The sequence below is a fragment of the Hyla sarda genome, chromosome 4 (assembly GCF_029499605.1).
Source record: "Hyla sarda isolate aHylSar1 chromosome 4, aHylSar1.hap1, whole genome shotgun sequence".
NCBI classification, from domain to species: domain Eukaryota; kingdom Metazoa; phylum Chordata; class Amphibia; order Anura; family Hylidae; genus Hyla; species Hyla sarda.
This window is the reverse complement of record NC_079192.1, coordinates 181,595,174-181,857,361: the sequence shown is the minus strand read 5'-3', so window position 1 is coordinate 181,857,361 and position 262,188 is coordinate 181,595,174. Positions and strand designations below refer to the sequence as shown.

Here is a 262,188-nt window from a genome sequence, read left to right as displayed (position 1 = left end):
TGTAGCTATGCCATAGTCTGATTAACTTTTTGCAGCAGCAGAAGATCATTACTGAGGCAAATAAACAAGGCAGCAAATCAGAATGAGGTGATAATAATCGGGGACTTTAACTATCCTGATATATCCTGATAGAAACAGGTTTCTGACTATAGCTAAAGACAATTATCTGTCCCAAATGGTGCAGGGCCCTACCAGAGGGGGCGCTCTACTGGATTTTATATTAACCAACAGACCTGACAGAGTAATTAATGTGCAAGTAGAAGGACACCTAGGAAATAGTGATCATAATATAATACTTTATTATTATATTTTTTTTTTATTAATTGCTGTTTATTGAATATATATATAAATAAGAATTGTCCTGGCAATTAATTGCGTTTAATATTTTGTTTAGAAAAAGGAGAAGCCTGGAACATGTTTGTAGAGGAAAACGATTCCTGGGATAACAAATCTCAGTTTGCAGCATTGCTGCCCTGCTACATTATAACTTGTTCTTCAATAAGGGAATTTCTCCAGGGGCCACAAAAACAATGAACTTTAGGAAGGCAAAGTTCAATCAACTCAGAGAAGCCCTTAAAGGGGTACTCCGGTGCTTACACATCTTTTCCCCTACGGTCGACCGTAATCAGACCCGGAGCAAACACGCTCCGGGGACTGATTACAAACGGGATGCCGCGTGCATGATCACGGGGGTCCCCAGCTGCGGGACTCCTGCGATCAGGCATCTTATCCCCTATCCTTTGGATAGGGGATAATGGAGGGGCAAGCTGTGCATAACTAGCTTGCCCCCTGACTGGTGAGCAGTTAAGGGGTTAAGAAATATACAGGCAAGGTTTTTAGCCCCCTCCCCCGCCCGTAAAAACTTGTTGGTAACTATAGTGGTATGTCCCATGGGTGGGGGGGGGGGGAGTGCACCAATCAGGGGTTTAATAGGTTCCCGGGCTTTCAGGGGCCCTCCCCTGGGTATGTACAGCTGTGCTGCCTCCCTTCCCCCCTCAATCTGCCCAGGACCCGGAGTTTTGACTGCTGGCTGGTATGTGTCTTCCTTTTATTTGTGGCCTGGATGGAGCAGGAGGGTGAGGGCTGGCATGCTCCCTTGTGGCTGAGCTGGCCTCCCCTCCTGTTGCACCCGAGGTGGGTTCGGGAGGCTGGCGGACCTCTCACAGTCCCGCACTCCTACCCACTATGGCCCCTGTGAGCCCAGTCCCGCCCGTTCCTTTTGCTCTCGTCCCTGCCCGTGGCCAAAGCCCTCTCCCCTGCCTATGCCTGTATCCCTCCCTCAGGGTGTGCTCCTTATGAGCATGCTCTGCTGTTTTCTTTGTCCTTGTCCCCCCCCCCCGTTTCTTTTTCCTCTTTGCCGTCCCCTCCTTCCCCCCCCCCCCCTGTTCCCCTCCGTCTCTTTCCCCCCCTGGCTCTGGAGGCAGCGGCCCCTGGGGGGCTGCTGCTGTTTTAACTCCCTATGCGCAAATGGACGCTTATTAACGTCCATTTGCACGCCTTCAGATATAACGCGCGCTCACAAGGTGAGCGCGCATTATATCCGTGGGTCCCGGTTGCTCTTAGCAACCAGGACCCATGCTACGCCGGACATCGCCAATCGGGCAGATGTCTGGCATTACATCTTCAGACGCAGCGATCTAAGTTCATCGCCGCGTCTGAAGGTGTACTTTCAATCATCCAGGCTGCTCAGTCGGGCTGACGGGGACAATCGCGATCTAATCGCGTTGTCCCGGTCAGCTGGGACGCAGCAGGAGGGTCACTTACCTGCCTCCTGCGCATCCGCTCATTGATTGATTGCTCCAAGCCTGAAATTCAGGCTTGAGCAGTCAATCGTTGATGGCACCGATCATTGCCATGTTAACACATGGCAAGTGATCGGTGTTAGGAGCAGTGTGTGCAAGGTTATGGCTCCTATGGAGCTATAACCTTGCAAAAAATAAATTAATTAATTTAAAAAAATAAAATAAAATAAACCGATAAAGGTCATTTAACCCTTCAATAATAAAAGTTTGGTTTCCCCCCTTTTCCCCATCCAAAAAAACAAAAAACTAAAAAAAAGTAAATATATAAATAAATAGAAATAAATAAATATATATATATATTAATTTAAAAAAATATATATACCGTATTTATCGGGGTATACCACGCACCGGCCTATAACACGCACCCTCATTTTACCAAGGATATTTGGGTAAAAAAAGTTTTTTACCCAAATATCCATGATAAAATGAGGGTGCGTGTGTGCGCATGTATACCCCGATATACCCCCAGGAAAGGCAGGGGGAGAGAGGCCGTCGCTGCCCGCTTCTCTCCCCCTGCCTTTCCTGGGGTCTAGAGCGCTGCTGTCGGCTCTTTTCACCCCCTGGTTATCGGCGCCGCTGCCCGTTCTGTCCCCCTGACTATCCGTGCCGGCGCCGATAGCCAGGGGGAGAGAAGCGGCGCCGACAGCCAGGGGGAGAGAAGGGGCAGCGGCACCCATTGCCGGCGACGCTGCCCCGTTGCCTCCCCCCATCCCCGGTGGCATAATTACCTGAGTCGGGTCCGCGCTGCTCCAGGTCTGAGTCGGGTCCGCGCTGCTCGGGTCCGCGCTGCTCCGCTGCTCCAGGCCTCCGTCGTTGCTATGCGCTGAACGGCGCGGCGCATGACGCCAGAGCGCCGCGCCGTGCATAGCAACGACGCTGGGGCCAGCGTCGTTTCTATGCACGGCGCGGCGCTCTGACGTCATGCGCCGCGCCGTTCAGCGCATAGCAACGACGGAGGCCTGGAGCAGCGGAGCAGCGCGGACCCGACTCAGGTAATTATGCCACCGGGGATGGGGGGAGGCAACGGGGCAGCGGCGCCGGCAATGGGTGCCGCTGCCCCTTCTCTCCCCCTGGCGCCGATAACCAGGGGGTGAAAAGGGCCGACAGCAGCGCTCTAGACCCCAGGAAAGGCAGGGGGAGAGAAGCGGGCAGCGACGGCCTCTCTCCCCCTGCCTTTCCTGGGGGGGTATCGGCGTATAACACGCACACAGACTTTAGGCTAAAAATTTTAGCCTAAAAAGTGCGTGTTATACGCCGATAAATACGGTATATATATATATAGAGAGAGAAATAAAAAAATATATAAATAAAAAAAATAAAAAAATAAAAATAAATAAATAAAAGTGTGTATGTATATATATGTATAACTAAAAAAAAAAAAATTCTGTGTTGCAGACATGCACGTATGTGGTATCTCCGCATGCGTGCATGTCTGGGGAATAACAATATGTCGTCGTGTCTATGGCGTGCACGCAAATATAAATAAATGAATAAACTAAATAAAATAATTTTACATTAAAAGAAATAAATATTAAATTTCACTATACACGTGAAATACATAATGAATAATATTGGTAATCTAATACACATATGACATTTCTGTTTAGCTTATTCGATCAATTTTTCTACCGTATGTATTCATAAACGGCGTTCACAAAAAAAAAAAAAAAATAACTATCCGAGAAAATGTCAAGGGTACTGCAGGCTTTTTCGGGTAACGGCGCAAACTATTTGAGCTCTCAGATCGTCCCCTCTCATTTACCCAGCTTCTCACCCCGCTCACGCTGGCACCTCTCCCCTTACCCCCCTGCCCACTGCGTCTGCAGGCTTTTTCGGGTAACGGCGCAAACTATTTGAGCTCTCGGATCGTCCCCTCTCCTTTACCCAGCTTCTCACCCCGCTCACGCTGGCACCTCTCCCCTTACCCCCCTGCCCACTGCGTCTGCCCCCCCCATCACCTCTCCACCCCGTGTTCCCAACCCCCCCCCCCCCTGCTGCCGCTGCTGTCCTTCTTCCTCCTGCCTCTCCAATGTCCCCCATGGAGGGGTAGTGAGTGTGGTGGCGGAGTACCCGCGACCCGGCGGTCTCCGGCGTGCCTTGTCCCATGCCTGTGGCGGTGGTGAAGTGGTTCTTCCAGCTGTTGGCTTCTCCATCTTCTGGAATTGGTGAGTGTTCTGATGCGGGGCTTGGCCCCTTCCCCGGTTAGTGTGGTTATGGCTGCGTTCTGTGCAGTGTTCGTCCTTTTGTTTCTGTGTGTATGTTGAGTTTGGTCTCTGGTTGGGAGTTGGCTACGTCTCTTCTTGGCAGGGTGCTTTGGTAGGGTATCGTTTTCTGCCTTGGGTGAGTGCTCTTTTGGCCTTACGCTCTGGGTGGCCGGGGTTTGGCGGACTTGGCTCCTGAGGCTTGTTCCTTATCCTGATTCAGTGGGTGCCTCCCAGTTACGGTTTTGTTTCTTTTGGTTTTCTCCCCCTTTGTTTGGTTTATCTCTCCGTATTTTCCTAATCTCTGGTAGGCATGGGACTTCTGTTTGTCGTTTTGGGTGCTTTAGCTGATGTGTTCGGTGGTCGCTTGAGTCTCCGGGGGTAGGTTCGCATGAGTCTCTGTTTGCCTTGCCTTGTGAGTTCTTCTGTTCGTGGTGGTATTCCGGAGGGTGATTCTCCTATGCTCTGCACTTGTGGGGGTGTGGTTTGTTTGTTGCAAGGCTGACACGCAAATTGTGAAGCGTTCCATATTTGGTGCTAACTTCGGCAGCACATATGTTAAAATTGGAACAATACTGAGTAGATTAACATGGGTTTCGCATGCCGCGTTGGCGTTGGTCTGCTGCTTTCCTGTGGTCGGGGTGTGATTGCGTTTTCTCTGTTTTGGTTTCTTCGGGGCTCGCTAGGTGCCCTGGTTACGGTCCTTGCTGGTTTCCTGATTGTTCCACGTGGAATATTGTTCCGGACTGAGTTTTTTCCTCCAGGTTGTCTCTGGCCGCCGAGGGTGTGTGGTATCTGTGCCCCCGCATCTGTGCCCCCGCATTTGTGCCCCGGGTGCGCTAAGGGCTGACGTTTCGGCTGGTTGGGGTTTTTCATGTGTCGTGCAGTGGACAGGCCTGCTTTCTGTCCCCCGTTGCAGCTCACGGGAAGCTCGCTCTGTTTCCGGATGTGGCCGGTTTGATTGGTTGTTGGTGTGGTTTGGTTTCCCAGTGGTGCTGCTGGGTGGTTTAGCCCTGGGTCTTGGTAGTCAGTGGGTTTCTGCCATGCTTGGGTTTTGTTTGCGCTTTTGCCTTGGTATTGGTTGTGGGACTTTGGGTGCTTGCTGCGGCAGCTCATGTTCTGGACTTGTAACGATACTGTGTGGGTTGGCTTGGCCCCTGCGCTTGGTAGCGCTCTAATTTGGTGTTACTTTTTTTATTTTCTGGGGTGCTTTGAGTGATCGTGGCGTGTTGTCGGTCTGACATTCGGGGAGTTGTCACTGATTTTACTCTTATGGATTTCTTCTTGTGTTCGGCTTGTTGTGCCTAGTGCTTCGCTGTTTGGGGTTACGATTTATTTTGGGACTGTACTCCCTGGGGTCGGTATTGGGTGTTGATGCTTTGTCCCGTTTTTCTCTGGCAGTGGTTCCAGAGGTTGCTCCCTCGGGCGGAGTCGGAAGGTTTGCCTGTGTGGCTGGCCCGTGGGTCATCGTGGAGTGTGGTGTGTATTTCTTGGTCCGCTTTGGTGGCTCCTGCGACTTGGTCACACTCACGGTAAGGTGTTTGCGAGTGGTTGGTGGTGTGGAGGATAGGGGATTTGTTTTTCGTACCTGGAATGCCCTTTGTAGTAACCTTCCGGGCTCTGATGTTTATTCCTATTTCGTTTTCATAGGATGTGATGACGGAAGTTGACTGCTGTGTCACCTCTCCAAGGAGGTTCGAGATTTGGGCTGTGTTCTCTGTGCATCCAAATAACATTCTTAGTACATGACGCCGGGTATCTTCACCTGTTCATGTGGATCACCTTCTATTAAAAAAAAAAAAAAAGGAGAAAAAACAGGTGGGTGGCTTTCCCACTGTGCTGTAACCCAGTGGGGTGCGGTTGGCGCATGGCGGGGGGTAATTTTTTCTTTTCTACTTTGCGGTTGGTGGGATGTTGGTGTGTACCTATGGGCTGGGCCCGCGAGTGGGTGGCCTTGCAGTCGGCGACCGGTTTTTCCTATCGGTTTTGGGTCACTTGGTGGCAGCTGCGGGTCGGATTTTTGGTTCGGACTTTTGCATCGTTTTGCTCATTCGAGGTTTGCGCTGGCTTTTTTCGGGGCTATGTGGATGGGGCACTTCCTTTCTCCTCATCTGGGACTGGGGTGTCTGTTTTTTGGGTGCCTATTTTGTGCAATTCGCGAAACAGTAAAAAAAAAAATATATATATAAATAATAAATAAATAAAAAGTTAAAGGCCCCCTTTTTTGTCCGAGACTGCTTCGGCGTTCCAGGTAGCGCAGCTTGTGCTGCATGGGGGTCAGCGAATGACTGTTTTTTCGGGTTGTCCTCCTATTGCTTGACGGGGCGGCTGTGGGGCGCCCCCCCCCTTTTTTCTTTTTTGCTCCCCGCCCCCGATTATTCAGTTTCGAGTTTTTTGTCATTTTTGGGTTTTGTTTTTCTTTGATAGGATGGGGTGTTGTGAGTTTGAGATTCGCCCTCTTTTGTATCGGGGCCAGCGGAGATGGCTTGGTTTCCGGAGAGGGTAGCGCAGCGCGTGGGGCGCTGGCGTTCTGCATGTTGCGTTGCTATTTTGGCCCAGTTTGATGTTTCCCATATGTGTTATGTTTTGCGAGCGGTTTTCCGCAAGGTGGTGCGAGTGCTGCGGCTCTCTTCGGTGTATGGGTGAGTCTGCGAGATGTGTTCGCACAAGAGTTATTAAAAAAAAAAAGGATTAATAAATAAAATGAATACAAATTCATATAAGTAATGGGTCTTGGCGGCAGGTACCTCGGTTTTCCTGGAGAGGAAATGTGTTGGGCGGATTTCCTGGAGAGGACATGTGTTGGGCGGATTTCCTGGAGAGGACATGTGTTGGGCGGATTTCCTGGAGAGGAAATGTGTTGAGCGGATTTCCTGGAGAGGAAATGTGTTGAGCGGATTTCCTGGAGAGGAAATGTGTTGAGCGGATTTCCTGGAGAGGAAATGTGTTGAGCGGATTTCCTGGAGAGGAAATGTGTTGAGCGGATTTCCTGGAGAGGAAATGTGTTGAGCGGATTTCCTGGAGAGGAAATGTGTTGAGCGGATTTCCTGGAGAGGAAATGTGTTGAGCGGATTTCCTGGAGAGGAAATGTGTTGAGCGGATTTCCTGGAGAGGAAATGTGTTGAGCGGATTTCCTGGAGAGGAAATGTGTTGGGTGTGTCCGGGGGGCTGAGGTGGCCCCAGGTGTTGGCTATCCAGTATCTCTTGGGTGGGGGTCGGAGCCCAGTGTAGGGCTAACTGGTCTCCTCCGTGGCGGTAAGAAGACGGTGAAAGCGGGGTCAACCCGGGGTAGACCTCCACACAGGACAGTGTGGCAGCACCTCTCGGGTTGGCAAGAAGCCAATCGGTGTCTTTGTTACAGTTAAATTGTTATTTATATAAGTAATTTTATAAATAAAGCTGTGGCTGATCCCCACCCATAAAATAGTTGAATTGTTGTTGTGTCAGTTATTATTTAATTAATTATTGTAATAATGGGGAGGGGTAGTTATAGCCTGCTAGGAGCTAATTGGGTCTCAACAGTCTGGAGGGGCAAGCTGTGCATAACTAGCTTGCCCCCTGACTGGTGAGCAGTTAAGGGGTTAAGAAATATACAGGCAAGGTTTTTAGCCCCCTCCCCCGCCTGTAAAAACTTGTTGGTAACTATAGTGGTATGTCCCATGGGTGGGGGGGAAGGAGTGCACCAATCAGGGGTTTAATAGGTTCCCGGGCTTTCAGGGGCCCTCCCCTGGGTATTTATAGCTGTGGTGCCTCCCTTCCCCCCTCAATCTGCCCAGGACCCGGAGTTTTGCCCTCCCTCCCTTTTTTGTATCTCTGTTTATTGTAAGTCACAGCTTGGCGGTAAGAAGACGGTGAAAGCGGGGTCAACCCGGGGTAGACCTCCACACAGGACAGTGTGGCAGCACCTCTCGGGTTGGCAAGAAGCCAATCGGTGTCTTTGTTACAGTTAAATTGTTATTTATATAAGTAATTTTATAAATAAAGCTGTGGCCGATCCCCACCCATAAAATAGTTGAATTGTTGTTGTGTCAGTTATTATTTAATTAATTATTGTAATAATGGTGAGGGGTAGTTATAGCCTGCTAGGAGCTAATTGGGTCTCAACAGTCAGATGTGTAAGCACCAGAGTCCCCCTTTAACAATATAAAATGTCCTCAAAAACAAGAATACTGACACTAAATGGGAGACTTTTAAAAATATCTTAAATTCTCACTGTAAGATGTATATACCTTATGAGAATAAAAGGGTCAGAAATAAAAGAAAACCAATATGAATGAATACGAACGTTAAGGGGGCAATAAATGACAAAAAAAAGCATTTAAACTACATTTAAACTACTAAAACAGGACGGCAGTGAAGAAGCATTAAACAACTATAGAGAAAATTTTTAAATATGTAAAAAACACATAAAAGCCACAAAAATAGAGACAGAAAGACTCATTGCCAAAGAAAGTAAAACTAACCCCAAAATGTTCTTTAACTATATAAATAGCAAAAAGGTCAAAAGGGAAAGCGTAGGCCCTTTAAAAAATGATGAGGAAGAAATTATTAACGGGGATCAGGAAAAAGTAAATGTATTAAATAAATTCTTCTCCACTGTATTCACGGAGGAAAAGGAAATGCCAGGTAAAATACAGCGAGATAAGGTAAACTCCCCAGTACAGGTCACTTGTCTAACCCAGGAAGAAGTACAGTGCTGCCTACAAAAAAAATCAAAATAGACAAATCACCAGGTCCAGATGGCATTCACCCCCGTGTGCTGAAGGAATTAAGTAATGTAATAGACAGACCCCTATTTTTAATATTCAGGGACTCTATAGTGACAGGGACTGTTCCCCAGGACTGGCGCATGGCAAATGTGGTGCCAATATTTAAAAAGGGGACAAAAGGTGACCTCAGGAATTATAGACCTGTTAGTTTAACCTCCGTTGTAAGTAAATTGTTTGAGGGTTTTCTAAGACATGCTATTTTGGAATATCTTGATAAAAAATAAATGTATGATCCCACATCAGCATGGCTTTATGAGGGATCTGTCCTGTCAAACTAACCTGATCAGCTTTTATGAGGAGGTGAGCTCCAGACTGGACCAGGGGCAACCGCTGGATGTCGTATATCTGGATTTTTCCAAAGCATTTGATACGGTGCCACATAAAAGGTTGGTGCATAAAATGAGAAGGATTGGGCTGGGGGAGAATGTGTGTAAGTGGGTAAGTAACTGGCTCAGTGATAGGAAACAGAGGGTGGTTATGAATGGTATTTATTCTGATTGAGTGACTGTTACTAGTGGGGTACCACAGGGGTCCATCTTGGGTCCTGTCCTATTAAATATATTCATTAAAGGGGTACTCCCGTGGAAAGCTTTTTTTTTTTTTTTAAATCAACTGGTGCCAGAAAGGTAAACAGATTTGCAAATTACTTCTATAAAAAAAATCTTAATCCTTCCAGTACTTTTTAGGGGCTGTATACTAAAGAGAAATCCAAAAATGAAATGCATTTCCTCTGATGTCATGACCACAGTGCTCTCTGCTGACCTCTGCTGTCCATTTTAGGAACTGTCCAGAGCTGGAGAAAATCCACATAGCAAACATATGCTGCTCTGGACAGTTCCTAAAATGGACAGCAGAGGTCAGCAGAGAGCACTGTGGTCATGACATCAGAGGAAATGCATTTCATTTTTGGATAGCCTTAAGTATACAGTCCCTAAAAAGTATTGGAAGGATTAAGATTTTTTTTATAGAAGTGATTTAAAAATCTGTTTAACTTTCTGGCACCAGTTGATTTAAAAAAAAAAAGTTTTCCACGGGAGTACCCCTTTAATGACCTTGTAGAGGGGTTGAATAGTAAAGTAGCAATCTTTGCAGATGATACTAAACTCTGTAAAGAGGTAAACACTATAGAGGACAGTGCATTGTTACAAATGGATCTGGATAGGTTGGAGGTTTGGGCTGGGAAGTGGCAGATGTTCACTGGTTCAACACTAATAAATGTAAGGTAATGCACATGGGGAAGAAAAATCCGGGCTGGGATTTTGTATTAAATGGGAGAACACTTGGGACGACTGACATGGAAAAGGACTTGGGAGTCTTAATTAACAGTAAATTTAGCTGTAGTGACCTGTGTCGGGCAGCTGCTGCCAAGGCTAATAAAATCATGGGGTGCATCAATAGGGGCATAGATGCCCACGACAAGGAAATACTTCTACCGCTGTACAAATCACTAGTCAGACCACACATGGAATACTGTGTACAGTACTGGGCACCAGTGTACAAGAAAGATATAGTGGAGCTGGAGAGGGTTCAAAGACGGGCAACCAGGGTAATACGGGGAATGGGAGGACTACAGTACTTAGAAAGATTATCAGAATTAGGGTTATTTAGTTTAGAAAAAAGTAGGCTTAGGGGCGACCTAATAACTATGTATGAATATATCAGGGGACAGTACAGAGATCTCTCCCATGATCTATTTACACCCAGGACTGTATCAATAACAAGGGGGCAACCTCTACGTTTAGAGGAAAGAAGGTTTCTACACCAGCACAGACGGGGGTTCTTTACTGTAAGAGCAGTGAGACTGTGGAATTCTCTGCCTGAGGAGGTGGTCATGATGAACTCTGTAAAAGAGTTCAAAACGGGTCTGGATGCATTTTTGGAGAATAATAACATCACCGGTTATGTATACTAGATTTATAGGGACAGAAGGTTGATCCAGGGATTTATTCTGACTGCCATATTTGGAGTCGGGAAGGAATTATTACCTCTAGTATGAGGGTTTTTTCCCTTCCTCTGGATCAACTCAGTAGGGACTCATTAGGGATATAGGTTGAACTTGATGGACTCTGGTCTTTTTTCAACCTTATGAACTATGTTACTATAAATTTATCATGTGAAAACTGGCCTGGCTTACAAAACTGGCTGTGGAGAGCATTTGTAAACAGTTGCACATTTTGGAGCAACAGGATAAAAAGGAGTAACCATACAATAAGTAATAAAAAAAATTAAAAAAAAGAGTACCAGCACCATATTTATCACATGCCATGCAACCATGTAATAACTTTAGTGCACATACACTTTAGTACTTTACCACCACACAAATTAGAGCACAACTGTCATCACTTTTTTACCCCCCTCAGACTAATACCATGTTATTATTGATGACCAGAAATGAAATGCAGCCATACTTTTGTTGGCGCTTTTCCATCTTTTATAGCTTTTAAAATAATTTTATTATGTGGTCAGCCACAGTTAGATGTGGTACGCAAAGCCCCGCCGCCGCCACGCCTATCCCATCTATGTCAGCGCTGGTACCGCTGTGCGATACACACACAGGTCCTCAGCGCATGTGCACCTGCTGCTACCGACGTGCGCGCGACCTTCCCGGTCACATCTGTAACAACAGGGGTGCATATACGCTGTGGACCTGTGTGCGTATCACACAGCAGTCCCAGTGCTGACATAGATGGAATAGGCGTGGTGGTGGCGGGGCTTTGCGAACCCCGGCCACACTTATCCGACTGTGGCAGACCGCAGAATAACAAGTTTTTAAAAGCTATATAAGATGGAAAAGCGCCTACAAAGGTATGGCTGCTTTTAGTTTATGGTCATCAGTAATAACATGGTAGTAGTCTGGGGGGGGGGGGGGGTAAAAAGTTATGACAGTTGTGCTTTAAAGGAAAAAGGAAAAGGAAAAAATTATCCACCTGAACCTCCTTTGATAAATCCCAGGATGAGCAAAGATTTATGTGAATAAATGACAAGTTATACTGAACTTTTGTCCCAATGCTATATATCAATCACCACCTCTACGATTTGAGGTTAGAAGTAAAACATAATTTTAAAACTTTTCAAACAATCATCAGCTAATAGACAGGTGTCATTTGTTTTATCTCCCTATCAGCTTTCTGTCCATATCTGCAGCTCTGAGCCTGATGTAGAGTTCACAGAGTCTCCTAAAGGGAATGTGGCACCATTTTTTTTTTTTTAATAAATAAAATTATTATATCAATATAAAGCATTTCATGTATGTATTTAGTTTTAGGACAATGTAGTTTTAATGTTATTTATAAATAAAATGTGTACTGGGGGCTGCCATTACTGTAGCCTCTTTGTGGTATGTCTCTTCACAACACCTACACAGCTGCTTTATGGCAGGCACAGGGCATAAGAAAGTTAAGACTGAGAGTCTCTCATAGAAAAGCATTAACTGCTTACTGCACATGTGCATAGCACAGGCTAGGGGAAATGAAAGGGGGAGCCAGTGATGTAAAGTTTTTTCCAATCTGTGGAAAACGCCATGCGCATACGCGAGTCCACGCTATTAGCGTACGCTAATTGCGTAATGTCTGCGTAATGTCGCGCATGCGCAGTAGTTCTAGCGTAGACTCGCGCATGCATATGGCGTTTTTCACAGATTGGAAAATACCTGTGATGTAAAGTATTTTCCAATCTGTGAAAAGTGCCATACGCATGCGCGAGTCTACGCTATTAGCGTAGACCTAGCGTAGGCTACGTTAGTAGCGTAAAACTGTGCATGCGCAGTAGTAAATTTAGCTTATTGGAAAATACTTTAGAAGATCATAGATTTACGTTAATGGCTTATCTCTTAGCGTAGCCGTGGAAATTAGCGTAGCGTAGTTAGTGGGTAGCATAGTGTAGCTTTAGGCTTACCATAGATTTATATTAGTGTAGTGTACCTAGCGTAGGTTTTAATTTAGCGTAGTTTAGGATTAATAGGGAAAGGAGGTAGGGTATAGGTTTTGAAGAGACTACAACTCCCAGCATGCCAAGGCATGCTGGGAGTTGTAGTTTAGCTTATATTACATTGAAGGGACCACAACTCTCAGCATTCCCAGACAGCTAAAGGCTTTCCAGGCATGCTGGGAGTTGTAGTTTTACACAGGTTATAGAGTAGTTAGCGTAGTGTTAGCGCAATTTTAGCGTAGTTAGTGTAGCGTTAGCGCAATTTTAACGTATTTAGTGTAGCTTAGTGTTAGCGCAGTTTTAGCGTATTTAGTGTAGCTTGCTGTTCTTCGCCCACCCTAGTAACGTCAGGCTGTTGCTGTTTGGTTGGTATTTGGCTGAAAATGTAAAGACTCGGAACCACACAGGTTTTTTTTTTTTTAAAGGGGTACTCCGGTGAAAACCTTTTTTCTTTTAAATCAACTGATGGCAGAAAGTTAAACATATTTGTAAATTACTTCTATTAAAAAATCTTAATCCTTCCTGTACTTATTAGCTGCTGAATATTACAGAGGAAATTCTTTTCTTTTTGGAATGCTCTCTGATGACATCACGAGCACAGTTTTCTCTGCTGACGTTATTATAATAATAATAACACTTTATTTATAGTTGTCCCTAGTGGGATTTGAACCCAAGTCCCCAGCACTGCAAGGCAGCAGTGCTAACCACTGAGCCGCTTTGCTGCCCTTAGCATACATCTGCTAGGCATGGTTGCTAAAATGGACAGAGATGTCAGCAGAGAGCACTGTGCTCGTGATGTCATCAGTGTTCCAAAAAGAAAGAAATTTCCTCTGTAGCATTCAGCAGCTAAAAAGTACTGGAAGGATTAAGATTTTTTAATAGAAGTCATTTACAAATATGTTTAACTTTCTGCCACCAGTTGATTTAAAAGAAAAATGGTTTTCACCGGAGTACCTCTTTAACAAAAAAAAAAAACGTGTGGTTCCCCGTCTTTTCATTTTCAGCCAAATACCAACCAAACAGCAACAGCCTGACGTTACCAGGGTGGGCGAGGACCATCGCTACTGGCCCTCCCCAGCCTAAATGACACCAGCCTGTTGCCGCCTAGGCCCAAGAGCGCCATATTTGGTGCTCTGGGCCTGTTGGTATCGGCTCTTCCCGGTACCCCTGTGGCGGTGGGTACCGGGATAATAATTGGGGGTTAGCGCTAGCTGTTTTTGGGGCTAACGCTAAGCCCAGACTTAGTAATGGACTCCGTCTACAAGACGGCTTCCACTACTAAGCCTGTAAAGTAATAATCATTTTTAAAAAGCACACACAAGTTAAAACATTTTTATTAGGAAAAACACTCCCCCACAGCCCTCATTAACCATTTTATTAAAACAAAAAGAAAAAATGCAGGTCATGGTCGTAGTCCACAGAATCCGATGTAGTCCTCCGCATTCACGTATCTGAAATGAGAAGAAAAACACAAAAAAATGGGTTAGTACATTTTTGGGGGATCTTCCCCTGGAGAGCATAACTTACCACCCCCGTTCCAGCTCCGTCATCTTCCTGCGATGCTACACGTCCAGTGACGGAGCAGGAACGGAGGTGGGTAAGTGGCCGTCTGATCACTGTATCCAGCCATCTATACAGAGGGATGAATACTACATTAACGTAGCAGAGCGCAACTGCCTCTGCTACTTTAACATACAAGGACGTACTCGCCTCTGCTACGTTAACGTAGTAGAGCCCAATGGCCTCTGTTACTTTAATGTAGCAGAGCACAAGTGCCTCTGCTACTTTTGCAAAACTACAACTTCCATCCTGCCCAGACGGCCTTTGGCTCTCTAGGCATGCTGGCATTGTAGCCCCTTCACTTTAGAGAGTGTAGCTTAGCTTAGTTCTAAACTACGCTTTATTTGCCTGTAAAACTAAGTTAGCTGACTACACCTGCGTACAACTACGCTAACTATGCTAAAACTGCACTAACACTACGCTAATACTACGCTGCACCTACTACTCTAACACTGCGCTAACAGTACGCTACGCTAAATACGCAAAAAAACTGTGCTAACACTAAGCTACGCTAAATACGCTAAAACTGCGCTAACACTAAGCTATGCTAAAACTGCACTAACACTACGCGACGCTAAATACGCTAAACCTGCGCTAACACTAAGCTACGCTAAATACGCTAAACCTGCGCTAACACTAAGCTACGCTAAATACGCTAAACCTGCGCTAACACTAAGCTACGCTATATACGCTAAAACTGCGCTAAAAGTAAGCTACGCTAAATACGCTAAAACTGCGCTAACACTAAGCTACACTAAATACGTTAAAATTGCGCTAACGCTACACTAACTATGCTAAAATTGCGCTAACACTATGCTAACTACTCTACACCTGTGTAAAACTACAACTCCCAGCATGCCTGGAAAGCCTTTAGCTGTCTGGGTATACTGAGAGTTGTGGTCTCTTCAATGTAATATAAGCTAAACTACAACTCCCAGCATGCCTTGGCATGCTGGGAGTTGTAGTCTCTTCAAAGCCTATACCCTACCTCCTTTCCCTATTAATCCTAAACTACGCTAAATTAAAACCTACGCTAGGTACACTACACTAATATAAATCTATGGTAAGCCTAAGGCTACACTACGCTACCCAGTAACTACGCTACGCTAATTTCCACAGCTACGCTAAGAGATAAGCTATTAACGTAAGCCTATGATCTTCTAAAGTATTTTCCAATAAGCTAAATTTACTACTGCGCATGCGCAGGTTTACGCTACTAACGTAGCCTACGCTAGGTCTACGCTAATAACGTAGACTCGCGCATGCGTATGGCACTTTTCACAGATTGGAAAATACTTTACATCACAGGTATTTTCCAATCTGTGAAAAACGCCATATGCATTCGCGAGTCTACACTAGAACTACTGCGCATGCGCGACATTATGCAATTAGCATAGCGTACGCTAATAGCGTGGCGCATGGCGTTTTCCACAGATTGGAAAAAACTTTACATCACCAGTGCTATTTTCTTGAAGTCCCTGAGGAGCAGTGACCTATCAAGAGACATCTAGAGGAGGAAGGTAGACGGGCGAGGTCTAATTTGCAGCATCAAGACAAATTGCTTGCTTTCACCAGATTCCTCATGTTAGCTCCCTCTGCTGGTCAACAGTGGGAGATATGACAAAAAAAAAACCATGTTCACATATACACATAGAAAATGTCCATATTTTGCTTGCGGTCATCTATGGCTGGAAAAACAGAAGTAGAGTAAAATATAGGCATCTTTAGCAAACTTAGCAATTGACATTTTGAGCTTTTTGGACAAAAAAACAACTACATTTTTTGTCAGATGATTAGACCAAAAGTATTGCACTATATATCGAAAACCTAAACCACTAGTCGAATGAGACATAAGATGCTTTCAGCAATGACATGGATCAGACATTCATAATTAGCTTATTTGGGTTTTTCCCATTAAGATAAATAGTTCTGAACTGATTAATTATGAGAAATTAAACCTATTTCAAATGTATGTGTTTCTGAAAATGTCCTGGAATTGGCAGTTAGTCTTTACTGTACAAGCAAGTAAGGAGGATTACCAAAAAGTGTGTGCAATGTCACATGATCACAGTCCAGAGAGGAAACCAGAAAGAGACCAGATCAAAGGGGGAGAAGAACAATACAGTTATCCGAGTTATTTTACCGAAACAATTGCACATTTGGGCCCTTTTGCATTATGTATGTAAAACACATCTGATTTTGACAACTTTGCTCAGTGGGAAAATCCCTTTAATGGCCAAAATCTGCCCTAACATATCATCCTATTATGGCTAATGGGGCTCTGCACCATAGTATAAATGGAACAAATTTTCCAAAGTGTTTTTTTTAAATTCACATGTGAAGCAAAAGCGACGTCATTTATTGACATGTTTACGCAAGAAAGACAAAGAATTAAGGAGAGATTGATCAAAACCAGTATAGAGGAAGAGTAGTGCAGTTGCCCATAGCAACCAATCAGATAACTATAAAAATTTACTATTAAATATTCTTTAATTTCTGAAAAATGAAAGAAGCAATCTGATTGGTTGCTAGTGGCAACATCACCACTTTGCTATACTCATAAAAAGTAAAAATATGCTTTTAATCTGAGAGTAAGTATGCATTCACACGACGCTTAGCTAATACAGTCACCAGATCTGGAGGGGAAATGTCAAAACTAACTGGATTCAGATAGGGGAGATTTATCAAAACCTGTCCGGAGGAAAAGTTGCCCATAGCAACCAATCAGATTGCTTCTTTCATTTTTTAACAAGGCCTCTGTAAAATGTAAGAAGCCATCTGATTGGTTGCTATGGGCAACTCAGCAACTTTTCTTTTTCACAGGTTTTGTTAAATCTCCCCCATAGTGACTCTGGTTGGCTCATTTTTGCACCGTATTTGGATACGTCACTATCTGACTTCAGTCAGCTATTCAAATGAATAAGAAGCGGGCCGGGTCCGGAGGGGGCACAATAGTAGCCGGTTTTGACATACAGTGATATTATTAGCTAAACAAGGTGTAAGTACACCCTAGGCCATGTTCTATCTCTTTGGTTACTGCCGCATTCCAGTTTAAAAAAATTACACAGATTGTAAAAAAAAATTGGTTTATGTGCTGCATCAAAGCACAATACAGTACTTGCATTTTTCATTCTTTGTTTCTTGGGTTCTTTTAGTGAATCACACAAAATAGCGCCATCTAGTGGAAAAAAGAAGTTTTACATGAACGTTGATGGATTATCTGATCACGTCTTATTACAGCAAAACCGCTCCTGTCTCAGGATAATGGATTTGGAAGATGCTGCTGCTTGTATAGAACATTTTAGATTTTTTTTTTTAGTTTTTAAGGGAAGGAAGAAATACTTTTGAGAAATTTGACTAGTAAATAATTGTAAACTAACACGATACAGTTACATTTTTATTTTGTGCAAAGTAGAAAACACTCAACAACTAGAGTATGTGCTGAGACTCAATGTTATATTTATTTATAATTTATTTTAATTATGGCTTAGGAGCCTTTTTATACCCGCAGTTCATATTAACCAAGTATGGAAGGAATGAAATGATATATATATATACACAAACACAAGAATGATATAGCTATTTTCCCAACTGCTAAGGTAACCTGACATTATTTGGATCTTAAAGGTAGGGTCACACCTGCCATATTTTGCTGCATATTTTCTGCAGCTGATTTTGCTGGATTTGACTTTAATAGGTAGGAAAATACACAGCAGCAAACACGCAGCAAAATACAAAGCAAAATATGGCATGTGTGACCCTACCCTTAAAGTGTAACTACAATTACAATACAATGCAGTAGGATATGTTTAACTCTCCTGCAACTTCAGAGCCAAAGACCACAGCGATCAGGATACGGATTTTCCTGAAGTCCCATTCCTCTAAGGCCACGCTCATATGATGGAATTTCTGCTCGGACTTCTGCATAAGAATGCAGAATTGGAAATCCTGATTCCGGAGTCCGCAGAAAGAATGGACCTGTCTGCATGGAAATGCATTGCCGTCTATGAGATGGCGCATTTCCGAGGGGTCCTAGCGCCTACATGTTCTGATGGTTCTACGATGTCAGGTGAATGTCTGCACATAATTTTTCTGTGACTTTTGCCTAAGGCATATCTGTATCCCGAACGCTGCAGTGTCTGGCCACGAAGTTACAGGAGTTTTAAACAGATACCCTCCAGAGTTAATCTTGAAGTTGCAGTTAAAGGGAATGTGTAACTTTAAAAAAAAAAGGCGAGTTCAGGTAAAAAGACAAAATACTGCGGTGGCGCTGCCTTGGTAGATTCACATGCAAAGTCAAGTCCAAGTTAAAAGTAACAATATATTTTTATTAACACATGAAACTTTCACAGGGAAGAGCAAACGCGTTTCGAGGGTAAACTACCTCTTTCTCAATTGCATAAGGTGTAGAGATATCACAGTGCAAGTTTAAATAAAACAAATTTCTGGCGCCAAAATATTTGGCGGGGGTTGGGGGTCAGGGTGGGTGGCACTGTAAACTCGTGCCGTTAAAAAAGTAAAAAAAACGAATTTAATAAATATATATATATATATATATATATATATAAAAACATTGTGTTGTTTTTGCGAATACACCCATGCAAAAACAACACAATGTTATATACATTTATTGAATTTGTGTTTTTAACTTGTACGACACGAGTTTACAGTGCCACCCACCCTGACCACCCGACCCCCGCCAATTATTTTGGCGCCAGAAATTTGCTTTATTTAAACTTGCACTGTAATATTTCTACACCTTATGCAATCGAGAAAGAGGGAGTTTACCCTCGAAACACGTCTTGCTTTTCCCTGTGAAAGTTTCATGTGTTAATAAAAATACATTGTTACTTTTAACTTGGTCTTGACTTTACATATGAATCTACCAAGGCAGCGCCACCTCAGTATTCTTTCTTTTTAACTGAACTCGCCTGGCTTACTACTGACCCCCAAGAGGAGACCGGTCATCCCTGCAGGCTGCAGCCCGTGATTCGACATCGCTACCCCGGATTTAAAGGGGTGATACACATGACACCAAGGTTCACATAAGGGGAGCATAATTCCTATTAAAGGGCTCTCGGGACATTTAGCCCACAGAATTACGCGAGGCGCTGTCCTCTATTTTTTCCGCCTTTATACTTGTACTTTTTATATACATTAATAAAATTGTGATAAATTAAGTTAATTTGTGTATTTAATGTAAGTGTAATCTATTTTACATTTTATTCATTTATGAAGATTGTACTGTGGGCTGCCATCACCCAGAGCATTTGTGATGACATCACTTAACGACACCTTCACAGATGCTCTACGGCACTCACTGGCCATAGGAACATGAAGATGGAGACCGCCTAATAGAACAACATTACAGACTTAAATGCTGTGTTCTGAGCATGTCATGTCATGTGCAGAACACAGCCCATGTCCGATTAAAGGGTTAAGTAAAACACTAGCGGGGGCTTCAGGACCGACTGTCTTTATCTCCTGATGCTCCTGTGGTCACCAGGCTGTACCTCCACTCAGAGCGGTGGAGGACGCAGCCTGATCACAAGGGCAGCAGACATCAGTGTCCCTGACTGAGAAGGCGGGGGCCGGATTCGCCACCCTGCGCCACTCAACTCCGACCCAGTGCAGGCTCTGCTATCAGTACTGGAGGTGAAGAAGCTGCAGGAGCCGGTGTACCAGAACAGTAGCTGAAGAACTGGGTGAGCGCTGTCACCAGCTGCTGCCTGCAATACATCAGCTGGGGCATGCCTCTTCTCTGCTCCAGGCAGCCTGACATGTCCCTGGACTCAGCCTGCTCAGTCCCGGGACACCGTCACTTTAAAACATCAAAGGCTGCTGTTATTAATGTGCCTCTGTGCAGCACTGCTAAACTCAATCGGCTGGGACTGTTGGGGGCATTTATCATTGTGTTTCGAGCATTTATTTTTTAGCGTTGATTTGTCGCTATTTAGGCGCAGAGCTGCGCCTCAAGCTATTTTTTGCGCTTTTTCGATTTACACCTTTTTTTTAAAAGAGCGTACAGGCCAGATGTTAAGGGTTAGTCTTGTGCAATGGTAATGAACTTATCAACTGCGACTGTTGCAAAAAAAGTCATAAAACCCACCATTAAGGCGCAATTCTACACCAGCCCAGACCTAGCATAGCTTTTTGGTGTATGTGAAGAGTGAAATTTCAGAAAATGTATCCCCCACAAAATTTATCAAATGCCCTGTGACCATTTAATAAATTTGGTGAGCCACGCAAAAAACACAAACGAAAAAAAAAATCACACATCTTAGTAAATGACCCCAGTGAACGCCCCCCCCCCCCCCCCCCCCCTCCTCCCTGGCCTGTTAATTATTGCTGCAGAGCCAGGAACTTCTTCACATAAAGTCCTCTTTTTGCTGCATACGCTGTTCCCAGCTGACTGGAAACATGGTGGAGGGTGATGGTTCCCTGCTCTGTACCACTGGCAGTGAGATGTCTGGAGGAGGGCAGGTCAGGGGTCACTGTCCTGTACACCAGTAAGTCCATCATCTCTCTCTGGGATATATATCAGCTCCAGGCTCTGAATGCAGCTCACCTGCCCAAGAGATGGGCTCTGTCAGTCTATAGATCCCCATAAGTGTGTCAGTCACAGACCCCTAACCCCCCAAAAGTGTGTCACCTACAGATCCCCCATAACAGTGTGTCATCTACAGATCCCCCCCATAAGTGTGTCATCTACAAATCCCCCATAACAGTGTGTCACCTACAGGTCCCCATAACAGTGTGTCACCAACAGATCCCCCCCATAAGTGTGTCATCTACAGATCCTCATAACTGCATCATGTACAGATCCCCATAACAGTGTGTCATCTACAGATCCCCCATAACAGTGTCATCTAGAGATCCCCATAACAGTGCGTCATCTACAGATCCCCCATAACAGTGTCATCTAGAGATCCCCCATAACAGTGCGTCATCTACAGATCCATCATAACAGTGTCATCTACAGATCCCCATAACTGCATCATGTACAGATTCCCCCATAATATGGTGTCATCTACAGATCTTACATAAGTGTGTCACCTACGGATCCCCCATTACAATGTCATCTACAGATCCCCCATAACAATTTGTCATCTACAGATCCCCCATAACAGGGTGTCATAACTGGGGGCTCCGGGCAGGCGAATCATCACAGCCTTCCCCAGTATACAGGGCACTGTATACTGATCTACCGGCCCTCTATGTAACGTTATATAGAGGGAGGTGATGAAGCGGGTGTATGCGAGTGTATACATGAAGAGGACACTATATACCTATACATACTGTATCTATAGACATACGTGATACTATATAGCTCTACATACTGTATGTCTATAGATACAATATATAGGGGTATATTGTATAATGTATGTCTATAGAAAGAGTTTATAGCAGTATATAGTATCATGTATCTATAGACATTAGAGATGAGCGAATTTTTGAAAAATTCGATTCGGAAAATTCGCCGAATAAAAAAATAAATAAAATTGATTAGATCTGAATAAATTCTTGGCGAATTTTTATTAGTAATGTACTTTAATAATGTGTTTATAAATCATAAAAAACAGACAAAAAGTATATAGGGATTGTAGATGTACAGTATAATAACTGATACAGTATCACCCCCTATAATAAATAGTAAGCCCCAATATATATTGCAATTCCCAACAACACAGAACAAAAGGGAGTTTTAGCAAACCAGTATATTAAAAGATATACATTTTATTGATATATGTTAAAAAACACATATGTATAAAGAGGAAACAAACATCAATTAAGCGGTATCACCGGACATACTGAAAATGATCTTAGTATAGCAGAAGAAGAGGTAGGTATCTGTATGAGGTAGAAAAACTGACAGTGTTTTAGCTAATGGCACTTGTAATAAGTAACGCATGTGTAAAAATTGCATACAATGTAAAATGGCATGTGCTATCTGTCATAATAGTAAAACAGACAGTGCAAATACATAGTAAGGATGACAAAAAAACATGAAATACCTACACACTACACAGGTGGTAAAAGTCCAGGATGACGCCACTCCAACGTGCGTTTCGGCACATGACCTTCGTCCGGGAGTGACCACTATGTGACCTGTGAGCGCTGTTCTGCCCCCCCCCCCCCAATTAATTATTAGCCCAGCGCTGTCCCCATCAGGGTACTACTCACATCACCTGCATGCGCTGCCCTCCTCATCCTGTTTGTTGCGGCCGCTGACGCTGACATTCTATACCAGTGGTCTCCAACCTTCGGACCTCCAGATGTAGCAAAACTACAACATCTGGAGGTCCGCAGGTTGGAGACCACTGCTCTATACTGTGCAGTATCCCTATGCCCAGGCTTCAACAAATACACAAAATAAATTTTAGCTCACCTCCCGTTCGTCCGGTACCGCCCTCACTTGTTTCCTGGGGATGGGAACGTCGGACAGCCGTCAGCCTATGACCGGCCGCATAGGCTGAGTCTACTGTCATGTAAGAAGCCGGCTTCTCGCAGACTTCCCGTAGTAAAAAAAGGGAAAAAATAAAGTTAAAAAAATTTGAAAAACCCCCTCCCCCCATAAAAACATAAATTGTCCCATTTTCCCTATTTCACCCCCAAAAAGTGTTAAAAAAATATTTTTTATATCTATTTCGTATTGCCGGGTGCGTAAATATCTGAACTATTAAAATAAAATGTTAATGATACTGTACGGTGAACGGCGTGAACTTAAAAATAAAAAAAGTCCAAAATTATTATTATTCCCCCCAAAATTTATAAAAAAATGGATTAAAAGTTCTATATAAGCAAATATGGTATCAATAAAAAGTACAGGTCACGGCGCAAAAAATGAGCCCTCATATTTGGTTAAAAAGTTTGCGATTTTTTTAAATCGCAACAGTAATAGAAAAGGGAGATTTTTGTGCTTAACGTAAAATCTCTTTCTCGAAGGATCCATTGGGGGACACAGACCATGGGTGTATGCTGCTGTCACTAGGAGGCTTGACACTATGGCAACAAGAAAAGTCGGCTCCTCCCAGCAGGATGTACCCGCCTCCAGGCCACTGAGCTAATCAGTTTTAGTCCCAGAGCAATAGGAGAAGACCGACAGGTCAAGAGAAAAAAACACAAACTGTCCGAGCAACCAGTAGAAAGGTGACTGAACCCACCTTAAGACAGATAACAGAAATAGGAACACCAGAAAAAGGGTGGGAGCTGTGTCCCCCAATGGATCCTTCGAGAAAGAGATTTTACGGTAAGCAGAAAAATCTCCCTTTCTCTATCGGCTCCATTGGGGGACACAGACCATGGGACGTACCAAAGCCGTCCCTTGGGTGGGTAAGGAATCAGTCAGGTGGACGGTTGAACCACCGCCGCCTGCATTGCCTTACGGCCCAGAGTGGCATCAGCAGATGCGAAGGTATGAATCTGGTAGAACCTTGTAAAAGCGTGCAAAGACGACCACATGGTCGCTTTACAGAACTGCGAGGCTGAAGCCACGTAGCGGAGGGCCCAGGATGCTCCGAAAAACGGGTGGAATGAGCCAAAACCCTGAAGGGTGGGGTCTTCCCCTTGCAGCGGTAAGCTCCCGAAATAGCAGGCCGGATCCATCGAAAAATGGTGGCCGTATAAGCAGGTTGTCCTGTATGACGACCTTCCGGAAAAACAAAAAGGGAGTCACACTGCCGAGAGGAAAAAGTGACTGAGAGATAAGTCCGAACAGCTCTCACCACAATCAGGTAGTGGAACAAACGCTCCCTGGGATGAGAAGGGACCAGACAAAAGGACGGTAGGACAAGGTCCTCATTGAGATGAAAAGGTGAAAACCATCTCAGGTAAGGAGGACGGACCTGGACGGAAAACAACTTGTCCTGGTGTACAGCCAGGAAGGGAGAACGGCAGGAGAGAGCTGCCAGCTCTGATACCCTCCTAACAAAGGTAAGAGGAATAAGGAACGCCAACCTTCAGGGGAAGGAGGCAAAGAGAAATGTCCGTGAGGGGTTCAAAAGGGGCACCTTGTAGGGCACCTAAGACCAAGTGTAAGTCCCAAGGGAAAAAAGGGGACCGAGAAGGAGGGGTAGCTTGTGACACTCCCTGAACCAGGTTCGGACATGAGAATTGAACGCCAGAAGACGTTGAAAAAGAATGGAAAGGGACGAACTTTTGACCCTTAAGGGAGCTGAAAACCAAACCTTGGGCCAGCCCCAAGACTGGAAAGGGAAAGGGGTTGGGGAAGAAAAACCACGACCTGAGAAAAAGGCTGAGTTTCACACCAATGAAAATAAGACCGCCAGGTATGGTGGTAAATCTTTGCAGAGGAAGGCTTGTAAGCCCTCAGCATGGTGCGAACCACTTGGGAAGAGAAACCGCGGGTCATCAGGACCGCTGTCTCAACCGCCACTCCGTCAAAAGCAGAGACGGTAAATCGGGGTGGCACAGGAGACCCTAGATAGGAGGTCTGAACGATAGGGAAGGCGTAGCGGTAAGTCATTCAGGAGCCTGAACATGACGACGTACTGTGCCTGCCGGGGCCAGTGTGGGCCACGAGAATGGCGGGAACGCCCTCTGCTGTAAGTTTCCTCAGGACCCCGAAAAGAGAGGAAGGGGAGGAAAAGAAAAGGTAGGGCAAAGCCGGACCAATAAACATAAGGTAGGGCAAAGCCCTACCAAGAGAGAGGCAAGCTTCGGTTGTGGTGGGACGTGTAGAGGTCCACGCCTGGAGTGCCCCAGAGGTTGCAGATCACTGCAAATACCTCCGGATGTAGAGACCATTCGTCTTGGACGGCTGAGAACAGGCATAGAAAGACCAAATCCCAGAGATGCCCGGAATGAAGATCGCTGCGATGGCCGGAAACCTGAGTTCCGCCCAGAAGGAAATTTCCCAAGAAGCAAGCATAGAAAGAATTGGCCTAGGCCTAACCTGTTGAAGGGGAGAAGGGCTTCTCGGGGGACCAAGGCCCCAGACCGGCCGGTCCCTGAAAACACCTCCCCAGCCCGTCAGACTGGCAGGGAGGGGCAGGAAGGAGCGCCCCTAAAAAAGGCAGGGGGGAAACCAAGCCACCATAGAAGGGACTGACAAGACTGTCGAGAAAGAACGATCTTGTGGTCGAGAGACAATGGAGACTCGTCCCACCGGAAGAGAATCACCAGTTGAAGAGGTCGGTGATGAAACTGGGCGAATGGCACGGCCTCCACGGCCACCACCAACCGACCAAGGACATCCATGCAAAAGCGAATGGAAACTGGAGCAGGGTGCCGAAGTCATCGGACTCTTGACAAGAGAGTCAGCCGATTGTCCGGCGGAGTCGAAAGCAGGCAGAGGCCGCGTCGAATTGGAGCCCCAGGAGAGAGGTTGGACTTGTCCCGATTGACCATCCAACCAAAGTAAGACAAGGTCTGGAGGTTGAGACTAAGACTCTCCAGAATCTGGGCCCTGGTTGGAGCTCTGATCAGGAGGTCATCCAAGTAAGGTATCACCGAAACAACTCTTGTTCGTAAAAGGGCTATCACAGGCACCGGGACCTTGGTAAGGGTCCGCGGAGAAGTGGCCAGACCAAAGTGGAGAGCCACAATAAAAAAATGGCCGTCCAGATCTGCAAAGCGGAGGTACCGCTGACGACCGGAAAACTTGGGATGTGGAGGCAGACATCATTGATGTCCACCGAGGAACGGAAACTCCCCTTGAACCATGGATGCCAGCACCGAACGGAGAGACTCCATTCGGGATGGGAAAGTAGAAGATGCTGGTTGAGATACTCGAGAACCAAGATTGGGCGAACAGAAACGCTTGGAGACCACAAAGAGGTTGGAATAAACCTCGAAAACGTTTCCCTGAAGGAAACGGGACAATTACTCCCTGGATAAAAAGGAGCTGGAGCACACCCAGAACTGCCTTCGCTAGAGAGGGGAACCGGGGTGCCCAGGAAAGAAAAAAGCAATCCCATGGAAGGGAGGCAAATTCGATCCTGTATCCGCTGACTACCACATCCCTGACCCAGGAATCCCGAATGTGCGTGGTCCAGGCATCCCGGAAGAGTAGAAGGCGACAAACCACCCGAGAAAAGTGGGCGGGTGGGGGCGACCCTTCAGGCCGAGGTAGGCCTACGGGTGCCTGAAGGGGCCGCAAAACAGCCGGAATGATTAGCCGACCTCCGGGAGGGACGGGTCAGGAAGGAGGGAGCCTTCTTTCTGTGAAGGCGCCTAGCTGGACCCTTTGTTGGAACCAAAGGTCCGCAGGACCGAAAGGAGGACTTCCGACGGGAAGTGGTTCTGTGAGCCTTATCCAGAGATATTAAGGAACTCTTTTCCGCCTGTCACCTCACTTCTTGAAGGCGGTGTCCACATTCCAGGTTTTAAGCCACATGGAGCGACGGTGGCTACCAGGTAGCCTGTGGCAAAGGCAGCACAGCGGCTGCGCATGGAAGCAGGAAAATGATTAGATAAATCCTCCGGAGGGATCCAGAATACTACCCTGGCGGAGTTGGGAGACCATACTGAAAAGGCTTTTGACACCCAGGCAGAAGCAAAAGCAGGAAGAAAGGAGGAACCTGCTGTCTCAAAGGCAAAGTTTGCCAAAGTCTCCACCTTCTTGTCCGCTGGATCCTTGAAGGCAGCCGCATCAGCCAGTGGCAGGGTAGTTGCCTTAAATAGGCGGGAGACCGGTGGATCCACAGTTGGAGAGGAGGTCCACTGAGCAATGAGGTCCTTGGCGAAGGGATACCGCGCTTGAACCTTCTTCGTTTCCTGAAACTTCTTGTCAGGGTGCCTCCAGGCGGATTCCAGCAGGGCATCAAATTCAGCGTGAGAGCTGAGGGTCTTGGGTGCCGGTCGGGCACGAAGAAAGGAGACTTCTGGACCACGTCCAAAGTTCCTGGGTCCTTTAGATGGAAGGTGTCTCTTATGGCCGAAACCAATGAGTTCACAGTGTCAGTCATATGCGAGCGGTCCTATGAGTCGGAGGCCGAATCGGAAACCTCATCCACAAGTTCTCCAGGTGAATTGGAACAAGGTGAGGCAGCCCTGGAAGAGGTCGGGCACGATGAAAGGAAACTTCTGGAGCCACGTCCGAAGTTCCTGGGTCCTCTAGATGGAAGGTGTCTCTTATCGCCGAAACCAATGAGTGCACCATGTCCGACACATCCGTGCGGTCCTCTGATTCTCCATGAGGCGGCCCTGGAAAGGGAGAGACTGATCTGGTACGTGGGTCTGGAGAGTCAGATCGGCGACCATGGGAGCGTCCTCTAGGGGAGCGACGCTTGCTACAAGCTGGAGTAACGGGGCGATGCCTGTAAGGGGAGCGCCCGTGCCTGCCAGAATACTCGGGGAGGAGTCAGATGAATCACCCCTATGACGCTTGTGAGAGTGTCAGTATAGGGGGAGAGCAGGTCCCTCTGGAGGGCCGGTGTAGGGAGGACCTCCCCAAGTCAGTCACCACAGAACGGGAGACCTGAGCCCAGTCGGATATAGACTGGAAGGGTGACCGAACCCAGAGGGTCTGGGAGGGCATCCTGAGTAGAAATAACAGGGGGGTCTGGGGGAGCAGTGGTGCAGGCAGATTCAGCAAAACCAGCATGTGTTACAGAGCTTACAGGTGTAGTGAGTAACATAGTCAAATGAAAATGTCTCACCCAAGTCTGAGTCCCCTTGACACCCAGGCAGATGCTGCGAGGAGTACTCCGGTGAGCTGCGAAGTGCTGAAAAAAACTGGACCAATGGCAAGGAAGGGCCGGTTAAACCACAGGGTGCTGCTGATTGGCCCTGAAAAAAACCCTGCAGCACGCACACGGCGCTGGATTAGACCATTTTCGCGGTAAGAGAGCTCTGGCCCCATGAGGTACAACCCCAGATGCTGACCGTTGGCGAGAGGGGGTTGACAGTACATCCATAATGCCTGTGCCCCCTCAATCGCAAATGGGGAAACAGTGAATGCTATGTTCCTGAGTACCCACCTGAAAACAGGAAAGAAAAGGGAATAAAAAATCTATCACGTCCCTAAACTTAAAAAAAAAAAAAATAAAATTTTAGACCTGGTCTGGAGAGAACTCCAGACCAGTGTCTACCTCATTAAGACACTAAGCTAAAACTGATTAGCTCAGTGGCCTGGAGGCGGGTATATCCTGCTGGGAGGAGCCGACTTTTCTTGTTGCCATAGTGTCAAGCCTCCTAGTGACAGCAGCATATACCCATAGTCTGTGTCCCCCAATGGAGCCGATAGAGAAAGTATGTCATCATGGGTATCATTTTAATCATCTTGACCCAAAGAATAAAGAACACGTCATTTTTACCGTAAATTGTACGGCGCGAAAACAAAACTTTCCAAAATTAGCAAAATTGCGGTTTTCTTTTTAATTTCACCACACAAATACTATTTTTTTGGTTGCGCCATACATTTTATGGTAAAGTGAGTGATGGCATTACAACAGAACTGGTCGCGCAAAAAAACAAGCCCTCATACTAGTCTGTGGATGAAAATATAAAAGTTATGATTTTTTGAAGGCGAGGAGGAAAAAATGAAACCGTAAAAATTTAATTGTCTGCGTCCTTAAGGCCCAAATTGTCTGCATCCTTACGGAGTTAAATAAATGGGGCTAAAAAAGTAAAGTGAAAATAAAAAAAATTATGATTTAGAACAAAAACTAGGAAAAAAAATATTAATATTGAGCGCTGAATTTTCTGGTCCCTGCCTGCTCCCAAAAACTGAAAGAGAATTTTTTTTTTTTTACATTTTTATAAAGGGATCAAATTATGTGGGCGGGCAGGGACCAAAAAATGTAGTCGACAATAATAAAAATGTAGAAAGGGGCCATTTAACCCCTTAACGACAATGGACGTAAATGTACGTCATCGTGACGTGGTACTTAACGCACCATGACATACATTTACGCGCCGACATGATCGCGAGCACCGGAGCGGTGCACGCGTCATGCTCGGCAGGTCCCGGTTGCTATCAGCAGCCAGGGACCCGCCGGTAATGGCGGACAGCCGCGATCGCGCGGATGTCCGCCATTAACCCCTCTGATGCCGTGATCAATACAGATCACGGCATATGCAGCAGTGCGGTACTTTGCACGGATGATTGGATCGCCCGCAGCGCTGCCGCGGGGATCCGATCATCCAGCATGGCGCCCGGAGGTCCCCTCACCTGGCTCCGGCTGTCTCCCGGGGTCTTCTGCTCTGGTCTGAGATCGAGCAGACCAGAGCAGAAGATCACCGATAATACTGAGCAGTGCTGTGTCCTATACATAGCACTGAACAGTATTAACAATCAACTGATTGCAATGAATAGTCCCCTACGGGAACATAAAAAGTGTAAAAAAAAAAAAAAAAAAAAAAAAAAAAAAAATGTAAAATAAAAAAGTAAAAAATCCCCTCCCCCAATAAAACTAAAGGAAAACGTCAGTTTTTCCCCCCAAAAAAGCGTAAAAAAGTAATTAATACACATATTTGGTATTGCCGCATGCGGAAAAGTCTGAACTATTAAAATATATTGTTAATCATCCCGTACGGTGAACGGCGTAAATGTAAAAAAATAAAAGAAGTCCAAAATTGCTGCTTTTTTGTCACATTTTATTCCCCAAAAAAATAAAAAATTTCATAAAAATGAAAACCTAAGCAAAAGTGATACTGATAAAAACTACAGATCATGGCGCAAAAAATGAGCCCTCATATCGCCCCATATACGGAAAAATGAGAAAGTTATAGGTAGTCAAAATAGGGCAATTTCAAACATACTAATTTTGTTAAATTGGTTTGAGATTTTTTTTAAGCGGTACAATTGTAGAAAAGAATATAATCATGGGTATCATTTTAATCGTATTGACCCACAGAATAAAGAAAACATGTCATTTTTACCGGAAAATGTACAGCGTGAAAGCAAAAACCTTCCAAAATTTGCTAAATTGCGGTTTTCTTTTCAATTTTCCCTCATAAATAATATTTGTTTGGTTGCGCCGTACATGTTATGGTAAAATAAGTGATGTAATTACAAAGTACAATTGGTGACGCAAAAAACAAGCCCTCATATGGGTCTGTGGATGGAAATATAAGAGTTATGATTTTTAGAAGGTGAGGAGGAAAAAACGAAAATGCAAAAATAAAATTGGTCTGGTCCTTAAGGCCAAAATGAGCCTGGTCCTTAAGGGGTTAAATGTAAAAATAATATTTTTTATAATTTTTTTTTTAAATTTTTTATTAGTAATGTATTTTAATGTTGTGTTTATTAAAGTGTGTGCTTCACTTTTATTTCAAATTTTTTTAGGTAGTAGTACTACTACTCCCAGCATAGAACAGACTTTTCCATGATGTGAGTTGTAGTACCTGTACTACTAGACAGATTGCCCTGGGTGTCACTCCTGACATCAGATGAGATTGTCCTTTCTATTGCAGAGATGGAGCGACTTTCTCCTGCGCTGGCATCGCTGCACTATACCCCACCCGCATCTATACATTATACAGGATGATCGCATCGGGTGTCAGAAATGACACTGGCTGCGATCTGTCTTTAATGCAGGTACTACAGCTCCCAGCATGGAGCAGAGTTTTCAGAGGAATAGAAAAAAACTACAAATTCCCATCCCCCTCTTTTTTTTTTTTGCACATAGACACAAGAGGGAGGTGCAGACGAGCGAGGAAGAATTTGCAGCAGCTTGTTTTCACCAGATTCCTCATGTTAACTCCCTCTGCTGGTCAACAGTGGGAAATATGACAAGTTATTAAATTTTTCATGATTTGTAAAAAGAAAAGAAAAAAAAGTTCAAATTTGAAAAAAAATGTATGGTATGTAACCTCTAAAAAAAATTAAACAACATTTGGTGACACATTCCCTTTAATCTTTAAAGAGGTACTCCAGTGAAAAAAAATATTTTTTTTTAATCAACTGGTGCCAGAACGTTAAACAGTTTTTCCAGTTTTTCTGAATAGAGAGTTCTTGTGCATCTCCATGGTAACAGACTACAAATTAACCCTGTAAAATGTGATTCTGCTCCCCCCCCCCCGACGAAGCACCTAACAGTGAAACGTGCATTGGGATATGTACACATTGATCTGTCTCCACACATGATATATGTGTATTTGCTTGTCAGTTTCCCTAGGTTGTATCCTTTATATTTATAACATCATCTGGTGTTGCTGGGTTTATATTTGCCTAGTATAGTTTATCTGCAGCTCTGTATTTGCTTTCAACATTAACTAAAGTGTCATGTACATTTTTTCAGTGTGTATCTTCTACCGTGGGTCCCAGTGTTTCTGCCTATGCCTTGCATATTGTTCACGATGTATACTGGTGCCATATATCTATTTTTACTGTGATTTTAGATTACATTTTAATTAAAGATTGGTTTCTTTTTTTTGGGGTTTAATCTCATTTTATGTGTACATTTTTTCTTTATTGTGTGTTAGGCTGGGATCACATATATCAGGCATCCAGAATAGTTTCCCTCTAGCGTGCACCGGAGGGAAACTGATGGTAGAACTGATTCCATTGATTTAAACGGGATACTTCCCAATCATCCAGTGTCTCAGTTTTGACGCCAGATGGTTGGACACACTCGGGGGGCACCGGACAGGGGAGCGCAGCTTGCTGTGTTCCCCTGTCCACCGTCCAGAAACAATGGATGCCGAATGCATAGAACTGATGACAACTTGTCATCAGTTATGGCATCAGTTGCGTCCAGATCCAGGCTAAGTTCACCTATGCTGGACATATGTGAACAAAGCCTTACAAATAAAACCTGTAAAATGGGATCCTGCAACCATACTTTTCTTCCATCAGTTCCCCACGTCTTGGTAACCCACTGAATAAATGTTAGAAAAGTTTATGAACATATTGATGAAAATATGACCGCAAGATGAGATTACACAGGGTTTTTTTGTTGTCTGTTACCATGGAAAAACACAGATATGCCTAAAGCTGTAGACCCAAAACAACAGGATTTTATTATTTATTTTTTTTAAAGACCTTCTGCAAAATCACTTTTTTTTTTATTAAAATTTTTATTACATCAAATTTTTTCTGTCCAAGGACAAATAGAGTCTGAGCTCAGCTTTTATTTTACCACAATTTGAGGGTGTTGTGGGCCAATCAAACATTGTCACTAGAGATGAGCGAATTTACAGTAAATTCGATTCGTCACGAACTTCTCAGCTCGGCAGTTGATGACTTATCCTGCATAAATTAGTTCAGCTTTCAGGTGCTTCGGTGGGCTGGAAGAGGTGGATACAGTCCTAGGAAAGAGTCTCCTAGGACTGTATCCACCTTTTCCAGCCCACGGGAGCACCGGAAAGCTGAACTAATTTATGCATGATAAGTCATCAACTGCCGAGCTGAGAAGTTCGTGACAAATCAAATTTACTGTAAATTCGCTCATCTCTGATTGTCACAATAAAAATACTTGCAAAAAAATGAGAAAGTGTGCCAGTGCCTGAAGGACAAAGCAAACATTAGCAGTATATACATACATGTTGTACAAGCATTTACACAGTATGTTAATATCATACAACACACGTAGATGTTCATTTTAAAAAGGTATTATATTGACACAATTGCAATGTGAAATTTATCAGACAATGGCTTGTCTAAAGTGCACCAAGAATTATAAGGTATATATTGTTAAAGCCCACAGAAATGACAGATTATTAGGATTAAAAGATGCTTTCAGCCTCCAATGTAAAAAGTTTTTTTTTTTTAAACTGTCCTAGTTGTTTGTAGTAACCAATCAGAATTCTCTATTCATTTGAGAGTTGCTTTAAAAAAATAAAATCAAGCTTCAGGTGGGTTGCTGCCGTCAGCAAGTTAAAGGGGTATTCCAGGAAAAAACTTTATTTTTTATATATCAACTGGTTCAAGAAAGTTAAACAGATTTGTAAATTACTTCTATTAAAAAATCTTAATCATTTCAGTACTTATGAGCTTCTGAAGTTAAGGTTGTTCTTTTCTATCTAAGTAATCTCTGATGACACGGAACTGATCCCATTAATGGGTCATTTTTGTGATCAGTTCATCTCAATTTGCTTCAGTTACATTTGCAGTCAGTTTTTTTTTGCCTGATCAACTCTGACATGCACTATTTTGTTGTGCAGCCAAAAAAAGAGACAACGAACTACTAAAAATCAACATTACAGTCTATAATAACTGTGACTGGAAGGGGGCTCCATATTCTTGCGGCTTGCAAACTAAGCATGCTCAGAAAGAAAAGAAAAAAATAAAAGGTTTAAACTGATGTCAACATTTCATTTGCTTTTTAACTGAACATCAAACTAACCATTTTAAAAATAGAAAGTTTTTCTTAATCATCTATTCCGAATAACCGTTTAAGTACGTAAACTGACCATGCCTGAATGGGTCCAAACGCTGATTTGAAACTATCCTAATATGGACGCATATGAACATCCATAATACTGCTGCAATTCCTGGCCTGACAGCCTTCAGTACAGGTCATCAAACTGGGATTATGGCCAGGAAAATGTGCCCGTGCACTCCTTTTTATTAAATGGGTTATCCAGAAATAGAAAACCAGGACTAATTTATTCCAAAAACAGAAACATCCCTGTACACAGGTGGTGGGTGGTACTACAACTTGTCTCTATTACATTCAATGGAACTGAACTGCAATACTGCAACCTAAGGAAAATGGTGGTGTGGTTTTTGGAAGAAATTAGCTCTGGTCAAGCCCTTTGAGGCAGTGCCTTGTCTCCGGACTGCCATCAAATAAAAGCAATAAAAAGAAAAAACTACAGGACAAGGCCATTGGCAAACTCTAAAAAGCATCACTTCTTAGGAGACAACACAAAGTGTAGATGGCTAAAACAAAAAGTAAAATGGCCACTCTTTTCGCCATCATAACACCTTTTACATATTGCATGCTGTTTGGCATAAAGAAATCAATATGTGACATTTACAGGAATAAAAAATCTTGGTCTCTGTGCATTTATTATAATAAATATGTTTCAGTCCTCTTAGATTCCTTGGGGAGGCAGATTTTGTAGATTTATACATGACAGTCAATATAAATTTATTTACAAACCGGTGCACATAAGACTTTTCTATTTTACATTATCATACTGCTAGAAAAGGTGCAGATGAAGGGCCAGAAAATGCCCAGGAGATTAAAAGGTAATTTACGAAAATCACAAGGAGCAAAAAGTCAGGCTTTGGGTTGTGGAGAAGGCATCAAAGGTGAACAGGGTAGGATTCCAGAGCACTGAGAGGTAACACTTGTGTCCTGCTTCCTGTGCTCACACGGATTAGGGTTACATGTGCTGTAGCCCTAGTCTAGTAACATATCCTGAGAGGTTCCAGCTTCAATGATTGGCACCAATTGTGGCTTCGTTGATTTACATGCAGGTTCTAATGCTCTCCTGGGTTTTCATTTTAAAGCATGTTCTATCACAGGTGTCCCGTAAAGCACAGGAATAGCAGTACATGGATGAGTAGTAGGTACACAGAAAAGAGCAGGGGAGCCTTGGTGCGCGAACACAGGAAAAAACGAAGAAATCTCCGTAAAGATGATTTCCGAGTCTGTAGAAGAGAGATATGAATATAAGAGAACTAAATTAGCAACAGCAAATACAGAAAATTCTGTTTGTATACATTAAGGAGGACCTATCATAGGATGAGGCTTATCTTTTATATTTGAAAGCTCATAAGCCCTAAAAAAATAAATTAAAAAAGAACTAAGTCATCACAAGCTTTTACAGCTCAGACAAAACAGAGCACTGTTTATAGTATTTACATAACAAATGTTGATGTTTATGGCGATGTCAAATTTATGTACCGTTTTATATATTTTCTTAAATATTTTTTTACAGAGCTGTTTCGGTGCTTGTTTTTTGCAGGATGCGTTCATGTTTTCATGGCTACCATTTTGGGCCTTTTTGTCCTATTATGCAAGAAAAGAAGATTGTCCAGCGCACACACGTGTAAAACCGAGCTGCTTTATTGCATAGTTGCCATAGGATACATCGGACACTCAGGTAACGTGACGCGTTTCGGCCCGCAGGGCCTTAGTCATATGTGTATGACTAAGGCCCTGCGAGCCGAAACGCGTCACGTTACCTGAGTGTCCGATGTATCCTATGGCAACTATGCAATAAAGCAGCTCGGTTTTACACGTGTGTGCGCTGGACAATCTTCTTTTCTTGCATATGTTTGGACTAGTCCTGGTCCCGTCTGCGCTCAGAAGCCTGGGGTGGAGCTGGTTCTACTTGCTTGCACCTTTTGTCCTATTACACTTACCCCACTAGGGCACTTGACCATGTGATCACTTGATCACTCATAAAATATGTTGCATCCTATAGAAGCCTATCTCTGTCTTTGATGCTGTTCTAGCTACTGACTACTGTGAAATACATACCCATTACAGAACATAATGAAACCCTTGCTCACTTAGACTAAAGGGGTTAAGGAAAATAATTAGAATTTGAATGGGTAAGTAAGTGGATAATGATAGTATTTGTACTACTTTAATAGCTTAAAGGGGTATTCCAGGATTTTTTTTTATTTGACTATGCTACAGGGGCTGTAAAGTTAGTGTAGTTCATAATATAGCGTCTGTACCTGTGTGTGATGTTTTTCTCACAATTCTTCTGTGATTTTCACCCCACTATTTATTTTTAACAGCATACAAAATTACTGTTGTCTCGGATTTTTCCCAGCTTGCAATGTGCCTGAGACCTGACTCACTAGTCAGCTGAAGACTGCCTGTCTGCTTCAATGGGTGGAGTGATCGCTTAGTGGGAGAGAGATCAACTGCAACTAATGCAACAGCTGTAGGCACCCTGATTGAAAACCACAGGTCTTTTGTTTCAATGGGTGGGGTGGCTGATGTGTGGGAGGGAGGAAAATGGAATTGTGGGATTTGTAGTCAAAAAAAGAAAAAGTCAAACAGGAAATAATAGTTCGCAAAAAGCTAGTCACAATATTATGGTAATCTCATGACATAGCCATTTAGCCCCAAGACAAGCGCAGATTCTTCCTAAGCATGTCCATTACTGTCTGCCAGGTACGTACTGAAATCACCTTATGGTGGCTAATCCCTTTAAAAGGGGAACTCCACTGGCCAGCATGGAACTAAATATTCCGAACGCCGTTTTCATGCTGTGGGCGTCGGCCATGCCCCCTTGTGACGTCACAACCATGCCCCCTCAATGCAAGTCTATGGGAGGAGGCATGACAGCCGTCACTCCCCCTCCCACAGACTTGAATTGAGGGGCCTAGCTGTGACATCACAAGGTGGCATGGCCGAGCCCTGCAGCGTGAAAACAGCGTTCGGAACATTTAGTTCCACGCTGGACAGTGGAGTACCCTTTTAAGTTTTTGGAAGGAGATGCCAATAATAGGCCAGTATAAGGGTGAATTTCTAGTACCTACCTTAACACTTGTGGTTCCATTGGTTTCGATCAGCAATGACAGCTCATGTGGTGCAGAGTCCTGAGAAGTTGACCAGTCATGTGAACTTAACCTACAACAACAAAAAAGGTGACAGGTGACTTCACATATGACTTGTATGAACATAGAAATAGGATTCCAAGCTATAATCTAAACAGCTATTTTCTATGGTTTTTGGTTTGTACCCTTACAACTGCTATTTCCATATATGTTTATATGCAGTAAACAGAAGACATACAGTAAGCTAACAAAGGATTTACACACAATTTTGTCTCCATTAATTATACATTAACAACTTAAATAGGTATTCCAGGATTTTTTTTTTATTTGACTATGCTACAGGGGTTATAACATTAGTGTAGTTCATAATATAGTGTCTGTACCTGTGTGTGACAGTTTTCTCACAATTCTTATGTCATTTTCACCCCACTATTTATTTTTAACAGCATACAAAATAACTGTCTCTGATTTTTCCCAGCTTGCAATGTGGCTGAGACCTGACTCACCAGTCAGCTGATGACAGGGAGCCTGTCTGCTTCAATGGGTGGAGGGATCGCTTGGTGGGAGAGAGATCAATCTGCAACTAATGTAACAGCTGTAAGCACCCTGATTGAAAACCACAGGTCTTTTGAATGGATGCAGCTCATTTATGTTTCAATGGGTGGGGTGGCAGATGTGTGGGAGGGAGGAAAATTGAATTGTAGGATTGTAGTCAAAAAAAGAAAAAAGGTCAAACAGGAAATAATAGTTCACAAAAAGCTAGCCACATTGTTATGGTAATCTCACAACATAGCCATTTAGCCCCAAGACAAGCGCAGATCCTTCCTAAGCATGTTCATTACTGTCTGCCAGGTACGTACTAAAATCAACATATGGTGGATAACCCCTTTAACATGAATAAAGTCAATGCAAAAGTGATGAGAGAAAAATTCAGTCAGCAGGCTGTTTTACAGCCAACAATAATAATAATGATGTCTGATTTTTCCTGATCTCGTGCCAAATTGTTGTCTTTTTCTAAAAGTACTGAAATAATACCACCATTAAAACCCTTTTTGACACTTGGCATTTGTTGATATGATTGTGGAGACCTCGAAATAAAAGAAAGAAAACCCCAAAAAACAATAAATACAAAAACACTTACTATATTCGTGTGTGTGGCTTAATTTTACTATTAAGACACTATTATAGGGGGTGACTACTGGCTGAACAGACTAATATTGCCCTGTTTAATAGGCCCAGCATTCAGCCAACTGATGCAGATTACATCTTTTAAGAAGGTTTAAAATACCGTTGTTTGTTGGCCGCATATCTCCCTGTATAAAAGGGGGGATGTGTGCCAGACAATGATGGAATACAAAATAATTGAGGCATTTTATAGGTTCCTTAAAGGGGTACTCCACTGGAAAACTTTTTTTTATTTTTTTAAATCAACTGGTGCCAGAAAGTTAAACAAGTTTATGAATTAGAAGTAGAAAGTCAAGAGCCAGCGGTAAAAGTAACTTCACCTTTATTCCATCCAAGTTAAAAAATTGACATGGAGTGGTCTCAGGAACATCGGTAGGGAGATAAAACTCAGGAAACGCTTGGCATGACGCGTTTCAGGTCATGTGACCTTTCATCAGATGCATGATAGGTAGTGGAGAGGTGTGGGATTATAAAGGGCTAAAAGGAACAGGTGTGCTGGTAGCAACTAAGGGTTTAACCCTAAAGGCTATAAAGCCTTACCCACTGAAAATCATGGCCAAAGCATGACAGTGTGCTCCATAACAGTGAATAATAGTGAAAAGACAAAAAAAAAAAAGCATGATCTAACACATAACTTATACATCTAATAATGCAAAATAAAATGCTTTAGCCATGATTTTCAGTGGATAGGGGATTAGGCTTTGGAACCCTTTTATACCCTTAGTTGCTACCAGCATACCTGTTCCTTTTAGCCCTATATAATCCCACACCTCTCCACTACCAATCTTGCATCTGATGAAAGGTCACATGACCTGAAATGTGTAATGCCAAGGTCATTTCCTGAGTTTTATCTCACTACCGATGTTCCTGAGACCACTCCATGTCGATGTTTTAACTTGGATGGAATAAAGGTGAAGTTACTTTTACTGCTGGCTCTTGTCTTTCTACTGCTACTTTTGGAGTCTCTTTGTCGTACGGAGGACCGGCTGAGCTTACTGTCTTTAGCACCGTACATGAACAGATTTGTAAATGACTTCTATTTAAAAATCTTAATCCCTCCAGTACTTATCAGCTGCTTTATGCTCCACAGGAAGTTCTTTTCATTTTGAATTTCCTTTCTGTCTAACTACAGTGCTCTCTGCTGACACCTCTGTCCATTTTAAGAACTGTCCAGAGTACAAGGAAATTCCCACAGCTAACCTATCCTGCACTGTACAGTTCCTAAAATGGACAGACGTGTCAGCAGAGAGCACTGTGGTAAGACAAAGGAAATTCAAAATGAAAAGAACTTCCTGTGGAGCATAAAGCAGCTGATAAGTACTGGAGGGATTAAGATTTTTAAATAGAATTTTTTTCATTTACAAATCTGTTTACATTTCTGACACCAGTTGATAAAAAAAAAAAAAAAAAAAGTTTTCCAGAAGAGTACCCCTTTAAATGAGTGTTGATCTACATGATGGGTGCTTGCCCATGTAATACTACTCTTAGTTTTGCACTCACTGGTTCACGTTTTCTTCTAGTTCTTGAATCCTGCACTCTGATCTTTGGCGCTCCTCTCTCAGTTGCTGTTCCAGAACCGACCTCACTTGTTCTTGATCAGTAATTTGCTGCTTTAATTCCACATACCTTTGTATATAGATAAAGAAATAAAGCACAATAGAGGACTTCACAGCACGACCGGAATGACAGGAATTACACATTACATGACAACTGCTGGTGGTAAACCAAATAAATTCTGAATGCAATGTCATGTATTGCCAAATCATTTCTCGGAAATAAATACCGGTACAATGCGACGCCTAAAACATTGCAAAAGTTATCAATCTCTTCTCTTTTCTTATTCCTTTGCAAACTGGCCTTGGTCATAGTTTATTACTGGGATTCCAACATGATTGCTGGATAAAGCAATAGAAAACACTCGGAAGGAGAATGGGATTGAGGTTTGGCACCAGGCACACCCATAAACCGATACCTTCATGCCTGAATCCTGCCCCCACCGATCAAACCTGTACAACCTTTTCTATGAGAAAGTTATCAATATCAAGCTGCTAATGCCCGCATTATATAAATGCACAGCTTATGGGTGTTCATAAAGTCTAGTGCGGGCTCAGTTCCTTGTGGGTGCTGGCTTCTTTTTGCAGCTAACACCAGCTGTCAGTGACTGGCATCAGCGATCACTCAGATGCCAGGGACCTTCTGAAAGCCTCCAAAATTGACATGATTCTTATGCTATTACAGTCTGCGATAAGTAGGATGTAATAGCAGATCACAGATGTGACAGCATACTGCTAAATATTTTTTTCCCCCATTACATTTTGTGGTAAATGGAAGGATGCCATGAAAAAGTACAATTGATTCTGCAAACAATAAGCCCTCATAGGCTCCAACTATGGAAGTGTTATTCAAGGGAGAAAGAAACAAAAAAACAATTGTCCTGGTACCAGGACGTACATCGACGGCAAGTCATAGCTGCTATAAGTACCTGGGACTTTACTGCAAATGGCGGACATCAGTGATCACACTGATGGCCCCTATTAACCTCTTAGATGCCTTGATCAATACAGAATATGGCAACTAAAGCAGTTGTGGGAATTCTTGACACTCATTGGACCACCTGCAACCAGATTGTGGGGGAATGATGAGTGAAAATGGAGGCCATAGGTCCCCTCAACTGCTCTGTGCCGCTCTGTTGCAGTCCTCTTGTATGGTCTGCCTTCTGGCAGGCTGTACGAGTTGATCGCTGATCAGTGGTATGCTATTGCGTAGTGCTAAACAGTAATAGCAATCAAAAAATAAATAAATGCATAGTAAAAAAAAAAAACAAAAATAACAAAAAATAAAAGTATTTTGGTGCCCTACACAGTTAAAACAAATGCACCTCCCTCCCCATTGCTTCAGGGTCTATATAATAACGAGAATAAAGAGTGTGTGTAAGTTTTACTGTAAAGTGCACTGGGTAAAAAATCAACCCCCTATAAAAGTTGCAAACTGTGGTTTTCTTTCCAACATTAATAATAAATTATAATTTTTTTGTTGCACCAAACATTTTATGGTAAAAATGAAAGGTGTCAATTTAATTGGCTGTGCAAAAAACAAGCCCTCATATGGGTCTGTAGATGAAACAAAATTAATTAGATTTACAAATCTCAATTCTTCCAGAACACATCAGCTGATGTATACTACAGAGGAAGCTGTGTAGTTCTTTTCAGTCTGACCCCAGTGCTCTCTGCTGACACCTCTGTTTGTGTCAGGAACTGTCCAGAGCAGGAGCAAATCCCCATAGCAAACCTAACTTGCTCTGGACAGTTCCTGACATGGACAGAGGTGTCAGCCGAGAGCACTGTGGTCAGGCAGAAATGAACTCTACAACTTCCTCTGGAGCATACAGCAGCTGATAAGTACTGGACGGATTAAGATTTTTTTTAATAGATGTAATTTACAAATCTGTTTAACTTTCTGGAACCAGTTTATTTGAAGAAAAAAAATTTCACCATCAAAAAGAATGGACCGAATAAGGCTAAGTTTCCACTTTTTTTTTCTGGCAGTTTTTGAGCCAAAGTCAGGAGTGGATCCATAAGGGAGGAGAAGTGTAAGTCCTTCCTTTATATGTCATATTCCTTTTGAATACACTTCTGGCTTTGGCTCAAAAACTGCAGTGGCCGTATTCCAAAAACTGCCAGAAAAAAACAAGTGGAAACTTAGCCCAACTAATCTACATTAAACTGAATAGCATCCCTCCTAGAAAAGTTTGTGGTCCCATATTTATCCTATACATTTTAAAAGTGTTAATAAGAAAACCCTTGAAACCCCCCACCTTTCCTGTAGTTCCAATAATTGCTGATCTGTCTCCGTTTGGGGTTGCTTCTTCTCCTGTGGCGCTCCAGGGGCAGTATCACTTGCCAATGTTTCCTGCAATCCACAAACATTCTATAAATACAGATTTTTCACTTCGTATGTTTTTATGTAGTCTGAGAGTCAAAATCAAGTTGAAGGAGAAAATTAGAAGTAGTGTGACGAGGACATGAAGAACAAAACCACTGTATCATAGTAACAAACCTAAACAGGCACTCTCCTTAAAACAAATTTTTGCTATTGCACTCCTTATGGTAAATAAAAAAACCTTTATAATGTACTTTGTTTAAAAAAAAAAAAAAGAAGTTTTCTATGTTTTGTGTTTAAAAAGCTGCCACTAGGTGTCTCCCTACTTGTCCAGAGCATATTTCCCCCCCATTTCACAGACTTTGGACTCCTGCTTGCCTGGGAGAAGTCCAAAAGCAGGAAAAGCTGAGGGGGTGTGTACAGCATTATCCAATCAGAGCTCATATCACACACTGAACTGCTATGGGCTGTGTGTAGCAGAGTGAGGGAGGAAGTTTCCCCCTGTATGGCTTCAGATGATGTCAACCCTGCTGGGGAACTGTGAATCTGACTGAGACTGAGCAGAAAATACAAAGCAATATCAAGGTAGAACACTAAAAAATAAAATAATAAAAATAAAGGCAGGGGGTGGTTTATCATGATGGGGGCAGTGAACTGAGAGGATTATAAAATTTAACAAGATACATAAAAGGTACTCTAACTTTTATTGGATATTTTGGACGTTTTTTGCCCAGTTATTTAAGCAGATTCTGTGGCAAAGACCCGAATGGAGCCTCCAGGGCATATATGAATACAGAGGAACAATACAGCTTTTTAAGCTGCTATACTGATCGATTTACAATTTTGAAGTAATAAATGTTGCATTGCTGCTTCTAAGACAGATTATTATTTACTTACCAAGTTCTTTTGCTGCAGTTCTTGAAGCTGTCTTTCAAGGGAAGAACAGCGACTAGTAACATCACGCAGTTGCTGGTTGCTGCCGCGCAATTGCAGAGAAAAAGTATTTTTCTCCTCAAAAATGTGAGAAAGCTGCAAAGAGAAGACCATCCATGAATCAAATGGACAGGACAAAGACATAATCCAATAGTTCCCAGAAAATCTAAGTATCAACTTCAAGAAGATATCTATAGAACACCCAGAATTACACACATAAACATCAGGAGTTACAGCTTTAGCCAAAGTTTAGTAATTGTACTTTTATTTACAGAGAAATTGGAATTTTTCCCCCTACAAATCTGTAGCAGCCATTTTTTTTTCCAGTCACTTTGGTGTCTGTTTAATATCAGCTTCTGAGCAACTGATGGTAAAAATGGCCCTTTGTTACTGAACATATGGGCCCTTTCGCAAAAACGACTGCCACTAAAATGTATAGAAATATCAATGTCTCAAATAGGAAAAGAGTTACCAAATCTTGGTAATCACACCGACTGATTTACTAGTATAACCCCATTTTTTACTCTTTTGGGTACAACTCCTTTTAAAGAATTCACACACAGCATAATGTACATAATGGATTCCATTCTCTATTGAAGAAACAGGAGAGGAAAACATTTACGTGAAAGTTTTCACAAGAAAAATAATTTATATAATAATGTAATTCCCATTTACAGTTTGGATGGAAAGGCTAAAACATCATAACACGTTGGTTTCGGGCAGATTTATAAATCTGAGCCAAAGAAGGCCTGGTTTTCTGTCTTAGACAAATAGAAACCAGTCACAGTTTCATTTGACACATTCGGTCAAACAGTGCTGGGACAAGGGATTTTGGTGCCCTAGTCAGTTAAGACAAAAATGCCTATTAACATGCACATTCATTTCATAACCAACCTTTGAGTTCAGTTGTTGAATCCTGAGTTCTTTATGATGAACTTGTGTTAGTGTTTCATTTAGCTGAGTATGTAAGTTTTGCACCTCTATTTGCATCCTTTGAAGCTCTTCGGCCGAGTTGCTGGCATCATTATGGGAGATCTGAAAGACAAAATCGTATAGAAACATAATAATCCACCACCTCTCAGGCCCTGCACTAGGCTTTGCACATTCTATTATGTTTTCGTCAATATCTTTTTGATATCTGGTCATTAACTACTCACATTTACCTAAGATTTCTTAGGTTAATGACCTAAGATTATTTACTTAACCCCTTAGGGAGTCGGCCTATTTACACCTTAAACGGGTACTCCGCCCCTAGACATCTTATCCCCTATCCAAAGAATAGGGGATAAGATGTCAGATTGCCGCGGTCCCGCTGCAGGAACCCCGCCACGGCACTGCCCTATCATTACAGCACAGAGCGAGTTCGCTCTGCACGTAATGACGGGCAATACAGGGGCCGGAGCATCGTTACGTCACGGCCCGCCCCTTTCAATACAAGTCTATGGGAGGGGGCGTGGCGGTCGTCACGCCCCCTGCCATAGACTTGCATTAAGGGGACAGGCCATGATGTCACGCTGCTCCGTCCCCTGTATCACCCGTCATTACGTGCAGAGCGAACTCTCTCTGTGCTGTAATGATAGCGTGGTGCCGCAGCGGCGATCCCGGGGCTCCCCAGCAGCGGGACCGCGATGATCTGACAAGATGTCTAGGGGCGGAGTACCCCTTTAAGCATTTTCGCTTTTTCCTCCTTCCTTTCTAAAAATCATAACGCTTTCAATTTTGCACCTACAGACCCATATAAGGGCTTGTTTTTTGCGTCACCAATTGTACTTTGCAATGACATCACTTATTTTAGACTATCACTTGTGGCGAAACCAAAAAATAATTATTTGTGTATTATTTGGTAAAAATGACACCTTATCTTTATTCTGTAGGTCCATACAGTTACAAGGATACACAATTTATGTAGGTTTTATTTTATTTAACCCCTTAAGGACCGAGGGTTTTTCCGTTTTTGCATTTTCGTTTTTTGCTCCTTGCCTTTAAAAAATCATAACTCTTTCAATTTTGCACCTAAAAATCCATAGGATTGCTTATTTTTTGCGCCACCAATTCTACTTTGTAATGATGTCAGTCATTTTGCCCAAAAATCTACGGTGAAACGGAAAAAAAAAATAATTGTGCGACAAATTTGAAAAAAAAATGCAGTTTTGTAACTTTTGGGGGCTTCCGTTTCTACGTAGAACATTTTTCGGTAAAAATGACACATTATCTTTATTCTGTAGGTCCATACGATTAAAATGATACCCTACTTATATAGGTTTGATTTTGTCGTACTTCTGGAAAAAATCATAACTACATGCAGGAAAATTAATACGTTTAAAATTGTCATCTTCTGACCCCTATAACTTTTTTATTTTTCCGTGTATGGGGCGGTATGAGGGCTCATTTTTTGCACCGTGATCTGAAGTTTTTAACGGTACCATTTTTGCATTGATAGGACTTATTGATCGCTTTTTATTCATTTAAAAATTATATAAAAAGTGACCAAAAATGCACTATTTTGGACTTTGGAATTTTTTTGCGCGCACGCCATTGACCGAGCGGTTTAATTAATGATATATTTTTATAATTCGGACATTTCTGCACGCGGTGATTCCACATATGTTTATTTTTATTTAAACTGTTTTTTTTTATGGGAAAAGGGGGCGATTCAAACTTTTAATAGGGGAGGAGTTAAATGATATTCATTCACTTTTTTTTGCAGTGTTATAGGTCCCATAGGGACCTATAACACTGCACACACTGATCTTTCACATTGATCACTGGTTTCTCATAGGAAACCAGTGATCGATGATTCTGCCGCATGACTGCTCATGCCTGGATCTCAGGCACTGAGCAGTCATTCGGCGATCGGACAGCGAGGAGGCAGGTAGGGGCCCTCCCACTGTCCTGTTAGCTGTTCGGGATGCCGCGATTTCGCCACGGCTATCCCGAACAGCCCACTGAGTTAACCGGCATGGTTTCACTTTCGCTTTTAGCCACGCGGCTCAGCTCTGAGCATGCGGCTAAAGGGTTAATAGCGCGCGGCGCCGCGCGCTATTAGCGGCGGGTCCCGGCTTCACTATGACGCGGGGTCCGCCGTGATATGATGCGGGGTTACCGTGTAACCCGCGTTATATCACGGGAGCAGGACCAAGGACGTATCGGTACGTCCTTGGTCCTTAAGGGGTTAAATACTTAATGCTACATGCACCAAAATGAGTTAGTTTAAAATTGACATCTTATGACCCCTATAACTTTTCTATTTTTCCGTGTACGGGGTGGTATGAGGGCTAATTTTTTGTGCTGTCATCTGTAGTTTTTATAGGTACCATATTTGTTTTGATGGGACTTTTTGATTGCTTTTTATGGTATATAAATTGACCAAAAATGCACAATTTTGGACTTTGGTATTTTTTTTATGTGTACGCCATCGACCGTGTGGTTTAGCAGCGGCACCACATGTGATTATTTTTTTCTTTATTACTTAAATTTAAAAAATTGGGAAAAGGGGGGGGGATTTAAACTTTCAATAGGAAGGGGTTAAACTTTCAATAGGAAGGTTTACTTTTTTTTTTTTTTTTTAGCCCCCCCCATAGGGGGCTAAAACATGCAATCTTCTGATTGCATACATTGATCAGTGCTCTGCCATTGCAAAGCACAGATCAGTGTAACCGGTGCTCTGCTGCTCCTGCCTGCTGCACAGGCATGGAGCAATTGATTGCCGACCAGACGATGGAGAGGCAGGCGAGGACCCTCCCGTCGTCTGGTAAGCTGATCGGGACATCGCGATTTTTATTCTTTTACTTTAGATCAACTTTGATTGTGGCGTCTAAAGGGCTAATGCCGGGCATAGGCCCGATTGGCCGTGCCCGGCATTAGCCGTGTGTCCTGGCAACTGGGACCCACCAGGTTTAACCTGGTCTCTCCTGGTGAGAACGGTTTAAACCCGGTAAACGGGACCAGGGCATACAGGTACTGAGTCCCTGTGCATTATGGCTAAGATATTAATATGTTGCTTTATTAGACTTTTTGAGATTATAAACAAATTGTTTCTTTAGCAGGATTGGTTTAATACTATACCTTTGTTTCTTTTTGGTAAGGACTCTGCAAACTCCTTTCAATTTCCTTTGGGGTCTTTAAAGTACTTTGCAGCCTAAAACGATCTTCCTGCAGACTACCCATTTCTTTGGACATATTTTGTAGCTGTGTCTGCGAACTATTGTATTCAGATGTCATTCTAATTATTTCTTCTTCCTTTGCTTGCAAAGTCTTCTTTACATCTTTAAGCTGCATCTCCATCTTGTGTTGCTCTTCCTTGCTTTCTGATAACAGAATATTGAGATGGTCCTTTTCAGAGTTTACAGCACTAAGTTCAGTATTCATGACAGATACTACATTCAGCTGCTCCTGCAGCCTTTGTACTTCTTCCTGAGCCAAATCATGACTATCCTGTAAAGACCTCATTGAACCTTCAAATGCCTGCAGCTGAGCTTTAAGACCAGATATTTCTTCATTTGCAGTTAGCAATCGCTGTTCTGATTCCATAAGATCCCTTGCAAGCTCGGCTACTCGCTCTTCCGCAGTCTCTGTCTCGGTACGCAAGATGCCAGTATCATGCTGTATGCTTTTTAGCTTCTTATTTAGTTCATCTTCTGCATGCTGTACTCGCTGTTCTGCCTCTACCTGTGCGCAAGAGCTTTCTTCTTGAACGCGTGTCAATTCCTTTTGCACTTGTATCAGTTCTTCTTTTAAAATCTGCATTTCTTGCTTGTCTTGTTCAGCCTGGTTTTGTAGTGTCCCAATTTCAGTGTGCAGCTGAGATACATTGAAATTTAGGTTAGCAACCTCTTCCAGCATTTTCTGATTTTCTAACTTACTTTCATCTAGCCCCCTTTGAAAAATCTCACTTTGGCTTTTTTCTTTAGTCAACTGTTGCTCTTGGTTGCTTAGCTCATGTCTTAGTGTTTCAATCTCCTGTATTTTTTCACCCAGGAGTTGTTTCAGTTGTGAGTCCTTTAATGAAATAAGCTCCCTCAAGTCATCCCGGTAGCGAGTCAGCTGGGCATTCAGTTTAGCATTCTGTGCATTTAAGTCATCAGTACGGCTACGCAGGTTCCTTAATTCTTCACGCAGCTCATTGCTCTCTGCTGCCGCCTCTTGAATTAGGCCATCTTTGGCAAGAATTGCATCAAGATGCCGCTGCTCCAACTGTTGGTAGTCACTTAAAATATGTTCTCTCTCCTCCTGCAGTGAGCACATAGACTTGGTGAAGGACTCTAGCTGCCCTTTACTTTGCTTAACCTCCTCTTTTGAGGCTTTTAATTGAGTTTTTAATTTTTCTATTTTGTCTTGCATTTTTAGTCTCTCCCCGTCAGTTTCTTTGAGTTTATCTTCTAATGTCTTGCATTCAATAGCATGCACATCATGCAGTTCACTAACAGCTGTACTAACAGCTTCATCACGAGAATTTAATAACTGCACCACATCTTGCTCCTTTTGCTCCAATTCTTTGTGCAGCTGTTCTCTAAGAGATTTGGAAGCCTGTAGATCACTCTGTAGCTGCTCATTGTGCAACTTGCAGTCTTGGACCTCTGCCTCCAATCTTTTTACTGCTTCAGACAGATTTTCATTTATATATTTAATTTGACTTATTTCTATTTTAAGAGCCTCCAACTGATTCTGCCTATCATTTGCTTCCTGAGTGCGCAGTTTCAGTTCCTGCTGACAAACACTGTGCCTCTTTTGCTCTTCCTCCAAAGAAGAAGAAAGGATTGTGGTCTGTCCCAACAGAGTCTCTTTTGTTTTTAGGTGGCCCTCTGCTTCAGCTTGTCGACTTGTTACAAGTTCTGTGTTCTCAGATTGAAGCCTGGAAATAAAAATAAAAAAAGGACAACAAATGAAACAAAGGAATAAGTTGAATAGATTTCAAATGTGTATAAAATGAAATTCATAACCATACCTGGTTACCTCAACCTTAAGTTCTTCAAGTTGGGATTTAATATGCAGCAGCTCATTTTTAAGATCCAAACAAACTTTCTCCTTGTTGTTTATCTCAGTATCCTTTTTCTGCATTGCATCGGTGAACGTGTCGCTCCACTTTTTTGATTCTTCTATAACACGGTCTCTGTCATTTTGTAAAGAACACATGCTGTGTGTAAAGGCTGCAAGTTTGGCTATATTTTGGTTCAAGTTGCCCTGTAAGTTCTTCATTTCCTGATCCTTGTCATTCATCTGGCTCTGTAAATTGACAATAAACCCCTCAAGATGTTCTTTTTCTTGCTGTAGAACATTTATTTTCTGCTGTAAATTTGCAATTTCTTTCATATGTTTTTCCCTCTCCGTATAAAGTCTCTTTTCCATATCTTCCTCTTTCTTTTTCAGCATTATTGTTGTATTTTCAGTTATCGTATTCATGTCATCTTTTAATTTTAGATTTTCTGCTAAAACCCTTGCTGCTTCACTTTGTGTATCATCAAGCAGCACACGAAAAGATGCTAGATCTTTCTGAGCCTTGCTTGTGTCCTCCATTGCTTTCATTACCTTATCATTAGAGATCAGTTTCTCTTTTTCACAATTATTGTGCTCAAATTCGAGGGCTTTAATTGTCCTTTCTAAACCACTGATAGTTTCCTGATATCGTATGCAATCTTTCTGCAAGTGTCGAACCTCTTGCTGCTTTTCTTTCAGCAGCTCCTGAAGCTCCTTTGATAGTGTCTTTCTGCCTTTGGCACTCTGGTTTGCAGATTTTAATTTTTCCACATACTCCTTTTGTGCCACAGACAAAGCTTCAACTTTCTGCCTTTCCAGCTGTCGTTTTTCCTCCTCTAACTGAAGTTTAACATTCTCCATTTCTTTTTCTAGGTTGTCATTTTTTACTTGCAGATCCATAGCATCTTGCTGGAAATTTCCAATGCTTCCATTGAGTTCAGCCATCTGGTTCATTAATCTCTCTTCTAGCTCATCCTTCTCAAGCTCAACAGCATATTTCTGCCTTTTCACTTCATCCAGGTCGTCAATAGCTACCTGATACTTATTTTCCAACTCTACAATTTCTATTTCCATTTTAGTAACCCTACTTTGTAGATTCATGAGCTGAGTCTCCAAGCTTAACTTTTCTTCCATTAAAATCGTGATTTCACCATTCTTATACTCTATTTCGTTTTGTTTTATCATGGCATTGCCTTCTAGTTTTTTGATCAGTTCTTTCATTTGTAAAGTTTCTTCCTGGGTTTCTTCTTGTTGGCCTTGCTCATGTTTTGCCGCCAGTTCTCCATATTCTTGCTGTTTTTCAATTAATGCTTCATCTTCTAGAAGCTGAGAACCAGCCACCTCAACTTCATTTTTAATGATTGTCTCTTCATGTATTTCAGATATAGGTTCCTGCAGTCTAATTTGTACATTAGCCTTAACATTATGTAACTGTAGTCTTAGTGATTCAATTTCTTGAGCTATATCATCTTTTTCAGACTTTACCTGTTCTAACTGAAGTATTAGGCTATGGTTTTCTGAGTGGACCTTATCTAGCTCTTCTTTTAGGCTGGCATTTTCTGCATTAGCTGTATCAGACTTCTGGTCCACCATTGCCAGTTGTGATTCTCCCCTTAATCTGTCATTTTCCTCCTCCAGTTCAAGTATTTTTTGTTGCTTAGCTTTAGCAAATTTCCTCATTTTTTCTTTCATATTTTCAATCTCCTTTTCTGCCTCTTCTAGCTGCTGCTCTACTTCTTTCTTTTCAGTCTCCACACTTTTTATTTTACTAAATAACTCTTGCTTTTCATGTCTTACTGTTTCCACTGCACGCTTCATCCTATCTGTTTCATTGCTCACATTCTCATAAGACTGTAACAGTGTCTCATACTCTTTCTGCAAATCTGTAAGCTTTTCTTGCCACTCAGATACCTGAGAATTTGAATACAACTTCATAGATTCCAACTCTTTTCTTAAATCTTCTTTTTCTTGAGTGATTCCTGCCAATGCTAATTTTAAGCTTTCACAGGAAGCTTCAAAATTTTGGTTTTCCAATAAACATTTGTCAATTTCAGCAATAAGCCTGTCTCGCTCTTCTTTCTGAGCCGATGCTGTCTTAAGCCATGTATCTTTTTCAACATTCAGATGGTTAACCAAACCCTCAGATATCTGTAGTCTGTTGGACAGGTCATCCTTAATATTTATAACACTATCCAATTCTAGTTTTAAAGCCTTGTTTTCTTTAAGTGCATCTTTTCTAGAGATCAGTGCAGCCTGAAGTTTTCTTTGAAGCTGTTGCTTGCCCTTACATTCCTCCACCTCTTCATCCAGTTTATTTTGGGATTCAAGAGACTGCTTCCTGGTGTGCTCTTCATACTCTTTAGTCTGAACTTCAAGTTGGGTTTTAAGAGACAGTACAACATTATCTTTCTCAGCCAACAACACATTTCCATTCTTAAGAGCTAGGTTTAAACCCTCTAGCGCCTGTTGAAGTTGTTCAATCTCCTCCCTTTTACACATTAATTCTTTATTTAAATTTCCAATTGTAACTTCATTTAGGTGAGATATTTCCTGGTTACTACTTTCAATTTCTGCTTTTAGAGTGGATGCATGTTCTTCTAAGCTTACATTTTTTTCCTTCTCATTTTGTAGCTCTCTATTTAATTGGTCTATTGTGTTCTGCATGTGTGAAATCTGTTTTAAATGGCCACTTAGTGTCTCTTCTAGTTGCAAGGTTTTTAATTCCAGTTCACTTTTCTGGGACTGAAAGACTTCCAACTGTGATTGATAGTCTTTAATTGCAAGACCTGAAATACCTGACGTGTCATGCACAGAGTCTTCAACACTTGCAGGTGAAACATCTACCCAGTCCTTTCCCCAATGTGATTCTTCAGGATTCTCTTCTGAAAGAGACACTGAAATAAGGTGTTCAGAAGTATTAGGAATGGTACATTGTGGTTTTTCTGAAGGATAAGGCATTATAGCTTGTGCACTTCTTTCCTCAAGAATTGCTTCAGAAATCGGGTGTGCCTTTTGATTCAGTTCTAATTTTTCATACTTTTCTTGCAAGAGACTAAAGTCTTCTTTTTGCTGCTTTAGTTGTTCACGGTGGTGGCGGTCTTTTTCCTGTGCCTTCTTAATGGTATCTTTGCGAGAATGCAATGCCTCCTGTAATTTTTTTTGCAAAATCTCTTTGTCTTGCTCAAGAGTTGCTATTCTGTTTTTGAGTTGAATTCTTGCCTCTTGGTTATCATCCAATATATTAGAGTCTACTGGTGTTCCCTCTGTGTGCTCGGTTTTTAAAGACTCAATCTGGTTTGATTTATCTTTTAGTTCTAATAATAATTCTTCAACCATGTTTTGAAGCTGTACATTAGCTGCACTTTTCTCCACAAGTTCTTTCCGGACAGTTTCCAGGTCAAATTCTTTTTCGGACAATTGTTGCTTCAGACTATCTGCTGTGATGCTTTGCTCAGATATTTCTTCAACATTGGATTTTACTTCAACATTGGCACTGCCAGTTAATTCCATCTCTTGATTCACTGCAGTGTTAACCATTTGTTTCTCTAGTTTTGAGATTTTGCGATTCAGCTCTTTTCTACTAATTAAAGCAGCTTGTAGTTTCTTCTTTAGCTGTTCAATCTCTTTTTTGTGATCTGCTAGTTGAGTCTGAAGTTCTTCTTTATCGTTTAATTCCTCCCGTCCTGCATCACGTTCTGATCTCTCTACGTAAGCTTTAAGCTGACTTTCCAGTGCACTCTTTTCCCCTTGCAAATGTTCAATAATTTCCAAACTATTTTGCTGTTTCTCACTTATGAGTTGAAGCTGCTGCACATTGTAATTCATCTTGGTATCTAACTGAATTTGCAGTTCCTCATAATCTTTTTGTCTATTCAAGAGTTCACATTTCTGATCTTGTAACTGTGATTGCAATGTTTCCTGCTCTTCATGGGCAATCTTTATAATTTTTTGGCTTTGGGCTTGCTTTATTTCCACAGTTTCCAATTGGCTTTTCAACTCTGCAACCTCACTCCGAACACTTTCCAGCATCTCCTGAAGATGACATTTCTCTTTAGTAACCTTTTCTACTTCTAAATGTATTTCTGTATTTTCTTTTCTTAATGCCTGTATTAATTCTTCATCCTTACCATTTTGGTCTTGGATGGTGGCATTCAACTGTTCCTTCAGGGCTTTTATCTCCTTACTCATGGAATATTTTTCCTCATTTAAAAGAACCACCTTATCAGATAAGCTGTGGCTTATCTCTTCAACTTGTCTATCCTTTTCTGAAATGGACTCTTGAAGGCCTTGAATCTCTATTGTTTTTTGTGCCAGTAGGTCTTGAAGTAAGGCTTTTTCATGTTCACTAGTGGCAAGTTCTTCAGAGAGTCTTTCCTCTTTATTTTGACTAAGGCTAAGCACTTGGTTAAAGCTTTCAAGATGTCGTTCCTTCTCTTCCAACTGGTTTTCCTGTAGTTTTATGAGTTCATTTCGTTCAGACAACAGAAGATTCATAAGGTCTAGGTCTTTCTGTAAAGCAGTGATCTTTACGTCTTTAGACTTAAACTCATTTTCCAAACTCTGTACTTGTTCTACAAGTATGTTTTGACTTTCATAGGCAGTCAACTGTTGCTTTTCAATCTCTAAAAATTCATTCAGTTGCTGCACCGTTTCACCTCTAGTCTGTTTACCTAAAACTACATTGAGCTGTAAGGCGATTTGCTGCTTCTCAGATGTGATAGTCTCAATCTGGCCTTGGAGTTCTGCAATCATTTTTTTCATTACAAGAATTTCATCATTGTCTGCATTAATATCCTGGTATTTGAGATCAGAAGAATCAAGGATCTGGATAGGAGTTTCAGCTTTCTCTGATACATCTTTGTTATTTTCTATGGCCTGCTCCCTTAGTATACATTCATTTATATTGCCTTCTGGCAGCAGTTCTCCTTTCAGCTTATTTATTTCTTCCTGAGTATCTTTTAGATCCATCATAAGTATAGACAGTTGCTTTTCCTTTCCATCTTCAACACTAGCATCAAAAACAAGCTCCTGAGATACTGAATTGGTTTGTACATTCACAGAAGTGGATTGTAATACCTGAAAAAAAAAGGAAATGGTCCTGATGTTCATAACTGTACGGAACATATGTATTGTCTTAACAGTTATTAGAATAAAAAAAAAAAAAAAGGGAGAACTCAATAGAAACATTTACATAAGCAGTTTAATTTGTAAGAAATAAGCTTTAAGGCTTTTAAATTCAGTAATAACAGATTGTACCTCACCTGGTGACTTATCACAGATTCCCGACAACTGACTGTAGAGGATATGGTACCAGTATCTTCATCTACAAAATAAGATTAATTGGACATTTTAGAATTGATAAGTTACTAAACAGTATTAAATGGGCACTCTCATTAAAACAAATTTTTGCTATTGCACTCCTTATGGTAAATAAAAAAAGATTTCAAATATACTTTTGTTAAAAAAAATGAAAAAAACATCAAAAGCACATTTTCCCCCATCTTATACACAGACTTAGGACCAGAGCCCAAACACAGGAAGTGCTGAGGGGTGTGTGTCCAAACAACAGCATATGGTAATTAAGTGTGAGAGGAGCTGTGATTGGATGAGGCTGGACACCCCCCCCCCCTCAGCACTCCAGGCTGCACTTTCTGTGTTTGGACTTCGGTCCTAAGTCTATGTATGAGATGTGAGATGGGGGAAAATGTGCTCGATCTTTTTTTAAGCACAATTAAAACATAGAAAACATCTTTTTTTTTAAACAAACTATATTAGAAATTTATTTTCTTTACCATTAGGAGTGCAATAGCAATAATTTATTTAAATGAGAGTTACCCTTTAAGTCATCTGGTAAATGGAATACTACACTTATTTTAAGTGTACATTTACATTTTCTTACAAACAGAAATGAGACACATAATGTTAAACTCTAAAGTTTAAACGGGGAATCACATGAACCAGCTATGACAGTAACCACCTACCTAATAATGGTGAAACCAGCCGCCGGGACCAAACCGCCCCCCCTGGTATCACCAAAACCACTGCCTGCTGTGACATGTCTTCAAGGATTAGACTTTTTCTATTCTGAAAGTTCCTTCTTTAAGTTAATTGGAATAATAAGTTTAGGCTGTTCAATGCTTATTTTGGTGCGCATCATGTGGCAAAATACGTGCCAATAAACACATTCAATGACTGCCCCATTGAAAATATGCTCCACAGTTCACCTTGTGAACATGTCAATTATTCCGAATGTATTCCACCATAATGTGAGTCGGAAATGTATCTCCATGAAATTAAGCTAATCTGCATTAAAATATGACAAAAGTGTGGCCAAAGGTATAAAAATACATACCACACATCTGAAGTTACCCTCAGCAGTTTGAAATATCCCCTCCCAAAAAAACTAATAAAAATACAAAAAAAAAGGTGGGGATGTCATGTAACTAAGCATTTCACCTGTTGTCACTGTGTAGTGCTGGGTGTTCAAGTTTGCAAAAGTGACTAAGGTTTGCAAGTCCTTTTTAACCCCTGCTGGCTCCTTTTGAGGTAATTCCTGCACACACAATTCAGTATCAGCATCTCTCATTCTGTCCATCTCCTGTTTCATCCTCTCCAGATCACTCAGTGTTTTCTGCCCTCTTTCCAACTTTTCTTTTACATAATCAAATTCTTTAAGGGACTCATTAATTCTTTGTAGTTCTTCCTTCAATTTAAACAACTCTTCCTTCTTTTTATTTCTGCTTTCTAGCTCAATTTTCACACTTGCCAGATCACCTTCATTTCTGTTTAGTGTATCTTGCTCACCTTTTGCTTTAGCCAAGAGCTCCTCATTAAGTTTTTTTAGCAAGTTCAGCTCAACCTGTAACTGTGTTTTGGTTTCTTTCTGCTGTTCCAGTTCTGCTCTTAATCTTTGCAATTCCTCCTGTGCCCCTTTCTCCATTTCCGGTTCTTCTCGTAATTGCTGCAACTCCTCCTGTGCACCTCTCTCCTTTTGCTGCAACTCCTCTTGTGCACCTTTCTCCTTTTGCTGCAACTCCTCTTGTGCACCTTTCTCTTTTTGCTGCAACTCCTCCTGTGCACCTTTCTCCTTTTCAGGTTCTTGCAATTTCTGCAACTCCTCCTGTGCACCTTTCTCCTTTTGCTGCAACTCCTCTTGTGCACCTCTCTCCTTTTCAGGTTCTTTTAATTTCTGCAAGTCCTCCTGTGCACCTCTCCCCTTTTCAAGTTCTTCTTTAAGTTGTTGCAACTGTTCCTGGGCACCTTTCTCTTTTTGAAGTTCTTCTCTAAGTTGTTGCAACTCTTCCTGGGCACCCTTCTCTTTTTCAAGCTGTTCTCTTAATTTCTGCAACTCCTCATTGTCAGCTTTTCCGTTTTTAAGCTTTTCAGTTATTTGCAGTAATGCCTCCTTTTCATTTTTCTCCTTTTCAAGCTCTTTTCTTAGTTGCTGCACCTCCTCTTCTGTATCTTTTTCCAGCTTTTCCTGGGCAGCCTTTTCCTTTTCAAGCAGTTCACTTAGTTGCTGTAATTCTGCCTGAGCTCCTTTTTCTTTCTCCAGCTCTGTTCTCAATTTGTCTAGTTCCTCTTGTGCTTCTCTTCCTAGTTCAACCTGGATGTGTTCCAAATCCGGCTGCGGTACAGTATCCAGCTGCAGTTTGACCTTCTCCAGTTGTGATTTCAAAGACTCTACCTCACTTGCTGCACCCTTGTCTTTATCAATAGTTTCCTGTAACTGCTGGCATAAAATATCTTTCTCTTCCAATAAGTCTTTGTACAATTCAGCTTGTTGAGAATGCTCTTTTTGTTCAATAACTAGAGATTCTCGTAGAGATATCAATTCCTGTTCCATCTCACGAAACTGCTCGGACAAGACCTACAAAGAATAAAAATGTAAAGTTAAAATTAGAATGTAAGGGTTGATGACAAATGTGAATATATAGTATATGCTAAATATATTTTTATAGGCATCTCGCATATGAATTCTAAAAACAAATAAGGCTCTGTTCATAACTGTGTTTGGGGCTTTCACTTCTCAATTAAATACGGCATGCCTTTCATTTCCATACACCGAAAATATGAAACTACTAACAACATCCTAGAATGTATATACTACTTTGAATTTTGCTTCCAACCATTATTTTCCAAATGCTTTTAAATAAAACTAAAAAAACAAAAAGATTTCTTATAAGAGGACAAATACTTTATGTTTTGTGTGTGATTATGATCTTTGTTTTATTATTTAATAAAGTTCATAAAATTTTCTCTTTTAGGGCTAGGGATGAGCAAATTGAATCTGATGAATCATAATTCATTAGGAATTTCATGAAAAATTTGCTTAGCAACGAATCCGAATATCGCTGCGATTCGATCGCACAAATCGCTTAATTAAACTATTTAGTGCGGTCCAGGCTCCAGGGCATGTAAAATGGCGGATCCACATGTGAGGACATGGGGCAAGGAACTCTGGGAAGGCAGGATGACCCTGAATCACATGCACCCTATCAGCCAGCCACCCCTGTGATGTCACAGCCCTACAGTCACTTCAGCGTTTTATTTCAGAGAGAGCGAGAGAGAGAGAGCGCGAGAGAGAGCGTGTGCTTTTGGGTGTAATACACAGCGGCTCCACCGACTCATTGTCACCTATTAGTGCCTAATAATACTGTACTGGGCTCTACTACACAGCGATTCTGTACTGCTGCAGTTGGTTGTACAACAACTGCAAAGCTAACAGGGGCCAGTTAGGGAGAGCACAAAAAGCCATAGTCACCTGATTACAGTGCCTAATACAGGTTGCGTAGCCGAGCTCATTGTCCTGTCATAAGTGTAACCTGTGCTTACATAGGCGGTGTACGTGTTTTTTTTTTCCCCTGAAAAACTAATTTTGGCCTAGTTACTGTGAAAGGCCAACCACAGCTACACCCTTGTTTCTGTACCCTCAAACAGTTTTAAAGCGGAGCATATTGTCCAGCTCTCATACTAATCTCCCTATCTTTCCAAGGTTTCAACAAGTTTACATGGTACACTTGCTCTGGCTTCCTTTGCCCGGGCTGGTGTACCCTGTACATCACCCCCCTACCTTTTCGATCACTTCGTAGGGACCCTGCCACCTAGCCAGAAATTTACTGTCGACCGTTGGTACCAGAACCCGATCTCCCGGGTTAAAATTCTGAACCCGTGCCTGGCGATTATAAACTCTGCTTTGAGCTCGCTGAGCTGCCTCCATATGTTCCCTAAGGGCAACACTGTTTCCATTTGTTCCTGCAACTGAGTGACATACTCAACTACACTTGTGTGGCGTGGGATGTTGTTCCCACACCTCTTTAGCGATGTCTAACAGACCACATGGATGTCTACCGTATAGCAGTTCAAAGGGCGAGAACCCAGTAGAAGCCTGGGGCACTCGTGCTGCGAACATGAGATAGGGCAGCAACAGATCCCAATTTTTTCCATCTGTAGCCACCACCCGCTTTAACATATTTTTTTAAATGTTTGGTTAAACCTTTCTACCAGGCTATCCATCTGCGGGTGATAGACGGAGGTCCGTAGGTGTTTTACCTGCAGTAACTTACAGATCTATTTTATTACCTTTGATATGAACAGGGTGCCCTAGTCAGTCAATGCCTCTTTAGGTAAACCCTCTCGGGAAAGCAACTCCATTAGCTCCTTAGCTATAAGTTTGGCCGAGGTATGTCGCAGAGGTAGCGCCTCAGGATACTGAGTTGCATTGTCCAGGACTACCAGGATGTGTTGGTGCCCCCTAGCAGATTTCGGCAATGGGCCGACCAGGTCCATAGCGATCCATTCAAATGGGACCTTGATAATCGGGAGAGGGACCAGGGGACCACAGTAATGTGGCTGGGAGCTAGTGATTTGTCAAGTTGGGCAAGATTCACAATACCTTTCGACCTCTTCATACACACTGAGCCCGTAAGAGCACAGCAGAATTCTGTCCTGCGTCTTCTGCTGGCCCTGGTGCCCCCTAAAACATGCTGATGGGCTAACTAACACCAGCCTCCAATATGCATTAGGCACCACCAATTGTTCCACATTCTCAACCCGAATTTGGTTTACCCGATACAACATCCCTTGGTGGACTACAAAATGTGGGCGTCAGCTCCCTGTTGTTGTGGTGCATCTTCAACAATTAATACATTTTCCGAGGCCCGAGATAGAGTCGGGTCCTGGTGCTGTACCGAAATTTTCTCCTGTAACATCTAGAGGTCTGCCAATTCCGGCCCTGCCGGAAGATCCTCCACATCTCTTACCATTACCCTCAGTGGATACGCCACCTCCTCTTCCACTGTAGTGGTAGTCACCCCAACTGCCGTTTCTTCTGACTTGGGTTCCTAGGGTTCCGGGGTCACCCCTGAGTAGGGCCAGTCTATTGGGGACAAACCTACCAGGCAGGTCTTGGGAGCTCGTCTGGGGCCACAGAGACCCAAACCCTGGAAAGTCTCTCCCAACTATTAGTTCATATGGCAACTTCGTGGCAATGGCCACCTCATGAGTCCAGCAACCAGTTGCTGTTGACAAAGTCACCAAGGCAGTTGCATAGTCTTTTAAGTCTCTGTGTATACACAACACTCCAGCCTGTCGTCCCGTGTACTCGGTGGCCGGCACCAGGTTGGACCTCACTACAGTTACCATACTTCCCGAGTCAATTAATGCCACAATGACACACTCACCTTTACTTGGCAGAGGTGATCAGAGTCCCCTGCCTGGTGACACACAGTCTCTGGGCATGCAAGGACGGCTGGAGGGCATAGTTAGTGTCCATAGGCTCTTCCCACTGGGGACAACATGTCTCGGTTCCAGACACCCCCAACACAGCAACAGGAACACCTCCCAGGGACCTTCAGGGCTTTCCAGCCACCTGGGCAAGGGTGGGGACCTCCTGGGTTTAACTGCCCCCTCCTGCAATTTCATGGTAGCCTTGTATCTCTCTACTAAGTCAACCATCCCCAGTGCGTTGCTAGGGGACGCCTGGCCAACCGATCTCTCGAGGGAGTAAGGCAGGGCCCTCCAGAACATATCGGGCCAGGAGATGGTCCAGCATGGCAGTGGGACTCAACGCCTCCGGCTGCAGCCACTTTTGCAGGCGTTGCAACAAGTCTTAATATTGCGGCCTGGCAGGCTCATCCGGTTTATATTTCCACTGACGTACCTGCTGGGCCTGGACCCACACATTTAGCCCTAGTCTTGCCAGGATCTCACCCTTGACGACGTCATAGTCAGCAACCTTTTATTCACACTTGGCATACAGCAAACAGTCTTTAAATGCAGAACCAAAAGGAAAAAGTAACAAAAGTCCACCTGTATTCCTTAGGTGTTTGTTCACACCTGGATCCATGCCATGTGGCACCAAGCAAGTCTTTTCCAGGCCTCCAGGCAGATTGTTCACCAGCCTCCAACCTTGGAGCAAATGCAGGGAAGACCTCCACATACAGCTCTTTAAGGCAGTGTGAGCTGCAACTAGCAAATCCCCCTCAGTTGGTGAAACAGGTTGCCTTTAATGCCAATAAAAGCCAGCCTGAATTGTGGGGAATGACCCCCCACCCTGCACTTGGTCATTCCTAGTAAGAGCCGTCCTGGATTGGCCTTCCAGCCATACAAAGGCCACAGTGTCAGACTGCATCGCAGTACAGACACTGAATAAATACCAGCTCTTACTTCCCCAAAGCAAGGAGCCTTGCTGAAACATAATGCCCATCCACCTTCTTACACTGTCCACATGCAAGATGTGTCGGTAGAAGGTGAAGCGTGGCCAGGGTCCCAATGTTGGCACCATGGCCCTGCATCAACATATGCAGCATCACCATAAAGAGGCCTGAGAGAACCGTGGCTCCAATGTGGTGGTCCAGTCTGCTGCATCACCCAGTGGCACGCCGTTCCGTTTCAGCCAGCCAAGGCTCCACCACCTCAGCCGAAGGGAGCTGTGTGTCATACCCATCTTCTGTCGCTTCAGATGCTCCTGCTCCTCCTATTTCGAGTCAGTCATTCCGCCAGCAATCCATCAGCGAAGCCATGTCCAAGAGACAACAGTATGCACCCACTTATCCAACGGCGTAGAAGCTGAATGTGCTCCTGTCCAAGTTGCTGGTGCTACTGTCCCTCCCTTTTTTTTAGTGGTGGAGACTGCCCCTTTCAGAGAACCGATGGATTGTGCCGAGCTGAGGTGGAGAGTCCCAAGCCATCAATGCTTTGCAAAAAAAAAAAAAAAAAAAAGGCAGTACCAGCCCTGCACAATTTTGTGGAACAGAAGGTAGGCCAGTCCTTGAGCCTGTCGGTGTGTACCAAAGTGTACGGCAGCGCTGACGTGTGGAGCTGTAACTATGGTCAGGGACAATACATGTCCTTTACGGCCCACTGGGTGAATGTGGTTCCTACACAGCCACAACAGCAACTTGGACAGGTCATGCTGCTTCCGCCTCCACGCTCTCTTAGGCAATTGGTCCTGTGACCGTGTGAAACTCAGCCTCCTCACCTCCACCGTGTCCTCAGCTTCCACTGCACGGACAACTCTCAGTGCCCCTCCAGCATACCATGTGTGCAGAGCACGGCGGTGTCACGCTGTTCTTCACATGGTTTGCCTTGACGAACGGAGTCAGAAAGGGGAGGAACTGCTAAAAGTAATTCATGTATAAATCAAATCATGGCTTACTCCACAAAAACTGGAAATGGAAACCATGGTAACCAAGAACTGGAAGAACATCTTGTCTGTGCTATGACAAGGAAGCCTGAGCCATGCACCCTGCATGGCACATGTGTTCAATGTTGTAAAGAGGTTCCTGAAGTGTTCCTCACCATCTGCAAGACATCCTGACAATGGGAAGGAAACTTTGCATGCATTTAAGCCACTCGTACACCACAAAGCACACCTTCCTTGAGCTGCAGCGTCAGAACAGCATTCCCCAACATAGTCTGATTTGCGACATTTCCACACGTTGGAATTCCACCCTCTATATGTTGGATCGACTATACGAACAGAGAAAAGCCATCACCGATTTCTTGATGATCCAAGTGGATAGGGGGACTCCCCTGTGTAACTTCAATGTCAACCAGTGGCAGCTCATACGTGACACCTGCCGTTTGCTCAGGCCCTTTGAGGAAGCCACATTATTATTCAGTCATCAGGATTACAGGATGGACAACATTATTCCACTGCTTAATTTCTTAAAACACGTGTTGTAAACGATGGCTGGTCAGTGCACAGGAGACGTGGTGCTTACATCTCACGGCCACATGAGCCCTGTGGGGGCTGAACTGGAAAAGGAGGAGGAGGGGGAGAGTGGAGCACAGTTTAGGTTTTGCGAAATGGGTGGTTTTTATAGTCATCTGACAGGAGAGGAGGAGCAGCCAGAGGAGCTAAGGGGTGATGAGGAAGACGAGACAGAGGATCCAGACACACCGTGGAATTATGCAGAGGAGATGGAGGCAGAGGAGATGGAGGCAGAGGAGATGGAGGCAGGGAGTCGTCGTCCCCCCCCCCCCCCCCCGAGTCACTAGCACAAATGACACGATGCATGCTCACTTGCTCGCGTAATGACCGCTGAATTGTCACTGTTCGGCAGCGGGATGACTTCTGGCTCTCCACCTTATTGGACCCTCACTTCTGGCACAAAATGGGGGCATTTTTTACACCCACTGAGAGGGACGACAAACTGACCTACTACAGAGACATCCTATGTAGTCAGTTGGCCAATGCCTATCTGCGCCATCGACCATCCTCTCGCAGGTCTGAATCGGGGGACCCTCTGCGCTAACCTTCCACTGCCATGGCTGCTGGGGAGGGGTGGTGTGGCAGGAGCAGTACCAGCTCCATCAGCAGCAGCAGCCTGAGACTACAGGCGCTGATGAGTAGCTTTCTTCACCCACATAGTGAAGCAACTCATCAGCAGTAGGTAGACCCTGAGCAGGACCTGAACCAGCAGGTGGTGGCATACCTTGACATGACCCTGCCAACAAACTTTGAAGATCCGCTGGACTTCTGGGCAGCCAAACTTAAATTTGAGGACGCAACTAGGAGCTTGCCCTAGAAAAGCTGTCCTGCCCGGCCAGTAGTGTGCCATCAGAGCGGGTGTTTAGTGCGGCGGGGGCCATAGTCACCACAAGGAGAACTCGTCTGTCCATGAAATATGTGGAGAGACTGACCTTTGTGAAGAGGAATCAGGCATGGATCAGCCAGGATTTCCACCCACCAATGCCTGATGCATCAAAGTAGATTGATCATGGTGCCACACCAACACTTCACAAATACGGATAGTGCAAAACATATTTAAAGGTGCTGCTCCCCAGTTACAAAAATTCGTCTGCATCAGACCACAAGTATTGAGGATATGCATTAGATAAAATGTAACTTTTCTTAGGATAAAATTTTAGTTTTATACCTAAGAAAAGGAAAGGTGTGCAAAAAAAAAAAAAAAAACACCATGCGCTACCTACACGACCAAGTATTAATGTGATGCAAAGACCTCTAAAAAAGGTGGAGGGGAACAACGTATAGTCCATTGTAACTGGTGGGCAGGTAATAACTTCCCCTGTAAGGCCCTACTCTCGCATTATTAATTCACTTCTTGGCCCCACACAGGAACCTCTCCCTATTTCCACCTAAAAACACTGCCATTTCCCAGGGTTTTTAGTTGGAAATAGGGAGAGGTTCCTGTGTGGGACCGCCCTTTTTAGGGAAAGTAACATTTTCCAAGAGTTGGGCCATAGAGGGGAAGTTTTTACCCCCACCTGCTACAATGGACAATATGTTGTGTTGTTCCATTCCACCTTTTGGAGGCAAGTGTTACTGGTCCTAAAAAAAGGGTGGCCCCTAACAGGAACCTCTCCCTATTTCTAACTAAAAACTCTGGGAAATGGCAGTGTTTGTAGGTGGAAATAGGGAGCGTTTCCTGTGTGGGGCTGCCCTTTTTAGGGTGAGTAACACGTGCCAAGAAAGGAATTAATAGGGCGAGAGTAGGGCCTTACAGGGGAAGTTCTTACCCCCCACTGGTTACAATGGACCATAAGTTGTTTCCTTCCACCTTTTAGAGGTCTTTGCATCACATCAATACTTGGTGATGTAGGTGGCACATGGGTGTTTTCTGCACACCTTTCCTTTTGTGAAATAAATAAAATTTAGGCACATATTTTATCCTAAGAATATTATTAAAAAAGTTTTACGTAATGAATAGCCTCAATACATACTTGTGCACACTAACACTTTTACAAAACAGACCGTTTTCTCCTGCCTACCTGCCTCAGCTACTATTCTGATCCTGCCACCCGCCTGATGCCACACATCTGATGCCAAATTCTCCTTCTCACCCACCTTTGTTAACGAGTACTGGTATTGTCACCCACCGCCCCACCGTCACCGGGTCACTTTCTGGACTCCTGATGCCACCTCCAGGCTGTCTCATTCTGCCACCATATGTTCTCCTCATGCTGATGCCAGCTCCAGGCTGTCTCATTCTCCCACCATATGTTCTCCTCAGGCTTCCGCCACCTTCAGGCTGTGTCATTCAGCCACTATATGGTCTCCTCATGCTGTCGCCACCGCCAGGCTCTGTCATTGTGCCACTCTGTGACAGTGATTCTAATAGAGACGCCGGTAATCTGCATGTCATACTGAATAAAAGTATTATTTCTCTAACACAGCACATTCCTCATGAGTGTTACGACAAGGCAAATAGTTCTACACCCCTATTGAGGCTCTCTGTAGCCCAGAAATAGCAGTTTTTAATAGCGATTCGCTGCAAATAAATTCGGACCGAACCGAATTTTTCCGGAAAATTCGGCGAATCGGCTGAATCGAATTTTTCAAAAAATTCGCTCATCTCTATTTATGATTAACCCCTTCCCAACAATTGATGTACTAGGATGACATAACATCATTAAGTAAATATGAAATAGGCTCACATGCTGAGCTTTAAAAAAAAACAAAAAAACAAAAAAAAGTAACCTGCAATACTGCAGTCTTCGAGGTGGGTGGTAAAGAAAAATAATTTTTGTAAAAGGTAAAATGAAAACCAATGGCAAATATGTATTTTTTGTCACTGCAAAGCAAAGCAGCGGTCAGAATATAGCAAAGCAACTGAAACCTTTCCCAAATTTTGGTATGTGGCTTACGTTTTTCTTCCTCCTCACCTTCTAAAACCCATAACTTTTTATTTTTCCATTGACAAAGTTGTACTAGGGCCTAATTTTTACAGGACAAGTTGTACTTTTGACTAGCAAAATAAGCAATCGACTGCTTATAATAGGGGCCTAGTGTAAACGTAAAAAAGCATTTAAATTATATTAAAGCAAAACGGTCAGCTTGCTCCCCCCGCACTAACCAGCAGTACTGGCTGGTAGTACGGGGGGAAGCTGATCAGTTTGATGCCTACCATGCCTGGATCCGCGCCGCCGTTCAGCCGTAATCTTCTATTTTCGGTATATACTAATTAGGTGCTAACTTGCACCGGCCGTGCTAACTGGCATCAGTGTTTTTGGCCGCAGCACTGCCCAGCTCATCAATCAGGGATGTGGAATTCCTATCGCCCGACACCCGGGACTAGCAGTTTTGGGCGCCGGGCAGGTGAATTTGTCCGGCCCTTAGACCGGCTTCGGGCAAGCATGGCCGGACCCGACAAGTGCGGCGGCGATCTGCAGTCTGTATGGAGCGGGCTCCCGACTCCTGCCCGCTCCATACTCTGCAGCCTGTGTCCTCCGAAGCAGAGCAGGGGAGATGAGAAGCTGTGTATGTCTTCTCTCCCCTGCTCTGTAGACGTGCGGGAGGGAGATGAGGGGGCGTGGCTTCTTGCTCCCCGTGCAGACCTGCGTCCTCTGCCTAGCTTCGGAGAGCTGAGGGGAGGAGGCACGTCTGCACGGGGAGATGCATGCGGCACTCACAGGGGAGTATGGAGCGGGCTCGGGATTCCTGCCCACTCCATACACTGCAGCCCCCGGTTGTTCTCAGTAGCCGGGGGCCGCCGCTAATAGCCAGCATGCGGCAATCGCCGCGGCTGGCTATTAACCCTTTAGATCGCCGCTGTCAAAGCTGACAGCGGCATCTAAAGGGACATGTGAAAACTCCCTGGTGGGCTAGTGGGGTGGATCGGCCCCCCGCAGCGCGATCGCAGGGGGGCGATCCACTATAGAGGTAGCCGGAGGGCTTACCTCTGTTCCCTGCTGTCCCGCTCTGTCATTGATAGAGCCTGGCTGGACTAGGCTCTATCAATGGATCACAGAGCACACAGATTAATAGAGTTCAATAGAACTCTATTCATCTGTCTGAGGAATCTAATGATTCCTCCTATAAGTGTAATAAAGTGTAAAAAAATAAAATAAAGTTTTAATAGAAGTTTGAAAGACACACATTAACCCAGTGGTCTTCAAACTGTGCCCCTCCAGATGTTACAAAACTACAATTCCCAGCATGCCAGGACAGGCGTTGGCGATTAAAAAGTCAGATCAATACCAAAATGGTACCGATACAAAAAACAGATTATGGCGCAAAAAATTTGCCTTCATACAGCCTGGTATGCAGAAAACAAAAATAGAGCTACAGGGGTTAAAAAATGGCAATAAATTTTTTTTGAAAAAGTTCAGAATTAGCAAAACATGACTTAAACGATACAAATCTGGTATTGCTGTAATCAGTTATAAAACTAACATGTTATCTCAACCACAAGGTAAATGGCGCAGAAAAGAAAAACACCAAATCTGCAAAATTATCTTTTACTATTTCAATTTCACTTCCCTTAATAAATATATATAAATATATATGTATGTATATTATATATATATATATATATATATATATATATATATATATATATATATATATATATATATAAATATATATGTATGTATATATATATATATATATATATATATATATATATATATATATTTTTTTTTTTTTTTTTGGGTTCAGAGAATATGTTAGGTGGAGAGCTCACCTGCTTCTGAAGTTCAGCACTCTGTAATTCTTGCTCCAACATCTCCACCACCTGATTGCGGGAATGGAGGGCTTCAGTCTTTTCTTCTAGTGTTCTCTGTATTTGACGAGTCTAAAGCACACAAAAGGGCATCAAAAGATTAAATGACAAACGTATAATGCCAGAAGGGCTATTCCCATCTCATTAAGTGATGGCATATTACTAGAATTTGTTTTTTGATCTCTAGGATTGAGCACCGAGGCACCTTCATAGTCATTTACTGTGTGTGGAAATGATATATCTCCTTACACACAATGACTGACAGTTATGATGGTCGGGGCTTGATGTAGTTCCCCAAGGTACCATATATAGCAACCAGGTTTCAGGAGGATCATATGATCAAGGCTGGGTGAACTATGGGAATTGCAGGAAAGCATTAACTCTCTAGCAAAACTTTGCTTGTTAGGGACATTTGGCGGGTCTTATTTTCGGGCATTCATTTTTATGGAATGGAATAGCAATAAGGCCTCATTCTGCTTTCCAGGCCACCCAGGTTCTCATACAAGCCCAGATCAGCACATGTACTGAATTAAGCTAAAAGTTAATCTGCTAGTGAGGCTCTGCTAGAGAAACCTGACCCTCAGATGGAATTTTTACTATTGAAGGCTGCAACCTCAAAAAGTGGACTTTGTCACAAGTGCCAGTTCTGTAAGGTAACTAATTTAACCCCTTAACGACCAAGGACGTACTTACGTGTTTACGTCCTTGGCCGGCTCCCGCGATATCACGCGGGGTCACGCGGTGACATTGGATCGGTACATGCCGGGACCCGGGAATAATAGCGCGCGGCAGCGATCGTGCGTTATTAACCCTTTAGACGCGGCATTCAAAGTTGAATGACGTGTCTAAAACGAACGTCCTCTTACCTTCCTCCGGCACGTCCGTTCGGCAATTGATTGCTTCAAGCCTGAGATGCAGGCTTGAGCAATCGACCGCTGATAACACTGATCAATGCAAAGCTATGGCTTTTCAGGTATCAGTGTATAAGATCAGTGTGTGCAGTGTTATAGCTTCCTATGGGAGCTATAACAGTGCAAAAAAAGTGTAAAAAAATATAAAAAGTTAATAAATGTGATTTAACCCTTTCTCTAATAAAAGTCCAAATCTTCCCCCTTTTACCATAAAAAATAAAAATAAAAAGATGTAAATAAAAACAAACATGTGGTATCGCCACATGCGTAAATGTCTGAACTATAAAAATATATCATTAATTAAACCGCACGGTCAATGGCGTACGCGCAAAAAAATTCCAGTCGAAGATAAAATTTTTGGTCACTTTTTATATCATGAAAAAATGAATAAAAAGTCAAAAAGTCCGATCAATACAGAAATGGTACCGCTAAAAACTTCAGATCACAGCGCAAAAAATGAGCCCTCATACCGCCCCATACGTGGTAAAATAAAGTTATAGGGGTCAGAAGATGATAATTTTAAACGTACAAATTTTCCTGCATGTAGTTATGATTTTTTCCAGAAGTATGACAAAATCAAACCTATATAAGTAGGGTATCATTTTAATCGTATGGACCTACAGAATAAATCGTTCCACAGTGATTTTTTTTTCCGTTTACGTTTAGATTTTTGAGTAAAATGACTGATGTCACTGTAAAGTAGAATTGGTGGCTCAAAAAATAAGCTATCATGGATTTTTAGGTGCAAAATTGAAAGGGTTATGATTTTTTAAAAGGTGAGGAGAAAAAACTAAAGTGCAAAAATGAAAAAACCCGTGGTCCTTAAGGGGTTAAAGTTTGTTTGTTGAGTGGTCAGTTGTAAGCCACTTGTATAGCGAGGCCACGTCAGATGTTTAGTTAGCGCTGGATAGGCAGGTTTCGTTTAATTTGTGCCAATGTAATTATGACTGTATTTTGTTTCTGGACATAATGCAGGACAAGCCCTGTATTGAACTGTCACTGTTTAAGCATCTCTACCGCGCTAAACTCCCACAGATATTTTAATATAAACAAATTTATAGCTATCCATCCATAAACATTTCTATACACACACATACATTCATAAACACACACAATGCATTCAGAAAGTCTTCACATTTTTGTTATGTTTAACCCTTATGCTAAAATATAAATTAAAATGAAGCTTTCTCCCCATCATTCTGCACTCAATTCCCCACAAAGTGAAAGCATAATTTTAAAGGTGTATAAAATGTATTAAAAGAGGAGACTGAACTAAAAAGGTCCCATGGACATAAGTATTTAGATCCTTTGTTATGACACTTGAAATAAAAAAGGATGAAATAAAATATACAGTCATGGCCATAAATGTTGGCACCCCTGAAATTTTTCAAGAAAATGAAGTATTTCTCACAGAAAAGGATTGCAGCAACACATGTTTTGCTATACACATGTTTATTCCCTTTGTGTGTATTGGAACTAAACCAAAAAAGGGAGGAAAAAAAAAAAAAGCAAATTGGGCATAATGTCACACCAAACTCCAAAAATGGGCTGGACAAAATTATTGGCACCCTTTCAAAATTGGGGAAAAATAAGATTGTTTCAAGCATGTGATGCTCCTTTAAACTTACCTGGGGCAAGTAACAGGGGTGGACAATATAAAAAATCACACCTGAAAGCAGATAAAAAGGAGAGAAGTTCACTTAGTCTTTGCATTGTGTGTCTGTGTGTGCCACACTAAGCAAGAGGAGAAGAGTACTGTCTGAGGACTTGAGAACCAAAATTGTGGAAAAATATCAACAATCTGATCTAGATTTGCCTTTTTCCACAGTGCGCAACATTATCAAGAAGTTTGCAACCCATGGCACTGTAGCTAATCTCCCTGGGCGTGGACGGAAGAGAAGAATTGATGAAAGTGTCCAGATGGTGGATAAGCAGCCCCAAACAATTTCCAAAGGTATTCAAGCTGTCCTGCAGGCTCAGGGAGCATCAGTGTCAGTGCGAACTATTCATCGACATTTAAATGAAACAAAACCCTATGGCAGGAGACCCAGGAGGACCCCACTGCTGACACAGAGACATAAAAAAAGCTAGACTACATTTTGCCAAAATGACCTTGAGTAAGCCAAAATCCTTCTGGGAAAACGTCTTGTGGACAGATGAGACCAAGATAGAGCTTTTTGGTAAAGCACATAATTCTACTGTTTACCGAAAATGGAATGAGCCTACAAAGAAAAGAACACAGTACCTACAGTGAAATATCGTGGAGGTTCAATGATGTTTTGGGGTTGTTTTGCTGCCTCTGGCACTGGGTGCCTTGAATGTGTGCAAGGCATCATGAAATCTGAGGATTACCAACGGATTTTGGGTCGCACTGTACAGCCCAGTGTCAGAAAGCTGGGTTTGTGTCAGAGATCTTGGGTCACCCAGCAGGAAAATGACCCCAAACATACATCAAAAAGCACCAGTCCAGAAAAGAGTCTCAATCCCATTCTATCTAAATCCCATTGAACACCTGTGGAGAGATCTTAAAATTGCTGTTGGGAAAAGGCGCCCTTCCAATAAGGGAGACCTGGAGCAGTTTGCAAAGGAAGAGTGGTCCAACATTCCGCTAAGAGGTGTAAGAAGCTTATTGATGGTTATAGGAAGTGACTGATTTCAGTAATTTTTTCCAAAGGGTGTGCAAGAAAACATTAAAAGTTAAGGGTGCCAATAATTTTGTCCAGTGTATTTTTGGAGTTACATTATGTTCAAAATTCTTTTTTTCCTCCCTTTTTTGGTTTAGTTTCAGTACACACAAAGGGCCAACATTTACAGCCATGACTGTATATGATATTTACCTGGCCAACTTAACCTCTTCACGACGAGCGACGTACATGTACGTCCGGGAGCGCCGCGTCACCGGTAGCGGTGATCGGGCCGGGATGACTGCTGTTATCTAACAGCAGGCATCCCGGCACATCGCCAAGGGGGGTCCTGAGATCCCCCCCATGACCGCGATGCGCGCAAATTGCAGGTCAATTCAGACCTGCGATCTGCGCGATTCCAGGTCATACGGGTCACTGATGACCCGGAAAATAAGAGGGATCGGGGGTGTCCGAGACACCCTCGATCCCCCTGAAGGGATAGGAGTTTGGTGGCAGGGGTGCCACCCCTCCTATCCCTGCTATTGGTCGGCCGAGCGACCGACCAATAGCAGACTGGGGGAGGGGGGTTAAAGTTTGGTTCCCCCACTTTGCCCACCTATCGGTGTCCGGGCAAAACGGGGGAACCGTCCAGGGAAGGTCGGCGCCGAAGGTCCCTTACCTGGATCCCCGAGCGCGATCCTCCCCCCACGTGCGGCGGCAGCAACACTTCCGGGTCCTGCTAGGCGAGTTGTTGCCTAGCAACATACGGAGGTCCACAGTTTACAGTGGTCTCTAAACCGTGGCCCTCCAGATGTTGCAAAACTACAACTCTCAGCATGCCCAGACAGCAGTTTGCTGTCTGGGCATGCTGCGAGTTGTACTTTTGCAACATCTGGAGGGCCACAGTTTTGAGACCACTGGACAGTGATTTACAACCTGAACCCCTCTAAATCTTGCAAAACTACAACTCCCAGCATTCAGGAACAGCATAAGGCTGTCTTGGCATGCTGGGAGTTGTACTTGCGTGCCTCCAGCCATTGCATTGCATAACTACATCTCCCAGCATGCCCTTCCGCAATCAGTACATGCTGGGAGTTGTAGTCTTGCAACAGCTGGAGGCACACTGGTTGGAAAATACTGAGTTAGTTCATAGAACCTAACTCAAGGTTTTCCAGCCAGTGTGCCTCCAGCTGTTGCAAAACTACAACTCCCAGCATGCATGGTCTGTCAGTGCGTGCTGGTAGTTGTAGTTTTGACCCCCCTCCCATGTGAATGTAAAGGCTACATTCACACTGGCGGCAGATTACAGTGAGTTCCCAGCTACAAATTTGAGCTGCGGCAAATTTTCCGCCGCAGCTCAAACTCCTAGCGGGAGACAGTGTAATCCGCCGTCAGTGTGAATGTAACCTAAAAACACTACACTACACTAACATAAAATAAAGAGTAAAACACTACATATACACATGCTGGGAGTTTAGCAACAGCTGGAGGCACCCTGTTTGGGAATCACTGGCATAGAATACCCCTATGTCCACCCCTATGCAAGTCCCTAATTCAGGCCTCAAATGCGCATGGCACTCTCAATTTGGAGCCCGGTCGTATTTCAAGGCAACAGAATAGGGTCACATATGGGGTATCGCCGTACTCGGGAGAAATTGCCTAACAAATTTTGGGGGGCTTTTTCTCCTTATACCCCTTATGAAAAGGAACAGCTGGGGTCTACACCAGCATGTTAGTGTAAAAAAATAAACATTTTTACACTAACATGCTGGTGTTGCCCTATACTTTTCATTTTCACAAGAAGTAAAAGGGAAAAACGCACCCCAAAATTTGTAACGCAATTTCTCCCGAGTACGGAGATACCCCATATGTGGGCGCAAAGTGCTCTGGGGGGCGCACAACAAGGCCCAGAAGGGAGAGTGCGCCATGTACATTTGAGGTGATTTGCACAGGGGTGGCTGATTGTTACAGCGGTTCTGACAAACGCAAAAAAACACACCCACTTGTGACCCCATTTTGGAAACTACACCTCTCACGGAATGTAATAAGGGGTGCAGTAAGAATTTACCCCCCACAGGTGTCTGACGGATCTTTGGAACAGGGGTCCGTGAAAATGAAAAATTTTGCACAGCCCACTGTTCCAAAGATCTGTCAGACACCAGTGGGGGGTAAATGCTCACTGTACCCCTCATTACATTCTGTGAGGGGTCTAGTTTCCAAAATGGTATGCCATGTGGTTTTTTTTTGCTGTCCTGGCACCATAGGGGCTTCCTAAATGCGACATGCCCCCCGAGCAAAATTTGCTCTCAAAAAGCCAAATATGACACCTTCTCTTCTGAGCATTGTAGTTTGCCCGCAGTGCACTTCAGGTCCACTTATGGGGTACCTCCATACTCAGGAGATGGGGTTACAAATTTTGTTCTGCTATTAACCCTTGCAAAAATGTGAATTTTGGGGGGAAACCCACATTTTAGTGAAAAAATATATATATATTTTTTTACATATGCAAAAGTCGTGAAACACCTGTGGGGTATTAAGGCTCACTTTACCCCTTGTTACATTCCTCAAGGGGTCTAGTTTCCAAAATGGTATGCCATGTGTTTTTTTTTTGCTGTCCTGGCACCATAGGGGCTTCCTAAATGCAACATGCCCCCCGAGCAAAATTTGCTATCAAAAAGCCAAATACAACTCCTTTTCTGAGCATTGTAGTTCGTCCGCAGTGCACTTCAGGTCCACTTATGGGGTACCTCCATACTCAGAAGAGATGGGGTTACAAATTTTGTTCTGCTATGAACCCTTGCAAAAATGTGAATTTTGGGGGGAAACCCACATTTTAGTGAAAAAAAAATATATTTTTTTTTTACATATGCAAAAGTCGTGAAACACCTGTGGGGTATTGAGGCTCACTTTATTCCTTGTTATGTTCCTCAAGGGTTCTAGTTTCCAAAATGGTATGCCATGTGTTTTTTTTTGCTGTTCTGGCACCATAGGGGCTTCCTAAATGCGACATGCCCCCCAAAAACCATTTCAGAAAAACATACTCTCTAAAATCCCCTTGTCGCTCCTTCACTTCTGAGCCCGCCGAACACTTTACATAGACATATGAGGTATGTGCTTACTCGAGAGAAATTGGGTTACAAATACAAGTATACATTTTCTCCTTTTACCCCTTGTAAAAATTCAAAAATTGGGTCTACAAGAACATGCGAGTGTAAAAAATGAAGATTTTGAATTTTCTCCTTCACTTTGCTGCTTTTCCTGTGAAACACCTAAAGGGTTAAAACATTTACTGAATGTTATTTTGAATACTTTGGGGGGTGCAGTTTTTATAATGGGGTCATTTATGGGGTATTTCTAATATGAAGACCCTTCAAATCCACTTCAAACCTGAACTGGTCCCTGAAAAATTGTGAGTTTGAAAATTTTGTGAAAAATTGGAAAATTGCTGCTGAACTATGAAGCCCTCTGGTGTCTTCCAAAAGTAAAAACTCGTCAATTTTATGATGCAATCATGAAGTATACATATTGTATATGTGAATCCAAAAAAAAAAATTATTTGGAATATCCATTTTCCTTACAAGCAGAGAGCTTCAAAGTTGGAAAAATGCTAAATTTTAAATTTTTTCATCAAATTTGGGGATTTTTCACCAAGAAAGGATGCAAGTTACCACAAAAATTTACCACTATGTTAAAGTAGATTATGTCACGAAAAAACTATCTCGGAATCAGAATGAGAAGTAAAAGCATTCCAGAGTTATTAATGTTTAATGTGACAGTGGTCAGATTTGCAAAAAAGGGCTTCGTCCTAGAGGTGAAAATGGGCTCCATCCTTAAGGGGTTAAACAATTAGTTGTGAGATTTTTCTGATTTTGTAAATGTCCAAGAGAACCTATTAGATTGAAAAGCTAGGGGTTGAAAACTTCCACAAGATGGTTTTATTTAATCCCTTAATGACCATGGACGTAAATGTACGTCCTGGTTTGGCGGTACTTCGCGCACCAGGACGTACATTTACGTCCTGTGTATGACCGCTCGCATCGGAGCGGTGCTCGCATCAAACACGGCAGGTTCCGGTTGCTAGCAGCAGCTGGGGACCCGCCGGTAAAGGCCGACATCCGCGATTGCACGGATGTCCGCCATTAACCCCTCAGATGCCGTGATCAGTACAGATCACGGCATCTGCGGCAATGTGCATGTTAAAATAGATGTTCGGATTGCCCGCAGCGCTGCCGCAGGGATCTGATCATCTGTAATGGCGGACGGAGGTCCCCTCACCTGCCTCAGTGTGTCTCCCGCTCTGGTCTGAGAACGAGCAGAGCAGAAGATAGCCGATAATACTGATCAGTGCTATGTCCTATGCATAGCACTAAACAGTATTAGCAATCAAATGATTGCTATAGATAGTCCCCTATGGGGACATAAAAAGTGTTAAAACAAAGTTGAAAAATGCAAAAAAAAAAAAAAAAAAAGTAAAAAAATAACAAAAGTTAAAAATCCCCTCCCCCAATAAAAATAAAAATTATCAGTTTTTCCCATTTTACCCCTAAAAAGCGTAATTTTTTTTTATAAACATATTTGCCATCGACGGGTGCGTAAATGTCCGAACTATCAAAATATAATAATGCTAATGATCCCGTACGGTGAACGGCGTAAACGTAAAAATAAAAAAAGGCCATAAATGGTGCTTTTTTGTCACATTTTATTCCCAAAAAAATTTATAAAAAATTATCCAAAAGTTTTATCTATACAAAATGTGGTATCGATAAAAAGTACAGATGACTTCGCAAAATATTAGCCCTCATACCGCCCTATATACGGAAAAATGAAAAAGTTCTAGGTGGTCAAAATAGGGCGATTTTAGATTACTGATTATATACAAAAGTTTTAGATTTTTTTTAAGTGGTACTAAAATAACAAAAGTAATCTAGCCATGGGTATCATTTTAATCGTATTGACCCACAGAATAAAGAACAAAATGTCACTTTTACCGTAAAGTGTACAGTGTGAAAACGAAACCCTCCAAAATGTGCAAAATTGTGGTTTTCTTTTACATTTCCGTCTTAAAAAAATTTTTTTTTTTGGGTTCGCCGTACATTTTATGGTAAAAGGAGAGGTTTTAATACAAAGTACGATTGGTCACGCAAAAAACAAGCCCTTATATGGGTCTGTAGATGGAAATATAAAAGAGTTATAGATTTTAGAAGGCGAAGAGGAAAAAGCGAAAACGCTAAAATAAAATTGGCCTGGTCCTTAAGGTCAAAACGGGCTTGGTCCTTAAGGGGTTAAAGCGTACCCATCCGATCCAACAAATTATTATAGTTTTTTTTAAATATATCACTCAGTACCTAATCCTGACCATGTACACCTTTATTTTTTTATTTTATTACACTTTTACTTTAGCGCACTAGTCTGAATTCCTCTCAAAGGGAGGGGGCGTGGCCTCACTGTGCAGGTCTCCGCCCTCTCCATCAGTATGCTGTCTGCTCACATCTCCCCTAGCATTAGCAAAACTACAACTCCCAGCTTGTCCTCACTGACAGTAGCGGGACGCAAGCTGACAGTGGGAGGATTTTTCCTCCAGCTGTGAGCCCTGCACTCACAGCTGTCAATCAAGGAAGTGTGTCCATGACATAAGTGATGACGTATGGACACAGCAGGACTAGTATGTGTTCAAGCAGGCGGGGGGCAGTTGTTTGACTGGCTTTTTCAGTATGAAATATTGAAAATTTTCAAATGAAAGCAATTGCAAAACCTATTGTTTTTGCATGCTTTACAACATTTCAAAAGTTTTTGTTTCTGACAGTGCCCATTTAAGCTTTTTTTTTTTTTTTTTTTAAACTGCCCACAAAGTGCCCTCTAGCCGAGACCCCCTCGCTGATCAGCTGTGCTCTATCTATTATACACAGCTATTCAAATAAAAGACACTCATTGTAAACTCTTTTTGGGTCTGACCATTATCTCAGAGTCACATAACAGAATGTATGGAATTGGGTTTTCTAAGTTGGAGCGACCTTTTAACATTTGGGACCAATTTTTACTTTTCAATAATGAATTATCTGTGTGCATATTTAATGGAATGTATGTCTTATTGTTGTCATTTGTACCTCGAGCTCTTGCTTCTCCTGAAGACTTTTCACAGCATCCTGGCTTTCCCGAAGGGCTTGTGTGTGTTGGAGCACACTTTCTTGACTGTCTTGTAGCTGCTTTGTCAGACCAGCAATAATTTCTTGACTATCGGAAAGTTGTTCTGCGAGCGCACTGATGTTATTGTGACTCTCATTTAACTGTCTTGTAAGATCATTAATAGTATCTTGGAGTTTCAAGCTGGTATCTTCAACATCCTGTACACTTTTTGATGATTCATTTTGACCATTACGGTGTTGATCTTCTCTTTCACCTTGGCTTATCTGAATGCGAAACAAGAAATAATGAAACATGCAAAAAGCTAGCCTAGAAATACCTCAAAATGCCACTTTGGCTACGTTTACATTTGTGTTGTGTAGACTTTATTGGGGTCTGTCTGCGTTTTTACTGTAAAATAATCAAAAAAATAAAATACTGCGTGTAGTTTTTAATTTTTTTTTGTCCGTTATTTGAATGTATTCTGTGAAGGAGGCCCTAAACCGAGCAGGGATGTGGAAATTCTATCGCCCGACGCCCGGGACAAGTAGTTTTGGGCGCCGGGCAGGTGAAATGTTTATAGATTTAGCCCTGTATCGGGCGAGCAGGGACAGACAGACGTCCCCCTTATTTTTCTTTAATGCCGGTGTGAGGCGCAGGAGCGGATACAAGTCTACACCTCACACCGGCGCTCAGAGTGTATGGAGGGGGCGGCGGTGGCCCCCAGTTGACTGCAGAGCCCCCTTATCTCCCCTCCTGGAGGATGCAGCTCTACACAAGAAGACACAGCAGGGTGAGAGAAAGGACGTAAGACAGCTCCCCCTCCCCTGTCTTCACAGGACCTAATCCACCACGGGGAGGCTGCATGTTTGCACAGGGAAAACAGAGCGGGGGAGGGGAGAGAGGAGAGGACGTCCGGTGTGAGGGGAGATTTTCAAACCCTTGTAACCTCACACCGGCCGGGACTACAGCTCTGATGTCCACTCATGGCGGCTCAGGTGAGGAGGCAGAGAATGCAGGCGACAGGAAGGGTGGTTGTGTATGTAATGTATAATGTCTGTGTGTGATGTGTATGTAATGTATAATGTCTGTGTGTGATGTGTATGTAATGTATAATGTCTGTGTGTGATGTGTATGTAATGTATAATGTCTGTGTGTGATGTGTATGTAATGTATAATGTCTGTGTGTGATGTGTATGTAATGTATAATGTCTGTGTGTGATGTGTATGTAATGTATAATGTCTGTGTGTGATGTGTATGTAATGTATAATGTCTGTGTGTGATGTGTGTATAATGTCTGTGTGTGATGTGTATGTAATGTATAATGTGTGTATGATGTCTATGTAATGTATAATGTGTGTATGATGTCTGTCTATGTGTGATGTGTATGTAATGTATAATGTGTGTGTGATGTCTATGTAATGTATAATGTGTGTATGATGTCTATGTAATGTATAATGTGTGTATGATGTCTGTCTATGTGTGATGTGTATGTAATGTATAATGTGTGTATGATGTCTGTGTGTGATGTCTATGTAATGTATAATGTCTGTGTGTGATGTGTGTATAATGTCTGTGTGTGATGTGTATGTAATGTATAATGTGTGTATGATGTCTATGTAATGTATAATGTGTGTATGATGTCTGTCTATGTGTGATGTGTATGTAATGTATAATGTGTGTATGATGTCTGTGTGTGATGCCTATGTAATGTATAATGTGTGTATGATGTCTATGTAATGTATAATGTGTGTATGATGTCTGTCTATGTGTGATGTGTATATAATGTATAATATGTGTATGATGTCTATGTGTGATGTGTATGTAATGTATGATGTCTATGTGTAATGTGTATGTAATGTATAATGTGTGTATGATGTCTATGTGTGATGTGTGTATGTAATGTATAATGTGTGTATGATGTCTATGTGTGATGTGTGTATGTAATGTATAATGTGTGTATGATGTCTATGTGTGATGTGTATGTAATGGATAATGTGTATATGATGTCTATGTGTGATGTGTATGTAATGTATAATGTGTGTATGATGTCTGTCTAAGTTTGTGTGTATGCATGTGATGTATGATGTGGGGGGGGCAGCGGTGGGTGTATGTATGATGTGTGCATATGTATGATGTATATGTATGGTGTGATGTGTGTATGTAATGTATGATGTGTGTGATGTCTGTCTAAGTGTGATGTGTGTATGTATATGATGTGGGGGGGGCAGTGGCGGGTGTATGTAGGATGTGTGTATGTATGGTGTGAGTGTATGTATGTATGTAATGTATGATGTGGGGGGGAGGGGGCACTGCCGCCGCCAGTTGTGCCATCTAATTTTATTTTTAGTGGCTTCTGGTCACCCGCAGTAAATTGCACCCCCAGAATCCCGCCCCCTTCATACTCACCCGACAACCAAGAGCCCCACGGATGCACGCAAACCCGCCCGAACCAAAACTACAACTCCCAGCATGTTAGACAATAACCTAATCTGTAGAACTATAAAGTGCAACATGCTGGGAGTTGTAGTTTTGGTTCGGGTCAGCTGCAGAGCCATAGGCTGCATCAGGGCATGCTGGGTGTTGTAGTTACTAACTGCAATTCCCAGTATTCCCTGACATAGACTATGGCTCTGCAGCTGAAACAAACCAAAACTACAACTCCCAGCATGTTACACAATAACCCTAACTGTACTACTATACAGTGCAACACCCACACAACCATAGGCTGTATCAGGGCATGCTGGGTGTTGTAGTTATCTAGTAACTAAATGCAACTTCCAGCATTTTCTGGCACAAAATGCAGCACATAAACTGGAGAAGCAGAACCCCCCCCCCCCCCCCCCAGTAACACATAAGTCCCTATGAAGACTGAAAAATAGTGATTAAAATATTGTAAAAAGTGCGTATATATGTGAATAAGCCCCTTTCCTAATAAAAGTTTCCAATTTTCTTTAAATAAAAATAATGTACAAAAATAAACATAAGTGGTATCGCTGCATGTGGAAATGTCCAGACTATTAAAATATAATGTTAATTATTAAACCGTACGGTGAACGGTGTAAATGTAAACAAAAATAGTCCAGAATTGCTCATTTTTGGTCACTTCATATGAGAATTTTTTTATAAGGTGATCAAAAAGTTACATCTAGACTTTTCTGGGCTTGTCTGGGGTGTAAGGGGAGCTACAGCTCTCCCTCCCGCCGCTAATAGCCTAGCATGCTGCGATCACCGTGGCCGCTATTAAACCATTAGATTACCGATGTCTAAGTTGACAGCAGTGTCTAAAGGATCTTATATCCATCCCTGGTGGTCTAGTGGGGGGGGGGGGGGGGGGGGGGAATCAGACTATTTTGGTGGAAATTATTTCATCTACCAGGACAAGTGGATTTTCTTGAGGGACAAGTAGATTGTGTTCTGCTTTAGTCCCTTGGACAAGTAGTTTTTTTTTTTTTTATTTCCACACCCCTGCCGAGACTCCGATGCAGATGTGAAACTAGCTTTAAAATGAAATATGTTTTTCAAAATGCTTTTACTTAAGTAAAAAAGGCCCTGGTAGCAACCAATTTAAGACCATGTTCAGTAAAATTGGCATTTTGTTGTAAAAAAAACATTTTTATGGTTTTAAAAATCTACATATTTTCTGGTTATAATGTGTTCTATTGTTCTCAATTGAAAATTGACTTCTTACAGTTAAAGAGTCTGTCTTCGGACCCCACTACACTGAAACAACTAACAGATTATAAAAATAGTTATCATTAATTCCCTCCTAATTTTACCTACAAATGACCTGGTCTATTTTTTTTTTTACCTGATTATTCATTGGAAAAATAAATGTGCCCCATTAATAGATTCTGAAAATAATTCTTAGTTACAGCACTATTGCTGACATTAAGTTTAAAAGGGCGTTGATGTCAGATTGGCGCTCATTTAAAAGGGGTTATCCAGGAATAGAACTAATTTCTAATTTCTTTCAAAAACAGCTCCATGTCTGTCTCCAGGTTGGGTGTGGTTTTACCACTTGGCTCCATTCATTTCAATGGAACTGAGCTGCAGAACCACACCAAATCTGGAGAGCAGTTTTTGAAAGAATGTAGCTGTGTTTTTCTATTCCTAGATAACCCCTTTAAAGAGCCTAATACAAGGCTGGACCACCATGCGGGGAGGGCTGTATGAACGTTAGCTGGATTGTGTTTCTATTATTTGTCGGCTGCAAATAACCCAACTACACAGGGAGATGAGCAGCCAAGGAGGCATGGCTTTTTAGCAGTTTAGCATTTGCTTTTTTGTCAGCTGATCACTGGCCCCATTACAGGACAATATCGGCCAATTCAACAGATAGTGACCCCCATATAGGGCCCTTATAAATTGAAGCAAATGGTCAGCTGTTATCTAGCTCTACTAAGGTCCCCAACCATTTGTCTCTTGTGAGACACATATATGTGTAATAGTTGGGATGTGGAGAAAGAAGAAATAAAGAAATTACAAATACCAGCAGTGTTTGGTGCATAGGATAGGTCTGCTAGAAAAAATTCAATTGGCAGTACATATGGTCATAATTCAGGAATCTGGCAAGTCACACAACATGTGGCTTCTAAGCAACTGGTTAGGAAGCACTAAGCTACACCATATGGTCCGAGAGGATGAAGTGTAACACAATGATTTACACCACCAGAGAGATCATGGCTGTGTCATGCAGCGCTCTAGCCAGCGTAGTTTTGACTGAAAGGGTCACTGAATATTCATAAAACTTTTAATATGTCTTAGGGACATCGTGATTGCCAGAATGAGCTGGAAGGAGTCTAAGCATGTTCTCTCTCAGCTCTGTGCCCCGTGACCAAGACGGACTCCCCATGTCGGTGTATAGGGCCATCTTGGTTGCATGCACAGACCACACATTTTTGCATTTGGTGGGGGTCTGAACACCAATAAAGCTTTACCCTAAAAAGAATTTCATTCATTGGGAACTTCTATAAATACAAATGGAAAATGGAGAAAGGACTACGGACGTTACCTGATCAGCGCCTGTTTTCTTGAGTTCTTCAATCTGCTTGTTCAGAGCTGTGACTTTGGCTTTAGCCTGAAGTTTCAGCTTTGCAAACTTAGCTTCTGAAGCTTCTCTCTCCACCTAGAACACAACACAGGCAAATGGTAGTAAATCCTATTAAAATATGTCTACATGTACTGTACACAGTATGTGTGAACATACCCTTAGACTGTCATTCTGAGTAATTTTTAGACACCATTAAAAACCATTGAAATGAATGGAGCAAGTGTAGTCTGTAGCACGTGCTCTCTGAAAGCTGGGGCCTGTTTCTGGAGATCACTGGAGGGGGGTCAATCAAATTGGCATTTTTTGTTGTTGTAGAAAACCTACATATTTTCTGGTTATAATGTGTTCCATTGTCGTGAATGGAAGATTGACTTCTTACAGTCTAAAGAGACTGTCTTGCTTACTACAGCTGAAACAACTAATTGATTATAAAAATAGTTGTCATCATTAAAGGGGTATTCCAGGGCAAAAAATTTTTTTTATATATCAACTGGCTCCAGAAAGTTAAACAGATTTGTAAATTACTTCTATTAAAAAAATCTTAATCCTTCCAATAGTTATTAGCTTCTGAAGTTGAATTGTTGTTTTCTGTCTAACTGCTCTCTGATGACTCACGTCCTGGGAGCTGTCCAGCTCCTATGGGGATATTCTCCCATCATGCACAGCTCCCGGGACGTGACATCATCATTGAGCAGTTAAACAGAAAACTTCAGAAGCTAATAACTATTGGAAGGATTAAGATTTTTTAATAGAAGTAATTTACTAATCTGTTTAACTTTCCGGAGCCAGTTGATATATATATATATAAAAAGGTTTTGCCTGGAATACCCCTTTAACTCCCTCCTAATCTTACCTGCAAATTACCTTGTCTATTTTTTTTCTTCTACCTGATTAGTTGATTCATTGGAAATATATATGTGCCAACTAATCAATTCTGAAAATAATTCTTAGTTACAGCACTATTGCTGATATTACGTTTAAAAGAGCGTTGATGTCAGATTGGCACTCAGCTCAGGTTGGGCAAAGACACAGAGTTTGGCTGTCCAGTAGGGATCGACCGATTATCGGTATGGCCGATATTATCGGCCGATAATCACGATTTTGGGCATTATCGGTATCAACAATTACGGTGGTGGTGGTGATAGGACTCAGGAGCCCCGGAAAGGCAGGGGGAGAGAAGCGGTTGGCAGCGGCGGCGGCCTATGGCACCGCAAAAGCCACTGCAGTGCATTGATTTAAAGCGCCCGCTTTAAATCAATGATCTGCAGCGGAGTCGCAGGGAGATAATAGCCGATAACTTATACCGATATTCCGGTATAAGTTATCGGCTATCGGCCTTAACCTCCACCGATTATCGGCCCTAAAACGATATCGGTCGATCCCTATTGTCCAGGCATGACGGGAGTTGTAGTTTTGCAACAGCAAGAGGCACCTTGGTTGGGAAAGATTAGTCTAGGAGAATGGCTAGCCACAATGTACACAAAAATACATAAGGCTCAGTTTCCACTCCTTTCTGTATCCATATCAGAGGTACACATGGGAGTACGCCCTGACATAATCTGACGTCCAGAGACTCCCATAAACCCAAAAACAAAATTCCATCTGGCAAATACTGGGCAGGTACACATCTGTAAACCTTTTATTTCTCTGTATTTTTCTTTTTACAAAAAAAGTCAATGTCAACTGTAGGGTGTACAATAGCATACGGTTGGAGGCATAGATCAGTGTATACTCCTAGGGGGAGATTTATTAAAACGTGTCAAGAGGAAAAGTTTCCCAGTTGCCCACAGCAACCAATCAGATCGCTTCTTTCATTTTTAACAAGGCCTCTGCAAAATGAAAGAAGCGACCTGATTGGTTGCTATGGGCAACTGGGCAAATTTTCCTTTGCACAGGTTTTGATAAATCTCCCCCCTAGAGTATACCTTCAACGTACCTAGAAATAAAGTGTGCACTGAGCCAAAGCATGTAAAGGAACAGCACGCAACATACACCAATGACTAGCTAGAGTTAAAGTAGGACTGGTTGAACACACAGAACAACGCAGGCATTTTTTACTTGTCACATCAAACCAAGACAAGCTCCTGCTTTGGAAACAATGTGCTCCAGGATATGCAAACAGTGCAAAAAGGATATGATATGAGGAGAGATACGTGAGCAAAACAAAACTACACAAACGCTAACCATAGCTTTTCTTTGACAATATACTGGACACCACAATTCAGTAATAGCATGTGATACTTTAAAGGGAACCGGTCACCTGTTTTATGCATGCCCAAACCAGGGACAGCATGTAACAGGTGCAGGGACTGGGGTCCCGAAACCCTGTGATTTACTCTGAAATTCTGACTTTTGACACACTGACTTTTCTGAAAAATCAGGTTACAAAAAAAAAAAAAAACTAGACAGGATCCGGGTAAGTAGCCTTTGGGTGGTTTACAGTGGCTGTTCTCCACCCTGTCACCCCTGAGGTGCTTGTTCTAGTTATTGTTCAGGGTCTAAAACACACAGACCCCAACTGATAAAAACTTTGGACATAAAGGGGTTATCCAGGAAAAACCTTTTTATATATATCAACTGGCTCCAGAAAGTTAAACAGATTTGTAAATTACTTCTATTAAAAAATCTTAATCCTTTCAGTAATGAAGGTGTGTGTGTAAACAGTAAGCCCTGGTGCCTTGCTCTTTGCTTATTTCAACAGTTTCTGCTACCAGGTGGAAGGCTGCAATGGGTTAAAGGGTACTCCGGTGGAAATCTATTTATTTATTAAAGGGGTTATCCAGGGGAAAAAAAAAATTTTTTCATATCTATCTCAACTGGCTCCAGAAAGTTAAACAGATTTGTAAATTACTTCTATAAAAAAATCTTAATCCTTTCAGTACTTATGAGCTTCTGAAGTTAAGGTTGTTCTTTTCTGTCTAACTGCTCTCTGATGACACGTGTCTCGGGAAACGCCCAGTTTAGAAGATGTTTGCTATGGGGATTTGCTTCTAAACTGGGCGTTTCCCGAGACAGGTGTCATCAGAGAGGATTTAGACAGAAAAATACAACCTTAACTTCAGAAGCTCATAAGTACTGAAAGGATTAAGATTTTTTACTTCGGCTGTCCAGGCATGCTGGGAATTGTAGTTTTGCAACAGCTGGAGGCACCCTGGTTGGGAAACACCATCCTAGCCATTTAGGTTGGATTGACAAGCGGGTGCCAGGCTTTGCATTAAGCCTGGGTGGCTGGATGGAGTGTGGAGGCAGCATGACTACATGCCACTGTGGCCCCACCCCCATACCTACTTACCGGACACAGGGATCGGGGATTTAAAAAGTTGATCATTTTGAAAATGCCAAGCCACATGAGACTTGTGGGCACAGTTATTTTTCACGACTCTCCTTTCAAAATGTCACGATACAATTTAGTGTCATTATATAGTGATATTCCTCACATAGGTCTGTACCTTAATCTGGCTTTCCTTCTGCTGAAGTTCTGTATCCTTGCATTGTAACTCTGCATCCTTATGCTGAATCAGATCTTTTAGCTGCGCCACCAATTGCTCATAATGCGCCAATCTTTCCATCTGGTCCTCTGACATTCCCTCTCCAATTCCAGATTCTGGTCCAGGGTCCTGTACATAGAAGAAAACAATATCAATGGAATGCACATGATATTCTGGATCAGAACGGCTAACAATTCAAGTCATAGCATTTCAGTCATTTCTGCAAACAGAAACCACCATTATTAGATGTTTTCGTGTAATTTAAAGGGGTTGTCTGCAAGTTCGACACAGTAACTGCGGTAAGTCAATTAATACATTTCCTGAGCACTGCTTGTAGTCCTTCATGTTTAAAGGGGTATTCCGGTGGAAAATTTTTTATTTTTTTTTTTTTAAATCAACTGGTGTCATAAAGTTAAACAGATTTGTAAATCACTTCTATTAAAAAAATCTTAATCCTTCCAGTACTTATTAGCTGCTGAATACTACAGAAGAAATTATTTTCTCTGCTGACATCTCTGTCCATTTTAAGAACTGTCCAGCGTAGGAGAAAATCCCCATAGCAAACATATGCTGCTCTGGTCAGTTCCTAAAATGGACAGAGATGTCAGCAGAGAGCACTGTGCTCATGATGTCAGCAGAGATCTCTTTGTTCCAAAAAGAAAAGTTTCCTCTGTAGTATTCAGCAGCGAATAAGTACTGTGAGGATTACGATTTTTTTAATAGAGGTAATTTACAAATCTGTTTAACTTTCTGGCACCAGTTGATTTAAAGGGGTTATCCAGGAAAAAAAACTTTTTTTTCTCTCATATCTATCTCAACTGGCTCCAGAAAGTTAAACAGATTTGTAAATTACTTCTATTAAAAAATCTTAATCCTTTCAGTACTTATGAGCTTCTGAAGTTAAGGTTGTTCTTTTCTGTCTAAGTGCTCTCTGATGACATGTGTCTCGGGAACCACCCAGTTTAGAAGAGGTTTGCTATGGGGATTTGCTTCTAAATTGGACGGTTCCCGAGACAGGTGTCATCAGAGAGCACTTAGACAGAAAAGAACAACCTTAACTTCAGAAGCTCATAAGTACTGAAAGGATTAAGATTTTTTTATAGAAGTAATTTACAAATCTGTTTAACTTTCTGGAGCCAGTTGAGATAGATATGAAAAAAAAAAATTTTTTCTCTGGATAACCCCTTTAATAAATAAATAGATTTCCACCGGAGTACCCTTTAACCCATTGCAGCCTTCCACCTGGTAGCAGAAACTGTTGAAATAAGCAAAGAGCAAGGCACCAGGGCTTACTGTTTACACACACACCTTCATAAATATGACACAACAAAAAGGTTACTCACCTGTAAAATCCCCCACCACTCCAATGCTGATGCAGTTGACCCCAACAGTCTTGGTTTCATGTTCTTGCAGTGATGCAAACATACAAGCAAGTACAGCACGAGTCCACCGAGGCCAGTAGCTGTCTACAGCGGTCAAGCAGATGTACATTATGGGGGAGATTTATCAAAACCTGTCCAGAGGAAAAGTTGCTGAGTTGCCCATAGCAACCAATCAGATCACTTCTTTCATTGTTCACAGGCCTTTTCAAAATGAAAGAAGCGATGTGATTGGTTGCAACTCAGCAACTTTTCCTCTGGGCAGAGTTGGACAAATCTCCCCCCTATGTCATTAAACAAAGATGCATTGGTGCTGCAGTGGTGGAAGACTTCACAGGTGTTTTTTTTTTTGTTTTTCCTCAATAAAGTCATTTACTACAATCTTCTTAAAGTGTTCTTGTCACATGGAAAAACTTTTGACATGTGGTTCAGACATCGCACGGAGCCTTAGTCCTGACATCTGCCGCCATTGTGAGTTACAGCTGGGTGAAGTGCAAGGCAGCACTACTCCCCAGGCAGTGAAGGGTGCTGCTGAGCACTTCACAGGGTTATAACTTGCGATTGCGGTAGGTCTCAAAAGTGAGTCCCGATACTAGGGATTGACCGATTATCGGTACGGCCGATATTATCGGCCGATAATCACGATTTTGGGCATTATCGGTATCAGCAATTACCTTGCCGATAATGCCCCGCCCCCACCGCAGTGTAATTTGATTCTGTACACTAGGTATTGTTTTTTCTGCCACATATATGGTTTACACATGGGGTTTGGGCTTTAGACTTACTCAGCAGTGTTATCTGACCACCATTTATATACATGTGCCCTCTTGTGGGTGCTTATATCCTTCCCTCATGTTTTTGTAGGAGGTTGTTCTGGTTAGAGCAATTTTAATTGTACTGTGTGTTTTATATATCATTTGCTAATAAAGATGAATACAGTGGTCCCTTAAGTTACAATATTAATTGGTTCCCGGACGACCATTGTATGTTGAGACCAGAACTCTATGGAAACCTGGTAATTGGTTCTGAAGCCACCAAAGATAAGAAAAAGTGAGGATTAAATAGAAATAAGTAGATAACTGATATAGATAAAGCAAATCCTAACATAAAAAAGTAAGAAATAACTGCTGGGAGCTGTAAATCACTGTCTATGTCAGTGTTTCCCATCCAGGGTGCCCCCAGCTGTTGCAAAACTACAACTCCCAGCATGCCTGGACAGCCAAAGGCTGTCAAGGCATGCTGGGAGTTGTAGTTTTGCAACAGTTGGAGGCACCCTGGATGGGAAATACTAGTCTATATAGAGGACAGGAGCTTCTTCAGGGTCCTGTACAGTACACGCAAAATGTAGCTGCCCTTACCTGTGTCCAAAAGGAGCAGCTAACCGTGGCATAGGTAAAGAGTAATACAGAACATGTAGTACCTCCCTGTATTGTAGGGAGGCGCTACCAGTCAGTCAGTGCATGCACTTCAGTAGTGCAGGTGTAAATGTCTATTCTAATTGGTCAGTTCTTCTGGCCATTGACATGTTTCGCAGATCTGGACTGTCATAGCATTGTATGTTGAGTCTGGTTTCAAGTTACAACGGTCCAGAAAAGACCATTGTATGTTGAAACTATTGTATGTTGAGACCATTGTAAGTTGAGGGATCACTGTATTTTATACAGAATATTGTTACTGATAGGTGTGCACTGCACTTTAGTATATCTGTTTTTTTTTTCTCCTTTTGTTTTGTATATAGCTATTGAGATACACTGCTTTGCACCTCTGATATAGAGGTTGAGCCCCCGTGTTTTTGTGTTTTGTATATACAAAAGAGAGACTTTATGGAAAGTGTCCATAAACCTGATAGCCATAATGACATGCACAATATACTAACAGGAACAAGTAATGAAGGTCAACAAGTAGGGATCGACGATTATCGGTATGGCCGATATTATCGGCCGATAATCACGATTTTGGGCATTATAGGTATCAGCAATTACCTTGCCGATAAGCCGATAATGCCCCGCTTCCGCATCACCCCCCCCCCCCCGACCCGCATCGCACCCCCCACCGTAGTGCTGGGTGGTATACCGGTATGAACCGGATACCGTTTTTTTTTCTCCCACGGTATGGATTTTTGCCCATACCGCTATACCGGTCGGGCCCGTCCCCAACCCTCCGAGTCAATAAAAAAAAATTTAACTTACCCGTAATGGTGGTGGTCCGGGCCATCCATCCTTCCTGTAGTGTCTGGCGCCATTCCGGGTGAACCGGTCCGGGCTTTCCTTCTCCGGGGGTGCTCTTCTCCACTCTGGGCAGGCTCCGGCCTAGTACGCTGCATAGACGCCGCTACGCCGTGACGTCAGGTGCGTCGCTGCGCACGGGCGTCACTGCGCAGTGGCGTCTATGCTGCGTTACTAGGCCGGAGCCTGCCCGAAGTGGAGAAGAGCACCCCCGGAGAAGAAGGACAGCCCGGACCGGTTCACCCTCCACCCGGAATGCCGCCGGACACTACAGGAAGGATGGATGGCCCAGACCACCCGGACAGGTAGGGGGAGAGAAGCGGGTGGTGGCGGCGGCGGCGGCGGCCTATGGCACTGCAAAAGCCACTGCAGTGCATTGATTTAAAGCGCCCGCTTTAAATCAATGATCTGCAGCGGTGTCGCGGGGGGATAAATAGCCGATAACGTATATTGGAATATCGGTATAAGTTATCGGCTATCGGCCCTAACCTCCACCGATTATCGGTATCGGCCCTAAAAAAACGATATCGGTCGATCCCTAGTAAGAAGCGCCGATCTATAGTATGAAAAGGCTATGAACATTCGTTTTCTTTTAACCTTGAAACTGCCGGGATGACTATGAACTACTTTGATTAGGTCATGTTCACACTGCGTCACATTTCGTTTAACGTTTTAAGCAGGAAAAAAAATAATCAGATTAATTAATAGATACTTGTGCAGACGTAGACAGCAAAATCAGTTTCCCATTGTCTTACATTAAGTGCAAGGAATACTTTTTTATTTTTAGTCCCACACGTAACAGTGGTTGACAAGTAGTCAGTGTATACCCAGCCTTACTCAAAACCCCTTCACTGGAGCAGAATATACCAAGTAGACCAACAATATTAACAAGCCACGTCAGCAGGTGCACATTGTAATTTTTATGTCACACATCTTGACTATTTTAGATATAACTTACAATGTCTCTTGCGTTTTCAGATCCTTCGCCATCACCAGAAAGCTCATGAAGGACTGTGTTGGCAATGCCAGAAAGACGGCTAAACATTCCGAGCTGAATCCAGCCTAAAATACAAGAACAACACCATAAGTCACTTATACATGTAAGTCCCACATTCATTCTGGTGACATTACCACGATCCACAAGAGCCATCACTTAGGTTTTTCAGAGTCTTTAACGGTGAAAGTTACCAGTAATGTTGTCCTACATCTCTTCTCTTGCACTATTTAATAACTTTTCTGGCGGAATTCTGCACGGACATTCTGCCATGTGAACTTATCTTTAAAGGGAATCTCTCAGCTGTATTTGCTGAAAAACACAGTTTCTGATAAAATTGCCTTTTTATTTCTCAGCCAAGTGTCAAGAAGGCGGAGCAGAGCTGCTTAATTAAGTGCCACTTCCCGGCACAAAATTTTTGCCCATTTAAGCTTATTTTAAGGCTATAGGTGAAATACCGTAGCTACACATTTGCCATATCCGAATAATCCGGTAACAACATATAAGGTATAGTGTACCTGTCATTAACATAAACTTTTTATATAAATGTAGATAATACCCTTATATGTATATTTGCAATATACATTGGTTACAAAATAGGGAAACAAGTATACACATTTAACCATGGTACATTACAAATATACATATAATGGTATGCAGTCACACCCCCCTCCCATAGGCTTGCATTGAGGAGGCGGAGCCGGGATGTCACAACACTCCGGCCCATGTATTGTGAGTCATCAGACACAGAGCAAACTTTACTCCGTGCAGCTGATGACAGGGGTGCTGCAGGAGAGATCGCAGCGGGACCCCCACGATCAGACCTCTTATCCCCTATCCTTTGGATAGGGGATAAGATGTCTAGGGGCAGAGTACCCCTTTAAGCAGCTCAGGTCTCCGCCTTCTTGACACTTGGCCGAGAACAATAAAAAGTGATTTTATAGGTTTACTACGAGTAAGGCTCCTTTCCCACTACCGTTTTCGCCCGGTAGGTGGCGTATGATAGGAAGATAGCGGGAGAAAAATTTGTGCATGATAACGGAAAAGAAAAAGAGCCCTTAACGTCCGATTGTAACAGAGCAACTTTCACAGTGTGAAAGAAGCCTAAAGACTTTATGTACAGTGGATATAAAAAGCCTACACAACCCTGTTAAAATGCCAAATTCTTGTGATGTTAAAGAATGAGACAAAGATTCCCCCCCCCCCCCCTCCCCTCCCTTTGCCCCAAGCTCCTCATTATCATATCCAGAAGACCGGGGATTACTGAAGGGCAGAGCCACGGACAGTAGATCAGTATGGTTTCCGTCAGTGTTACCTGAACTATAACCATGTACCAACAGGTTAGTGTGGTGAGAATGATGACAGAGTCCATTTCAATTATGTCAGATGTGTAATGATCTCTATTTAACATGAGTTTAATTCTGAACGCAGCCACATCCCTAGTTGTAGGAGGGCGTGCACACTTCTGCAACCTGGTTATTTTTTTTTTCCTCCTTAAAAATGTCAGTTTGTTTGCAATTGAATTGTACATTTGGGGGAGGGTCACAAGTAACGTATATGCTGCATATTTTCCTACCCAATTAAAGGGGTACTCCGGTGGAAAACGTATTTTTATTTTTTTTAAATCAACTGTTGCCAGAAAGTTAAACAAATTTGTAAAATTACTTCTATTAAAAAAATCTTAATAATTCCAGCACTTATTAACTGCTGAATACTACAGAGGAAAGTCTTTTCTTTTTGGAACACAGTGCTCTCTGCTGACATCATGACCATGGTGCTCTCTGCTGACATCATGACCATAGTGCTCTCTGCTGACATCATGACCATAGTGCTCTCTGCTGACATCATGACCATAGTGCTCTCTGCTGACATCTATGTCAATTTTATGAACTGTCCAGAGCAGCATATGTTTGCTATGGGGATTTTCTCCTGTTCTGGACTGTTCTTAAAATGGACAAAAATGTCAGCAGAGAGCACTGTGCTCGTGATTCAGCAGAAAGCTCTGTGTTCCAAAAAGAGAAGAATTTCCTCTGAAGTATTCAGCAGCTAATAAGTACTGGAAGGATAAAGATTTTTTAATAGAAGTAATTTACAAATCTGTTTAACTTTCTGGCACCAGTTGACTTAAAGGAGAACTCCAGAATATAAAAAGTGTCCCCCATACTGCCGGCAGTAAAAAAATAAAGTTTTACATACCTTCCTCCGCTCCCCCGGGACCTCCGGTAACCGGCTCCGGTATCCGCCACGATCCTCTTCCTGGTTGCCAGTGGTCGGTGAGTCATACTGCGCTCAGCCAATCACCGGCCGCAGTGAAGTCCTGACTCGGCCAGTGATAGGCTGAGCGGCAGTGTGAGAACGCTTCAAGACACAAATTCTTCACTACACCGGCACCTGCTGCCGGGGCCGAAAATGTCACATTGCCGCTCAGCCTATCGCCGGCCGAGTCGGGACTTCACTGCGGGCGGTGATTGGTTGAGTGCAGTATGACTCGCCGACCACCGGCAACCAGGAAGAGGATCACGGTGGAGACCGGAGCCGGTTACCGGAGGCCCCAGGGTAGCGGAGGAAGGTATGTACATCTTTATTTTTTTTACCGCCGGCAGTATGGGGGACAATTTTTATATTCTGGAGTTCTCCTTTAAAAAATAAAAAAAGTTTTCCACTGGAGTACCCCTTTAAATCAATATGCAGCATAATCAACTATAGAAGCTGAAAGCCACACATTTTAGGGCAGAGATTGTCGCCTAACAGGACTGTCCATCACAGATTGCTACAATGTGGGGGTCCCCTTAAAGCAATATTTCCCAACCAGTGTGCCTACAGCTTGATAAGATAAAGACAACATGAAACAGCTGGAACAAAATTAAGAAGAAATTATTATTAATTAATTAGGCTGTTGCAAAACTACAACTCCCAGCATGCAGAGACAGTAAAACTTAACACGTGCGTATGTATGTTCTAGGATCTTCCAAATGGCTGGATATTTAGCTGGAACTTGGTACACGTCACTTTTATGACCCTAACCCATATAAGGGTGGGGAGGTTTTGTCTGAAGCCCCATGCAAGTCTATGGGACTTCCAGTACATCTCCTGATCACGTTACTCTGGGGCTGCAGAGATTGCCCGGGACTTCTAAACAACCAGACGACTGTCCAGCAGGCAGGTGCAGAGAATAGTTTGTGTGAGGGACGGGACACGAGGACGGGAGCGTTGCCTTTTCTCTCCCACAAGGTTTAGGTAGGAAGATTGGGCAATGCAATGCACCGGGTACTCTGCTAGTATTACTATAAGCAAAGTATAACCTTCTATGGATTAAGTCACAGTTTCCCTTCCAGGGTGCCTCCAGCTGTTTCAAAACTACAACTCCCAGCATGCCTGGACAGCCGAAGGCTGTCCAGGCATGCTGGGAGTTGTAGTTTTGAAGCAGCTGGAGGCACCCTGGTAGGGAAACAGAGGTCACTTATAGAGACTACATCTAAATAGTACTGGGCACAAGGTAACAGTTAGAGATGAGCGAATTTACAGTAAATTCGATTTGTCACAAACTTCTCGGCTCGGCAGTTGATGACTTATCCTGCATAAATTAGTTCAGCCTTCAGGTTCTCTGGTGGGCTGGAAAAGGTGGATACAGTCCTAGGAAAGAGTCTCCAAGGACTGTACCCACCTTTTCCAGCCCACAGGAGCACCTGAAAGCTGAACTAATTTATGCAGGATAAGTCATCAACTGCCGAGCCGAGAAGTTTGTGACGAATCGAATTTACTGTAAGTTCGCTCATCTCTAGTAACAGTGCCCGATGCTGGAAAAGAGATGGCACAAAGACACAACATGACGCCTGTAACTACACATGTGACGATACACTATTCAGATTTCAGGGATGATAACAGTTTTGGGATGTAAGATGCGGATGATAATACAGGGGGGACAATATTCTCATCTGGTGATCCACTGAACTGATGGGGGTAGTAGTACCATGCACACTAATATCATCACTGGGCTAGATTCATGCACTGCCATGTAAGTAAGTGGGCAGGAAAGGCAGGTATGTGTTTAGTGGTAAGTGCAGGAAGAGTTAATAAGCCCCTCTATGTAATGTATACAGGTGAAGGAAGAACAGGCTTGTGCCAGCCCTAGATAGAAGCTGTGCCCTCCCTGGCATTACCTCTCCCTGGATCACCCTGGACGTGTGCCCGTGTACCCCACTATGCCTCGTCGGGGGATTTCTCGTGTTCGCCTCAGATCACACAGACTTCTTCCCGTATCCCTGATTTACAGACTCCGCCCCCGGCCACATCAGCAACACAGCACTTCCGGATGACCAGAGAGACTCCGCCTCCTTTCAAAAGTGTTCACCAATGAGCGTGGAGCTCCTCGGCTAGCCCCGCCCAGTAGGTGTGCGATGCTTTGGGTCATCAGCCAATGGAATCTGTTTAATATTGTCCCTGCCCCACTGCCGCATTCAGGGCTAATCAGAAGACAGCGGCGGATGTTAAGACAATGACGTCACGCCCTAAGCCGCTTCCTAGGAGAAGGCATGTTTGTGGGCGTGAACTATCCCAGGCCAATCGCTGACAGGGACGCATGCGCTGTAGGGGGATGCCGGACACTTACTGGTTTGTAGGCTGGGAAGCTTGGACTAAGCAAACAGCACATAGTATGTTTATATGTGTGGACGAGTGAATTCGTCATCACATAATAACCGACCTGTATAAATGCCCCCCTCCCCTCCAAGAGGGGCTGGTACCAAGTTATCATGGAGCAGAATGGTGGCAGCAGTGTGTGCAGGGGGAATAGCAGAGCTCACATGCTCTTAGCACAGAGGTGGAGTTTTACAACAGCTGGAGGCACCCAGGGTGGGAAACATTGCATTACATTCCCAGCGGCCGGACCCCCTGCGATCAGACATCTTGTCCCCTATCCATTGGAGTACCTTAAAGGGGTACTCTGCTGGAAAAAATTTTTTTTAAATCAACTGGTGCCAGAAAGTTAAACAGATTTGTAAATTACTTCTACTTCAAAATCTTATTCCTTTCAGTACTTATCAGCTGCTGTATACTACAGAGGAAGTTCTTTTCTGTCTAGCCACAGGGTGATATCCTGGGTTAAATGGGCACTGTCATCAACATTTTTTTTGTATGTTGTAGTACTTCTGTATTATAACATATCTCTAATAAAGATTCATTATTATTATTTTTTTGTTGTTGCTTAAAATGGTTTAATTTACATTTGAAAAGCGGCCACTAGGGGTCTCCCTCCTAGTGGCCGGCTGCAGTCGGCCATGACGTCACGAGTGAATTAGGACCAATGCCGGCCGGGCAATTGGTCCTAATTCAGTCTGCCTGTGCTTGCTCCCTGCCTGTAAATCAGACAGGCAGACGGGAGCGAGCGCAGTGAAGGCCGGGGCTGTGCGCATTGGCTCCCTGGATTTGTGCGCAGCCCTCCCCCGGCATGAAAAGTGAAATGGAGACACTATATCAGTGCTGCGCTGAGGCTCCATTAGTACAGTCCCGGGTCTCGGCAGTTGTATGTTGCACGGCAGGCTACTCCTATACTCCTTCTCCCTGGATAACACTTGTACTGCTAAACAGGGAGGAGGAGACCCCGGAGCAGCCTGCCGTGCTATTTGCTGTTCATCTATGCGTGTTCCCGACAGGAGCGCAGCATAGATGAAGTGAGGGCGGAAGTCGGCGCCCAGCAGGCGTCAGTGACGTCGCGCCTGCTGGGGAAGTCGGCTTCCGACAGAGGAAAACAGAAGAGCCCAAAAAGTCTCATTTGCAAGGTATAACAGAATTTTTAAAAGGCAGGGAGAGGGTTAGGGATAGATAACCAATAGGTAGGGACAGAAAAAAAACTGATTGTGGGAGCTACTCTTTAATCTATTACAGTATGCAGTGCCAAAAGCCTACCTTACTTATTTTCCACTGTTGTCTTGTTTGAATTAATCTACACACCCATATGAGGGCTTGTTGTTTGCCCAACCAATTTTACTTTGTAATGATGCCTTTCATTTTACCAAAAAATGTTACAGCACAGCCAAAAAATTATTTGGGGAGGATATTGTAAAGAAAACAGTAATTTTGCAGCTTCCTGGGGGCTTTGTTTGGTGTCCCAGTAAATAATGTGTTCCTGTCTGGTATATATTGCCAGAAAGAAAGAAACTTCTGAGGTGATCTTGAGGAGACCTCTAAAATCTCCAGCCACAAAATTCTCAAGAACCCAATCGCACAGGTACCGTTCCAAGCCTGGTGATAAGCTAGAAGGTCCTGGGGAATATTTTTCAGTCAGTCTAAAGTCAGCACAGGTTGTCTTAATCCAAGTTCCAGTCAATTCAAGTACAAGTCAGTCAAGTCAAGTAGCAAGTCTCAGCGTGTCTCTGCATTCTCCTTTACTCTGACCTGCTTTGTAAAGGACTTTACCAGCTGTTCCTAACCTCGTAAAGACACATTTTCTCCGTAACCTTGCATCTTTGGGTATTTCAACGCACCAGCATCTGGCCCAGGAGGATCTCGCTAACCTTGAAACATGGAGGTCAACACTACCCTGGCATCACGAACTGTAAGTTTTTAAAGGCACACCACACATGTAGTTAGCCCAGGGCCAGTACTGCCAGGCCTTCCACAAGTAGCATTTCACGAGTGGCGCTTCACATTTGTTTTTACAGTAAAAATGACATGTTCTCTTTATTTTGTGGGTCATTCCAATTAAAATGATTCCCATGTTTATATGGTTTACAAATATTGTACTATTTTTTTTTAAATAAATATCTTTTCGATTTCCCTATCTTGACCCCTGTTATTTTTTTATTTTTCCGTATACGGGCCTGTATGAGTGCTCATTCTTTGTACAGTGATCTGTGATGGTCTTTATTGGTTCCAATTTTGGGCATACGTGACTTTTACTAATTTATATTCTTTTATTATTACGCCGTTCACCGTACGAAATTATTATAACTATATTTTATCAGTTTGGACATTTCCGCAGGCGTCGATACCAAATAGGTTTAATTTTGTTTCTTTAAATGGATGATTCAAATGTTTTTATGCTATGCAATGGGATTAGCACACTGATTAGTGATATAGATGATCCCTTGTACAGCCTGCCAGACGGCAGACCATACAAGTGAATGGCAGCAGGTCATGCCGTGTGTGGTCTGGTGAGTTTCAGAGACCTGCTAATGCCTTAGATGCCGTGATCATTTGAAAGATTAAAGGGGTACTCCGGTGGAAAACCTTTTTTTTTTTTTTAATCAACTGGTGCCAGAAAGGTAAACAGATTAGTAAATTAGGGTAGAAAACAGACATGGCGCACATCTACAATCTTGTATAATGATCTGATTGCTTCTCAGCGTAATATCAAAAACTAACAGGTTGTTAGTATACATTTTTGATCAAAAAGTACAAGCCCACTCGCTACGTCAAGGCCACCTATTCAGAGTGGGTCCCTAACATCCCTAGCATAAAATGGCGTAGCACTGGGCGGCGACCACCACCGCCGCGACACCAGTGCCCACGGGGGGGGGACGACCCACTGGCAGAGCGGCCCCAGTGCCACTCAAACCAGTCTATGGGCCGCACCCGTCCGCAGACACAGCGCCACGGCAGCAACGGACGCCGCCCATTTTATGCAGTAACAGTCTGGCTCTTGGGTTAGGCTGGAGTTTCCAAATGATCCTCAAAACAGTTCTATTTTCACAAGTAAAAAAAAAAAAAACTAAGAAAGTTATAGGGGTTCATAACAGGGCAATTTTGATAAAAAAAAAAACTTATTTTATTTTTGTAAATCATAAAAAGCCTAAATAAATTGTGTATGGTTGTATTCATACTGACCTGAAGAATCGAGATAACATGTCAGTTTGACCGCAAGATGAATGGCTTCATAAAGAAACTTGCATTTTTTCAGCCAATCGGTGACTTAGGCGGGACACCACTGCAACCAATGTTTTGGTACGTCTCGGAAGCAGTGGCCAGAGTGTTCACAGAAAAACTTCACAGGAGGACTACTAAGAGAACAAAGTAGGCAGGTATGTGTTTTTTTTTTCTCGTTGTGGCCCCAGCATAATGGAGAGAGAGAGAATTTTTAATACCTGGATAACCTCATTAAAGGGTTATGTGAAAAGAAATCTGCCTCATAATGATGTATAACTAAGGAGATCATATGAGGGTGCTTGCATTTAGATTTTACATATAAGTAATTCCAAAACTCTATTCCCAGCATTTTATATTCATTATTCAGTTTGCAGAGAAAATCACATTAATATCACTCTGTTCCTAAAGTCAAGAAACAAGATGTAACTCTTCTCAGTAATGCGACCCAGAACTACCGTTTAAAAGGCAGCCATGCTAACCACACTATGAGGGGAATTTAGCAAACTGCTTTTTCGCCCAAATTTGTCGCATAAAAGTCGCAGACTGGCCCTGTGCAACATTTTCTGTGTTTAGAACGTGATTTATCATGTGCGACTTTTTGGAAATGTCGCAGAAATATCACACAGGCCAGATTTAGAAGTTATCACAGGGCAGGTCAACCCTGCTCTATGCGACAATTGTATAAAGGTCTCTTCGACATTTGATATAATTGCATAATAAAGTGCATCAAGTTTATAGACTATGAACTTGATGCACTTTATTATGCACTGTGGAATGTTAACACTACATATACTTTTTAGTATACTTGAACTATTTAGCACTGTGATTGGACAATTTGGACAACCTATATATACTGTGTAGATAGTTTTTTTTATATATATGGATATTGTATACACTATTTGGACAAAAGTATTAAGAGTTTTATTCAGTCCCATGGCCACATATGTATATAATCCAAGCCCTATCGATGCGGTCTGTCTTGGTTTTGGGGGTGTTAAGCTTTATAAATATATGAGGTCACACAAGGGGGCATCAAATATATGAGGGGGTACAGGGTGGCATTTTTTATTTCTGAGGGCCCCAGGGGAGGCATTATTTATATATGAGGGGCACTATTTATATATGAGGGGCACTACTAATATCGGGGGGGGGGGGGGGGGTTATAAATTTAACAGGGGACACAATTAATATGGAGTATACTCTGCAGAGACAAGTCACATTTAGGAGTAGTCATCATTTTTCCTTTGGGGTGGGAGCAGTCATGACATGCCTTGGGGCCCATGCAGAGACTTTTTAAGGAGATGTGGTAGTAGAAAATACCCAGGTTCCCACACTATTGCATTTTTCATGATTTATGGGATGTGTGTCTATGCACATCATGAGAGGGATTTACTCAAACCGGTGTTTCATATTCCGATCTTATGTAAACATCTACCCGTTTGCTACGTTGGATTTACTGAGAGGTGCCCATGCCTGTGTTGCAGCCTCAGAAATCTAAACCTGCTCAGCACTGGTGCAGATTTCAATTACAAATGTTCCTGTTTATAGGTGTATATTATATTAAATTAGGAGCAGGGAGTTTTGAGCCCTTTTGCACAAAGCCACACTCCTTTCTGCCTATTCGGAGAGCGCGGTGACCTGCAAAAAGGTCCAAACTTTTTTTTTTTTAATGAACCTAGGGTTTGTTTCAAAACTTGCACCTGACACAGCCATCAATAATTACCTCCCTGGTGTCAATCTATGCTTGACATTGTATTCATAACTCTCCAATATGTCTGTCAGTTCATTATTAGCTTTCCCCTCACTAGTTAAATTGCAGCTGAGAACTTAGCTGAGAACTTAGATGGTACAAAAGTACCACTATAATCCTCATAGTTATATGTGATGATGCATATGGGGGTTTGAGGGTGTCCAACAGGTCTGGAACTCCAGGTACCATACCATTTTATTTATTTATGTTTATCACTTTTATCTAAGCTCACGTTTAACTCACTTTTAAGTAATAAATACACAATCACTATAGATGACTGTCTGTAAACCTGACGTGACCTTTTCCTAGTGATACTAAGTTGTCCTATGAGCATTTAACATTATCTCTAAATATTATATTCATTTAAAAAGTATATAAATATAAGGGTGATTGATTGAACATAGAACAAGAAGAAACTGACTTAATAACCAAATATTTACAGCTAAGCAATTTCCTTCTGTGGCTCTAATACTTTGTACAGTATACAGAGAGGAATCTTAGCCCCAATGCAAAAATCTGTAACAGGCCCTCAACTATAAAGCTTTTTTGATAGTACTATTCCCCTTATATTGAGAAGACACAATATGAACCCTATTAGATTCATAGGTATGGGTGCAACACCTCCCTCTGCACCCTCTTTAATTACACCCCTGCTGGTATTGTCCTTTAGACAGAATCATCCCCCCACAAATGTTATTTATAATTAGAGTTGAGTGAACTTTTGAAAAGGTTGGTTCGCCGGCAATGGAACCGGCAATGAAATAAGCCTCTAAACACATTTATAACACTGCCTAACACCTCTAACACTATAAGGAATGTATGCAAGTAGTTTTAAGATGTTTTTAGGGCTCAGTTATGGTGACATGCAGTAACCCATGGTAACTATTACAACTTGCCCATTTTAGAACTATTCACACCAAAATAACGCGGCATAAAGTATCCCTGGTTGTTGGTAGATGCCTGCCGGTGTTAATATGCACATGGAGGCATGGGAAAACGCAGCAGCTTTTTCCATATGTGCCAAAAATTTACCATTTTCTGGGAGTAGCAAGAGGTTCTCAGTCTACACCCTGTTCCAAATTATTATGCAAATTATATTTTTCTCATTTACCTAAATAATTGATGTAAATAACAGTCAGCATAATTCTCATGTTATTAACTATAAAGAGTACGATTCAAATTTTATTGAACAAACCTCCTAATGATAACAGTATTTTTTTAAACATTAGAACAGGGTGGCCGTCCACCAACCATCCACTACTCCATCCATCTGGATCATCAAGGGGAGCACGGCACTCATCAGTGAACAGGACTGTTTGAAAATTAGTCTTCATGTATTTCTCTGCCCAATGCAGCAGCTTTTGCTTGTGAGCATTGGTTAGTGGTCGGCGAATAGAAGGTTTATTCACAGTTGCAAGACTCTGAAGGACTCTACACCTTGATGTCCATGGGACTCCAGAGGCACCAGAAGCTTCAAATATCTGTTTGCCGTAAAGGTAAAACCCAGTGAGCATTTACACCCCACTGGCATTTGACAGATCTTTGGAACAGGGGGCTGTGCAAAAGAAAAATTTTATTTTTCATTTTCACGGACCACTGTTTCAAAAATCTGTCAGACACCTGTAGGGTGTAAATGCTCACTGCACCCCTTATTACATTCCGTGAGGGGTGTAGTTTCCAAAATGGGGTCACATGTGGGGGGGGTCCACTGTTCTGGCACCATGGGGGCTTTGTAAACACACATGGCCTTCAATTCTGGACACATTCTCTCTCTAAAAACTCAATGGCGCTCCTTCTCTTCTGAGCATTGTAGTTCGCCCACAGAGCACTTTACATCCACATATGGGATATTTCCATACTCAGAAGTAATGGAGTTACAAATTTTGTGGGGCTTTTTTCCTTAAAAAATTTAGGGTAACACCAGCATTTTAATAGAATTTTAACATTTTTTATTTTCACATCCAATTTTAATGAAAATTCGTCAAACACCTGTGGGGTGTTAAGGCTCACTATACCCCTTGTTTCGTTCCGTGAGGTGTGTAATTTCCAAAATGGGGTCACATGTCGGTATTTATATTTTTGCATTTATGTCAGAACCGCTGTAAAATCAGCCACGCCTGTGCAAATCACCAATTTAGGCCTCAAATGTAGATAGTGCGCTCTCACTCCTGAGCCTGGTTGTGCGCCCGCAGAGCATTTTACGTCCACATATGGGGTATTTCCGCAAGAAATTGCGTTCCAAATTTTGGAAGTCTTTTTTTTCCTTTTACCTCTTGTGAAAATGAAAAGTATGGGCAGGGGCGGACTGACAACACTCAGGGCCCCCGGACCAAATAAAGCAAGGGCCCCCTGCAAGACTCCGCCCTGGCCATGCCCCCATTGCACCCAAATCCCTCCTCATGTCTCACCCCATCACACAAAATATTATACTTATACATTACACTAATGGGTCGTTAGTGTACTTGATGATCATGAAGTACAAGCCTGCTAGCCCCATCACGGCCACCTGTACGTAGCGGGTCCCAAACATCCCTAGCACAAAAGAAGGGGTGGGGGGGCAATTATAAAATTCTACATACTCTATATGCCACCAGGATTTAACAGTGCCGGACACTGTCCCTCCTAGATATAACAGGGCTGCACACTGTGCTACCAATAATAATAGTAGAGAAGTAATTCCAGCACTTACAATATATTTATTGTAGCTTATTGCATATCCTTGAACATATGGTGAGTGCTGGGATTACTTCTCTACTATGTTCTGGGCTTGATCCATCCACGTGCACCACCAAACTAGGGAAGTGCCGACCTCCACCTATTGTAGATATAATAATGTCACACACTGTGCTGCCTGGATATAATAATGTCACACAATGTGCCGCTAGGGTATAATAATGTCACACAATGTGCCGCTAGGGTATACTAGAGCCACACACTGTGTGCCATGACATAGTATAGTAGTACATAGGCTGTGTGCTCAGTACATAGCTGTACCATACAAGAGACCCGTAAAACATAATAGTGTCCACTACAAAGGATTGTGCCAACCCAGTGTGCTGCCTGACCTCCCAACTCCCATCATTTTGGACTATGCTGGAGAGCCCTAGGCATGATGGGAGTTGTAGTTCTGTAATAGCTGCAGAGCCACAGGTGGAGTACATGATCACCCATCATCCCTGCAGAACGTACAATAAACTCCAGCTGATGGGACAGTCAGACAGACTATACAATGATATCAGTGACTACAGCTCTGATGGGACAGTCAGACAGAACACACAATGATATCAGTGACCTGAGTGATATCTTCTCTGTTGTCTTTTCTTTTCTTTATCTGGTCCAGACGTCAGGACTTCTTCCAGCTCCATCTTCTCTGCAGAGTCTGACACAAGCAGATCATAGGTTAGGCACCGCAGATCCTCATCCTCCATAAGAAGGCAATAATTATTATAACCCTGCCAGATACTGTGCCCCCTAAATATATCCCTTACAGACCCATCTGTCCCCTGCACCCCTAAATCCTCCTTCAGACCCCTTTTCCCCCCAGACCCCTCTGTCCTCCTCCAGATCCCTCTGTCCCCTCCTCCTCCAGACCCCTAAATGCTCCTCCAGACCCCTTTCCCCAAGACCCCTAAATCCTCCTTCAGACCTCTCTATCCCCCCAGATCACTTTGTCCTCCTCCAGACCCCTCTGTCCTGAGACCACTGTGTCCACCTCCAGACCCCTCTGTCCCGAGAACACTGTCCCCTCCTCCAGGCCCCTCTGTCCCCTCCTCCTCCAGACCCCTCTGTCCTGAGACCACTATGTCCTCCTACAGAACCCTCTGTCCCCTCCTCCTCCAGACCCCTCTGTCCCCTCCTCCTCCAGACCCATCTGACCCCATCGTACCCCTAAACCAGGGGTCCTCAAACTTTTTAAACAGGGGGCCAGTTCACGGACCCTCAGACTGTTGGAGGGCCGGACTATAGTTAAAAAAAAAACTGAACAAATTCCAATGCACACATATATCTTATTAGTGGTTTACCCCTTTAAGTAAGCAGCACAGCTCCCCCACATTAGGTAGGCAGTATAGTTTCCCCCACATTAGGTTGGCAGTATAGATCCCCCCACATTAGTTTGTAGTTCCCCCACATTAGGGCTGGCAGTATAGTTCCCCCACATTAGGATTGGCAGTATAGTTCCCCCACATTAGGGTTGGCAGTATAGTTCCCCCACATTAGGGTTGGCAGCATAGTTCCCCCCACATTAGGTTGGCAGTATAGATCCCCCCACATTAGTTTGTAGTTCCCCCACATTAGGGTTGGCAGTATAGTTCCCTCACATTAGGGTTGGCAGTATAGTTCCCCCACATTAGGGTTGGCAGTATAGTTACATAGTTACATAGTTAGTACGGTCGAAAAAAGACATATGTCCATCAAGTTCAACCAGGGAATTAAGGGGTAGGGGTGTGGCGCGATATTGGGGAAGGGATGAGATTTTATATTTCTTCATAAGCATTAATCTTATTTTGTTCCAGGAATGTATCTAATCCTGTTTTAAAGCTGTTAATTGTTCCTGCTGTGACCAGTTCCTGAGGTAGACTGTTCCATAAGTTCACAGTTCTCATGGTAAAGAAGGCGTGTCGCCCCTTGAGACTAAACTTTTTCTTCCCCAGACGGAGGGAGTGCCCCCTTGTCCTTTGGGGGGGGTTTAACCTGGAACAGTTTTTCTCCATATTTTTTGTATGGGCCATTAATATACTTATATACGTTTATCATATCCCCCCTTAAACGTCTCTTCTCAAGACTAAACAATTGTAACTCCTTTAATCGCTCCTCATAGCTAAGATGTTCCATTCCCCATATTAGTTTAGTCGCGCGTCTCTGCACCCTTTCCAACTCCGCAGTGTCCCTTTTATGGACAGGTGCCCAAAACTGAACAGCATATTCCAGGTAAGGCCGTACCAATGATTTATAAAGGGGGAGTATTATGTCCCTGTCCCTTGAGTCCATGCCTCTTTTGATACATGACAATATCCTGCCGGCTTTGGAAGCAGCAGCCTGACATTGCATGCTATTCTGTAGTCTGTGATCTACAAGTACACCCAGATCCTTCTCTACCAGTGACTCTGCCAGTTTAATCCCCCCTAAGACATACGAAGCAAACAGAGCTGTTAATACCATCCTCTATATCATTAATAAATAAATTAAACAACAGCGGGCCCAGTACAGAACCTTGGGGTACACCACTAATAACCGGGGACCAATCAGAGTACGAATCATTGACCACCACTCTCTGGGTACGATCCATGAGCCAGTGTTCAATCCAGTTACAAACTAAAATTTCCAAACCCAAAGACCTTAACTTACCTGTCAGACGTCTATGAGGGACAGTATCAAATGCTTTAGCAAAATCCAGAAACACTATATCCACAGCCATTCCTCTGTCAAGGCTTCTACTCACCTCTTCATAAAAGCAAATTAGATTGGTTTGACAACTTCTATCCTTAGTAAACCCATGCTGGCTATCACTTATAATACAATTATCCCCTATGTATTCCTGTATGTAATCCCTTATAAGTCCTTCAAACAATTTACCCACAATGCACGTTAAACTTACCGGTCTATAGTTTCCTGGGGAAGACCTAGAGCCCTTTTTGAAGATTGGCACCACATTCGCCTTGCGCCAGTCCCTTGGCACAATACCAGACACCAGAGAATCTCTAAATATCATGAACAGGGGTACAGATATTACTGAACTTACCTCTCTAAGAACTCTTGGGTGTAGTCCATCCGGTCCTGGGGATTTGCTTACATTTATATCACTTAACTTACCTTGTACCATCTCTACATTAAGCCAGTTCAGTACATTACATGATGTGTTACCAGCACTGACCTGGCCAATGTCAGCTCCTTCTTCCATAGTGTATACAGAACTAAGAACCCATTCAGTAGCTCCGCCTTCTCTTGATCGCCTGTGACAACCTCCCCATTATCATTATTAAGGGGTCCTACATGCTCTGTCCTTGGTTTTTTTGCATTTATATGTCTAAAAAAATATTTAGGATTAGTTTTGCTTTCTTTGGCCACCTGTCTCTCATTTTGAATTTTTGCTGTTTTTATTACATTTTTACAGATTTTATTAAGCTCCTTGTACTGTTTAAATGTTATAGCTGACCCATCAGATTTGTATTTTTTGAAGGCTATTTTTTTGTTGTTTATTGCTCTTTTAACATCATGTGTCAGCCATGTAGGATTTAGTTTTAATCGTTTATATTTGTTCCCCTTTGGTATATATTTAGCTGTATAGTTATTTAGAGTTGATTTAAAGATGTCCCATTTACCTTCTGTATCAGTATTTGAGAACACCTCCCCCCAGTCTATGTCCTGTAGTGCAGCCCTCAGCCCAGGGAAATTTGCCTTTTTAAAGTTATATGTTTTTGCTTTCCCCGTCTGTCTTTGTTTTCTACATTTTAAGTCAAAAGTAACTATATTGTGGTCGCTATTACCAAGGTTTTCCCGCACAGTTACATTACCAACCAGCTCTGCGTTGTTGGAAATGATCAGATCCAACAAGGCATCACTTCTTGTTGGGTCCTCCACAAACTGGCCCATAAAATTATCCTGCAATAAATTTAGGAATTGTCGCCCCTTTGTAGTTTTAGCCAACCCCGGACCCCAATCTATATCTGGATAGTTAAAATCTCCCATTATTACCACCGTACTTGCCCGGGCGGCCCTCTCTATTTGTTTATGAAGCTGAACTTCTATCTCTTCAGTGATATTAGGGGGTCTGTAGATTACCCCAAATACTATTTTTTCAATATTTCCCTCCTTTTGTAATTCTACCCACAGTGATTCCACATCCTCAGAATCATCACACACTATGGCATCGTTCACACTGACTTTCATACCACTTCTTACATACAGACAGACTCCACCACCTTTTCTGTTCATTCTATCCTTGCGATCCCGGTCTTTGTGACAGATTGCCCTGTCTGTCCCCCTAATAATTGAGTCCCCCACCACTAGTACCTGTCTGGCCTGCCCTGTACTCCTCCCTCCCTCCTTACTGGAGCAGACACCCCCCTGGCGGTCAGAGGTGGTATCCTGCTGCAGTTCTCCTAGCTCTGTAATGGCATCCCCCTCATCTGCCAAGCGGGCAAACTTGTTGGGGTGTGCCAGTTCAGGACTAGCCTCCCTGACACTTTTTCCCCTACCCCTCTTTCTAACTGTAACCCAGCTAACTGCCTGACTGTCCTGCAACTCCGTCCCACTGTCCTCCCCCACCTCTACTCCCGAGAGTGCCTGCTCAGTGAGCAGGAGACTCCTCTCCATGTTGTTAATGCTTCTCATTGTTGCCAGTCGCCCCTCTAGATGCAGGATCTGGGCTTCCAAACGGACAACTAGCACACATCTCGCACAACAATATGCACCCTCAAACTGTTGTTCAAGGATTGCATACATTGAACAGGATGTACATTGGACTGCATTTTCCAACATGGAGGCCATCTAGTAATGGGGATTTCACAAATGTATAGGAAAAAACAGACAGTCAAAATTACACTTAAAAATTTTTTGTAGACCTTGTGCGTTCAGAAATTAACACTCACAGCGATCTCAACCTCCTGCTTTCAAACTCCAGTTTTTGAAACTCCTCTTTCACGCCCCCTCTTACACAGCAACACTCAGAAAGAGCAAGCTCTCAATAAGAGTCCCAAGCTAAGATTTATACACCTGTGCCCAATCTACTCCTCCTCCCCCCAAAATATGAATGTGGGCTATAGGCAGTCGCACCCACTCCACAGATTCACTCCGCACAACAGATAATCACAGTTTTTGAAACTGCTCTTTCACGCCCCCTCTTACACAGCAACACTCAGAAAGAGCAAGCTGTTCCCCCACATTAGGCTGGCAGTATAAGTCCCCCCCACATTAGGTTGGCAGTATAAGTCCCCCCACATTAGGTTGGCAGTATAAGTCCCCCCACATTAGGTTGTAGTTCCCCCACATTAGGTTGGCAGTATAGTTCCCCCCACATTAGGTTGGCAGTATAGTTCCCCCCACATTAGGTTGGCAGTATAGTTCCCCCCACATTAGGTTGGCAGTATAGTTCCCCCACATTAGGTTGGCAGTATAGTTCCCCCACATTAGGTTGGCAGTATAGTTCCCCCACATTAGGTTGTAGTTCCCCCACATTAGGTTGTAGTTCCCACACATTAAGTTGGCAGTATAGTTCCCCACATTAGGTTGTAGTTCCCCCACATTAGGTTGGCAGTATAGTTCCCCCCACATTAGGTTGGCAGTATAGTTTCCCCACATTAGGTTGGCAGTATAGTTCCCCCCAGATTAGGTTGGCAGTATAGTTCCCCCCACATTTAGTTTGCAGTATAGTTCCCCCACATTAGGTGCAATATAGTCCCCACATTAGGCTGGCTGTATGTCCCCCCACATTAGGTGCAATATAGTCCCCACATTAGGCTGGCAGTATGTTCCCCCACATTAGGCTGGCAGTATAGTCCCCCACATTACGTTGGCAGTATGTTCCCCCCACATTAGGTGCAGTATAGTTCCCCCACAGGCATACAGCCTCCAGCGATACAGTATGGCTGGAGGCTGTATGCCTGTGTACTGCCCCACTTCAGTGTTCCGACCACCGCTCCGGCCATAGCAGGACCGGAGGATCGGTGGTCGGAACACCGAAGCTGATTACCAACTGCCAGCGTGCGTCCTTCTTACTTCTTCACGGCTCCTCCGCGCTCCGTTGCCATGGGCGCACGCATGGGACGTCAGTGATGTCCCTGCGTGCGCTAGCTCCCGGCGGTCCCTGCGTTTTTATAGTAAACGCAGGGCCTTAACAGAGGCGTCCCTGTGTTCTGAAAGCATCTTTCGGAACACAGGGATGTCCTGAGTTAAAAACACCCGGCGGGCCGGGTAAATGCGCACCGCGGGCCGCATGTGGCCCGTGGGCCGTAGTTTGAGGACCCCTGCCCTAAACCCTCATGACTCCTCTGCTCCCTCTTCCTCCGCTCAGGGCCCCTTATTGTGGCCTATCTCACATGGCCTCTATAGCTTAATGGTCCGTCCAGCCCCCAGCTCAGCAGTAGTATGACACATGATAGGATTAGATACATAGGCTCAGCAGACAGTATCACACATGACAGATTTAGATACACAGGCTCAGCAGACAGTATCATGCATAACTGATTTAGATACACAGGCTCAGCAGACAGTATCGCACATAACGGATTTAGATACGCAGGCTCTGCAGACAGTATCACACATGACAGGATTAGATACATAGGCTCAGCAGACAGTTGCATAAATGACAGGATTAGATACATAGGCTCAGCAGACAGTATCACATATGACAGGATTAGATACAGAGCACAGCAGACAGTATCACACATGACAGGATTAGATACAGAGCCCAGCAGACAGTTGCACACATGACAGAATTAGATACACAGCTCAGCAGACAGTTGCACACATGACAGGATTAGATACACAGCTCAGCAGACAGTATCACACATGATAGGATTAGATACAGAGCCCAGCAGACAGTTGCACATATGACAGAATTAGATACACAGCTCAGCGGACAGTATCACACATGACAGGATTAGATACAGAGCCCAGCAGACAGTATCACACATGACAGGATTAGATACAGAGCACAGCAGACAGTATAACACATGACAGGATTAGATACACAGCTCAGCAGACAGTTGCACACATGACAGGATTAGATACAGAGCTCAGCAGACAGTTGCACACATGACAGGATTAGATACAGAGCCCAGCAGACAGTTGCACACATGACAGGATTAGATACACAGCTCAGCAGACAGTTGCACACATGACAGGATTAGATACACAGCTCAGCAGACAGTTGCACACATGACAGGATTAGATACAGAGCCCAGCAGATAGTTGCACACATGGCAGGATTAGATACACAGCTCAGCAGACAGTTGCACACATGGCAGGATTAGATACACAGCTCAGCAGACAGTATCACACATGACAGGATTAGATACACAGCTCAGCAGACAGTTGCACATATGACCGGATTAGATACACAGCTCAGCAGACAGTATCACATATGACAGGATTAGATACAGAGCACAGCAGACAGTATTACACATGACAGGATTAGATACAGAGCCCAACAGACAGTTGCACACATGACAGGATTAGATACAGAGCCCAGCAGACAGTATCACACATGACAGGATTAGATACAGAGCACAGCAGACAGTATAACACATGACAGGATTAGATACACAGCTCAGCAGACAGTTGCACACATGACAGGATTAGATACAGAGCTCAGCAGACAGTTGCACACATGACAGGATTAGATACAGAGCCCAGCAGACAGTTGCACACATGACAGGATTAGATACACAGCTCAGCAGACAGTTGCACACATGACAGGATTAGATACACAGCTCAGCAGACAGTTGCACACATGACAGGATTAGATACAGAGCCCAGCAGATAGTTGCACACATGGCAGGATTAGATACACAGCTCAGCAGACAGTTGCACACATGACAGGATTAGATACACAGCTCAGCAGACAGTATCACACATGACAGGATTAGATACACAGCTCAGCAGACAGTTGCACATATGACCGGATTAGATACACAGCTCAGCAGACAGTATCACATATGACAGGATTAGATACAGAGCACAGCAGACAGTATTACACATGACAGGATTAGATACAGAGCCCAACAGACAGTTGCACACATGACAGGATTAGATACAGAGCCCAGCAGACAGTATCACACATGACAGGATTAGATACAGAGCCCAGCAGACAGTATCACACATGACAGGATTAGATGCAGAGCACAGCAGACAATATCACACATGACAGGATTAGATACAGAGCCCAGCAGACAGTATCACACATGACAGGATTAGATACAGAGCCCAGCAGGCAGTATCACACATGACAGGATTAGATACAGAGCCCAGCAGACAGTTGCACACATGACAGGATTAGATACAGAGCCCAGCAGACAGTTGCACACATGACAGGATTAGATACAGAGCCCAGCAGACAGTTGCACACATGACAGGATTAGATACAGTGCCCAGCAGACAGTTGCACACATGACAGGATTAGATACAGAGCCCAGCAGACAGTTGCACACATGACAGGATTAGATACAGAGCCCAGCAGACAGTTGCACACATGACAGGATTAGATACAGAACACAGCAGACAGTTGCACACATTAAAAGACGAAATACAGTTTTGCAGACATGTGACACATGGCACAGGGTCTCACCAGGTCAGTGTTTCTTGTCTTTGCTCTGTCCTCTGCCCAGGCGGCTCCAGGTCCAGGAATGTCCGGGGGTTGTGGCTAAACTTTTCCTCAAGGAAGACGGCGCGGAGCACAGGAGCTGAGGCAGAAACACCTCGGGGGAGGGAGCAGACGTGTACACGGCACTTCTCTCCCAGAAAGCATTGCTGTTTTAAAGAGACAGTGTCCCTGCCGCAGATGATGGAGCTTGGAGCCGGGGGATAGGACTTGGGGCCGGGGGCTAGAAGTGGAGTGCGGCGAAATTTAGCTGCCGGACCTGAAAGGCAGCGCTTTTCTGTCTGGGGATCTGGGACAAGTGTCCAGGATCCCGAGCAGCAGCGGGCCTTTTACCCTGCCGGGCCCTCGGTCCCCGTCCGAACGGACCGGCCGGTCAGTCCGCCCCTGAGTATGGGGCAACACCAGCATGATTTACCTTTTCATAAGGGGTAAAAGGAGAAATAGCCCCCAAAAATTTGTTAGGCAATTTCTCCCAAGTACAAAAATACCCCACATGTGGCCCTAAACTGTTTCCTTGAAATACGACAGGGCTCCGAAGTGAGAGAGCGCCATGCGCATTTGAGGCCTAAATTAGGGATTTGCATAGGGACAGACTCGTATGCAAGCGTGAAACTTGCCTCCGAAACCAAAAAACCCTACAGCAGTGTTTCCCAAACAGGGTGCCTCCAGCTGTATCAAAACTCCCAGCATACTTGGACAGTCAATGGCCGTCTGGCAACACTGGGAGTTGTTGTTTTGCAACAGCTGGAGGCTCCATTTTGGAAACAGTGCCGTACGAGACGTTTTTCATTTTTATTGGGGGGGGGGGGGGGGGGAGTGTGTATATGTAGTGTTTTACTTTGTATTTTTTGTTAGTGTAGTGTAGTGTTTTTAGGGTACATTCACATGGGCGGGGGTTCACAGCGAGTTTCCCGCTGGGAGTTTGAGCTGCGGTGGAAAGTTTGCCTCATCTCAAACTTGCAGTGGGAAACTCACTGTAAATCCCCACCCGTGTGAATGTACCCTGTACATTCACATGGGAGATGGGGGGGGGGGGGGCCAAACTTCCAGCTGTTGCAAAACTACAACTCTCAGCATGCCCTTTGGCTGTCCGTGCATGCTGGGAGTTGTAGTTATGCAACAGCTGGAGGCACACTGGTTGCAAAACACAGTTTGTTACTTAACTCAGTGTTTCGCAACCAGTGTGCCTCCAGCTGTTGCAAAACTCCCAGCATGTACGGTCTGTCAGTGCATGCTGGGAGTTGTAGTTTGCAACAGCTGGAGGCACACTGGTTGTGAAATACTGAGTTAGGTAACAAACTCTGTGTTTTGCAACCAGTGTGCCTACAGCTGTTGCAAAACTACAACTCTCAGCATGCATTGATAGCCGAAGGGCATGCTGGCAGTTGTAGTTATGCAACAGCTGGAGGCACATTACTACAACTCCCAGCATGCCCTTTGGCTGTCTGTGCATGCTGAGAGTTGTAGTTATGCAACAGCTGGAGGCACACTTTTTCATAGAAAAAAATGTACCTCCAGCTGTTGCATAATTATAACTCCCAGCATGCACAGACAGCCAAAGGGCATGCTGGGAGTTGTAGTTGTACCTCCAGCTGTTGCAAAACTACAACTCCCAGCATGCCCTTTGGCTGTGCTTGCTGGGAGTTGTTGCTTAGCAACAGCAGGAGGCGAATGGGCCTCACCACCTGCTGTATCCTGCCACCTCTGCTGCTCCTGCTTGTGCCACTGATGTTGCCTGAGGGGACCCCCGCTGACCTCTTCCAAGGTAAGTAAGGCCCCGATCGCCACCCCGATCACCGGTGATCACCGCACAGCAGGACAGTGATTGGTCGGTCGTTGCATGCCACCTCACTACTGCTGGTAAAGTTTGATAGGTGCTGTCTCGGAGACCCGATTGACCCGGAATGGCCGCTAATCGCCAGTCTGAATTTACCAGTGATTCGCGGCGATTGCCAACATGGGGGGTCTCAGGACACCCCACAGGGATGTGCACTGGGTGCCTGCTAAATGATTTCCCAGGGACGTACGGGCACGTGGTGGGTTCTTAAGGACCAGGACGTCAGGGCATACCTGTATGCCCTGTGTCCGTATGGGGTTAAATAGAATTTGCATCATAATTTGGAACAGGGTGTAAAGTTGATAAGGGCCTTGACCAGTTTCATGACAGCTGCTTCATTTCACTTCCAAGTATATTTTAGCCTCCACTCACAGATTATTTTGGCTGTACTTTAAGAAACTTACCTGGCTACAGTCCAGCGGTGGCCATGGTTTCTGTTGCCCTGCGACCAAACCATGTCGCTCTGTTGCTATGACTGATTGCTGGGCTGGTTAGCCTTTAAAGCAGCACAGATGCCAGGCTGATTAGGCTCGGTGCTGGCATTCCATGCTGCCTGGTGGTGCAAGATTTAAACAGGCAACTGCTGGCCATAGTCAACTATGATTGGTATTTTCTGCCTAACATGCATTCTTGCTGGATTGTATCACTGACATTGTATTTGTTACCCTTCGGATTTGTGATTCTGGACTGAGTGTACTATCCTGGACTTTTGACCCTCGAACCTGATTCTGACCCTCACTCTGCATATTTATTTATAAGTTCTTATATAAAATAAAATGTGATCCTTAAATTATTGTCCTAAATACCACAATGGTCAGGTCAATATAATATATCTTTTATGGCTGATAATGTCTTTTCCAATAGAGACTGAATACAGACCATAGCGTTATAAAACATATTGTTCACATGGACAATAATTACAGTGAAACAAACACACCAGAGGCTCTGACCATGAGTTTATAATCTCTTAAAGAAAGAGATTAACCTTGACAATGTTACTGTCTTAGTATATATAAATACATTCCGTCTATGGATGGCATCAGGTTGGATTAAGAATCCGGTCACTGCCAAGAGGTGTCAGGGTCAGTTTAAAAGCCACTATACATCACTGTAGTGGGGAAACTGTGCTGAGGGGATTGCCGGTAACGGAGAGACCCCAGAATACAGAACACCCTACTATATTTTAGTCTTCCGTGTAAACCACACCAGGTATTGAAGATTAAGAGTCTGAAAGAATTATCTGGACTTAACGTATAAGTGTTCCTCTTTTATCCTGATTTTTCTTGTGCCGAAATACAAAGCCTTTACCTTCTGACTTGAAGAAAGCATTACAAGCTGTGGATAAGAATTGAAGCCTTAATAATAATAATAATAATCTACATTCAGAAAGGACTGAAACAGAAACATAAAAAATGGGCAATACAAGCAGCTCCACAGTGGACGACCTGCAGGCAGTGGAAATCCACCACTGGTACAAGAAGTTTATGACGGAATGTCCATCAGGGCAGCTAACTCTACACGAATTCAAGCAGTTCTTTGGTTTGCGAGGACTAAGTGGAGAAGCCAACAGCTACATAGAACAAATGTTTCGTACATTTGATATGAATAAGGTAAGATCATTAGTTCTTCAATGAAACATATTATTTTGTTATACTATTTCATCAATGCAACCAGTACACTGACAAACATAAAATAACCCTTACATAGAATAACTAGTCAGGTTGATATTAGTTTTTGCTTAACTATGTTTATGGTTTGTTTCTTTCTTTGTTCTTTATTTACTAGGAGATAATGATTGGGTTTGTGTGAACTATACAGTAGCACCTAGCTTTGTCATAAAGACTCTCACAGAAACTCACAGCTATTATTGTTTGTCATCTTTTGTAAAAATCGACAATTACTTTAATAATAATTATATTACTAAACTATATGTTTTATCCATTATTCAGTGTTAGGCTGAGCTCACACATTGCAAAATTTACCATTTTATTTTACACATGCATTTTCGTACCTAATCAGCAAAAAAGTGTCACTTTTTTTAATATCTTTTTTTTCTGTTGCCAATTATGGACGAAAATAAAGCCCGTAAAAGAAAATACTTTGGTAAATTTTCTGATGTGTGAACCTAGCGGCATCTAGTATGTCCAGAGAAAAGAAGCCTTTAACGCAATCACCATCATCACCATCATCATAGATAAAGATTCTTTATTGTAGAAGACTGTGGAACTCTGGGCCACACATGTTGTGATTGATTGATGTTGTTACATGTTGATTCATTTTTTTTATAATGCCATTGGGCAGGGGCTGCAAAAAGTAAAAAAACAAACTTTAACTCACCTTCCGTCGCTTCCCAGTTGTACCGAAATAACTCTTCTGTCATCCAATCCTGGTCTTCTTCCTGCTTCTGTGTGCAAAGATCATCACTGTTAGGATTCGGCAGGCTGGATGTGGATCCTCTGTGTCAGCGAGGGATTGGTGTGGACCGTACCGGTGGACCGGTTCTAGGTTGCTACTGGTATTCACCAGAGCCCGCCGCAAAGCGGGATGGTCTTGCTGCGGCGGTAGCAACCAGATCGTATCCACCGGCAACGGCTCAACCTCGCTGACTGCTGAGAAGGCGTGGGACAGAAGGACTAGACAGAGGCGAGGTCAGACATAGCAGAAGGTCAGGGCAGGCGGCAAGGTTCGTAGTCAATGGTGATAGCAAGAGGTCTGGAACACTGGTATGGCAAACACAGTAAACGCTTTCTCTAGGCACAAGAGCAACAAGATCCGGCAAGGAAGGAAGGGGAAGTGAGGTTATATGGACGTGGAGCAGGTGGAAGCTAATTAGACGGATTGGGCCAGGCACCAATCATTGGTGCACTGGCCCTTTAAATCTTAGAGAGCTGGCGCGCGCGCGCCCTAAGGAGTGGAGCCGCGCGCGCCAGGACGTGACAGCCGGGGACCGGGACAGGTGAGTAGCTTGGGATGCGATTCGCGAGCGGGCGTGTCCCGCTATGCGAATCGCATCCCCGCCGGCAGTGTCAGTGCAGCGCTCCCGATCAGCGGGTCTGACCGGGGAGCTGCAGAGAGAGGAATGCCGTGAGCGCTCCGGGGAGGAGCAGGGACCCGGAGCACTCGGCGTAACAGTCACACTGCGATCAGTGTATCGCCGGCCGCAGCGATGTCCCACCTGTGCCGGTGATATGCTAAACTCAGTGTCATGTAACAGGCTGGGGCAGCAGGGAGAAAACAGGGCCCAGGCTTGTTACATGACACTGCGCTCAGTCTATCACCGGCCGCAGTGGGACATCGCCGTGGCCAGCGATATGCTGATCGCATGATGATCCATGCTGCAAACTTCAACATTCGATCTCTCATCAGTGGTGCAGGTTCCTCACAGCCTACCTTGCAGACTGGTTCTCACCTAGTTTTAAAGCACAGAGATGAGCTGTCTTGAGCACCTGTGCTGATCTGGGATAGTCAGGAAACCTGCTTTTTATCCCATAAGAATTCAGGCCCGATAACAGGACTTACCAAAGTCTATATCAAGCTAAGTCATGCCAGGGATTTAACAATTTCTGGTATTACCATCTCATCTATCTTTCCATGGATGAGATTTGCCCTTCCTGAAACCTGGTATCCACATACAACAGGTACCTTGCAGAAACATAGCGATTCCCTACAACCATTCTTGTCACTGTCTCTAAATATATAAATGCAGCATATGGACCAAGCAATACATTTATGTCAAATCTAATTCATCCAGTCTTTTCCAGTAGGGTTACTGTTTTATGTTTAGTTGCCATGGACTGCGAAAATCAATGTGCACCAAGAATAGCTAAATTGTTGGTCAATAAATGTTGTCTAAAGACAATAGAGAATAGGTGGGCTTATAGACCATGAGACTTTTGTTTAGGGACTTCTTCTGTGTGTACAGTGTATAGGAGACATCATAGCAGCTAGTTTCCTCCTACTAGTCAAGAAACTACAAAGTGGAGATGGAGCCTAGAGAGGGGAAAACTTGTGGACAATGTCATCTACAAGTTGTATAATGGCCAGAAATAATGCTACCTCTTATGGACACACATGACAGCCTATCCTGAAATGTTTGTCGAAGGGTTGTTAGTAAGCATATAAAGTTGGATTGACACAGATTTTGCTGCAGAAATTTAAAAATCAAGTCCATTCATTTGAGCAGGGTTATTTGGGTGGAAAGCTCAGTCTGTGAGTTGAGTTCAGATGAATGAAACATTCCTATTCATTTATGCAACAAATTCTGCCATATATGAATCTAGGTGCCAAGATGCATATTCGATCATTATATGTGTGAGACCATTAAACTATCATAACTATAACCTTGAAGTTAACTTTCTTAACCCAACCTCACATACCTATAATTAGACCTCTTTAGTTATTGTATTTAGACACTATTATTCATTTATTCTTTGCTATTGTCTAATATATTTGTGCTCACAAACATCTATATATCATTCATATAAATGGACTATTTTCTTTTTTGGATCCTTTAGATTCGTTTTACATTTCCCTGTTTCAAACCCTTCCCTGTGGCAGGCTGTACCAGTAGGGCACTATTCTAACAGATCAATGTAATGATGGAAAAGGCATGTTGGAAAATGCAGTCTAGTGTACATCTTGCACAATGTATGCAATCCTTGAACAGCAGTTTGAGGGTGCAAATTGTTATGCGAGATGTGTGCGAGTTGTTCATTTGGAAGCCCAGATCCTGGATCTAGAGGAGCAACTGGCAACACTGAGACTCATTGACAACTTGGAGAGGAGTCTCCTGCTCACTGAGCAAGTACTCTCTGGGGTAGAGGTGGGGGAGGATAGTGGGACAGAGGTGCAGGACAGTCAGGCAGCTAGCTGGGTTACAGTTAGAAAACAGGGTAGAGGGAAAAGTGTCAGGGAGGCTAGTCCTGAACTGGCACACCTCAACAAGTTTGCCCAGTTGGCAGATGAGGGGGATGCCATTTCAGAGCTAGCAGTACTGCAGCAGGACTCTGCCTCTGACCACCAGGGGGGTGTCTGCTTCAGTAAGGAGGGAGGGAGGAGTGCAGGGCAGGCCAGACTGGTACTGGTAGTGGGGAACTCAATTATTAGGGGGGCAGACAGGGCGATCTGTCACAAAGACCGGGATCGCCAAAAAGTGTGTTGTCTTCCTGGCACTCGAGTTTGGCACATTGCGGATCGGGATGACAGGTTGCTGAGTGGGGCTGGAGAAGACCCAGCAGTCATGGTACATATTGACACCAATGGCAAAGTAAGAGGTAGGTGGAGTGTCCTTAAAAATGATTTCAAGTACTTAGGCCGCAAGCTTAAGGCAAGGACCTCAAAGGTAATATTTTCTGAAATATTACCTGTACAACGAGCCACACCAGAGAGGCAGCGGGAGATTAGAGAGGTAAACAAGTGGCTCAGAAGCTGGTGTAGGGAGGAGGAGTTTGGGATAATGAAGAACTGGGCCGACTTTGCTGTCGGATACCGGCTCAATGGGGAGGGTGCAGTTGTGCTTGGGGAGAAGATGGCTAGAAGGGTGGAGGAGTGTTTAAACTAGGGACTGGGGGGGGGGACCTACAACGTAGAGGGAGAAGATAGTGTAGATAGATGTAGATTAATGTACTTGGGGGTGGAGCGGAGGGAGGGGTTAGAATAGTTAATAGGGATAGGCTGCAGTTTTCAGTCCGGTCAGAAAACCAGATACAGGGGAAAAATTAGCTGACCGGAGTCACTGTTTGACTCTGGTCGGCTCATTTAAATGAATGAGAAGGGGTTCGGGTGGGATACGGGAACCAGATCTAGTTCCTGTAGTTAGTAAATTCAGTGTAAACCCACCCTAAACTTACCAAGCAACAGATACTGTGACTTTTATAGAATTTGGTGAGGTAATATTAGCTAATATTGCATCATCTTGTTACGTTTGGCGGTTTTCTATTGGTCATCAATACTGACTATGTAATCTGTGGTGTAAGTTGCATCATGCATTTTATAAACCTTACTTCATTAGTTGGTTACTTATATCATGGAAACTAGAGCCATTATACATTTTTTATGTTATGTTCGTTTTTAGCACCCCAAAATTATGTAAGAACAGCTGTTTTCATGCTTGCAACTTTTTACCTGTAGAACAGTGTTATTTGCCTATTACCTGTAGTTGGAAAATGTAAAATGTTTCATTGCATGAAAACTAGAGCCAACTAACAAGTTTCATTATTATATTTGAATTTAGCGTGTGAAATTCATTAAGAAATGGCACATTTCATTTGAACTTAAACTTAAATCTTAAAAAATGCAATCATTGCAATTCACCTAATGAGACCAACCTATTCACCTGGCTAGACACCAGCAATCAGAAACCTAAACAGCTGAGATGCATGGGTGGGTCGGTGTTAGTTCACACTGTATGCAGTTTTGATGCATTTTCTTATTCAAAGTGCATTATTTAGATAAATATTGCCATTAAGCAAAAATGAATTGACCTTTATTCACAATTGAGATGTTTTATGAAGATTGAAGCATTTAATTTTTACTGCATTTGAAATGTTTTTAGTTTTGGCATTTTGTTTCTTTATGTACATATAGATAAGATAAAGTATATATTCACATATATTAAACAGTTATCCCAGTCAATGATAGATAGACTTAACTTTTACTAGTTATCCGAATAAAAGATGCAAATATAGAGTGATGTTCAATAGGCAAATCAATGTACCAATTTGTCATCAGTAGAGACGCAATAACAATTATATACAAGCTGTTAAACTAATACAACTCAATTCACATCATATGCACAGGAGAGATTGATGTATCTCCCTGTATATAAGTCTCAACAAGCTGTCCACACTGCCCTTGGGCCAGTGCATCTTTTATTCGGATAACTAATAAAAAAAAGTTTAGTTTTAGTCACTCCTCACATTAGTTTATGCATTTAGTTTCTGCTCTGATTTTCCAAAATCACAATAAAAATTTAAAAGTTTTACTGTGATGCCCTCCTGCTCCATGGGAGGTTTCTGTCCTCCCTGAGCTCGCCTTTTTGCAACGGTTTTGGCAAAATCGCTGTACAAACAGAAAAAATACAATGAACATAACCTCGGTAGAGGTGTGTATCCTAATTCCATTGTAAGACTCACGGCAGTAGGCTGTAGCACTCTAGGCCGTGCCGGGGAGCAGAGTCTAAGGTGCCGCTGGTTTTCACCAGAGCCCGCCGCAAAGCAGGATGGATTTGCTGCGGCAGTCGGCACCCAGGGTGCTACCCCTGGCACGACTCGACCACACAGGCAGCTGAGGAGATTCGAGGCAAAGGAGGGAATAGCAGAAGTTGTCTGGATATCAGAAGATCAGGGCAGGCGGCACAGTTGCGAAGTCAGGAACATAGCAGGAGGTCAAAGGCAGGAGGCAGGGGATCAAGGTCAAGTCACGGAACTGAGGGGTCAGGAACTAGCAAGGCAAGACACTGAATAACTTTCACTAGGGCACAGTGGCAAACAAAGATCCGGAAGGGGTTAGTAGGAGTTGCAGGTTGTTACGCCTAGCGCTCCGGGTCCCCGCTCCTCCCCGGAGCGCTTACGGCATCTCTCTCTCCGCAGCGCCCCGGTCGGTCCCGCTGACCGGGAGCGCTGCACTGTCATGGCCGTCGGGGATGCGATTCGCACAGCGGGACGCGCCCGCTCGCGAATCGCATCCCAGGTCACTTACCCGTCCCGGTCCCCTGCTGTCATGTGCTGGCGCGCGCGGCTCCGCTCTCTAGGGCGCGCGCGCGCCAGCTCCCTGAGACTTAAAGGGCCAGTGCACCAGTGATTGGTGCCTGGCCCAATTAGCTTGATTGGCTCCACCTGCTCCCAGACTATATCTGTTCTCTGTCCCTGCACTTCCCTGCCGGATCTTGTTGCCCTAGAGCCTAGTGAAAGCGTTACTGTGTTGTCCTTACTGTGTACTTGACCTCCTGCTATTACCTTACTGACTACGATCCTTGCTGCCTGCCCCGACCTTCTGCTACGTCCGACCTTGCTTTTGTCTACTCCCTTGTACCGCGCCTATCTTCAGCAGTCAGAGAGGTTGAGCCGTTGCTAGTGGATACGACCTGGTCACTACCGCCGCAGCAAGACCATCCCGCTTTGCGGCGGGCTCTGGTGAACACCAGTAGTGACTTAGAACCGGTCCACTAGCACGGTCCACGCCAATCCCTCTCTGGCACAGAGGATCCACCTCCTGCCAGCCGGCATCGTGACAGTAGATCCGGCCATGGATCCCGCTGAGGTTCCCCTGCCTTCTATCTCTGATCTCACCACGGTGGTCGCCCAGCAAGCCCGACAGATCGCCCATCTAACCCACCAGCTGTCGGAAGTGTCCACCATAGTGCAACAACTTCAGTCGCAACTTCTGCTACAGCAGCAACCATCTCCTCCGCCAGCTCCTGCACCCCTTCCGCAGCGAGTGGCCACTCCTAGCCTCCGCTTGTCCCTGCCGGACAAATTTGATGGGGACTCTAAGTTTTGCCGTGGCTTTCTTTCGCAATGTTCCCTGCACTTGGAGATGATGTCGGACCAGTTTCCTACTGAAAGGTCTAAGGTGGCTTTCGTAGTCAGCCTTCTGTCTGGAAAAGCCCTGTCATGGGCCACACCGCTCTGGGACCGCGATGACCCCGTCACTGCCTCTGTACACTCCTTCTTCTCGGAAATTCGAAGTGTCTTTGAGGAACCTGCCCGAGCCTCTTCTGCTGAGACTGCCCTGCTGAACCTGGTCCAGGGTAATTCTTCCGTTGGCGAGTACGCCATACAATTCCGTACTCTTGCTTCTGAACTATCCTGGAATAATGAGGCCCTCTGCGCGACCTTTAAAAAAGGCCTATCCAGCAACATTAAAGATGTTCTGGCCGCACGAGAAATTCCTGCTAACCTGCATGAACTCATTCATCTAGCCACTCGCATTGACATGCGTTTTTCTGAGAGACATCAAGAGCTCCGCCAGGAAAAAGACTTAGATCTCTGGGCACCTCTCCCACAGTCTCCGTTGCAATCTACGCCTAGGCCTCCCGCCGAGGAGGCCATGCAAGTGGATCGGTCTCGCCTGACCCAGGAGGAGAGGAATCGCCGTAGGGAAGCAAATCTTTGTCTGTACTGTGCCAGTACCGAACATTTTTTGGTGGATTGCCCTATCCGTCCTCCACGTCTGGGAAACGCACGCTCGCACCCAGCTCTCGTGGGTGTGGCGTCTCTTGAGTCTAAGTCGGCTTCTCCACGTCTCACGGTGCCCGTGCGGATTTTCCCTTCAGCCAACTCCTCCCTCTCAGCCGTGGCCTGCCTGGACTCTGGTGCCTCTGGGAATTTTATTTGTGAGTCCTTGGTGAATAAATTCCGCATCTCGGTGACCCGTCTCGTCAAGCCACTCTACATTTCCGCGGTCAACGGAGTCAGGTTGGATTGCACCGTGCGTTACCGCACGGAGCCCCTCCTAATGTGCATCGGACCTCATCACGAAAAAATTGAGTTTTTGGTCCTCTCCAATTGCACTTCCGAAATTCTCCTTGGACTACCCTGGCTTCAACACCATTCCCCAACCCTGGATTGGTCCACAGGGGAGATCAAGAGCTGGGGTTCCTCTTGTTTCAAGGACTGCCTTAAACCGGTTCCCAGTACTCCCTGCCGTGACCCTGTGGTTCCCCCTGTAACCGGTCTGCCGTCCTGCCATAAGAAGTGCCTCTCCCCCCCTCCCAGTCCAGTCAGGCAAGCCTCGGTGCCTCCCCATGGCCCCCGTCCTGGTGTCACACTGCCCCGTGCCAGGCCTCGCCCTCTGCCCTCCCTCCCCATTCCCACTCCTGCTGTACTGCCTGCCGTTGAGGAAACCCTCCATTCTTTCCCGGTCTCCTCATCCCAGGGGAGGCAGTTACCGGACAAAGAGAAGGGGAGACCTAAGGGGGGGGGGTACTGTTACGCCTAGCGCTCCGGGTCCCCGCTCCTCCCCGGAGCGCTTACGGCGTCTCTCTCTCCGCAGCGCCCCGGTCGGTCCCGCTGACCGGGAGCGCTGCACTGTCATGGCCGTCGGGGATGCGATTTGCACAGCGGGACGCGCCCGCTCGCGAATCGCATCCCAGGTCACTTACCCGTCCCGGTTCCCTGCTGTCATGTGCTGGCGCGCGCGGCTCCGCTCTCTAGGGCGCGCGCGCGCCAGCTCCCTGAGACTTAAAGGGCCAGTGCACCAGTGATTGGTGCCTGGCCCAATTAGCTTGATTGGCTCCACCTGCTCCCAGACTATATCTGTTCTCTGTCCCAGCACTTCCCTGCCGGATCTTGTTGCCCTAGAGCCTAGTGAAAGCGTTACTGTGTTGTCCTTACTGTGTACTTGACCTCCTGCTATTACCTTACTGACTACGATCCTTGCTGCCTGCCCCGACCTTCTGCTACGTCCGACCTTGCTTTTGTCTACTCCCTTGTACCGCGCCTATCTTCAGCAGTCAGAGAGGTTGAGCCGTTGCTAGTGGATACGACCTGGTCACTACCGCCGCAGCAAGACCATCCCGCTTTGCGGCGGGCTCTGGTGAACACCAGTAGTGACTTAGAACCGGTCCACTAGCACGGTCCACGCCAATCCCTCTCTGGCACAGAGGATCCACCTCCTGCCAGCCGGCATCGTGACACAGGTACTTATAGAAAAGATGCAGGTGTAAGTCATTATTACGGGCGCACTGGCCCGTTAAGGACCAGGCCAATTTTATTTTTGCATTTTCGTTTTTTCCCTCCTCCCCCACTGTTCTGATGCTCGCTGTCATACACAGGACGTTAATGTACGTCCTGGTGCTGGAGCTGGAAGTAACGCCAAACCAGGACATACATTTACATCCGTGGTCATTAAGGAGGCAGGGGCATGTGTGCCGGCGCTGCGAGAGAATGGAAGGGACAACAGAGAGCGGAGGTGAGTGACGGGCTGGGATTTGCATGCGGGCGCATACCGCGATGCGAACCCCGGCCCCACCAGCTGAGGAGGGCAAAGAAGGAAAGCGCTCATGGTCAGCATGTCTGGCCGGAGCGCTGGACGTAACACCCATATAGATAGCAGCAGTATACAGATCTGAGTGGGGAGGGTCTGGGAGCTAGCAAGAATGTAGTTCACAGGAAGTCAGCTGACACATTAGGGCATGTGACTTTCAGTGAGTCAAATTGGTGATCACATGACCAAGTTTGGATACTGAAAAGCATGGATCGAGCTGTGCACGAATGAAAAAAGGGCATTGAATGACTCAAAATCAAAATGCTCGTGTACTTCTCTCTCCATCACCTCATACACATTTATGCCATCAGAACAGCTTTGACTCTCAGCCACCCAACAACTTTCTTAGGATAGTGGCTGGACCACTGGTACTGGGACACTACAACAGCACAAAAGATGTGGCCTTTGACAGCTTTGTAAGTGGAAAAATAAAAAAATATTGGGTTCAGAACATGGCGAGGCACAATACAAGTTATTGTTATAGCCCCACAAAATTGCAATAGCCTTTTTTCAGGTTTTATAATAGGGTAAAATGAAGGGTATCAGTAAAATGTACAAGAAAAAATGAAAAGGTTGTAAGAAGGTGGAGAAGACAGAAATGTAAGCAAAAATTAGAAATTTGCGGGGTTTGGAACAGGTTAAAGTGTCTATATGGCTCTCCTGAATTCTTTTCATGCGGAGCATTTGAGTATTTTACCTCTAGGCCGTTTGGTTGATATAATGCTGTTTTCATTGCAAACATTTTTGGAATTGTTCTATTGCTTTTGCATATGATTGAAAAGTTTTAATTAAAAGATTTAAATGGAAAAAAAAAATCTGTCTCATAATAATGTATAACCAAGGAGATCATGTGATTGTTGTAACACGACAAGGGTGGAATAATGTCCCCAGGAGAGAATTATTTTTCTTTTGGAAAGAGGGACATAGGTCTTTCCTGAAAAAAATATCCCTTTCCTTGGCTGAAGCTACCAAAAATAGTAAGTAGGGTCAATGATGTGTTCAGGTTCCTCACTCTTTTGGATTAAAGGACCAGGAGAAAGCATAATCTTACACTTCTGTTCCGTGTAAAAGAACATTTATCAGGAAATTGAACCTTGAAAAGAAGAGTGCTCATCAGGCTTATTGAGGGTTTAACCGCTGTGCGAACTGTAGGTAAGTTAGTTTTTTGTGGTCTGTATAGATAATCACCGGATGCAGTATCCCCTCTAGGATGTATCTCCGCCATTCTAATGCCATTTTGTCAGCAATCAGTTCTCTGTCCCCAATGGTGTAGTTTTTTTCCACTGGGAGAAGAGTTTTGAAAAGAAACCGTTAGTCGCAAATGTAGCAAATCTTCCTTTTCTACAACAGAATAACCCCTACACTATCTCAGCAAGCATCTACTTTCAGTTGCTTGGTCATGCCAGGGTGATGGAGGACAGGGGCTGTTATCATTGACATATTCTTGAAATACAGCAGGAGCATTTGTGGTGAGCCAAGGGGTGTGAAAGTGAGGTGAATGGGGCAGATGTTGTAGCCTAGGGGCAGATGTTATTAACCCCTAAATGTTTGTTATACCAGGACGTGGTTTTCCTAAGTAACCACCTGAAGGTAGCTCCGCTATCCCAAGGTTAGGAAGGGCAATAATAGTCCAAGACCAGGTTAGGGTTAACGGTAGCTTTACTGAGGTAGACAGATGGTTTTTACAGCTAGGCCAGGATCCCAGAGAGGTGGCCAGTAACACAGAAGGACCTCGCAGCTTGCTGGGACTTGTAGTGACTTTGACAGACTTTAGGACAGCCACGCTGACTATAATAGACTTGACTATTGACTTGACTTCACTGAAGGTAGTGACAGCAGACATTGATGATTTGACTTACTGGAATGTGGCTGTAGGTAAGGCTTGAGGCCTCCAGATGTGCTGGACACTAGCTCTGAGACGTCTGGTCTTTACTGTGCCTCAGTAGGAGTGATAAGAGAGAGATTGTAATGGCTCCCCCTCTTATAAAGGGAGGCTGATCCAGGAGCCCATAGGTCAAGCTGCAGGTCACCTGGTTAACTGGTGCTCTCTGAGTAACAAATACATCATGTGAACACATTATCATGTGGTCACAGGTCCTTAACCCCTTAACAACGCAGGACGTAAATGTAAGTCCTGGTGCGGGGGTATTTAACGCACCAGGATGTACATTTACGTCCTATACATGACCGCGAGCATCGGAGCGATGCTCTGGTCATGCTCGGCAGGTCCCGGCTGCTGATAAGAGCCAGGGACCCACCGGTAATGGCCGACATCCGCGATCGCGCGTATATCCGCCATTAATCCCTCAGATGCCGTAATCAATATAGATCACGGCATCTGCAGCACTGCAGTCACTAAAATGGATGATCGGAACGCCCGCAACGCTGCCGCGGCGATCCGATTATCAAGAACAGCAGACGGAGGTCCCCTCACCTGCCTCCGCTGCCTTCTACGGGTCTTCTGCTCTGGTCTGCAATCGAAGAAGCAGAAGATGACCGATAACACTGATCAGTGCTATGCCCTATGTATAGCACTGAACAGTATTAGCAATTGAATTATTGATATAAATAGTCCCCTATGGGGACTATTAAAGTGTAAAAATAAAAGTAAAAAAAAAAGTGAAAAATCCCCTCCCCTAATAAAAATTTAAATTGTACCATTTTCCACATTTCACCCCCAAAGAGTGTAAAAAAATTTATTTTACAAACATATATGGCATCTCCGCGTGCATAAATATCAGAAATATTAAAATATAATGTTATTGATACCGTACGGTGAACGGCGTGAACGTAAAAAAAAAAAAGTCCAAAATTGCTGCTTTCTTTTTTTACATTTTATTCCAAAAAATTGATAAAAAATGTATTAAAAGTTTGATCACAGCATACAGATCACGGTGCAAAAAATGAGCCCTCATAACGCCGCTAATACGGAAAAAGGAAAAAGTTATAGGTTTTCAAAATAGAGGGATTTTAAACATACTAATTTGGTTAAAAAGTTTGTGATTTTTTTAAAGTGCAACAGTAATAGAAAAGTAAGTAATCATGGGTATAATTTTGATCGTATTGACCCAAAGAATGAAGAACACACGTCGTTTTTACCGTAAATTGTACGTTGTGAAAACAAAACCTTCCAAAATTAGCAAAATTATAGTTTTCTTTTCAACTTCCCCATGCAAATAGTATTTTTTTGGTTGTGTCATACATTTTATGCTAAAGTGAGTGATGGCAGTACAATGGACAAATGGTCGCGCAAAAAACAAACCCTCATACTAGTCTGTGGATGAAAATATAAAAGAATCATGATTTTTTGAAGGCGAGGAGGAAAAAACAAAAATGTAAAAATAAAATTGTCTGAGTCCTTAAGGCCAAAATGGGCTGAGTCCTTAAGGGGTTAAAGGTCCTTTATACCTAATACATATAACATTATGCACTATATATATATATATATATATATATATATATATATATATATTACCATGGGGGAGACACTGCAGGAGAGCCCCTAGGACACAGAGGGACTCAACCTGACAGGGCCTAAGTACTGTAGGGACTATATCCCGTACTGGGACATCACAAACCCCCCTACTTAACAGAAGTCGCCCTCAACGAATAGTCCTGTCGGGCTTTGAGTGTCGAATGCAGTCCTAGGGCATTGTAACCCAACGTCCATTTACAGGCTGTTGTTTAACGTAAACTGTTAATGCAGTAGAGTCTTTGTATAAATGTCCATATGTGCTCTTGTAGATTTTTGCATTTAACGGAGAATAACAATATACCTAAGACTATGGTATAACATGACTTATGGACTATGACTATGTATACTATGACATTTGACTATGCACAACACTTTATATATGACATAACATTGGCGGATTGGGTTGCCTGAGGCTTTCTACCTCATGCCTTGGCTACTGGGGTCCCTTGGCATTACACACTTCTCCCCAGAACCCTAGTTATATTTATACTAGACATTTTCTTATGCTAGACACATTTTTGTAGATAACATTTGACATTCTGTTACCTATGACTTTCCTGTCCAGGAAAGTATCCTGAAAACGGGGACACAAGAAATATCATATTTGACATTTGAGACATATGATATTTGTATGGACTGTGTGGTTGTGAGTGTTACAGTTCTAATGTTCATGACTCTAGGTATACATGACTTTTATATGTACGTGACTATGTGTAGTACACGACTTTACTGTTTCCTGTACATGATGCTGGTGATGGGGTGAAATGTTGCTACTCCCGATTGGTTCAGGACAACCCCTACAAGAAAACTACCAGACATCAGAGAATACAGTACACTATGACTTTTTGGTGTACAACAAATTATATACATTTTATTACACTACAACAATTATAGTGCAAGACTGACCACATTTCCCTTGTGCATAATGGTGAGCAAAATATATTACTATAACATATTTACAAAAAATGTCCGTGTATTGCTCAACAGTCCATATACACTATAGTGTTCATACTCTGTCAGGTTCCTGAGAATCACGGCCGTAGCCGGGCACTGGTTACTGCAAAAGCTTTTCTTGACTAGTTCGTCAGGCACAATGCTTAAACGTCACTGTAGAACCTGGAACAACAAGAGTTTGTGTTTACACACACAAGTCAATTAGTCATATGACCAAGTCTGGTGAAGTTACTGTACATGAATTTACATTGGCAACTTTCTTTCCCAGCCTCGCCTGTCGGACTGGGCCATAGGTTGGTATATGAACCTAGGGTTGCGAGACTGGGCTCCCCGCATGGTGTTAACATGAAACATGTGTTCCATGAAACATGGGACAAACGGGAGTTAGTGATAGTCGGACTGACAGTGACTATCACTTGCACCGCAGCAGCTTGCGCCACTGGGGGATGAACTGTGGGTGCTTGTTGGTCTGGCCAAATCTCCTGAACAGTTGGAGTAGGCCGAGGTACTTTTGTTGGTACCCGCTGATTAGGCCACACCACCTCAATGGCAGGAGCAGGCCTGGGTACTTCTGTTGGTACCCAATGATCAGGCAAAAACCTCCTCACTCCTAGGAGTAGGCCTGGGCACATCTGTGAAGGAGCCTTGGCGCAGATACTTGGGATCCATCGTGGATGGATCTGGATACTCCTCCTGGACAACTGCTCCCTTGACACTTGGAGGTAGAAGACCAAAGGGATCTGCGTCCCAATCTTCAGAGGGGAAGTAGGCAAAAGGAATCTGCGTAGGGTTCATAGGCCTGGTGACAGCCGCTGCCCATTTCCCTTGCAGGCTTTGTACAGGGGTATATTCCACAACCTCCCTGCTCTTGAGTGAATGCATAGCTGGGGGGAAATAGTCCCTCTGCCCTGCCCTCCTGTTCACTAGGAGGATGCCCCCATGGTGACAGTCCATAAGCGTGCCAAACCCCCTTACTCAAATTTGACCACCGTTGCGCGGCGGCGCTCCAGGGGTGGTTCACCCTCTTGGGGGTGTTCTAACTTCCGTATTTATAGGGCCTCCAGTTCTTTGGTGTCTTGCTGCTGTTTCTGTCGTACCTCGAACAGCAGTGGCTTAGGCCCATATCTTTCTAATCTCTGGGCCCTCAGTTCCTCCATGATATCAGCAACATCAGCATCCCTTTTGGCCCTTTCGGACTGCGTCGGAGGAACTGAGAGGGGAAGGAGATGTTCCCTCATATATTGCTCATCGCCAAACAGCCATCTGGGTAGCAGTGGTGATAGGGACATGCTGGGGGCAGCTGGATCTGGGGTGCGGGCTCTGGACTGGGGGTAGAGGGAACGCGGCCTGGGACCGGAAGCGACTCAGTGGTGCATCTTCTTCTTCTGCCCCCCTGGCAACAAGGGGCAGACCTTTCTAGTTCCTCCTCGGACTGGACATAGCAACATGATCTCCATGCCCGGCTTTGGCGGGAATCTTTTGCGTGCTTCTCGACCATCAGGTTAACCCTTTCAGGTACGGCAGACATTTTGGCGTGTAATATGGCTTTAGGCCTGATTTTGCATATCGTCAATCTAACTTTTGCAAACTTACTCACAATAACAGCACAGTTTTTTCACCTCCTCTCGACTTTTTCAGCACCACGGTAAAGACACATTTCAGTAGCAAAGTCCCATACTCTTTTCTGGCGCAAACTTTTTCACAACTGCATGCGATTTACTTTAGGCACAATTCAGACTCAGAAAAGGGGGGAGGACTTGCAACTTTATGGCTAAAGCACACACCCGTATGTCACGATGCCGGCTGGCAGGTAGTGGATCCTCTGTGCCGGAGAGGGATTGGCGTGGACCGTGCTAGTGGATCGGTTCTAAGTCACTACTGGTTTTCACCAGAGCCCGCCGCAAAGCGGGATGGTCTTGCTGCGGCGGTAGTGACCAGGTCGTATCCACTAGCAACGGCTCACCTCTCTGGCTGCTGAAGATAGGCGCGGTACAAGGGAGTAGACAGAAGCAAGGTCGGACGTAGCAGAAGGTCGGGGCAGGCAGCAAGGATCGTAGTCAGGGGCAACGGCAGGAGGTCTGGAACACAGGCTAGGAACACACAAGGAAACGCTTTCACTGGCACGATGGCAACAAGATCCGGCAAGGAAGTGCAAGGGAAGTGAGGTGATATAGGGAAGTGCACAGGTGATCAGACTAATTGGAACCACTGCGCCAATCAGCGGCGCAGTGGCCCTTTAAATCGCAAAGACCCGGCGCGCGCGCGCCCTAAGGAGCGGGGCCGCGCGCGCCGGGACAGGACCGACGGAGAGCGAGTCAGGTACGGGAGCCGGGGTGCGCATCGCGAGCGGGCGCTACCCGCATCGCGAATCGCATCCCGGCTGGAGGCAGTATCGCAGCGCCCCGGGTCAGTGGATCTGACCGGAGCGCTGCAGTGAGGAGAGTGTAGCGAGCGCTCCGGGGAGGAGCGGGGACCCGGAGCGCTCGGCGTAACAGTACCCCCCCCCTTGGGTCTCCCCCTCTTCTTAGAGCCTGAGAACCTGAGGAGCAGACTTTTGTCCAGGATATTGTCCTCAGGTTCCCAGGATCTCTCTTCTGGACCACAACCCTCCCAATCCACTAAAAAAAAGGTTTTCCCTCTGACCTTTTTAGATGCCAGAATCTCTTTGACGGAGAAGATGTCCGAGGAGCCGGAAACAGGAGTGGGAGGAACAGATTTGGGAGAGAAACGGTTGATGATGAGTGGTTTAAGAAGAGAAACGTGAAAGGCATTAGGAATACGAAGAGAAGGAGGAAGAAGAAGTTTGTAAGAGACAGGATTAATCTGGCACAAAATTTTGAAAGGACCAAGATAGCGTGGTCCCAACTTGTAGCTAGGGACACGGAAGCGGACATATTTAGCGGAGAGCCATACCTTGTCTCCAGGGGAAAAAATGGGAGGAGCTCTTCTTTTCTTATCCGCGAACTTCTTCATGCGTGATGAAGCATGTAAGAGAGAATTTTGGGTCTCTCTCCATATGATGGAAAGGTCACGAGAAATTTCATCCACAGCGGGCAGACCAGAGGGCAAGGGGGTAGGGAGGGGGGGAAGAGGGTGACGGCCGTACACCACGAAAAATGGGGATTTGGAGGAAGATTCAGAGACTCTGAAGTTATACGAGAATTCGGCCCATGGAAGGAGATCTGCCCAGTCATCCTGGCGAGAGGAAACAAAATGTCGTAAATAATCACCCAAGACCTGGTTAATTCTTTCTACTTGTCCATTGGATTGGGGATGATATGCAGAAGAAAAATTTAATTTAATCTTGAGTTGTTTACAGAGAGCCCTCCAGAATTTAGACACGAATTGGACGCCTCTATCCGAGACGATCTGTGTAGGCAACCCGTGAAGACGAAAAATGTGTACAAAAAATTGTTTAGCCAACTGAGGCGCTGAAGGAAGACCAGGAAGAGGGATGAAATGTGCCATTTTGGAGAATCGATCAACGACCACCCAAATAACAGTGTTGCCACGGGAAGGGGGTAAATCAGTAATAAAATCCATACCAATCAGAGACCAAGGCTGTTCGGGGACAGGCAGGGGATGAAGAAAACCAGCGGGCTTCTGGCGAGGAGTCTTATCCCGGGCACAGATAGTGCAGGCTCGCACAAAGTCCACAACATCCGTCTCCAGAGTCGGCCACCAATAGAAGCGGGAGATGAGTTGCACAGATTTCTTGATGCCCACATGACCTGCGAGATGGGAGGAGTGACCCCATTTGAGGATTCCGAGGCGTTGGCGTGGAGAAACAAAGGTCTTTCCTGGAGGAGTTTGCCTGATGGAGGCTGGAGAGGTGGAAATCAGGCAGTCAGGAGGAATGATGTGTTGCGGAGAGAGTTCAACTTCCGAAGCATCCGAGGAACGAGAGAGAGCATCGGCCCTAATGTTCTTATCGGCAGGCCGAAAGTGAATTTCAAAATTAAATCGGGCAAAGAACAGAGACCACCGGGCCTGGCGAGGATTCAGCCGTTGGGCAGACTGGAGGTAGGAGAGGTTCTTGTGATCGGTGTAAATAATAACTGGAAATCTTGATCCCTCCAGCAGATGCCTCCATTCCTCAAGTGCTAATTTGATGGCTAGAAGCTCTCGATCCCCGATGGAGTAGTTCCTCTCCGCCGGAGAGAAGGTCCTAGAAAAAAACCCACAAGTGACAGCATGCCCGGAAGAATTTTTTTGTAGAAGAACAGCTCCAGCTCCCACTGAGGAGGCATCAACCTCCAATAGGAAGGGTTTGGAAGGGTCAGGTCTGGAGAGCACGGGAGCCGAAGAAAAGGCAGACTTGAGTCGTTTAAAGGCGTCTTCCGCTTGAGGAGGCCAAGACTTGGGATCGGCATTTTTTTTGGTTAAAGCCACGATAGGGGCCACAACGGTAGAAAAATGTGGAATAAATTGCCTGTAATAATTGGCGAACCCCAAAAAGCGTTGGATAGCACGGAGTCCGGAGGGGCGTGGCCAATCTAAGACGGCAGAGAGTTTGTCTGGATCCATTTGTAGTCCCTGGCCAGAGACCAAGTATCCTAGAAAAGGAAGAGATTGGCATTCAAACAGACATTTCTCAATTTTGGCATAGAGTTGATTGTCACGAAGTCTCTGAAGAACCATACGGACATGCTGGCGGTGTTCTTCTAGATTGGCAGAAAAAATCAGGATATCGTCCAGATATACAACAACACAGGAGTATAAAAGATCACGAAAAATTTCATTAACAAAGTCTTGAAAGACGGCAGGGGCGTTGCACAGGCCAAAGGGCATGACCAGATACTCAAAGTGTCCATCTCTGGTGTTAAATGCCGTTTTCCATTCATCCCCCTCTCTGATGCGGATGAGATTATAAGCACCTCTTAAGTCCAGTTTAGTAAAGATGTGGGCACCTTGGAGGCGATCAAAGAGTTCAGAGATGAGGGGTAGGGGGTAGCGGTTCTTAACCGTGATTTTATTAAGACCGCGGTAGTCAATGCAAGGACGTAGGGAGCCATCTTTTTTGGGCACAAAGAAAAATCCGGCTCCGGCAGGAGAGGAGGATTTACGGATAAAGCCCTTTTTTAAATTTTCCTGGACGTATTCAGACATGGCAAGAGTCTCTGGGGCGGACAGAGGATAAATTCTGCCCCGGGGCGGAGTAGTGCCCGGGAGAAGGTCGATAGGACAATCATAAGGCCTGTGAGGAGGTAGAGTCTCAGCTTGTTTTTTGCAAAAAACATCCGCAAAGTCCATATAGGCCTTAGGGAGACCGGTTACTGGAGGAACCACAGAGTCACGGCAAGGGTTACTGGGAACCGGTTTTAGACAGTCCTTGGAACAAGAGGGCCCCCAACTCTTGATCTCCCCAGTGGACCAATCCAGGGTTGGGGAATGAAGTTGAAGCCAGGGAAGTCCAAGGAGAATTTCAGAAGTGCAATTGGGGAGGACCAAAAGTTCAATCCTCTCGTGATGAGATTCGATGCACATTAGAAGGGGCTCCGTGCGGAAACGTATGGTACAGTCCAATCTTTCATTGTTTACACAATTGATGTAAAGGGGTCTGGCGAGACTGGTCACTGGGATGTTGAACCTGTTGACGAGAGAGGCCAAAATAAAATTTCCTGCAGATCCAGAGTCCAAGAAGGCCATAGTAGAGAAGGAGAAGGCAGAGGCAGACATCCGCACAGGCACAGTAAGACGTGGAGAAGCAGAGTAGACATCAAGGACTGTCTCACCTTTGTGCGGAGTCAGCGTACGTCTTTCCAGGCGGGGAGGACGGATAGGACAATCCCTCAGGAAGTGTTCGGTACTAGCACAGTACAGGCAGAGATTCTCCATGCGGCGTCGTGTCCTCTCTTGAGGTGTCAGGCGAGACCGGTCAACTTGCATAGCCTCCACGGCGGGAGGCACAGGAACGGATTGCAGGGGACCAGAGGAGAGAGGAGCCGAGGAGAAGAAACGCCTGGTGCGAACAGAGTCCATATCTTGGCGGAGCTCCTGACGCCTTTCGGAAAAACGCATGTCAATGCGAGTGGCTAGGTGAATGAGTTCATGTAGATTAGCAGGGATTTCTCGTGCGGCCAGAACATCTTTAATGTTGCTGGATAGGCCTTTTTTAAAGGTCGCGCAGAGGGCCTCATTATTCCAGGATAATTCTGAAGCAAGAGTACGGAATTGTACGGCATACTCGCCAACGGAAGAATTACCCTGGACCAGGTTCAACAGGGCAGTCTCAGCAGAAGAGGCTCGGGCAGGTTCCTCAAAGACACTTCGGATTTCCGAGAAGAAGGAGTGTACGGAGGCAGTGACGGGGTCATTGCGGTCCCAGAGCGGTGTGGCCCAAGACAGGGCTTTTCCAGACAGAAGGCTGACTACGAAAGCCACCTTAGACCTTTCAGTGGGAAACTGGTCCGACATCATCTCCAGGTGCAGGGAACATTGGGAAAGAAAGCCACGGCAAAACTTAGAGTCCCCATCAAATTTATCCGGCAAGGATAGGCGTAGACCAGGAGCGGCCACTCGCTGCGGAGGGGGTGCAGGAGCTGGCGGAGGAGATGATTGCTGAAGCTGTGGTAGTAACTGCTGTAGCATAACGGTCAGTTGAGACAGCTGTTGGCCTTGTTGCGCTATCTGTTGTGACTGCTGGGCGACCACCGTGGTGAGGTCAGCGACAACTGGCAGAGGAACTTCAGCGGGATCCATGGCCGGATCTACTGTCACGATGCCGGCTGGCAGGTAGTGGATCCTCTGTGCCGGAGAGGGATTGGCGTGGACCGTGCTAGTGGATCGGTTCTAAGTCACTACTGGTTTTCACCAGAGCCCGCCGCAAAGCGGGATGGTCTTGCTGCGGCGGTAGTGACCAGGTCGTATCCACTAGCAACGGCTCACCTCTCTGGCTGCTGAAGATAGGCGCGGTACAAGGGAGTAGACAGAAGCAAGGTCGGACGTAGCAGAAGGTCGGGGCAGGCAGCAAGGATCGTAGTCAGGGGCAACGGCAGGAGGTCTGGAACACAGGCTAGGAACACACAAGGAAACGCTTTCACTGGCACGATGGCAACAAGATCCGGCAAGGAAGTGCAAGGGAAGTGAGGTGATATAGGGAAGTGCACAGGTGATCAGACTAATTGGAACCACTGCGCCAATCAGCGGCGCAGTGGCCCTTTAAATCGCAAAGACCCGGCGCGCGCGCGCCCTAAGGAGCGGGGCCGCGCGCGCCGGGACAGGACCGACGGAGAGCGAGTCAGGTACGGGAGCCGGGGTGCGCATCGCGAGCGGGCGCTACCCGCATCGCGAATCGCATCCCGGCTGGAGGCAGTATCGCAGCGCCCCGGGTCAGTGGATCTGACCGGAGCGCTGCAGTGAGGAGAGTGTAGCGAGCGCTCCGGGGAGGAGCGGGGACCCGGAGCGCTCGGCGTAACACCGTATCCTGTTCGTGACGCCAACATTTTGAGGTTAGCCACGGGGTGTGAAGGTGAGGTGTATGGGGCAGATGTTGTAGCCCAGGGAAAGATGTTATTAACCCCTAAATGTTCAGGAAGCCAGGGTGTGGTTTTCCTAACTAACCACCCGAAGGTAGTTCCGCTATCCCAAGGTTAGGCAGGGCAATAATGCAGATCCAGGTTGAAAATCTGAGCACCTTGAATACTGTTGAATAAGTACAAAATCAAGGGCAGGGGATATTTATTCTTGGGTGTGATCTTATTCAAGCCACGATAGTCTATGCATGGGCGAAGCTGCCCATCTTTTTTGGCAACAAAGAAGAAGCCAGCTCCTGCCAGTGAGGTTGACTTCTGGATAAAACGCCCCCTCCCATAGACTTGCATTGAGGGGGTGGGGTTTGATGTCACGAGGGGGCGGGCTATGACGTCACAAGCTCCCGGGGCAGACTCAAGCGTTTGGAACTGTTTGTTCCAAACACTGAGCAGCAGAGTACCCCTTTAAGGACCAGAGGTTTTTTCATTTTTGCACTTTCGTATTTTCCACCTCACCTTCTAAAAATCAGAATGCTTTAAATTTTGCACTTATCAGGGCTTGTTTTTTTCCGCCACCAATCGTACTTTGTAATGACCAATCATTTCACCAACAAATTTATGATGAAATCAGAAAAAAAAATATTTGTGGGGAAAAATTTGAAAAAAAACGCTATTTTGTCATTTTTGGGGGCTTCTGAATCTACGCGGTGCACTTTTCGGTAAAAATTACACACTGGCCCTCATTTACTAAAGTCCAACCGACTCTTTTTCTCGGTTATTGCACCTAAATTTTAGTCGCAACGTCTGTGCAACTATTTATGTGACCAAATTTTTGTCGCACAACCGACACTTTAGAAAACACTCAGTTTTTTTCACTCTGAAATGAGCGTGTTTTATGCAAAAATGGGTGTTATACCAACAAAAACCAAAAAATACTCGGAGTAGTTCGAAAATCACACGAGAAAAAGTGTGAGTTTGCCTCACACAATAACCGACAGCCAAGAGGCCGAGTGAAATAAAAAAAATGGAGTGATTTCTAACAAGAGACTGTTTACCATTGTGTTTTTTGTGAAAGTAACTTGTTTTATAACCTAAAAACATTTTGTACAGTTCAACACTTTTATGAATAAAATATTGAATGCTTTTGTGATAGTTAATGTTTATATATTTTTTTTCTTTTTAACACATTTGCAATATTAGGTTTCAATCAATTTAACACCCAAGCTGATAAACAAGGATAATTGTAATGCTTGAAAATTATAACACATGAATACTTTTGATTCATGGAAACATTTTTAAACAAACAAGCCTAAACCATTTTGACTCACACAACTAATTTCTTTAGCTCGGAGTTTGTGCAACACAATTGACTAGTGCGACACAAAAAAAAGTGCGACACAAAAATAACCGACATGTACGACAGAATAGTAAATAAGCCTGAAAAAAAAGACGGGGTGGTGATCATGGCGGCCATTTTGAAGTCGGCCATTTTGTATCCAACTTTTGTTTTTTCAATAGGAAGAGGGTCAAGTGAATTTCACAAGAAAAACAATGATGTTCTTGGTTTTAACGTAACTTTATTCTTTCATGAGTTATTTACAAGTTTCTGACCACTTATAAAATGTGTGTATGTGTATAAGTGCCCATTGTGTTGGATTGTCAATGCAACCCTCTTCTCCCACTCTTCACACACTGATAGCAACACCGCAGGAGAAATGCTAGCACAGGCTTCCAGTACCCATAGTTTCAGATGCTACACATCTCGTATCTTCACAGCATAGACAATTGCCTTAAGATGACCCCAAAGATACAAGTCTAAGGGGTTCAGATCAGGAGACCTTGGGGGCCATTCAACTGGCCCACGATGACCAATCCACTTTCCATAAAACTGTTCATCTAGGAATGCTCGGACCTGATACCCATAATGTGGTGGTGCACCATCCGAGGTCCGAGCATTCCTAGATGAACAATAACCGAGAGATGCCAACTGCTATCAGCAGCTGAAATCTGCTAGTAATGACTGACATTGGAGATCGCTCCAGTGTCTGTCATTTAACTGGTTAAATCTTTTCAGATCATAGCATTTAAACATTCAGTGCCGCTATTCCCTGGTGTTTTGTGGTCACATTGCCAACCTTCCCCACGCTGTGTTGCATGGAAAGCCCGCGTCTTACCTCTGCTTCTCAGGCTTCCCTGGCTTGGTGATTGCTAAAGGCTGCCTTTGGCAGCTCTTAGCAGTCAAGCGCAAGAAGCAATACAGTTCCCGTATAAGTTTTCAATTTGAACCGTATTGAAAACCGTATTTTAAAAGATGCCTCCGGTTGTGTCCGTGTGGCATCCTGTAAGGTTTTGTCAGTTTTTTTCCCGTTCCCAAAACTGTAGCCTACCACGGTTTTTCGTCCGGGTGAAAAACCGTATTGAAACGTATACGTTTTTTTTTTTTTACATCGGAGTCAATGGGAACCGTACAGAACCGTATGTGCATACGGTTCCATCAAATTCGTTTTTTTAATCAAAAACCTTATACGGGAACTGTTGCAAACCCGTGGTGTGAACCAAGCCTAAGCCATCTAATGAGAAGGGGGGAAATATGTATTTTTAAAAAAGTAAATTTTTTTTTTTAAATCAAAAAAAAAAATCCCCCTTCCTTACCTAATAAGAATGTAACAGGAATTGCAGAAGTTGCTGTGGTGTTGCCAGTGTAACAGAAAGTATGGCATGCCGATGAGCACAAAAAAAGTGTTCAAACACTGCACCAGGACATCTTGACGATTGCTCTGGCGTTGTAGCTCTTTAAACAGATTTTGCACAGCAGACTTGGCATTGCCTGTGGGATCCATGGCCTGAGCAACTGTAATGCCCCAACCGGTGTGCACCATCTGTGGTTTGGCTTCGGCCAGGCTTGGAAGTATTCACCAGGTTTTCACCTTTTATCCCGCTCTGGGTTGCAGAAGCTGGACTTCTGCTAGAGGGAAGCCGCAGTTGGCAGCCGGCGTTACTTTTGTGCTTGCATAATTCTAAAACACTGTATCTGTTCCCAGCATTTTGTATTCAGTTTACAGAGAAATTCACATTGTGTTCCTAAAGTCAATAAACTAGGCATAATTCCTGGCTCATATTAGTTCATTAATTGGAATAATTGAATACATGGAATACATAATTTTACCAAATATGTGTTATACAAAAAATCTAATCTGATACTTTCAGAATTCAGTTGGTGTGAAGGAAATTGAAAGGAAAAAACAAAAAATGACACTTCTAGACGTCTTTTTCACTAATTTAGTGCAAACATTTTCTGGCTGATTTATCAAATGCTTCTATAATCTTTTCTTGTTCTGCTCAGCATCTCTAAAAGAGGACAAGTCCATGTTTCCTTTTTCTACAGATCCTACAGATTCTGGTTTGCATTTAGCTGACCAACTTCAAAGTGGTCATTTTTCTCATTAGTAATGTGATTGTCGCAACTTGGCTCAGGTTGATGCAATGGAACCAAATACACTAAGCAGCAAGCTAACTAAAAGTAAATGTTACGCCGAGCGCTCCGGGTTCCCGCTCCTCCCCGGAGCGCTCGCTTCACCTCCTCCGCTGCAGCGCCCCGGTCACGTCCTCTGACCCGGGGCGCTGCGATCCTGCTGCTAGCCGGGATGCGATTCGCGATGCGGGTAGCGCCCGCTCGCGATGCGCACCCCGGCTCTCCTACCTGACTCGCTCCCCGTCTGTTCTGTCCCGGCGCGCGCGGCCCCGCTCCCTAGGGCGCGCGCGCGCCGGGTCTCTGCGATTTAAAGGGCCACTGCGCCGCTGATTGGCGCAGTGGTTCCAATTAGAGTTATCACCTGTGCACTCCCTATATTACCTCACTTCCCTTGCACTCCCTTGCCGGATCTTGTTGCCTTAGTGCCAGTGAAAGCGTTCCCTGTGTGTCCCTTGCCAGTGTTTCCAGACCTTCTGCCGTTGCCCCTGACTACGATCCTTGCTGCCTGCCCCGACCTTCTGCTACGTCCGACCTTGCTTCTGCCTACTCCCTTGTACCGCGCCTATCTTCAGCAGCCAGAGAGGTGAGCCGTTGCTAGTGGATACGACCTGGTCACTACCGCCGCAGCAAGACCATCCCGCTTTGCGGCGGGCTCTGGTGAAAACCAGTAGTGGCTTAGAACCGGTCCACTAGCACGGTCCACGCCAATCCCTCTCTGGCACAGAGGGTCCACTACCTGCCAGCCGGCATCGTGACAGTAGATCCGGCCATGGATCCCGCTGAAGTTCCTCTGCCAGTTGTCGCTGACCTCACCACGGTGGTCGCCCAGCAGTCACAACAGATTGCGCAACAAGGCCAACAGCTGTCTCAACTGACCGTTATGCTACAACAGTTGCTACCACAGCTTCAGCAGTCATCTCCTCCGCCAGCTCCTGCACCTCCTCCGCAGCGAGTGGCCGCTCCTGGGATACGCTTATCCTTGCCGGATAAGTTTGATGGGGACTCTAAGTTTTGCCGTGGCTTCCTTTCCCAATGTTCCCTGCATCTGGAGATGATGTCGGACCTGTTTCCCACTGAAAGGTCTAAGGTGGCTTTCGTAGTCAGTCTTCTGTCCGGAAAAGCCCTGTCATGGGCCACACCGCTCTGGGACCGCAATGACCCCGTCACTGCCTCAGTACACTCCTTCTTCTCGGAAATCCGAAGTGTCTTTGAGGAACCTGCCCGAGCCTCTTCTGCTGAGACTGCCCTGTTGAACCTGGTCCAGGGTAATTCTTCCGTTGGCGAGTATGCCGTACAATTCCGTACACTTGCTTCAGAATTGTCCTGGAATAATGAGGCCCTCTGCGCGACCTTCAAAAAAGGCCTATCCAGCAACATTAAAGATGTTCTGGCCGCACGAGAAATTCCTGCTAATCTACATGAACTTATTCACCTAGCCACTCGCATTGACATGCGTTTTTCTGAAAGGCGTCAGGAACTCCGCCAAGATATGGACTCTGTTCGCACGAGGCGTTTCGTCTCCTCGGCTCCTCTCTCCTCTGGTCCCCTGCAATCTGTTCCTGTGCCTCCCGCCGTGGAGGCTATGCAGGTCGACCGGTCTCGCCTGACACCTCAAGAGAGGACACGACGCCGTATGGAGAACCTCTGCCTGTACTGTGCTAGTACCGAACACTTCCTGAGGGATTGTCCTATCCGTCCTCCCCGCCTGGAAAGACGTACGCTGACTCCGCACAAAGGTGAGACAGTCCTTGATGTCTACTCTGCTTCTCCACGTCTTACTGTGCCTGTGCGGATGTCTGCTTCTGCCTTCTCCTTCTCTACAGTGGCCTTCTTGGACTCTGGTTCTGCAGGAAATTTTATTTTGGCCTCTCTCGTCAACAGGTTCAACATCCCAGTGACCAGTCTCGCCAGACCCCTCTACATCAATTGTGTAAATAATGAAAGATTGGACTGTACCATACGTTTCCGCACGGAGCCCCTTCTTATGAGCATCGGATCTCATCATGAGAGGATTGAACTTTTGGTCCTCCCCAATTGCACCTCGGAGATTCTCCTTGGACTTCCCTGGCTTCAACTTCATTCCCCAACCCTGGATTGGTCCACTGGGGAGATCAAGAGTTGGGGGTCCTCTTGTTCCAAGAACTGTCTAAAACCGCTTCCCAGTAACCCTTGCCGTAACTCTGTGGTTCCTCCAGTAACCGGTCTCCCCAAGGCCTATATGGACTTCGCGGATGTTTTCTGCAAAAAACAAGCTGAGACTCTACCTCCTCACAGGCCTTATGATTGCCCTATCGACCTCCTCCCGGGTACTACTCCACCCCGGGGCAGAATTTATCCTCTCTCTGCCCCAGAGACTCTTGCCATGTCCGAATACGTCCAGGAGAATCTAAAAAGGGGCTTTATCCGTAAATCCTCCTCTCCTGCCGGAGCCGGATTTTTCTTTGTCTCCAAAAAAGATGGCTCCCTACGTCCTTGCATTGACTACCGCGGTCTTAATAAAATCACGGTTAAGAACCGCTACCCCTTACCCCTCATCTCTGAACTCTTTGATCGCCTCCAAGGTGCCCACATCTTCACTAAATTGGACTTAAGAGGCGCCTATAACCTCATCCGCATCAGAGAGGGGGACGAGTGGAAAACGGCATTTAACACCAGAGATGGACACTTTGAGTATCTGGTCATGCCCTTTGGACTGTGCAATGCCCCTGCCGTCTTCCAAGACTTTGTCAATGAAATTTTTCGTGATCTATTATACTCCTGTGTTGTGGTATATCTGGACGATATCCTAATTTTTTCTGCCAATCTAGAGGAACACCGCCGGCATGTCCGTATGGTTCTTCAGAGACTTCGTGACAACCAACTCTATGCCAAAATTGAGAAATGTCTGTTTGAATGCCAATCTCTTCCTTTTCTAGGATATTTGGTCTCTGGCCAGGGACTACAGATGGATCCAGACAAACTCTCTGCCGTCTTAAATTGGCCACGCCCCTCCGGACTCCGTGCTATCCAACGCTTTTTGGGGTTCGCCAATTATTACAGGCAATTTATTCCACATTTTTCTACCATTGTGGCTCCTATCGTGGCTTTAACCAAGAAAAATGCTGATCCCAAGTCCTGGCCTCCTCAAGCAGAAGACTCCTTTAAACAACTCAAGTCTGCCTTTTCTTCGGCTCCCGTGCTCTCCAGACCTGACCCTTCCAAACCCTTCCTATTGGAGGTTGATGCCTCCTCAGTAGGAGCTGGAGCTGTTCTTCTACAAAAAAATCCTTCCGGGCATGCTGTCACTTGTGGTTTTTTCTCTAGGACCTTCTCTCCAGCGGAGAGGAACTACTCCATCGGGGATCGAGAACTTCTAGCCATTAAATTAGCACTTGAGGAATGGAGGCATCTGCTGGAGGGATCAAGATTTCCTGTTATTATCTACACCGACCACAAGAACCTCTCCTACCTCCAGTCGGCCCAACGGCTGAATCCTCGCCAGGCCCGGTGGTCTCTGTTCTTTGCCCGATTTAATTTTGAGATTCACTTTCGTCCTGCCGATAAGAACATTAGAGCCGATGCTCTCTCTCGTTCCTCGGATGCCTCAGAAGTTGATCTCCCTCCGCAACACATCATTCCACCTGACTGCCTGATCTCCACTTCTCCTGCCTCCATCAGACAGACTCCTCCAGGAAAGACCTTTGTTTCTCCACGCCAACGCCTCGGAATCCTCAAATGGGGTCACTCCTCCCATCTCGCAGGTCATGCGGGCATCAAGAAATCTGTGCAACTCATCTCCCGCTTCTATTGGTGGCCAACTCTGGAGACGGATGTTGGGGACTTTGTGCGAGCCTGCACTATCTGTGCCCGGGATAAGACTCCTCGCCAGAAGCCCGCTGGTTTTCTTCATCCTCTGCCTGTCCCCGAACAGCCTTGGTCTCTGATTGGTATGGATTTTATTACTGATTTACCCCCTTCCCGTGGCAACACCGTTATTTGGGTGGTCGTTGATCGATTCTCCAAAATGGCACATTTCATTCCTCTTCCTGGTCTTCCTTCTGCGCCTCAGTTGGCTAAACAATTTTTTGTACACATTTTTCGTCTTCACGGGTTGCCTACGCAGATTGTCTCGGATAGAGGGGTCCAATTCGTGTCTAAATTCTGGAGAGCTCTCTGTAAACAACTCAAGATTAAATTAAATTTTTCCTCTGCATATCATCCCCAGTCCAATGGACAAGTAGAAAGAATTAACCAGATCCTGGGTGATTATTTGCGACATTTTGTTTCCTCCCGCCAGGATGACTGGGCAGATCTCCTTCCATGGGCCGAATTCTCGTATAACTTCAGGGTCTCTGAATCTTCCTCCAAATCCCCATTTTTCGTGGTGTACGGCCGTCACCCTCTTCCCCCCCTCCCTACCCCCTTGCCCTCTGGTCTGCCCGCTGTGGATGAAATTTCTCGTGACCTTTCCATTATATGGAGAGAGACCCAAAATTCTCTCTTACAGGCTTCTTCACGCATGAAGAGGTTCGCGGATAAGAAAAGAAGAGCTCCCCCCGTTTTTTCCCCTGGAGACAAGGTATGGCTCTCCGCTAAATATGTCCGCTTCCGTGTCCCTAGCTACAAGTTGGGACCACGCTATCTTGGTCCTTTCAAAATTCTGTGTCAAATTAATCCTGTCTCTTATAAACTTCTTCTTCCTCCTTCTCTTCGTATCCCTAATGCCTTTCACGTCTCTCTTCTCAAACCACTCATCCTCAACCGTTTTTCTCCCAAATCTGTTCCTCCCACTCCTGTTTCCGGCTCCTCGGACGTCTTCTCGGTCAAGGAGATTTTGGCTGCCAAAAAGGTCAGAGGAAAAAATTTTTTTTTAGTAGACTGGGAGGGTTGTGGTCCTGAAGAGAGATCCTGGGAACCTGAGGACAACATCCTTGACAAAAGTCTGCTCCTCAGGTTCTCAGGCTCCAAGAAGAGGGGGAGACCCAAGGGGGGGGGTACTGTTACGCCGAGCGCTCCGGGTTCCCGCTCCTCCCCGGAGCGCTCGCTTCACCTCCTCCGCTGCAGCGCCCCGGTCACGTCCTCTGACCCGGGGCGCTGCGATCCTGCTGCTAGCCGGGATGCGATTCGCGATGCGGGTAGCGCCCGCTCGCGATGCGCACCCCGGCTCTCCTACCTGACTCGCTCCCCGTCTGTTCTGTCCCGGCGCGCGCGGCCCCGCTCCCTAGGGCGCGCGCGCGCCGGGTCTCTGCGATTTAAAGGGCCACTGCGCCGCTGATTGGCGCAGTGGTTCCAATTAGAGTTATCACCTGTGCACTCCCTATATTACCTCACTTCCCTTGCACTCCCTTGCCGGATCTTGTTGCCTTAGTGCCAGTGAAAGCGTTCCCTGTGTGTCCCTTGCCAGTGTTTCCAGACCTTCTGCCGTTGCCCCTGACTACGATCCTTGCTGCCTGCCCCGACCTTCTGCTACGTCCGACCTTGCTTCTGCCTACTCCCTTGTACCGCGCCTATCTTCAGCAGCCAGAGAGGTGAGCCGTTGCTAGTGGATACGACCTGGTCACTACCGCCGCAGCAAGACCATCCCGCTTTGCGGCGGGCTCTGGTGAAAACCAGTAGTGGCTTAGAACCGGTCCACTAGCACGGTCCACGCCAATCCCTCTCTGGCACAGAGGGTCCACTACCTGCCAGCCGGCATCGTGACAGTAAATCTAATGGATTGAGAACCCCAAACCCTAATATATCAGCATTTTGAAGAACAGACTATATTAGTAACCTGGGCTTATTTTCAACTGTTCTTCTCAGTTGTCATCAGTGGATTTTTCAGCATTTATGAAACAGATTGCACCGCAATTGAAGTGTCGACCCATACAACCTATTGGACACTAGCTGGGTTAAGTCTTGTTCGAACGGTATGTTTGTGGCTTACCTCCCTGAGAATAAAATCAGACATCCATGCCTGACCTTTCTCTCCCCAGCACCTACCAACAGGGAAGAGTTGGGAGGCCACCATACACATTATGGTCAGTCAATCATTCAGTCTGATGTCTTAGCCAGCTTTAAGGTGGCCATACACATTAGATAAAAGTAGGTTGAAAATTGAGCAACTGTGAGACAAACATCTGTGCTGTGATTGGTTGCGTTAGAAAACAGACAATATTTCTTTAAGGAAATGTTTACACGTACATATTTTATGCAGATTTTTAGCTGCTGATTTTCCTACCCGTTGACTTCAATGGGTAGGAAAATCAGCAGCAAAATACACAGTAAATAAGTATGTGTAAATGCACCCTTGGACAGTTTCATATATCTCCCCCAATATTTCTGGGAATGTCCTGAGACCATTGTGAGAAAGATCTTTTAGTGAACTGTCTGGCAAAAATTGCAAACATTGCCAAGTTCCTTTCAGGCAATAATAGTCTGTCTTGGAATAATGAATGATTGTTATAGCTAAAATTATATGTCTTCACTAACTTTATTGTGTATGGGTATCTTAAGAAATATATGACTAAAGGTACCCATACACATGCATTAGCTGTTGGCTGAACATTCACTTGACTTTCTCACCCTATCCATCTATGCACAGAAATGTTTGGCTGAGGAGGTTTGGCCAAGTTTTTACTAATGTGGGTTGAGGTTTTTAGTCTCTTATCGATAATAAGAATTTATACTCAATACCCATTTAGTTCCCACTGTATCTATTACTGCCACTCCAGTTTTGCCTAGTGGACTGGAAGAGTGACTTTGAGGAATAAAGGGGTAAGTATAGGATTTTTAAAAATGTTATAACTATTTTAAGTACCACCCAATTTTTTAGATCTCGCACCAACCCTTTAAAGGGAACCAAGCATCAGATTTTACCATACATAACGCATGGCATTGTCATCCTTACCAGCCCTGGAGGATGTTCCTGCCCCTAGGGATAGTGAGGATATTAAGTTTGTAAGTCTTCCCCACCACCCCCGTGAGTAGTACTCTGGGCGAGGAGCCCAGTCCCATCAGCTGTGCTGTAATCATGCCCTCTTTGCTGGTGTGAAATGCCATGGCCCTTTCGTCTGCTAAAATTTGGGTTGGTAGGGTTTTTGGGGTTTCTTTGGCACACAATGGCTCTCATGTACTAAAAATGTAAGGTTGTATTTGTTGTAGAAAGTGAATAGATTGGAGAAGCTCTTACCACACTGGTTACCTACGACCTGAGCTACCCAAATAACACCTATACCTACGGTGTCAAACAATAAATACAATAGTAAAGAAATTGGGGCTCAAGGTCAATGAATATTGGATAAATATATTTAAAGAGTACCTGTCATCATCTATGTGCAGAAAAGGAAAAAAGAAAGGAAACAAAGGGGGCGCTATCTAAGTGCCGTAAATGGTGGTAATCGCAAAGGTTGAAAATTTGCGCATACAGGAATAATGGAGCCAAATTAAAGTGTGTGTTAACACACTCACCTTCTAGTGTTGTGCAAGCTCAGGCACAACACTGATGTGGGCTTTCTGAGTGTATGCACTCTAGACGTTCTCCTCTGGGCTGCCAAGCATCTATCCCGATACTCCGTGGTGTCGGTCTGGCGGATAGTGGTGTGGATACTGGATGACCTCGGCAAGGTGCTTATCCAGTCCTGGTGAAAAACGGCGATGCTTCTCTGGGGCGCCTCCGGATGCGTAGATGGTTCAGCTCCCAACCCAGGTGGGGGTTGAGGAAGGAGGAAGATACGGGAGCAATTGAAAGTTTTAAAAGCTTTAATCAGACGACGCGTTTCGCAAGGGGTCCCTTGCTTCATCAGGTCATACTGACCTGATGAAGCAAGGGACCCCTTGCGAAACGCGTCGTCTGATTAAAGCTTTTAAAACTTTCAATTGCTCCCGTATCTTCCTCCTTCCTCAACCCCCACCTGGGTTGGGAGCTGAACCATCTACGCATCCGGAGGCGCCCCAGAGAAGCATCGCCGTTTTTCACCAGGACTGGATAAGCACCTTGCCGAGGTCATCCAGTATCCACACCACTACCTGTCATCATCTAAACTTTCCCTGATTCCCCCTTCCCATCTGTCCCTTACTCTAACTATGCCTATCCCTGTGTTTATTGACGTTTAAAACGCTGTGGAAATACCTTTTTTTATCCCTCTTCATTAGCTCAGGAACACTGACTTTCTGAGGGGTGGAAGGAGGCGGGTCCCGGCAGGCATGATGTCACATGAAGCCTTGCTGGGACTCTGCTTCTGCCAGTCTTCCTGTATGCTGCTCTCCCTCTGCAGCAGTGTTTCCCAACCAGGGCACCTCCAGCTGTTGCAAAACTACAACTCCCAGCATGCCCAGACAGCCAACAGCTGTCCAGACATGCTGGGAGTTGTAGTTTTGCAACAGCTGGAGGCACCCTGGTTGGGAAACACTGCTCTGCAATGTGCATACAGACTAAGTACAGGTGAGGGATGGCATCCTCTGTCTCTCTCTCTCCTGTGTCTCTCTGCACTAAAAAGTCAATGCTGAGAACCAGGGGCTGAGGGAGTAATTAAGATGAATGGGGGGGGGGGCACAGAGCAGGGAGTGCAGTGAGATAATACAATGTATAAGATAATGTGTGGTGAGGGGCAGGGAGAACACAGAGCAGGGGGGAGGGGGAGGTGACTGGCTGTTATATGAGAGGCCTGTGCAGGCTTGTAGCTCACAGGCTGGGAGCGAGTCCTGAGCTGAGAGGACTGAACTTCCGGTGGAAGGACCAGAGCCCTTTCAGCATTAGTCCTAAAAGCTGTACATTTACTATGAAAAGCATAGGAAGCTGCTTGCAGACCAGGCATAGAAGAGTGACCCCTAGTGGCCAAAAGTATAAAATGAAAAAACTGGTATAAATATTAATATTTTTTAATGAAGAAATATTACAATATCTCTTCATTAATGATTATGAACAACATATTAAAAGTTTTTGTTGATGACAGGTACTCTTTAATGAATCGACTGCAGTCTCCTGCAGCAGGCTCCTTGCCATAGGAGCCAGGATTGACACACACACCAGCGAGGGGTCATTACAGACTTCTTTGACATTGTTATAAACTATCACAAGCCGGATATACTTTCGGCACTACCAGCGCTGTTATCATATACATCTAAAGGAAACGTTCACTTCTTACCTGGATTACAGTATACTTAGAACAGTTACCCAATACTGTCAGATCAGTATTTATGTAAACATTTCTTCACATATCCAGGCTACCTACTTTTTTATTGTGGTTATTTCTTATCAAATGTATATTCTAAATGTCATTTTATTAATTATACCGATTTTTTAATAATTTATATATTCATTGCTTTTATACACACAACATCTGTGGTACAGCTGACCTACAAGGGCCCTGTAGGTCGCACACCACTATTTATATTTTTACCATATTGTTGATTATTCATGAAATCAATACATTTATCCAATATTCATTGACCTTGAGCCCCAATTTCTTTACTATTGTATTTGTTTTAGATTTAAAAATCTGTGTCTTTATATATTTATTTATATTAAGTGCGTTTGTGCAGGTTTTTGGCACAATTGTAGCGCACGCTGGATTTTTTTTGCCTCATGCAGGAAAAATGCCAATTCTAAATGACATAAAAAATGATTGATTGTACACACATTTTAACTAAGGAACATAGTACTAAGCGAAATCACTCAAACAAACCCAAAATATTCAAAAAGACTAGTGAAGGGATTAGGTAATGTGGTTTTGTAGGGTTATTTTCAGACCATCTATTTTGAGGTCAGCAATTTTCCTGACAATATTCTCTTCCTTTTTTTAACCTGTTCAGGATGCTGGGCGTATGCATATGCCCTGCATCCCGAGTCCTTAAGGACGTGGGGCGTATGCATACGCCCGTGGGAATTCCAGTCCCCGCCGCTAGTCGATTGGGGACCGGACCGGAATGCCTGCTGAAATCATTCAGCAGGCACCCCGGCTCATCGCCCAGGGGGGTCCTGAGACCCCCCTCATGTTGGCGATCGCAGAAAAGCGCATGTCAATTCAGACATGTAATTTTCTGCTATTCCTTGCTGATCGGGTCTCTGGTCTCAGCCAAAGGCTATCTGGGCATGCTGGGAGTTGTAGTTTTGCAACATCTGGAGGGTCACAGTTCGAGACCACTGTTACAGTGGTGCCCAAACGGTAGCCCTCCAGATGTTGCCAAACTACAACTCTCAGCATGCGTGGACTGCCCAGGCATGCTGGGAGTTGTAGTTCTGTAACATCTGTCCCTTCAGATTTAGCAATTTTCATGAATTTTTTGAAAATTGCTGCTCTACTTTGAAGCCCTCTAATTTTTTTTCAAAAAGCAAAAATGTCCATTTTATGATGCCAACATAAAGTGGACATATTGTATTTGAGAATAAAAATAAAATGTATTGTGAATATCCATTTTCACCAAAAAAGGATGCAAGTAACGCCGAAAATTTACCACCAAAATAAAGTAGAATATGTCACGAAAAAACAATCTCAGAATCAGAATATTCGGTAAAAGCGTTTTCGCATTATTAATTCGTAAAGCGACGGTGGTCACAATTGCGAAAAAGGGCTCAGTCCTTAAGGTGAAAAAGGGCTGCGTCCTTAAGGGGTTAAATTAGATTTTAGTTGGTTTTGTGGATTTTTCCTGCGCATAATGTCAAATGCTGGCACAGACATGTCACACACAGCATGTGCCAAACCCCTCCCCAAAAAAACTTGGAAATAGCTCGGTAAATTAGGGCCAATGTTGCATAATGATGCATAATGGGGTAGTAATGTCGCACAATGTGTGCAACACAAAAACCATACAAAACCTACTCAGAAACCCTTGATAAATGAGGGCCACAATTTTCACGAGACATATGCCAAATTAGTAAATCTGGTAAAAAAAAATTATCCAAATAGGGTAACGTCTACAACCATAGTAAATGTAAGCAATTGTATTGTTCTGAAATTCATGTTGCAGGAAAAAAAAAAAGAGGTTACTTTTTTGATGCTGAATGTGTGTGGACATGTTGGGTAAGCATAGATGCAGGTTAGGAACACTGAATGTGACTAACCAATGGATGAAAAGAATGTATAACTTTTCATTGTTTGTTGCGGTGTCCAGGACAGATTGACTAAATCTACCCTTATAGTCCTATTAAAAAAAATGAATTCTACATAGACATTTATAAAATTGCACAGACTATGTATTGTATAGAGTTCAGGCTTATTTTTCTATGTATCTTATTATTACAGGATGGATATATTGATTTCATGGAGTATGTGGCTGCTCTCAGCCTTGTTCTGCGAGGAAAGATTGAACAGAAGCTACGTTGGTATTTCAAACTGTATGATGTGGATGGAAATGGCTGTATTGACCGTCATGAACTGCTTAATATAATTAAGGTGAGTTTTTTAAAAATAAATTAAATATACATTGCACCTGCTATGTGTTTGTTGGTGCCATTGTAGCCAGGGGGCCTGATGAAGGCTCTCAGGTCAAAGGATGCAAGTTTTTAGAATAATTTAAAAATATATATATTAATGGAAGGGTACAAGTGAGTAGTGCATGCTCTCTGTCAGAGATCCAGAATTGTTAAGAATACAAAGTAATAAGAAAACAGCACTCTTTAGATCAGTGTTCCCCATGCATGTTCGATCAGTGCTCCATTTATTCTCTATGGAACTTTTATACATGGCTGAACTTGGCTATCTTCTGAAGACCCATTACGGGGGAATTAAGCCATGGCCCAGGATGCGCACTGCAGCCCCATTCACTCTGGGGACAGTCGACCTGTGTTCTCTTGATTCGCGGGATCCCAGTGATCAGATCCCATCCTTCAAGATTATTGGTGATCATCTCAGACTGCTTTGTTTTCAGACTAGAATAATCATACCACATTTTTTCTTCCCCTTGACATAAAAAATAATACAAATCTAACCCTGCCAAAGTTATCTCAAATTACTCTTGATATATATATATTTACAGTTTACAGGCCTATGGATACTGGTATTTTTCAGGTACATACTGTATACCTGAGATATTACAAAACTTCTGCCCCAGATAGGTTTCATCAGATACTTAGCCATGTCTCGAGGTGGTTGTTGAGCTGCCCTGTCAGCTACATTTAAGATTAGTTATGAATAATCTGTTCCTATTAAGTGTCTTAATCTTCCAAAGGACTGATATGTGGAGATTATTGTGAATGTGACCTAGTTACACAGATACTTAACACTAAGGAACAAATAAGCCACGATTACCATATACAAACTGCTTCAATGTCAATAAATCAACATACAAGTTCCTGATAAAGCACTAAATTGGCAGACTTATCAAAATGTGTGTCTGACCACAGTGCTCTCTGCCGACACCTCTGTCCATTTGAGGAACTGTCCAGATCAGGAACAAGACAAGAAAAACGATCCTTGATAGGCGCAGTTGACAGCAGTGCAGACGACATCAATGGTCATAGATATTTCATGTGGGAGTTTATTAAACCCACAATAGCAACGCGTTTCTTGCCCGGATCGGGCACTTCCTCAGGCACACTGCTAACAGCGGACTCTTGTTAACTAGCAGCGATGCAACATAGTATCAACTGTAGCAAATGTTTTGTTGTTACGCCGAGCGCTCCGGGTCCCCGCTCCTCCCCGGAGCGCTCGCTACACTCTCTCCGCTGCAGCGTTCCGGTCAGATCCACTGACCCGGGGCGCTGCGATTCTGCTTCCAGCCGGGATGCGATTCGCGATGCGGGTAGCGCCCGCTCGCGATGCGCACCCCGGCTCCCGTACCTGACTCGCTCTCCCTCGGTCCTGTCCCGGCGCGCGCGGCCCCGCTCCCTAGGGCGCGCGCGCGCCGGGTCTTTGCGATTTAAAGGGCCACTGCGCCGCTGATTGGCGCAGTGATTCCAATTAGTGTCTTCACCTGTGCACTTCCCTATATCACCTCACTTCCCCTGCACTTCCCCGCCGGATCTTGTTGCCATTGTGCCAGTGAAAGCGTTCCTTGTATGTTCCTAGCCTGTGTTCCAGACCTCCTGCCGTTGCCCCTGACTACGATCCTTGCTGCCTGCCCCGACCTTCTGCTACGTCCGACCTTGCTTCTGTCTACTCCCTTGTACCGCGCCTATCTTCAGCAGCCAGAGAGGTTGAGCCGTTGCTAGTGGATACGACCTGGTCACTACCGCCGCAGCAAGACCATCCCGCTTTGCGGCGGGCTCTGGTGAAAACCAGTAGTGACTTAGAACCGATCCACTAGCACGGTCCACGCCAATCCCTCTCTGGCACAGAGGATCCACTACCCGCCAGCCGGCATCGTGACAGTAGATCCGGCCATGGATCCCGCTGAAGTTCCTCTGCCAGTTGTCGCTGACCTCACCACGGTGGTCGCCCAGCAGTCACAACAGATAGCGCAACAAGGCCAACAGCTGTCTCAACTGACCGTTATGCTACAACAGTTACTACCACAGCTTCAGCAGTCATCTCCTCCGCCAGCTCCTGCACCTCCTCCGCAGCGAGTGGCCGCTCCTGGGCTACGCCTATCCTTGCCGGATAAATTTGATGGGGACTCTAAGTTTTGCCGTGGCTTTCTTTCCCAATGTTCCCTGCATCTGGAGATGATGTCGGACCTGTTTCCCACTGAAAGGTCTAAGGTGGCTTTCGTAGTCAGCCTTCTGTCCGGAAAAGCCCTGTCATGGGCCACACCGCTCTGGGACCGCAATGACCCCGTCACTGCCTCTGTACACTCCTTCTTCTCGGAAATCCGAAGTGTCTTTGAGGAACCTGCCCGAGCCTCTTCTGCTGAGACTGCCCTGTTGAACCTGGTCCAGGGTAATTCTTCCGTTGGCGAGTATGCCGTACAATTCCGTACTCTTGCTTCAGAATTGTCCTGGAATAATGAGGCCCTCTGCGCGACCTTTAAAAAAGGCCTATCCAGCAACATTAAAGATGTTCTGGCCGCACGAGAAATTCCTGCTAATCTACATGAACTTATTCACCTAGCCACTCGCATTGACATGCGTTTTTCCGAAAGGCGTCAGGAGCTCCGCCAAGATATGGACTCTGTTCGCACGAGGCGTTTCTTCTCCTCGGCTCCTCTCTCCTCTGGTCCCCTGCAATCTGTTCCTGTGCCTCCCGCCGTGGAGGCTATGCAGGTCGACCGGTCTCGCCTGACACCTCAAGAGAGGACACGACGCCGCATGGAGAACCTCTGCCTGTACTGTGCTAGTACCGAACACTTCCTGAGGGATTGTCCTATCCGTCCTCCCCGCCTGGAAAGACGTACGCTGACTCCGCACAAAGGTGAGACAGTCCTTGATGTCTACTCTGCTTCTCCACGTCTTACTGTGCCTGTGCGGATGTCTGCCTCTGCCTTCTCCTTCTCTACCGTGGCCTTCTTGGACTCTGGATCTGCAGGAAATTTTATTTTGGCCTCTCTCGTCAACAGGTTCAACATCCCAGTGACCAGTCTCGCCAGACCCCTTTACATCAATTGTGTAAACAATGAAAGATTGGACTGTACCATACGCTTCCGCACGGAGCCCCTTCTAATGAGCATCGGATCTCATCACGAGAGGATTGAACTTTTGGTCCTCCCCAATTGCACCTCGGAAATTCTCCTTGGACTTCCCTGGCTTCAACTTCATTCCCCAACCCTGGATTGGTCCACTGGGGAGATCAAGAGTTGGGGGCCCTCTTGTTCCAAGGACTGTCTAAGACCGGTTCCCAGTAACCCTTGCCGTGACTCTGTGGTTCCCTCAGTAACCGGTCTCCCTAAGGCCTATATGGACTTCGCGGATGTTTTCTGCAAAAAACAAGCTGAGACTCTACCTCCTCACAGGCCTTATGATTGCCCTATCGACCTCCTCCCGGGTACTACTCCACCCCGGGGCAGAATTTATCCTCTCTCTGCCCCAGAGACTCTTGCCATGTCTGAGTATGTCCAGGAAAATTTAAAAAAGGGCTTTATCCGTAAATCCTCCTCTCCTGCCGGAGCTGGATTTTTCTTTGTGTCCAAAAAAGATGGCTCCCTACGTCCTTGCATTGACTACCGCGGTCTTAATAAAATCACGGTTAAGAACCGCTACCCCCTACCCCTCATCTCTGAACTCTTTGATCGCCTCCAAGGTGCCCACATCTTTACTAAATTGGACTTAAGAGGCGCCTATAACCTCATCCGCATCAGAGAGGGGGATGAGTGGAAAACGGCGTTTAACACCAGAGATGGACACTTTGAGTATCTGGTCATGCCCTTTGGCCTGTGCAACGCCCCTGCTGTCTTCCAAGACTTTGTCAATGAAATTTTTCGTGATCTGCTATACTCCTGTGTTGTTGTATATCTGGACGATATCCTAATTTTTTCTGCCAATCTAGAAGAACACCGCCAGCATGTCCGTATGGTTCTTCAGAGACTTCGTGACAATCAACTCTATGCCAAAATTGAGAAATGCCTGTTTGAATGCCAATCTCTTCCTTTTCTAGGATATTTGGTCTCTGGCCAGGGACTACAAATGGATCCAGACAAACTCTCTGCCGTCTTAGATTGGCCACGCCCCTCCGGACTCCGTGCTATCCAACGCTTTTTGGGGTTCGCCAATTATTACAGGCAATTTATTCCACATTTTTCTACCGTTGTGGCTCCTATCGTGGCTTTAACCAAAAAAAATGCCGATCCCAAGTCGTGGCCTCCTCAAGCGGAAGACGCCTTTAAACGACTCAAGTCTGCCTTTTCTTCGGCTCCCGTGCTCTCCAGACCTGACCCTTCCAAACCCTTCCTATTGGAGGTTGATGCCTCCTCAGTGGGAGCTGGAGCTGTTCTTTTACAAAAAAATTCTTCCGGGCATGCTGTCACTTGTGGTTTTTTTTCTAGGACCTTCTCTCCGGCGGAGAGGAACTACTCCATCGGGGATCGAGAGCTTCTAGCCATTAAATTAGCACTTGAGGAATGGAGGCATCTGCTGGAGGGATCAAGATTTCCAGTTATTATTTACACCGACCACAAGAACCTCTCCTACCTCCAGTCTGCCCAACGGCTGAATCCTCGCCAGGCCCGGTGGTCTCTGTTCTTTGCCCGATTTAATTTTGAGATTCACTTTCGTCCTGCCGATAAGAACATTAGGGCCGATGCTCTCTCTCGTTCCTCGGATGCCTCAGAAGTTGAACTCTCTCCGCAACACATCATTCCACCTGACTGCCTGATCTCCACTTCTCCAGCCTCCATCAGGCAAACTCCTCCAGGAAAGACCTTTGTTTCTCCACGCCAACGCCTCGGAATCCTCAAATGGGGTCACTCCTCCCATCTCGCTGGTCATGTGGGCATCAAGAAATCTGTGCAACTCATCTCCCGCTTCTATTGGTGGCCGACTCTGGAGACGGATGTTGTGGACTTTGTGCGAGCCTGCACTATCTGTGCCCGGGATAAGACTCCTCGCCAGAAGCCCGCTGGTTTTCTTCATCCCCTGCCTGTCCCCGAACAGCCTTGGTCTCTGATTGGTATGGATTTTATTACTGATTTACCCCCTTCCCGTGGCAACACTGTTATTTGGGTGGTCGTTGATCGATTCTCCAAAATGGCACATTTCATCCCTCTTCCTGGTCTTCCTTCAGCGCCTCAGTTGGCTAAACAATTTTTTGTACACATTTTTCGTCTTCACGGATTGCCTACGCAGATCGTCTCGGATAGAGGCGTCCAATTCGTGTCTAAATTCTGGAGGGCTCTCTGTAAACAACTCAAGATTAAATTAAATTTTTCTTCTGCATATCATCCCCAGTCCAATGGACAAGTAGAAAGAATTAACCAAGTCTTGGGTGATTATTTGCGACATTTTGTTTCCTCCCGCCAGGATGACTGGGCAGATCTCCTTCCATGGGCCGAATTCTCGTATAACTTCAGAGTCTCTGAATCTTCCTCCAAATCCCCATTTTTCGTGGTGTACGGCCGTCACCCTCTTCCCCCCCTCCCTACCCCCTTGCCCTCTGGTCTGCCCGCTGTGGATGAAATTTCTCGTGACCTTTCCATTATATGGAGAGAGACCCAAAATTCTCTCCTACAGGCTTCATCACGCATGAAGAGGTTCGCGGATAAGAAAAGAAGAGCTCCTCCCGTTTTTTCCCCTGGAGACAAGGTATGGCTCTCCGCTAAATATGTCCGCTTCCGTGTCCCTAGCTACAAGTTGGGACCACGCTATCTTGGCCCTTTCAAAATTTTGTGTCAAATTAATCCTGTCTCTTACAAACTTCTTCTTCCTCCTTCTCTTCGTATCCCTAATGCCTTTCACGTCTCTCTTCTTAAACCACTCATCCTCAACCGTTTTTCTCCCAAATCTGTTCCTCCCACTCCTGTTTCCGGCTCCTCGGACATCTTCTCTGTCAAAGAGATCTTAGCCTCTAAAAAGGTCAGAGGGAAAACTTTTTTTCTAGTGGACTGGGAGGGTTGTGGTCCTGAAGAGAGATCCTGGGAACCTGAGGACAACATCCTAGATAAAAGTCTGCTCCTCAGGTTCTCAGGCCCTAAAAAGAGGGGGAGACCCAAGGGGGGGGGTACTGTTACGCCGAGCGCTCCGGGTCCCCGCTCCTCCCCGGAGCGCTCGCTACACTCTCTCCGCTGCAGCGCTCCGGTCAGATCCACTGACCCGGGGCGCTGCGATTCTGCTTCCAGCCGGGATGCGATTCGCGATGCGGGTAGCGCCCGCTCGCGATGCGCACCCCGGCTCCCGTACCTGACTCGCTCTCCCTCGGTCCTGTCCCGGCGCGCGCGGCCCCGCTCCCTAGGGCGCGCGCGCGCCGGGTCTTTGCGATTTAAAGGGCCACTGCGCCGCTGATTGGCGCAGTGATTCCAATTAGTGTCTTCACCTGTGCACTTCCCTATATCACCTCACTTCCCCTGCACTTCCCCGCCGGATCTTGTTGCCATTGTGCCAGTGAAAGCGTTCCTTGTATGTTCCTAGCCTGTGTTCCAGACCTCCTGCCGTTGCCCCTGACTACGATCCTTGCTGCCTGCCCCGACCTTCTGCTACGTCCGACCTTGCTTCTGTCTACTCCCTTGTACCGCGCCTATCTTCAGCAGCCAGAGAGGTTGAGCCGTTGCTAGTGGATACGACCTGGTCACTACCGCCGCAGCAAGACCATCCCGCTTTGCGGCGGGCTCTGGTGAAAACCAGTAGTGACTTAGAACCGATCCACTAGCACGGTCCACGCCAATCCCTCTCTGGCACAGAGGATCCACTACCCGCCAGCCGGCATCGTGACATTTGTTTTTAGTAACTGTTTAAATTCTGCTTAGAATACATCTATATCTAGTAAAGAGTTGGCTAATTTTATGCACTTTTATTGTATCATGTTACTTCCTTTTCTTTTCTACTACGGCTACTCCAGCTACTGACGTTCCTGAATAGCCTAATTGATTTGACCTTTGATTGTTGCGTATCTCTGTCTATTTAAGTTGTCGTCATTTTAGTGTTTGTATATGCACATTTGCCTGAGGAAGTGCCCGATCCGGGCAAGAAACGAGTTGCTATTGTGGGTTTAATAAAGTCCCACATGAAATATCTATGACCATTGATGTCGTCTGCACTGCTGTCAACTGCTCCTATCAAGGATCGTTTTTCTTTTCTTGTTCCTGAACTACCACATGCCGGCCAGCTAAGCTGTTACCGGAGGATCCAGGCTGCGTTCAGCATAATACCATATATCCACGCTCATCTAGGTGTTGTGCCCAGCTAAAGTGCATGCTGGGAGTTGTAGTGGTGCATCTGCTGGTTGCATAACTACAACTCCCAGCATGCCCATTGGCTGTCGGTGACTGCTGAGAGTTGTAGTTTTGCAACAGCTGAAGGCACACTGGTTGTGAAACTCATTTTTTTTTTACCTAACTCAGTGTTTCACGACCGGTGTGCCTCCAGCTGTTGCAAACTACAACTCCCAGCAGTCACCTTACACCATGCACCGTACATACTGGGAGTTGTAGTTTTGCAACAGCTGGAGGCACACTGGTTTTGAAACACTGAGTAAGGTCACAAACTCAGTGATACATAACCAGTGTGCCTACAGCTGTTGCAAAACTAAAACTCTCAGCTTGTACAGTCAGCGCATGCTGGGAGTTGTAGTTTTGCAACAGCTGGATGTCCCCCCCCCCCACCCCAATGTGAATTTACAGGGTACACTCACATGGGCGGAGGTTTACAGTAAGTATCGGGCTGCAAGTTTGAGCTGCGGCAAATTTTCTGCAACAGCTCAAACTGCCAGCCAGAAACTACTGTGAACCCCCACCCGTGCGACTGTACCCTAAAAACACTACACTACTACACTAACAAAAAATAAAATAAAAAGTAAAAAACACTACATATACAAATACCACTACACAGCCCCCCTCCCCAATAAAAATGAAAAACGTCTGGTACGCCACGGTTTCCAAAACGGAGCCTCCAGCTGTTGCAAAACAACTACTCCCAGTATTGCCAGATAGCCACTGACTGTCCAGGCATGCTGGGAGTTTTACAACAGCTGGAGGCACCCTGTTTGGGAATCACTGGCGTAGAATTCCCCTATGTCCACCCCTATGCAATCCCTAATTTAGGCCTCAAATGCGCATGGCGCTCTCACTTTGGAGCCCTGTCGTATTTCAAGGCAACAGTTTAGGGTCACATATGGGGTATCGCCGTACTCGGGAGAAATTGTGTTACAAATTTTGCGGGGGATTTTCTGCTTTTACCCTTTTTAAAAATGTAAAATTTTTGGGAAAAGAAGCATTTTAGGTAAAAAAAAAATATATATTTAAGGTTCACTTAACCCCTTGTTACGTTCCCCGAGGGGTCTAGTTTCCAAAATGGTATGCCATGTGGTTTTTTTTTGCGGTCCTTGCACCATAAGGGCTTCCTAAATGCGGCATGCCCCCAGAGCAAAATTTGCTTTCAAAAAGCCAAATGACTCCTTCTCTTCTGAGACCTGTAGTGCGCCAGCAGAGCACTTTTCACCCCCATATGGGGTGTTTTCTGATTCGGGAGAAATTGGGCTTCAAATTTTGGGGGGTATTTTCTGCTTTAACCCTTTGTAAAAATTTAAATTTTTTGTGAAACCAAGCATTTTAGGTAAGTTTTTTTTTTTTAACATATGCAAAAGTCTTGAATCACCGATGGGGTATTAAGGTTCACTTTACCTCTTGTTATGTTCCCCGAGGGGTCTAGTTTCCAAAATGGTATGCCATGTGTTTTTTTTGCTGTTCTGGCACCATAGGGGCTTCCTAAAGGTGACATGCCCCCCAAAAACCATTTGACGCTCCTTCCCTTCTGAGCCCTCTACTGCGCCCGTCGAACAATTAACATAGACATATGAGGTATGTCCTTACTCGAGAGAAATTGGGTTTCAAATACAAGTAAAAATTTTCTACTTTTTACCCCTTTCAAAAATAAAAAAATTGGGTCTACAAGAACATGCGAGTGTAAAAAATGAAGATTGTGAATTTTCTCCTTCACTTTGCTGCTATTCCTGTGAAAACCCTAAAGGGTTAAAACGCTTACTGAATGTCATTTTGAATACTTTGGGGGTGCAGTTTTTATAATGGGGTAATTTATGGGGTATTTCTAATATGAAAACCCTTCAAATCCACTTCAAACCTGAACTGGTCCCTGAAAAAAAGCGAGTTTCAAAATTTTGTGAAAAATTGGAAAAGTGCTGCGGAACTTTTAAGCCCTCTGGTGTCTTCCAAAAGTAAAAACTCATCAATTTTATGATGCAAACATAAAGTAGACCTATTGTATATGTGAATAAAAAAAATTATTTGGAATATCCATTTTCCTTACAAGCAGAGAGCTTCAAAGTTAGAAAAATGCAAAATTTTACAATTTGTCATCAAATTTTGGGATTTTTCACCAAGAAAGGATGCAAGTTGCCACAAAATTTTACCACTATGTTAAAGTAGAATATGTCACGAAAAAACATTTTCGGAATCAGAATAACTAAAAGCATTCCAGAGTTATTAATGTTAAAACTGACAGTGGTCAGATTTGCAAAAAATGGCCGAATCCTTAAGGTGAAAAAGGGCTCAGTCCTTAAGGGGTTAACTGAGGCTACTATGTAAATAGGTATGGACATTGCTATAGATGTCTTTAACAACTGCGGATGTATGTGATCTTTCTTCCTTTTCACAGGCAGTGCGAGCGATTAATGGTTGCGACCATGACACCACACCTGAAGAGTTTACCAACCGAGTTTTTGACAAGATTGATGTTAATGGAGATGGTAAGAATAAAACAACTAGATATTATGTATTTAATGGCTATGTCAATGTAGAAACAACATAGAAGACATTTTTTATGGACAGACACAGCAATAATACAGCATGTCATTTATTTATAAAGCTGTGGGATTGCGCAAATATGAACACGTTTTAATAAATTACAACAATCATAGTTTAGAAACATTCCTAAAAGCATTACTGTCATTAAAAACAACTTCTGACGTGTCGATCAGACATGTCAGAGGGTGTTGATCACACTGGTCCTCACTCTTGAGACCTGTTGCAATTGTGAGTTATTAACCAGAAAAGCAGGCGGAATTATGCTCCATATCTCTGCATAGAGTGAGTGAGACTCGATGTGACCAACAACTTTGAAATGTTTATTTTCAAGTTGAAAATTCTTCAATAAAAATCCATTGAAAAGAAATGTCTGATCAACATGTCAAAAGTTGTTTTTAATGACTATAATGGTCCCTGGGCTGAATGGAGAGTTTCTGATGTAAAACTAATAGGAAATCTGCTCTTATATGCCGAAATATATTGAAGAGGACCTGTGTAACCTTTACATAGCTAAGGGGGAGGGGCTTTTTATAGCATGTTGATCAGCCAAGCCATTCCTGACATATTGGAGCCCCTTTGACAATTGAGGTAATCCGTCAGAGGGACGGGAACCGTTATTATACTATGGTTGCTTGGTTGTATCTAGTGTGATGACTGTAAGGGGGTGTGAATATTAAATTTTGGGGACGTGTATACTGTTGTTCAAGACCCTGCTGCCTGCACAGCCAATATTGAATACAAACCCCTGGATATATCATAGTCAATGCACCAAACAAAGCACAATCATCAGAGGGGCTACAAAGCTCTATATGGCAGAACACCCCCAAGTTATGTAAAGCTTACAGTCACTCTTTTTTTCAGAGTGACCACAGGTCATCTTCAAAGTGGCATCTCTTCTAGGTTTCATTAGAAACTCTCAACAGGTTCTCTATTATATTCTTGCCAAGAAAAATTAGGGAAATTGATGGCAATGGAAACCTCATGCAAAGCAGTGTTATAATATGGCAGCGTACATAAAGGCTACTTAAAGGTGTTATCCACCATAAGGTGATTTTAGTACATACCTGGCAGACAGTAATGGACATGCATAGGAAGGATCTGCGCTTGTCTTGGGGCTCAATGACTATGTTGTGAGATTACAATAACACTGTAGCTAGCTTTTTGTGAACTGGTATTTCCTGTTTGAGTTTTCTTCTTTTGCTACAAATCCCATAATTCCATTTCCCTCCCTCCCACACATCAGCCACCCCACCCATTGAAACATAAAGGAGCTGCATCCATTGAAAAGACCTGTGGTTTTTAATCAGGGTGCCTACAGCTGTTGCATTAGTTGCAGATTGATCTCTCTCCCACCAAGCGATCCCTCCACCCATCAGCTGACTAGTGATGTCAGGTCTCGGCCACATTGCAACCTGGGAAAAATCTGAGACAACAGTCATTTTGTATGCTGTTAAAAGTAAATATTGGGGTGAAAATCACATAATTGTGAGAAAACTGTCACACACAGGAACAGACACAATATTATGAACTACACTAACTTTACAGCCCCTGTAGCATAGTCAAATAAAAAAAAAAATCACGGAATACCCCTTTAAAGAACATGTAAAACACATGAGAAAATACAACTGACACCATTAATAGTGCTTTATTGTTGCAAAGAATATGTAACATTTCTACCTTTTTTTTCTCTATAAGAAAACATGGCAGAAATCCAATCAAACAACATTTATTTAATACATATTTGTGCAGGGTTTTCCACCATAGCTTGGTGATTTCCTGCTGTACCACTACAATACCAGCCAATGTACCCATATTTTGTGTGTTAGAAAGAAGAATTCTCTAAGTTTTCTATTCTTTCACAGGGGAGCTGTCTCTGGAAGAATTTGTGGAGGGTGCTCGTAAAGATGAGGAATTTATGGACGTGATGATGAAAAGTCTGGATCTGACCCATATAATGACCATGATAAACAATCGAAGGCACAGTGTGTGACATGGAGGTGCCAGGAATAATCTTATAATCGAGAGATAGTACAGGGTACAATGGGAAGATGGGTCTCACTGGGCAGATGAAGTTATTGAAGATTCTTCAAAGATCAAGCTTATATTATGGATTCGATTGCAAACTAAGCATGGAGAACACAACAAATAACATAGAGTTCTGTAAAACAGTGATATATTTCCTTGTATGCCATGTCTTTGTTCTTCCCGTCTATCTCAGATTCTGGCCTTTGGCACACAACCTGATGCCATGTCCCGGTCAATAAGGCATAACACATTTATATGTGTAGCTATGGAATAACCTACATCATTGAATTAGCTCACAGCTTCTGCATGGCAGCCAAAAATAACTAAGATGTATCTATTTTTTTTCTATAGATACCTCTTCATTCCTTTTTTATCAATAGAGATCTGGCATTTTAAAACAAAAACAAGATCTCTAAGCATATAATACTGTATGTATAGACTGGGTACTGTGGGCACCTTTGTGTTTTATGCAGCAGTAAGATAACAGGTACATTTCCTTTAAAGGAACATGCTAGGATAAACTAAAACACATGGTGACATGGTGAATTATATTAGAGAATAATATTTTGCATGACAGAAAAGAAGACCAGCAGCATATTGGACAACAGTCTTTGTGACAACGTTTAATGATTTAGTTTATAGGAGCATTTACTATACAGTACAGTTTAAATACTAACATATATGAGATGAAGCGAATCATTAACTATCCTCTATATGTACATACACATAAGTCATGTACATATGTACTGTGTAGAGACTGCAATGAGGGGCAAGAATAAGTACGGTATGTGATCGATATTACCATACAGCGCTCTATATGGAGTGTTCTGTATTTTTGCTATTTGCATGTTGGTGCCTTTGTAAGCTGTAAATAAAATGCTGCTTTCTATGAATAAACTGTTAATATCATCAGAAGACTATGGGCCTGATTTATTAAGGCTTCTCCGAATAGCTTTTGTAGGAATTTTTGTGTCACATGTGTCGTGCGCCAGAATTTCCAACAAAAATTAAAAAAAAACCTACTAACTCTCCACTTTACTCAGAAAACCCTACAAAGGGGTGTGGCCATCAGGGAAAAGGGGGGGGGGGGTCTCCAGGAACAACCTACATTTTCTAAAGAAATCTACTAATGTTTCTACATAAAATGTGTTGGATTTAAGCTCTGGAAAACACGACAGCTCAGAGCAGGTGTAAAAAGAGCAAAATGTAGAGAAAATTGCCAAGTACAAGATACAATAGTAAATACCATGGAAAATGACCTGTCGGAAAAAAAAAGCCACAAAGAAAACTTCACGCCACGCTTAGTAAATAAGGCCCCATATATGTTACGTTTTAGAATTATTTCATTTGCAAGCAGTTTTTTTTTGCCATGCGCTGCGTACAATGGTCCCTCAATGTACAATGGCTTCAAGTTGCAATATTTTCTACATACAGTGGGCTTATCTAGAACATTATAAGTTAAAACCGTACTCAAGACACAATGGTACAGACAGTCCAGATTTGCAAAAAGGGTTAATGGCTGGAAGAACTGACCAATCAGAATGGGCATTGGTACTGCCCCCTACAGTACAGGGAGGTACTACATGCTCTTTACTACTCTTTACCTGTGCCAGGGTTAGCTGGCAACTAGGTGAGGGTGGCTCCATTTTACTTTTTTTGGACAGTGAGGGAAATTTATCAAAACCTGTGCAGAGGAAAAATTGACCAGCAACTAATCAGATTGCTTCTTTCATTTTTAACTAGGCCTCTGAAAAATAAAAGAAGCAATCTGATTGGTTGCTATGGGCAACTGGTCAACTTTTCCTCTGCACAGATTTTGCTCCCCAAGTGTGTGTACTGTACAGGACCCTGAAGAAGGTCCTGTCCTCTACATAGACTGTGATTTACAGCTCCCAGCAGCACTTTCTCACTTTTATATGTAAGAACTTGCTGTCAGGACCGACTGGGGGACAGGGAGAGTGAGCCCTAAACTGACCCTAAAAACACTCTCCCTGCCTACTTGCCCATCCTAACCGATGGATCAACAACTTGGCGCCTGTCCCTCCCTGCGCAGTGCAGTGGCGTAAAAACACATAATAATACACAGTCGTTCAAGAGCCAGAAACATTACAGGAACATAGAACACTATCAATACTGGACTCAGATAACTGATATAAACAGATAAAGTTCAGAGGACACAGATCAGTAAGTAAGCACCAAGGACACTATAGACCAATGGTAAAGCACAGAGGAACCACTAATTCAGTGATCATGAACTCTATGATCAGTGCATGTACCAACACACTCTAAAGATCAGATCAACCAAACAGGATATAAATATATAACACTGTTCACACTGGACACAAATAACTAAAAAACAGATTAGGTCCAGAACACAAGACTGGGAAATGGATGAGTCAGCATAGACTCCATGAACAAACAAGAATTATAACATACAGAGCACAGGTAACACTAGACCAGAATGGGATGAGTCAGAATAGACTCCAGGAACAAACAGGAGAAAACTCAATCCCCCAGAAAACCTCCAGTAGACACAGGAATTGATACTAAAACTCAATCTCCCAGAGTCCAGCATGGAGCACGGAGATATCTTGTACTAAATCTCAATTCCCCAGAGTCCCCATGAAGGGTAAAAGGGATGTCTTGTACAAAAACTCAGAAAACGGATACAAGAAAACACACAGTATGAACAGCTACTTAGCAGAAAGGACATACTAATCCTAAAAAATTACTTATCAAACACGGATAAAAATCTACTATGAGCATGCTATATAACCATGGATAAAAACCCAGAACATCTCAAAAGATAAATACAAAGTGCAATGTAAGGCAGGAATAGTAGCATTAAAGCACAAACAAACAAGGAGTATTGCACTAACAACTACATAGCAGCATATAAATCATATAAAAGGATAAAAGCTTTAACTATTTCCTAGCCAGGAAACATCAAACTGTTCAGACAAAACCTAAATCCAACGACCGTGTATGAACATAACCAAGACAGACATTACACTTGCTTTATCTGTATTAGTTATCTACTTATTTTTCTTTAATTCTCACTTTCCTATTTTGGATGACATTTTGGGGCTTCAGAACCATTTACCAGGTTTCCATAGAGTTATGGTCTTAACATACAATGGTTATCCTGGGATCAATTCATTTTGTAACCGGGGCCACTGTAACTGGGACCAATGTATTTGTACATGTAGTCTCTATGGGGGAGATTTATCAAAACCTGTCCAGAGGAAAAGTTGCCCAGTTGGCCATAGCAACAAATCAGCTCGCTTCTTTCATTTTTAACAAGGCCTGTGCAAAATGAAAGAAGCAATCTGGTTGGTTGATATGGGCAACTGGGTAACTTTTCCTTTGAACAGGTTTTGATAAATCTCCCCCTATATGTACAGGCACTCAGCTGTTATACCTTGTACTCACATTTACAATCTAATCTCCGTATTTTAAGCAAACATATACCCATGTACACAAGAGACACTTTCATAGGGAGCCATATTGAGCCAGTCTCTATAGATGATCGTGAGCAGTCCTGTACATTGTTGGCTGTCTTTTCTTGGGGTATTCCCATCTGGGACATTTATAGCATATCCACAGATTATGTGATAAATATAAATATATGTTTTACACAGTTTGTGCAGCCCTCATTGACTATTAATGGGAGTTACCCAAACAGCATAGCTCATAGCACAACGCTGTTTACACAACTTCTTTTAACCTCTGTAGGGGTTATGCAAACTGTTTTAAACAGCTTTAGAAAGAAGGTTAAAGGGGTACTCCGGTGAAAACCTTTTTTCCTTTAAATCAGCTGGTGGCAGAAAGTTAAACATATTTGTAAATTACTTCTATTAAAAAATCTTAATCCTTCCTGCACTTATTAGCTGCTCAATACTACAGAGGAAATTATTATCTTTTTGGAATGCTCTCTGATGACATCACGAGCACAGTTCTCTCTGCTGACGTTATTATAATAATAATAACGCTTTATTTATTGTTGTACTTAGTGGGATTTGAACCCAAGTCCCCAGCACTGCAAGGCAGCAGTGCTAACCACTGAGCCACCATGCTGCCTGTAGCATACATCTGCTATGCATGGTTGCTAAAATGGACAGAGATGTCAGCAGAGAGCACTGTGCTCATGATGTCATCCGTGTTCCAAAAAGAAAGGAGTTTCCTCTGTAGCCTTCAGCAGCTAATAAGTACTGGAAGGATTAAGATTTTTTAATAGAAGTAATTTACACATATGTTTAACTTTCTGCCACCAGTTGATTTAAAAGAAAAAAGGTTTTTACTGGAGTACCCCTTTAAAGCAAGCTGGGTGGCCCTTGATCTTGAGATAGGTGTGAGTCCCAGTGCCATTAAACATTTCAATCATAAATACCCCAGATTTTTTTGAGCCGGACTTTGTATATGTTATTAAACCCCTGATGAATTAATCTTTTCCCAATTCTACCGTGTTGTTCTGTCATAAAGATGTTGGTAGATGTCACCATTTTTATTAGGATCCAACTACAATGTAAAGATTAGGCAGACTAAAGTCCGGCGAATAACTTCTTTTTAAAATATATTCTTTAAAAAAAAAAGAATGATCACTAACTTTACCTGCTTTTTGGGCATTTTTTGGAAAACTGCCACTGCCAAAGCCACTGCCTGCTGGATCCACTTCTGACATTGGCAAAAAAAATTGCAGTGGCAGTTTTCCAGAAAAAAACCTGTTTGGAAACCTAGCTCTGCTCAACACTATCCGGTGCTTCTGGGTTTGGTGACGTGATGTCACACCCATTCAGCCAATCTGTAGCTGAGGCAGAACATTTCTGCGTCTGCTGAATGGATGAGCGGGTGTGTGACGTCAAGTCACCAAACTCAGAAGCTATGCACAGCAGGAATCGGAGCTCCAAGATACCGGGGGGCAGCAATGGTGCGAGGAAGATAAAAAAAGTTTTTTTGTTGTTGTTTTTTATTTTCATAAATTTTTTTAATCCCCCGACCCTGACCAATTTTAACAATAAGTTATTTGCTGGACAACCCTTTAAAAAAATTTTTTTCACGATTTTAGCTTTGGAGCAAATTAAGACAGGACATTGAACATTGTACCCAGAAGCACAAAACCCCTGGACACTGTATAGTGAATGTAGTAAAACATTCCAGGCTGTATTTCAGTATGAAGTTTTGCAACTTTGCTGTAAATACTTCTATTATTTATTACCATTACTATTGATTTCTTAAGAAGGACCATGGATTATATTACAATAATTACCGGTAAATGCAGAACATTCATGTTTTGTATTACATTCCGTAGAGAGGAAATTATATAATTACTAGTTTAGGAGATCAACATAAATGTAATCTTAGAACTAAAATGTCATGGAAGATTTTCATAAGAACTGTGTTTAACATTGCAGAAGTAAGAAGAACAATACGGAATGTGAATGTGCTCTTTAACTCTTCATTGTACCTTAGCAAATAGAAATTTGTCGTCTATCTTATTAGAGTATGACACAAGGTATATTCAAGATTACTGCTACATTTTAGAAGTAACATTATTATTCAAATGGGAACCAATAAATAGATTTTTATTGATTGTGACATTAAAGGTCATATTTCGCCTTTTAAAATTGATGTCTTCTTTAAAAAGGCTATCAGTATTGGATCAGTTGGGGTTAGACGACTATCACTGCTGCTGATCAGCTGTCTGAAGGGGCTGCACCACTTTTGGGAGCTCCACAGCCCCTTTCATGTTTATCAGCACTTTTTGTGGATTTTGTGGTAAAATGATTGATGTAATTACAAAGTGAAATTGGTGGAGCAAAAAAAAGCCCTCATATGGGTCTGTAGGTACAATATTTAAAGTGTTAATATTTTTAGAAGGTGATGAGGAAATAACAAAAGTGCAAAAATGAAAATTGGCATGGTCCTTAAAGGGGTACTCCGCCCCTAGACATCTTATCCCCTATCCAAAGGATAGGGGATAAGATGTCAGATCACCTCGGTCCCGCTGCTGGGGACCCCTGGGATCCCCGCTGCGGCACCACGCTATCATTACAGCACAGAGCGAGTTCGCTCTGCACGTAATGATGGGCAGTACAGGGGCCGCAGCATCGTTAGGTCATGGCCCCGCCCCTCGTGACGTCACGGCCCGCCCCTTTCAATACAAGTCTATGGGAGGGGGCGTGGTGATCATCACGCCCCCTCCCATAGACTTGCATTAAGGGGACGGGCCGTGATGTCACGAGGGGCGGCGCCATGACGTCACGCTGCTCCGTCCCCCGTATCGCCCGTCATTACGCACAGAGCGAACTCGCTCTTTGCTGTAATGATAGCGAGGTGCCGCAGCGGGGATCCCGGGGCTCCCCAGCAGCGGGACCGCGGCGATCTGACATCTTATCCACTATCCTTTGGATAATGCTACCACCACCATGCTTCACTGTAAGGTTGGCTTGGGGCAGGTTTCCTCCAGATATGACGCTTAGAGTTTAGAATAAAACATTCAATATTGGTTTTATGGGACCCGAGAATCTTGTTTCTCATAGTGTTTGTGTCCTTTAAGTGCTTTTTTGCAAACTTCAGACAGGCTTTCATGTGTCTTCTTCATGGTCACTCAGTTCAGATTGAAGTGCTGAAGTGATCGTTGACCTTTTCCAAGTTTCTGCCATCTACACACAAGATCAGCCAGAGTAAATATTGGGTACTTGGTCTTCTCTTACCAAGACCCTTTCCCTACAATTACTTAATTTTAGAACGATGGAGGCCACTGGGCTCTTGGGAACTTCTAGTGCAGCATCATTTTTTGTGTACCTTTTTTCCAGATCTGTCCCTCCACACAATCCTGTCCCTGAGCTCTACAGGCAGTTCTTTCTACCTAATGGCTTGGTTTTTTACTTTGATGTGCATTGTCAGCTGTGAAACCTTAGACTGCTGTTTGGACTTTTTGGCCTGAAAAAGGTAATGAAAAACTGCCCCTTGTTTTTTTTCTCCTCCGAGATTTAGTTTTTATGGCATCTTTTTTCAAGAAGAATCCTATTAGTATAGGTGTTTTTTTATTTGCCATCTTTTATTATGTGGCTCGATGACTTATATTGAAAAATTTTGTTAAAACATTTTCAGAAAAAAAAGCTAACCTACATGCACACATAGCATCTTCCCACAATGCAGCACATCAAGTATAATTTTCTGGGCAGTTTTTTTTTTCTTTCAAAAACTGCATCATCTGAATTTACCACAGGGGACTCCAAACAAAGCTTGGAGATATCTCAAAGATGATTAATAGAAATGGGAGACCCCCAGAGCTAAACTTCAAGTGTTATAATAAAGGGTCAAAATACTTACGTCCTAGCAAAATTTTTCCTTTTTTTAATAAATTTGCAAACATTACATAAATTCTGTTTTACCTCCTTATTTCGGGATTTAGAATGCAATGCAGAATGAAGGAGAAAAAGATTTTATTTTAGAATAGGACCTTAACATTACAAAATATGCATTATATGTTTCACATGGTTTGCCATTATAACATCATACAAACAACATTTTATATTGCTATTTTTTCTTTCTAAAACAAACAGAAAGAATTGAAAGATAAATAATTGCTGTGGCACCTGAGACTTTTGGCCTATTCTGGTGTCAACATCACACTGTGGAAATGCTTCTCCGCTGCAGGGTGTGCAAGGCTTTTGAGTGTTTAACATAACTAATGATGTGGGGGCAGCTGTGGTTGTATGCATGATGTGTGTATTTGTGATATATGTGTGTATATGTGTGATGTGTGTATGTGTATATGTTTGTAATGTATGATGTGGGGGGCAGCGGTGGGTGTATGTATGATATGTGTATGCATGATGTGTGTGTATGTATGATGTCTGCATGTATGTATGATGTGTGTGTGTAGGATGTGTGTATGTATGTAATGCATGTATGATGTGTGTATGTATGATAGATGTGGGTGTGTTTGTATGTATGATGTGTGCGTGTATGTATTGTGTGTATATGTATGATTTGTGTATGTATGATAGATGTAGTTTGTATGATAGATGTGTGTAAGCTAGACAGATGTATGTATGATGTGTGTATATATATGATGTGTGTGTACGTGTGATGTGTGTGTATGATAGATGTGTGTACCTAAAATGCGTTACTACTACTACTACTACCCACCTAAAGTGGGTTGCTACTACCTAAAGGGAGCTGCTACTACTACTACCTAAAGGGGGCTTCTACTACGACTACTACCTAGGGGGGCTGCTGCTGCTACTACCTAAATGGGGGCTGCTACTATTATATGTGGGAGACCTTCAACTACTATATATGGGGGGCCTTAACTTAATAAAGGGGGCTACCATCAACAATGGAACCTGCCTACAGGGAGTAACCCCTACTTATAGAAGGCTGCTACTGCCTACAGGGAGTAAATACCAACAGGTATCTAAATTTCGACCTACCTAAAGGCACTTACTTACTTGAGGCACCTTGGTAATGGGGGAAACCATGTGCAGGGATCTACCTAATGGGGGTACCTACTTACTCTTTCTCCAATCTGCTTATTTACTTACTCTACTGTGTGAGACACCAAGGGGTTATTACTGTATGGAGCACTATAGGTGCTTAAAGAGTATGGAACCTAAAATGTTTGTCTGGCGTGTTCTGTGGAGACGAATTGAGAATGGAAGAATTAACATAACGGTCTGGGCCAGATGGAGAAGAAAAAGAGAAGTGATCGACTCCCATTAGAGAAGACATCACCTGATGTAACTGTATGTAATCACTTATAAGGTCCGTAGAGCCTGTGTAGAGCTGGGATCACTACTATATGGTCACTGTATGGGGGGATATTAGTCTGTGTACAATGGTTTTATTCAGTATCAGTATGGTGGTATTATCCCATCACTATATGGTGGTAATGGCCATGTTGTGGCAGTATTATTTGTCCCTTGTATAGTGGTGTTATTGGTGATACTGGTCTGTGTTTAGTAGTTTTATTGGTGATTCTTGTCTGTGTACAGTGGTTATATTTAGTGTCAGTATGGTAGTATTATCTTGTCACTATATGATGGTAATGGTAGTGGTCATGGTGTGATGCAATTATTTGTCCCTTGTATAGTGGTGCTCAGGGCCGGACTGGGACCAAAAATAGGCCCGGGCATTTTAGACTAAGAAGCCCATTTTTATTGTTGGTGTGGCTATGTGAGGGCAGAGCCACAAAAGTGTGTGATCAAGGTGGGAGGAGCCAAAAGTTAACGTAGGTTAATTTCCCATGATAACAACATGTACCTCAAAATAAATCATATAGGGAAAATTTATCAAAACATGTCCAGAGGAATAGTTGCTGAGTCCCCCTTAGCAACCAATCAGATTGCTTCTTTCATTTTTCAGAGCCGTTTCAAAAATTAAATAAGCGATCTGATTGGTTACTATGGGCAACTCAGCAACTTTTCCAATCTCCCCCATAGTACTGCTACTGTTACATAGTACTGCTACTGTTAATCCTGCATACTGAGACTAATATTACCAGTATACAAGGGCCATATAAAACTGACACACCAGAACCACTACAATTACCACCGCATAGTGACTGGATAATACCACCAAACTGTAGAAAATCGACTAAACAAAGACTAATATCCCCACCCCACCACCATACAGTAAACCATATAGTGGAAAACACTATCACTACACAGATCAAATGTGACATCTTCTTTGATTGGAATTGTTCACTTTTCTCCGCAGAAACTGCAAGACAAACATTTTAGATTTTTCGCTCCAGCACCATCCTCAGCTCTTAACAAACTCCCAATGTGTCTTGCCCCACACAGAATTAGTGCCCACAATCTCTTTCTGCATCAGCGAAATGTCCCTCTGTGCCTCCATAAAGAAGTTAAAGGGGTACTCCGGTGGAAAACTTTTTTTTTTTTAAATCAACTGGTGCCAGAAAGTTAAACAGATTTGTAAATGACTTCTATAAAAGAAAATCTTAATCCTTCTAGTACTTATTATCTGCTGAATACTACAGAGGAAATTCTTTTCTTTTTGGAAAACAGAGCTCTCTGCTGACATCATGAGCACAGTGCTCTCTGCTGACATCTCTGTCCATTTTAGGAACTGTCCAGAGAGGCATATGTTTGCTATGGGGATTTTCTTCTACTCTGGACAGTTCTTAAAATGGACAGAGATGTCAGCAGAGAGCACTGTGGTCATGATGTCAGCAGAGATCTCTGTGTTCCAAAAAGAAAAGAAATTCCTCTGTAGTATTCAGCAGCAGTTAATAAGTACTAGAAGGATTGAGATTTTTTTTAATAGAAGTAATCTACAAATCTGTTTAACTTTCTGGCACCAGTTGATTTAAAAAAAAAGTTTTCCACCAGAGTATCCCTTTAAGCTCTAATGTGCCACCACAAAGTAGTAAGGCCTTTACCACCACAAAGTAGTAAGGCACCCTCTATGCCACCATATAGTAGCATGTGGGGGCACAGGGGGGTGGGGGGGCATACTATATGGTGGAACATGGAGGGGCCTGTACTATATGACAGCACAGAAGGTTTTCTGCACTAAATTACATCACAGAGGGTGGAGCCTATACTGTATAGTGACACAGAGAGGGGGGATCCTGTTCTATATGGGAGCAGAAAGAGGGGGGGGACAGCTTATACTATATAGGGGCGAGTCTGTGCTATGTGGCAACATAGAGGGGGAAATATTACAAAATGTATTATTCTAGTATCACAGGCTTGTTATCCACTTATTAAAAACTATGCTCTATCCACAGGATGGGGCCCCTGCCATCTCCAGAACAGTTCCTGTACTCGTCTTGGTAGTGACGACTTGCTCAGCCAATCACTGAGTCAGCGACTTGCTGAGCGGATCATCACTGCTGAGACGAGGACAAACCGGAAGGAGGGGACCAGATTGCTCAGCAGGGAGAGCAGGGCCCCATTTTGGAAGTCATCAAGGGTCCCAGTGGTTGGACCCTTCCATGATCAGACACTCATCTCCTATTATGGGGATAAGGGATATGCTTTTAGGGTCTATTCACATGTACAGTATTCTGTGCTGATTTGATGCACAAATTTGATGCGCAGGATTTGAAGCTGTGTTCAGTCATTTAGTTTACAATTAAATCTGCGCAGAATACTGTACGTGTAAATAGACCATTAAAGGAAATCTATCATCAGCATTACCTGTACTAACCTATTGTTATAAGCTTGTAGTGCAGGTGACGCTGATGATAATCAAATGATTTTTTTTGCGTTTGCTAATGCGTTGCTTTTTCCCTCCATTATTCCTGGTTTTCTTTTTATGCAAATAAAGTGGCTTGGTGCATGCGGGGCGTTTCAAAGCCCTGAGTGCAGTGTGACATCCAGCCTGGATCTCCAGATAAGTAGCTGATCGCGGGGGTCGCACCGTTGGGGCCCCTTAGGATCACAAGGACGGGACCCCAGCGCTCTCAGTGAGGAGCAGGTGTCGTCTACCGGTAGGCGGCATGCACTCCATTCATTCCTATGGGAGTGCTGATGATTCCAGAGAGCTGTACTAAGGTCTTTCGGCGCTCCCATAGTAATGAAGCACGTGCTCCTCACTGAGTGCCGGGGTCGCAAAATAGTAAGTGCAGCTTTGAAGGTGACTGGTGGGGAAGAGGTGATGTAGTAACAAAATAGAGATTGCAGCATTATAAGTGACTGGAGGACGCCACAGGAGAATAGTGAGTGCAGCTCTGGAGGTGAGTGGAGGATACAGCGTCAAAGGAGAATTAAGTTGTGGGACAGCTCTGGAGGCGACTGGGATTTACAGTAATATATGTAACAGGAGGGTTGTGGGGCAGCTCTGGAGGTGACGGGAACATAATATATGTAACAGGAGGGTTTTGGGCCAGGTCTGGATGTAACCTGGGGCATAATAGATGCAACTGGAGGAGAAGACATGATGTAACAGCAGAGAAGTGACTACAGCTCTGGATATGACTAAAGGATAAGACACATGTAACAGCAAAATTGTGAGTGCAGCTCTGGTGGTGACTGGAGGATAAGGCGCCACAGGAGAATAAAATTGTGTGGCAGCTCTGGAGGTGACTAGGGATAACGCATGTGATAGGAGGTTTGTGTGGCAGCTCTGGAGGTGACTAGGAATAATGCATGTAATAAAAGGGTTGTGTGGCAGCTCTGGAGGTGAGTCTCTGCTGTAGGTGTAATCCACATCTAATCTACAGTACCTTGCACAGTGAGGAGGTCTGGCTGTGCACAGAGCTGTACTGCAAACTGACAGGCAGGTCACAGAGGTTAGCGGGGGGAGTTAGGATGGACTATCAAGCAGCTGTAAACTTGTCTACATAAACTTCTATCTTCTCCAGCCCGATGTCTGCAGTGGGACATCTGATGAGAGTAGAGTAGACTAGAGAGGCTCCACTAGCCGGAGCATGCTGTCTTCACTCTTCAGCCTGTGCCCGGCCGATGAAGTAGCTGTAAGGCAGACCCCTCCCTTGTGGCCGCTTATGAAGTTCACAGGGCCAGCATCACTATGTCCTACTACACTGGGCCTGGGATTCTGGGAATGTACGGCAGCCATATTGATTATCATATGGGGGAAGTGCTACTACCCAGCAGCCACAGGTATCTCCGGGTCCAGTCCTGCTCGAGTGGACATTGAAATGAATGAGAACTGTAGGCAGAGTGGCTTTAGCCTCTGCCCCGGCTCCTACACAGACCTAGTCTTCTTGTGACAGCTGTGATGGCCGGCAGGGCTCTTAAAGCGGCGGCTGCTGCTCCTGAGTGCTCAGGGCAGGCAGACGGCCTGGCCTGCAGATGGCCCAGCCCACTGGGAAAATGCCCGGTGTGCCCGATGGCCAGTCCGGCCCTGGTGGTGCTAATGGTCTCTGAATAGTGATTTTATTCCGTATCAGTAAGATAATATTATCCCATCATTATATGGTAGTAATGATAGTGGTCATAGTGTCACAGAATTATCTGTCCCTTGTATAGTGGTGTTATTGGTCTGTGTACAGTGGTGTTATTGGTAATACTGGTCTGTGTATAGTATAAGTATGGCAGCATTATCCCATCACTATATGGTGGTAATGGTAGTGGTCATGGTCTGGTGCTATTATTTGTCCCTTTGGCCTGGTGTTATTGGTTTCTATATAGTGTTTTTATTTAATAACTGTATGATGGTATTAGCCACTGCAGTAGAAATATGCCTTCTAGGTGTGGAGTTATTATTTTATGTGAAAATCCTGCGTGTGCCCCTGCAGCAATGCATACACTATATGCATCACCATTCACAGGCCGCGGGGGATGCACAATATTCTACATTCCCGGGGTCCTTCCAATCCTCGCTATGTCAGTAATGCACCTTCACATGTGTAGACCAAAATCCTCAAACCGCCCTGCCATCAGTGATGACATGCGACATGGCCATCAGAGAGGAGCGCTCGGGAGATGTGCCAACTGCCCACCATCTGTCTGCCTGTACCTGCAATGCCACCTGTCTGTCTGCATGTGCTGCTGCTGTGCTGCTGAATGTCGCTTGAGGTGCTAGGCCTTTTGTTTTTGCTACCACCTGTCAGTGCCACCATATAGGGCACCATCTGGCCAATCACAACTCATCGTGGCATATAGGAATCTGTGATGTGAAGAGAACTTTAAATCACAGCCCAGTACAGTGCCGGTCAGGGGAGCGGAGAGGTGCGGCGTGCCGCTTGCATCTCCACATTATAAAGGACGATCGAAAAGGGTGTCAGGAGTCTCACCTGCTGCGATCTGTCTCTTGGTGTAGGCACTACAGCTCCCAGTTTGTTCCATGCTGGGAGTAGTAGTAGCACCTAAACAATGTCGGAAATATACAGAATAAAGTTAAACAGTAGTTAAAAATCACATACACATAGAAGGAGATTTATCAAGCTCCGTAGTAGATTTTCTTTGCATAAAAAAGATACTTGCGCACGTTCGACTTTTCTATACATGCTGCGACTTTTAGATTTTTGCTTATTCCAAAGCACATTTCTGAAATCTGCTATTTATGAAGAAAAAAAGTTGCATCTCCATTTCAAAGTCGGATATGTATTCCAGGTCCAACCTGGCTTACAGAAAGTGCATACTCACCCAAGATTTAGACTTAAAGGGGTACTAGACATCATATACCCTATTCAAAGGATAGGGGATAAGGTGTCTGATCCCGGGGGTCCCACAGCTGGGGACCCCCTTTTTTTCCCTGCTGCACCCGGCGTTCGTTTAGAGTGTTAGGTGAAGCGTTGGTGACTTGTAACGTCACAACCCCTCAATGCAAGTGTATGGGAGAGGGCGTGACGGCCGTATACTTGTATTGAGGGGGCATTACTGTGATGTCACGAGCCTCTGCCCCGCATCACCAGTCATCCAGCACGGAGCCAAGCTCGCTCCGTGCACCGGATGTTTGGGGTGCCACAGCCGAGATCGCTGGGGTCCCCAGCAGCAGGAATAGGGGATAAGATGTTTAGGGGCAGAGTACCCCTTTAAGGGCTGGTCCTGAGGGACCCCTGCTAATGGGAACTGCGTTCGTGCTGTGGAAAAAGTGCAGGAACTCCGTTCCCACGAGTTCCTGCAGGACTTGAGCCCTGCATCTTCAGAAAAGGACATGAACACCCACTTTAACAACTGTTCTTGTTCTGCATCATGAAACAAAGCTACTACATTAATGTTAATGTTAATTATAGAAAAAAATAAAGATATAACTAATAATTCTATAAATTTTAAGGTTGAAATTACACACTACACACCTTGTTAATTTTAGGACACGTAGATGCTGGTGTAAAAATTATTGTTGTGTTAAAATAGAATAAGGCACAAAATAATTGTGTAAGAATTTTTACAGACTACGTAAATAACCCATATGTGGCACTAACATTTTTCCTTAAAAAAAAGAAACATCCATAGTAATACAGCTTCATGTACAATTTGGGGTGGGTAACTTACTGAGCCGTTTTTCTTTCTTTCTTGTGGCTTCACTATTGTTTATGTGCCTGTTGGTGCGGCGCTGTTTTCCTTCCTGACGTAAACACGGGCCTCAGCGCAGCGACGCAAGACTCCACCCACCAACATCACAAAATGTGGGCTGAAAATTAAACCAAAACCCTCCAGAGTATGGATATTCATGGTGCTGCATAGTATGTTTTTAATAATTTTTCATTTCTGAGGAGGGTGGATGGGTTGTTGTGGGATAGTTGGAGTGCAGCTATTTAGTGCCAGGCAGGCCTGTCAGGGTCTCACCCGATGCGATACGCATGCATCTTCCCCGTCACTCTCTAGCAACGCTACTGGTAATAAAGGGTAGATAAAGAACTTCAGCTTTTAACATAAGGGAAAACTTTACTGCACTGCTTTAAAAAATGCTTTTGTAAGCGCGTTTCCCAGGTTTTGCTTACATGTGATTTATTTATGAAGGACGTACGACTATTTGATAAATATGTCACATGTAGGCAAAAGTAAATTAAAAAAATTGTCCTATAAAAGCCATACGTTTGAAAAGAATGATAAGTCTCCTTCATAATTAAAATACATTACAAATAAAGTTTCACTAAATTAATAAAAAAAATATTATTTTGACAATTACATTGCCCTTTTATCCATTTTTTATATTGATAGCTAAATTTTTATGTCCCTGCCCGTTCACATAAATTGGTCCCTGATTAAAAACGTGCAAAAATTTTGTTCTACAAAAATATAATATACCGTAAATCTTTTTTTTTTCTGGCACCCAACAAAATTCTAAAAACACACTCGCAGGGAAACTGTCAAAGGGGCAAAAATGCAATTTTAACAGAAAGGTAAAAACACCAGAAAAAACGCCAAAACACGATGAAAATTAGTGGCGGTTTTTCATGCACTTTTTTTTGCCGTTTTTTTGCCACAAGGACAAAACCTCAGTGGAATCTTAGCCTGATGATGCTTTTCTGTTGTTGTGGACAAAATTTATTTATTTGAGAAGAAAATGTTTGGAGTCCCCCCCCCCCTATTTTTTTTAATATAATTTTCATATAACCAGTCTTAAATGTCTCATCTTTTTATTATCAAAAACCGCTTAAGTATAAGGTTTTCTGCCAATAGCTGCTGGCTACAGCAGTCATCTACCTAGATATGTCTTGGGATTGTCATCAGATACCTGAACGCAGTTTCATTGCTACATGTGACAGTTCTTGGGGGGGGGGGGGGGGGGATTGAAGTACTTTAAATACTGGTTACAGGTTTCCCAGCAGTATCACTGTAAGGCTGGAGTAGATGAAGATCTAATAGTTACAAAGGTAGGTGCTACTTTTTAATACATACCCCATTGTTTCCGATGTAAGAGTAGAGAAAACTGTTTTGCACTGAAAATGTTTTCTTGTGCTTCTACCCTATGATTTAATGCATGAGACTAGTTATATGTGGTAACACCTTCAGGTTGTATTCTTGAGCCCACTTTATTCACAAGAAATTGTGTTTCTTCCAGTACTTTTTGAATTTGCAAGTTGAAGTGGTGAGTCCTCCTGTGTTTGTTTTACTATTTTATTGAAAACTATAGAGGGATTTACCCAGATAGGAATTTCCTACGCTGGCGGATGCCTCTTGATAAATTCAGGCACAAGTGAGGCTGCCACATGTGGCAGCCCTAAAAATCGACGTCACCTCCATAGATTAAACAAGAACCTGGTTTGCGCAAAAATGTGCCTTTTTGACATAAAGGCAGCATGCTTAAACCCATGCCACCTTTGTGTCAAAAGGGCACATTTTTGCGCAAACCAGGTTCTTGTTTAAAACCTAATTTCCTATTGGCATAACTTAACAAAGAGATTAATAAAAATATGAATCTGACGGTTATATTTTTCTTATCACTTTGTTTAACACTTGGCGCAAGTTTATATATGATTACATTAATTTAATTACATGATTGAGAATGCTTTCCTGTATTTGTATTAATTGACAGAAATCCTTTCCTATGCCTTTAGACTGGACTCTGACTAATATTTACATTAATGAGGAAGTGACTATTGTGACTTAAATGAAATATTTAGTGATAGAGATTACCCCCTGTATTCAAGATTATGTATCTCTGAATCTAATCCCACTGTAAAATACATTGAAGCGAAAGACTGTAGCATGGCGTAAACTACCTCTATCAATAGTGGGCAGAGTAAACCTTATTAAAATGTTGTACATGCCTCAACTTTTATAAATCCTTCAAAATTCTTCTATATAGTTGCCATCTAACCTCTTTTAGAGGATCAACAACTAATTCAAGGAACTGATTTGGAATGGTCGAAAACCAAAAATAAAATTAGAAAATCTGCAGCGGTTTAAAGATGAGGGAGGGTTTGCATTGCCAAAACCCCGGTTATATTTTTTAGCCTCCCAATGTCAACATTTAATTGGTTCAGTCAGGCCACAGAATCAGGGGGAGGAGCCTGCACTGCACAGACTGTAGAGGTCCAGGAGGAAGAGGAGGATTACAGTCCAGGCAAGTGAAGGAGCAGCAGGGAGGCACACAGCACACTGATAGGAGTTGTCATGTGTGTCATGTTTCTGTGCTACTGCAGGTCTGGTGGTTTTTAGGGTATACTTTCTAAAACACACATTCACATTGAATGTCCAAATCTTTTGGAGTCCAATATATAAATATGAATGGTCACCTGTTCACACCTGGGTGGGTTTGGTGCGTTAAGTAGTGAGGGCTCACAGACTCACTCATAGATCCATGTGCAAATGAAACGCCACACAACCATTTCAATTGATCCTTAGAAGCTTTAGTGTAAATTTCTTGCATATATACAAAAGTTCCAAACGTTTCATGTAATAGTAATGCAGAGAAATCGAAAACAATTCACCCAGGTGCACCTGTTGCGGACACGCTAGACACTCTTCACGCTGCCGGAATTTTCAGCCTATGCCAGGGCCACCTTCAGCTGAACAACCTTCCTCTCACGAAGGGGATCAGAGTGGAGCTTGCGTCGATACTCCACTCTGATCCCCTTCGTGAGAGAAAGGTTGTTCAGCTGAAGGTGGCCCTGGCATGGGCTGAAAATTCCGGCAGTGTGAAGAGTGTCTAGCGTGTCCGCAACAGGTACACGTGGGTGAATTGTTTTCGATTTCTCTGCATTACTATTACATGAAACGTTTGGAACTTTTGTATATATGCAAGAAATTTACACTAAAGCTTCTTAGGATCAATTGAAATGGTTGTGTGGCGTTTCATTTGCACACATATCTTTTGGAGCTCATTTAGAGTCCAGTGGGCTGGCCTAATCAGTGATGAGACACAAGGAATGCTATCATTCATTGAATGCCAGAGAGTGTTAAGGGGTCTTCATTATTACAAGGAACCATCACAGTTTCTGGATGAGGCTGGAAATCCACTGTGGTTTTTCAGCCAAAAATGCCCAGAAAAAATGCTGCGGCCAGATGTTAGCTGCAAGTCAACAGGGAACTGCAAAATGCCATATCAACTTGGCGTTTTTCAGTTTGGTGTTTTTTTTTTTTTTTTTTATCCTTTTGGAATTTTTTCCCCAGTCTTGGGCTCTCTTGCCAGTTTTTGAAAAATTACCTCATGATGAGACTCTGGCATTTTCTTAGGAAAATCTTGGCATTTTTCTCCCATAGAAGTCTATGAAAGTGAAAAAAGGCAAAATAAAAGCCATGTGGGTTTCCACATTGGCGTTTTTGTGGACGGTTTTTATTCTCAAAATGGGATAGAGTTAAATTTTCCAATTCAATTTCATAGGTTACCATAAAAAATTTTTTTTTAAATGATGCAGTAGGGATGTAAAAAAAATTTTGGGAATAAAATCTATATTTTTTAGAACAAAATTTTTATTAATTTCAGGGACAAATTAATGTCATCGGGCAGGGACATAAAAATGTAGCCGGCAATATTAAAAATGGATAAAGGGTCCATGTAATTTTAAAAGAATATATATATTTTTTTAATAATTTTGTGAAACTTTTTATTAATAATGTATTTTAATTATGTGTTTTATAAAGTGTGTATAATTTCAACTACTGTTCAACTTTATTCTGTATATTTCCAACATTATTTAGGTACTACTACTACTCCCAGCATTGAACCGACTGTTCCATGCTGGGAGCTGTAGTACCTGCACTAAGAGACAGATCGACGTGGGTGTCACTCCTGACACCCATTGCGATCATCCTTTATAATCTGGAGAAGCGGGCAGCACACTGCACCTCTCCGCTCCCCTGCCCTGTACTGTACTTGGCTGTGATGTGAAACTCTCTTCACATCACAGATTCATATATGCCACTTAGAGCGGTGATTGGCTTGCACCATCCGGCCAATCACAACTCTCTGTGGCATATATGAATCTGTGATGTGAAGAGAACTTCAAATCAACAGCCCGGTACAGTGCTGGGCAGTGTCGGGCAGGCAGGGCTGGTGCAAGGATTTTTACCGCTCTAGGCGATAGCCCCTAGCTCTGCCCATTATCTCTGCCCTTTGACCTGCCCCTTTTCCAACTCTCTACCTATTTAATGATTTTTGCTGTAAGCTATCAAGACATGCAGGGATGTGTAATTCTGCACTGAACTCAAACTAGTAAGCTCTCCATTTATCGAAAAACTACAAGTTCCAGCATGCTCTGACAGTTAGAGGCTGTCTGTTGCTGTCAGGGCATGCTGGGAGTTGTAGTTTTGCAACAATCGCAGAGCCCCAGGTTAGAGATCTACATTGAAAATACCATCCCAACGGATAAATGAAACAGGAGACAAAGGAGCCACTTATGAGCTCGCACTACAGAGGTGAGCCCCTGTACAGTTTTACATTATCAAATTCACATATCTTCTAACGCTGGGTTCACATATATCAGGGTCAGGCATAGTTTCCCGCAGGCCTGCACCAGGGGGAAAGTGATGATAGAACTGATCCATTTCATTTGAATAGGACAGTTCATATTCGTCCAGCGTCTCAATTTTGACGCCGCATGGTTGGACATGCAAGAGGGCACCGGACAGGGGAACGCAGCTTGCTGCCCCGAAACAATGGACGCCGGATGCCATACAACTGATGACAAGTTATCATCAGTCATGGCATCAGCTGAGTCGGATCTAGGCTGAGTTCACCTAGGTCGGATGCCGTACATATATGAACCCAGTCTTAGAGTACGTTCACACATACAGGATCCTGCGCAGATTTGTTGCGCAGGATTTCTAACTGCCGATTAAAAGATTCAGTCATTTAGTTTACATTGAAATCTGCAACAGAAAATCCTGTGCATCAAATCTGCGTATGTGTGAACGTACCCTTACAGTGGGTCACCCAGGATGAGCAACCCATGGCATCCCAACTCTTCCTGCTGAGAATAATGAATACATTCCATGGGTCACGTGCAGTGTGTCTGGCTTTCACACAAGTAGAAAAAGGTATTATGTTTCAAACTCAGTGTGTTTCTTGCTACAAGTTTCAAACAAAATTTGCTCACATGTGTGGTGCGCCACGGGGGTGCGATGTGAGGTGTATGGGGCAGATGTTGTAGTCCAGGGGCAAATGATGCTAACCCCTAAATGTTCGTGACACCAAGGCGTGGTTTTACCCAAACGATAGCACTGCTAGTCCTAGTTAGGTAGGGCAAATAAGAGTTCAAGGCCAGGTCAAGGTTAACGGTAGCTTTACTGAGATAGACAGATGGTACAGTCTTTACAGCTAGGCCAGGATCCCAGAGAGGTGACCAGTAACACAAGGGACCTCGCAGCTTGCTGGGACTTGCAGTGACTTTGACAGACTTTAGGACAGCCACGCTGACTATAATAGACTTGACTTGACTGAAGATAGTGACAGCAGACAAAGATGACTTGACTTACTGACTTGTGGCTGTAATTTAGGCTTGAGGCCTCCAGATGTGCTGGACACTGGCTCTGAGACATCTGACTTTAACATGTCACAACTATTATCATGTGTCCAATAACCATGTGACCATACACATAATATACAATTATAGGGGTACAGGGCTGGTGAGCCCTGGGGACGTGCAGGCACTCAAGCTGATAGGACTGTGAGATGCATATCCCGTACAGGGACATCACAACCCCCCCCCCCCCCGACTTAACTAATGTCGCCCTCGACGTCCATTCTGGAAACCTTTGAGGAGCGAAACAGCAGTGGGGCCAATGTAGTCCTGAAGCATTGTATCTAACGTCCATTTCCAGGCTGTCTGTTGTCAAGAACTGATAATACAATAGAGTCTCCGTATAAATGTCCATACATGCTCTGGTAGATTTTGTATTAATGGAGAATAAGGATTACTGGAGAACAAGGATTATGTATAATAATAACAACATACCTATGACTATGGTATAACACTACTTATGGACTATGACTATGTATATCATAACATTAGACTATGGCTATGCATGCGATGACATTTGACTATGCATAATAACACTTTATACATGACTAAGACATAACACTGGCGGATTGGGTTGCCGGAGGCTTTCTGCCCAATGCCTTGGCTACTGGAGTCCCTTGGCATTACACACTTCTCCCAAGAACACTAGTTACTTTTATGCTAGACATTTTCTTATGCTAGACATTTTTATTAGATAACACTTGACATTTTGTTACCTTTGACTTTTTGTTACGTGCTTTTGTGGGTAATAGGAATACCTTCTGGCCAGCAAAGTATCCTGAGCACGAGGACACAAGAAATATCACATTTGATATTTTAGACATAGGACATTTTTATGGACTGTTTGGTTGTGAGTGTAACAGTCCTACTGTACATGAAACGTGTGTGTTGCTTCTCCCGATTAGTTCAGGACAACCCCTACAAGAAAACTACCAGGCATCAGAGAATATGGTACACTATGACTTTTCGGTGTACAACAAATTATATACATTTTATTACACTGCAACAATTATAGTGCAGGACCGCAAAAATTTTCCTTGTGCATAACGGTGAGCAAAATATATTACTATGGCATATTTACACAGATGTCCATGTATTGCTCAGTAGTCCAGATACACTATAGAGTTCCGGTTCCTGAGAATCATGGAAACTTTCTTGTCAAATTTGTCAGGCACTGTGCTTAAACAATTAATCAATATAGATAGCAGGTTTGGAACGAGTGCCACGTCCGCAGAGAGGAGGTGATTGGCCACATGCGGTTTTCAAAAGGGAAGCCTTTTGGATTTTAATGCTAGATTCCCGTTACCCAAAAGGATTAAATTCCCACAATGACCTGTCTTATTTCTATTGAAGATAGCATTAGACCATACATTGTCAACTCCAGATAAAAATGTTTTATTGGTTGTAAAGTTTTCAAAATGTTTTGCTATTTTTCTCCCTTTCTTCTTGTTTCTACTTTTGTGCATTAATTATTTTTTTCTGTGGATAATGGTTTTATGAAAAACTATGTACTGCAATTGTACAAGGAAATATAGGAAGGGGTTAAGGTTGGTGATTTTTTGTTTGTTCCTAGAACCTCCCAGGAAGTGATGGCGGATGCCGAACTTCCAGGTGAATATCCTATTATCAATACACATGGTCAGACGTAGTATATAAGGAGACAGTTGGCAGTCCTTTTTGTGTCATGACTAAGGACTCACTGGTGAGTTGGCTACAATTTTTCTTATGACTGTGTTCACTGTGCTTAAACGTTGCTGTAGAAACCTTTAACAACAAAAATTGTGCTTGCACACAGAAGACAGTTAGTCATACGACCAAGTCTGGTGAAATTACTGTACACAAGTACTAAAATAGAACATTTTCACATAGGTACTCTTCCACTATGTGAGTGAATGAAGCTTTAGTTTGCTGACACCGGTGGCAGTGTGCCTTCCTTGAAAGTGCAGGGGAGCGGAGAGGTGTACTTATCAGATGCTGTATGCCCTGGAGGAAGTTGTATAGTTATTTTCTGTCTGACCACAGTGCTCTCTGCTGACACCTCTGTCCGTGTCAGGAACAAATGCCCCATAGCAAACCTCTCCTGCTCTGGACAGTTCCTGACATGGGCAGAGGTGTCAGCAGAGAGCACTGTGGTCAGACAGAAAATAAATTCAAAAAGAAAATAACTTCCTCTGTAGTATACAGCAGCTGATAAGTACTGGAAGTCATTTACAAATCTGTTTAACTTTCTGCCACCAGTTAACTATAAAAAAAAAATTTCCACTGGAGTACCCCTTTAAGGAGGGTATATTTCGTTCATTTAACGAATTTCAAGTGGATTTTCAACTTAGTCACCATGCTTTTTTTTTGTATTATGCTAAGACATGCCTTCTCTGCCCAACAGAAATTGTTTTCAATGCAGTTTGTTAGGGATTGAGCTTTGAATTTGCAGTCTCAGGGTTTTATCTCTCAACTATAAAAGTTATTACTTAGCAGATTTCACTGTAATGAAATACAGGGTTTACCAGACTCCAGCTTTTCTCCACAGAATAGGGCTTGATCAGGAATCTTTATTGTCAACAGTATTCTTCTCAGGAAGGGGCTGAGCTCCTCCACATGTTGCAGAGCTGTCCCAATATCCAGGAATGCTGGGCGTCTGTACTAACAATCATTGATTCTACTTTTGCTTTAACTATTCCTAAAGTCCCTAAAATATATATCCTTGGATGTACCAGGTGGATCGCCTACTGTATATATGGATAAGGTAGAGGTTGTGCAAAAGCAATATATGTACAATGGAATTACTGGGTTAGGTTTCAACAAATATGGTCACAATGGCTGGAAAGGGCCTGAGGAGTGGAGATATTCTAAGATGGTCTCTGATTGTGAATTATATCTACATAAGTGGGTTTGTACCTATGTATGTACCCGTATGTTTATGTGCGTTTTTTTAGGTATATGTATTTGTCCATATATGTATTTTTTTTTTCAGTAGCAGCGCATATTGAGGTTGTGGGTAGGCTTTGGGGTGGAAATATGTAATTTTTATGTGCATAAAACAGTAATCTATGTCTGATTCTAAGATATGAGATGTGCTGTGTGTTATTCTGTGTATTCCTAATTGCAATAATAAAAAAATTAGAAACTAAAAAGAATATATATGATTAAGAGGGAATTTATGAATTACACAGTACAATCCTTGGGCAATGTTGTAAGAAAATCACATTATAATGTATTAGTTCTTGAGCACTATTGCATTTCAAGGCCATATTTCAGTGGTGTCCAAACTGTGGACCTCCATATGTTTCAAAACTACAACTCCTAGCATGCCCGGATAGTTTTGCAACAGCTGGAGGATCACAGTTTGGAGATCACTGGCATATTTGGTACATTTTTCACCCTCACCCTGTTTTAACCTAGACAAGTACAAAAATAATACTATTTTGGAAACCTATAAAAAGCACAAATGGTACTGTAGTGAGGGTGTGATGAGGGCAGATGGAATTACCCTAGGGCCAGATGGTATTAACCCCTTGTATTTGTGATGCCAGGGCGTGGTTTAACATCTTCACCACCTGAAGGTATACCACTGGATTCCTGCGCTAGGCACGGGGGGCAAATAATGACTCTGATGCCAAGTTACGGAACAACGGCAGATTTACTGAGTTAGACAGGTGTAACAGTCTTAACAGCTTAGCCAGGCTCAAGGAGGTGACCAGTGACTTCAGAGACCTCATGGTTCGCTGGGAGTTGTAGTGGACTTGAACAATTTGATGCAGGGCCATGCTGACTTGACACAGATTTATCTTGACTGACTTGACTGGGACTGACTAGAAAGACTTCACCCAGTTTGTAGTTTACCAGGTTTTGATGTTCACCTGTGGGGTAGTGGACTTTTGGCTGCGTGGCTGCGTAATAGGCTTCAGGACACTAGACACTCTCTCCAGACTTGACCTCACTGTACTCAGCAAAAACTCAAAGAGACTTAGAGACTGAACTAGCTCCACCCAGGATTTATATGGGGAGACTCTGAAGGGATCCCATTGGTCACCCTGTAGGTCACATGGTCACAAGTACCTTTCTTGGTTACAACACATGACAACAGTATTTAAAAGGTACATAACACTATATACACTTTACATTGATTATCATAGGCATTTAACACTATTTATGGAACATAGGTACAGGGGGGGCCCAGGGGTCACTGAATAAAGTCCGCCTGACAGGGCAGCAAGGTACAGGGTGCAACTCCCGTACTGGGCGACCACAAACTTGCCCTCTTAACAACAGCCGTCCTGGCACCCAGTCCTGGAGAGCGGATGAGCATGAAATGGCCACTGAGGCCTAGCAGCAACAGTAGATACAGTTCCTGGGGCATTTTGAGACAATGTCCTTCAAAGGGCTGGTGAACAGATAAACTGGGGAAGAGTCTATGTGGCATTGCAATTAACGTCCTTACATGCTACAATGTGTGAGGGTATTAATAACTGGGATTATGAGATATAAACGTGAAATCTTTTTGGTCTTGCAACTGCATACTTAGCAGATATTTGGTTCGGATCGGGTTGCTTTCTACCCGAATGCCTGTGCTAATGGGACCCTTCGGCTATAGCTACTTCTCCCCATAACAGTAAATACACATTTTTTTTTCCATTTTGACAACACATTAGAATGTTACATATATGCACAGTAGCTCTGTCACTGTATGTGTTACTTACACCTCCAGGAGAACTCTCTGGGCACAAGAGCACCCTGTACATGATGGACAGGAAAATAATTAGACATTAGACATTTGTTACAACTTTTGATGACTATTATGGACTGAATGTTTAGACTGGTTAGCTACAGTCCTAACTAGTTATATGACATTTGACTATTTAGATACATAAGATGCTATGTACATCACTGACACAGAGGCTGCTCGCAGCATATAGAGGAAGACTTGGTTGATACGCACATAGAGCCCATTTCCCTGAGGATGGTTCGAAGTTTCTTGCAGTCATGGAATTGACATGATTCTTGGAAGAGTTGGGCCTCAAAGGCTGTTCCACGGTCAGTTAAGACAGACTTAGGACATCCAAGGGTTTGCACCCATTTAGAGTAGAACATCTGGGCCTCTGTCTTGGCTGTGAGATCTTTGACAGGAATGACAACCCACTTGGAGTAATGATCCACCATGGTGAGAGCATAGGTATACCCGGACCAGGTAGGAGACAATTTCACATTGTCTGGCGCGACCAACTGGTTGGGTCTGTCACTCTGGATGGAGTGGAGGGGTGCTGTTGTGTCCTTGCGCACATTCTTGGTGATGTTACAGACAGAACATTCACTGCACCATTTCTCAATGTCACTCCGCATTCCAATCCAGTAGAATCTTCGCCTGACAGTAACTTTGGTCTTGTGGACTCCAAAGTGTCCTGACTGGTCATTATATGCGTTGAGGGCCATCGCCGCATCTCTTCGGGGAACCAATCTGATGAAGCTGATCACCAGAGACCGGATCCAAAGAATTTCAGTACAACAGTCCTTTGTGTACAAACAGTTTCTTCCTCTGTCGCCACAAACGTTTCAACTCATAGTCACACCCGGCGTAGATGGGTTGGTACCTTTTTAGCCATAAGGTAGTCCAACAGATTCCCCATACAGTATGTATGTATATATATATATATATATATATATATATATATATATAATTTGATATTAAAATAAACTTTTTATACATTTATTCTGATTATTCATATTGGACTCATTCTATCTACTATTTTACTATATACCTTTGGGGCGATGGTTTGTATTATATATTTTTATATAATTTATATATTTAATATATATATTGTAGACGTATTGGGGTTGTAGGTAACACCAGCTACCTTTTGTATATCTTTTTGTCTACACATACACAAACCATCATCCCCAGAAAAGGGATAATTTTTATGTCTTTTAATACAAGAGCTATTTCTTCTTCAGTCTTCACTATTTTAGAATGCCAATTCTGTTACTACTCCCAAAAAAGGGATAATTTTTGGCACGCTGGAAAAATCCATGCCTTCTTCTTCACTTGCTAGACTAAGAACCTGTTCCTACTCCCAAAAAAGGGATAATTTTTGAACGCTTGGAATAATCCATGCTGTCTCCTTTACTTGCTAGACTAGCAACCTGTTACTACTACCAAAAAAGGGATAATTTTTGGAATGCATGGAAAAATCCATGTTGGCTCCTTCACTTGCTAGACTAAAAACCTGTTACTAAAATAGGGATACTTTTTGGAATGCTGGCATAAAGCCACGTCGTCTTCCCATGTATCCGTGTGCATATATGCATCTTCTAACAACCAGGCATACTTTATGCCAGTTTATTTAGGTGTGAATAGGCCTAAAAATGGGCGAGCTGTAATAGTTACCATGGGTAACTGCAAGTCGCCTCAAGTTGGTATAACAGGTTCACCCATGTGCTTTCATTTTCTTGTGACAGTGATAACACATACAGAAAATCTGTCCATTCTTGGCAGTCACTCGCTATACATTATTAATGACTTTTCGTTCATGGCAAAAAGAATGGCCCACAGAGCACACAAATAGAGGAAACCAAGAAAAAAGAAGGTGTACAGTAAATTGGTACAGTCAATTTATGTACAACTAGGCTTTTGTGGACACAAGGACTGCTGCTGTCTCAGTGGCCATGTGTAGAGATGAGTGAATCAATTTGGACAAATTTGAAATCGTTCCGAATTTCTTGAAATTTCCATTCTGACCAACTCAATTCAAAATAACAAATTTCTTCATTCATTCCATTTTGTTATTAGGCTAAGGCTAAGATTCCACTGAGTTTTTGCAGTAAAAAAATGTATTTAACAAAATTTTTATTTTCTACAACAAAATTTGAATACATTTTTATACAGGGACCAATTTATATGGGCGGCAGGGACCTAAAAATGTATCCAACAATAATAAAAATTTAGAAAGGGGCCATTTAAACGTAGCAATAATATATTTTTTAGAATTATTTTTGCCAAACTTTTTATTATTAATGTATTTTAATAATGTGTTCAATAAAGTGTGTGTTTTAACTTTTTTCAAATTTAGTAGTAGTGCTATTCCCCCATGGAACAGACTGTTCCATGATGGGAGTAGTAGTACTTGTACTAATAGACAGATCGCCCCGGGGTCTGACACCTGTTGCGATCCTCCTATATAATGTATAGATGTGGGTGGTTGGCCACTCTTCTGCGCGATCCTGCACTATGTTCTGCAATGTGAATTTCTTCACATCACAGATTCACATTTCCCGCAGAGAGCTGTGATTGCCCAGATGGTTCCAGCCAATCACAACTCTCTGCGGGAAATATGAATAATCGGTATATATACCAAAAACAGGCTCAGCACTCCAAAAAACAGTGTGATTTAATATCTCATGTCAGCATTACAACGTTTCAACTCCTCCTGGAGCCATTTTCAAGCATCATGCTTGAAAATGGCTCCAGGAGGAGTTGAAACGTTGTAATGCTGACATGAGATATTAAATCACACTGTTTTTTTGAGTGCTGCGCCTGTTTTTGGTTTCTGTCTATGGAGGACTTTGATCGAGTCTTTTTTTTGGACGCTGGCACCACCATTGTTTGCTGGACTAGATAAGTAGTGCTGCATTATTTTGGGACTATATATATACATATATATATATATGTCAGTGCAGGGGCCATAGAAGAGCAGTCACCCGCATCTATACATTATACAGGAGGATCGCAATGGGTGTCAGAAATGATACTTGGGGCGATCTTTCCTCAAAGTACAACTGTCATGGATTTTAACCCCCATAAACTAGCCCTAGGATGACAAAGTTGTAAAAATTACAGTTCAATCATACCTTTTGCTGCATTCTAGCAGCTTTAATCAGGTTAAAAAAAAATACTTTTTTATTAAAGTCAGCATCAGTTGGATACCCCTGTATGTCAGCGCTGGGACCACTGTGTGAATGACACACAGGTCCCAGCGCATAGACCCCTTATTCTTATTATATGCGGGTGGCGCATAAACAGTGCCCGTTCTCCTGTGCCCAGCAGTGATTCGATGTGGGCGGCCACAGCATGCGCTCGGTCCCTAAGGCGCTATACACGGCATAATGCAATAGCAGAATAAGCCGGCCACCCATTCTCCTGTCTTCCTAGAGTGCACAGAGGTGATGCGATGTGCATGGCCAGCTCATTCTGCTACTGCATTATGCTGCCCATCGGGAACGAGCGCTTGCTGTGAGAGCTGGCTGCCCACATTGCATCACCACTGTGCACTAGAAAACTCGCCACCCACTTATAAGAACAAGGGGCACCGCTGTGCACTAGAAAACTCGCCACCCACTTATAAGAACAAGGGGCCTATGTGCTGGAATCTGTTTGTCAATCACACAGCGGTCCCATCGCTGACATACAGGGGATATCCGACTGTTGCTGACTTTCATAAAAATCATAGACCCCTTATTCTTATTATATGCGGGTGGCTCATAAACAGTGCCCGTTCTCCTGTGCCCAGCAGTGATTCGATGCGGGCGGCCACAGCATGCGCTCGGTCCCTAAGGCGCTATACACGGCATAATGCAGTAGCAGAATAAGCCGGCCAGCCACTCTCCTGTCTTCCTAGAGTGCACAGAGGTGATGCGATGTGCATGGCCAGCTCATTCTGCTACAGCATTATGCTGCCCATGGGGAGCGAGCGCTTGCTGTGAGAGCTGGCTGCCCACATTGCATCACCACTGTGCACTAGAAAACTCGCCACCCACTTATAAGAACAAGGGGCCTATGTGCTGGAATCTGTTTGTCAATCACACAGCGGTCCCATCGCTGACATACAGGGGATATCCGACTGTTGCTGACTTTAATAAAAATCATTTTTTAGCCCAATTAAAGCTTCCAGAAAGCAGCAAAAGGTATGCTTGAACTGTAATTTCTAACAACTTTGCCATCCTGGGGCTAGTTTATAGGGGTTAAAATCTGTGACAGTTGCGCTTTAACTTCAGGTACTACTGCTCCCAACATGAAGCACACTCAGCTCCATGCTGGGAGCTGTAGTACCTGCATTAATGGACAGATCGCAACATATGCCAGAAGTGACACCCGCTGTGATCTGTCTATTAATTCAGGTACTACAGCACCCAGCATGGAGCTGAGTGTGCTCCATGTTGGGAGCAGTAGTACCTGCAGTAAAGGAAAGATCACAGCGGGTGTCACTCCTGACACCCACTGCGATCGCCCTGTATGAGTATAGATGACGGGCATGGCCGCTCTTCTCTGGTCCCCTGCATTGCCATATATATATATATATATATATATATACCTATTATTCATATTTCCCGCAGAAAGTGGTGATTAGCTGGAACCATCTGGCCAATCACAGCTCTCTGCGGGAAATATAAATCTGTGATGTAAAGAACTTCACATGGCCGAACGTGCAGGATTGTGCTGAAGAGTGTCCGGCTGGCTGAATCTATACATTATATAGGAGGATCGCAACGGGTGTCAGACCCCGGGGTGATCTGTCTATTAGTACAGGTACTGCGTCTCCCATCATGGAACAGTCTGTTCCATGCTGGGAGTAGTAGTAATACCTGAAAAATAAAGAAAATAAAGGGAAAAAAGTTAAAAACACACACACACTTTTTCAAAAAATTCAGCGAATCAGCCGAATCAAATTTTTAAAAAATTGGCTCATCTCTAGCCATGTGATTTGTCGTTTTCAGCATATAGATAAACAGTTGTCCTGTACCATTTTAGTAAATGCAGAATCAAAGCAATGCCATGCTTTCCTGTAGAAAGATAACTTTTTGCAATAAATTTGATTTATTTACTACATCTACTAATACAATATATTACATGTATTCCTTTTTTTTAGGAGGCTTAAAAAACCCTTTAAATCAAGTTCACGTTTTCCCCAGTTGTTTTCTATTTGCACTAGCTGACTTATATTACAAAAATAATTACTTAGTAATCTTTGTTACTGATGTCTTATATATATATATATATATATATATATATATATATATATGTATATATATCCTTATTGTAAAGGAAGTCATCTCTCCATGCATTGATTTCCTACAGAATTTTTGGTGGGCGGGGCTTGTTCTTATACAAATGTAAAAGAAAAATATAGAAACACAGCCACACATCCACAATTTGTATTTTGATCTACTTGCTTCTCAGCATAATTTTTAAAACAGGTTGTTAGTATACATTTTGATCAAAAAGTACAAGCCCACTCGCCTCGTCAAGGCAACACCAAACCCATAGGGGGAATGACCCAGTGGCCAGGCAGCATGAAGCAATTTGGACAAGCAAAGCTTCCCTACTTGCTGTGACAGATGCCAGTGGTGCAGCAAACCATGTAAAATAAATTCTACTATAAAATACCAATTGCCATGTCAGGTTAATGAAGTAAGTTATACACACATGCCCCCTGAAATGAGTGAGAATACACTATGTGCCCCTAATATTAATTATAATACACAATGGGGGAGATTTATCGAACTGTGTGAGAGAAAAAGTGAAGTGATTTCCCCCTCAGCAACCAATCACAGCTCAGCTTTCACTTTACCACAGCTTGTTAGATGAGCTGTGATTGGCCACTGTGGGGAAGTCACTCCACTTTTTCTCTCACACAGTTTGATAAATCTCCCCCAATGTGTCCCTGATTTTCATTATAACACTAATCATACTCTGTGATATTTACATTCCATTCTCCTCATATTGCTTATATTACACACCATTTTATACACCATGGTGTGCCAACCAGGCATCTTTGGCTTTTTACTTCTGCAGCCGACCCTCAGCCTCTGTTCTACAATTTATACATAGAACAAATTGAACAAATAACAGGGGCACTCTATTAGGGCTGGGCAGTATGGCCAAATATGTGTGTCACAGTATTTTTGTAATTTATGGTGGTTCCACGGTTTATAACGGTATTCCCCCCCCCCCCCCCCCAAAAAAAATTTTATTATCAGCCCAGCGCTGTCCCCATCGGGGTAGTACTCACGTCACCCGCAAGCGCTGCCTCCTCGTCCTGTTTGTTGCGGCCGCCGGTGCTGACACTCTCTATACTGTGCGGTATCCCTATGCCCAGGCTGCAAAAGGTAAACAAAATAAACTAACGCATGTTCCGACGTCGGCCTTAAGCTGGGAACGTGATCGTCGGACAGCCGTCAGCCTATGACCGGCTGCAGCAATGTTCTGCCTCGGCCAGTGATAGGCTGAGCCCACTGTCATGTAAGAAGCAGGCTTCTTACATGACAGTGCACTCAACCTATCACCGGCCGAGGCGGAACATCTCTGCGGCCGTTGATAGGCTAACAGCTCTCCGACGTTCCATTCCCTGGGAAGCAAGTCCGGACCGACGGGGAAGGTGAGTTAAAGTTTATTTTGTTTACCTTTTGCAGCCCGGGCATAGGGATACAGTATAGAGCAGTGGTTTGCAATCTGCAGACCTCCAGATGTTGCAAAACTACAACTCCCAGCATGTCCGGACAGCCAACGGCTGTCCGGGCATGCTGGGAGTTGTAGTTTTGCAACATCTGGAGGTTGAAGACCACTGGTATAGAGTGCCAACGCCGGTGGCAGCAACAAGCAGGAGGACCAGGAGGGCAGTGCTTGCGGGTGACATATGTGAGTAGTAGCGCTGGGCTGATAATTAATTGGGGGAACAGCGCTCGCGGGTCACATATGATTAGTTCCCCGATGTAGGGACAGTGCAGCGCTGGGCTGATAATTCATTCATTCCCGAGGGGGAGGGGCCAAACCGGTATTGCGTTATGGGTTAAAATTCATATTGTGCAGCACAAAAATTTTGGTATTCGGTATGAACCGGTATACCGCCCAGCCCTACGCTCTATGTGCCGTTACCAGCAGATAGCATAGACAATAATCAAACTCCGCTTCAATGGTTATTCTACGAGCAGATTTATTACAATCAATGCAGACAACACGTTTTGAGATATAACCACAACCTGATGAAGAGAGAGACTGTATGTCGAAACGCATTGTTTACATTAATTATAAGAAATTGTTTTACCTGTCTGTATATCAGTCTTAGTCATTTCATACAGTTTTGGCCAGTGTGCAGCAATATCCATTTTACACATCATGTCCCTGAGGCTATGTTCACATTACAGAATTTCTGCATGGAATTCTGCATGAATTTATAGCCAATACACTTCAATGGGATTCTGCTGTCACATTGTCACAGCAGAATTTCTCCTGCAGAATTTCCACTGCAGGAATTCCATTGAAGTGAATAGGCAATTCATTTCTGCAGAATTTTCATACAGAATTTCCATGCAGAAATTCTGCTGTGTGAACATAGCCTAATATTTATCCTAATACACACGGTGCCCCCAGAAAGGCATGACCCCTGAAATTAATTATAATACATACCATTGCACCTGATATCAATTGGAATGTATACTGTGCCCCCTGATATTTGTTATAGTACCATCTATACCCCTGATATCTACTATGCCCTTAATAGTAATTATAATACGCACTGTGCCTTCTAATATTAAACATATATAAACATGATATTAATTAACTCCTTGGGGACGGAGTCCATTATAACCCTAAGGACGGGAGCATATTTTGCAATTCTGACCACTGTCACTTTAAGCATTAAAGGGGTACTCCGGTGCTTCCACATCTTATCCCCTATCCAAAGGATAGGGGATAAGATGCCTGATCGCGGGAGTCCCGCAGCTGGGGACGCCTGGGATCATGCACGGGGCACCCCGTTTGTAATCAGTCCCCGGAGCGTGTTCGCTCCGGGACTGATTACCGGCGACCACAGGGCCGGCGGCGTGTGAAGTCACGCCTCCGCCCCGTGTGACGTCACGCTCCTCCTCCTCCCGTAAGCTTGCTTTGAGGGGCGAAGTCAGGACTGATTACAAAAGGGGTGCCCCGTGCATGATCCCGGGCGTCCCCAGCTGTGTGACTCCCGCGATCAGGCATCTTATCCCCTATCCTTTGCATAGGGGATAAGATGTGTAAGCACAGGAGTACCCCTTTAATAACTCTGGGATGCTTTTAATTTTCATTCTGATTCCGAGATTGTTTTTTTGTGACATATTCTACTTTATGTTAGCGGTAAATTTTTGTCGATACTTGTATAATTTCTTGGTGAAAAATTCCAAAATTTGATGAAAAAATTGAAAATTTAGCATTTTTCTAACTTTGAAGCTCTCTGCTTGTAAGGAAAACAGACATTCCAAATAAATGATATATTGATTCACATATACAATATGTCTACTTTATGTTTGCATCATAAAGTTGACATGTTTTTACTTTAGAAGACCTCAGAGGGCTTCAAAGTTCAGAAGCAATTTTCCAATTTTTCACAACATTTTCTAAATCGGAATTTTTCAGGGACCAGTTCAGTTTTGAAGTGGATTTGAAGGGTCTTCATATTATAAATACCCCATAAATTACCCCATTATAAAAACTGCACCCCTCAAAGTATTCAAAATGACATTCAGAAAGTTTGTTAACCCTTTAGGTGTTTCACAGGAATAGCAGCAAAGTGAAGGAGAAAATTCAAAATCTTCATTTTTTACACTTGCATGTTCTTGTAGACCCAGTTTTAGAAATTTTACAAGGGGTAATTGGAGAAAAAGCCCCTCAAAATTTGTAACCCAATTTCTCTTGAGTAAGGAAATACCTCATATGTGTATGTCAAGTGTTCGGCGGGCGCAGTAGAGGGCTCAGAAGGGAAGGAGCGACAATGGGATTTTGGAGAGTGAATTTTGCTGAAATGGTTTTTGGGGGGCATGTCACATTTAGGAAGCCCCTATGGTGCCAGCACAGCAAAAAACAAACAAACACATGGCATACTATTTTGGAAACTACACCCCTCAAGGCACGTAACAAGGGGTCCGCTGAGCCTTTACACCCCACAGGTGATTGACAACTTTTCGTTATATTCGGATGTGTAAATGAAAAAAAAAATTTCACTAAAGGGCAGTTTTTTTCCCCAAATTTACAATTTCTACAAAGGGTAATGGGAGAAAAGTCCCCCCAAAATTTGTAACTCAATTTCTCCCGAGTACGGAGATACCCTATATGTGGCCCTAAACTGTTGCCTTGAAATACGACAGGGCTCTGAAGTGAGAGAGCGCCATGCACATTTTAGGCCTAAAATTGGGAATTTGCAATACGGGTGGACCCGGTCACAAGGACGGGGCTTGTCTCCACCAAAACCCTACAGCAGTGTTTCCCAAACAGGGTGCCTCCAGCTGTTGCAAGACTCCCAGCCTGCCAGGACAGTCTATGGCTGTCCGGCAACACTGGGAGTTGTGGTTTTGCAACAGCTGGAGGCGCCGTTTAGGAAACACTGCCGTATGAGACCTTTTTCATTTTTATTGGGGGGGTGGGGGGTGTAGACGTGTAAGGGGGTGTATGTGTAGTGTTTTACTTTTTATTATTTGTTAGTGTAGTGTAGTGATTTTAGGGTACATTCACACAGGCAGGGGTTCACAGTAAGTTTCCTTGAAGGAAACCCACTGTAAACCCGCCTGTGTGAATGTACCCTGTACATTCACATGGGGGGGGGGGGGGCGCCCCAAACCTTCAGCTGTGGCAAAATCACAACTCCCAGAATGCACTAGTTTTACAACAGCTGTAGGCACACTGGTGGGGAACCACTGAGTTAGAAAACAGACTCTAGCTCAGTGATTACAACCCATGTGCCTCCAGCTGTTGCAAGACTACAACTCCCAGCATGTACGGTCTGTCAGTGCACAGTGCACTCTGGGAGTTGGAGTTTTGCAACAGCTGGAGGCACACGGGTTGGAATCACTGAGTTAGGAAACAGACTCTAGCTCAGTGTTTCCCAACCAGTGTGCCTACAGCTTTTGCAAAACTACAATTCCCAGCACGGCCAGACAGTCAGGGATGCTGGGCGTGTAGTTCTGCAATATCTGGCCCTTCAGATGTTGCAGAACTACAACTCCCAGCATGCCTGGACAGTCTGGGCATGCTAGGAGTTGTAGTTATGCAACAACCGGGAAAGAACAGTTTGGAGACCGCTAAGTAGTGGCCTCCAAACTGTAGCCCTCCAGATGTTGCAAAACTACAACTCCAAGCATGCCCAGACTGTCCAGGCATGCTGGGAGTTGTAGTTCTGCAACATCTGAAGGGCCAGATATTGCAGAACTACATACCCAGCATCCTTGACTGTCTGGGCATGCTGGGAGTTGTAGTTTTGCAACATCTGGAGGACCACAGTTTAGAGACCACTACACAGTGTCTCCAAACTGTGACCCTCCAGATGTTGCAAAACTACAACTCCCAGCATGCCCAGACAGCCTTTGGTTGTAGTTTTGCAGCTTTTAGAAGGCCACAATGAAGATCACTTATCGCGATCTTCACTGCAGCCTTCTCAGCCGCACTTTCCGGCCGCCGCTCCTCCTGCTGCAGCCGCTGCTCCGGGATGCCGCCTCCGAAGGTCCGGGTAAGCCGGGCCATGCTCCCCCCTTGCCGCCCGTGTTCCCCCCGCTCTGCACCGACTTCAATCGGTGGGCAGAGAGGGGGGAAATGAACTCTAACCCCCCCGCCCCCTCCTGCCATTGGTGGTCAGCCTGACTGACCAATGGCAGGGGATAGGAAGGGGTGGCTAAACTGCCACCTCGCTCCTATCCTTTAGGCTGGTCGGAGCAGTCTCTGACAGCTCCGATCATGCTTATTTTCCGGGAGATCGGGTCACCAGTGGCAAATCGCAGGTCTGAATTGACCTGCGATTTGCTGTGATCGCCGACATGGGGGGGTCTCAGGACCCCCCTAGGCATTGCCACGGGATGCCTGCTGATAGATATCAGCAGTCATCCCGGTCCGATCACCGCCCGGTGAGCTGCGGTGATCGGAAATACGAAGGGTGTATGGATACGCCCTCCGTCCTTAAGTGACGGGACGCGAGGGCGTATGCATACGCCCTTCATCCCCAAGGAGTTAAAGTACACACTGTGCCTACCTGAAATCTATAAAACTCAACGTGTATGTGTGTGTATATGTGTGTATGTTCCAGCATCACGTCCAAACCGCTAAAGATATTAACATGAAACTTGGCACGCATGTTACTTATATGTCAACAACAAACATAGGATAGGTTATTTAACCCTTACCTACCCCCCATTTGTCAGGGTCGGGGTATTTGTTTAAAGTCCCATACAAGTCTATGGGAAATATATGTTACTGCATAACTTCCAAACAGCTGGAGATATTTTGATAGTACTTGGTCACATGTTACTTTAATGTACACTTAAAATATAGGATAGTTAATTTAACCCTAAACTACCCCCATTTGGGAGGGTCAGGGTTTTTGTTTAAAGTCCCATGCAATTCTATGGGAAATGTATGTTCCCACATAACTTCCATACGGCTGGAGATATTTCAATAATACCTGGTACACATATTACTTATATGTCAAATAAAAATATATGATAGTTAAATTAACCCTTAACTACACCCTTATACAAAAGATGGGTTTTTGTTTCAAGTCCCAAGAAAGTATGTGGAACTTCCAGTACCTTGCTCCACAAGCTCTGCTCTGCATCTCCTGGTGAATGTGTCAGTCCGGCTTGCAAGCCACACCCCATGTCACAAAGACATGCCCATTGTTTAAGCCCCACCCCTTTATTATCTACCCTTTTTGTGCATCGGTCTGGCTTGCAAATCACGCCCAGTCCCACAATGCCAAATCTCCTTCTATTTTCAGCTTACAATATCTTCATCACAAATCAGTCCCACCTGAGGACAGCATATGAGGATGGGACATAAGGATGGGATATGAGGACGGGATATGAGGACGGGATATGAGGTCGGGATATGAGGACAGGATATGAGGTCAGGATATGAGGACGAGATATGAGGTCGGGATATGAGGTATGGATAGGAGGACGGGATATGAGGACGGGATATGAGGTTGAGATATGAGGACGGGATATGAGGACGTGATATGAGAACGGGATATGAGGACGGGATATGAGGTTGAGATATGAGGACGGGATATGAGGACGTGATATGAGAATGGGATATGAGGATGGGATATGAAGATGGGATATGAGGTCGAGATAGGAGGTCGGGATATGAGGTCGGGATATGAGGTCTGGATAGGAGGACGGGAAATGAGAACGGAATATGAGGACGGGATATGAGGTTGAGATATGAGGACGGGATATGAGGTTGGGATATGAGGACGGGATATGAGGAAGTGATATGAGAAAGGGATATGAGGATGGGATATGAAGATGGGATATGAGGCCGGGATATGAGGTCAAGATAGGAGGCCGGGATAGGAGGACGGAATATGAGGACGGGATATGAGGATGGGATATGAGGTTGAGATATGAGGATGGGATATGAGATTGGGATGTGAAGATGGGATATGAGGACAGGATATGAGGACAGGATATGAGGTCGAGAAAGGAGGACGGGATAGGAGGTCGGGATATGAGGATGGGATATGAGGTTGAGATAAGTCGGGATATGAGGACAGGATATGAGGTCAAGATATGAGGACGGGATATGAGGTCGGGATATGAGGACGGGTTATGAGGACTGGATATTAGGACGGGATATGAGGTTGAGATATGAGGATGGGATATGAGGTTGAGATATGAGGACGGGATATGAGGACAGAATATGAGGAGGGGATATGAAGTTGGGATATGAGGATTGGATATGAGGACGGGATATGAGGACGGGATATGAGGTCGAGATAGGAGGACGGGATAGGAGGACGGGATAGGAGGTCGGGATATGAGGACGGGATATGAGGTCAAGATATGAGGACGGGATATGGGTTCGGGGATATGAGGATGGGATATAAGAATGGGATATGAGGTTGGGATATGAGGTCGAGATAGGAGGATGGGATATGAGGTTGAGATATGAGGACGGGATATGAGGACGGGATATGAGGTCGAGATAGGAGGACGGGATAGGAGGTCGGGATATGAGGATGGGATATGAGGTTGAGATACGTCGGGATATGAGGACAGGATATGAGGTCAAGATATGAGGACTGGTTATGAGGACGGAATATGAGGACAGGATATGAGGACGGGATATGAGGTTGAGATATGAGGACGGAATATGAGGACAGAATATGAGGATGGGATATGAGGTTGGGATATGAGGACAGGATATGAAGATGGGATATGAGGACTGGATATGAGGACAGGATATGAGGTCGAGATAGGAGGACGGGATAGGAGGTCGGGATATGAGGACGGGATATGAGGTCAAGATATGAGGACGGAATATGGGGTCGGGGATATGAGGTTGGGATATGAGGTCGAGATAGGTGGACAGGATATGAGGTTGAGATATGAGGATGGGATATGAGGTCGAGATAGGAGGACGAGATAGGAGGTCAGGATATGAGGATGGGATATGAGGTTGAGATAGGTCGGGATATGAGGAAAGGATATGAGGTCAGGATATGAGGTCGGGATATGAGGACAGGATATGAGGACGGAATATGAGGACGGGATATGAGGTGGAGATATGAGGACGGGATATGAGGTTGAGATATGCGGATGGGATATGAGGTCGAGATAAGAGGACGGGATAGGAGGTCAGGATATGAGGACGGGATATGGGGTCGGGGATATGAGGATGGGATATAAGAACGGAATATGGGGTTGGGGATATGAGGATGGGATATAAGAACGGGATATGAGGTCAAGATAGGAGGCCGGGATAGGAGGACGGAATATGAGGACAGGATATGAGGTCGAGAAAGGAGGACGGGATAGGAGGTCGGGATATGAGGATGGGATATGAGGTTGAGATAGGTCGGGATATGAGGACAGGATATGAGGTCAAGATATGAGGACGGGATATTTGGTCGGGATATGAGGACGGGTTATGAGGACAGGATATTAGGACGGGATATGAGGTTGAGATATGAGGATGGGATATGAGGTTGAGATATGAGGACGGGATATGAGGACAGAATATGAGGAGGGGATATGAGATTGGGATATGAGGATGGGATATGAGGACGGGATATGAGGACGGGATATGAGGTCGAGATAGGAGGATGGGATAGGAGGACGGGATAGGAGGTCGGGATATGAGGACGGGATATGAGGTCAAGATATGAGGACGGGATATGGGTTCGGGGATATGAGGATGGGATATAAGAATGGGATATGAGGTTGGGATATGAGGTCGAGATAGGAGGATGGGATATGAGGTTGAGATATGAGGACGGGATATGAGGACGGGATATGAGGTCGAGATAGGAGGACGGGATAGGAGGTCGGGATATGAGGATGGGATATGAGGTTGAGATACGTCGGGATATGAGGACAGGATATGAGGTCAAGATATGAGGACTGGTTATGAGGACGGAATATGAGGACAGGATATGAGGACGGGATATGAGGTTGAGATATGAGGACGGAATATGAGGACAGAATATGAGGATGGGATATGAGGTTGGGATATGAGGACGGGATATGAAGATGGGATATGAGGACGGGATATGAGGACAGGATATGAGGTCGAGATAGGAGGACGGGATAGGAGGTCGGGATATGAGGACGGGATATGAGGTCAAGATATGAGAATGGAATATGGGGTCGGGGATATGAGGATGGGATATAAGAACGGGATATGAGGTTGGGATATGAGGTCGAGATAGGTGGACAGGATATGAGGTTGAGATATGAGGATGGGATATGAGGTCGAGATAGGAGGACGGGACAGGAGGTCAGGATATGAGGATGGGATATGAGGTTGAGATAGGTCGGGATATGAGGACAGGATATGAGGTCAGGATATGAGGTCGGGATATGAGGACGGGATATGAGGACGGAATATGAGGACGGGGTATGAGGTGGAGATATGAGGACGGGATATGAGGTTGAGATATGCGGACAGGATATGAGGTCGAGATAAGAGGACGGGATAGGAGGTCGGGATATGAGGACGGGATATGGGGTCGGGGATATGAGGATGGGATATAAGAACGGGATATGGGGTTGGGGATATGAGGATGGGATATAAGAACGGGATATGAGGTTGGGATATGGGGACGGGATATGGGGTTGGGATATGACAACAATATATGAGCATGGGATATGAAGTCAAAAGCTTCCTCCTTTGTTGATTTTCCTCCCCAACAAGGATTAGGAAGGAAAAACCGGGCAACGCCAGGTACTCAGCTAGTTATTTATAAAACACACTGTATAAACTGTATACTATACAATATACTGTAACTTCCCAAATATTTATTCATCTCCTTTGCCCCCTGTCCATATGCAACTCAGAAGGAACACTGAATGGCAATCCTTATATCTGTCAGCTACTGCGTTTTCAGACTCAGTTACAATTGAACATAGGGAAACCGGTTCAGGGAACCCATTTCTCCCAGGTTTCTAGAACTGCCTTATTTTAACAACCAATACAGGAAAACCAGAGAGAACCAGTAAAAATCCCACTTCTGACTGCAGTAGCAATAATAGTCATAGTGACTTTACCTTTGGTAAATACTTTTGCATTTCTGAGAAATTTGCATTTTACATTTTTCTATCAATTGTATTTACAGTTAAAAAGGAATCATGTTGACTAATGAAGACTACAGTTCACTTATTCAAGGCATCTCTGATCTGAATTTCTCTGTGGGCAGTGTCCCTTCTAAGCTTCTTGTTACCGGTGACACAGCATTCCCAGTATTGGTGACTCCAACAAATCAGGTTCTTATTGCCGCATCCAAGTATGGCAAGGGCCGCATAGTTGTCTTGAGTCATGAATCATACCTGAATGAGCCTCAGTTTACAGATTTTCTGCGAAATGCGATATCCTGGTTAAAACCATCCCCAGAAGCAGTGGTGGGAGTTGTAGAAAGCCTAGATCCTCTGGCAAACACTCTGTCTACACTTGGATTTAAGACTAATTTGATCTCTGGCTTTAAGAAAGATTTTGGAGTGCTCTGTATGACTGGATATGATGACAGTCAGGTATCGGAAATTACTTCATTTTTAAGAGAAGGTGGCGGTCTACTTATTGGAGCTCAAGCCTGGCATTGGTCTGAATGTTACCCAGAATCAAATGTTTACTATGAGTTTCCTGGAAACAAAATAACATCTGTAGCTGGTGTCTATTTCACAAATCAAAAAGGAGACAATGGGAGTTTCAGTGTGAAGGAGAAACTACCACCATTTCCATTTTTTGATGAGTAAGTATACATGTAGTTAGTCCACATATTTCCTGATATTTTTTACATTCTATTGGTATAACTAGGGATGTCCCGATACCGATACTAGTATCGGTTTCAGGGCCGATACCCGGCATTTTCATGGTATCGGGGACTCGTTTTATGTCCCCGATACCAAGGCCGATACCTGCTGCACTGCGGCTGCATCCCCGTTCTGCCATCCGCATCCCCTTTCTGCCATCCGCATCCCCGTCCTGCCATCCGCATCCCCGTTCTGCCATCTACATCATGGCGTCCTATGGAGGAACATGTGACACACACATCACTCCACCTCCTCCCCTGCGCCCAGCGTAACGCTACGGAGGAAGGAGGAGTGACGTGTATGTCACATGCTCCTCCATAGGAGGCTATGATTCTGATGGCAGAACGGGGATGCGGGCAGCGGGGCGGCAACTGCAGGTGAGCAACTACGGGGGGAGGGGGGGTTGCTTCTGCTGTTTACAAGGGGGCACTGTGCACAGGGGGGGTCTGCTGCTGCTGTTTACAAGGGGGCACTGTGTACAGGGGGGGGCTGCTGCTGTTTACAAGGGGGCACTGTCTACAAGGGGGGGGGGCTGCTGCTATTTACAAGGGGGCACTGTGTACAAGGGGGGGGCTGCTGCTGTTTACAAGGGGGCACTGTCTACAAGGGGGTGGGGGCCTGCTGTTTACAAGGGGGCACTGTCAACAAGGGGGGGCTGCTGCTGTTTACAAGAGGGCACTGTCTACAAGGGGGGGCTGCTGCTTACAAGGGAGGGCTGCTGCTGTTTACAAGGGGGCACTGTCTACAAGGGGGGGCCTGCTGTTTACAAGGGGGCACTGTCTACACGGGGGGGGGGGGGGGCTGCGGTCTACAGGGGGGCTGCAACTATCTATACTACCTACAAGGGTCTACTACCTACTATTGAAGGCAATCTTACAGCAGGTGACCCGGGGTTTCTACCGCTGCTCACCATGTGAATGTCAGCCCAATCGCTCCGGAGACATTGGTCTTGACGCCAATGCAGATTCCCTGTTCTGTCCAATGGAGAAGAGAGAAATCTTGGCTTATACTACAGCAGCAGCCTCCATTGTACACAACAAGGAACCACATATCACACGGTAAACAGTGCCAGAAACCGGGTCACCCTGCTGTGATATTCCCCTTTAATATAAAAGTTCTCTTACTTGGTATCGGCGAGTACTAGAATTAAAGTATCGGTACTCGTACTCGGTCTTAAAAAAATGGTATCGGGACATCCCTAGGTATAACGCTTGCTGTTTCCTATTACATCTTTAAATGGTTTTGCATCTATGTCATCTAAAAATACGTCTACTACTACAACTACGAAAAAATTTTAAGTCTCATCTTTTTTCAGTGTGGACTTCTCAGCGGACCTAAAAATGCTCTTAAAGGAGGTTTCCACCCTGGATGTCAGTGGAACAGAAATTGCTTCTGAACTTCTTTTACATGGTCCTCTGACATTTCCAATAGGCATAACTAACAACTTCCAGTGTTTTTTTGCTGCTGCTTACTACGGTAGAGGACGCATTGTGGTTGGGACACATGAAGCCTACCTTTACAGAAAAGAGCTGAAGCCTTTTATCCTTAATGCCGTTTCATGGCTGGATGCCGGAAGAAATGGGCGGATAGGTGTTAAAAAAGATCTTCAAATCATGACTAAAGTGCTGCAGAACTCTTGTGCAATATCCAATGTGAGTTCTGAGGTCAGTGTGTATTGTTGCAGATCCTCCAATGATGCTGAAGTAGAGACAATTCAGCAGTTTGTGGCAGAGGGTGGAGGCCTTCTCATTGCTGGGCATGCCTGGTACTGGTCCTATTCTAATCCAAATGTGCTTTCTCAATATCCAGGAAACAAGATCCTCAATAAATTTGGGATAAGTATTCTGAGTGACACTATTAAAAAGGGCAACTATAACGTTCCTAAAGAGTCTCTTACTAACACATATCATTTTCTCAGAGCAGTCTGTCAGTTTCTGAGTGACATGAAAAACAATAAGGAGGTCGGACCACTTCTAAGCTCTTGGTTGTCAAAGCTTAAAAAGGATGCTTTAAGCTGTTTAAGGTTGCCAGCCAGCCCTCTTATTGCGTCCCTATGGCATCTGCTAAATGAATTTAATTTACCTAAAGTCAGTAAACAAAATCCAGTGAGCAGCAATTCTAAAGAAGCTTTTATATTGTGTGTGGCTCAAGAAATCCACTGCTTGTATGAATCAGATGAAAACAACAATGGAACACTTGATGTGCAAGAGAATCCCCCAGCAGTGATACAGATTGATGCCACAAACCCTGGTAAAGTATGATTGGTAATACTTGACAATATAAAGTATAGTCTTGATTAAAGGGGTACTCCACCCCTAGACATCTTATCCCCTATCCAAAGGATAGGGAATAAGATGTCTGATGGTGGGGTTCCCGCCACTGGGGACCCCCGTATTCTACCATGCGGCACCTACCTGTAACGGCTTCCGGAACCGCTGGAGGCCCTCAGGCTAATACCATCCCAACCACGAGAACGGAAGATCGTGATGTCACGACTCCGCCCCCGTGGGACGTCACACCCGCCCCCTCAATGCAAGTCTATGGGAGGGGGCGTGACAGCTGACACGCCCCCTCCCATAGACTTGCATTGAGGGGGTGGGTGTGATGTCACAAGGGGGGCGGAGTCGTGACGTCACAATCTTCCGTTCTCGTGGTTGGGAAGGTATTAGCCTGATGGCCTGCAGCGGTTCCGAAAGCCATTACAGGTGGGTGCTGCATGGTAGAATGCGGGGGTCCCCAGCGGTGGGACCCCCGCTATCAGACATCTTATCCCCTATCCTTTGCATAGCGGATAAGATGTCTAGAGGTTGAGTACCCCTTTAAAGCACTCACAAGTCTTTGGTACAGCTGGGTTAATTGAAGACTTTTTGCGCTCCAAGATAATTTCAAATGAGGCTCAGCCAAAACAGTCTAATGAAGTGTCCAATATCGGTGAGAGATGCTGCTTTTTTCTATCATCTTGGATATGGTGGGTAATACATTTAAAATGTAAAAAATATGTGTGCCTTAAAAATTGCTGGGGTTATCTGAAAAAGTGGTATCCGTGAATTGATTTGTGTGAGACAATGAGAACTAAAATGCCAAAACTTGTGAAAGGCGGTACAGAAGTGTATTAAGATAAAGAACCAAAAGAGAACCAGTTTATTTGCTGACTGATCACAATGAAGAAATAATCAGAGTCAAGGTCATAAGGTTCAGGGGCAAAGGTAAAAGATTTTTAAAGTGGTTTCAAGTGTATTGGTGCACACAAATGACTTCTTCATCCTGACACATTGGAAGTACCCCAGAGATTGGCTGAGCAAGCTCTTCCTATGTGTTGGGATGGAGAACAAGAAAGGCTCAGCAGCTGAGACTGGCACCATTAGAATGGCAGCAGTGGGGGATTTTCAACAGGAAAGTACATTTTTCATAGTTTTTATCCCTCATGATCACCATTTTTATAAAGACAACATTTTCTGGACAGCCCCTTTAAATTTGTAAATGTGGCCTCTCTGCCGCTGCCACTTGGAGGAACTCAAGGTATAGCTAAAAAGAATTATATAGAATCCATTGTCAGAAAGATTATTTTTTTTATTTAAAGGGAGTCAGCAAATTTTTTGTGAACAACTCAAGGTGCTGTGCGTGGGCATTGAATAGTTCCAAACATGATCTTCTGATTGGCTATGCAACTGTCCAGGAGACATGACCCAGATGCTCAAGTCCCACTGCTTTCTGAGCCCTAATCCTTCCCCTTCCATTATGAATGACAGATTATTATTATTTATTTTTATAGCAATCTAGGTTCCAGGGAGCTGTACATACGATAAGGGTTAAAACGCTTGACATAAGCGTAGATACAATCAATGTGAAACAGTAAATGACACACACACACACACACACACACACATATATATATATATATATATATATATATATATATATATATATTTATATAGTAAATTTGTAGCCATATTAGTTCAGTGCTGCAGATGCAAAATCAGCAAATGTTTTTGATTTTGCATATAACATGTATATATATATATATATATATATATATATATATATATATATATATGAGGGCCCTGTCGGCAGAGGCTTACAATATACAGGTCAGGCATACATTACAATACTGTGCTCAGAGGGATTTGGGACCGATGACTGCGGCCATGGGTGGTCATCCTTTTAGACATAACCTTTTGGGGCTAAACAAAGACAGGCAGACAGTCTGTTGTTTCACTGAACACAGCAACAGGAACTCTTTTATTACTTATGAGGCATAGACAAAAACATGAACTCCCAAACGTAGCACTGCCATCTAGTGGTCATACAATGTAGTAGGCACACAGCAATGACATACAGTGGTTGTTGCTCATTAAATACAAACCTTGTATGCTAACACATCCTCTAAAATGTGTCCAGTCTGGCAACTCTTATGGAGGTCCTTTGACAGGCAATTTATTAGGGGGTCCTCTTGCTGTCATTGTTATATTACTATCATTAGTGGTTCTTTGACACAGATTGAATTTTGAGAATTATGGCAATCTGTCTAAAAGATTTTTCCTCCCTGGTCTAGGCAGATCAGTATTATTTATTGTATGTGGCTAGTAGGATTCACCTACTCCATCTTTTCCACTTAAGACTAGAATAGAATAGAGATCACCCATATTGTTTTTGTGAAATCAGATACAGGTTCTACAGATCCCTATCAGTCCTAAGGCTGTGCTCACACACTGAGGAATAAATCTTAAAAGAGGAGGAGTCTCAGGATTTCCTTTATAAGGCTATGTTTACACAGTGGGAAATTTGTTAAGTGCCTTCAAAACATGCCGGCACGAAGACCGCAATGCATTTCCATGTTCGTGTTGGCAAAATAATTGACATTTGAGTTCTTTCAGTAGATGCTGGAATAAGGATTTCCGTGGCAGATGTTTCTGCCACAGAAATTCTGCTGTGTGCTCGGAAATTCTGTTGTGTGAATATGGCCTACGTGTCCTGCATTCATGATCTGTTTGTGGCTTTCAATTTAAACAGGCACTCTCATTAAAAACATTTTGCTATTGCACTCCTTATGGTAAATAAAAAATCTTTCTAATGTTCTTTGTTTAAAAAAAAATGAAGTTTTCTATGTTTTATTTGTGTTGAAAAAAAACTGCCACTAGGTGTCTCCCTACTTGTCCAGAGCACATCTGCTGGCCTGGCAGAAGTCCAAAATCAGGAAATGCATTCTGGAGTGCTGAGGGGTGTGTGCAGCCTTATCCAATCATAGCTAGTCTCACACACTGAACTGCTCTGGGCTGTGTGTAGCGAGTGTGAGTGAGGGAGGAAGTTCTCCCTTGTATGGCTTCAGATGATGTCACATCTGCTGGGGAACACCCCTTCCCAGTCTGTGAATCTGACTGAGACTGAGCAGAAAATACAGAGCAATATCAAGGTAGAAAACTAAAAAATAATCAAAAACAAAGGCAGGGAGTGGTTTATTATGATGGGGGCAGTGAACTGGGAGGATTATAACATTTCATGAGATAAAAGATCATGAGAGGTACTCTTTAATTATTGCAAACCTAAACATGTAAACACCACCTAAAAATAAAGTTACACCAATGTACAATGTGCTCTATATTAATGCATATGTTACACTTCCAGGTGGTAAAGCATGGAGAAGTACAGGATTTTACTTGCCTCCCAACAGAAAAGCAACACTTGTATTTCCAATCACAGCTGTTGGGAAAGGTCTCCAGGTAAGTCTCATCTGCTCTATGGAAACTCAAGTGTGATTTTATTGTTTGCTTTTTTACCCAGGGAGTCACTCACAAATTGAATAAAAATTTAATTGTTTATTAACACAAATAGAGATGAGCGAATTTTTGATAAATTAGATCTGTCCGATTCACCGAATTTTCAGAAAAAATTTGGTTCGGTCCGAATTTATTCGCAGCGAATCTGTATTAAAAATCGCTATTTCTGGCCTACAGAGAGCCTCAATAGGGGTGTAGAACACTTTTCATTTGCTGTAACACGCATAGGGTGTGTGCTGGGTTAGTGAAATAACACTGTTTTTCAGTATGACATGCAGATTAGAGGCATCGCTATTAGAATCACTGTCGCAGAGCGGCACAATGACAGAGCCTGGAGGTGGCATATATAGCCTGAATGACACAGCATGGAGACCATATAGAGCCTGAATGACACAGCGTGGAGGTGGCGGCAGCATGAGGAGACCATATAGTGGCTGAATGGCACAGCCTGGAGTTGGTGGCAGCAAGAGGAGACCATATAGTGGCTGAATGGCACAGCCTGTAGTTGGCAGCAGCATGAGGAGACCATATAGTGGCTGAATGACACAGCCTGGAGGTGGCAGAAGCATTAGGAGACCATATGGTGGCAGAATAAGACAGCCTGGAGGTGGCATCAGCAGCATCAGGAGTCCTGAAAGTGACCCAGTGACATAGTGGGGCGGTGGGTGGCAATACCAGTACCCGGTGACGAAGGTGGGTGAAAAAAGGAGAACTTGACATTAGATGTGTGGCATCAGGTGGGTGGCAGTATCAGAACAGTAGCTGAGGCAGCCTGGAGGTGGCAGCAGCATGAGGAGAACATATTGTCGCAGAATGAGACAGCCTGGAGCTGGCATCAGCATGAGGAGAACATATGGTGGCAGTATGAGACAGCCTGGAGCTGGCTTCAGCATGAGGGGAACATATGGTCACAGAATGAGACAGCCTGCAGGGGGCATCAGCAGCATCAGGAGACCTGAAAGTTACCCAGTGACATAGTGGGGCGGTGGGTGGCAATACCAGTACCCAGTGACGAAGGTGGGTTAAAAAAGGAGAACTTGGCATCAGATGTGTGCCATCAGGCGGATGGCAGGATCAGAATAGTAGCTGAGGCAGATAGGAAGAAGAAAACGGTCTCTTTTGTAAAAGTGTTAGTGTGCACAAGTATGTATTGAGGATATGCATTACTTAAAACGTAACTTTTAATAATATTCTTAGGATAAAATATATGTACCCCAATTTTTTTTTAAATCAAACAAAAGGAAAGGTGTGCAAAAAACACCATGTGCCATTTGCACCACCAAGTATTGATGTGATGCAAAGACCTCTAAAAGGTGGAAGGGAACAACGAATGGTCCATTGTAACTGTTGGGGGTAAAAACTTCCCCTGTAAGGCCCTACTCTCGCATTATTAATTCCCTTCTTGGCAAGTGTTAATCACCCTTAAAAGGGCGGCCCCACACAGGAACCTCTCCCTATGTCTACCTGCAAACACTGCCATTTCCCAGGGTTTTTAGGTGTAAAAAAGGAGAGGTTCCGGTGTGGGGCTGCCCTTTTTAAGTTGAGTAACACTTTCCTCGAAAAGATGGAAGGGAACAACGTATTGTCCATTGTAGCAGGTGGGGTTAAAAAATTCCCCTGTAAGGCCCTACTCTTGCCCTATTAATTCCCTTCTTGGCAAGTGTTACTCGCCCTAAAAAGGGCGGCCCCACACAGGAAACTCTCCCTATTTCCACCTAAAAACCCTTTGAAATGGCAGAGTTTGCAGGTGGAAATAGGGAGAGGTTCCTGTGTGGGGCCGCCCTTTTTAGGGCGAGTAACACTTGCCAAGAAGGGAATTAATAATGCAAGAGTAGGGCCTTACAGGGGAAGTTTTTAACCCCACCAGTTACAATGGACCATACATTGTTAACTTTCACTTTTTAGAGGTCTTTGCATCACATCAATACTTGGTGGTGTAGGTGGCACATGGTGTTTTTTGCACACCTTTCCTTTTGTTTGATTTAAAAAATAATTTGTGTACATATATTTTATCCTAAGAAAAGTTAAGTTTTAGCTAATGCATATCCTCAATACTTACTTGTGGTCTGATGCGGAGAAATGTCTGTAACTGTGGAGCAACACCTTAAATATGTTTTGCACTATCCGTATTTGTGAAGTGTTGGTGTGGCCCCATGGTCAATATACTCTGATGCATCAGGCATTGGTGGGTGGAAATCCTGGCTGATCCATGCCTGATTCATCTTCACAATGGTCAGTCTCTCCACATTTTTTGTGGACAGATGAGTTCTCCTTGGGGTGACAATGGCCCCAGCCGCACTAAACACCCACTCTGATGGCACACTACTGGCCGGGCAGGACAGCTTTTCCAGGGAAAACTCTGCTAGTTGCGGCCACAAATCAAGTTTGGCTGCCCAGAAGTCCAGTGGATGTTCAAGGTGTGTTGGCATGGTCATGTCAAGGTATGCCACCACCTGCTGGTTCAGGTCCTGCTCCAAGTCTTCCGACTGCTGATGAGTTGCTTCACTATGCGGGTGAAGAAAGCTACTCATCAGCGACTGTAGACTCAGGCTGCTGATGGATGGTACTGCTCCTGCCACCCCTCCCCTCCCCAGCAGCCATGGCAGTGGAAGGTGAGCACAGAGGGCTCCCCGAGTCAGACCTGCGAGAGGATGGACGATGGTGCAGATAGGCATCGGCCAACTGACTACGTAGGATGTCTCTGTAGTAGGTCAGTTTGTCCTCCCTCTCAGTGGGTGTAAAAAAGGCCCTCATTTTGTGCGGGTAGCAAGTGTCCAATGAGGTAGCTGTTTTTCCCAACAACAGTCCACACTGATTGAGTGCTACTGCCGCCGATTCCAGAACCCCTGTTCCTCTACCTCCCGGGAAGGTAGGCTGCCGTGAAGCAGCTGGTCTACCCCAGGCATGTTTGGCTCAACACTTTCCACTTCTGCCACCATGCTGACTGACAACCATGCTACCACCTTGCTGCTCAGCTGCTGTCTCACGGGAAACCTGCAACCCTCTTCTCCTGATGATGATGAAGCCCCTTCTGCACCCGGCTCCCAAGTGCGATCGGCTTCATCATCATCGAGTTATGTCTGCACGTCACTGATGTCCTCCTCAGGTTCCTCAACAGTATCTGCTTCAGGAGCCTGAATGCTCGCAACACCACCTCCCACGCCACTTTCCTCTTCACTACTTGTCTGCCTAGCGGAGGAAGAGGCGGATGTCTCCTCCACTTTTTGGGTGGGCAGTAGCTGCTGACTGTCCTCTAGTAGATTGACCTCACTAAATAGTAGAGCTGAACCCACAGCATAGGACAGAGGCAATGGGAGGACAGGGTCTGCTCCCTGGCCATGCCAACTGAGGGTTGTGTCTGAAGAACCCAATGATGTTGACTGGGGTGTCAGATGTCACTTGTGATGAAGTGGATGACAGTGTTAACCAATTGTTGACGGCAGATGGTTTGCTGGTCAAGACACAACCGCTAGCTGAGCTAGCAGGAGCTCAGGCCTCTCGCTGCGACTCCTGCTGCCACTCGCCCCTAGTCTGCTGTGACCTCTGCCTGATGAATTTAGGCCTCTGCCACTCCTCTGTGGACATCCTGCCACTTCTCTGTCTGACATAGTTATACACCAGCTCAGTGCATATATGTAACCCTTATGAGAGGAGGAAAATATGCTCCACTACCCTTTAAAACTGTATAAGACTACAGAAACAAGTGTGTAGCCTTGGCTGGCCTTTCACAGTAACTAGGCCCCAATTAGTTTTTCAGGAAAATATATAAATGACACCATGTAGGTGTACATACAGTTTAAACGTATGAGTTTAAACTGGCCCTAGTGTGCTGCAACCTCTGCCTGATGAATGTGGGCCTCTGTCACTCTGTGCACGTCCTGGCACTTCTCTGCCTGACAAACTTAGTGCGTATCTGAGGGGAGTACAATATGCTCCACTACGCATAAAAAAATATTTGTCTTCAACACCAGCAGGTGTTTACTTTTGGCTGGCCTTTCACAATATCTATGCCCTTAAGACTTTAAGGAACAAAATGGTACACCACTTAGATGTACATATGTGGTATGCACTTTTGAGGGGAGTACAATGCGCTTCACTATGCTTAAAACAGTATATATCTAAAACACCAGCAGGTGTGTATTTTTGGCTGGCCTTTCACAGTAACTAGGCCCTTGAGACTTTAATAGGAACAAAATGGTACACCACTTAGATGTACGTATATGTGGTATGCACTTATGAGGGGAGTACAATGCGGTCCAGTACGCTTAAAACAGTATTTGTCTACAACACCAGCAAGTGTGTACTTTTGGCTGGCCTTTCACAGTAACTAGGCCTGTTAGAGTTTAACAGGAACAAAACGGTACACCACTTAGATATACACACAGGTTACACTTAATATAGGACAATACGCTTTTAGTGCTCTGCTCATCCTAACTGGCTGGCTACTATTAGCGTTTCAGTTTTTTGTATACACCAGTGCTGCAGCACACCGTTACTGTGTACTACACCCAAAATTGCACTCTCTCTCAATCTCACTCCCTTCCCTTTCAGTGTTTCTAGTCTGGATTTAGGCTTGAGGGGAATCGCTGCTGTAAAAAATCTTTTCTGTCTGTCCCTCTCTCTGCAAGAGAACGCTGATGTGAGTGGCCACAAGATGGCTGCCGATTATATAGGGCTGTGATATCACAGGGGTGGCTGGCTGCTGATAGGCTGCATGCTGCATGTGGTTAAGGGTCGTCCTGCCGACTATTGTTCCCACCTTCCCACGATTCCTTGCAACAGTTTAATGAAGCGATTTGCACGATCGAATCATGGTGATATTCGCATTCGTTGCAAATTGAATTTTTCCTTAAATTAGTTATAAATTTGGATTCGTCAGATTCGATTAGCTCATCCCTAAACACAGGTAAAAAAACAGGTTAAAATGGCGAGTCCCATAATAGTAAGAAGAAAAGGTGATGTCTCAGAGTCACCAGCACTGACAAAGCATGTTGAACCTGATTTAGGCTGGGTTCACACTACGTTTTCTCCCATACGGGAGCGCATACGGCAGGGGGGAGCTAAAAGCTCACTCTCCCGTATGTCACTGTATGCGCTCCCGTATGTCATTCATTTCAATGAGCCAACCGGAGTGAAACGTTCGGTCCGGTCGGCTCATTTTTGCGCCGTATGCGCTTTTACAACCGGACCTAAAACCGTGGTTGACCACAGTTTTAGGTCCGGTTGTAAAAGCGCATACGGCGCAAAAATGAGCCGACCGGACCGAACGTTTCACTCCGGCCGGCTCATTGAAATGAATGACATACGGGAGCGCATACGGTGACATACGGGAGAGCGAGCTTTTAGCTCCCCCCTGCCGTATGCGCTCCCGTATGGGAGAAAACTTAGTGTGAACCCAGCCTAATTTACACCCTTTATCCTTATAATGGCATTTCCTTTGTTATGAATACACAAAAAGTGGCAATTTACTTCCTCTAAGTTTTCTTTATGACCTGTATTGCAGCTGCCAGACTAATAGGAGGGAGCCCCAATAACAATCTTAAAATAATGAAACAAATAAAAGGGGTTGTCTCATTTCCTTACTTCTCCTTAATTGCGCAACTTCCCACCTTGGCTGCTTTTGACTTTCCCATCCACATCCAGCTGCTGCAAACAGGCCAGATGGGCCATAAAAAGCGGAAGTCAGCTGCTTATCTTTGCCTTGTTTACTGCTGGTTGTCTAGGCTACAGACCACCTTTCCTTATTCTGGAGCAGTGGACAGGCTGCTGCTGACGTCACACACTCTCTCTGCACGGAGCAGGAGAGGGACCTTATCTGCCGGGATCCTTATTGTTAGGAGTTGCGCCGCAGCCCGACGTACTGGCTGCGGGAGCATTCCTAGCCCGTTCCCCCGTTCCCCCGTACCGGGCGCTGCCGCATCCTGCATACTGGGCTGCGGGCGCACTCAGCTACCAACTATATATTTACCCTGCCGCGCTCCTGGCTCTTCCATTCTCCCTGACAGCCAGAAATTTAAAGGGCCAGCGCACTGGTAATTGGTTATTGCCGGGCGCTGACTCTATAAAGTGTCAGCACTTCCCCTTGTTCTCTGCCGGATCTTTGTCATTGAGAAAGCTTTTCTTTACTGTGTTCTGCCACACCGTGTACCATTTCCGTTTGCTACATTTACTGACCACTGATCCTTGCCGCCTGTCCTGACCTACCTTCCAGTCCTCAACTCTGAGTTTCCTTACGAATCTGTACCTCGCCTCATCTTGGCCACCACTGTGGGCAAGTCGTGTCAGGGGTAGCAACCTGGGAGTTCGCCTGCCGCAGCAAGTCCATCCCGCTTTGCAGGGGGCTTTGGTGAAAATCAGCAGCTTCTTAGACTCTGCTCCCTGGTGCGGCTTTCACCATCGTCCACAGTGGTACAGCGGATCCACTACTCCAGCCGTTACACTTATCTTCATGTAATCATCATCACTAACACACGGGCTCTGCTGCTTGTGTGCAATCTGTACTGTGTCAGTAAGTGTTGCAAAGTGCTAGTAGCTTTCACAAAAACAGCAAATATTCTGTGTCTGAAGTGTCAATCAAGAGCAAGAGCCCTCCCTGCTGATAGCAAAAAGAGAGAGAAGGCTCTTTTATGAGCTGAAAAAGGAAGATAAGTATATACTTTTAATGTCATATGTAAGGGTACAATAGGTGATCCTACTGTCACATTCAGTTGATGTCAGTTCTTTACTATATGCATACTTCTGTTACCAGAATGAGATATATATGATTTATGGAGTAATGATTCTATATCCTATGATACTTAATTCCTCATTGCGCTGGTAACATGCATTATAATCATCGATATTAATACCACATTATACTTTTTTGTTGTTGTTGGAGGGCACACTGCGGCACTTAGTATAGTACAGGGTGTTTTACCATAGATCTGTTTATCTCTCCTTACATATATTTTTTTGTCAGTAGACATGATTCTGGGATGTTGCATTATCCCCTTACTGTTGTGTGACTCTCCTTTTTAAACATGTTATTATTACAAAGGATTCAAATTTTGTTCATGGTATGTCTGCGAGTGACTCTTTGTTGTTTTCTGGGCTTGGTATTGTGGTACAGAGTCCACATTGTAGCACTATAAATACATATAAGGGGTATTTGTATTTTGTGATAGTAAAATACCATATTAAGGTGTCTTCCTCTGCCCCTATACAGGTATTTATGAATTTATATCAAGTGAAAACATATTTTGAACATCACACACTGTGGCTCTAAACTAAGAGATGATAAATATAATTGCACATATGTATCATTTCCTGCTTCTATGTTCCTTCACAAAGAATATCCAACGTCTTATGCCGCATATATGAACTTAATATTGTTTTAAATAAAAGTAGTTTTGATGTAAGAAATTGTAAATGTACAATATTTTTTGATTATTTATGATATTTATGTTGAGTTCCGTGCACTCATACTGAAAGTTTTTTTTTTGTTACAAACTCATACTGAATCCATGAGAGAAGAAAACTCTATTACATAGGAATTTTCTCTTCAGTTGCTTTCAGTTGCATACCAAGCACCTATGGCTATGTGATAATAAACTGTTGTGACAAACATGCTTTGTGCCTGTGGTTTTGTCCAGGGTATAAGGTTTTATCCAAGTAAAGAGACAATTAGATAGCACTAACGTTCAAAGCAGCTTCACGTTTATTGTTTGTCAACCAGGTCGCGGATACAGGTAATGGCCATTATGGGCGACCTGATTCATGAACCATAAATGTGAAGCTGCTTTGAATGTGAGTGCCAGCTAACTGTTAGTTTAAGATAGAGCATCGCGAAGGGCAGGATTGTTGGACATTGGGAAAGTGGTGTACACTGCAGTTCACACTCACCGGACCGGGGTGGGTGCCGACTGTAGGCCGTGACGACTTTTGCTCTTTAATGGATATAAGGTTTTATCGTCTTCATGTTTATCGCAGGTGCAGGTTGGCTGCCAGTCAGATGACCTGAGTTCACATAAACAGTTCTGTCGCCCCCCAGTGGTTTTACATAGAAAGAAAGTTGATAATGAGAAGGTTGTGATATCCTGTGTCTGGGGAGGACTTCTCTATGTTATTGTCAATGAGAAAAGTCAACTGGGAATTATTCCAGTTACAGTTTATGGAGCGGAACCAGCTCCAACATTTATAAAAGGTAAGTGCCGATATTCCTTCCTGAATAATGTATATACTAGTTAGTCACTTATGAGAGTTACTACCATATGGCACTAGCTTGTGCTGTTCAACAGTGCTGGTATAAGGCTTCTTCCTCCTTTCTATTAAACTTTATAATATACTGTTGTTAATGAGTAACTATCAGTTACATTGTTTCCTTATAAAGCAATAGTCAGGAAAAGATATGAAACTTTATAATCCACTATATGTTATTACAGTAAATGCCTCTTTCTGCACCTATTAGACTCCTCTACTCCCCTGCTTCCGGCACTCATCACTCTGAATTCACTGATAAAATCCATCTTAAAGGGGTTCTCTGGCACTAAGACATCTTATCCCCTATCCAAAGGATAGGGGATAAGATGCCTGATCGCGGGGGTCCCGCTGCTGGGCTGCTGGAGACCCCGTGATCTTCCACGCCGCACCCCGTAAGAATCAGCCCCCGGAGCGTGCTCGCTCCGGGTGTGATTACTGGCGATCATGGGGACGAAGCATAGTGATGTCACTGCTCCACCCCCCGTGTGACGTCACGTTCCACCCCCTCAATGCAAGCCTATGGGAGGGGGCGTGACAGCTGAATACACATTGAACACAATGTGCAGTAAATTTTGCGGAATTTCTGAGCAGAATTTTATGATGGAATTCCGCACTGAATTTCCGCAGTGTGAACATAACATTAGAAAAGCAGGATCTCCTCTCTCTGTACTATGTATGAAAGACGTCATAGAAGTTCCTCTCCTCTCACCAATCTGGAGCTGTATTTTGGAAAACATATATTTAGATGGAAAAAGTGTTAAAAAGAATAGTTTGCACTGCAGTAATCTTTGAGCTGCAAACCGCATTTGTTCCAGAGAATACATTCTTAAAAGGCTAGGATTCCACTTATTTATTTATTTTTATTTTTTGCAAAAATGCCCCCAAAAAAACCCCATTCTGCTGCACAATGTTTTTTCGCCACTGCTTGATGTTAGCTGCATGTCAATAAGAAACTGCAAAATGCCATATCTACTTGCTGTTTTCCAGTTTTGCTTTTTTAAATCCTTTTGGCAATTTTTTTTTTTTTTTTTATTATTTTGCAATTTTGGTCTCCCTGGCAGTTTTTAACCCCTTATGACCACGGACATAAATGAACATCCTGGTGCGGAGGTACTTAGCGTACCAGGGCATACATTTGTGTCCTGTGTATGACTGCGAGCATCGGAGCAGTGCTCACATCATACATGGCAGGTCCTGACTGGTAGCAGCAGCCGGGGACCCGCCGGTAATGGCCGACATCCGCCATTGTGCGGATGTCCGCCATTAACCCCTCAAATGCTGTGATCAATAGAGATCACAGCATCTGTGGCAATGCGCATGTTAAAATGGATGATCGGATTGCCCGCAGCGCTGCCACTTAAAATTCACATAGTCTAATGACATACTGGAAACGTTCGCTGTCCCATGTGACAGCTTCTCACTTAGACTACTCTCTAAACTTATGCAGTTACAACAAATAAAAAATATGTTGACAATATTAAATAGTTTTAGGTATTGCTGTATATATATTTTTTTCTTAAAGGGCAATTCCCTCTTAGCAGAATAATGCTGGTTTTATTTAATGGACAAACAATGACAGGTAAAATTACAAACACAGACAAATCTGTAAAATAATGTCACATTTAAATTAGTATTTTGTAATATCAAAAGAATAAATACCTGTATCAGAACACTTTACAGAAGGTGAATGCCCAGTGGATACTTGAGATCTTAGATAAAATGACTTTTTCTTGAACATGCAACTAGTATGACCACGAACATAAGTAGAAATAACCAGGTTTACACATTCATGTTCTAGTGCTTTCAGCAGTTTGGAGGGGGTCAAAACTGTTCACTGACTCCCTGTAAGTAATTTGGTAAAGATTTTTTTCCAATATTTAAATGGGCACTGTCATTTGCAAAAACGTTTTACATAATGTAGGTAACATTATATCTATACATTAGTTAACAAAATGTGTATATTTTGGGCTCTGTGCAGTGAGGCTCTGTAACACACCCCAGCTCACACAGCAGGAGCCCTGCACGGAGCCCTGTATTTCCTGCCCTCACCGGTAATATTTGTCCCAGCCAAGACACACAGGCAATAGCTGCAAGGACAAGACAGCATTTTTTCAACCCAAAATATACAAACTTTGTAACCAATGTATATTACAATTATACATATAATGATAGTATCTACATTATATACAACATTCTTGCAAATGACAGTTCCCTTTTGAGTATTCTGTAGTGACAACAGGTGTTTTTTGCGGGACTAGCACACAGCAAATGCGGTGCCAGGTGCCAATATTCAAAAAAAGGTGTGAGCTGGAAAAATATTAGCATCTCTATAAATGATTTTAAAAGAGAAGCTATCCTGGAGTATCTCAATGAAACTAAACATTTATCACCTGTATATTGGATCAGTCCAATCAGACTAGAACTATCAGCTTCTAAGAAGAGGTAAGTTGGATGTCATATATCTTGATTTTTCTAAAGCATTTGATACTGTGATATATAAGTTTGGTATAGAAAGGTAAACTGCTTGGACTGAGGAAATGTGAGTTAGTGGATAAGTAACTGGCACAGTTATTGAAAACAGGAGGTGGTTATTAACAGTACACAGTGAGACTGGGTCTCTGTTACTAGTGTGGTCCAATTGGAGGCATTATTGGACACTATTCTCTTATATATTTAATAATATCCTTGTAGAGGGTTTGTGTGGTAAAATATGAATTGGGTTCCCTCAGATTTTTGTTACCTTTGACTTCATGTTTTGTCACAATTTTGGGTAGAGATTAGATTAAATGTAATGAAATACACTCTACAAATATGCTTTTCAGTCCTTCACTGCACTGTGAACTACAGTGCATATTCCTATTGAAAACTGAATCAACCAGTGCTAAAGCAAATAATATCATAGGGTGCATCAAAAGAGGCATAGAAGTACACAATGAGAACACTTAATCACTAGTTACACCACACATGGAATATTATAGTATAGTATATATTTTTCGGTGTCAGTGTACACAAAAGACATTGTAGAGCTGAAGTGGGTTCAAAGGTGGACAGCCAAAGTAATAGATGAAATAGGTGAACTTTAGTACCCAGAATACAAAATAGTTCCCAACATTATCCAGATCAACAGTAAGGCTAAAGTGCAGAGGCCCCAACCCAATCCTCAAGGTCGAACAAAAGTCCATTTGTATGGAGTAAGTGAAAAACTTAGAATGTTGGTAGGCCTTGAGGACTGGGTTGGAAAGCTCTGCTATAGGGATAGGTTGCACAGGTGAAAACTACTGATGAAGAGTGTCTGTTGGGTATCGGTTACATGGTTATGTGCAGTGTATCATACTGGTTTACAGCCTATGAGTTATTTTCAAGCTATACAATCAAACGTTCTAAGTGCTCTGCTCTGTAAAGTTAGGACACCCCATATCAATGAACCAGTAAGCAGTAAGTCTGGCTTTTTTTAAAGTTATTAATATTTTCTCAATTCAATGCATTTATTTGCTACTCCTTTAATCATCATCTTTGTACCTTGTAATGACTGCTTGCATATTTAGCCACCTAAATGTGTCTTCTCACCAGGACAGACTAGCCTTTCCTCGTGGAAGGATGAAAAGCGCTCCTTACCAGCTCCTTGGGCTGAGCTTATTACAGAGAACATTATCCTTACTATCCCTTCTGATTCAATACGCTCACTAGAGGATCCAGAAGAGGTGTTGTCTTTATGGGATGAGATCATGTCGGCAGTAGCAGATCTTGCATCTATCTCAAGAAAACTGCCTCGTCCAGAAAGAATTGTGGCTGATGTCCAGATTTCTGTAGGTAAGGCTTGACATCCATGCGTTCCAAGACCTTTGAGCACTTTGCTTAATAAAAGATATTAGTATGAGCTAGTGACATTAGAACTAGCTAAGTGTTTAATATTGTTATTTTAAAGTATAAGGCCATGGTTGTGCAGCTGAAAGCTGCATATATTCGGGATAGTGTCTGAAGAGCAGTTAACCCACTGAACCTATGTACTGTCTTAGACCACCACTCTTTCTCTACTTTACACCACCAAGGATGCAAATATTAGATACTACCGTAGACCATCACGGATGCAAACATGTTCTTTTCTTCCTGAGACTACTATGGATGGGGACATTAACCTCTAAACATTCCATCCCTGTATTATGGGGGAAAAAAACAACTATTGCTTCCCAGCAACTTTATCAACTAACATCACATAATTACAATACATTTTGAGAAAACAGGAAAAATAGGGAAAATTAAGATTTTCTGGGCCTTTCAGAAGGGAGTTATCATCAGCATCTCCGGTGGCCTAAGGCTTTCTTCTTAAAAAAAGACAAGTGGTGGGGGACTGAAAGGAGCTGAATGTTAGCTGCAGCAGGACTAGAAAGGGACCAGAGTAAGGTAAGTATAGCTGTTTTTTTTTTTTTTCAAGCAACATATTCATTTACCACATATAATAGCACAATAATATCAGTGTATACTATGCATAGTTGCAGAGTTTATTTATAATGCAACTGTTGAGCCATGAGCTAAAATATAATGGGTAAAATTCTTGTATCTAATATTTTACCAGTTTTTATCATTTTTTTCTTTAGTACTTAGTTATTCATTGTATAGTTAGGGCAGAGCTGGAATCTGTGACTATTGCTCAGTTACAGAACCTACAGGGAGTCTGAGATCTACCTCCTGTATCATCATTGGTACAGGCATCTGCTCTCTTCCTGCTCCCTACAGCTCTGCCCCCCCCCCCCCCCCCCCAGATTGACTGCTGTGTGTAAATGTGGTGTCCCAGCACCAAAGGCTGTACTATGGGCTTCGGACTTCATCAGGCAAACCTGCAGCACAAATGTTGCGCCCTCTAATAGACTGGTTGTTATAGTTATGAAGGTCAATCACTTTATCAAATGTTTTGTTATATTTTTTCATAAGTACTGTATTACATGTTATATATATATATATATATATATATATATATATATGTTATACCTTTAAGAGAGAGGAGCAGTGCAGACCCATGTGACCCTGTATGCCCAATGGGAACCACTAAATTGCTAGCTATATAGAGTAGTGGGGGAGGAGTTGCCCCAGTTCAGTGCTAGTCACTGCTTTAGTCTGAGCGCAAGTGTGGTAAAGATGTGAGCTGTATGTGGAGAAGCTCTGAGGAAAATCCAGAACAAATGTAATCTCAAGTCTTATCCAGCCATTCTGCAAGGATCCCCCGCATGGAGGAAATTTAAGCCTGGCAGAGAAAGGCTCAGGACCTTGTCAGAACCCTAGCGACCTGGAACAATTTTCAGTCTTATCTCAAGTCAGTATTGATCAGTTGGGTGAAAGCATCATAAGTCCCAGCAAGGCAACAGGGCTCCCAAGGGGATGCACTCCATCCTCTCCACTCTGCATCATACTGTTGGCTGCACCCTGCTCAGTAAAAGGCAGTTACCAGTTTTATCTGTAACCCGACATCAGTGTGTTTCTTTACTCCATGTGTCTGGCCCAGGAGAAGCTGTCTCCAACCTCGGACCTGTTACGCCGAGCGCTCCGGGTCCCCGCTACACTCTCCCCACTGCAGCGCTCCGGTCAGATCCACTGACCCGGGGCGCTGCGATTCCGCTTCCAGCCGGGATGCGGTTCGCGATGCGGGTAGCGCCCGCTCGCGATGCGCACCCCGGCTCCCGTACCTGACTCGCTCTCCCTCGGTCCTGTCCCGGCGCGCGCGGCCCCGCTCCCTAGGGCGCGCGCGCGCCGGGTCTTTGCGATTTAAAGGGCCACTGCGCCGCTGATTGGCGCAGTGATTCCAATTAGTGTGTTCACCTGTGCACTTCCCTATATCACCTCACTTCCCCTGCACTCCCTTGCCGGATCTTGTTGCCATCGTGCCAGTGAAAGCGTTTCCTTGTGTGTTCCTAGCCTGTGTTCCAGACCTCCTGCCGTTGCCCCTGACTACGATCCTTGCTGCCTGCCCCGACCTTCTGCTACGTCCGACCTTGCTTCTGTCTACTCCCTTGTACCGCGCCTATCTTCAGCAGTCAGAGAGGTTGAGCCGTTGCTAGTGGATACGACCTGGTCACTACCGCCGCAGCAAGTCCATCCCGCTTTGCGGCGGGCTCTGGTGAAAACCAGTAGTGACTTAGAACCGATCCACTAGCACGGTCCACGCCAATCCCTCTCTGGCACAGAGGATCCACTACCTGCCAGCCGGCATCGTGACAGTAGATCCGGCCATGGATCCCGCTGAAGTTCCTCTGCCAGTTGTCGCTGACCTCACCACGATGGTCGCCCAGCAGTCACAACAGATAGCGCAACAAGGCCAACAGCTGTCTCAACTGACCGTTATGCTACAGCAGTTACTACCACAGCTTCAGCAATCATCTCCTCCGCCAGCTCCTGCACCTCCTCCGCAGCGAGTGGCCGCCTCTGGTCTACGCCTATCCTTGCCGGATAAATTTGATGGGGACTCTAAGTTTTGCCGTGGCTTTCTTTCCCAATGTTCCCTGCACCTGGAGATGATGTCGGACCAGTTTCCCACTGAAAGGTCTAAGGTGGCTTTCGTAGTCAGCCTTCTGTCTGGAAAAGCCCTGTCTTGGGCCACACCGCTCTGGGACCGCAATGACCCCGTCACTGCCTCTGTACACTCCTTCTTCTCGGAAATCCGAAGTGTCTTTGAGGAACCTGCCCGAGCCTCTTCTGCTGAGACTGCCCTGTTGAACCTGGTCCAGGGTAATTCTTCCGTTGGCGAGTATGCCGTACAATTCCGTACTCTTGCTTCAGAATTATCCTGGAATAATGAGGCCCTCTGCGCGACCTTTAAAAAAGGCCTATCCAGCAACATTAAAGATGTTCTGGCCGCACGAGAAATCCCTGCTAATCTACATGAACTCATTCACCTAGCCACTCGCATTGACATGCGTTTTTCCGAAAGGCGTCAGGAGCTCCGCCAAGATATGGACTCTGTTCGCACGAGGCGTTTCTTCTCCTCGGCTCCTCTCTCCTCTGGTCCCCTGCAATCCGTTCCTGTGCCTCCCGCCGTGGAGGCTATGCAGGTCGACCGGTCTCGCCTGACACCTCAAGAGAGGACACGACGCCGCATGGAGAATCTCTGCCTGTACTGTGCTAGTACCGAACACTTCCTGAGGGATTGTCCTATCCGTCCTCCCCGCCTGGAAAAACGTACGCTGACTCCGCACAAAGGTGAGACAGTCCTTGATGTCTACTCTGCTTCTCCACGTCTTACTGTGCCTGTGCGGATGTCTGCCTCTGCCTTCTCCTTCTCTACTATGGCCTTCTTGGACTCTGGATCTGCAGGAAATTTTATTTTGGCCTCTCTCGTCAACAAGTTCAACATCCCAGTGACCAGTCTCGCCAGACCCCTTTACATCAATTGTGTAAACAATGAAAGATTGGACTGTACCATACGTTTCCGCACGGAGCCCCTTCTAATGTGCATCGGATCTCATCACGAGAGGATTGAACTTTTGGTCCTCCCCAATTGCACTTCTGAAATTCTCCTTGGACTTCCCTGGCTTCAACTTCATTCCCCAACCCTGGATTGGTCCACTGGGGAGATCAAGAGTTGGGGGCCCTCTTGTTCCAAGGACTGTCTAAAACCGGTTCCCAGTAACCCTTGCCGTGACTCTGTGGTTCCTCCGGTAACCGGTCTCCCTAAGGCCTATATGGACTTTGCGGATGTTTTCTGCAAAAAACAAGCTGAGACTCTACCTCCTCACAGGCCTTATGATTGTCCTATCGACCTCCTCCCGGGCACTACTCCACCCCGGGGCAGAATTTATCCTCTGTCCGCCCCAGAGACTCTTGCCATGTCTGAATACGTCCAGGAAAATTTAAAAAAGGGCTTTATCCGTAAATCCTCCTCTCCTGCCGGAGCCGGATTTTTCTTTGTGTCCAAAAAAGATGGCTCCCTACGTCCTTGCATTGACTACCGCGGTCTTAATAAAATCACGGTTAAGAACCGCTACCCCCTACCCCTCATCTCTGAACTCTTTGATCGCCTCCAAGGTGCCCACATCTTTACTAAACTGGACTTAAGAGGTGCTTATAATCTCATCCGCATCAGAGAGGGGGATGAATGGAAAATGGCATTTAACACCAGAGATGGACACTTTGAGTATCTGGTCATGCCCTTTGGCCTGTGCAACGCCCCTGCCGTCTTCCAAGACTTTGTTAATGAAATTTTTCGTGATCTTTTATACTCCTGTGTTGTTGTATATCTGGACGATATCCTAATTTTTTCTGCCAATCTAGAAGAACACCGCCAGCATGTCCGTATGGTTCTTCAGAGACTTCGTGACAATCAACTCTATGCCAAAATTGAGAAATGTCTGTTTGAATGCCAATCTCTTCCTTTTCTAGGATACTTGGTCTCTGGCCAGGGACTACAAATGGATCCAGACAAACTCTCTGCCGTCTTAGATTGGCCACGCCCCTCCGGACTCCGTGCTATCCAACGCTTTTTGGGGTTCGCCAATTATTACAGGCAATTTATTCCACATTTTTCTACCGTTGTGGCTCCTATCGTGGCTTTAACCAAAAAAAATGCCGATCCCAAGTCTTGGCCTCCTCAAGCGGAAGACGCCTTTAAACGACTCAAGTCTGCCTTTTCTTCGGCTCCCGTGCTCTCCAGACCTGACCCTTCTAAACCCTTCCTATTGGAGGTTGATGCCTCCTCAGTGGGAGCTGGAGCTGTTCTTCTACAAAAAAATTCTTCCGGGCATGCTGTCACTTGTGGTTTTTTTTCTAGGACCTTCTCTCCGGCGGAGAGGAACTACTCCATCGGGGATCGAGAGCTTCTAGCCATCAAATTAGCACTTGAGGAATGGAGGCATCTGCTGGAGGGATCAAGATTTCCAGTTATTATTTACACCGATCACAAGAACCTCTCCTACCTCCAGTCTGCCCAACGGCTGAATCCTCGCCAGGCCCGGTGGTCTCTGTTCTTTGCCCGATTTAATTTTGAAATTCACTTTCGGCCTGCCGATAAGAACATTAGGGCCGATGCTCTCTCTCGTTCCTCGGATGCCTCGGAAGTTGAACTCTCTCCGCAACACATCATTTCTCCTGACTGCCTGATTTCCACTTCTCCAGCCTCCATCAGGCAAACTCCTCCAGGAAAGACCTTTGTTTCTCCACGCCAACGCCTCGGAATCCTCAAATGGGGTCACTCCTCCCATCTCGCAGGTCATGTGGGCATCAAGAAATCTGTGCAACTCATCTCCCGCTTCTATTGGTGGCCGACTCTGGAGACGGATGTTGTGGACTTTGTGCGAGCCTGCACTATCTGTGCCCGGGATAAGACTCCTCGCCAGAAGCCCGCTGGTTTTCTTCATCCCCTGCCTGTCCCCGAACAGCCTTGGTCTCTGATTGGTATGGATTTTATTACTGATTTACCCCCTTCCCGTGGCAACACTGTTATTTGGGTGGTCGTTGATCGATTCTCCAAAATGGCACATTTCATCCCTCTTCCTGGTCTTCCTTCAGCGCCTCAGTTGGCTAAACAATTTTTTGTACACATTTTTCGTCTTCACGGGTTGCCTACGCAGATCGTCTCGGATAGAGGCGTCCAATTCGTGTCTAAATTCTGGAGGGCTCTCTGTAAACAACTCAAGATTAAATTAAATTTTTCTTCTGCATATCATCCCCAATCCAATGGACAAGTAGAAAGAATTAACCAGGTCTTGGGTGATTATTTACGACATTTTGTTTCCTCCCGCCAGGATGACTGGGCAGATCTCCTTCCATGGGCCGAATTCTCGTATAACTTCAGAGTCTCTGAATCTTCCTCCAAATCCCCATTTTTCGTGGTGTACGGCCGTCACCCTCTTCCCCCCCTCCCTACCCCCTTGCCCTCTGGTCTGCCCGCTGTGGATGAAATTTCTCGTGACCTTTCCATCATATGGAGAGAGACCCAAAATTCTCTCCTACAGGCTTCATCACGCATGAAGAAGTTCGCGGATAAGAAAAGAAGAGCTCCTCCCATTTTTTCCCCTGGAGACAAGGTATGGCTCTCCGCTAAATATGTCCGCTTCCGTGTCCCTAGCTACAAGTTGGGACCACGCTATCTTGGTCCTTTCAAAATTTTGTGTCAGATTAATCCTGTCTCTTACAAACTTCTTCTTCCTCCTTCTCTTCGTATTCCTAATGCCTTTCACGTTTCTCTTCTTAAACCACTCATCATCAACCGTTTCTCTCCCAAATCTGTTCCTCCCACTCCTGTTTCCGGCTCCTCGGACATCTTCTCCGTCAAAGAGATTCTAGCATCTAAAAAGGTCAGAGGGAAAACCTTTTTTTTGGTGGATTGGGAGGGTTGTGGTCCAGAAGAGAGATCCTGGGAACCTGAGGACAACATCCTAGACAAAAGTCTGCTCCTCAGGTTCTCAGGCTCTAAGAAGAGGGGGAGACCCAAGGGGGGGGGTACTGTTACGCCGAGCGCTCCGGGTCCCCGCTCCTCCCCGGAGCGCTCGCTACACTCTCCCCACTGCAGCGCTCCGGTCAGATCCACTGACCCGGGGCGCTGCGATTCCGCTTCCAGCCGGGATGCGGTTCGCGATGCGGGTAGCGCCCGCTCGCGATGCGCACCCCGGCTCCCGTACCTGACTCGCTCTCCCTCGGTCCTGTCCCGGCGCGCGCGGCCCCGCTCCCTAGGGCGCGTGCGCGCCGGGTCTTTGCGATTTAAAGGGCCACTGCGCCGCTGATTGGCGCAGTGATTCCAATTAGTGTGTTTACCTGTGCACTTCCCTATATCACCTCACTTCCCCTGCACTCCCTTGCCGGATCTTGTTGCCATCGTGCCAGTGAAAGCGTTTCCTTGTGTGTTCCTAGCCTGTGTTCCAGACCTCCTGCCGTTGCCCCTGACTACGATCCTTGCTGCCTGCCCCGACCTTCTGCTACGTCCGACCTTGCTTCTGTCTACTCCCTTGTACCGCGCCTATCTTCAGCAGTCAGAGAGGTTGAGCCGTTGCTAGTGGATACGACCTGGTCACTACCGCCGCAGCAAGTCCATCCCGCTTTGCGGCGGGCTCTGGTGAAAACCAGTAGTGACTTAGAACCGATCCACTAGCACGGTCCACGCCAATCCCTCTCTGGCACAGAGGATCCACTACCTGCCAGCCGGCATCGTGACAGGACCATGTGTAGGCTAACGGTGCCCTGGCGTCACAAAGTGATAAGGTATTTCTTGCACCCCCTGTGCAACCACAAAACTTGGCATCACGAACAGGATTTGGGTGTGCGCCCACAAAAAAAACCCAGGCTGAACTGTATCTTAGAAACAGCACGAGCGTGTGACAGATTACTGTACGGGACTCTACAGAAATAGAGGGGGAGCATTTTATTAATGGCCATACTGAGAGCAGTGATCGTGACCAGAGACTGTGTGACGCAAGACTGTCCACATGTGTAAGCAGCGCACAGAACTTCCAGTCCACCCCAGGAGGGTTTAATCCGGGAAGAGCAAAGCGCATGGAAAACTCCCGCCAGAGAAATGCCCCACCCCCAGGCGCGGGAACCAAGTTGCTGTGCCAAAGCAAAAGTGGAACTCAAAGGACCGCCCCTTCTTGCACAGGGGATGGTTGAAGAAGCTGCACTGCTGATGCATTTCCTGTCGGCGGCCATTTTTGGGGAGCCTGCTATAAAGAAACCAGCAGGACTCTACCCACTAGCTTTACCTTGTGTGACCAGTGCAGCTAAGATGGCAGAGAGGAAGCAGCACGCGAGCATGGAAGAAGAAAGTGCCAAGTAAGTGGCGGCGGCTGCCACTGAAATTTTTGCAGCCCTGGCCGTTGGGCTCAAAAAACGAGTCGACGATGCCTGGAAGGCACCTAGGCAAGAAGGCTGCCACTGAAGTTTTTGCAGCCCTGGCCGTTGGGCTCAAAAAACGAGTCGGCGATGCCTGGAAGGCACCTAGGCAAGAAGGCGACAGCGCCTGAAGCACTCCGCCGACCGGTGGAAGCCCCGGTTCACCATGCCCTTGTCCTTCTCAAGACCTGAAAGAACATCAGCGAGTGCCCCAGTCCAATCGGAGCCATTGGTGAGGCCCAAGTCACCCCCCCCCACTTCTGCGGTGGGTATTTGGGGATGAGCCTGAGTTGCTCCGCTATATGCAGGAGTGTCTCATTCCCCTTCCTGAGAAGAAGACGTCATCCAGCTTGAAGTCTCAAGTTACCAGAACCGCCACCTACAGTCGTACCCAGAGAGAAGCTATGGCTCCCCAATACTGCGCCATGGCCCCCTAATACCAAGGTTTGGCCAGAAGAGCAGGGGCCAATGACCACTTCAGCAGCTCCAGTGGTGGGTGCTGTGTCCATACAGGTTGTTGTCTAAGTGAGTCCCCACATCTCGTTAATGGCGAAAAAGCCTGTTGTTATGTATTAGGTCTCCATCAGCTACAGGTTTTACCAGCCTGTGCTTGACATTAAGAGCAATGCCCCAGGACTGATACCTGTTATTGTTACTAATGTTTAGCAATCATTCAAGCAAAGTGCCTGACATTTAGCCAAGAAGAAACCATAACGCTTTCATGTGTTTGATATCCTACCGTGAATTTCTTGAGCATACTTATTCCTTTCTGGCTTGGCACCAAATACGTAAAGTGCCTTTACAGTAGAAAAATGCTTAGTCAGGATTGCCTAGAGAGAAAAATGCTTGGCCTAGACAGTCTTGCTCTTTATTCAGTTAGTATCTAGTCTTTATAATGTCTAAACATGCCTTACTGAGTATTTCTCATGTCTTATTTAGTACAGTCATTAGTGAAATGCATAAAGCCAGACAGACATTAAATGTCCTCAAGTCAGAAATGTATTTTTCAGTCAGGATGTATTTCCTCTTTATATGTTTCATGTTGTGTGTACCATTTGTCTCCTGAAGTGCATTAGGTTACTCCCAAATTCGAGGAGATACCTTGGCTGAAACGTAAGCGCCGAAGGAGGAGTCTGTCTGTCCCTTGTTGTCTCCCGCAGGTGTGGCCAATGAGGTGGTCTCTATACACTCATCGTGGGGAGAAGATGCTAAAAGACAATGGGCCCCATGGAACATGACCGGTAGCAAGGGATAGCCTACAGCAACTCTGTTTTTTTGTCCACCTTCCAGAGTCACCTTCCTCGTAAACTTTGCAATCACGGGAAGGGTTCCAAGGCCTGTTATGTGTTTGTTACGTGTCCATGTGTCTTTGATAGTCCAATGCAGTTACATCGCCAAAAACAAATCCCATACTCAGGTAGCAAAATATTTATGGCACTACTTTGCCCACTTCCAAAAAGCGTATGGTTACCTACGAAGGCACCAAACACTCAAAAGGAAGGAACTCTTGCTCACTGTGTTCTACCTCAAAAGAGGAACTTCTAAGTTGCACTACCCTCATCAGTCCTGGGCATCGAGGATGGCTGTTTCTAAGAGGCGGAGTTAGTGGTGTCCCAGCACCAAAGGCTGTCCTGTGGCCTTCAAACTTCCTCGGGCAGGCCTGCAGCACAGATGTTGCGCCCCCTAAAAGGCTGGTTGTTATAGTTATTATGGTCAAGCACTTTATCAAATGTTTTATTATAGTTTTTATAAGTACTGTATTACATGTTATTTATATATGTGTTATACCTTTAAGAGAGAGGAGCAGTGCAGGCCCATGTGACCCTGTATGCACAATGGGAACCCCTTAATTGTTAGCTATATCAAGTAGTGGGGGAGGAGTTGCCCCAGTTCAGTGCTAGTCACTGCTTTAGTCTGAGCTTAAGTGTGGTAAAGATGTGAGCTGTATGTGGAGAAGCTCTGAGAGAAATCCAGAACAAATGTAATCTCAAGTATTATCCAGCCATTCTGCATGTATCCCCCGCATAGAGGAAATTCAAGCCTGGCAGAGAAAGTCTCAGGACCTTGTCAGAACCCTAGTGACCTTGAACAATCTTCAGTCTTATCTTAAGTCAGTATTGATCAGTTGGAGAAAGCACCCTAAGTTCTAGCAAGGCAATGGGGCTCCCAAGGGGTTACACTGCATCCTCTCAACTCTGCACCATACTGTGGGCGTGTAATGCCATTTGCACCCTGCTCAGTAAAAGGCAGTTATCTGTAACCCGTCGTTGGTGTGTTTCTTTATTCCACGTGTCTGGCCCAGGAGAAGCTGTCGCCAACCTCGGACCATGTATAGGCTAATGGTGCCCTGGTGTCATGAAGTGATAAGTTATTTCTTGCACCCCCCCCGTGTCACCACATAAACACAAGTCTTCCACAGGCTCACCGGTTAGAACATATACAACGATGGTCTCCTATATTACACACTACTAAACCAGTAGTGAGTAGATAAAAAGCTTATATGGTAACTGCCATGCATATTCTGATTTAAATGAGCATTAGTATGAAGAAATTGTCAGAGAAATTGTACAATCACACCATACCGGCCACACAGAAAACTATGGAGGCCACAGAACCAGGGAGGTGGGAGGGGGCCCTGACAGACCTCGATAGAAACAAGTGAGCCAGTGATTGTGTTTGCCAGAAGGTGCTACACACCAACAGTGACAAGCCGTGAGCACTACACTCATACGGATCATATACTAAATGGATAGCAGGGTACTTCAACTATAAAGGCACAATGGCATGTTGAATTGAGGAAATTGATAACATTTTGACATTTACGTATGCCACATTTCTTTAATAACCATCTTTTCATATTAAGATTTGTCTGACAAGCAGGAGTCACAATAGATGCCAGGAAAAATCTTAACATGTAGAAGCCATAGCTCAGTATTCTCTAGTTTAACCAGTTACGTGATTGTAAACTATAGTGTTATTATTTGATCTGTCCATTTTTATTTCCAGATTTACTATCTCCTTAGGTTTACAGTTATCAATAATGGATTAATCTTATCTAGTTATGACATTTTCCTGTAGATTACAGTTTACATAATAGAAAAAACCTTCTGTGCTCATCAATACAATATTCCTTTAATTATTTTTTTATCAGTCCAACCTTGCACCCTTTCAACTGTTTTGTCTTTTTCTGTTGTTGCAGGTTTTATGCATTCTGGATACCCAATAATGTGTCTTTCAGAATCAGCACCTTCCGCAGTAACTGCTGAACTAATGAGGAAAAGTATGTGGGGGTATATACACGAACTTGGCCACAACCAGCAGAGAGGAGCTTGGGAATTCCCTCCTCACACCACAGAAGCCACCTGTAACCTGTGGTCAGTATATGTGCATGAAACAGTGCTAGGAATCCCAAGGGATAAAGCTCATCGAGATCTCTTGCCAGGAAAAAGAGAAAATAGAATCCAGCAGTATGTTGGGAAGGGAGCCAAGCTTGCTGAGTGGACCGTGTGGACAGCACTTGAGACTTACCTTCAGGTATTATAAATTAATAAACTACTTAGGCCCAGATTCACTTTAGGAGTGTTCTTCTGACTTTCCACAGACAGATGATGTTGGTGGAGAGAAGGGTCAGGCATGTTGAATTTCCACCACCTGAACCCCATTGATCCGTGTAGGAAAAACTGGCACCAGAGCTGTTAGTGCTGTCTGGTTTGGCTCACCTCTCCTCCCACTTATTAAAAATGTGTTACCACCTTTAGACTAAATGTATCAGATTTATCACAGTTTATCACAGACAGTTTACAAATCTGGTTCATCTTTAGACTTTCTTGTCTAAAGTTAGACCAGTTAGATGGGATACTTTACTAAAACATTATGGGGGGTATTTATCAATTTTGCCTGTTGACAGTTTCTTTTTACCCTTTTTTTTAACTTTGGTTTTCATGGACATGCACCAAATTTATCATTTATCATTGTTAGTAATTTTGGCTCAAATGTTGAAATCAGCTGTTCACAGCGCCTTTTACACAGAACTTACCGCCACAGAGGACAGCGTATTTTACCCTGTAGAGCAGCCATTTCGGAGTCCCTCCTGCAGTATATCAGCAAGCGACATGAGTTATTTTCTTTTGTGGGGTTTATAGCCACCATGTGAAATGGATTTTATTTTCAACTTGGGTAGTTTCTTTTTTTTTTGTTACTTTATATTGCAGTGGTCTTCAACCTGCGGACCTCCAGATGTTGATAAACTACAATTCCCAGCCTGCCCGGACAGCCGTTGGCTGTCCGGGCATGCTGGGAGTTGTAGTTTTGCAACATCTGGAGGTCCGCAGGTTCAAGACCACTGCACTATAAAGTAACAAAAAAAAATACTCAAGTTGAATGTCAGCAGAGAGCACTGTGGTCAGACAGAAAAGAAATTCAAAAGTAAAAGAATTTCCTCTGTAGTATATGTTACGCCGAGCGCTCCGGGTCCCCGCTCCTCCCCGGAGCGCTCGCTACACTTCCCTCACTGCAGCGCCCCGGTCGGTTCCACGGACCCGGGGCGCTGCGTTACTACCTCCGGCCGGGATGCGATTCGCGATGCGGGTAGCGCCCGCTCGCGATGCGCACCCCGGCTCCCGTACCTTACTCGCTCCCCGTCAGTTCTGTCCCGGCGCGCGCGGCCCCGCTCCCTAGGGCGCGCGCGCGCCGGGTCTTTGCGATTTAAAGGGCCACTGCACCGCTGATTGGTGCAGTGGTTCCAATTAGTGTTTACACCTGTGCACTTCCCTATATCACCTCACTTCCCCTTCACTCCCTCGCCGGATCTTGTTGCCCTAGTGCCAGTGAAAGCGTTCCTTGTGTGTTCCTTGCCTGTGATTCCAGACCTTCTGCCGTTGCCCCTGACTACGATCCTTGCTGCCTGCCCCGACCTTCTGCTACGTCCGACCTTGCTTCTGTCTACTCCCTTGTACCGCGCCTATCTTCAGCAGCCAGAGAGGTTGAGCCGTTGCTAGGGGATACGACCTGGTCACTACCGCCGCAGCAAGACCATCCCGCTTTGCGGCGGGCTCTGGTGAAAACCAGTAGTGACTTAGAACCGATCCTCTAGCACGGTCCACGCCAATCCCTCTCTGGCACAGAGGATCCACTACCTGCCAGCCGGCATCGTGACAGTAGATCCGGCCATGGATCCCGCTGAAGTTCCTCTGCCAGTTGTCGCTGACCTCACCACGGTGGTCGCCCAGCAGTCACAACAGATTGCGCAACAAGGCCAACAGCTGTCTCAACTGACTGTTATGCTACAACAGTTACTACCACAGCTCCAGCAATCATCTCCTCCGCCAGCTCCTGTACCTCCTCCGCAGCGAGTGGCCGCTTCTGGAATACGACTATCCTTGCCGGATAAATTTGATGGGGACTCTAAGTTTTGCCGTGGCTTTCTTTCCCAATGTTCATTACACTTGGAGATGATGTCGGACCAGTTCCCCACTGAAAGGTCTAAGGTGGCTTTCGTAGTCAGCCTGCTGTCTGGAAAAGCCCTGGCTTGGGCCACACCGCTCTGGGACCGCAATGACCCCGTCACTGCCTCTGTACACTCCTTCTTCTCGGAAATTCGAAGTGTCTTTGAGGAACCTGCCCGAGCCTCTTCTGCTGAGACTGCCCTGTTGAACCTGGTCCAGGGTAATTCTTCCGTTGGCGAGTATGCCGTACAGTTCCGTACCCTTGCTTCAGAATTATCCTGGAATAATGAGGCACTCTGCGCGACCTTTAAAAAAGGCCTATCCAGCAACATTAAAGATGTTCTGGCCGCACGAGAAATCCCTGCTAACCTACATGAACTCATCCATCTTGCCACTCGCATTGACATGCGTTTTTCCGAACGGCGTCAGGAGCTCCGCCAGGATATGGACTCTGTTCGCACGAGGCGTTTCTTCTCCCCGGCTCCTCTCTCCTCTGGTCCCCTGCAATCTGTTCCTGTGCCTCCCGCCGTGGAGGCTATGCAGGTCGACCGGTCTCGCCTGACACCCCAAGAGAGGACACGACGCCGCATGGAGAATCTCTGCCTGTACTGTGCTAGTACCGAACACTTCCTGAAGGATTGTCCTATCCGTCCTCCCCGCCTGGAAAGACGTCCGCTGACTCCGCACAAAGGTGAGACAGTCCTTGATGTCTACTCTGCTTCTCCACGTCTTACTGTGCCTGTGCGGATGTCTGCCTCTGCCTTCTCCTTCTCTGCTGTGGCCTTCCTGGACTCTGGATCTGCAGGAAATTTCATCTTAGCCTCTCTCGTCAACAGGTTCAACATCCCGGTGACCAGTCTCGCCAGACCCCTCTACATCAATTGTGTAAACAATGAAAGATTGGACTGTACTATACGTTTCCGCACGGAGCCCCTTCTAATGTGCATCGGATCTCATCACGAGAGGATTGAACTGTTGGTTCTCCCCAATTGCACTTCTGAAATCCTTCTTGGACTTCCCTGGCTTCAACTCCATTCCCCAATCCTGGATTGGTCCACTGGGGAGATCAAGAGTTGGGGGCCCTCTTGTTCCAAGGACTGCTTAAAACCGGTTCCCAGTAAACCTTGCCGTGTCCCTGTGCTTCCTCATGTAACCGGTCTCCCTAAGGCCTATATGGACTTTGCGGACGTTTTTTGCAAAAAACAAGCTGAGACTCTACCTCCTCACAGGCCTTATGATTGTCCCATTGACCTCCTCCCGGGCACTACTCCACCCCGGGGCAGAATCTATCCTCTGTCCGTCCCAGAGACTCTTGCCATGTCTGAATACGTCCAAGAAAATTTAAAAAAGGGCTTTATCCGTAAATCCTCCTCTCCTGCCGGAGCCGGATTTTTCTTTGTGTCCAAAAAAGATGGCTCTCTACGTCCTTGCATTGACTACCGCGGTCTTAATAAAATCACGGTTAAGAACCGCTACCCCCTACCCCTCATCTCTGAACTCTTTGATCGTCTCCAAGGTGCCCATATTTTTACCAAACTGGACTTAAGAGGTGCTTATAATCTCATCCGCATCAGAGAGGGGGATGAATGGAAAACGGCATTTAACACCAGAGATGGACACTTTGAGTATCTGGTCATGCCCTTTGGTCTATGCAACGCCCCTGCCGTCTTCCAAGACTTTGTTAATGAAATTTTTCGTGATCTACTATACTCCTGTGTTGTTGTATATCTGGACGATATCCTGATTTTTTCTGCCAATCTTGAAGAACACCGCCAGCATGTCCGTATGGTTCTTCAGAGACTTCGTGATAATCAACTCTATGCCAAAATAGAGAAATGTCTGTTTGAATGCCAATCTCTTCCTTTTCTAGGATACTTGGTCTCTGGCCAGGGACTACAAATGGACCCAGATAAACTCTCTGCCGTCTTAGATTGGCCACGCCCCTCCGGACTCCGTGCCATCCAACGTTTTTTGGGGTTCGCCAATTATTACAGGCAATTTATTCCACATTTTTCTACCATTGTGGCTCCTATTGTGGCTTTAACAAAAAAAAATGCCGATCCCAAGTCTTGGCCTCCTCAAGCGGAAGACGCCTTTAAACGACTCAAGTCTGCCTTTTCTTCGGCTCCCGTGCTCTCCAGACCTGACCCATCTAAACCCTTCCTATTGGAGGTTGATGCCTCCTCAGTGGGAGCTGGAGCTGTCCTTCTACAAAAAAAACTCTTCCGGGCATGCTGTTACTTGTGGTTTTTTTTCCAGGACCTTCTCTCCGGCGGAGAGGAACTACTCCATCGGGGATCGAGAGCTTCTAGCCATTAAATTAGCACTTGAGGAATGGAGGCATCTGCTGGAGGGATCAAGATTTCCAGTTATTATTTACACCGATCACAAGAACCTCTCCTACCTCCAGTCTGCCCAACGGCTGAATCCTCGTCAGGCCAGGTGGTCTCTGTTCTTTGCCCGATTTAATTTTGAAATTCACTTTCGGCCTGCTGATAAAAACATTAGGGCCGATGCTCTCTCTCGTTCCTCAGATGCCTCTGAAATTGAACTCTCTCCTCAACACATCATTCCTCCTGACTGCCTGATTTCCACTTCTCCAGCCTCCATCAGGCAAACTCCTCCAGGAAAAACCTTTGTTTCTCCACGCCAACGCCTTGGGATCCTCAAATGGGGTCACTCCTCCCATCTCGCAGGTCATGCGGGCATCAAGAAATCTGTGCAACTCATCTCTCGCTTCTATTGGTGGCCGACTCTAGAGACTGATGTGGTGGACTTTGTGCGAGCCTGCACTATCTGTGCCCGGGATAAGACTCCTCGCCAGAAGCCCGCTGGTTTTCTTCATCCTCTACCTGTCCCCGAACAACCTTGGTCTCTGATTGGTATGGATTTTATTACTGACTTACCCCCATCCCATGGCAACACTGTTATTTGGGTGGTCGTTGATCGATTCTCCAAAATGGCACATTTCATCCCTCTTCCTGGTCTTCCTTCAGCGCCTCAGTTGGCTAAACAATTTTTTGTACACATTTTTCGTCTTCACGGGTTGCCTACACAGATCGTCTCGGATAGAGGCGTCCAATTTGTGTCTAAATTCTGGAGGGCTCTCTGTAAACAACTCAAGATTAAATTAAATTTTTCTTCTGCATACCATCCTCAATCTAATGGACAAGTAGAGAGAATTAACCAGATCTTGGGTGACTATTTACGACATTTTGTTTCCTCCCGCCAGGATGACTGGGCAGATCTTCTACCTTGGGCCGAATTCTCGTATAATTTCAGAATCTCTGAATCTTCCTCCAAATCTCCGTTTTTCGTGGTGTACGGCCGTCACCCTCTTCCCCCCCTCCCTACCCCCTTGCCCTCTGGTCTGCCCGCTGTGGATGAAATTTCTCGTGATCTTTCCACCATATGGAAAGAGACCCAAAATTCTCTCTTACAGGCTTCTTCTCGCATGAAGAGATTCGCAGATAAGAAAAGAAGAGCTCCTCCCATTTTTTCCCCTGGAGACAAGGTATGGCTCTCCGCTAAATATGTCCGTTTCCGTGTCCCGAGCTATAAGTTGGGACCACGCTATCTTGGTCCTTTTAAAGTTTTGTGTCAAATTAATCCTGTCTCTTACAAACTTCTTCTTCCTCCTTCTCTTCGTATCCCTAATGCCTTTCACGTCTCTCTTCTTAAACCTCTCATCCTCAACCGTTTTTCTCCTAAATCTGTTCCTCCCACTCCTGTTTCCGGCTCCTCGGACATCTTCTCTGTCAAAGAGATTTTGGCCTCTAAAAAGGTCAGGGGAAGAACTTTTTTTTTAGTGGATTGGGAGGGTTGTGGTCCAGAAGAGAGGTCCTGGGAACCTGAGGACAATATCCTGGACAAAAGTCTGATCCTCAGGTTCTCAGGCCCCAAGAAGAGGGGGAGACCCAAGGGGGGGGGTACTGTTACGCCGAGCGCTCCGGGTCCCCGCTCCTCCCCGGAGCGCTCGCTACACTTCCCTCACTGCAGCGCCCCGGTCGGTTCCACGGACCCGGGGCGCTGCGTTACTACCTCCGGCCGGGATGCGATTCGCGATGCGGGTAGCGCCCGCTCGCGATGCGCACCCCGGCTCCCGTACCTTACTCGCTCCCCGTCAGTTCTGTCCCGGCGCGCGCGGCCCCGCTCCCTAGGGCGCGCGCGCGCCGGGTCTTTGCGATTTAAAGGGCCACTGCACCGCTGATTGGTGCAGTGGTTCCAATTAGTGTTTACACCTGTGCACTTCCCTATATCACCTCACTTCCCCTTCACTCCCTCGCCGGATCTTGTTGCCCTAGTGCCAGTGAAAGCGTTCCTTGTGTGTTCCTTGCCTGTGATTCCAGACCTTCTGCCGTTGCCCCTGACTACGATCCTTGCTGCCTGCCCCGACCTTCTGCTACGTCCGACCTTGCTTCTGTCTACTCCCTTGTACCGCGCCTATCTTCAGCAGCCAGAGAGGTTGAGCCGTTGCTAGGGGATACGACCTGGTCACTACCGCCGCAGCAAGACCATCCCGCTTTGCGGCGGGCTCTGGTGAAAACCAGTAGTGACTTAGAACCGATCCTCTAGCACGGTCCACGCCAATCCCTCTCTGGCACAGAGGATCCACTACCTGCCAGCCGGCATCGTGACAGTATACAGTAGCTGATAAGTATTGTAAGGATTAAGATTTTTTTAATAGAAGTAATTTACTGTCAGATATAAAAACGTTTTATATGTGGTACATCTGGGCAAAACAATAATTTTTCTAACATACTTCTATAATAAATTTTCACCTTTTATTAAAGAAAACTGCCTTCAAAAATCCAACCACTAGGGCGCCCCCTTCCTCCTGGGACACTGATGAGTCCCACAGCAGCATGAGCATGTCTAAGGGTCATGGACACAAAATGGCTGATTGACAAGGCTGCAGGAGGAACACAGCTTGCAGCAACACTGCTTTAACACAGAGTTTTACCAAACATGTGGCTCCAGCTGTTTCAAAACTATAACTCCAAGCATGCCTGGACATTCAAAGGATGTCTGGGTATGCTGGGAGTTGCAGTTTTGCAAAACTGTAAACACACATAGCTGAAGGAAACACTGCAGTAAATAAGTGTTATCCAAACACTGTACCTCAAACTATTTCAAAACTACAAATCCCAGCATTACAGGACTGCCTAAGGATGACACACAGGAATGACAGAGGAAGATGTAAGCTATACACTCACCATATTGTCTTTGGTGGTAGAGTACAGGCAATCTCCAATAATCATTGTGTGTGTACAGCATAAATCCAGAGAGGAAAGGGTTACAGAGTGGGGCTGCCATTCTCCTACAAGAGCAGTGAGTCAGAGTGAGGGAGGGGGAGGAGTCATTACAGTGCAGGCAAGAGAAGCACATGCCCCCTCCCTTTGAGACAATTGAAAAGACATTGAGCAGCTGTAATATGCTATATTAGTGAAATATGGGTGACAGAGACAAAAAAGTTATATGTACATGATCAGGATGAGGTACTGAGTAACATATCCCATTTTAGTTTTTTTGTGGGATCCGACAGGTACACTTTAATGCTGCCTGTGGTTTGAGCAGCATAAAACTGCTGACAGACTACCTTCAATGAATGGAAGTTTTTTTTTTCCATTTAGTTTTTATTGATTTTCCTTAATCTGCAAGCTTAACTGTTACAATACTCCAGTGGGACTAAACAATGTTTCAATTAACCTAAAGGTGCAAAAGAAATATTAGTCTAAACAATGTCAAAGATAAAAAAAAAAAAAAAAAAACTGTAGCACTCTTATCTAAGGCTAAGGGGGCATTCACATGTGCATATTTTCTGCTGCAGATTTGGTTCAGCAGATTGTGCTGTCCATTATAGTCAATGGGCAGCAAAATCTGCAGCAGCAAATCTGCAGCATATCTGCAGCAAACATACGCATATGTGAATGTGAAGGCTGGGTTCACATTAGTTTTGTGCTCTGTCCAGAGGAGCTCTGCTGGCTAAGTCTATTAAAACTATAGGACTTCAGCAGAAAAAAAAATATTGCAAGCAGTAATTTTTTTCTCCACTAAACTCCTGCAAAACAACCGTCAACTGCCGGAACCCTGATGGAGCCCATTCAAAGTCAACAAGATCCATCACACCCTGAAGTGTCATTTGTGCTCTGACCCGTTCTGTGCCTGTTCTGTCGGGGAAAAAAGCTGAACAGACATCGAATGGTACAGAGCACAACACTGATGTGAACTTAGGGTGCATTCACACCACGTTTTGTACATACGGGTGCCGGAACCGGCGGGGGGAGGGGTAAACCGGGCGCTCCCATACCCCAGCCGGATCAGCCCGTGACTCCATTTACTTTAATGACCCGACCGGAGTCAAACAGTGTCTGCGGTCAGCTCAGTTTTGACCCGTATGCGGTTTTGGACCGGAACTAAAACCGTAGTAAACTACAGTTTTGGGTCCGGTCAGGAAACCGCATACGGGTCAAAACTGAGCCGACCGGAGTCACCGTTTGACTCCGGTCGGGTCATTAAAGAAAATGGAGTCACGGGCTGATCCGGCCGGGGTACGGGAGCGCCCGGTTTGCCCCTCCCCCCGCCGGATCCGGCACCCGTATGTTCAAAACGTGGTGTGAATGCACCCATAGACTTAGTTCACATCTGTGTTTGAGATCCATCCAGTTCTGGTCCATTCATGTTGTTAAAGGGGTATTCCGGTGGAAAACTTTTTTTTTTTTGATCAACTGATGCCAAAAAGTTAAACATATTTGTAAATTACCTCCGGTATTTATCAGCTGCTGTATACTACAGAGGTAATTCTTTTCTTTTTGTATTTCTTCACTGTCATGACCACAGTGCTCTCTGCTGACCCCTCTGTCCATTTTAGGAACTGTCCAGAGCAGCATATGTCTGCTATGGGGATTTTCTCCTGCTTTGGACAGTTCCTGATATGGACAGAGGTGTCAGCAGAAAGCACTGTGGTCGTGACAGAAAAGAAATCCAAAAAGAAAAGAATTTCCTCTGTAGTATACAGCCGCTAATAAGTACTGGAAGGATTAAGATTTTTTAATAGTAATTTACAAATCTTCATCCACAACGAGAAAAGAAGTGCAGGGCACTCACCATTTGATGCTTTAGTGTTCTTTATTCAGTAGATCTTGTTACATCAGTGCGGTTAGATGCTAAACAGGGGTGTATTTCGGGGCTACGGTCCGTTTCTCGCGATAGTTGCCCTTCAACAGGCCCACCTTGGTGGGGATACGGCAGCAGCTTTTAAATTCTCCCACCCGATCTGGTTGCCATATGACTAAATTGTGGCGTTAATGCACCCTAACAGACGTTTGTATCAGTTTGCATCAGTTTTTTTTAAAACAGTTTTTATCCATTCTTTTCAAACTACTTCCAGACTCCTCCTTTCCTGAGTACAGGAAACTCTAAAAGGTTTATGATCAAGAATTGGAGAGTAGGAGAGGAGAGTAGGGTTTGGTTCTCTTTTGCTGGCAGAATGTCTATCCCAAACTAATTTACAAAAGCTTTATGCGCATATTCTTTGCATCTGTCACCCTGGACTTCAATATAACTTTTTTTAACAGACGTTTAAGTTCCATTTGTCCATTTTTTTTTTTAACAGAGGAAAAAATAGTGCATGCCCCGTTTTTCAGGCCATTAAAAAACTGAACTGATGTAAACTAAGATGAACTGATGATAAAAATTACCCATTAAAATCAATGGGATCAGTTCAGTTACATTTTACTGACTCATAAACAGACCTGACAAACGGAAGTGAAGCAGAGGACATAAATGCAGATGTGATCTTAGCCTTAGTAACAAATGTTGGAATTTTATTCTTCTATTACTGCATTGTTCCGACCCTATTTCTCTCTGGGAGTAAAGACTAGCAGATCAATTAGATATGTAGATAACCAAAGGTTCATCGTTATATGTTACATTTTTAATTGTATCATTAGGGGAAGGGTAAACAGTCATCTGCAAAATAATCTGATTCTGTTTATACTGTACACTGTTAAAGGGGTTATCCAAGAATATATATATATATCAACTGGCTCCAGAAAGTTAAACAGATTTGTAAATTACTTCTATTAAAAAATCTTAATCCTTTCAGTACCTACGAGCTGCTGAAGTTGAGTTGTTCTTTTCTGTCTAAGTGCTCTCTGATGACACCTGTCTCAGGAACTGTCCAGAGTAGAAGCAAATCCCCATAGCAAACCTCTTCTACTCTGTGCAGTTCCCGAGACAAGCAGAGATGTCAGCAGAGAGCACTGTTGCCAGAAAGAAAAGAACAACTCAACTTCAGCAGCTGACAATTATTGGAAGGATTAAGATTTTTTAATAGAAGTCATTTACAAATCTGTTTAACTTTCTGGAGCCAGTTGATATAAAAAAAAAAAAAAATGTTTTTTCCTAGAATACCCATTTAAGTACATTTACATTTCTGCCTTTCACATACCAATACTGCCGATCAGCTGTACATTTCCATACGTTATATTAAAACATTTTCATCATTCATTCTTGCATAGACAGAATATTAATGTACAGCATCTTGTCTTCATTGTTTCAGCTACAAGAGGGCTTTGGTTGGGATCCATTCAAGCAAGTTTTCTTAGATTATCAGACCATGTCCAAGGTCAGTAATGACAAGACTGTTAAGATGAACCTGTGGGCAGAAAAATTCTCTCAAGCAGTCAACAAAAACCTGGTTCCATTCTTCAAGGCCTGGGGATGGCCTATTAATGATGCCACCAGCCAAAAACTTTCTACACTGAGTGAATGGGAAGAGGATCCAATGAAGAAATATGTTACAAAAGTTTAATAAGACAAATATATAGAAACAACACTTTTATGATAATATGCTGAAGATAAATTATATGGTAATAAATGTTAGAGATAAAATAAAAATCATATAATACTAGAAGCCTTCTAGATTATGATCTGAATTTAGAAAATTGATGATACTGTTTGAATAATCAACACTATTCTTATGTATGCACGCTCGGGCTAGCCAGGAATATATGAAAGGGGTACTTATTTTGCTAAACATCTTATCCCTTATCCAAACGATAGGGGATAAGATTTATGATTGTGGGGGGTCTGGCCACTGGGACCCCCACGATCTCTGTGCAGACACCTGGCATTCTGAATATTATGTTCAGAACGGTGGGTTCGGGAGGTCGTGACATCAAGCCACGCCCCTCCCTTCATGTCTATGGGAAAGGGCGTGTCAGCTGCCACGCCCCCTCCTGTAAACATGAATTGAAGGGGCGTTGTGCTACATCACGAACACGGAAGCTCCAAGCTTCCGTGTTCTGAACACCATGGCGCCGGCCTTGAGATCATGGGGGAGGGTTCCCAGCGGCCGGACCCCCCGCGATCAGACATCTTATCCCCTATACTTTGGATAGGGTATAAGATGTCTTGGGGCGGAGTACCCCTTTAATTAGTCTCTATTTGGTTAAAATAGGGGCGTGGTGTGAAGTAACAGGGGGGACTGGTGTGATATAACAAGTGAGCATGGTGTGACATCAGAATGTCCAGTGTCTGCACGGAGATCACGGGGGGTCCCAGCCGCCAAACCCCCACGATCAGGCATCTTTTCCCCTATTCTTTGGATAGGGGATAAGAAGTTTAGCAACGGATTACCCATTTAAGTCAGATATTTACTGCAATAACAATTTTTCGTTTACCTACAATACTTATCTCTGACTCACAATTCAATTAAATCTATTTAAATGTACTTTATGGGTCACCAAAGAAAAAAGCAAATGCAACATCTGTAAATCTTGGAAACAGGATAGACTCTTTAGTAAACTCTTTTTTGGGTATCTTTAAAAGAAAAAAAAGATTGTTCATAGAGAACAACCCTTGTCTGTATCTAGTCATCTGAGTGAATGGACCCGCAAATAGGACACCCCTTTATTTGTCAGAGGAGAGATAGGTGTAAACAGATGGGTGCTCTAAAGAATTTCGTTGCTTTGTTCTTTGCCATACTAGGGTACTGAGGGAAAAAATTAAATGGATCCAGTTGTTTTTGAGAGTTATTCTTTTAGACAATAAAATGCCTTGCACAGTTGATTATATGTTGATTATATGTTTTTAGGTTTCATTTTATCAATGTTGACATGTAAATTGTAAGGAGACTTCCTCAATGAAAGACAGCCAGAAATCAGCCATAAAAGTTCCAAGCAATGAGCAGTGAGCCAGGTTTTCTGTTTGTGAATTATTTTTGTCTTATTTCTCTCAAAAATGTCTTTAAATTTGTACTTTCTACTTCTAAATAAACTTTCAATAGCTTTCATCCACCGTGAGACAATATCTTATTGTTTACTGTATTATAGCAGTTTGATGGGTAAAATTACTGTGATCCCATGTTCCATAAAGTCTATATTAAATATAATAAAATCTGTGAGCGCACGGGGGTCCCCATGAGTAAAGTCGGGGTTTCCTGGTTGTAATAGCTCATTATGTGCTTTTTCCTTGCTCTGTTTACCTATGTGTGATTGTATTATTCTTGTGTGCCCTGAATACCTGTTGTAATATGCCATATATGCCTTGCATAAGTCTTCACTCCCTTGGACTTTTTGGCCATTTTGCTAATGTTACAAATTGTAATTCAATTACTCCAAAGAGCTGGGATACAATATATATCAATCCCCAAATATAAACAACAGTTACCAAGTCATGTACAAAACATATTTCTTTATAGGTACAAAAATATATAAAAACATCAATAAAAAGACACAAAATAGAGATATGGCACTAAGGTTACAGGTACAGAAGATAAGATGATGGTATTACTATGCACACGAAAGTAGAGGACAGGTCGGTGAGTCACAAGAAAGAAAAAACAGAACCAAAGGAAAGGCTGGGCAAAGAATAACACACAATTGTGGTCGTTGCTACATGAGCGAAATGCGTAAAACCCTAACACTAACCTAACAACCAACTGTAACCAATAACCTATCATCCTCAACTAAGCAGTCTGAAGTGTGCCATAACTGCGGCGTGAAGAATATGCCAGGAAAAGAGGGCATACCCTGTGGTAAATGTGATGAAATGAAAAGAAGGGGGGGGGCGGGTGGGAGCGAAGAACCCACGGCGTCATAGAAGGGGGAGAGCCGTGGGTTCTTATAGCCATTCCGCTCCTCCCACAATTACAGGCCAGCTGCGCAGGCCTTTCCATTTGTGGTCGTTGCTACATGAGCGAAATGCGTAAAACCCTAACACTAACCTAACAACCAACTGTAACCAATAACCTATCATCCTCAACTAAGCAGTCTGAAGTGTGCCATAACTGCGGCGTGAAGAATATGCCAGGAAAAGAGGGCAAAACCCGGTTTTAAACAAACATTTGTTTATTGCAGATTACAACACAAGAGACTGGAATGCGCTAGCCATTTCTTTGCGAGGGTTAGGGATATACTGCATGTAGCATCCGGATTTCCAACGTCCTAACTTCTTGATTACGTGAGCTGGGACCCCGTGCTTAGAAGCGGCTGTAGCTGCGCCAATACGGAAGGAGTGACCAGATAATGAGGTCGGGTCTCCTCCCAGCGACCTGACCAGAATGCGTATATGTTTGATGAACTGAGAAGTAGTTAATGGATTGGATCTGAAACGGAGCAAAGGGTCATCAGCAGATGGGTTAACACAGGCATTCAGCAAATCACGGAGGACCGTGACAGGACACCATTTGTGCGCAGTGGGGAAAAATCGGACAGTCACGGATTGACCCGGGGACGAGGTCTTGGTCTGAGTGAGGGACAGTTCGAAACGATCAGAAACATAAGACAGCTGACTGACCTTAAGAAAGGGTGCGTTAACGGACCGAGCAGTACACTCACCCGGTCTGAGAAACCCATAATAGGCAAGGTACATGGCCGCTTTTAATGTGAGGCTATCATGGAAACCCAACGGTGCGGAATCTAACAAGTCGGACAACTGCCTGAACATGTTGCCTGTGATTGGTTGTCTGACTGGGCTGCGAGGGACTTCCTTCTTGAGGATGCCCTTCAGAGCGGACTTCACCAGGCGGGAAGAGAATATAGAATAACTACAGGTATTGGTTAAGGACAGATGGTGTTGGATACCGGCTAGATAACTCCTAATAGTATTGTGTGATAAATGCAGTGTGGTATGGCAAAACCCAATATATGCTAAAAGGAAAGGAACTGAAATCTTGTCGCCCTCGGCATGCTCGGATCTGAATTTGGAGAATGAGTTCCATGCCGTACCATAGATTTTTCGTGTATTTGAAGACAAGGAATCACTGACCAAACGTTTGGCTATCCGAAGATGCTGGTTCAATTCATGACTAGTGAATGGAACGGGGGAACTTGCGCCCCTATGGAATCGGCTTCCGGCATCACCTGAAAGAAATGTGAGAGGTTGTTCCTAGATAAGGCATCTGCAGCAATATTCTGGATACCTCCAATGTGAGCACATGTGAAAGTAAATGTATGATGTAGGGATAGCCAAACTAATCGTCTAGCTAAACTCATGATGATAGGGCATCTAGACCTACCCTTCAGTAGAATATCTACGGTAGCGGCATTATCGGACACGAAAAGAACAGTGGTCCTGTTCCAAGCTGGACCCCACAACTGAGCAGCGGCTACTATCGGGTACAGTTCAAAGGCTGCCGAACTCCTTATGAAGCCTTCAATCTGGGTGATCTCGGGTGGCCAAGGGCCGGCGAACCAATGATTGCCCCAGATAGCAGCGAAACCCGTTGAAGAGGCAGCGTCGGAAAAAACCATGGGCGATTCGTTCCCAATGCTAGGGATAAAAAATGAAATGCCGTTCCAATTGTGCAAAAACGACTCCCACATAGCTAAATCTGCTAAAGCTTGGCAATCTAGATGTATTAGACTACTTTGCTCAGAGGCTGACGGTAATAAGGCCAAGAGGCGAGATATGAAAGTGCGTCCCTGGGGGATGATACGCATAGCGAAATTTAACATCCCCAGGATGGATTGTAACTCAACCTTGGAAATGTAGGGGCGTTCCCTAAGCCTATGTATGGCGGTTCTAATCCTCACGAGTTTAGCTTCAGGAAGTCTGGCTTCCATTTTCTGAGAATCGAGCTCAATGCCTAGAAATGTGATGACCCTGGAGGGACCTTCTGTTTTAGCGGGAGACACTGGGACCCCGAGAGAGTCAAAGACTGCTCGGAGAACCTGTAGATCCCTGGGCGAGGCATTGGGAGACTCGATTAACAGAAAATCGTCGAGATAATGAATGACGTGATTACACTCAAACCGATTTTCCAGTATCCAGTGGAGAGCTGAAGCAAAACGGTTAAATAACCATGGACTGCTGCGTGCACCAAAGGTTAGCTTGGTAGCGAAATAGTACAAGTTCCGCCAGCGAAGACCATGCCATTGCCATTGTTGAGGCATGATTGGGAGGAGCTTGAAGGCATCAGATATGTCCGCCTTAGATAACCAAGCTCCCCGCCCCAGGCTCAATATGATAGCTATGGCCTCGTCGACAGAAGAATACTTAAGGGCAAATTCATCGGCGGGAATAAGTGCATTAAGACTCGGGATTGTAGAAGAATAGGGGGCAGACAAATCATAAATTAATCGCTTTTTATTATTGAATTTGCCCGTCGCTAAGCCTATAGGGCTGACTCTATATATGTCAAAAGGTGATTCAACAAAAGGGCCAATAATAAATCCCTTATCTAGTTCAGTCTGTATAAGGGTAGAAACTGAGTCTGGGTCTGATGTAGCGGAGGCTAGATTATCGCACTCATGGGTCATCTGCGGCAGGGCCACGAAACCGACATGGAAACCCTGCTGGAAGCCAGCGACTAGGTGTCTGGCAAAAGACTGGTCTGGGTGACCCTGTAGAAAACGGCCCAAGAGGTCCGAATCCACCACCGCTAGTCAGGACTTCTCCGATTTTTGGCTGCACGTGGTCTTGGGATGAGCCCTAAAACAGACTGAGCAGATATGCAGTAGGCGGCACTGGCTGTAAGTGCAGGAAGTGTAGTTAAAGTTGTTGCATATTTGTGATTTTCCTAAGAAGACTATGGCTCTGCCTAGCTTATCTGTAAGACCGGATACCTTAGGACCTCTAGGTTGGGCAGATCTAGACGTGCTGGGTGTTTCTGGAGGAGCTTGTGAAGTGACTGAGGCACACCAGTCTGTGGTGTGAAAGGAAGAATGGCAAAAGGCGCACCCTGGGAGTTTAAGCCCTGAGAAGTGGTTGCAGTATAATTCAGTGTCTACAATAGCCCAATTAACGCTGAAGTTATACTGGCTTAGGGCGGCAGCAGCTTTGGCCGAGAAAGACTTGTGGTATTCGTAGAACGAATACCCACCAAATTTGTGGCTTAATTCAGTGATTTTGTAGAGGTACTGATCTAATTCTTCCCTCCTGTCTGGTTTGGCCGAACATATGACGTCCCGGAAGATGCTGAACGCCATAATGAACTCGGACAAGGTGAGCTTCTTATTTAATCTGGCATCTTTGGATTTAAGGACTACGGAGACATCTCCGCAGGCTATGGTCTTATTTTCGTTTAGATCATGAGTCGCTATAAGCAAAGATGCCAGATTAACATCCTTGCCTTCCAAGATCTCTTTCCTAATATGGGCAGGAATAAAATGGGCTGGCGAAATGTTGGGGACAGCAGATGGCGTACCTGAAATACTGGCATGAGAAGATGGCACAGTAGGAGTTGGAACCGGGGTAGAAGTGCCTGCAGTATTTCTGGACTCCATGGCATTCATTCTACTTCGCATGTCACTGACATCAGAGGTTAGATTATTAATAGCGGCATGTAACTGAGTAAGAGAAGTTTGAATGGTGGACATGGAAACTTCTTCACTGCTGTGTCCGGTGGAGTCTGCAGTGAGGATCCTATATAATTCCGCTTTACGGGCAGAAGCCGGGAAGGGGATGCCCCTTCTAACTAGCTCAGCCGTCAATTTTGGAATAGTCCATGTTCTCAGGGAAGGGACACTAGCTTGATCGGAACCTCTGGCTGCATTCTCCAAAACCGAAGCAGAATCCTCAATGTCTGACGCGTGCGACATCCTGGAAAATAATCCAAACCGATGCTAAGTAACCTGTTTGCAACAAGCTACGACTAAGGAGTTAACTACCAAGATACCACACTTTATCTAAACAAAGATGATCGTGAAACACCAGGACAGAGAGAGAGTAAGCGAAAACGTGTCGGATGGGAATCGTATACGTGACCGGACCTAGACAAGTATGTGCCCGGTGGCAAGTGCGAAACGTTATATGAGTACCTTAACAACCTAGAACACCATGAAGAGCATCTTGAGGAAGGAGACTACACAGAAAAGAAATGCTGCGACAACACAAGCAATCACAACCTAAAAACGTGTTAGGTTCATGAGGTGATTACTTGAACAACGACGTACGACACTTAACCAGAACAGAGGGAGAGCAACCAAAGGAGTGTCAGACGGGAAACGTATGCGTAACGGGCCTAGACGAGTATGTGCCCGGTGATGAGTGCGAAACGTTTACACGAGTACCATATCAACCTATAACAACATAAAGTACATTATTTTTTTATTTTTTTATTTTTTTTTATTTATAACATGACTATACGAAAAAAAGGAGTGCAACGACAATGCAAGCAATCACGAGAGTGTGACGGGTTTATAGGTGATTACTCGGGCAATGACGAAACAACTTATTAAACCAAGACAGGGAAGGTACCCGACGACGTATTGGACGAGAATTGTATGCGTGACTGAGTCTAGATAAGTGAGAACCCAGAGGTAAGCGCGAAAGTTAATACAAACACCATGAAAACCCTGAACATCGTGAAAATCAAATTTTCGAGAACGTGACTATAACGTAAAAGAGGTGCACCGACAACACAAGTAAACACAACCTGAAGACGTGTCAGGTTCATGAGGTGCTTACTTGGATAATAAAATAATTCTTACCCGAAGAAGCGACTCTTAACTGGACCTTATGTCCCAGTGAACTACTTTTCGGATTTTGAGAAAGGATACAGGCAGCGTGAAGGCCGGAGACTTATGAACAGTGTAATTGCAGTATTCCGGCGGGAACTGATTGTTGTGAAGAAACTTAATTATAGCATAGCACATATATCACCAAAGAAACTTCTAACACGGGCTGACTACGTACCTTGGCAGATAATACAAATTGCCTGATGAAACAATTGCGTGCCTGGCGGGAGACTAACACCAACTAGGAAATATATCTGGAACTACCAACTGAACCGCGGCACCACCTAAACAACAGATAAGATCAAAAGACAGGGACAGGGAACCCCAAGGACCATAAACTGGCAAGACTAGAAGCTACATACACATGGCTACCAATGAACTCTAGACAGGTAACATCAGGACGTACAAAAGTCTAACCTACCGAATTAACTGGTTTGGTCTGCGGTGTAAAGACGAGTTGATGAACCTAACAAACAGAGACTCATGAAAATCAGTTTAAACTTAACAAGCATCAGAAGGCGTAAATACTAATCACCTGAGCATGAGAGACAACACACATGAGATTGAATGCGTGAACGTACGGAATGCGAATAGAATATAATGGAGGGCTGAGATAAGAGAAAGATGACAGCAAGTGCATATAACCTGCGGTATGAACAGCGTACTAGTACATACGGAGGGGGTATTAGTAAGCCGGGAGGAAAACTAGGAAGTTGACTGCCCGGCCACCTTAAGGAGTCCACCGCAGCCCTATGGGGGACCTGTTAGGTAGCGTTGGTAACGTAACCGCCATGAATACCCTGGCCGCCCTAGAGCCTAACCCCCCTGCGTAGTGCTGTGGTGAACACATAATAATTATAACACTATCTTTGTTTATTATATATGACTCCCCTGCTAATAGCTGCGGGGAACCTAAGATGCTTATAGCACTAAGGTGGGTTAAATATATATAAACCCCTCTCTATACATTTTTTTTTTTTTTTTTTTTGTGTGTGAGGTAAAAGGGGAGGGGGGGTGAGAGAGTAGGGCGGCCGAGAGGTATGGGGAGAATGCGGATGGACTGTAAGGCAGGTGGGCTGGCAGAGTAGGCCAGTACACCGGGACCGTACCCCGGACGATTAGGAATAAGACGAACATCATGCGAGGATAGCTGGGGGGAAGCCGGGCCGTTCACCGGTCATCCATGCGACCAGGAAGCCTCACGGCACAACCCCCAGCGTCCCAGCTACTCACGTTTAGATGATCGCAAACGGCGAGGACCCGAACGAGGAAGACGTCTGCCCACTTCCGGTCAGCTGATGCGTGTCAGCTGACGTAGCGAAGAACCCACGGCGTCATAGAAGGGGGAGAGCCGTGGGTTCTTATAGCCATCCCGCTCCTCCCACAATTACAGGCCAGCTGCGCAGGCCTTTCCATTGATGAACAGTGACCAAATGATACCTACATAAAGAGACATGTGTGCTGTCTACAACCATGCACCTACAAACCCCACCGCATGTTTTGCAGAGGCTTCGTCAAGGGGCGAAGCTGTAGCCAATGTGATGAGCAGGGTCAGAAGATGACAGTCTCACCAGGTGTAAAAGACTCAGACACATGGGAAGCCAAGAAAAGGAATGGCAATTTGCAAAAGAAGGTGACAAGAAAGCTCATAGTTAGCTAAAGATAAGAAGTTAAAGCAAGACGAGTCTGAGAAGCCAATTAAGTGTGAAGGCTGTGTGGATGCTTCTTTTTCCCCTTTTGTGAGAGAGTACTATTTCAGCAACATTGAAGTTTGTGCCTTACGACTAGAAAGATCCAAACTTGCTTGCTGCATTTGTTATGTTCTGCACCAAGAAAAGCACAACCTGTGTCAGGTTCTTATCCATTGCGACAACTCCTGAAACCTTCTACTGATGTAGAAGGTTTTACAGTTCTACCTCTACCCCATAGCTTTGGTGTGGTTTTCTAATTTAAACATAGGGTAGTTCAGGGTATAGTGTTTTTCCTGGTGTTTTCTTTAGGCTAAGTTTCCACTCAGTTTTTTGTGTGCATTTCCCCCCCCCCCCCCCCAAAAAAAAATGCCAAAATGGCCCCCATGGAGTTTCTTCATTGAAAAAAACGTTGCGGACAGATGTTAGCTGTAAATCAATGAGAAATCGCTAAATTATTTTCCACTTAGCGTTTTTCAGTTTGGCGTATATTTTTTATCCTTTTGTCATTTTTTCACTCTTTTTTAGCTCCTTGGAAATTTTGCAAAGTTGCAGCATGTTGAGCCTATGGCGTTTTTTCCCCTGAAATCGTGGCATTTTTCTCCCATATAAGTCTGTGGGAGTAAAAAAAAAACACCAAGAAAAACGACATGTAGGTTTTAACTTTGGCGTTTTTGCAGGCAGCTTTTATTTTTTGGACTTTAGCGATCCAAAAAAATGATGGAGATACCTTTTTAACCCCTTAAGGACAATGGACGTACTCCTACGCCCCCGTTTCCGAGTCCTTAAGGACCGAGGACGTAGGAGTACGTCCTGTCCTTTACCGGCCCCCTGCCGCTAGCCGGAGGGGAGCCGGTGCCCGATGCCTGCTGAAATCGTTCAGCAGGCATCGCGGCATATCGCCCAGGGGGGTCATTATGCCCCCCCATGTCGGCGATGGCCGCAGATCGCTGGACAATTCAGTCCAGCGATCTGCGGCGATTACGGGTCAATCGAGTCTCCAGTGACCCGGTGACCCGGAATTACTGGCTGATCGGGGCCGTCAGAGACGGCCCCGAACAGCCAGAGCCTGCAGGGGTGAGGTGGCACTGGTGCCACCTCACGATCGCCCTGATTCGTCGGCTGGATTACCGGCCGACGAATCAGGGCGCCTGCTGCGGGTGTCACTCCCGCACCCGCTCCGCCCCTCTTCCGGAGGACGTGAGCGGGTGCGGGACGTGCACCCCTGGTGCTGGGGACCCCGATCCCCGGCGTTAATGTTGGGATCGGGGCCCCAGGAGCGACGACGGCGGCGGCAGCGGGACTGACCTGTGCGGCGATCAAGCAGCAGCAGGAGGTGAGTGACAGCCTCCTGCTGTTGCTTAGCAACAGCTCCCAGCATGCAAAAAGGGCATGCTGGGAGCTGTAGTTATGCAACAGGAGGAGGCAGACCACCACAACTCCCAGCATGCACTTATGGGCATGCTGGGACTTATGGTTTTGCAACAGCTGGAGGCACATTCTTTCTATGGAAAAATGTACCTTCAGCTGTTGTGTAACTACAACTCCCAGCTTGCACAAACAGCTTAAGTGCATGCTGGGAGTTGTAGTGGTGCATCTGGTGGTTGCATAACTACAACTCCCAGCATGCCCGTTGGCTGTCGGTGACTGCTGAGAGTTGTAGTTTTGCAACAGCTGAAGGCACACTGAGTTAAGTAGCAAACCAGTGTGTCTCCAGCTGTTGCATAACTACAATCGCCAGCATCCCCAGCCAAAGTAGTATGCCTCCCGCTGTTGCATAACTACAACACCCAGCATGCCCTTCCACTGTCCGTACATGCTGGGGGTTGTAGCTTTTGCAACAGCTGAAGGCACACTGGTTGCAAAAGACTGAGTTTGTTGCCAAACTCAGTGTTTCACAACCTGTGTGTCTCCAGCTGTTGCAAAACTACAACTCCCAGCATGCACTGATAGACCGTACATGCTGGGAGTTGTAGTTTTGCAACAGCTGGATGTTCCCCCCCCCCCCCAATGTGAATGTACAGGGTACACTCACATGGGCGGAGGATTACAGTAAGTATCCGGCTGCAAGTTTGAGCTGCAGCAAATTTTCTGCTGCAGCTCAAGCTGCCAGCGAGAAACTACTGTGAACCCCCCGCCCGTGCGACTGTACCCTAAAAACACTACACTACCACACAATAAAATAAAAAGTAAAAAAACACTACATATACACATACCCCTACAATAAAAATGAAAAACGTCTGGTACGCCACCGTTTCCAAAACGGAGCCTCCAGCTGTTGCAAAACTACAACTCCCAACATGCACTGATAGACCGTACATGCTGGGAGTTGTAGTTTTGCAACAGCTGGATGTTCCCCCCCCCCCCCCCCCCCCAATGTGAATGTACAGGGTACACTCACATGGGCGGAGGATTACAGTAAGTATCCGGCTGCAAGTTTGAGCTGAGGCAAATTTTCTGCCGCTGCTCAAACTGCCAGCGAGTAACTACTGTGAACCCCCCGCCCGTGCGACTGTACCCTAAAAACACTACACTACCACAAAAAATAAAATAAAAAGTAAAAAGCACTACATATACACATACCCCTACACAGCCCCCCTCCCCTCCCCAATAAAAATGAAAAACGTCTGGTACGCCACTGTTTCCAAAACGGAGCCTCCAGCTGTTGCAAAACAACTACTCCCAGTATTACCAGATAGCCACTGACTGTCCAGGCATGCTGGGACTTTTACAACAGCTGGAGGCACCCTATTTGGGAATCACTGGCGTAGAATACCCCTATGTCCACCCCTATGCAATCCCTAATTTAGGCCTCAAATGCGCATGGCGCTCTCACTTTGGAGCCCTGTCGTATTTCAAGGCAACAGTTTAGGGTCACATATGGGGTATCGCCGTACTCGGGAGAAATTGTGTTACAAATTATGGGGGGTATTTTTGGGAAACCAACATTTTAGGTAAAAAATTTTTTTTTTTTTTTTACATATGCAAAAGTTGTGAATCACCTGTGGGGTATTAAGGTTCACATTACCCCTTGTTACGTTCCCCGAGGGGTCTAGTTTCCAAAATGGTATGCCATGTGTTTTTTTTGCTGTCCTGGCACCATAGGGGCTTCCTAAATGCGGCATGCCCCCAGAGCAAAATTTGCTTTCAAAAAGCCAAATGTGACTCCTTCTCTTCTGAGACCTGTAGTGCGCCAGCAGAGCACTTCTCACCCCCATATGGGGTGTTTTCTGAAGCGGGAGAAATTGGGCTTCAAATTTTGGGGGGTATTTTCTGCTATTACCCTTTTTAAAAATGTAAAAATTTTGGGAAACCAAGCATTTTAGGTAAGAATTTTTTTTTTTTTTAACAGATGCAAAAGTCGTGAAACACCTGTAGGGTATTAAGGTTCACTTTACCCCTTTTTACATTCCCCGAGGGGTCTGGTTTCCAAAATGGTATGCCATGTGGGTTTTTTTTGCGGTTCTGGCACCATAGGGGCTTCCTAAATGCGGCATGCCCCCAGAGCAAAATTTGCTTTCAAAAAGCCAAATGTGACTCCTTCTCTTCTGAGACCTGTAGTGCGCCAGCAGAGCACTTTTCACCCCCATATGGGGTGTTTTCTGAATCGGGAGAAATTGGGCTTCAAATTTTGGGGGGTATTTTCTGCTATTATCCTTTTTAAAAATGTAACATTTTTGGGAAACCAAGCATTTTAGGTAAAACATTTTTTTTTATTTTTTACATATGCAAAAGTCGTGAATCACCTGTGGGGTATTAAGGTTCACTTTACCCCTTGTTATGTTCCCCGAGGGGTCTAGTTTCCAAAATGGTATGCCATGTGGTTTTTTTTTGCTGTCCTGGCACCATAGGGGCTTCCTAAAGGTGACATGCCCCCCAAAAACCATTTGTCGCTCCTTCCCTTCTGAGCCCTCTACTGCGCCCGCTGAACAATTAACATAGACATATGAGGTATGTGCTTACTCGAGAGAAATTGGGCTACAAATACAAGTAAAAATTTTCTCCTTTTTACCCCTTGCAAAAATTCAAAAATTGGGTTTACAAGAACATGCGAGTGTAAAAAATGAAGATTGTGAATTTTCTCCTTCACTTTTCTGCTATTCCTGTGAAACACCTAAAGGGTTAATACACTTATTGAATGTCATTTTGAATACTTTGGGGGGTGTAGTTTTTATAATGGGGTCATTTATGGGGTATTTCTAATATGAAGACCCTTCAAATCCACTTCAAACCTGAACTGGTCCATGAAAAATAGGGAGTTTGAAAATTTTGTGAAAAATTTCCAAATTGCTGCTGAACTTTGAAGCCCTCTGGTGTCTTCCAAAAGTAAAAACTCATAAATTTTATGATGCAAACATAAAGTAGACATATTGTATATGTGAACCCAAAAATGTTTTATTTTGAATATCCATTTTCCTTACAATCAGAGAGCTTCAAAGTTAGAAAAATGCAAAATTTTCATTTTTTTCATCAAATTTTGGGATTTTTCACCAAGAAAGGATGCAAGTTACCATAAAATTTTACCACTAAGTTAAAGTAGAATATGTCACGAAAAAACAATCTCGGAATCAGAATGATAACTAAAAGCATTCCAGAGTTATTAATGTTTAAAGTGACAGTGGTCAGAATTGCAAAAAACGCTCTGATCCTTAAGGTGTAAAATGGCCTGGTCCTTAAGGGGTTAAATAAAATTTTGTAGGGTACCATTAAAAAAAAAAATATTAATAAAGATACAGTAGTGATGGAAAAAATTGTATTTAACGAAATTTAAATGACATTTTAATACATTTTTAAACAGGGATCAATTTCTGTATGTGGGCAGGATACTAAAAATGTAGCAGGGCACTAATAATGTTTTCTTTATTTTTATCTTTTTTTTTTAGGAAGTACTACTACTCCCAGCATGGAACAAACTGTTCCACGATGGGAGTAGTAGTACCTGTACTAATTTACAGATCGCCCCAGGTCCGTTGCGATCCTCCTGTATAATGTATAGATGCAGCCGCTCTTTTATGGTCCCCTGCACTGCCGTATATACACCTATTCATATGTCGCACAGAGAGCTACTCCCATGCTGGGAATAGTAGTACTTCCTAAAAAATATTAAAAAAAAAAAAAAAAACACACACACACCACACTACATTTTTATTATTGTCGGCTACATTTTTAGTGCCCAGCCCACCCACATAAATTGATCCCTGTCTAAAAACTAATTAACATTTTGTTATAAAAAAATATAAATTTTGTTAAATAAATTATCATTATTTTAGAAAAACGTCAAAGGGACCAAAAATGCAATTTCCACTCAAAGGCAAAAAATCACTAGAAAAAATGACCTAACACAAAAGAAAAAAGGGCCAAACACAGTAAAATGCTGTGGCGTTTTTTCTGGCATTTTTTTCTTGCATTTTTTGGGGCAACAAAAAAAAACAAGTGGAAAATTTGCCTTATAGTTCAAGAACAGTGGAACTGTGTAATCAGAGTATCAAATGCATGTGAAAAATTCACCAGTGAAAACACTGAAAAAAGAAATGTGTGTGCAGTACCTAAGGCTTTTTTTTACACACAGTGAGACAAATGTACATTTGCAAATGTGCTAGAATTCTTGTACAATTTGCACTAAAAAGCTGGCTAACATGACTTACACCACATTTTTTGGACACTTCTGGTGTGGTTTATTAAAAAATAAGCATTGTTTTGATGAAAAGGGCAAGTGACTTAAATGTGACTTTGTGCACCATTAAAAATATTATGATAATGCTTACGAAGATTATGATGAGTTAACGGGATAGTGCATCTTCCTATTTTAAGACCAGTATATGGAGGGTTAATTAATTCAAGTTTACCAATAGATTTCCCCGCAGGGTCATCCAATAATTCCCATTTTTCCCATACACTTAAAATATTCCCAAAAGCTTTATTGAAAACTTAGCACCTAAAATGAAAACATCAGTGCAATAGCCTATTGCTATTGTGAAATGAATATATATATATATATATAACTAAGTGGGATAATTCCCATCTGTTGTAGATATAGTTGTATGAATTCCGAGTGTGTCTGCAGTACACACTCAGTTTCTTCTATAGGCTGTTTTGCACTGTATTAAAATCTTGTTACTCAGCCCCCTGAGTGGGATAGTGCATGACACGATGTAGATATATCCACAGGATTTGCCATTAATCATCATATTGAGTAAAATCCTTCTCTTTCTTTGCTTAGGAGTCCATTGGGAGGTCTTACTCAATAATTAACATCCTTTTCTGATGGGGTATGCATACAATATAGACATTTATCACTGATTAGGACTGGCTACTGTAAATTAAATAGAATTCAGGTTTTCACTGTGGCCACTGTGCCTTATATAAAGTTGTGACTTCCTGTCCTGCACAGATCATTTTCCAGAAGTCTCCTCCTTATTATCACAGTATTACAGTGAAAGGTGACACCGGTAGACAGATAACACAAGATCTATCACCATTCACAATAGCTGAAACTCGGTCAGCCTCCCTCTCCCTGAGAATGACCTCTGCACTGGTCACACAACATGACTACCAGGCCCGCACTGACAGTCTTCAGGAGGAGCAGATTCCTGGTAGGCAGCTTAGTATTATTAGTAAGAGGGCCACTCAACTGCATAGGAAATTACAGTTTTTGGCCCCTGAGGCTACCAGCCACACAGTTTTTGGCCCCTGAGGCTACCAGCCACACAGGTGGTGATGTGTCTATGTACTGTATAGTACACAGCAGCAATGCTTATCATCATTAATAAATCTTTTGATGAACCTTGCTGTTGCTTTGAGGTCAGGCTGCAGGGGACACTAGATTTACTCAGCTCCTGCTTAGTTCACTAGTAGAAATCACTAGTTCACTAGTTGTTGTCAGGCAGAGGGGGAATCACGTCACAGCTGATCATGTGCATTACATTTTTATGTGTCTATGGCCTATATATCCAGAGATAAAAGCATTTATCTGCTGCTCGGTTACTTTTTCATTGTGCAGGCTGGAGGGGGCGTGTCTGTCTGTCTCCCTCACAGTGATGACTCATCTGCTCTGATTCTCTGGAGGGAGCCTGGGCAGTAGTGTTGCTAGCGAATATTCGCAATTCGAATTTTAATCGCGAATATCGCATATTCGCAAATTCACGAATATTGCGAATATAGCGCTATATATTCGTAATTACGAATATTCGTTTTTTCCCCCCGCGTATGCAAAAATGTATGCGCATATGCGCATATTTGCGAATATTGAGCCCTCCCTTCTTTAATGGTATAGGGAACTATGACTTGTGCATTAACTCTGTGATTTGTTGCCTATTTAAACTAATAGGCCCATTGTGGACTATGGGGATCTCACGGCATGTAAAACAGTAAGATAAGCAGGACTGTCTTGGCAGCACAGTGGAATGGGAGACCACCACTGGCTCGAGTCCTGGGGTGGGACAGAGTGTTACAGCGTTGTGGTTTAACTTTACTGGAAAAGCTGTTGGGTTGCCCATAGCAACCAATCAGATCGCAGAGGCCTTTGAAGGAAGCAATCTGATTGGTTGCTATGGGAAACTCCTCTGGACAGCTTTTGATAAATCTCCCTCTATGGGGGAGATTAATCAAAACCAGTGTAGAGGAAGAGTTGTGCAGTTGCCCATAGCAACCAATCAGATTGCTTCCTTCATTTTTGAAAAGGCCTCTGAAAAATGAAGGAAGCGATCTGATTGGTTGCTATGGGCAACTCAGAAACTTTTCCAGGAAAAGCTGCTGAGTTGCCTATAGCAACCAATCAGATTGCTTCTTTCATTTTGCAGAGGCCTTGTGAAAAACGAAAGAAGCGATCTGATTGGTTGCTATGGGCAACTCAGCAGCTTTTCCAGGAAAGTAAAGTTAAACCACAACACTGTAACACTCTGTCCCATCCCAGGACTCTAACCAGTGGCAGTCTCCCATCCAATGTGCTGCCAAGACAGTCCTTGCTTATCTTACTGTTTTACATGCTGTGAGATCCCCATAGACCACAATGAACCTATTGGTTTCAATGGGCAAAAAATTCCAGTGTTAATGCACAAGTCATAGTTCCCTATACCATTAAAGAAGGGAGGGCGCAATATTCGTGAATATGCACATATATTTTCGCATATGCGCAAAAAAGAAAAAAAGCGAATATAACGAATATGCGAATATATGACGAATATTCGTCCATATATTCGTGAAATATCGCGAATTCAAATATGGCCTATGCCGCTCATCACTACCGGGCAGTCAGCCAATCACCCCACTCTACTCTGTAACCCTTTCCTCTCTGGTTTCATGCTGTACATGTTACGCAGAGGAAGATGCTTGGAGCTTGCCTGCAGTAATCAGAAGACATTACGGTGAGTTCATAACAAGATAAAATGTATAAATATTATAAATAAATACATTTAGGCTAGGATTCCACTGAGATTTTTGCCCTGCGATTTTTGTGGCATAAAAACGCCAGAAAAACTGCCACAGTTTTTCCCTGCGTTTTGGAGTTTTTTCTTGCATTTTTACCTTTGTGTGGAATTTGCCTTTTTTTGCCCCTTTGGCGTTTTTTTTTTTTACAAAATAGTTGGGTACCAAAAAATCAAAAAAATTAAAAAAAGATGCAGTAGGGATGTAAAAATGTATTTAACTAAATGTTTATTTTTTATAACAAAATTTTAATAATTTTTTTATAAAGTGTGTGTGTTTAACTTTTTTTTCTCTCTTTTTTTTCCACATTTTCTATGTAGTACTACTACTCCCAGCATGGAACACACTGTTCCTGTACCTGTACTATAGACATATCGCCCCGGGTGTCAGTCTGACACCCGATGCGATCATCCATAATATAGCAGAGATGGAGCGGCTGTATACAGCGCTCGCACGTCTGCTCTGTATTCTGAGTGATGTTCTATTCACATCACTGGCCATTCATATTTTCCGCCCAGAGCTGTGATTGGCTGGATGGTTGCAGCCAATCACAGCTCTGAGGAAAATATGAATGAATGAGTGGCCGGCACGGAGTATAGTGCAGAGCAGGGATGTGAGCGCTGTATACAGCCGCTCCATCTCTGCTATAGACAGGACGATCACAGCGGGTGTCAGTAGTGATACCCGCTGTGATCTGTTCTTACCTGCAGGTACTCCTACTCCTAACAGGGAGCACACTCTGCTCCATGCTGGGAGCTGTAGTACCTGCATTAATAGACAGATCGCAGCGAGTGTAATTTCTGGTACCCGCTGCGATCTGTCTATTAATGCAGGTACTACAGCTCCCAGCATGTTGGGAGTAGTAGTACTTGTAGTTAAAGAGGTACTCCGGTGAAAAACTTTTTTTTTTAAATCAACTGATGCCAGAAAGTTAAACAGATTTGTAAATTACTTCTATTAAAAAATCTTAATCCTTCCTGTACTTCTT

At 44.2% G+C, this 262,188-nt stretch overlaps 5 protein-coding genes across 13 annotated transcripts in view; 3 read left to right on the top strand and 2 right to left on the bottom strand.

Annotated features, from left to right (window-relative positions):
• Positions 1–32,558: 32,558 nt before the first annotated feature.
• GOLGB1 (golgin B1) lies at positions 32,559–93,676 on the bottom strand. Of its 3 annotated transcripts, none has more exons than XM_056573001.1 (16): positions 93,532–93,676; positions 89,336–89,439; positions 84,735–84,902; positions 81,247–81,360; positions 76,216–76,518; positions 66,538–66,648; positions 55,412–56,477; positions 53,869–53,930; positions 48,579–53,683; positions 46,700–48,485; positions 43,529–43,669; positions 42,599–42,730; positions 41,637–41,731; positions 39,323–39,448; positions 36,620–36,710; positions 32,559–34,768 (listed from the first exon to the last, which is right to left on the bottom strand). In XM_056573001.1, exons 2-16 carry the CDS (start codon positions 89,420–89,422, stop codon positions 34,637–34,639), a joined length of 9,519 nt encoding a protein of 3,172 aa, XP_056428976.1. In that variant the 5' UTR covers positions 89,423–89,439; positions 93,532–93,676; the 3' UTR covers positions 32,559–34,636. The 3 variants fall into 3 exon arrangements, with proteins under 3 accessions (XP_056428976.1, XP_056428974.1, XP_056428975.1); XM_056572999.1 differs by having other exon boundaries at positions 55,064–56,477; positions 93,532–93,666; XM_056573000.1 differs by lacking the exons at positions 89,336–89,439; positions 93,532–93,676 and adding an exon at positions 86,117–86,265 and having other exon boundaries at positions 55,064–56,477.
• LOC130368786 (guanylyl cyclase-activating protein 1-like) lies at positions 84,909–162,656 on the top strand. Of its 2 annotated transcripts, XM_056573002.1 has the most exons (7): positions 84,909–85,072; positions 89,356–89,477; positions 97,269–97,389; positions 113,440–113,748; positions 149,699–149,848; positions 159,586–159,676; positions 161,597–162,656. In XM_056573002.1, the coding sequence occupies exons 4-7, from the start codon at positions 113,551–113,553 to the stop codon at positions 161,722–161,724; spliced, it is 567 nt and encodes a 188-aa protein (XP_056428977.1). In that variant the 5' UTR covers positions 84,909–85,072; positions 89,356–89,477; positions 97,269–97,389; positions 113,440–113,550; the 3' UTR covers positions 161,725–162,656. The 2 variants fall into 2 exon arrangements, with proteins under 2 accessions (XP_056428977.1, XP_056428978.1); XM_056573003.1 differs by lacking the exons at positions 84,909–85,072; positions 89,356–89,477; positions 97,269–97,389 and adding an exon at positions 93,948–93,982 and having other exon boundaries at positions 113,525–113,748.
• Positions 162,657–181,386: 18,730 nt separating this feature from the next.
• LOC130368784 (TRPM8 channel-associated factor homolog) lies at positions 181,387–245,419 on the top strand. Of its 5 annotated transcripts, none has more exons than XR_008892568.1 (9): positions 181,387–181,507; positions 203,169–203,798; positions 205,175–206,109; positions 209,482–209,576; positions 217,602–217,815; positions 221,442–221,681; positions 232,879–233,053; positions 233,122–233,213; positions 243,687–243,752. XR_008892568.1 is itself a non-coding variant. In XM_056572998.1 (9 exons), exons 2-9 carry the CDS (start codon positions 203,182–203,184, stop codon positions 245,241–245,243), a joined length of 2,523 nt encoding a protein of 840 aa, XP_056428973.1. In that variant the 5' UTR covers positions 181,387–181,507; positions 203,169–203,181; the 3' UTR covers positions 245,244–245,419. The 5 variants fall into 5 exon arrangements, 4 of the variants coding, with proteins under 4 accessions (XP_056428973.1, XP_056428969.1, XP_056428971.1 ...); XM_056572998.1 differs by adding an exon at positions 245,223–245,419 and having other exon boundaries at positions 232,879–233,213; XM_056572994.1 differs by having other exon boundaries at positions 232,879–233,213; positions 243,687–245,419.
• A 2,006-nt stretch (positions 245,420–247,425) lies between these two features.
• Positions 247,426–248,889, bottom strand: LOC130367424 (uncharacterized). Its single transcript, XM_056569841.1, has one exon. It carries the CDS (start codon positions 248,887–248,889, stop codon positions 247,426–247,428), a length of 1,464 nt encoding a protein of 487 aa, XP_056425816.1.
• An 11,762-nt stretch (positions 248,890–260,651) lies between these two features.
• LOC130368782 (TRPM8 channel-associated factor homolog) overlaps positions 260,652–262,188 on the top strand; it is a 78,287-nt gene continuing 76,750 nt past the window's right edge. For both annotated transcript variants that reach the window (XM_056572993.1, XM_056572992.1), the window contains exon 1: positions 260,652–261,139. In XM_056572993.1, the coding sequence (XP_056428968.1) occupies positions 260,949–261,139 (191 nt within the window). In that variant the 5' untranslated portion in view covers positions 260,652–260,948. The remainder of the gene's footprint in view (positions 261,140–262,188) is intronic.

Excerpts from the sequence above, each read along its gene's own strand:
- LOC130368786 (XM_056573002.1), top strand. The coding sequence starts at position 113,551 with ATGGGCAATACAAGCAGCTCCACAGTGGACGACCTGCAGGCAGTGGAA. Across the intron at positions 149,849-159,585 it reads AACTGCTTAATATAATTAAG|GCAGTGCGAGCGATTAATGG; the intron begins GTGAGTTTTTTA and ends TCCTTTTCACAG. Across the intron at positions 159,677-161,596 it reads GATTGATGTTAATGGAGATG|GGGAGCTGTCTCTGGAAGAA; the intron begins GTAAGAATAAAA and ends ATTCTTTCACAG.
- LOC130367424 (XM_056569841.1), bottom strand. The coding sequence starts at position 248,889 with ATGACCCATGAGTGCGATAATCTAGCCTCCGCTACATCAGACCCAGAC.
- LOC130368784 (XM_056572994.1), top strand. The coding sequence starts at position 203,182 with ATGTTGACTAATGAAGACTACAGTTCACTTATTCAAGGCATCTCTGAT. Across the intron at positions 203,799-205,174 it reads CCATTTCCATTTTTTGATGA|TGTGGACTTCTCAGCGGACC; the intron begins GTAAGTATACAT and ends ATCTTTTTTCAG. Across the intron at positions 209,577-217,601 it reads CTGTTGGGAAAGGTCTCCAG|GTGCAGGTTGGCTGCCAGTC; the intron begins GTAAGTCTCATC and ends TGTTTATCGCAG.
- GOLGB1 (XM_056572999.1), bottom strand. The coding sequence starts at position 89,422 with ATGTTTAGCCGTCTTTCTGGCATTGCCAACACAGTCCTTCATGAGCTT. Across the intron at positions 66,649-76,215 it reads AGGAGAAGCAAGAGCTCGAG|ACTCGTCAAATACAGAGAAC; the intron begins GTACAAATGACA and ends TGTGTGCTTTAG. Across the intron at positions 56,478-66,537 it reads GTGCTGAACTTCAGAAGCAG|GTCTTGTCCGAGCAGTTTCG; the intron begins GTGAGCTCTCCA and ends TATTCTTTGTAG.